The sequence below is a fragment of the Megascapheus bottae genome, chromosome 16, assembly GCF_031878675.1.
Source record: "Megascapheus bottae isolate mThoBot1 chromosome 16, mThoBot2.hap1, whole genome shotgun sequence".
NCBI classification, from domain to species: Eukaryota; Metazoa; Chordata; class Mammalia; order Rodentia; family Geomyidae; genus Megascapheus; species Megascapheus bottae.
In genome coordinates this window covers 39,348,672-39,637,029 of record NC_143524.1, presented here as the reverse complement: position 1 = coordinate 39,637,029, position 288,358 = coordinate 39,348,672, and the positions used below count along the sequence as shown (strand labels likewise).

General features: G+C 42.5%; 7 protein-coding genes and 1 pseudogene across 14 annotated transcripts; 3 read left to right on the top strand and 5 right to left on the bottom strand.

Annotated features, from left to right (window-relative positions):
* The window catches only part of LOC150053219 (olfactory receptor 5P76-like), a 946-nt pseudogene extending 270 nt beyond the window's left edge, over positions 1 to 676 (bottom strand).
* A 24,673-nt stretch (positions 677 to 25,349) lies between these two features.
* LOC150053218 (olfactory receptor 5M5-like) lies at positions 25,350 to 26,285 on the top strand. The gene has a single exon (XM_090348967.1). The coding sequence runs from the start codon at positions 25,350 to 25,352 to the stop codon at positions 26,283 to 26,285; it is 936 nt and encodes a 311-aa protein (XP_090205093.1).
* A 48,071-nt stretch (positions 26,286 to 74,356) lies between these two features.
* LOC150053217 (olfactory receptor 10A3-like) lies at positions 74,357 to 75,301 on the bottom strand. 2 transcript variants are annotated; one of them, XM_090348966.1, is made up of 2 exons: positions 75,211 to 75,301; positions 74,357 to 75,072 (listed from the first exon to the last, which is right to left on the bottom strand). In XM_090348966.1, the coding sequence occupies exons 1-2, from the start codon at positions 75,299 to 75,301 to the stop codon at positions 74,357 to 74,359; spliced, it is 807 nt and encodes a 268-aa protein (XP_090205092.1). The 2 variants fall into 2 exon arrangements, with proteins under 2 accessions (XP_090205092.1, XP_090205091.1); XM_090348965.1 differs by having other exon boundaries at positions 74,357 to 75,301.
* A 10,608-nt stretch (positions 75,302 to 85,909) lies between these two features.
* LOC150053216 (olfactory receptor 10A3-like) lies at positions 85,910 to 86,860 on the bottom strand. Its single transcript, XM_090349265.1, has one exon. It carries the CDS (start codon positions 86,858 to 86,860, stop codon positions 85,910 to 85,912), a length of 951 nt encoding a protein of 316 aa, XP_090205391.1.
* Positions 86,861 to 104,250: 17,390 nt separating this feature from the next.
* Positions 104,251 to 107,258, bottom strand: Nlrp10 (NLR family pyrin domain containing 10). The gene is made up of 2 exons (XM_090348964.1): positions 106,970 to 107,258; positions 104,251 to 106,099 (listed from the first exon to the last, which is right to left on the bottom strand). Exons 1-2 carry the CDS (start codon positions 107,256 to 107,258, stop codon positions 104,319 to 104,321), a joined length of 2,070 nt encoding a protein of 689 aa, XP_090205090.1. The 3' UTR covers positions 104,251 to 104,318.
* A 6,108-nt stretch (positions 107,259 to 113,366) lies between these two features.
* Positions 113,367 to 121,062, top strand: Eif3f (eukaryotic translation initiation factor 3 subunit F). The gene is made up of 8 exons (XM_090348241.1): positions 113,367 to 113,747; positions 117,650 to 117,720; positions 117,936 to 118,015; positions 118,535 to 118,672; positions 119,672 to 119,763; positions 120,101 to 120,237; positions 120,336 to 120,449; positions 120,815 to 121,062. The coding sequence occupies exons 1-8, from the start codon at positions 113,387 to 113,389 to the stop codon at positions 120,890 to 120,892; spliced, it is 1,071 nt and encodes a 356-aa protein (XP_090204367.1). The 5' UTR covers positions 113,367 to 113,386; the 3' UTR covers positions 120,893 to 121,062.
* Positions 121,063 to 133,331: 12,269 nt separating this feature from the next.
* Tub (TUB bipartite transcription factor) lies at positions 133,332 to 214,895 on the top strand. Of its 4 annotated transcripts, none has more exons than XM_090348233.1 (12): positions 133,332 to 133,402; positions 202,326 to 202,377; positions 203,036 to 203,198; positions 205,918 to 206,061; positions 207,124 to 207,291; positions 208,245 to 208,366; positions 208,544 to 208,741; positions 208,984 to 209,096; positions 209,775 to 209,892; positions 211,549 to 211,647; positions 211,864 to 212,035; positions 212,438 to 214,895. In XM_090348233.1, the coding sequence occupies exons 1-12, from the start codon at positions 133,347 to 133,349 to the stop codon at positions 212,569 to 212,571; spliced, it is 1,539 nt and encodes a 512-aa protein (XP_090204359.1). In that variant the 5' UTR covers positions 133,332 to 133,346; the 3' UTR covers positions 212,572 to 214,895. The 4 variants fall into 4 exon arrangements, with proteins under 4 accessions (XP_090204359.1, XP_090204361.1, XP_090204360.1 ...); XM_090348234.1 differs by lacking the exon at positions 133,332 to 133,402 and adding an exon at positions 195,270 to 195,499; XM_090348235.1 differs by lacking the exon at positions 207,124 to 207,291 and having other exon boundaries at positions 133,338 to 133,402.
* On the bottom strand, positions 210,789 to 252,243 carry Ric3 (RIC3 acetylcholine receptor chaperone). Of its 4 annotated transcripts, XR_016538082.1 has the most exons (9): positions 252,059 to 252,243; positions 237,339 to 237,565; positions 236,120 to 236,192; positions 229,714 to 229,807; positions 225,269 to 225,417; positions 220,077 to 220,936; positions 217,566 to 217,621; positions 215,094 to 215,228; positions 210,789 to 211,886 (listed from the first exon to the last, which is right to left on the bottom strand). XR_016538082.1 is itself a non-coding variant. In XM_090348238.1 (7 exons), exons 1-6 carry the CDS (start codon positions 252,183 to 252,185, stop codon positions 220,497 to 220,499), a joined length of 1,110 nt encoding a protein of 369 aa, XP_090204364.1. In that variant the 5' UTR covers positions 252,186 to 252,243; the 3' UTR covers positions 218,923 to 220,220; positions 220,455 to 220,496. The 4 variants fall into 4 exon arrangements, 3 of the variants coding, with proteins under 3 accessions (XP_090204364.1, XP_090204363.1, XP_090204365.1); XM_090348238.1 differs by lacking the exons at positions 210,789 to 211,886; positions 215,094 to 215,228; positions 217,566 to 217,621 and having other exon boundaries at positions 218,923 to 220,220; positions 220,455 to 220,936; XM_090348237.1 differs by lacking the exons at positions 210,789 to 211,886; positions 215,094 to 215,228; positions 217,566 to 217,621 and having other exon boundaries at positions 218,923 to 220,936.
* Between the last annotated feature and the right edge of the window lie 36,115 nt (positions 252,244 to 288,358).

Sequence of the window (288,358 nt, the reverse complement as noted above, 5' to 3'; positions counted from 1 at the left end):
AGAGGATGTAGCTGAAGGACACGGCTATGACAACGGCTGTGGACATAATGACAAAGCCAGCAGAAAATGAGGGGACCACGGCAGGAACACTGATTTCATAACAGGAAAGCTCAAGTAAAGAAGTGAAATCACAGAAAAAGTGGTTGACTATATTAAGTCCACAGAAACATAAAGAATAGAAGGAAAAGATAAAAGAGGAAGTATTCACAAAGCCTCCTATGTATGTTACTACAAGTAACTGCACACAGACTCCTGTAGATATTTCGGTTGAACATAGCAGTGGGTTGCAGATGGCCACAAAGCGATCATAGGCCATGACAGCCAGAAGAAAGCCTTTGACTGACCCAGAGAAAACAGCGGACCCAAGATGAATGGCACACCCCAGGTAGGAGATTGTATTCCTCTCCACCAGAAAGTTAACCAACAGATTGGAAATGACAGAAGATGACATGACTGTGTCAGAAAAAGCTAAATGGCTAAGGAAAAAGTACATAAGGTGGTGGAACTGAGTAGACACATTAATAAGGAGAATTGTGTAGAGACTGCCAGAAAGGGTCACCAGGTAGATGCAGAGGATGATGATGAAGAGGGAGACGCGAAGGACTGGATCATGTGTTAAGCCCAAGAGAATGAACTCTGTCACTGCAGTGTGGTTCCCATCCACCAGGGAATCCATCAGACCATGGAGCTGCTGCCAGGACAAATCTAGGATGAAAATGCATGGTCAGAGATTTGCAATTATGATAAATTGATTTTTATTCATGTTTGTGAAGTATCATGATAATAAAGGCATTCAAATTCTAGCACATATTGTATGCAACAATGTATCTGACTGTAATTATAAATTGATTTTAGCTGAAACACCTGAAAAACTTCCTTCCTATAATATCTCTTCCTTTCATATATTACATTTTTCCCAAAGTTTACCTAAAGTAGCTCTAAAGCCAAACAATATAAATGTAAGACCAAGGAGGATAGCAAAAATGAATGCTTAATTTACTAGGGGAATTAAAGGACATGCATAGAGTTCTACAGAAAGACATGGATAATAGCTACTACTTTTTGCATGCTTCCTAAATGATAAACACACAGCTAATATTTATATTTATTAACAAGTATTTGTGGCATTTTTATAAAAACATAATATTTTCACTATTATAGTGTAACTTAAATTGTCACATCTGAAAGAGATTTCATTACTTGTACAAGTAGCTAAGTCAGAAATATGAACACCAAGGTGTCTGATTGTCCATCCCTTAAGTAGATATATAATAATGAATTAAAATAATAATTACCATGAAACCTGATAGAGCCAGCAATAAGTAAATAACAGACTCCTTTAAGCTATCTGAAAAGTAACCTGTTATCTACATTGTCTTATTCATATCAGTAACACATGACAACTTTCCACAAAATAAATAAAATTATTTATGGGACTCTAACCAGACAGGAATCCAAATTAGGATTTAAAAGAAGGTCACCTGGGCCGGGAGTTTGTCCTAGTGGTAGAGTGCTTGCCTAGCATGCACATAACCCTGAGTTTGATTCCTTCGCACCACATACATAGAAAAAGAGCTGGACGTGGTGCTGTGGCTCAAGGGTAGAGCTCTAGCCTTGAGAGAAGTCCACGGACAGTGCTCAGGCCCTGAGTTCAAACCCTACAACTGGCAAAAAAAAGGAGGTCCCCTGCTGCAAATATATTATATATAGTTATATATTTGAAACAGAATGTGTTGTTTTTACCAAATATCTTGAAATATCAGTGTAGCCACTATGAGAAAAGCATATTTACTATTTAGCACGTAATTAAAATAGGCTCATTCAAATAAAGCCAAGACACTTCCACTGATTTGTCAAGGGGGTTCATAGTGTTGTTTTCAAAAAAAACTGCAGCAGCATAAAGTCTAGACTAAAAACTTAAAAATGAGCAATGGACTAGTAAGTACGATGACCCCATTTCTTCATCTTCCCAGTACATAGACCAAGGTTTTGCTGAAGCCTGCTTTTGAATCTAAAACATTTACATATGTGAAGAATGTTAGTCTTTCTGCAGATTTTCATATCTTTAAGTCTTTAAAAATCTCCTGTTTAAATCTTTATGTATCAACAAATGTATCTCAAAGCTAGCACTTGGTGAAGTGCCCAAATTGGACAGTACTAAAATACCATATGAGTTGATGTCTTCTAGGTAGGTCAGTAAGGACTCATGACTATTTACTATCATAAAGCTAATGGTCACCAGGAACTAGTGGTTCACACCTGTTATCCTAGCTGAGATCTGAGGATGGTGGGTTCAGCAGGAAAATTCATGAAACTCTTATCTCCGACAAACTACTTACAAAGAGCCGAAAGTGGCACTGTATCTCAAGTGATGGAATACTAGCCTTGAAGCACAAAGAGGCTCAGAGATAGCGCCCAGTCCCTGAGTTTAAGCCCCAGGGCCAGCTAAAAAAAATAAAATAAAATAAAAGACAAAATCAAAACCGTGATGGTAGAAAATGAGGAGCTCAACCAACTTTGCTCAGTAGTTGCTTGCTTGATTCCAGCTTTGTGAGTACAGATAATTTCCAGTGGTAAACTTTTCTCCAATGGTAAATAAAACTCTATAAATAAAATCCATTAACCAAAGCCAAAGTCTTACCTCTTGAAATAAGGTCTTATTCATCTTTAAGTAGCAATGCAAAGTCACAGTGGGTATATAGCTACTTTTTTAAGCTTTTGTTCTCTGTTCAGGATAAATCTCTGATGATGTATAAGATTCTAATGTGATTTCAAAAGTTGTATCTATAGGGCAATCCAAGTCCCACAACTGAGCCCTCAAGAGACTTCCAATTCTCGAGTGATCAATTTATCCTTTTGTTTCTTTCCACGTGTTTATGCTATGACTGAATTATAAATTTACCAAGTTTTCTTATCAATAATGGTTGACTAGACTTGTTTTTAGATAAATGTTAATCCAAATTTACTTTGGAATTTATTATACAAAAGACAGCACTAAAGAGAGAGAGAGAGAGAGAGAGAGAGAGAGAGAGAGAGAGAGAGAGAGAGAGAGAGAGAGAGCGCACTAAACTTTGAGTGTAATTGGATAACATGAGTTCTAACCATTCAATGTGTTTATTGCTAAATATTATGTATTGACATCCATAATGCATGCCATTAAGTACTGTTGGGGAAACACAGTATCTGTAAAGTCTATTTTTTTGCCAGTCCTGCAGCTTGAACTCAGGACCTGGGCACTGTCCTTGGACACTTAAAAGCTAACACTCTGCCACTTGAGCAACAATGCCACTTCTGGCATTTTCTGTGTACGTGCTACCGAGGAACCGAACACAGAGCTTCATGCATGCTATGCAAGCACTCTACCACGAGGTCATGCTCCTAGCCCATGTAAAATCAATTTTTTTTTTGCCAGTCCTGGGCTTGAGCCCAAGGCCTGAGCATTGTCCTTGGGCTTTCTCAAGGCCAGCATTCTACTACTTGAGCCACAGCACCATTTCTGGCTTTTTTTAATGAATGTGGTACCAAGGAATTGAATCCGCGTCTTTGCGCATGCTAGGCAAGCACTCTACCACTAAGCTAAACTCCTGGCCCCTAAAGTCAATTTTTAAGGAACAAAAAAATGTGAAAAGTATTTAAAACATGTACATTATTGTAGTAGAAGGAAACGTCAAAAATTGCATAAATAAAAATTAGAAAGATGTTTGGATGAGTTCCAGAAGACAAAAACTGTCAATATGCAAGTGGACTGTGACAGAACACCAGAATTTTCAACCCTAAGATAGAGCAATACTCTAGCTCTTTTTCAGAACCTCATTTTACAATTTCCTCTCTAATTGCCCACTATTGAGGGAGACAATTTATAAACTCTATCATAACTAGAACCAATATCCTACAGAGCTTCTTCTGGATGTGATGCACTTAACACATTTGAAATCCTCAGCAATTTTATAAGGTAGTTTCTTTTAGTATCCTCACTTGCTGATGACAGAACCAAAGGTTTCAAACAATTTGTGCTGAAGGATTTCAATTCCCAGTGTCAGTTTCCAATTTCCAGTTCTACTCACTGAAGTCTCCCTTCCTAATAGGAAACTTTTGGCCTCCTGGGAAGCCATCGGCAGCCTCTCAGTCCACATGCAACAGTTGTAGTCCCCAAATAATATCCCAAATACTGGAGGCTTAAATTCAATGTATCTACATCATTCCCTTGAATATGAAAGACTATGCTAAGAGACCATTGCTAAGATTCTCACACATCCTAGGACAATTCAACCACTGTTGCTCCAGTAGTAACCTGATTGTGCATTCAGAAAGATAAACATTAGGAAAGAATAGGAATCTCTTCCTTACCGGACAGGGTAGAGTACATAAAATGACAAACACCTGGTTCTCTCATATTTCCTGAATTTGGTTTGACTCATTTTCTGTTCTTTCTCTACAACAACTAAATTATCTTCAACCCCAGAAATTCTCTCTTCTGCATTGTATAACCTGCTATCAAAGCTTTCTACTTTATTCTTCATCTCCCTCCCTCCTAACTGATGCCTTCCATCTCTTGTTTTAGATCATGTATGGATTTCTTTAACTCCTTGATTTCCATTTGAGTGGTTAGCTCAGCAGCTTTATTCTCTTTGGACATTTGTTGGAGCTCGGTCACCTTTTTGTTTGTGGATTCTATGAATTCGTCCATTTTTCTTCGAAAAAACTTTATTATGGCCTCATTTATGGCTTCTTCTTTTTCACATATTACCTTATTTATGGTTTCCTCTTGTTTAGCTAAGGCTTCCTTCCTTATTTCTTTCTGTATGTTTTCACACTTTTCATTAATCATGTTTATCAATTGCATTTGTATAGCACTTAGAGGACTCTCCTCTAGATTTGTCATTGACTGCTCCATTGCTTGTTTATATTGGGTGGGAGATGCTATTCCTTGATTTGACATTTTTCTTGACTTTCTTGTTCTGCCCATTTGGAAATAGGAGCAAGATTAATAGTAAACAAGATTATGATTTTTAAGATATAACCAACTTAGCCCTCTTTAGCTGGCCAGACAACAGATGTTCACAATTATAGACTGGTATTAACACTCTCTCTTTCTTTTTGTGCACTTACAGACAAATCTAATACCACCACTGATCACCATTTTATGACCAAAACAATAAACCCCTCAAACCAATCTCTATTGTATTTAAGTCTCTCTGGACCTGGAATATAATTGAACACACACACACACACACACACACACACACACACACATATATATACACAGTATTGCTCAACAACCATCCATGCATTATAAGAGTTGAAGGATGAATAGAGAATCAGAGATAGAGAAATAGTATGAAAGATAAAAGGGGAGGTAAGAAAAGAGTAATGTAGGAGTGTAAGATTAATATAGTAATGAAGAAAGGGGATAGCTTGAGGATAGCTGACCTAAGGTGATAGAAAAGGTAAAATATTTAAGTACAAAGTTTGGAAAAATAAGATAAAACTTATGAAGATAAGAAGAGTAATAAGTCTTTGGCCCAGGCCTGGAGTTTGGCCTAGTGGTAGAGTGCTTGCCTAGCATGCAGGAAGACCCAGGTTCAATTCCTTGGTACCACATACTTAGAAAAAGCCAGAAGTGGTGCTGAGGCTCAAGTGGTAGAGTTATAGCCTTGAGAAAAATCCAAGGAAGGACAGTGCTCTGGCCCTGAGCTTCAGCCCAAGACTGGCAAAAAAAAAAAAAAATATATATATATATATATATATATATATATATATATATATATATATGTCTTTGGCCCATCTTTTAATGGGATGGTTGTTACTTTGGAGATTAGTTTTGGATTGATTCAATTTTTTGAGCTGTTGATATATTTTAGATATGAGGCCTTTATCCGTTGTATGGTTGGTGAAGATCTTCTCCCACTCTGTAGGCTTCCTAATTAGTTTACTAGCTATGTCCTTTGCCATACAAAAGCTCTGCAGTTTAATGCAGTCCCACTTATCTGGCCTTTCTCTGATTTGTTGTGATTCTTGGTCCTTATTAAGAAAGTTTTGACCTGTGCAAAGGAGGCCTAGTGTATCTCCTATTCCTTCTTGTAAAGTTTTCAATGTGTCAGCTTTTACCTCCAGGTCTTTGAATGGGCCAAAGACTTAAAGAGAATCTTCTCTGAAAATGGCCTATAGACACATGAAGAAATGCTCAACATCTCTGGTCATAAAAGAAATGCGAAGCAAAACAACTCTAAGATTCCACCTCACTCCAGTTAGAATGGCCAGGATCCCTCCTGTGGCCAGGAGGGATCACTACTGCACTGTTGGTGGGAGTGCAAACTTGTTTAACCACTATGGAAAGCAGTATGGCAGTTCCTTAAAAAACTAAACATAGAACTCCCCTATTACCCAGAAATTCCACTACTTGGCATTTACCCAATCATCCAGAAACAAGGACATACTAAATCCACTAGCACAACAATGTTCATTGCAGCATTATTTACCATAGCAAAGATATGGAACCAACCTAGATGTCCCTCAGTTGATGAATGGATCAACAAGATGTGGTATTTGTACACAGTGGAATTCTATGCTGCTGTCAGAAAGAATGACATTGCCCCATTTGTGAGGAAATGGAAAGACTTAGAAAAAATCATATTAAGTGAAGTAAGCCAGACTCAAAGGAACTTAGGCTCAATGGTTTTCCTCATTTGTCATAATCAGTAGAAATCTTGGGCTCTCCTAGCACAAATTTGCAATAGAGCAAAACCTTGATACATAAGGCCATATAGTATGATGCTAAATGAAAGGATCTCTAGGATATAGAAACAAAAGCCATATAATGAATGATTGTTGTTCTTAAGGTACTATGTTATCTCTCATCTCTTTTGCTGTCCCTTGGTTATCTCATATTATTACAGTATCTCACTTTGTTACCTGATATATGGGATATATTTGTATTTGGTTATTTGAAATTGGATAGAGAAGGGGGGGAAACAAGATGAGGGTTGGGGTTGGGGGGAGGGGAATGGGGACCAAGACATGTGAAAGGGTATCAATGTATGGGAATTAATGCACCATCTATCTGGCAAATATCATGTAACCCTTCTATTAATTACAATAAAAAATATATGAAAAAAAGAAGAGTAAGGGTTGGGAGTTGGGCCTAGTGGTTAAAGTCCTTGCCTAGCATGCACGAAGACCCAGGTTCCATTCCTTGGTATCACATATATAGAAAAAGCTGGAAGTGGTGCTGAGGCTCAAGTGGTAGAGTTCTAGCCTTGAGAAAGTCCAAGGACAGTGCTCAGGCCCTGAGCTCAAGCCCAGGACTAGCAAAAAAAAAAAAAAAGAGTAATAAGAAGAATATATAGAGAAAAGAGGAAAGTATACATAGGAGAGTTCAATGACAAAAAATTTTAAAAGTAAAAATAAACAAAACCAAACCAAAAAAAAATCAAAAGCAAAAACAAAAACAACAACAAAACAAAACCAAAAAAAAAAGTGGGGGGAGATCCCACACTATTATGAGTTCTTAGACAAGGAACACTAGGGTTAAGAACCAACAGATTGAAAAGCAGGTGACTGTATCAATAAAAATATCATTTGTATCTAGTCTGTACCTAGTGCTGTCACTATGTTTCTAGGAACGACCACATTGACAGAAGGAATGCTGGAAAAGAAAAAAAAAGGGGGGGGGTTATTTTTCAAGTTTTTTTGGGGGGGAGTGGGAAACGGGATAGAAAACTTGTGTCTCCACTAAATTCTGCATCCAAAGACTTCAAAAAGTCTTTTTCTCTTGTGTTGTGGCTTTGCAGTTTTTCGGATCAGTTTGCTTGATTGGGCAGAAAAAAAACGAGAGTGGAAGAGTCACAAGCGGCTTTTTTTTCTCTTTTTTTGCCCAGGACTGTGGTCTGGCACAGGGGGAAGAACTTCCACTAGCAGACTTCCAGCTATGCTGCCACTGGGAAATCCTTTGCCCCTTTGAATGGTGGCACTGCCAGCACCACTTCTCAGGCTCCAGTTGGTTTGGCAGGATTTTTGCCAGCAGTCAAGATGGCGCTGCTCTCAGCTGATGGGGGAGGGGATTCCTCCCCAAGGCGGTTCCGTGAGCAGAAGTGGAAACGTCTCCACAGAGTTTATTCACAAATTGCTGGATTCTCCGGTTCCATGAAGCTGGCAGGTCCCTGCATGGCCAGGTGTCAGCTCTGGGCTCGCACAGGCTCTGTGGCTCTGTCTGCAGCCAGTGGGTCTGTGCCGCCATGAAGCCCTGTCTGCTCAGATTCGGAAAAGAAGCTTTGTCTCGGTGGCTGCTCCACAATGTCTTCTTGCACCGGTTTTCTGCCTTTCTCCTCTCTGACTGAGATCTCTGTGGTGCTAAAGCTTATTAGGATCGAACTTTGGTTATGAACTTTCCCCTACGCTGCCAGAAGTGTTATGTTGGTGAGAGCTCAGAAAGACTCACACTGAACTGATGCCATCTTCCACCCATTCTCTCCGATTGTTACATTTTCTATAAATTACTACATTACTAATGTTAAGTATGATGGGCTTTTAGGAAGAATTAGTAGAGCAAACATTTAAAAAGTAATGAAAAGATAGGTGTCTTAAATGCCAGGTGAGAATGAGAGAGGAGGACAAGGCAGGGGAAGATATTACATTAAGAAGTGAGTTGGCATATTTCATGAATATGCAGAAATTGGAGCATGTCTGAAGAATTGCTAATGTCTCAAAATAAAATGAGGGCATCATGAAAGGATCTTTGGATGTGGAAACATATGTGATTGTTGTTTTTAATGTATTATGTTCTTTTGTGTTGCCCTTTGGTCAATTTCATATTGTTACTGTATTTGACTTTGTACCTGGTGTATTGTATATACATTTATTTGGTTATTTGAAACAGGAAATGGAAGGGGGAAACACGAAGATTGGGAGGGGGTGGGAGGAGGGAAATAGGGACAAAAACATATGAGAAGGGGTATCAATGTGTGGAAGTAATGCACCTAGTACCTGGTGAATGTAACTGTAACCCCTCTATACATTACCTCAACAGTAAAAAGTAAATTAAAAAACAAAAAAAAAGTGAGTTGGCACTCTGGAAAGCAGTATAGTGATTCCTCAAAAGACTAAACAGAGAGCTCCCCAATGACCAAACAATCCCATTCCTTGGCATTAACCCAAATGTCCAGGACATACTAAAGCCACCAGCACAACAATGTCCATTGCAGCATTATTTACCATAGCAAAGATATGGAACCAATCAGATGGCCCTCAATAGATGATTGGATCAACAAGATGTGGTATTTATATACACAATGGAATTCTATTCTGCCATCAGAAAAATGGCATTGACCCATTTGTAAGGAAATGGAAAGACTTGGAAAAAATACTAAGTGAAGTAAGCCAGACCCAAAGGAACATAGGCTCAATGATTTCCCCCATTTGTAATAATTAGTACACATCTATGACTCTCCTAGCAAAGGATTATAATAGCTCAATGTCCAGGTACATAAAGTCATATAGGATGAAACTAAAGGAAAGGATCTCTAGGATATGAAAAAAGCGCTTTATCTTGTGTGATTGTGGTTCTTAATGTACTATGTTATTTCTCTTCTCTTTTTTTTTGCCCTTCGGTTAATCTCATATTGTTACTATATCTGACTTTGTTACCTGGTATATTGTATATATGTTTATTTGAAATAGGAAAGGGAAGGGGGAAAACAAGATGATTTGGAAGGGTGGGGGGAGGGAAATGGGGACAAAAACATGAGAAGGGGTATCAATGTGTGAGAAGTAATGCACCTACTACGTGGAAAATGTAATTGTAACTCCTCTATACATTATTCCTGACAATAAAAAGGAAAATGGGCCGGGAGTTAGGCCTAGTGGTAGAGTGCTTGCCTAGCATGCACAAAGACCCAGGTTCGATTCCTTGGTACCACATACATAGAAAAAAGCTGGAAGTGGTGCTGAGGCTCAAGTGGCAGAGCTCTAGCCTTGAGAAAGTCCAAGGACAGTGCTCAGGCCCTGAGCTCAAGCCCAGGACTGAGAAAAAAAAAAGAAAAATGAAGAAGAAGAAGAAGAAGAAGAAGAAGAAGAAGAAGAAGAAGAAGAAGAAGAAGAAGGAGGAGGAGGAGGAGGAGGAGGAAGAAGGAAGAAGTAGGTTGGCTAAAGTGTAGCCTTTACTCTTCAGTCTTGGTCCATAGGGAGCGCTAGACCACAAATGGTACTTCAAAGTGATCCAATTTCGCCACTATTTTGCTGCTATTTTAAACCACATATTATTCATCACATGGCCTTGACTATGATGAGTGTAAAAGCAAATGCAGACTTTTCTTTTAGTTAACTATGTTCCTTTCAGCCAAAAGCAATTCTAAAGGAGTCTATGTTTGAATAATTTAAGGAAGCTGAAGGATATGTCCCTTGCCCTTGATAAGATAGATCCAAGAAAAAAATTGTACAAAAATGTCTCCCAGAGATACTGCAATTCATAGGCACAGGCAAAAGATTCCTGAACAGAGTTCCAGGGTCACAACAGATGGGAGAGAGACTCAATAAATGGGACTACCTAAAAATAAAGTTTCTGCACAGAGAAAACATAGCTTCTAAGGTAGAAAGACAGCCAACCAATTGGGAAAAGATATTTACAATAATACACCAGACAAATGCTTAATATCCAGTATCTACAGGGAACTCAAGAAATTAATCCCCCCCAAACCCAACAAACCAATCACTAAATGGGCAAGGGAACTAAAGAGAGACCTATCAAAATAAGGGGTTAAAATGGCAGAAAAGCATATGAGAAAATGCTCATCATCCATGGTCATAGAGGAAATGCAAATAAAAACAACACTAAGATACCACCTTACCCCAATACGATGGCCAAGATTTTGAACTCAGACAATGACAAGTGCTGGCGGGGTTGTGGAGAAAAAAGAACTCTACTGCACTGCTGGTGGGATTGTAAGCAAGTTCAGTCACTCTAGAAAGCAGTGTGGAGGTTTCTTAAAGAATTGAAAATAGACCTTCCCTACGATCCCACCATACCACTCCCAGGCATCTATCCTGAGCATCATAACCCAGGATATGATAAGATCACCTGCTCAGCTATGTTCATCTCTGCACTATTCACAATAGTGAATGGAAACAACCCAAATGCCCTACTGCAGATGATATGATGATATATATATATATATTTGCAGGGAAGTGGATGAATCCAGAGCGAATCATGTTGAGTGAGACAGGTCTAGACCAAAGGAACAAAAGGTGCATGGTATCCTTAATATGTGGATATTAGATCCAAACAGTACAAGAGCAAGGACTCAATATTTGGGTACCCAAAGTTATGGACATGGTATTGGAAATATAAACATAACTACATAGACATAAAAATCTATGATGGATACATAATCTATAGATATAATGTTTTATTACATAGATTAATATGTATCTATGACATACAAACCCTCAGCTTAATTTTAATCATGTTCTAAAATTTATGTGCCAGTGATTATATATAGAGATTCCCTACTTGAATACTTCTTTGTTAAACATGACATTTGAAATATGATGTAAAATTAATGTTAATAAATTCTTTAATAAAAAACTAGGATATCATGAAAATACACATGAAATTTACAAGAGACTATCAGCCCAATTTTTTCAGGCATACAACTGAGTTAATAATTCTGCTTTAAAGCAAATAAAATGTATTTCTTTCTTTGTTTTAAAAAAATGTCTCCCAACTTCCAAAGTCCTAATGCATTGTTGTACATAACTTCTGCCCTTCTTCGGTTAGCAGCTGGTGGCAGCATCTAAAGTGCCCCTCCTCACAACTTCTTAATGACTCTGCTTCCTCTGTGAGAGAGTAATCACCATACAAAGAAAGTACTAAAAATTATAAAAGTGCTTTTTCAACTCCATTTTAAATAAATATGGAAATGTGTGTGTGTGTGTGTGTGTGTGTGTGTGTGTTCCTTTCTCCAATTTTTTCTGATTTATTTTCAGGCCCTTGTTCACATACTTTTTATTTTTGTGAAGTCATTGACAGTGTTCCTTCTTTTATTTTTCATCCAAACAATTTAAGTTTTTCTTCTTTTTTATTTTTAAGCTCAGTCTAGCTAAAGGCTTATAAATTTTGTTGACAGTCTCAAAGAAACATCTTTAGGTTTCACTGATTTTTCCCTACTGAAGTTTTCCCTGTTTTTGCTAATACCCACTCTCATAGCTAGCTTTCTTCTTAACTACAAAATGAAAACAATTCAAGTTTGTTTCTGGAAGAATGGCCATACACCCTGATGTATTAGAATACAGCAGCAACAAAGGGCAACAACACCATCGATACACAGTAGCGTGAATAAGTAATACAACATGCTGACTGAACATAGTATTACCCAAAATTAAAAAGGACATACTGTTCAGGTACCAGTGACTCACACCTGTAATCCCAGCAACTCAAGAGGCTGAGGTCAGAGGATCACAGTCCAAAGCCAGCCGGTGCAGGAAAGTATATGAGATTTTTATCTCCAATTAACACAAAACCAGAAATAGAGCTGTGGCTCAATTGGTAGAAAAATGCTCAAGGACACGAGTTCAAGATCCAGGACTTGCACCAAAAATTAAAAAGGAAATCTTGTATTATCTCAGTGGTATGAAATTTTGAAACTAAACAATAGTGAAAAAAAATATCCAATAGTAGATGGCTCAATAAAGCAGGACTAAAGTCTGACCCAAGAACTTGGTGAATGGCAATCCTCTGCGTCATGATAGGTGCTTGACTTACACAGGCTTATGCAATGCTCAGTAGCTAATAATGGTACATTTTACTTTACACAAGCTTTACCTAAATGATTAAAAGTCATGGATTTAGGTATTGGTAAATTAAAGGAAAGGTTTCTAGAGGCCACAATTTCTGAAAACACAATGTCCCTTTTCTTCAGAATAGTAAAGAGCACTAATTAGTATAAATAACAAAGTTTATTAGTCTAGAAAGGCACTTTCAGAGGTGAAAATAAGTCAACTCAGAAAGAGAAGTCAAAAACAGTCATCTCTTTTGCCTTGGCACAGGCTTTTATTAACACATACGGAGCCCAGGGAACCTCCCGAAAATTGGTCCACAGAGTTATTGACATGAAAGCTGTATAAAAATTAGGACATGACTTAAGAACTATTCTTTGCAAGTAATTACCCATAACTACCTAAGAAAAACATCCAATTTCAATAAAATTAAAACAGCATGTTAATAACACAAAGGTAACTCTTGGTCATTCATACTGATTTGAGCTGGAGCCTGGTAATGTGTTTTGCAACTTTTATGTGGTTTTCTATAACCAGACAGTATGATATATGTGACTCTTGTCTGATTGCTGTACCCTCAAAATCAGTATGCTGCTAGGCATATACAGAACACTTCCCGGCATCTCCTAAACCTCTACCTAATCCAGCCTTCTGAGTGCTGAGATGACAGGTATACACTATCAAGACTAGAAAATTGGCCTTTACTAAATGTGGCAGGTACAAGTACACTGTACTTGTGCCAAAGATGCCCCTGCAATCGCATGTTATATCTACACAATTCCCAGACTTCAATTAGTTCAGAGATCCACAGTCCTTTGCATTGGTATAGTCTGTAGTATAATCTGTAGTCTTAAGAAAAATAAAACTAATGATCATGTCAGATATGAATATATCATCACTCTCATTCCACTTCTATTTCAAGAGAATGTAAGACCAGTTTAAAGTAATTATGGCTGGAAAAAAAAGGAGACACTCAGATTGTTCAGGGTTCGCTACACACTTCCTCTGAGCTATGTCCCACTAGAGAGGAACCTTATAGGAATCATATAGTAAACAGAATTTTGACTTAATTTTATCTTAGTATACCCCCTATAGTTTATTATCAGAGTAGAATTGGTCCCAAATGCCAATAATTACCTCATGATTATTACTTCATGATGCATGAAACAGGGCTATGACATGAAAAGGTCCAAGCAGATACTCCTGGATCCACACCTCCCAGCAACATAGGAAATTAAAACAATTCCACTTTCTTCAGAGAAGTGAGTTAAATATGATCAACACTCCACAGTATAAGATTCTAACAGCATTAGGGCGGGAGGACGGGGCGGCAATGAGTTCAAATTCCTGGAGCAGTAAGGCTGATGTTCGTGTCCTTTGTTCCAGCATGGAGCAGTGGTGTTGACGTGGTAACAGTCCCCAGATCCTAGGTGTCACCAGCTGCAGTGGGGGTCCTCATTTGACCAGTTTCTTGGAGGTCATTGAGACATAACCTCCCACCTGAACTTGAAGACTTCTTAATGGCTCCTGATCTTTTGAAAATACCCAGAATCAGTTTCTGTTGCTCATAGTCAAAGATCCTCACTCACTGATATATACGTGCTCTTAGCTCTGTTTTCACAAATCAGTCATGCACAGAAAGGCACAAGCATTTCCCACCAGAATAAAATTCTATGGATGAACGGTTTTATTTAGATGACTCTTGTTCACTTATGAAGTCCTGTTATACATGGAGTTTTACATTTAGGTATTTAAATATGAATATACTCTAAATAAAAGGACACTGTAGTTGGTAAGAGTCGTGACAGCATGAAGAGCATAGATCTGAGCTCTTGGCTCAGGGCTTCCTGTTTCAAATGCTGTTTCAGCGACCTATCTACTCACCTTGGAACTTTTGCTAAGTTACTCAGTTTCCACAGTTATACAATGAAGCCAGTTAAAATGTGGGTGATCAAACAAAGTAATGAGTATAAAGATCTTAGAATGATATCCAGCACATTCCTAGTATTCATTCCCTATTAGATAATATTAATAATATGAAAACAATAACACAAAGAATATTTTTACATATATTTTATTGTAATTAATAGAAGAGTTACATTATATTTGCCAGATAGAAGGTGCATTACTTCACAAACATTGATACCCTTTCTCATGTTTTGGTCCCCATTTCCCTCCCGATGCCCTCGCCCCTCATCTTATTTCCCCCCTTCCCTATCCTATTTCAAATAATCAAGTAAACATATATACAATATATCAGATAACAAGGTAAGATACTGTAACAATATGAGATAACCAAAGGACAGCAAAAGAGATGAGAAATAACATAATATATTAAGGACAACAATCACACATTATATGGCTTTTGTTTCTATATCCTGGAGGTCCTTACATTTAGCGTCATCCTATATGGCCTTATGTATCTAGTCTTAGTTCACTTAAAATATTCAACAACAGACTGAGAAGTATTGCTATCAACAGTAGACATCTAAGGAAATAGAAGCAGAGAAAAGTTAAATAATTTTCCAAAAATCACATGAGTGATACATGGATGAGCTTGGATTCCAACATTGGCTATGAAGACCCAAAGTTTCACCTCCAACCACAATGCTAAAACTCACTTACTACTACCACTACAACCTACTACTGCTCCTCCTGCCTTATCACAGTTTCAAGCTTATGGGAACAATTAATTACCTTTGATCTGAAAGTTGTTTATGTGAAACTAGACTCTGGGCTTGGCTTAGTTGGCTCAGAATAGATAGTTTAATGAGTCCTGAGGGAACAAAGCAACATTTGCTCATAGTCAGTGGTGGATCTGAAGATTAGGTCATGGATATCACATCTCTACTGTTTAAAACTAGAGATAAAGTACAGTGATGAAAACAAAGCCCAAGAGGACATGTAGGCGGTGAGACACCATCTCTGCCATTCCTGCTTCCCAACCCCAGGCCACAATCAAAAAAAAGTAGTACTTCTGAGAGTAATGCTATATCCTTAGATAATGGCATTGGAGTAACTGGAGACGGCATTAAATTTTAACTTTCTGTCTTCACTCAGATCTTGACATCACAGGCCAGTTTCCCATGGATACCAAAATAGATGACTGCCCAAGACCTTTATATAAAATGTATGTATCCTACACCCAACAATTCTGTATGCATTCTCTCTGGATTACTCATATAGTACCTAATACAATATAGATATTATATCAATATTTACTGTACTCTAGGAAATAATAAGGAAATAGTCCACACAAATTCAAGTCAATACAAATGTAAAATTTTCCAAATATTTCAGGGACTGGGAATAGAACTCAGTGGTAGAGTTTTTGCAAAGCATATATGAGACCTTGATTTCGATTATCTATGGTTCCCCCAACCAAACAAATTTATAATTGGTTGGATCAATAGATATGAGACCACAATAGAGAAAACCAACTGTATACAAAAATACAGAAATCTAAGAAGAAATTACAAACTTTAAAAATACAGAAATCTAAGAAGGAATGACAAACTTTAAGAAGTATGCTTTTTTTCCTTTGTAGAAGGCTGAAACTATCTGGCTCTTTGGCATTTTCTTTCTCAAAAATGGTATTTTTAAATATTTTTATATCTGCCAAGTATTATATGAATGACTGAATACTGCTTGAATATATACCTGCCCACCAGTGAGAAGGGCCATTTAGTCTGCTTTAATCCAGAAATCAACAACAAACTTAAAATTAATCTTATTTCCTTCACAACCTGAGTCAGAAATGGTGGAGATGGTGGGGCCTGGAGTTTGGCCTACAGGTAGAGTGCTTGCCTGGCATGCACAAAGACCCAGGCTCTATTCCTCCGTACCACAAACATAGAAAAAGCCTGAAGTGGTGCTGTGGCTCAAGTGGTAGAGTTCTCGCCTTCAGAAAGCCCAAGGACAGTGCTCATGCCCTGAGCTCAAGCCCCAGAACTGCCAAAAAAAAAAAGGGATAAAAGAAAAGAAATGGTGGAGATTCAGGGTTCACTCAAATAGAATCTGACTTATAAACAGTGAATAGAATAGCATGAATGACTAAAGACATCATTTTAAACCTCATGTAAAAAGTGACCTTAGGCTGGGAACTGAAGGCTCATGCTTGTGATCCTAGCTGCTCAGGAAGCTGAGATCTGAACATCACTAAACTATAAAACTATCTTGTTTTTGTTCCATATATTATTATTGGAATTAATAGAAGGGTTACATTATATTCACCAGATAGTAGGTGCATTACTTCACATACATTGATACCCTTTCTCATGTCTTGGTCTCCATTTCCCTCCCCCGACCCCCGCCCCTCATCTTATTTTCCCCCCTTCCCTATCCAATTTCAAATAACCAAATATGCATATATACAATACATCAGATAACAAGGTGAAATACTGTAACAATATGAGATAGCCAAGGGACAGCAAAAGAGATGAGGGATAACATAGTACATTAAGGACAACAATCACTCATTATAACTATCTTGTTTTATAATGAAATTCTCAAGCTTTGAACTAAGTGCATCAGGACATTGGCTTCGCCACGGCAACTATAATAATCCTGAGAAGCATAGAAATGGAAGGACAAAGAGTGAACAAATGCATCTGTGGTACTCACTAGACACTATGTTGAAAATGAACTATGTAACTCATGGGAGGGAATGAGGGGGAAAACTAGGAGAGAGTGAGGGGAGGGGTGACACTGGCCAAGAAAGAGATGTACTCTTTACCTGACTTATGTGACTGTAACCCTCTGGACATCACCTATACAATAACAATAAACATATAAATGATCATTCAGAGCAACTTCTATCAAGTTTCTATAGGCTCCTGGTTGTCTACAGCAAACTATCCCTAGCTTTCATTTACACCTCTCCCACAACCCTGAATAATTAGCATTTCAAAGTCCTGTACTGCAGCCCCTTTAGTCACTATCCAAGATGGGCATAGAGACTCCAAAAACCAATAATCCCATTATTTATTGCTATGGTAACCTAGCTGAAATCACATGAAAAAATATTGACTTGGTTCTTTTTCTGTTGCTCACGGGACTTGAACTCATGGCTAGGGTGCTATCCTCAGCTTTTCTTTCTTTCTTTTTTTTTTCTTTCTTTTTGCTAGGCTAGTGTTCTACCACTGAGTCACAGCGACCTTTCCAAGTGATTTTGTTTAATTGGAGATGAGTCTCACAGACTCTCCTGCCTGGGCTAGCTTTGAACAGCCATCCTCAGATCTCAGCCTCTTGCATAGCTAGGATTACAGGTGTGAGCCACCAGTGCCCAACTTAAACATGGACTTAAGTTAGTCCATCAAACTGAACCTTCACTCTTCACTATACCTAACCTAAAAATTCTCTACCCTAACCAGCATGGAAAGCCATGGACTTACCTGCTACAAATTACTTCAAATGGAAGTTACTAGATAAGGACACAGATTAGGTCTGAACCTAATCAGGCTTCTTTTCTGATTCCCCAATCTTTGGTGTGACTGATGATGTTAGGAAATGCTTAGGGAAAGACAATAATGTGTTTTCTACTTTGAGGAAGAAATCGCTGTGTTCATCATCCTAGAAGTCCTTGTCTTGACCATTTTACCACAGGGACCATGATGGGGAAAAAGAGATGCATTGATAAACTGACTCAAGCCACCCAGGAATCATTAGTTTGCCCAATTTCCATCCAGAGAGGAATGAGGAAGAGGAAAAGACAAGGGAAGAGACCTACAGGTTGATCTGAATATTTAGCTTTTGACCAAGATTTAGATATTATTTTCTTTCTTCATTTCACATAACAGTAAATACACAGCAATAGAAAAAAAATGAAGAGGGCTAGGAGCATAACCTAGTGGTAGAGTGCTCACCAAGCATGCACAAAACCCTGGGTTTGATTCCTCCGTACCACACACTCAGTAAAAAGCCAGAAGTGGCACTGTGGCTCAAGTAGCAGGGTGCTATCCTTAGGCAAAAAGTGTCCAAGGACAGTAACCAGGCCCTGAGTTCAAGCCCCAGGACTGGCAATAAATAAATAAATAAGAAAAAAGAAAGACTTCTTTCTGAAATTCCGTTAAGATAAATATGCTAGGTGAGATCATCTATTCTTTTCAGGCAGAAATGTTCACCATGTGCATCATAATCATCTCATCTTTGTATAAGCCTCTCTAGCCTCCCTACAAAATATTCACAGAAGCCTCACTGCAGCTTATAACTTCAAGGTTGCCTACTGTAGGTGTCTGGGCAAGGGCGAGAGTGCTGGCTCTCAGTACCACATCAAAAGTTTCTGCAGCTACCCTGAAAACAGGCACCAAAGCATCGCAGCCTGGGTCACTGTCAGCTACCAGCATGTTGCAGACATTTTAATTCCAGAGAGTGATGGAAAATCAAAGGTAAAGTATCTCACAGAAACCCCGCTCCCTTGGGATCTAGGAAGCTATGGAAAACAAGACATCACAGACTCATTACACATCAGCTTTATAAATACTTACAGGTTTGTAGATGCAGAATCGAGAAATCAAGTCTTTCAGTCCAACAAAGAGAGACTGACTTCTCAGACTAGAAATACCCTCAGTGGAGGCTCCCATGGCACTGGGAGTCCTGACTAGCCATCTGATACATGCTGGGTAAGTTGTAATTACTTTAAGGCTGTCGTAGCACCAAATCACAGGCAGGTAAGCTAGAAAAAGATGGTTGAATTGAGAAGAAAATGGTTGAGCATTACTTGGAAAAGCTGGAATGTTTTGCCAATTCGCCCTCCTATAAATAAGCCATAGTAAGAACATGAAAAATTCTAAAATCTGAAATCAACAAGACTTTGTAGAACTGAAACTTTTCTAGGACTAGAAAATAGGTATCCCAAACTAGCTCATGTGCCAATTCTTTTACAGAAGTTAACTATGTTTCTTGTGAAGCCCTGTAATCCTAGCTAGTCAGAAGGCTGGGACCTAGAGACTCCTGGTTCAAAGCCAATCCAGGGGGGGAAAAGTCAAGATGAGTCCAACTCCAGTTAAGAAGCAAAAAGATAGGCTGAAGGTATGGCTCAAATGCTAGAGCAACAGCTGTGAGGAAGCAAAGCAAGCCGGTATGAAGCTCTGAGTTCAAGCCTTGATAAAACCATAAAAAAAGAGAAAGGATGTTTCTCGGGTTGGCTGATTTTTTTCATACACGATAAATAACATAAGAAGCAAAATACCACATTCTGGAATTCTCAAATGCTGACTATTTATTGATTCAATAAAATGTTAAGTGTGTCTGAACAAATTGAGAAGTATTATTCAATACATCTCAAGATGCCTAAAGTTTTCTCTTAGGAATCTAACTTTGTAAGAAAAGCAAAAGGGGATGAAGTAAATAAGGCATTAATGGGAAGAGTCAAATATGATACCCTTAGTTTTTTGTTGTTGTTGTTGTTGTTTTGGGTTTATTTGTTTTGTTTTGTTGATCTTGGAGCTTGAGCCCTAGGCTGGGTCCTGTCCCTGAGCTCTTCAGCTCATGGCTAGCAGTTTACCACTTTGAGACACAGCACCGCTTCCAGTTTTCTGGTGGTTAATTGGAGATAAGAATCTCACAAACTTAAGTGCTTGGGAAGGCTTTGACTCGTGATCCTCAGATCTCAGACTCCTGAGTAGCTAGGATTACAGGTGTGAACCTCCAGCTCCTGGCTAACTTACTTAGTTTTAAATCCTGGCTTCATTACTTTGTGAATTTAGCAAATTACTAAAATTTCTATGTCTATTTCCTCATTGGAAAAGTAGAGAAAATAGCACTGTATATTAAGTAAAATTATATATATATGTATATATTTCAGGGTTAATTTAAATTAAACTATCAATTCTCACATCATTATTATTCTGGTCCCCAGACTTGAAAATTGAGAATATTAGTCAATTACAGTGATATACATTCTATCTCTGTGATCTCTCTCATGGCTATCTCCTTTTTTCTTATTTCTACTATCATTTTCTCATTCAAATAGTGATATCTCTTACATGAAAAATGTTTCAGCTTCTCTTTCCCCTCTTTCCCTCTGCCTCTCCCTCTCCCTCTCTCTCTTTTTCCCTCCCCCTTTCCCTTGTTTTCTCCCTCTCTTTCTTATCTCTTAAATCCATCGCTTATATGCTTCTAGATTGGTCCCCTGAAACCAGAAAATCAGACAAATCATTTCATTACCTTATTGTTTTATGAGTCCATGTCAACTTCTGATCTAGTTATTAAATGTCACAACTCTTCATGATATGACCAATCTCTAGACCCATCCAGTTTTTCTCCCACTTATCTCTTCCACATTCACTTGTGTTAACCCAAGAGGACTTCCTAGTCTCTCAATTCATCTCCATTCTCAACTGACTAAACACACTCTCATTTAATCATCCTTCACTTTGGAGGCTTTTCCACCTTCCAACAAGCATCTCAGTTGACTTCCAACGCTGCCTGCTAGCTACAGGATACAAGCCAAGTGCCTTAAAATGGGATATTAGCCCTCAGTTATCTAGGGAAATATTAACCTTAGATCCAAACACAGTGAAACTCTGAATTGGCCCCACAGTGTGTGGGGGGGGGTTGTTGTTGTTTTTGTGTAGTTGTTTTGGGTTTTTTGTTTGTTTGTGGATTTGGTTTTCCTAGCTAATTGCAAATAAGAGTCTCTCAGATTTGTCTGCCTGGGCTAGCTTTCATCTATGATTCTCAGTTTTTAGACTCCTGATTAGCTAGAATTATAGGATTATATGTGTGAGTCACAGGGGCCCGGCATGACCTCACACCTTGAATCTATTATTTAGGACACTTCCTACTGTGTAGATGAAGAGACTATGAGGCCAAAGGAATGTGTCTATCTACATAACCCACACTAACTACTACTTTTTGACCACCTTCCAGGTAACAGGACCCTAAAATTCTTTACTCAAAAGGCTCCCAGCTTACTCCCAGAGTCTACAAGAGCCTGTAGTCTCCCAGATCACCCTGAAAAGGGTAAGCCACACTACTGATATTCTTATACTTCCAGTTTAAGGGTAGTCAAGGGTTGCCTATTGGGAAAGTATGAACAGAGCGTGTACTTGCCGGCTGGCATGGCCCAGCTTATGCAGCCCTGTGCTAGGCTAGAGACAGGTTCTCTCAGAGCACTGCATTCCAGAACAGGACTCACAGAATCCACAGACTATTCTTTGCTGGGTCATTATAAAGATTAGAAGGAACAATAGAATATAGTTTATTATTTTGTTGTATTGATCTTTAACTTTTAATTGTCTACATATCTATAGATATATAAGCCTGCATTTGTTATTCTTCTGTAGGGCTGGGAATGTGGCTTACTGGTAGAGTACTTGCCTAGCATGCATGAAGCCCTGCATTCAATTCCTCAGTACCACATAAACAGAAAAGGCCAGAAGCGATGTTGTGGCTCAGGTGCTAGAGTGCTAGCCATGAGCAAAAGAAGCTCAGGGACAGTGTCCAAGCCCTAAGTTCAAGCCCCAGGACTGGAAAAAAACAAAAGAAACTCACAGACTTTCCTGTCAAGGCTGACTTCATACTACAGTCCTCAGATCTGAGCCTCCTGAGCAGCTAGGGTCACAGAAGTGAGCCATCAGTGCCAGCCTAACCTATATGATTAAAGAAGAAAAAGGAATGAGAAAAATGTTATAAAATTGAATAAAGAAATTCCCATCTTCTTCATATAATATGAATATGTATTTGAAAAAACAAAAAAAATCAGCTATAAAATTATTTTTAACTGATAAGAAGCCATGGTAAGGAACATATTGTAAAATTAATTTATAAAACTTAATAGCATTCCTACATGTAAATAACACTTAAATGGGTCATAAAATGAAATATGGTTTGATTTAAAATAGTGACAAAAAGATCAGAAGTCCTATAAGTCGAGTAAGTTCACAAGACAAATACATATGTAGGATTTTCTTCTTTAATAACATCTTAAAATAATACTGAAAAATTTTATCAGAAAAATTGTACATGCTAGAGTGCTTGCCTAGCATGCATGAAGACCAGAGTTAAATTCCCTAGTATCACATATTTAGAAAAAGGCAGGAGGGATGCTGTGGCTCAAGTGGTAGAGCTTTAACCTTGAGAAAGCCCAATGACAGTGCTCAAGCCTTGAATTCAAGCCCTAGGACTGGCAATAAAGAAAGGAAAGAAAAATTGTACATGTGAGGCAAGTTAGAAAAATTGGAATCAGATATTAACATGAATTGCACAGATGCTATAGCTAAATCTCTGTGCCTGGTTCTGGAAAATTTTGCAAAAAAAAATCAGAAATTGACCCAAGTTCTTAAAGATGCTTTTGCCAGTAAATTATATTATCCTAATATATCCTGACAAGCTATTTGAAGAAATAAAAGACGTTAGTTACCTCGTTCTTTTTATCAAAGTTAAAATCCAAGTAGATCAAAGCCTGCAATGTGAAAATGAAATCCAGTAAATGTATGTCTAGAAAGATAGGAGAGATGATTTAAATAATATTAAATTGAGAAATGTTTATCCAACCATAACGCAAAGATGAGACTTCAAAAAGGAAAAGATTTTACATTAAACCATTTGAAACTTGCTGAGTAACACAAGGAAAGAAATACCATATGGGCATTCAGGAATAAGTGAAAAAACATTTCAGTGATTACAAGGTGCATATCAAAGAATCAATTTAATTTGTCACTCTCAAAAGACAAAAATTAATTTGTCCATTTTGAGCTGAACTCCACCTGCAACAGTGTATCTGCAAACATGCATGTAGATGTTCAACCCAGCTCTATTTTTTCAATGTATTTATTTTTTATTGTGATTAATAAAAGGGCTACATTATATTCACCAGATAGAAGGGGCATAACTTCAAAAACAATGATACCCTTTCTCATGACATGGTCCCCATTTCCCTCCCACCCTTCCCCCACTCATTTGATTTCCCCCTTCCCTATCCAATTTCAAATAACCAATTAAGCACATATAAAATATATCAGATAACAAGGTGAAATAATGTAACAATACGAGATAACCAAGGGATGGCAAAAGAGATGAGAGATAAATAGTACATTAAGGACAACAATCACTCATTATATGGCTTTTGTTTCCTTATCCTGGAGGTGCTTACATTTAGTGTCATACTATTTGGCCTATGTCTCTAGATTTTGTTCTATTGTAAATCTCTGCTAGGAGAGCCCAAGGTTTCTACTGATTATGACAAATGAGGGAGACTCTTGGGCCTATGTTCCTTTGAGTCTGGCTTACTTCATTTAATATGATTTTTTCTACGTCTTTCCATTTCCTTACAAATTAACCCAGCTCTATTTAAAACAGGAAAAACCCTTAAATGTTCATTAAGAGAGAATTCAGTTAAAGATTACACACTAAAAGAATGCTATAGGTTTATACAAGATGCTTTATGTATAAAAGAAAAGATATAAAGCTTCATGTTGGGGGGAAGGATGCATTTGCCATTGAGTATGTCCATATGTGTTTATGCCTGGCATTTTAAGGATATAAAAGAAATTGATGGCACTGGACATCCTAAAGTCATTATATTGGAAGTAGGTGAGAGAAGCCTGGAGTTTCCTTTCTTCTATTTTTTGTAATTTATATCCCTCAGTGCTATTTTAAAATGTTACCAAGTAATTGTATGATATTTACAACTGAAAGTACTCAGTTAATATTGAGGGCACTTCAGTGTCACTTCTTTAAAGATTGATGACCTTCCATCCATACACACAACCCTTCCAGCAGGCAGGTTAAATTAGGAGAGCGCTCTTTCCTAGCATGGTCCACACTGAATTGCAACTGGCTATTTACATATGTATGTCTGCTCACATCCAGTTGATTCATCATTACATCACTTTCATTTAGCCTGTACCATATGGAAGATGGGCACTGTATTTTGGTAACGATAAGAATCTATGAATGAAACTTTCCCTGTTTCTACTATCCACATTCAGCCAGCCTCAGCTGTGTCTCAGGGCCCTGTATAGGTCTCTATTCATACTAAGGTCATTTTACTTGGTAATGTTTTGTGGGCTCTTCCATTAGATTCCATGAGAACAAAAACAATGTGGCACCCAATCTCTATCCCAGCATCAAGCACACTATCTCACCCTGGGTAGACCCCAAAAGCCCATATTTATTAAATTAAAGTGAAAACATGTTCACTATTAACATGCAAATATGATCTTTTCAGGGAAAATTGCGGTCTGATTCCACGAAGGAATGAACTTAGATTTTTAAAATACATTTAAAAAGAATAAAGCTTGGGCCGGGAGTTTGGCCTAGTGGTAGAGTCCTTGCCTAGTGTGCACAAAGACCCGGGTTCAATTCTTCAGTACCATACATATAGAAGAAAGCAAGAAGTGGGCTGTGGTTCAAGGGTAGTGCTCAATCCCTGACTTCAAGGCCCAGGACTGGCAAAAAGAAAAAAGAATAAAAAGAATAAAGTCCAAGACATATTAACTACATTCAAGTATTAGGAAAATAAGGCCAAATTTTTATCATCAGATACTGGAACAAAGACATCGAGTGCTTTGTTCTTTCTGAGTTGTCTAGTCCTTTTTAAGCCACACTTCTTTTTTTACAGCAGGTGAGCGTACAAAATGGCAAGAGGCAATCGGACCACAGTGACAGAATTTGTCCTCATGGGATTCACAGACCGTCCTGAGCTTCAGCTCCCCCTCTTTGTGGTATTCCTGGCAATTTATCTCATCACTCTGGTAGGAAATCTTAGCTTGATCCTGGTCATCAAGGCAGATTACCGGCTCCACACCCCTATGTACTATTTCCTCAGTCATCTGGCCTTCATTGATCTGTGTTACTCATCATCCATTGGGCCGAAGATGTTACAAAACTTACTGGTGAAGAAAAAAAACATCTCCTTCTCAGGGTGTTTTGCTCAGCTGTACTTCTCCAGTGCTTTTGCCACAACCGAATGCTTCCTTTTGGCCACAATGGCCTATGACCGCTACATGGCTATCTGCAACCCCCTGATTTACACAGCCATTATGACAGAGCGGGTCTGCAAGGAGTTGGTGGTAGGCGTCTATACCTATGGCTTCCTCAACTCTGTGATACAGACCATCCTGACTTTTCAGCTGTCTTTCTGTGATTCCAATGTGATCCACCACTTCTACTGTGCAGATCCCCCCCTTCTTGCCCTCTCCTGCTCTGACACCCACCACAAGGAAGAGCAGCTCCTTATCTTCTCAGCAGTGAATCTCACTGGCTCCCTCCTCACTGTCCTTATCTCCTATATATGCATCCTCTCTTCCATTATAAAAATCCAGTCTTCTGAAGGCAAGTGCAAAGCATTTTCCACCTGTGCCTCTCACCTCACTGTGGTCATCATCTTCTATGGAACACTATTTTGCATGTACCTGCGACAACCTAAAGCAGAGTCTTCATGGATGTACACCAAAGTGGTCTCTGTGTTTTACAGTCTTGTAATTCCCATGCTTAACCCTCTGATCTACAGCCTGAGGAACACAGAAGTAAAGGACACTCTGAAAAAATTGCTAGAAGGCAAAGCATCCTAGAGAGTGGATTCTCTGAACCTGGCACTAGGAAAATGTGGGTGATCCACTACATAATAAGACCAATCCAGTGGAAATTCAGCAGGCTAATAATTGCCACCCAATCAGAAAGCAGTTGATCACTTTGGGGCTTTTAATAACCAAAAGTAATGGACCCCTTGCTTTACATAGTAATAGTCTAACTGATTATTATGATTGAATCAGCATCAATTTGTAAGCTAGAATGTCAGCAACTATATCCTTCATGTGTTGAAAAGTAAGTGATGTACTCCTCCCTAGATGATAACAATATGAGCTCTGAATTCCAAAAGGTTCTCAAATCAACATTCTGGGTAAAACCTTTCATTAATGGAGATGGACATAAAATCTATTATTAGAAGCAGTTTTCTGCTTAACTGGCTATGTTAGAATAAATGATGGTTAGAATTTAAAAGCATTTCTTCATAACACATTGCTACAGATGCTAGTCAAATATCAAGTCCAGCTCACAAAAAGCTTCTTTATTTCAGACATGGCTCAAATACTGCATGCCTGTAATGAATATAGACAACTAGGTAGTGAAAATAGAGGTGGAAGTAAGTTAAGCCCCCAGAGAAAAGGGTCCTTGTTTTCCTTTATATTTGGAAGCTAGCTTTAGCTTACAATTTCATAATTAAATGCAGTGGCTGACATACAAATATATACAAATGTATTAACTGAAATATAATTGATTCAGGGGATAGCTCGAACAATATGATGCCTTAGAAAGCCAAAATCAAAATTCAGTAAAATCAGACACACAGGAAGCAGCTACTTGAAGTGAGGTAGGGTCATCGGGGAAAGGGTAAAAAATTAAGAAGAGTGAAGGGAATGCAGACAAGAATCCAATGTATATCCTACAAAATTAAGATGAGTGAGGAAAGAAGGATAGATATGGGAATATGGGAGACAGTGTGCAAAGGTGTGACATTGATCAAGGAACATTGCATTCATAAACTGCATTGTTAAATGGCAACTCCTTTGTATAACTAGTTAAAGACAATAGTTTTCGAAAGGATAGAAAGAAAAGAAGAACTGATTCCAAAAACTATGAGGTTTGTTTAGAGAAAAGGAAGTTGATTAGAAGAAATAAAGAAAAAGACTAGGAAATTTTCCAAGAGCTTAGAAGTAGTCAGGGTTTAATTTTTTTTGACTTGCTTAAAAATGCAGAAAATTCACCATGATTGTTTTCTGTTTCATTTTGTTTTGTGGGGAAGAAGAAGAAAGAAAGAAAGAAAGAAAGAAAGAAAGAAAGAAAGAAAGAAAGAAAGAAAGAAAGAAAGAAAGAAAGAAAGAAAGAAAGAAAGAAAGAAAGAAAGAAAGAAAGAAAGGAAGAAAGAAAGGAAGGAAGAAAGGAAGGAAGAAAGAAAGGAAGAAAGAAAGGAAGGAAGAAAGAGAAAGATATCAGATAACAAAGTGAGATACTATAACAATATGAGATAACCAAGGGACAGCAAAAGAGATGAGAGATAACATAGTACATTAAGGACAACAATCATTCATTATATGGCTTTTGTTTAATATCCGAGAGGTCTTTTCAATTAGCTTCATACTATATGCCTTATGTATCAAGGATTTGCTCTATCGCAGATCTCTGCTAGTAGAGCCCAAGGTTTCTACTGATTATGACAAATGAGGGAAACCATTGAGCCTAAGTTCCTTTGAGTCTGGCTTACTTCACTTAATATGATTTTTTCTAAGTCTTTCCATTTCCTAAAAAATGGGGCTTTCTTAATAAAGACCAAGAATCACAGCAAATAAGAGAAAGGCTGGATAAGTGGGACTGCATTAAACTGCAGAGGTTTTGTATGGCAAAGGACATAACTAGTAAATTAATTAGGAAGCCTACAGAGTGGGAGAAGATCTTCACCAACCAAACAACAGACAAAGGTTATATCTAAAATATAACAACAGCTCAAAAAATTGAATCACTCCAAAACTAATCTCCAAAGTAACAACCATTCCATTAAAAAATGGGCCAAAGACTTAAAAAGAGTCTTTTCTGAAGAAGAAACAAAAATGGCCTATAGACACATGAAGAAATGCTCGACATCTCTGGTCATAAAAGAAATGCAAATCAAAATAACTCTAAGATTCCACCTCACTCCAGTTAGAATGGCCAGGATCAGGAAAACGAATGACAACAGATGCTGGAAGGGATGTGGCCAGGATGGATCACTACTACACTGTTGGTGGGAGTGCAAACTCGTTCAACCACTATGGAAAGCAGTATGGCAGTGCCTCAAAAGGCTAAACATAGAGCTCCCCTATACCTCAGCAATCCACTACTTGGCATTTACCCAACCATCCAGAAACTAGGACATACTAAATCCACTGGCACAACAATGTTCATTGCAGCACTATTCACCATAGCAAAGATATGGAACCAACCTAGATGTCCCTCAGTTGATGAGTGGATCAACAAGTTGTGGTATTTGTACACAATGGAATTCTATGCTGCTGTCAGAAAAAACGTCATTGAGACTTCTTAACCTTTTAAGTTTATCTCCCTGACTCTAGTCATAAACAAAGACTCAAAGCAAAGAATCCTCCAATAACTTATTCACACTTTAAAATTATACAGAGCATTATATATGTAATAGTTCTTAAATGATAATATTCAAGCCATAAAAAAAACAGCATGATAGTTGGGCATTGGTGCCTCACATTTTGTAGCTGCCTTGGTTGAGCTTAGGAAGATTGATGCTCAAAGCCCATTCCAGGAAAGAAAGGCTGTAAGACTGTTTCAAAAATAACAAGAGGGAAAAAAGAACATGGCTGGATGTGTGGCTAGAGTAGAAGAGAGCAAACTGAGATAGTATGAGGTTCTTGGTTCAAAACTCCAGTATTTCCAAAAAAAAAAAACAACCAACATACTTATACACATTTATCCCCTTACAAAGTAAATCTATCTCTATTAACCCACATGATTATACTAATTCTTCAATTCTAATTAAACATTCTTCAGCCTTAAGTAAATGTTTTCTAAGTATATGTTACCAAAATAGTGAAATGTTTTACTGAATTTTAAGGGTGTAATATTTCATTGAAAGTGAAAATAAAATTGCAAGCATATATAAACCAAATGCAAATTTATTTTCTTCGTGGTCATCTTCAAACTAAAGTTTTACTTGTCGCCTTTCACATGGATCATTTAAATCTAATCACACATTTTAATATTTGTGAATATGTAGCATAATAAGTATTGATAATATGTAACTGAAATGCATAGATCCATGAATTTCTGGACTTTTCCAACAATTTTAGTGTGTATTTAAATTTCTTATTTCTCCCCATTTCATATTAGGTTGGTTTTTCATGCCAAAAGGATTTTTTGTTATTGTTAATCAGAATCAAGAGATGTGAGAAAGCCAACAACTACTCTGTTTTCCTCCACTCTATTTGAAGCATGAATATTTGAGAAAAACATAAGCATTTTAAAATCTCAAACATGTGACTCACATTTTCAACTTAGCCCTGCTTGTGTATCTCTGGCATTCTCTGACATGACAGGCAGAACAGGGAAGTGTTCATTCAGAGCTCAAGAGTAGGGCGCTCTGCCCCCAATTACTTTCACTAGAGATAAGGAACTCCTCCAATGTCAGAATTTGGGGTGTTCAAGCTCATGGGAAAGTGATAGAAGGAACCTTTGCTGCCAGCTACTTTTCTGTAGATATATAACCATTTTATAAATAACTAGATCCTCCATCATGGATAATATGGGACAAATGACAAATTTAAGACAGGAAAACAATATCTACTATTCTTTAAAACTTAAATAGACCTATCATTCTAGCTACTTGGAGTGTAGAAATCAGGAGAGTAGTGATTCAAGGCAAAAAGTTTGTAAGACTTCCAGCTGCAGCTAGCTGAAAGCATGGGTATTTGGATCACACTTAAAGCAGGTCCAGGCAAAAAGTGAGATCCTATTTCAAAGATAACCAGAGCAAAAGGACTATGATGTGGGTCAAATGGCAAGCAAGCACAAAGCCTTGAATTCAAATCCCAATAGCAACACACACACACACACACACACACACACACACACACACACACACTCAAATAAGTATGTTTTAGGTCTCTTAAGCAGTTGTATTCTCAGTCCTAGTTGCCAAAAGATTTTACTTAGTCCTCTGTAAATAAAATGCCTATTTCTACAAGCTCACTTTCTGTGCTTGAACTGTCACTCATACACCTGGGCATCTATAAAGTGGCATTTTTCTGTTTCTTGCTTCAGGTAACTCTACTAACATATTGGATATGTTCTAAGAAGAAAGGCTAGAAATGAACCAGCCAGACTCTAGCTCTTTCTCACTCATCAAAGTCTCACAGCTCAGGGAATTCAGATTTAAGCAGGAAAAAGAAAAGCTCATTGGCTCATCCCTGGGTTTCCCACAGAAGCTTTTTATTCCATTTGAATTGTCTTTTCTCTTTGAAAGAAATACTTATTTATGTTTGTTGGAACTCAAGGCCTACCAGTTTCCAGGGAGATTCTCTACCACTTGAACCAAGCCTCCAGCCCCACCTTCTCTATTCTTATCTGGTTTCATCTAAAAGTTGTTATCATGAATAGTGTTCTATCAGATTGCTTGCCTTAGCAAACCCTGCATCCAATTCTCTTTAGATATCTTTCAGACAAATTAATGTTAATTGCAATCAACCTTCCAATGGGGGAAAAAAAAAAACTAAACATTTTTATGAAAAAAAGGTTAAAGTGCCTTTCAAATTGTTGGATTCTCTTTCCTGCCACATGTACTCCAGATCACAAATAAGTCCAGAACTGGACATGGACAAAGTAACAGCTCTCTCAGCTTCAGTCTAGAAGTGCAGATCTCTTTTAACATTTTTTTTTGCCAGTCCTGGACTTGAGTACTGTCCTTGGACTTTCTCAAGGCTAGAGCTCTACCACTTGAGCCATAGCACCACTTCTGGCTTTTTCTATGTATGTGGTACGGAGGAATCAAACCTGGACTTCGTGCATGCTAGGCAGGCACTCTACCACTAGGCCATGCTCCTGACTCTTGGACACAATTCTTTTAACTTTTTTCAGTCTTTTTTTGTTTTTTGTTGGTTTTTTTTTTTTTGAGGAATAAAATCAGGGTTTGATCCCAGCCTGTTTATATGCTAGGAATGTATATGAAAATAAAGAAAACCAAACAAAAACACAATAAATAACACAAAAAGACATTGAAAACAGGATACAGTATCCCCAAAACACAAGTATAACATTAAATCCTGCTTTTTAGACCTTGCTAAAATGTTGTCAGTCATTTTTTTAACTTTTTTTCAGTCTCTCCAACTAATTTAGTGTCAACACTTCATCTGCTAAGCCTTCGTCTTTTTCTCCTGATTTACTCCAGGAGATAAAAGTCACCCATACCCCCCACCAGATTCATACTGTATTCATGCCACCAAATCAAAATCTTTGCATTTAAATTGAGCATCATCTTTTACTTTCACAGCCAATTACTACCTTTCTTATTTATGCATAGGTCGCTTTCCCTGAGTCACCTGGTTCAAGCACTATAATTATTTTGACCTCTCCTTATCACCCTATTTCAAAACATAAGACAGGACTCATCCATTATTCATCTATGAGTTAATCCAAGGTTTCTTGCATCAATTCCCTTCCCTTTCAATTATTTCCCTATTGTTATTTTGTTTCTGACTCTCCATGGCATTTCTACTTCTAATCACTCAATATCAAAGATCCTTCATAGATTCATGCATGTATGAGGGCAGGGTATTATACCATCACCATTTTAGATCACTGGGAAAGAGATTGGACTTGTCATTAAATTCGAGAAGTAAATGTTAGCACAACCAATTATGTATCTTTATATTTTGTGAAAAAAATAACTTCAAGACTGATATTAATGTAATAAGTAAAAGCTTAAAAAGTAGGTGCTAGCCTTAGAAGAACAAAAGCTTTTCCAAGAAAAAGTGAAGAATGAAGTCCAGAAATCACAAATAAAAAGTGTGACAGATGTGATGAAATCAAGACTTTTAGGTTCTATTTATGCCAGGCAAGCAACAGATGGGAACATATTTTTAATATACATAAATGAATTCATATAGACAAAAAGGAGATAAATCAGTAAAACTACAGGTATACAAAATAGACACACAAAATAAGAAATGGTCTAAAATGTGCAAAAGACAGGCAACTTTATTAATAATCAAGGTAGTACAAATTAAATAATAATGACATCTTTTTGCCTTTCAGACTAGTGATGCTGTATTAAAATACTAACCTGGTGACAGTGCAGGAGAAGAGCTTAAAGGCTCTTAAAGGCTACTTTGGAGAGTGTAAATTGGTATAGAATCTCCAGAACATAATTTGACAATAGTCATCAAATGCCCTTAAAATTAGACAGACTTTGATTCAGTGAGTTCCTTGTAATAATTTATTTTGTGAAGTTATTCCAACTAATTCACAAAGGCATAAATATTTGGTAATTTCTTATCATAGTTTTCATAACAATGTACCAGTTTGTGTATCTGAATATGTCAGTGAAGAAATGGTAAAAAAGCTAAAACATTTATGAAACAACATGTAGTGATGATACTTAAAATGGTCAAAATGATGATATAGACATCTTTGCTTTCCTGAAAAGGTTCTCGATATGTATACAGAGGTTTTCAAATAACATATATGTCATGATTTATTGTATTAAATATGAAATATTAGATATACAGATAACTTGAGGTAGTTGGTATTGGTTATTTCTTGCTGATAAGATTCCAGGTGCTTTAACAAAATGTATGTCTTTATTTGCAAATAAAAATATAAAAGCATGTTGAGTGAGACAAGTCAAGACCTAAGGAACAAAAGGCACATGGTATCCTTAATATGTGGCTATTAAATCCAAAGACTACAAGAGCGAGGATTCAATAACTGCATACCCAAAGCTATGGACATGGTAACGGAAATATAAATATAACTATATAGACATAAAAACCTATGACTCTATAGACAATATATATATATATGCTAAGAAATGTATCCCATTCAAAATAGGCTGACATCTCTTCAACAAATGGTGCTGGCAGAACTGGTTAAGCACTTGCACAAAACTAAAGTTGGATCCTTCTTCGTCACCCTGCACTAGGATTAACTCCAAATGGATCAAAGACCTCGAGGTAAAAACTGACACACTGAAAACTTTACAGGAAGGAATAGGAGATACACTAGGCCTCCTTGGCACAGGTTGACACTTTCTTAATAAGGACCAAGAAACACAGCAAATCAGAGAAAGGCTGGATAAGTGGGACTGCATTAAACTGCAGAGCTTTTGTATGGCAAAGGACATAGCTAGTAAATTAATTAGGAAGCCTACAGAGTGGGAGAAGATCTTCACCAACCATACAACAGACAAAGGCCTCATATCTAAAATATATCAACAGCTCAAAAAATTGAATCACTCCAAAACTAATCTCCAAAGTAACAACCATCCCATTAAAAGATGGGCCAAAGACTTAAAGAGAGTCTTCTCTGAAGAAGAAATAAAAATGGCCCATAGACACATGAAGAAATGCTCGACATCTCTGGTCATAAGAGAAATGAAAATCAAAACAACTCTAAGATTCCACCTCACTCCAGTTAGAATGGCCAGGATCAAGAAAACTAACAACAGATGCTGGAGGGGATGTGGCCAGGAGGGATCACCATTACACTGTTGGTGGGAGTGCAAACTTGTTCAGCCACTATGGAAAGCAGTATGGCAGTTCCTTAAAAAAACTAAACATAGAACTCCCCTATGACCCAGCAATTCCACTACTTGGCATTTACCCAATCATCCAGAAACAAGGACATAGTAAATCCACTAGCACAACGATGTTCATTGCAGCACTATTTACCATAGCAAAGATATGGAACCAACCTAGATGTCCCTCAGTTGATGAGTGGATCAGCAAGATGTGGTATTTATACATAATGGAATTCTATGCTGCTGTCAGAAAGAACGACATTGCTCCATTTGTAAGGAAATGGAAAGACTTAGAAAAAATCATATTAAGTGAAGTAAGCCAGACTCAAAGGAACATAGACCCTCATTTGTCATAATCAGTAGAAACCTTGGGCTCTACTAGCAGAGATTTACAATAGAACAAAATCTAGATACATAAGGCCATATAGTATGATGCTAAATGTAAGGATCTCCAGGATATAGAAACAAAAGCCATATAATGAGTGATTGTTGTCCTTAATGTACTACGTTATCTCTCATCTCTTTTGCTGTCCCTTGGTTATTTCATATTGTTTCAATATTTCACCTTGTTATCTGATATATTTTATATATGCTTAATTGGTTATTTGAAATTGGATAGAGAAAGGGGGAACATCAAGATGAGCGGGGGGCGGGGGAGATGGAAATGGGGACCATAACATGAGAAAGGGTATCAATGTTTGTGAAGTAATGTACCTTCTATCTGGCGAATATAATGTAACCCTTCTGTTAATTACAATAAAAAATATATGGAAAAAAGAAAGAAAGATATATGCTGACATCCTTAGTCAAAATTCTACCCTACTTCATAACTCCATTATAACCATCCATTTCAGTGAGGAGTGACAGCCACAGATGTAGGACTCAATTATTTTCTTATCTTGAATCAGTTGTATAAGGGAGATGTCATTTAACAAAGCAGTGTGTGAGTACAATGCATCTTTATCTGTCACCCTTTCAACAATCTCATCCCTCTTGGATCTTTGTCTTACTTTTTAAATTTTGTCGTCTATGCAATGAATTCTTGACTGCATCCCCTCCCCCCACATGTCCCCCTTCATTGTCAACTCCTCTCTCCTTGACCCCATCCTCTCTTGCAAGTTCACATTTCTTTGTGTTTATTTTGTTGGACTTTGACTTATTCTTCCAACAAAAATCTGCTAAGCTTCTCATAGTGTCTATTATAATTCCATTGATTCGTCTGGAGGTGCTTGCATGCCAACCAGGGGGTTTACTTCTAGAATTATAGTTACGTCCTATCGATCACTTATGAGAGAAGCCCTATAACTTTTGTTTCTCTGGGAAGCAGGAATTGATTTTTAAAAGATTCAGCCACAATCTTAACATACAGAAAGTATGAACAATGATGCTGTGGAGAGAGGGGAAGGATGAGACAATGAAGGAATGATGCTAGACCTGCAGACCTGTCTGATTAGAAGACCACTGGCCACAGGAATGATACTTTAGCGGGGAGATACTTTAGCACACAGATACTGGGTGTTCAAACTTTCAACACTGAGCCTTAAATGAAGTACTATAATCATATGGTTTTTAATAGAAAAAATATAGTTCCATATAACCCTTACATTTTCAGTTGTATCCCTGCTTTACTCAGCTTAATTTCTGAAGAGTCCAAGAAGTTACTGAGAGGCAGTTTGATGTAATAAAAAGAAACATCAAAATGAGAATCAAAGATCTTTTTACCCACCAACTAGCAATGTTTCTAGACAAATCAACTACTTCTCTGCTCAGAGCTCATCTTATTCTGCTCGAAGACCTGAATGCCACCTTTCAAAGTCTTCCCTCACTTCTAGCCCTCAGAAATAAGAAAGAAATTAAGTCCTGCTGCTCTCACTTCTCTGGTGGTCACCATCCTTCTAGTGCCTGGGAAATCACACAACTCATTGAACTCATTTCTTTTTCCTTTTTTTAGTAATAAAAATTGAGTAAAGAGTAATTTTAAGTTGTTCAGAACTCTTTTAATCTGGAATGGACATTGTCATATCTCATTCTGTTATCTGCTTTGGACTTAACTGCTGTAAAGAGTACAAGAAGAATCTGCTCAGAACATGCTGAGATATCACTGCAAAAGATCTAGGTCTCTGTTAGGGGTATTAAAACCCTACACTCGCCAGACATGGGCCTCTTCTGACACTCCAAGCACTTTCCATACCTGGGTGTATCGCCTCATTTTACAATAGTGGATACTGTTTCTACACGGCAATGAGGGGCATGGCAACACATCCTGAACAAACAGTAGGTGATGGTACAGTTCAAACCCAAGAGAAGCTGCTTTTCTTTTCAGAGGTGCACACACTATTGGAAAACCTGTACATTGCAACTATGTGAAAAAGTTTAGTTGTTGATCAGTTTTGTTGTTGTGGTTGTTGTTGCTTTTGCCCATCCCGGGTCTTGAATTCAAGGTCTAGGCCCTGTCCCTAATCCTCTGTGCTCACTTCTTGATTTTTTTGTAATCGTTTAATTAGAGATAAGAGTCTCACAGACTTTTCTGCACCAGCTGGCTTTGAACCACTATCCTCAATTCTCAGCCTCCTGAGTATCTAGGATTATAGGCGTGAGATACCAGTACCCGGCTTGATCGTTTTTTTAAAGGATCAAATGGATATACAGTCACCTGGGTAGCATGTTATTAGATCTAGCACAAAAGCCCTCTGGTTTATGCAGCATGCCCAAATGCTAAAGCTGGTTTGGGCTTGGAACTACTTCTGGGAAGCAGCAAGCAGCATAGTGGGGCTGAGGCCTATGGCTCCTCCATCCACAGAGACAGAGCTGCATCCCTGCCCTTCTCATTGTGGGAAAGCCCAGAGCTGGACACAGCAAAGGCTCCTTGCATAGTGCTGGAATGGACATCAATCAAAGCATTACCAGGGTATTACCTGGATTGCTCTTATTCAAAGTGCTCTCAGGTAATAACAAGAAGCTAAGTCAAGCACCTCCATGGATTTCTTGCAGCCTGTATAGTCTCTGCCCCCTGCCCACGCACACATGCTGGAACTCTGTGACAAGCTGCTCTCTGTGGGCCCTTCTGGCAAAGAATACGTATCAGCATAGATGTTTGACCTGCACAGCTCCTTTCATTTACATAACCTCTATAGTCTTAAACTACAAGATCAAATTACTCTCAGGATTCCAAAGGCACTAGAGTGGACAATTTCAATCCCATTTGAACCACTCAGTTTGTAGTGAAAATCAATTTTTAAGATGTGATATATGAAAACCTAATAATTGCTAAAATGATGAAATAAGAGTTTTAAAAGAAAGAAACAGATGAGTAACAGATCATTCAAAAGGCTCTGTCACAAACATCATGATTAAAAAGAAATTTTTTTCAGAGCCTTTAAAGCATGTTTTTTAAAAGAAAATAAAGTTTGGAGTTTATTTACCTTTAAAAACAGGATCAAGCATTCTGTAATAAAATTGATCTGAAGGTCAGGTTGAACTGACCTATCAGAGAGCTTATGTGCCCTTTAACTCATTTTATATTTTCTTAAACCAACTACCTTGTGAGTTATATATCATTTTTAAATACCTTTCTGAGAGCCACTTTCTTGCTGGTCCCTGAGATCTTGCTAGTCTTCCCCTTACCCAGCTTACATGGTGTAGAAATGAGGGGAGTTTGTGGAGTCTGAGTTTTAAATAACTGGAGAAAATGGGTTCTTGCGATTCCCCCCTCCCCCTGGGATTTAAGACTAATCCTGTTATTGAGAAAATTGTGAGGATATTATTAGGAAGGCTACAACACTTGTGCCCCCTTGCAAAACATTCACCAGAGCCTTCCCAGACTTGGCACACTCTTCAGACAACACTTTTGCTGAAGTATTTCTTTGTTCTTGAATGTCTTTCGAAAAGCACTGTCGATCTCTCAAAGGATAAGTCCAGTAGAAAAATAACACCAAAGAAAGACATTAAGCCAGACAGGCCAAAAAGAAAATTATTCTCCCCACCCTCCCTCTCAGGCCTCCTCCATCACATTCATCCCCTGTATTGCCCGAGATTGGGTAGGCTCCTGGGATCCTCCATCCTAAGCTCCTGGAGGATAGCAATGCATCCTGATGATGTGCTGGATGGCTGCTGCTCTCATTTCCCTTGTACTTCCATTTCTCCTCCAGTTGTATGCTGTACCCTTGTGGTGCTTACAGGACAGTACAGGAGAGGCTTTGTGCCTCTGAAACTATCCTCAGACAGAATGGATCAACAGAGGAGATTGAAGGTGGCATGGCCACCTGAAAACATTCTGGGGTGAGGGGTTCTGAGGGGCCAAAAATCCATCCCAATGTGTGAAATGGACATATTCAGCAGGCTCTTTAACTACATTATAGCACCTCCCCACTGCACATTCAAGGGTCCCTAGCTATGCAGGGAGAGGCACCTGTGTCATGTGAACTTAGAAGACATATTTTTTCTTTTTTTCATATATTTTTATTGTAATTAATAGAAGGGTTACATTATATTCATCAGATAGGGGTGCATTACTTCACAAATATTGATACCCTTTCTCATGTCATGGCCCCATTTCCCTCCTCCCCTCCCCCCCCACAACTTGATTTCCCCCTTCCCTCTCCTATTTCAAATAACCAATTAAGCATACATAAAATGTATCAGATAGAAGACATAATTTTTTTTCAGTTGACTTATCATGGTATCCATTAGTCTGTAGAAGACTTTGTTGGGATAGCTCAGAAAGGCAGCTCAAGTCAACTCTGTGACCAAGGCTGAGCAGAGAAGATTAAAGACCTAACCTTTAAGGGAAAATATGTTCACAACTTGGCCCATTTGGGATGATGCACCCACTTCCAAAAGCATTCTCTCTTGCGCTTTCATCCAATCCATATTGGGTGATAAGCAAATGTACTTTGGTTAGATATAATCCCTATTCAAAAGAATCTCACAGTCTAGCCAAAAGAAGAGAAAATGCATCGCGTGTTTTCTGATGAAAAATTCATGTGCTTTTATGGATCTAATTTCCCCCTGCTTTCTTCATGGTCACCACCATCCTACTTTAGTTTCCCCAAGTAACTTCCTTGAATATGAGAAGTAAGTTTCTCTGTGCTCTTGTCAGCCTGAAATAAGTTTATTCTGGTTTCACTCTTGATTGATCATTTGAGAAGAAATACATTTCCAGACTGAAAATCTTCCTTCCTCTGAGAAATGTGGCAGCATTGCTCCCCAATTATTGAACAAATGCTGTCGCATTATAACATGTGTTTTTTCAGGTTTGGAAAGTTTCTCCATCTGTAATTGGGATTTTTTTCTTTTTGTGCTACTATACCATTTTATTGCTAAACCAGAGAGGTTTTGTCATCTATAAATGTATTTCAAACTGAAAATCCATCTTTATTACACAGGGATTTTCCTGTGTAATTTAATAATTTGCCCTATTATTAGTTCCTGAAAGTTTACTTTATTCTCCAATTGTTACTTTCTTTAGTATTGAGACTCAAACCCAGGTCTTCATATATGCCAGGTTAGAGCTTCATCACTGAGCCCTTAACCATACAATTGTGTGTGTATGTGCCAGTACTGCGGCTTAAACTCAGGCCCTCGTTCTTTTGTTTGGCTTTTTTGCTCAAAGCTGGCATTCTACCATTTGTGCCACACCTCCACTTACAGTGCTTTGGTAGTTAATTGGAGGTAAGAGCCTCTCAGACTTTTCTTTCCAAGCTGGCTTTAAATTATGATCCTTAGATCTTAGCCTCTTGGGTAGCTAGGATTACAGGTATGAGCTAACAGCTGAAAGCAAGTGAATCCTTAGTCTCAGATTCTTTGCATGAGGAGCTTCTAATTCAAGGTTTGTATAAAGTGTGCATGGTTGACAGAATCTAGGACATAAATCTGTGCTGCACTGGGCAGAAAGGGAGAAACTTACCTCATAGGTTCTACTTCTGTTGAGAAGAGTGAATTCTTCCTCCTATCACAAGTTAGAAGGCTAGTCCTCACAGCACTGGAAAACTATTTGATGGCTAAGCCACCAAAATGAATAACCACCATCTTCTAAATATGGCTCTAAAATATTTTCTGAGTATACATTTGACTTGGCCCAGAAGCTTTGGTTTGTATTCTTGCCACTGATGATTTCAAAATTAGTTACTAGAATTTTTATTCTATTTCTATTTTGAATATGGAGATAGGTTTTTTAATTCCCAAGTACATTATTATTTTAAGTCATGCTTTATTTTATTTATAGATGACAAACATGCATCAATGTAAGTCATATGTTGTTGCTTCTCCAGGAAGCAACTCAGGAATGGGGAGGGACACACAGGGCCAGCCTGTAGTCCCCTGGGAGCTGAGCGAGATGGTAAGTATCGATGACCCAGCCCTCCCCCAATTACCGGGGAAGAAAAAACCACGCTGAGTCAGAAGCAGTGTTAACCATGAAAGCGCATCAGATCTCTCTGCTGATCTCTGCTGATCTGATCTGCTGTTCTCATCCCTTTATTGTATCAGACAATTAGTTATATACTGTTGGGGTAGGAGAAGGTGGGAACTGGAAAGCTAGCCAATAGGAAGAGGGCCACTGTGCTACCACTAAGGGTCTGGGTGGGGCTTTCAGGTACTGGGCAGGACAGGTGCAGGAAAGTGCGTGAGACCTGTGCTGCTTCGAGACCCGTGAAGCTGCAGGGGACTCAACTGAGTCACGCGTACACAGAGATGCCTTAAGAGAGGTATGCAAGGAGTGAATGCCTGGCCAAAGCCCTTTAATTGCCGCTGAGCCAGAATCAGGCCTCAGAGATGGAGGTCAGGCCCCAACAATTCCCCCTTTTTGTTTATTAGAACAGGGGGGACAAGCCCGCAAAGCCCCTGTCTTAGGTCGTCCCCTTCGGGGGATCTTACCTGTCATTGAGTGCTCTGCGCCTTCTGTCCCACAGTACAGATCACCCCCGGGCCTGTCTTAGGTTGTCCCCGCTCCAGAGATCTTACCCGTCATTGGCTCTCGGGGAGACATCTAAGGGGAGTCGAGGGATCCCTCCTCGTCATAGGGCTCTTCTTGGTCATAGGGGTCATTGGCATCAGTAGCGAGCCTCTGGTAATGCACCTGTACATTCATCAACTGAATGGATTCGTTCATCAACTGAATGGATTCTATCCTGCTTTGAATGAATTATAACCTTATTGATAACACAGGGCCCAAAAGTTAAAAGTAAGAACAAGAGGAGTATAGGACCAAGAAATGGACGGACACAGGGTAGCCATCTGTGCAGTCCTGTCCAGAGGAAGTTGATGATGGGTATCTTGGCTCCAAGAAGAAACAGGATCAGCACTGTAAGGTCATTATTTATTCTGATAAAGAAGAGAGAGAGAGATAGCCTCAGGAGGCAGAGAGCCTTCTGGGTCCTCATCAGTATTATTGGGGTCCCTCCATATTTGGGGACAATATTTAAGATCCCTTGCAGGGACCCAAATTGGCTTTGTTTCATTAGTGGGGAAAACACAACCAAATCCTCTTCCAGCTCTAATGAGGGGATCTGGGCCCCTCCACTCCCCATTAAGGGGGTCCTTCCACTGGACATAGACAGTTCGATAGGGAATAGAGGTTGTCCAGTGTTTCTGGAAGGGTGAGAGGTGCTCCCCTTTGTCAAAATTTAAAATATTGAGAGTAAACAAGGCCATCTTTAGCTGATCATGGGGGGGAGTGTTCCCCCTTTTTGTTTTATTAATTGAAATTTAAGGACATAGTTATATCTTTTTACTATTGCCTGTCCTCTGGGATTATGAGGGATGCCAGTAGTATGGATAATTTGCCATTGTTTAAAGAAGTCATCAAGAGACTTACTTACAAAACACGGACCATTATCAGTTTTTATTTGGTCTGGCAATCCGAGAGTAGCAAAACATTGAAGAAAACGACTGATAGCATGTTTAGCTCTCTCCCCGGAATGGGCTGTAGCCCAACAGACATGGGAAAAGGTGTCTATTGTTAAAAAAGTGTATTTAAGTTTTCCAAAAAAGGGAAAATGTGTAACATCCATTTGCCACAGATTATTAGGCCTAAGACCTCAAGGGTTAACACTGCCCATTTGGAGTGGTGGAACCTGTAAGAAAGGGTAGCATGACTTGCAGGTCCTAATAATCTTTTTTAGGTCTTTAACAGCAACTTGGGGAAATCGGTGGTGTAGTCCCCTCCAGTTGACATGCTTGAGCTGATGGAAAGAGACAGCCTCCTGTAAAGTGTAACATTCAGGATTAGAGGCTAACTGGTCAGCGAGGGCATTGCCTTTGGTCAAAATACATGGAAGGCTTTGATGTCGCCACAGATGTTGAATAAACATAGGAGCAATCCTTTGTTTGAGCAAATTTCTAGCTTGAATCATCAAAGGAGTGATGGGATTACTATCAAGTTTAATATGAGCTTCTATGAGGTTAGATAACAAATTGACCACATACAGGCTATCTGAGAATAGGTTAAGAGGACCAGTAACCTCAGATAGAGCTAAGACCACAGCATAAAGTTCCTTAAATTGCACTGAGCCCTGTATTTCATGAGACAGGGTCACTGCAGGAGAAGAATTGCCTTTACCTGGGGAGAAAATAACAACAGAGGCCCCTTCTTGCCTTCATCGTGAATACGGTGGGGAAGGAGGGATCAGCTTCACTTAGAAAAAGTTTTGGAGGTCGCCACTCCAGCTGACTAAAGGAGCGCATCCATTTATGGGGACCATAATGACAATCCACTTTACCTGGAAAGCCTTCCATGGCTATTGCTAGTCTAGCATTATTTCTTTGTAGCCAAGAGAAATCATTAATCCTAAAGGGGACAATAAGAGAGTGGGGTTCACTCCCAAAAAGACGAGTGGATAAATCTCGTCCTTTGACAATACAATCTGCCATCTGGTCAATCATGGAGTAAACTCTAGGTGTTCCTCCGACTGACAGGTGAATCCAGTGAAGAGGTTCCCCTTCCTGGCCTAAAAGGGCAGTAAGGAGGGTCTGTCCTGACAGGACATAGAGCGTTAGGGGCATAGCAGGATCATGCCTCTTTAAGGCTGCTTCATTGATAGCTAATTGAATTTTATTTAGAACCTCTTTATGATCAGCTGACAACGTTACTATGGAGGTCAGATCAGGACCCTTTAAGAGATCCAAAAGAGGTGTGAGGGTTGCAGTGGTTATAGAGATCCATGGCCTCATCCAATTGATTTCACCAAGAAGTTTTTGAAGTTGGGGCAGGGTGTAAGTGTCTTGGATAGATAATTGGGGTTTTAAAGGAGACACAACATCCAGTGTTAGGACAGATCCCAGGATTTTAAAAGGGGGTATCTTTGGATTTTTTCTGGGGCAATTTGGAAGCCATTATCTTTTAACAGTTGGAGACATTTATTAAAAAGACAGTCTAAATGCTGAGTGTCTGGGCTTCCTATAATGATATCATCCATATATACATAGAAAAGTGAGCCTGTCTCCTCGTTAAGAGGGGATAAGACTCTAGACATATAGTCCTGACATATAGGAGGACTATTGGCCATACCTTGAGATAGAACTGTCCATTTGAAAGGTAAATCAGGGCCTTTATAATTTAATGAAGGAAGGAAGAAGGCAAACTTCTCAGTGTCTTCCAGGTGGAGAGGAATAGAGAAAAAACAGTCTTTGATGTCTATGACTATGAGATATTGGTCATTAGGAATGGCAGGTATCCAGGGCATCCCCCTTTGGGAGGGTCCCAAAAAGTTCCATCCTCTCATTTATTTTTCTCAAATCTTGGAGTAGTCTCCATTTGCCATTGGGCTTTTTAATCACAAATACTGGGGAGTTCCAAGGGCTCAGAGACTTTCTTTTTATGCTCCCCTCAACAAAAGTGGACAGGTCCTCTCCTGGTCTTTGGTTAATTCCTGCTATCGGAGACTCAGAGGGACCTTCCTTCAGTTTTCTCCAGGCCCCTAGGCCCAAAACTCTAATCTGACCCTGATAAGGAGGGGGTATCATTGCCTGCTGGACCCCCATTGAGTATTGATCAGAAGTCCCAGCAAGCATCCCCAAAGTAATGGGGATTACAGGTTGCGCCTGTTGGTTCCTCTCCACCTGGTGGCTGCATTCTTCTTTATACAGGGCACACCACTTACTGAAAAGCAGGCCTGGAAGAACTGCTTTGGCCAGAGTCATCCAATCGGCCACAGTACATGGTTGATGAGCAAGGCCTTGGAGGATGGTTTCCGTCCAAGGAGCATTAGGGCCAACTTCTAAGACAGCCTTTTTGAATTCTTTAAGGTCGCCAGGCTCCCAGGGATACCCGGCTGCAGGGCAGTTACCGCCCAGGTCAATATTAACCGGGAATAGCTGGCAGGACTCTGGACCAGGTTCAAATGGTGCCTCCCTAGTGACACTGTCTGTTGGGGTCACACTCTCCGGCCTTTCTGACATGCTTCCAGACAAAGACTGCAATATCTTGTGGACCTCAGAAGCACCGGTGCAGAAGCCTATCTGGTGGATGGAGCCCTGGCGCCGTGGGAGTTGGGAAATTAGCAGGGCAGCCCAGGCCCAGACCCTCCTGTGAGACTGCTGAGGCCTCTGGGTTTGGGTATGATGGGGGAGGAGCAGTGGGTGGCTCCTTCGCATCTCCCTGAGAGGAACTTGGCCTTTCCATAGACAATGAGAGATTAGCATCTCTGTAGGGAGTAACAGAGGCATCTGGCCTCTCTTTGTTAACTATGTGGGGGGGGGGGGGGGGAACTCAGTCCTCTGCTTGGAATGCCTAGGAGAAAAACTAGACTTTAGAGCATACAAGACTGGATAAACTCCTAGTGGAGGAATCTCATTAATCTGGGCTTTTCCGATTAGATGCTCAGTTTTGTCCCAAGTATTCCAGTCTAGCAAGTTGCTAGTTGGCAGCCAGGAGGCGATTTTAACTAAAGTATCCCAAACTTTAGATGTCTGTGTAGCTAAAAATCTCTAACCCTCGACTCTTAAGGAAGATCTTAAGAGGATCAAGGGAAGGGTCATTCTTAGAAAGGATCTTTCCCATAATTTATGGGAGTACACTTACCCGCAGTCCGATGGCTCATCGGCGGTGAGTTTCTTGAGCATGTGGAGCCCTCACATGGGTGGCAAAGTTTCCTCACATGGGGCACCAGTCTTTTTTTGTGGGTCATGGGGCTTGAACTCAGCCTGGGTGCTGTCCCTCAGCTCTTCAGCTCAAGGCTACCACCCTACCCCTGGTCCTGAGCGCAGTCCCTGAACTCTTCAGCTCAAGGCTACCACCTTACCCTTGAGCCAAGCTCGAGGTTAATTAGAGCTAAGGAGTCTCTGGTCCTTGTGTGCCCAGGGTGGCTTTGAACCTTGATCCTCAGATCTCCATCTCCTGAGTAGCTAGGATTACAGGCATGAGCCACCATGCCTGGCGTATGTGATGTCTTTGATTTCTGTATAAATTTTAGAAAGATTAAAGAGCTTATTTTATTTATTTATTTATTCTAGTTTCACCAAATTGTCATCTTTGTAGTGGTGAGATTAAAAGTGATTTTGGTAATTTTTGTTAATATTATCTAACATTATTAAAGTATGATCAGAGAATGTGACCTTGATTTCTCAGAATTAAATAAATGTTCCGTGTGGCTATTATTATTATTATATATTATGCCAACTACACATTTACTTCTTGCCATTAAAATATTCAACATGGTTGTTAGGTTAACAAGTTTTCTAAAAAAATTCAAAAGAAACCATCTATTTTAATGGCAAATTTTATTAAATATTAAAATAACAAATGTTAAATTACTCAAATACATGTAATTTCTTTTCATTTATCTAACTTATGAAAAAATTGAAAAAGTTGCATTAAAATTTCCCACTGTGCTGACATCTACATCAATATTCCCATTACACAGATTTTGCTTAAATACTATGATTTCATGTATTTTTACCCATAGCATTATGCTTATTTGGGTTCATAAATGTTGAATCCAGGTGTTGGTACATAGCAGGTCATGGCTTTTGCATTTTGTTCTGAATTGCACCATTATTCTGTACAAAGTAAAGGCTAAGGGAGTGGGAAGGAGAAAAGAGAAATTAATGTATATTAATTGATGTAATTAATAGGATGAATATTACTGAAGCACATTATATACATGCATATTATATACATAATACGACCCATTAAAATTGTAAAAAAGGAAAAAGCAGAAGAGAGATATGAAAGACTTAGAGAGTAGTTAATGTGATTAAAATACATTTTATTCATGTATAGACATATCCCAATAGACTCCTTTGTGCATGTAACATATAAAAATAAAAATCTAGCTGATATGCAAAAAAAAATAAAAGGTAAAATCCGCAGTTTCCCAGAAGCAAACCCTGAGACAGGGATACATGCAGACAGTTGGAGAATGGGGGTGGGGAGAGAACATTCAGAAAACATGAGCAGGATGGGGGAATGTAGTACAATTCGGGAAAAACATCCCACCAAGGGTGTTATTAGAATTTCCCTGATTGGCAATTGGAGTCTATGCCCATGGGAAACTGACAGATGATGCCGAATGTATTTCCCAGAAATATCCTACTGCTTCTTGGGGTCAATTCCTTTACATGTATGGCCTTTTGTGAACACTAGCTTGGAATTATGGGAGCAGGTAGAGGTCATAAGCTCGGGGACATACAATCAAACAGGCTACAGCACATGAAAAATCCAAGGAACAAGAACAGGAGCACTGTTGTTCTCTTAACGTTTCATCCTTAATGTTCACTTTATGCTGATGTAGACCTCACCACCCATGCTCTTTCATGGTTATACATAAATAACTGCTGCATGTGGACCGCAGATGTTAAGAATTATGATAAATGATGCTCCTCAAATGTGGAGTTCTGACTTCTCACAGAGATGGGGAGAACCTGCCAGCAGCTGGAGGCACAGGATGGGATACAGGATGGAAAAATAAAGAGAAGGAGACAGGTGAGTCAGTGCATCAAAACCAACAATGGGGTTGAAGGATGCAGCACTTGCCTTGAAAATGGGAGATGCTGAGTTCAAGTCCTGGCAGAAATGAGACTCAAGACATTAGCAGAGACTAGATGATGCAAAGCTTTCTCGGCCATATTAAAGAGTTTGTATTTATTCTGAGAGTAATATGAATTCGCTACAGTTTCAAACAGAGGACTTGCATATGGAAATGCACTTTAGGAGAGGCTACTCTAACTCAGTATAGGAAGTGAAGACCATAGGTGAAAACAACAACCAGAGGGGAAAACATTGTTGTTTTCCTGAGGAACTGCTCAGATTCCTAGAACAGTCTTGGAGACCAGGGATGTGGGATGGACAGTAATGGGGGAGCTGGAAAAGCGAATGAGTTTCAGAAAAAAAAATAATGAAAAATACTAATATTTTACATAGCATATTTTGCTCCCACACTTATTGCCGTCTTTTGCCACGACTGGGCTTGAACACAGGTTTCTCGCTGCCGCTCAGCTTTTTTGCTTCCAAAGCTAGTGTTCTAACACATCTGGGTTTTTTCTTTTTTTCTTTTTTTAATCTTTTTCTGTGCCTGTACTAGGGCTTGAACTTGGGGCCTAGGAACTGTCCTTTTGCTTTTTCATGAAAGTCTAATGCTCTACCGATTGAGCCACAACTTCCAGACTGTACTTGAGGAGAAACAAGTTTCTACTCTATAGTATCTAAGAGATGCAATTAAAATTAAAAGATTTGAATAGGTTCAGATAAAAATATTATTCAAACAGTAGCTACAATAAAGATGGAGAACCTTTATTATTTGCAGACCAACAAACTTTCAAACAAAAGTAGATTATAGGAGAAATGTTTTATAATGGCAACAGGTTCATTCCCAAATGTAACAATTATAACAAAATACATGGAAACTAATGGGAGTGAAGGAGAAAATATACAGTTAATTCTAACTGAAGTTATTAATACCTCACTTCTAATAATGAATAGAACATCTCGACAGATTATCAGCAAGGAAATACAAGGCTAAATGACATGATAAGCCTAATGGACCTAAAGGAAATTGATAAAATACCCACATTAACAAAAGCAGGACTCGTGTTATACTCAGGTATAATTGGAATATTCTCCAGGAAAGGTCGCATAGTATATCAATAAGAAAAACCCAGCACACTTTAAAAAAGGCATAAAAGAAGCAGGGCCTGCATCAGCAGAGCTAATAAGCAGAGTTGGGGCCACCGCCACTGCCACCACCACCCTTGGACCCTGAACATGGGCGGGCCTGGAGCCAGGAGCAGGGAGCGGAGGGACGCACAGTCTTGGACACAGCAAAAAGAGAAGCAGCTCCTGCAGGCGGTGTCTGTGAAACTGATGGCCCTGGGCTTCCTGCCCCACACTAGGCTGTGTGTTCCTTAGGGAGAGGAGCAGTCCTGAGCAAAGCTCCTGGTCCCAGCTGCCTGATGGCCATGCTTCCAGAATCTTCTATTCATTGTCAACAGCAGGAAAGAATGAAAGAATCTCTGGAAATGGTGCCATTTGGTGATGTGGCTGTGGACTTCAGCTGTGAGGAGTGGCAGGACCTAAACATTGCTCAGAAGACTCTATAGAGATGTAATGCTTGAGAACTACAGCAACCTGGTGTCACTGGGGCATTGTTTTCCCAAACCTAAACTGATCGTAAAGCTGGAGCAAGGTGCAGAACCATGGATAGGAGAAGTCTCAGAAAAGAATTTTACAGGTCAAAAGTTGGGACATGGCCACCCTGACTTCCCTTGGTGGGTTTTCAGACAGCCTGGCTTTCTCTCCTGTGTATAGGCTGTTTCACCATGGGCGATGAGGACAAGATCTGTGCATGGAATACACTCTTCATAAAATACAACTATGAGGTCAAATCTTTTTGAAAAATGTTTGCAAAGTTACACTGAAAAGGATGCTTTCTTTTAAGCTTTTTTATTTTTTTCAAATACTCAATCACCTTTTTAAAAATTTTCTCTGCTTTCTTAACTCTGGGAAATAAAAAGTTAAAAAAATGGTGAAATTTGAAACTAGGAAACTAAAAGCACCCATTGTCCCCAAAATCAACATTTGAAATTAAAAATTTGTTCATGTGTTTTAATTGTTAGTAATTAGAGCCAAGCATGGTAGCTCTCACATGTATTCCTAGTTACTTCAGTTACTGAGAAGCCAGGATGGTGTCTCACGCTTGTAAATCCTAGTTACTCAGGAGGCTGAGATCTGAGGATCCCCATTCAAAGCCAGCCTGGACACTAAAGACCATGAGACGGTTATTTCCAAATAATCACTAGAAAAGGGGAAGTGGGGCTATGGGTCTAGGGTAGGGTGGTAGCCTTTAACTGAAGAGCTCAGAAACAATGCCCAGGCCCAAAGTTCAAGCCCCATGACCCTGCCCCCAAACAAGAAAAAAGATACTGAAAAACAGAAGGTTAGGCAAAATCTCCGCAAGACTGCGTTGCAATCAATAGGTGAACCCAGTGCATTGTGCTTTTTATCTTAGCTACTTAGAAAGGGTAAAAGGAAAGATTTTGATCCAAGCTGACCTGGTCATAAACATAAACCCTAGAATAAAAATGAGTAAAGCAAAGAGCAGGGTGTGCAGTTCAACTGGTAGAGCACCTGCCTAGCATGAGTGATGCCTGGAGTTTAAGCACTAGGATAGAGAGGAGGGAGGATTGGGCGAAAGAAGTTGAGGAGTTATGATACAATCCCATACTAGAATTATGTGAAGTATTAAGTAAAGGGGTTACACATGTTCTATGGGAAAAGAGAATGATGATTTACTGAACGGCAAATTATAAAATATGGAATTCAGATTAAAATACATGTGTGACTGTTTTTTCTCTAAAATGATACTTATATGCCTGTTTAGTTTAAAAGCAGTTAATGATTTCAAAACAAATAATACAAGAGCGGTTAGAAATGAAAAAAAAAGGAATAGAAACAATGTGATGTGTGTTCTCTATCTGTGGTGGAACACAACTAGAATTCAATAACCAAAATTTGGAACCTCACAAGTACATGATATTAAACAATTTCACACATAAATAAACTATAGGTCAGTGAAGGCACCAGAAAGAAAATTAGAAAATACTATTATATAAAGTAAAAGAAAAACACAGCATGTTAAAACTTATAATCTGTAGTTAAAGTGACTTCAAAAATGTGAACATAGAATTACTACATGAACAGTAAGTCTACCTACAGAAAACTGAAAATATAAATTCACACAAAAGCCTGCACAAAAACACTCATAAGAAGGGATATTCATATCAATACCAAAATTTAGACTTCGTTAAAGAGCTATAGTAACCAAATCAGCTTGGTACTGGCACAAGAACAAGCCTGAGGCCCAATGGAATAGAACTGAGGACCCAGATATTAACCCACAGGCCTATGGTCACCTAATCTTTGATAAGGGAGCCAAAAAAATAGAATGGAAGAAAGACAGCCTCTTCAACAAATGGTGCTAGCAGAATTGGTTAAGCACCTATAGAAAATTAAGTTGGATCATTAAATGTCACCCTGCACCAGAATTAATTCCAAATGGATCAAAGACCTTGAGGTAAAAGCAGATACCCAGAAAATTTTACAAGAAGGATTGGGAGATACTCTAGGTCTCCTTGGCACAGGTTGAAACTTTCTTAATAAAGACCCAGAAACACAAAAATATTTTTAAAAAAGTTTGGACAAATGGGACTGCATTAAACTGCAGAGCTTCTGTATGGCAAAGGACATAGCCAGCAAGATAAGTAGAAAGCCCACAGAGTGGGAGAAGATCTTCATTAGACATACAACAGACAAAGGCCTCATATATAAAATATACCTACAGCTAAAAATTTGAATCTCTCCAAAACAAACTTTTAAAGAAACAACTATCCCATTAAAAGGTAGGCTAATAACTTAAAGAGAGACTTCTCTAAAGAGGAAATAAGAATGCCCTATAGGCACATGAAGAAATGCTCAACATCACTGGCCATAAAAGAAATGCAAATCAAAATGCTTTTGAGATTCTACCTCACTCCAGTTAGAATGGCCAGGATCAAGAAATCTAATAACAATAGATGCTGGCAGGGATGTGGACAGAAGGGTTCACTACTACGCTGTTGATGGGAGTGTAAACTTGTTCAACCACTGTGGAAAGCAGTATGGGGGTTCCTCAAAAGACTAAACATAGAGCTCCTCTATGACCCAGCAATTCCACTACTTGGCATTTACCCAATCGTCCAGAAATAAGGGCATACTAAATCCACTAGCTAGCACAACGATGTTCATTGCAGCACTATTTACCATAGCAAAGATATGGAACCAACCTAGATGTCCCTCAGTTGATGAGTGGATCAACAAGATGTGGTATTTATACACAATGGAATTCTATGCTGCTGTCAGAAAGAATGACATCGCTCCATTTGTAAGGAAATGGAAAGACTTAGAAAAAATCTAAGTGAAGTAAGCCACACCCAAAGGAACATAGACTCAATAGTTTCCCTCATTTGTAACAATTAGTACACATCTAGGACACTCCTAGTAGAAGATTACAATAACTCAAAACCTAGATACATAAGGTTATATGAAAGGATCTCTAGGATATGGAAACAAGAGCTTTATCTTGAGTGATTGTTGTTCTTAATGTGCTATGTTATTTCTTCTCTTTTTTTGGCCCCTTGGTTAATCTCATATTGTTACTGTGTCTGACTTTGTTACCTGGCATATTGTGTATACATTTATTTGTTTATTTGAAATAGGAAGGGGAAGGGGGAAAACAAAATGATTGGGAGGGGGACAGAGAGGGAAATGGAGGTGAAAACATGAGAAGAAATATCAATGTGTGAGAAGTAATGCATCTGCTGTCTGGTGAATGTAACTGTAACCCCTCTATACATTACCCTGACAATAAAAAATAAATGAACAAATTTAAAAACCTATGTACATAAGGTCATATAGGATGAGACTAAATGAAATGAACTCTAGGATATGGAAACAAGAGGTTTATCTTGCGTGACTGTTATTCTTAAAGTGCTGTTATTTCTCTTCTCTCTTTTTTTGCCCTTATGGTTGATCTCATGTTGTTCCAGTATCTGAGTTTATTACCTGGTATATGGTATATATGTTTATTTGTTCATTTGAAATAGGAAAGGGAAGAGGAGAAAACAAAATGGTTGGGAGTGGGTTGTGGGAGAGAAATTGGGACAAAAACATGAGAAGGGGGTATCAATGTGTGAGAAGTAATGCACCTACTACCTGACAAATGTAACTGTAATTCCTCTGTACATTATCCTCACAATAAAATAAAATTTAAAAAAGAAGGGATATTCATTATATCTAAAAATGAAAATAACCCAAATCCTTATTGACTCATCAATCTCCAAACAAAATAAAACACATCATCCCAGCATAAATGATACTTAGTACTGACACACGTTCCCAGGCAGAGAAATTTTTAAGATATGCTGTGTGACAAAGAAACAAAGTGCTAAGTGTAATAGAAGTTCACGGATGGGAAATGTCCAGAATCAACAAATCTATCGAAACCAAGTAGATTGATGCTTACTGGGGCTAGGGAAAAGAGAATTGCTAATGACTGCAAACAGGCATGCGTTTCTCTTGCAGTAATGAAAACACCTGGAATTCTCGATAATGGTTCAATACTCTCATAGTTACAGAACACAGCATTGGGTTGTTCACTTTTAAATGAGGATTTGGGGAGGGAAGGGAGAGAATGTTGAAAGAGGTGATGGTGATCAAGATGCACTCTATTCATAAACTGCTTTGGTGAACGTGAACCCCTTTGTAAACCTACTCAAAGGCAATAAAAATATTCCCCAAAAGGGGAGGATTTTCCCCCATGCTGGGGATTAGAAGCCTCATACACGTTAGGCCAGCACACCTTGTGATGAGCTACATCACCAGGAAAATGGAAGATTTCATAATAGGTAATTTATATTTCAACTGGAAAAATCCTTCGAAATAGTCTTCAAAAGTGGAAGTATACCAGGAGAACAAATGTCAATTGGAAATGTAAACCTTGAATGACATTATATGTGTTTTACAACAAACTAAACAACTAAGCTGCATTATCTAAATATATGATGCACTCCTAAAAAAGAAAACTGGATCAATGAAACAGAGAAAACCCAAATGATGATGAATGCGTAGCTGAGAATTTAATGTAAGATAAAACTAAGTACTTCGAGTTATTGCAGAAATAATACATTGCACTCAAAGGTAATACAAGATCATTAACTGCTCATGTGGAAATATTAGCTCTCCATCTCTCCCACAACCAAATATAGGTGCTTATAAAAAACTAGAGGCTATTGTTCTTATTTTGTTTTGTTTTTTAGGTCTAAGACCAGGACTTAATCTTGGTATTGGTATTTTCGCTCATTGCTAGCTAGCATTCTACCAAATGAAGCTATGTCTTATAGTTTACACTGGAAATATTTTTTTCTTAAAATGATGCCCAGACTAGGATTCCTAAGGTAAAATAATGTTTCAGCACATGCTTTAAAGCACAGCATGCTTTAAATAGTCTAAGAGATACTAGAAAACATAATACAAACTGTAAAAAAATTATTCTAATTAACTTTATATTCCTTCTGTTTAAAAGTGTTCCCAAACCAATAAAATAGTAAATATCCAATTTAACTTATGCTTTTATAGTTTACATAGACTATAGCTATAAAAATATACACTATGTATACTAGTTGTGTTAGTCGGACTTTTCCATGGCTGAGATGGACACCTGAGAGAAACAACTGGAACAGAGGAAGGATTTATTTGGGCTCATGGTTTCAGAGGTTTCAGCCCACGGTTAGCTGACTCTCTCGCTTTAGGACTACACTTGTATGTAGTTCCTAGCTATTCAGTATCTAAGGATCATGGTGCAAAGCCAACCCAGATAAGCTGGCTGGCTCTATAATAGTCATAAATCACATATTATTCTTTTTGGAAGGAGAAGATTGGACACCAGATCTCACCAGGTAAGCCAGACTAGCCTCAGACTTGCAGTGAGTTCTCCTGCTTCCACCTCCCAGAGTGCTGGGATTATCGGCATGCACCACCACATTCTGCTGATAAATCTTTATTGATTCCTCCATTCTCTCAAAGTCTCATGGTCTATCAAACCCTATATTTAAGCATTATATTTAACAGGACTTCATGCATCCACATGACCTATTGTTGTTTTGAACCGCCTGGACTCTGCAGGTTTAAGAAACAGCAAGGCCCCAAGGGCAGCAAGTATCCTCTGGATGGTACTGTAATCAGCCAGCATGAGAGGATGGCCTGGAGATCAACAAAGGAACAGCTAAGCACCTATTTGTCCAGCAGGTGGCAGCAGGCAGATGATCAAGTGCATTGAGTCTGCAGAGATGAAGCAGGAGCTAGATGTCTATGAGCATGAACTTAACTCTAGATAGGGCAGGAACTCATACTTTTTGAACGCCTGTAACACATCAGTTGGTCAGGTATTAAATCACAAAGAAAGTCTTAAAAATTCCAAAAAACAGAAATCAGAGCTGACTAAGTAACACATACTAGAAAATGGAAAGGATGCCAAGATTAGTTTGGCATCATCTACACAGCGATGACATGTGAGTTTTGACACACTGTGTGGTTGTTTCTGTTTTTCTGTTCTTAGAAGTGCTGGAGTTTGAACTCACAACCTCGTGTTGGATAGTCACTATGCCCTTGAGTCATGCCTCTATTCTTTTCTGCTTTTGTTATTTTTCCAAATAGGATCTCTCATTTTTTAGCCAGCCATGTCTCAGATTTCAGTTTTCCTACATAGGGATTAGGAAGGTATACCACCATATCTGTCTTGTTTGTTGAGATATGGTCCTGCTAACTTTTTCCCTGAGCTGGTCTTGAGCACTGATCCTCCTGCTCTTCACCGCCCAAGTCATTGAGATTGCTAGCATGAACCACCAAGCTTGACACAACAATTGTTAGTCAGATGTAGGAGTAAGCTTCACTTGATGGTTCTAGAATTTACATTGTTGCCCCAATGTCCATAAGGAAGGTGATTTGGGACTGAGCCCTGCAAGTAGCTTAACAAGCAAGGTGGATGACGGAGTACAGTTCATTGTTTATGCTTGCAAGTGAGAAAGTGACACTTGTCCTAAAAGAAATAGTTCAGCATGAAAAATAAAAGAAATAGAAATAGAAGTCATACAAAATACAGTTTGCACCAAAATAAGTAAAAACCAAGATTGATAACAGAGAATAGAAGGAATAAGCAAGATTTTAATCCACAGATGTTAAGTAAATATTTCTCTTAGAAATATCTTGATATTTTTAATAGAACTTACATTATTGGCATAATTAGAAAGGAGTCACTCCCAATAAAACAAACCATCTCCTGTTACTAATTGTGCAATGGAGAAAACTGAAGAAAATTATTTTAAAATAAAAATAAATTGTAAGCCGGGCACAGCCTGTAATCCTAGCTACTCAGGAGACTGAGATCTGAGGATCAAGATTCAAAGCCAGCCCTGGCAGAAAAGGACCTGAGACTCTTATCCCCAATTAACTTCTAGAAAACAGGAAGTGGGGTTTGGAGCAATAACCTTGAGCTGAAGAGCTCAGGGACAGCGCCAAGGCAAAGTTCAAGACCCATGACCCTCAACAAAAAAAAAATTGTAAAATAAAACATATAATGAAAAGGGATAGAAAATTTATTGCTAGGTAAGAAGAAAGAAGAGAAATGAAGAAAAGAAGAAAGGAAGGGGAGAGAGAAAGGGGGAAGAGAAAGGGAAAGGGAAGGAAGGAGGGAAGGAAGGAGAAAGAGGGAAAGAGAGAAGAAAGGAAGAAGGAGAAAGAGGGAAAGATAGAGGGAGAAGGATGGAACTAGAGAAGAAGATGTAAAATAGAGAACAAACATAAAACTAGAATGAAGGAAAAGGATGAAGCCACAGATAAAAGATAATTTGTTAGGTTTCAATATGATACTATAACCATATCATTACAAATAACTTTTTAAAAACTTAGTGAAGAGAATTATCTTCCATGCTGGTCTAGAGAAGCACTTCCCAGACATTTTCATATCTTAGAATACTTGAAAAATGTTTGTATCCATAATTGTGTAAAAGGAGATTTCACTTATACAAACATTCAACAAGCATGAAAAATTCTAGCCATCACAATACATATATAATGCATATATGGCAAATTCTTTGGAAGTTGTATTCTAGAATATAATTATCCATATAAATCAATAATGAATTTCTCTTCATTGGCCAAATGTCTTTATTCTGTTTCTGCTGAGCAGAAGGACACAATATATTTTCCTATGCAACTAATACAGTTAGTGACAATACTAGAAACAAATAAATTGAGAAATATTGGTGGACTGTACCAACAACAAAAAATAAACTAAAAGTTATTTACAGCCTCCACATGGATTGTCTTGCTTCTCACAATAATTTAGGAATATAGTTTAGCCTTGTTTAGAAAAATTTAAATAGACATCTTCTAACTTATTGCTTCCCAACAATAGTCCTATTTACTTTGTTTCCATTTTAATGTATTTTTTCTTAATTCTTTCCTAATACAATTTTAATGTACTCTTTTCTTGATTTGTGTGTGTGTGCATGCACATGCACATATGTGTGTGTGTGTGTGTGTGTGTGTGTGTGTGTGCCAGTCACTATGGAGCTTCACCATCTCCTTTAGCGTCTTCGCTTAAGGCTGATGCTCTACCATCTGAGCTACACTTCCACCTTCTTGATAGTTAATTGTCAATAAAAGTCTCTCAAATTTGTCTGTCCGGGTTGGATTTGATCTCCGATCCTCAGATGTCAACCTCCTTTGTGGCTAAGAGGCATGAGCCACTAGCACTCAGCTCTCATTTTTTTTTCTTTTTTTACAGAAACATGATGCACTGGGTACAAATAACACATTTCCTAGACACCAAAGTGCCCAGCTATTTTTCCATAATTCTTGAGATGAACACAATGAATAAAAATATTACTCCTTTCATAAAATATTGTTTCAAGAGTTACTTTCTGGCTCCATCCCAGTCCCTTCACCAGCCCTAAGAAATAGTCAAGCTGGTTGAATCCTAATACTCTCTCAGTTCATCTGTTCTACCATTTCTGCTGTTAGCTCCCAGAGCAGTCAGCCACACTTCTCACCTGGACAGCCTTAAAAATGAGGACCAATGAAATAGAATTGAAGACCCAGAAAGGACCTATAGACCTATGGCCACTTAATCTTTGATATTGGATCCAAAAACACCAAATGAAAGAAAGACAGCCTCTTTAACAAATGGTCCTGGCAGAATTGGCTATATAAAAACCTAAATTTAAGGCTTATATATCACCCTACACCAGAATCAACTCCAGATAGATCAAAGAACTCAATGTAAGACCAAATACCCAGAAGATATTAATGGAAGAGATAGGCCAACCACTAGGACTCCTTGGTAGAGTTAGAAACTTCCTAAGTAAAGATCCAGCAACACAACAAATCAAAGAAAGGCTGGATAAATGGGATTGCGTTAAACTGAGGTTTCTGCATGGAAAAGGACATAGATAGCCGGATAAATGGCTACTGGCTTTGGGAGATATTTACTAACTATACACGGACCTCATCTAAAATATACTTAGTGCTCAAAAACCTAAACCCCTCCACTCCTGCCAAAAATAAACATCCTCAAAGAAATAACCCATTAATAAATGGGCTAAAGACCTAAAGAGCAACTTCTCCAAAGAACAAATTGCCAATGAACACATGAAGAAAAATTTCAGATTCTGGCCATAAAAAGAATCATCCAGAAACAAGGACATACTAAATCTACTAGCACAACAATGTTCATTGCAGCATTATTTAGCATAGCAAAGATATGGAACCAACCCAGATGCCCTCAGTTGATGAGTGGATCAACAAAATGTGGTATTTATACACAATGGAATTCTATGCTGCTATCAGAAAGAACGATATCGCCCCATTTGTAAGGAAATGGAAAGACTTGGGAAAAAAATCATAATAACAATGTATGGGAATTAATGCACCATCTATCTGGAAAATATCATGTAACCCTTCTATTAATTACAATAAAAAATATATGAAAAAAATCATATTAAGTGAAGTAAGCCAGACTCAAAGGAACATAGGCTCAATGGTTTCCCTCATTTGTCACAATCAGTAGAAACCTTGGGCTCTCCTAGCAGAGATTTACAATAGAACAAAATCTAAATACATAAGGCCATATAGTATGACGCTAAATGTAAGGACCTCCAGGATATAGAAACAAAAGCCATATAATGAGTGATTGTTGTCCTTAATGTACTATGTTATTTCTCATCTCTCTTGCTGTCCCTTGGTTATCGCATATTGTTATAATATTTTACCTTGTTATCTGATACATTTTATATATGCTTAATTGGTTATTGAAATGGGAGAGGGAAGGAGGGAAATCAAGTTGTGGGGGGGATGGGGAAAGGAAATGGGACCATGACATGAGAAAGGATATGAATATTTGTGAAGTAATGTACCTTCTATCTGATTAATATAATGTAACTCTTCTATTAATTATTATAAAAATATATGAGAAAAAAGAAATGTAAATCAAAACAACACTGAAAGTTCACCTCACACCTGTTAGAATGGGCATTATCAAGAAAACTGTAATAACAGATACTGGTGGGTATGTGACAAAAGGGAACACTACTCCACTGCTGGTTGGAATATAAACTTGTTCAACGACTCTGGAAAGCAGTATAGGGGTTCCTCAAAAGACTAAATAAACATAGAGCTGGCCTATCATCCAGCAATCCCACTCCTTGGCATTTACCCAAATGTCCAGAAACAAGAACTACTAAAGCCACTAGCACAACGATGTTCATTGCAGCATTATTTACCATAGCTGAGATATGAAATCAACCCAGATGCCCCTCGGTAGATGAATGGATCAAGAACTTATACACAATGGAATTCTATGCTGCCATCAGAAAGAATGACATCAGAAAGACTTGGAGAAAATCATATTAAGTGGAGTAAGTCAGACCCAAAGGAGAATAGGCTCAATGGTTTCCCTCATTTGTAATAATTAGTACACATCCAGGATTCTCCTAGCAGATCACAATACTCAATAGTTATGTGCATATGGCTATATGGGATGAGGATAAGGGAAATGAATTCAAGGACAGGGAAACAAGAGGTTTACCTTTGTGATTGTGGTTCTTAATATACTGTGTGAAATTACTTCTTTTCTCTCTCTCTTATTTTTTTCCTTACAGCGTATCTCATGTTGTTACATTACCTGATTTTGATACCTGGTACATTGTATATACATTTTCTTGAGTATTTGAAAATGGAAAGGTATGCCTGATGGATGTAACTGTAACCCCTCTATATATTACCCCAACAATAAAATAAATAAAAAAATAAATGAGTGGGTAAGGGAAAAACAAGATGAGTGGGAGGGAGTAGGGGAAGAGAAAATGGAAGCAAAACATGGGAAGAGGTATCAATGTTCAAGAAGTAACATACCTCCAGACCCAAAAGAACATTGGCTCAATGGTTTCCCTCATTTGTAATAATTAGTACACATCTAGGACTCTCCTAGCAGAGGATTACAATAGCTCAAAACCTAGGTACATAAGGTCATATAGGATGAGACTAAATGAAATGAACTTTAGGATATGGAAACGAGAGATTTATCTTGTGTGATTGTTGTTCTTAATGTTCTATGTTATTTCTCTTCTCTTTTTTGCCCTTATAGTTAATCTCCTGTTACTGTATCTGCCTTTGTTACCTGGTGTATTGTATATACAGTTATTTATTTGAAATAGGAAAAGGAAGGGGAAAACAAGATGATTGGGAGGGGGTAGAGGGAGGGAAATGGGGACACAAATATGAGAGAAGTAATACACCTACTACCTGAGAAATGTAACTGTAACCCCTCTATACATTCTCCCAACAATAAAAAATATAGCATTGAATAAAAGAAAGAAATTAGCTGTCTAGAATCTGAGCATTCATGTTGGTTGCCTTCTCAATCAGTGTCTACCATAAATCTTCTCTAAGATCTTTTCAAAATGCAAATCTGCTTATATCTGCCCTTGGCTTAAAATCTTTCCTATGCCAAATGGCTATAGAAGAGATTTCAATTGTCATTCAAGTTCTATTACTCAAAGCTTTCATTTAGTCATACTTCATGTAAGCTAGCAGCAGCTTCCAGGCATATTCACTGCGTATTGCTCCATCTTCTACACTCAAAATATTCTTACTTGAGAAAAACAAACTGAAAATTTCAAAACAAATAGAATATCAAAGCATAACAATAAGCCATCTTCTATGTTTTCCTTAATAAAGTGCTAATAGCATGCCGGATCCATTTAACGCCTCTCTAGACACATATCACACACTGATTTTTAAGTTCTTTCCTAGAATTTATATTTCTCCCTGTCACAAATCGTTTGTGTTTCTACCCAGAACTCTCTCTGCTTGTTCTATACCAACTCCAATTAAGACTTCAAGTTTTAATTTAACTACCATATCACCTTCTTGGGAATATTTTTGTTGACCTCTCCATGCTAAGTCAAGACAGACAGACAGACAGACAGACAGATGATTAGATAGACAGACAGACAGACAGACAGACAGACAGACACACAGGCATCCCATTATTCAGTTAAGATAGCTAAGAGTGTTAATAAGTTTTGCAGCGATTTCACCCCACTACTAACACCACGGACTGTCTTCATTGTATTTCTGCCTTTAGCATTCCTTAATTTATTTGAAAATTATGGGGGTAGGTATGTGCCGAGTTCTGTGTTTGTAAAAGTTATGTGACTCTAGTTATGGCCACACAGTTTGGAAAACAATGTTCAAGAAGTAATGTACTCACCACCTTATGAATGTCACTGTAACCCCTCTATACATCACCCTGGTTTTTTAAAAAAGACTCATCGTTTTTGTATTATGCAAATTTTGAATGTCTTGGCTTTTATGAAGTGAAATATCTGAGAGTTTTGCACACTGTCTTAAAATCTATTGGGTGTAATTGTTGTGTTCTGACATCATCTTGATTCAAAGCTCAAAATGCTGCTCAAGCTGGGTGCCAGAAGCTCATACCTATAATCCTAGCTAATAGAAGGCTAAGATCTGAGGATCATGGTTCAAAGCCAGCCTGGGCAGAAAGTCTGTGAGAGACTCAACTCCAATTAAGTCACAGGAAAAGGCAGAACAGGTCTTGTGGCTAAAGTGGTAGATTGCTAGCCTTGAGCAAACAAGAGCTCAGAGACGGCAGACAGGCCCAGAGTTCAAGCCTCAAGACTAGCCAAAATAATAATAATAATAATAATAATAATAATAATACTCTGTCTACTTATTCCTTTATGGTCAGTCTTAGGAGTTACTCTCATCTATGTAGGAAGTTCTTCAATAAAGTTACTACTAAATGCCAAAAATGAAAACAAAATTATTCAAGCTCTCCAGAGCCCAGATTACACGTGAATAAATGAAGATTAAGAAGTTCTGATTTTTGACAAGAGCATTTCCATCACTTATATTTGCCCAATGGAATACCTCATTTTTGTAAAAAAAAAAGTTTGTTATTATAAAAAGTGATGTAAAGAGTGGTTACAGTTATGTAATTCAGGTAAAGAGTACCTTTCTTTTTGGATAGCATCACCCCTTCCCTCGTTCTCTCCCAGTTTTTCCATCCCATTCCCACCCACAAGTTGCATAGTTTATTTTCCACCATAGTGTCCAGTGAGGACTGTTACTGCATTTTTTCACCCTTTGTTCCTCCATTTCTCTAACTCCCCTTAAATCCCAAAGGCATACAAGTGAACAAACAGAACAAAAAGAAAACAAAAACAGCAAAAATGAAAAACAAACAAAAAAAACCCTCTTGTTTCCATTTCCTGGAAGTATCATGCCTTTCTGTTCCTGGCCTACGAGTAGCCTCCTTTGGTCTCACTGTGTGAATGCCCAGAGACCTGTATGATTGATGTCCTGGTATTTTAGATGTAGCTTGAGGGAGAAAACATGTGCTGTGGGTCTCTATGAGCTTTCTGATTCACTTATAGGTCTATCCATTTTCCTGCAAATGTCATAATAGTATGCTCTGTAATGGCTGTGTAAAATTTCATTGTGTATAGGTACCACATTTTTTAATTTTTATTTATTTATTTGTGGTCATGGGGCTTGAACTCTAGGCCTGGGCACTGTCACTGGGCTCTTCAGCTCAAGGCTACCGCCCTACCCCTTGAGCCATGTGCCACTTCCAGTTTTCTAGGTTTCCTACTGGGTAATTGGAGATAAGAGTCTCAGGTCCTTTTGTGCCTGGCAGCCTTTGAACTGAGATCCTCAGATCTCAGCCTCCTGAGTAGCATTACAGGCATGAGCCACGACGCCCAATTTAAGTACCACGTTTTTTTTTTTATTTTGTTTTTATTTTTTGGATCCATTCATCTATTGTAGGGCATGTGGGCTGTTTCTACAACTTGGCTATTGTGAATAGTGCAGCAATGAATACAGAGATGCAAGTGTACGTCATTCTTTTTAAAACTATTTTTCTCTTGTCTTTTTGTGGATTAGGTGATATTTTTAAAAAAGATTTCATCTAACTTTACTATCTAGTTTTTGGATATATTTGTGGTTGTTTCAGTATTTAGAATATGCATCTTTAAATTACCATAGTTTATCTTCAAATAATAAAGTAGTACAGGTATTCTGTAATACATTTACAATGCTATATTTAATTTTTCTCTGCTGTACCTTTTGCAGCATTCACCAACTTTCAATTATATATATACATATATATATATATAAGCCTCACAATACATTGTGAGTTTTGCTTTTAATAAAGTCAGTAATTTAAGGAAAGTAATATCCTAAATTAAAAAAAAAAAAGAAGAGTGCCTGAGCTCCCAGGACACAATGTGTATTACATGCAAAGCATAATATACTCAGCCCAAGTGCCCATCTCACAGCAGCCATAACTACTGTTCATTATATTTTCATGTTTCTGTTATTTCTCTCTTTTTCTTATCAAACCTTCATATTTTTTTGCCAGTCCTTGGGGCTTGAATTCAGAGCCTGAGTGCTGGCCTTGGACTTTCTCAAGGCCAGAACTCTACCACTCAATGGCCACAGCACCATTTTCTGCTTTTTCTATGCATGTGGTACTGAGGAATTGAACCTGGGTCTTTGTGCATGCTAGGCAAGCACTCTACCACTAGGCCAAATTCCCAATCAAACCTTCATACTTTGAAACATTCTTCCTATCTGCTCCTGTAATCCTGAATGTAATGTGTTGATCTCTCAGATGGAACTGAAACTTCATTTCTGGCCATCTAGAAAGCCTGTGAATGGCACTAAGAAAGAGACTGGGCACAGCCTCTCTGTGTAGAAGGATTTCTTTCTATGGGGCTCGACTTGGCCTGGGGCAGAGTTACTGAAGTCACAGAGATAAAGACCTCTGGGCTCTGCCTACCATTCTTTCCACTAAGTCTTCAGCATTTTGCTTTACATGGAAGATACACTGTGTTTTGCTCTACTGGTGTTTACTTTAGATTCTTGGGCTTATATTGGGTAAATTTTAAAGTTCAAAGAATTATCTAGGGAAAATTTCTATTACTTTTTGTGGAGTTGAGACTGATGGAGTTGTCAGAAATTCCCACTTGGCTGAGACTATCTTAAGTCTGGCCAACTTTTCCAGATCTGCCAAGCCTCTGTAACAATTACTATGGCCTTCCATGGTGAGGGGAACATCCGGCTTTTAAAGTTGACTTTAATTACATCTCATGCCTGTGCTCTAGACCAATGGTAGCCCTGGGAAGAGACTTCAAAGTGTGGCTTCATTAGAAAGTCTGGAGTCATTTGAACCTAATTGCTCCCTCATCATAGCTTAAAGTTGGCATCTAAACATGTAAGAAAAAAACTGGTTCCTAATACAATCGTCTTTGGTAAGGGCTCCCAGAAGATTTGAACACTATTACTGACTTCAGTAAATGTTTTCATGATCTTGACTGGGTAATGGATGCTTAACAAGTTCCAGAGGAACCAATTTCCTTCTCGAGGAAACTTCCCTACCAAGTTTCCTAATTATTCCCAGACAATCATCTCCCCCTGGAATCCCACTGGCTGGGAGAGGTTGTTAATAGGCCACAGGTGGCAGCTACATTTAGTTACCAAGGAAACTGAACAACTGTAGGGGAAGAATGTTTGGCACTAGGAGTCCAGGGACCTATAAACACAAATATTTCTGTTGCCTGGCTTGGTTTTGTTTTGTATTGGTGGGGTGTTCGTTTCATGAAAAGCCAGGGGTGCAAATAAATGAAGGCACGTATCCTTCCTCTTACATTGAGAAAATGCACTTAATGAATTCTCTAAACCAGTATTCTCAAACTCTTACAATTTATACATGAAAGTAATAATAGATTATAGGAAATTCTACTTACTATATTAGAGTTTGTTTTGCCACTCTTGGGGCTTAAACTCAGGGCCTGAGCATTGTCCTTGGGTGTTCTCAAGGCTAGTGTTCTGCCACAGCAACACTTCTGGCTTTTTCTGTGTATATGGTACCAAGGAGTCAAACCGAGAGTTTCATGCATGCTAGGCAAGCACTCTACCACTAGGACACACTCCCAGCCAATAGAATTTAAAACTGTATTTAAAGTATTTAGTTCACTAGAACAATAGTATTCCTATTACCGATTAATGCAAATAAACATTTTGATGAGAAATATTTTGACCTTCTACAAATATTTAGAGAGCTAGGCACCAGTGGCTCACACTTATAATCCTAGCTACTCAGGAGGCTAAGATCTGAGGATGGTAGTTTGAAGTCACCCTGAGCAGGGAAGTTCATGAAAATCTTTCTAATTAAACACTTTTAAAAAGCCAGAAGTAGAGCTGTGGCTCAAGTGATGGGATGCTAGCCTTGAGTACAAAAAGCAAAGGTACAGTGACTAGGCCTTGAATTCGAATCCAAAAAAAAATGAGGAAAAAAATGAGGAAAGTGCCATCATTTTACATTTTGTGAATCTCTTAAACATCTGGCTAAGGTTACAACTAAATTCTCATGTCTGTTTTTGCATTCAGTCTCGAGGGGTATAATGTATCTGCATTTAATGTGCAAGGACATAAGGTATCATATAACTTCTGGGAAACTGCCATATATTCCTGGCAGGACAAAGTGATGAGGCATGATATTTTCATATTATTATGAATATAATGATGACCTGATAGAACCCCAAAAGGAGTCTTAGAGTCTCCCAGAGGTCACTAAGCCAATTTTAAGAAACACTACTCAAAACAAAAGTGCAATAGAACTCAGGACTGAGCCCCAGGACTAGAAAACAAAAAGTACAATGGAAGATAGTCATTAAACAGCTGTATCTGACCGAAACAAGGAGGAACACAGCAGACCAGGAAACAAGTCTACAGGGTAGGCTGGTAGTCTTCCTCTCCACATGTCCACTGCTTCTCGCTATCTTAGCATCCAAAGAACGCCAGCATCTTCAGGGATGTCCTTGTAATAAAATCAGGATGCTCTGCCCCATTTCTGGATCCTAATGAAGAAAACAGTAAGAACCCATCCAGAAGCCTTAATGTTCACGACAGGTTTTCTATCATTTTATTTTGAAAGTGTTTCCAAATTCTGTAAATTAGCAAATATCAGATTTCTCAGAATTTACTAGCAAGAGCTTCAGTGTTAGAAAAGGCCAGTCATACTCGATGATAGTAATAGGAGATTATTGTTCATTTGCAATGAATGTCTAGTTTTAGCCAAAAGATAGGAAACATACAAGCTTTCTTTAAAAGAATTGCCTTTATTTACTTCCCAGAAGGTAATATTTCTTACATACAAATTGCACCTACCAATGAGATCATTTTTGTTTTCTGTGCTGGTCCTAAGGTTTGAATTCAGGGCCTACGCACTGTCCCTGAGCTCAACTTCTGCCTCATACCTGTAATCCTACCTACTCAGGGGTCTGAGATCTGAGAATCAAGGTTCAAAACCAGCCCAGGCAGGAAACTCCATGAGACTTTTATCTCCAGTCAACCATCAAAACAAAAGCTGGAAGTGGAGCTCAGGTGGTAGAGTGCTAGCCTTGAATAAAGAAGCTCAGGGACAATGCCCACATCTTGAGTTCAAAGCCTCAGGACTGGCATCAAAAAAAAAAAAAGAAGTGCTAGTGGTGCTGGTGATGGTAGAGGTAGCGATAATGGTGGTAGTAGAGGTGACTCTTGGTAGAACCAATGGTAATTGTGATGTTGATAGTGGCAGCAAGGATGTCATGGTGATGCTTGGGGTGGTCATAATAATAGAGGTAGTGGGGATAGTGGTAGTGAAGGTAGTATGGATGGCGGTAGAGGTAGTGAGAATGGTGAACGTCGTGATGGTAGTGGTGGTAGAAGTAGTGGTTGTGGTGTGGCAATGATGGTGGCCGTTGTGGTAATTATGATGTTGGTGATGGTTGCAGTGAGAATGGTGGTAGTAGTGGTGGAGATGGTATGTCAGTATAAGTACTGACAGTAATGATGATGAAGGGGGCAATAATGCTATTTCATCAACCAGTTCCAGGTCACTTTAGAAAACAACTTGTACTATAACTAAGGAAAAGATCAGATCATCCATAGAAGTTGGTGATGGGATTTCCCCAGCAGAGCCCTTGAAATTCAGCAGGTTTGTCACAGCCTCAGCCTGAATGCTAAATAAAATATTCAGATAAGAGAAAAGTGGGTGGGCTTCCACAATCGACACAGAGAAGAGAGAAATTAGTATGGCGACAGTGCTTCCAACCCCTCTGTCTCCACCTAAGAGTATCTCTTACCCCACTCTCATTCACAGCCATCAGTGAGCCTATGTAACCAGGTAGGTGAAAGGATAAACCTGGGGCCTACTCACAGGAAACAAGTTGAGTGACTTCAGAAATCATAAAATGGAACCAAGCATAGTGGCTCACATATATAATCCTTGTTTCCCAGGAAGCTGAGATCTGAAAATCATGAGTTTTGGGTGCTTTTTCTTTTGCCAGTTGGGCTTGAACTCAGGGCCTGAGCACTGCCCTTGGGCTTTCTCAAGGCTAGAGCTCCACCACTTGAGCCACAACACCACTTCCTGCTTTTTCTGTGTATGTGGTATCAAGGAATCAAACCCAGAGCTTCGCGCATGCTAGGCAAGCACTCTACCACTAAACCACATTCCTGGCCCAATATATGATTTTTTAATTTGAAGTGACTTTTTTTTCCTTCTTCAGATTTTCTTTTTTCATATATTTTTATTGTAATTAATAGAAAGGTTACATTATATTTGCCAGATAGAAGGTGCATTATTTCACAAACATTGATCCTTTTCTCATGTTTTGGTCCCCATATCCCTCCCCCTACCCCTGCCCACATCTTGTTTTCCTCCCTTCCCTATCCTATTTCAAACAACCAAATAAACATATATACAATATATCAGATAACAAGGTAAGATACTGTAATAATATGAGATAACCAAGGGACAGCAAGAGAGATGAAAAATAACATAGTACATTAAGGACAACAATCACACATTATGTGGCTTTTGTTTCTATATCCTGGAGGTCCTTTCATTTACAGTCATCCTATATGGCCTTATGTATCAAGGTTTTGCTCTATTGTAAATCTCTGCTAGGAGAGCCCAAGGTTTCTATTGATTATGACAAATGAGGGAAACCATTGAGCCTATGTTCCTTTGAGTCTGGCTTATTACTACACTATTGGTGGAAGTGTAAACTCAATCTTATGCAGATTTTCTCTGAACAGAATATATTACTTTCTGATGAAAATAAAAAAGACTACAAACCTTAACACTTAATATTTAAACTGAACCTACATGTGTTGTTTGCTCTTCATTTCAACTTTGTTTAGGACATCAGCCTGAAAGTAGCTTCAGTGGGAAAGGCCTAATGCCTCAAAATTGGTTTAGCTTGCTAGTTGTTATTTGTCCAGATTTTTCTGGAAGAAAATTACAACTCTATTTTAGAAATTTTTTGAACATTTCCTTTTTAATATATTTTATTGTAATTAATAGAAGGGATACATTATATTCGCCAGATAGAAGGTGCATTCATTACTTAACAAACATTGCTACCCCTTCTCATGTTTTTCCCCCATTTCCCTCCGCCTCCCCCTCCCCTCATTTTGTTTTCCCCCCTTTCCTATCCTCTTTCAAATAAACAAATAAGCATATATATATATATATATATATATCAGATAACTACTTTCTAGAAATTTGTATTGTCAAATAATAGTGTAATAGTTCTATAATTTCTATTACACATCTAAGTAGAAAAATACAATAAATTTTTCTAACTTAAAGCTTAAACACATTGTGGATTTTAAAAATACCTAATTTCTCACATTGGTTGATAACAATATCAGTCTGACTGGATTGCTGTTAATAGAAAACCTAGCAAAGAATAGACTAAACAAAGAGAGAACTTATGTTCTTCAAGTAACAATCAGTTTGGGGGGTATTTTGTTTGTTTGATTATTACTGCTGTTGAGTCACAACACACAAAGCCATCATGGAGACCCTTCTGCCTCTTTAGAAGCCTGCAATCTCCTCACATGTCTCTAAGTTTGGTTGCAAGACACCTGCTCCACTCCAATCATGATTGCTTTCAAGTAGAAGGAAAGGGAAGGTAAAAGAGCACTATGCCCGTCTTCATGTGATTACACTGTTCTAAAGAATGACAAGGGAAGAAATCTGAGCTATCCTACATTAGAAAACACACAGGGAGGAACCAAATAAGATAACACCATTTTAACTCATTACCAACACACACACACGCACACGCGCACACACACACACACACACACACACACACACACACACTTCAAGGCCACATCACATTCTCCTTTAGAGAACCAACTAGGAGGCAACAAAAACTTCTCCTTGTGGCGGGCCCTCTACCTCAGGACTTTGCCCACTTCCATTGCCCTGCCCCTCTCAAGAATAGTGTGGTACAAGGTAAATGATTTATGATGTTTTGCTCAGAATTCCATTGTAAAACGAACTATCCCTTTAAAACCCATGGATATTTTCCGAACTGCTGATTGGCCATGCTAGTAGCTTTGGGAATTTGTCCTGGGACCAGTCTTTTCGTGTTTGGGTAGCCTCTTGAACAGCTCAATAATCCTTTACTTCAGAAACCTCAGATTCTTAGACTCCCCACCCAATGAGATCACCCACAGATCATCACTGTGTCCCAAAATACATTTGCTCCAAAACACAATGATAAAATGGATACCTAACTGGGTACAGTGCTGCCCTTAAGAAAAATCAGTTTTTTCTCACGCAAAGAAAATGAAGTAGAAATAAAGAAATTAATTAGAAGCATCTGCCTCAATAAGTGATACTAAAATCCATGGCAGAAAGAAGATAGTGGAATGACATGATTTTGTAATTAGATATAAAGCATAGCAACAATTTCCATTCATTACAATGGCATAGAATTATAAAATAATGGCCAAGTTTACTAGCAAGCATTCTATCTCCTCAAATAACCTCACAATACATGAGTCAGCACGTTCTTGCATACACAGGCACACATGTTTACATGAATGCCTTTAGTATTAATGGGCCTTATTTCTTATTGCAACATCTAAGTCCAGGCAAGTTTTTAATTGTCATGAAGGACAAGGAAATAAAATATAGATTTAGTGATCTTTCAAAGTCACTATGACAATTCAATAAATTCTAAACCCTTCAAGATGAGGGACTGTTCACTGAGTCTTGTAACTATAAGGAAATAAATTTAAGGAGTCTTCTTAAAAAGCATTGGTCTCTATGGACCTATGGCCACCTAATCTTTGATAAGGGAGTCAAAAAAATAGAATGGAAGAAAGACAGCCTCTTCAACAAGTGGTGCTGGCAGAACTGGTTAGGCACCTGCAGAAAACTAAAGTTGGGGGGCCGGGAGTTTGGCCTAGTGGTAGAGTGCTTGCCTAGCATGAACAAATACCCGGGTTCCATTCCTTGGTACCACATACATAGAAAAATAGCTGGAAGTGGTGATGAGGCTCAACTGGTAGAGCTCTAGCCTTGAGAAAGTCCAAGGACAGTGCTCAGGCCCTGAGCCCAAGCCAAGGACTGGCAAAAAAAAAAAAGAAAAAAGAAAAAAAGAAAACTAAAGTTGGATCCTTCTTTGTCATCCTGCACTAGAATTAACTCCAAATGGATCAAAGACCTGGAGGTAAAAGCTGACACACTGAAAACTTTACAAGAAGGAATAGGAGATACACTAGGCCTCCTTGGCACAGGTCGAAACTTTCTCAATAAGGACCAAGAAACACAACAAATCAGAGAAAGGCTGGATAAGTTTGGCTGCATTAAACTGCAGAGCTTCTGTATGGCAAAGGACATAGCTAGTAAACTAATTAGGAAGCCTACAGAATGGGAGAAGATTTTCACTAACCATACAACAGACAAAGGCCTCATATCTAAAATATATCGACAGCTCAAAAAATTGAATCACTCCAAAACTAACCTCCAAAGAAACAACCATCCCATTAAAAGATGGGCCAAAGACTTAAAGAGAGTCTTCTCTGAAGATGATATAAAAATGGCCTATAGACACATGAGGAAATGCTCAACATCTCTGGTCATAAGAGAAATGCAAATCAAAACAACTCTAAGATTCCACCTCACTCCAGTTAGAATGGCCAGGATCAAGGTAACTAATAACAAAAGATGCTGGAGGGGATGTGGCCAGGAGGGGTCACTACTGCACTGTTAGTGGGAGTGCAAACTCTCGTTCAACCACTATGGAAAGCAGTATGGCAGTTCCTCAAAAGACTAAACATAGAGCTCCCCTATGACCCAGTAATTCCACTACTTGGCATTTGCCCAATCATCCAGAAACAAGGACATACTAAATCCACTAGCACAATGATGTTCATTGCAGCACTATTTACCATAGCAAAGATATGGAACCAACCTAGATGTCCCTCAGTTGATGAGTGGATCAACAAGATGTGGTATTTATACATAATGGAATTCTAGGCTGCTGTCAGAAAGAATGACATCGCTCCATTTGTAAGGAAATGGAAAGACTTAGAAAAAATCATATTAAGTGAAGTAAGCCAGACTCAAGGGAACATAGGTCCAAGAGTCTCCCTCATTTGTCATAATCAGTAGAAACCTTGGGCTCTCCTAGAAGAGATTTACAATAGAACAAAATCTAGAGACATAAGGCCAAATAGTATGACACTAAATGTAAGGACCTCCACGATAAGGAAACAAAAGCCATATAAGGAGTGATTGTTGTCCTTAATGTACTGTGTTATCTCTTATCTCTTTTGCCATCCCTTGGTTATCTCATATTGTTACAATATTTCACCTTGTTATCTGATATATTTTATATGTGCCCAATTGGTTATTTGAAATTGGATAGCAAAGGGGGAAAATCCAGATAAGCGGGGGGAGGGTGGGAGGGAAATGGGGACCATGTCATGAGAAAGGGTATCAATGTTTGTGAAGTTGTGCACCTTCTATCTGGTGAATGTAATGTAACCCTTCTATTAATCACAATAAAAAAATTTTTAAAGGAGCACTTCTCTGTACAATATGTGAATGAACCAATTAAATAATGGTTAGGAAGAGGTTCTCATCTTGGCTTCCTTTGTATATCCCTATTTATATATCTTCCTATTTGTTTTGGGTAAGTATTACTTGATTGGTTCTTCACAGACCTATCAGAAAAGTTCAGAATATCAAGAGATGGGATTCAATCAAAGAGTTTTGCAAGTGTTTAATGCCCAATTAAAAACAATGTCTGGGCCGGGAGTTTGGCCTAGTGGTTAAAGTGCTTGCCTAGCATGCATGAAGACCCGGGTTCGATTCCTCGGTACCACATATAGAAAAAAAAAAAGCCAGAAGTGGTGCTGAGGCTCAAGTGGTAGAGTTCTAGCCTTGAGAAAGTCCAAGGACAGTGCTCAGGCCCTGAGCTCAAGCCCAGGACTGGCAAAAAAAAACAATGTCTGGGCTAGGAGTCGGGCCTAGTGGTAGAGCACTAGCCTAGCATGCACAAAGCCCTGGGTTCAATTCCTTGGTACCACATACACAGAAAAAGAAAAAAGCAGTTTGTGGCTCAACTGGTAGAGTGCTAGCCTTGAGCACAGAGAGGCTCGGGGACAGTGTCCAGACCCAGAGGTCAAGCCCAAGACCAGAAAAACAAACAAACAAACAAACAAACAATGTATGGGAATGGCACAAATGGAGGAAGAAAGAGTGAGTAAATATAGTATTACATTAAATATACATTATATAAAATTAAACTATATAACTTGAGGAGGGGAATCATGGGAGAGAATGATGAAGAGGTGACCCTGATTGTACTCTTGACTTACAGAATTGTGATCTCTTTATACAACTACTTGATTATAAAATAAAACAAAAACTTATGATTAAATTTTTTAATGTGATGCAATATTCAGATATTGCCCACAGGATTTCATACTTGGGCTGATGAAACTTCTTCAGTTAGCTCTAGTCAGATTTTCACCACCACCTTCATTTTGGCAATAATAGATTTAAAGGAAATAAAATAATGAAGTCATTTCCACCAAATGATTTCATCATGAAGGGAAAGCGGCATGCCCACTTTACTACCTCCCTTGGAGCAAAACTACTTACTATTTTGATGAACACTTGGTGAATGTCAACACTGGTGTTCCTTGTAGCAATATTAAAATGTGACAAAGACAGGTGTCTCAAGCCTGTTCTAATGATCGCAGTTGGGAGCTAGCCCAGTCAGAAAATGTTATCCCCAGTTAGTACCAAAAAGCCAGACCTAGAGCTATAGATCCAATGACACAGCATGAGCACAAAAGCTTGGAGACAGTGTCAAGACCCTGAGTCCAAACCCCAGGACTGGCAACAAAAAATAGCAAAATGTTATATTGCTATGTTAGAAAATATCTGTTCATTATGGAAAAGATTGCATGCAGACATTGATATTATTCAAGAACAAATGAAAAGAGATACAATAACATAAAACTTTTGTGTTCCACAATAAAAATAAATCATACATTGCTTGAATAGTATAGTGATAAATCTTCCCTATTAAGGAAATTCAGACAAAGGACCAAAATAGTAAATGACATAGATAGTAATACCAAAATTGACTTTCAAGGATTGGGGATTTAGCTCAGCAGAAGACCCCTTGCCTGGCAAGGGCCAGGCCTTGAGTTCGGTCCTCAGCTCTGGGGGAAAAAAAGGCAACTGCACCAAAATTGACTTGCAGAAATGATCACATGATGTTTATTATCAAAACACTAGGTGAATATATCCTAAGATAATCAGATGAAACCCAGTGTTAAACTAAATCATCATAGACACTAAATACATAGATTGTATTATATTGTACATGTTCCTTTCTACTCATTAATGAAACATTTGTCACTGCAAAATTAAATCTCATTTCTATATATGTACGCTTTGTACATGTAGGCTTCTTGAGGATGGAGCAAAATGAACTTTCAGGTCAGTATGGGGGAGCTAAAACTCATTCACAAGTAATTCATTAATATCTATGAAATTTTAGAAACTCTCACTAGACACAATGTTGAAAATAATCTGTACAGCTTATGAATGGAGACAGGAGGGAAAAACTGGGAGAGAGTAAGGGAGAAGTGACATGGCCAAAAAAGAAATGCACTCACTGCCTAACTTATGAAAGAGTAAACCTGCTGTACATCACCTTATAATAAAGAAATTTTAAGCTAACTTTTTTTTATTTTTTTATTGTAATTAGTAAAAGGGTTACATAATATTTGCCAGATAGAAGGTGCATTAATTCACGTACATTGATACCCTTTCACATGTCTTGGTACCCATTTCCCTCCCCCCCCACGCCCCCCACCCATCTTGGTTTTCCCCCCTTCCCTATCAAATTTCAAATACCCAAATACAAATAAATTCAATATATCAGATAACAAAGTGAGATACTATAACAATATGAGATAACCAAGGGACAGCAAAGGAGATGAGAGACAACATAGTACATTAAGGACAACAATTATTCATTATATGGCTTTTGTTTCAATATCCGGGAGGTCCTTTTTAAGCTAACTTTTTAGAAAAGAATTTACAAATTCACATTTACTCTTACACATCAGAATTCATGAATATACAAAATACTTTATTGTGCTGAACTCTACTATGACAAAACACAGCATCACTAACCAAAAAATGGTTGAAGAAGATGGTGTTTCCAATATTTATGAAATATTATGCAGCCATGGAGGGGGGAAACAAACATTAAGTTGTAAAGAACATTCTGATGTGAATTAAAATATGAAAACTCAGCAGAAATTCAGCCTACTCCTAAAGAAATGTGTTTTCAAATTTTATTAAATTTAAATAGTGGTAATCCAAGCAAAGAACAAATACAATATGGCTCTTCAACAAATCAGACAGCATGTAAAAACACTTTTGTACGCCACAGTTTGATCAAGGCCCTTTTCATTTCACTGTTTCTCAGGCTGTAGATAAGGGGGTTCAGCAGAGGCGTGAGCAGTGAGTAAGCCAATGACATCAGTTTCTTGGTGTCTGGTGAATAGCTGGATTTGGGTTGTAGATAAGTCATGCTGGCTGTGCCATAGAAGAGAGTGACAGAGGTGAGATGGGACGCACAGGTGGAAAAGGCCTTTTGCCTCCCAGTGGTCGATGGCATCTTCAAGATGGCAAAGAGGATTCGAATGTAGGACAAAAGTATCAGCAGGAAGGGGACCATAACAATCAAAATGGTGCCTGTGAAGGCATAAATTTCGAACAAGAAGATGTCTGCACATACCAACTCCAGCACTGCTGGGGTTTCACAAGAAATGTGATTAATTTCATTGGACCCACAAAAGGAAAAACTAAATACCCAAGTGGTCTGTATAGTCGCCACAGTGAGCCCAGACACCCATGAAAACATCACTAACTTCACAAAAACTCTGGTGTCCATCATCACTGGATAAGTCAGAGGATGGCAGATTGCAGCATACCGGTCAGCAGCCATTGCTCCCAAGAGGAAACATTCAGTCCCACCAAAAAGGAGAATGCAATACATCTGCACAAAACAGCCCCCAAAAGAGATGGTCGCTTTCTCACTGGACAAGATCACCAGCATTTCAGGCATGACAGCTGCGCTGAAACCCAGTTCCACTGTGGATAAGTTCTGCAGGAACAGGTACATGGGTATGTGGAGGCTCTGGTCCAGGAAGATGACCGCTATTATGATGGCATTTCCCATCAAGGTCACCAGGTAGATCACCAAGAAAGCTCCAAACATCTGCTCTTGGAGTTCAGGAAAGTTGGAAAAGCCCAACAGGATGAATTCAACCACGGAGCTTTCATTTTGCTTTCTCATCTGAGTAGCAGGACCCTCTCTTGTTCTGAGGGACAAAGTATAAGAAAGAATTAAATTGTTACAGAAGGTAAAAGCTCCCATCTGCCTTTACCCCAGAACTCCTGGCAGAGTGTGAATGAAAAAATCCCATCCTGGAAAAACTTCACAGGGCAATTTTAGAAAATAGCTAACTATTTTGAGTCTTGAATCATCCAAGTATAAAAGGAGATACAGAGACTCTTGGCTTCAAAATCTGGTCCAAGGAATAAAACATACTGTCATATTTCTATTGTAAATTAAACACTACATAATTTTTTTAAAAAAAGAAAGGAAGAAACATAAGCCAGTCACTGTAGTCCTATTTACTTAGGAGGCTGAGATCTTAGAGTCACAAGGCAAAGGCAGCTAGCAGGAATGTCTGTGACAATCTTATCTCCAATGAACTGCCAAAAAAATAGAAGTGGAGGGACCAGGAGTTTGTCCTAGTGGTAGAGTGCTTGCCTAGCATGCACAAAGACCCAGGTTCAATTCCACATACGTAGAAAAAAGCTGGAAGTGGTGCTAAGGCTCAAGTGGTAGAGCTCTAGCCTTGAGAAAGTCCAAGGACAGCGCTCAAGCCCTGAGCTCAAGCCCAGAACTGGCAAAAAAAAAAAAAAAGAAAACCCAGAAGTGGGAGCTGTAGTTCAAGTGGTAGAACTCTAGCCTTGAACAACAAAAAAGTACCAGGCTCTGAGTTTAAGCCCCAGAACCAAAACAGAAAGAAAGAAAGAAAGAAAGAAAGAAAGAAAGAAAGAAAGAAAGAAAGAAAGAAAGAAAGAAAGAAAGAAAGAAAGAAAGAAAGAAAGAAAGAAAGAAAGAAAGAAAAGGAAGGAGAGAAAGAGAAAAGAAGGAGAGAAAGAGAGAAAGAAAGAGAGAAAGAACTTCAAGTAAACATAAATATTTTATAACTCTGATTATCTTGCCATAACCTTGTGACATGTATCATTTATTTTACTCTAATCTAGGTAAATATGAAAGACCATAAATAATGTTAAAAGAGCCAGGCACCATCCCTCGTGCCTATAATCATACCTATTCAGGAGGTAGAGATCTGAGGATCATGGTTCAAAGCCAGGCAAGAAGAAAAGTCCATGGTATTTTTATTCCCAATTTACTAGCAAAAAGCCAGAAATAGATCTCTAATTCAAGGAATAGAACCTCAATAGAATAGAAAGAGAACCTGAGCGGGGGAAAAGCCATGCAAGTGCATGAGGCCCTGAGTTCAAGTGCCACTACTGTTAAAAATATATAAAATGAAAGTCAAAATAGTAGATAGTTACAAACATTACTCAAAAAATAAGAAAAATAATACCAAATCTTTATATGGCAAATTTTATAAATAATCACTTGAAATATTTAGTATATTCAAAATTTGTACAATTATATGTGACAGCTATTATATCTCTCATCTCTTTTGCTGTCCCTTGGTTATCTCATATTGTTATAGTATTTTACCCTGTTATCTGATATATTGTATATATGTTTATTGGTTGTTTGAAATAGGATGGGGAAGGGGAGAAAACAAGATGAGAGGCAGGGAAGGGGGGGGGAAATGGGGACCAAACATGAGAAAGGGTATCAAGGTATGTGAAGTAATGCACCTTCCATATCTGGTGAATCTATTAGTTATAATAAAAATATATGAAAAGATATATCTAATATACAGATATACACAAAGGTCCTTGTATTCTAGATGCAGTTATTTTGTGTGAAATCTATACATTATGTAGACTGATCTATCATTGATTTCTGGCTAGACAGGACCTGGCCAATTCTATTGTGATGGCACTCAATGCGAATGTTTTAGAGCTAACTCTCCAAGAAGCATCTGTTACCCATTCTTTTTTTTAATTGTCTGGATAATGTATAGAGGAATTACAGTTACATTTGTCAGGTAGTGGGTGCATTACTTCTCACACATTGATATCCCTTCTCTGGTTTTTTTCCCCTTTTTCTCCTCAACCCCTCCCAATCATCTCGTTTTTCCCCCTTCCCTTCCCTATTTCAAATAAACAGACATATATACAATACACCAGGTAACAAAGTCAGATACAGTAACCACATGAGATTACCCATAAGGGGGAAAAAGAGAAAAGAAATAATATAGTATATTAAGAACAGTCACAACCAGGAGAGAGAGGAGGGAGGAGAAGGGGGACAAAAACATGAGAAGGGGTATCAAGGTTCGAGAAGTAATGCACCCACTACCTGCATATATCCATATACAAAAATCTATCTCCCCATTAGAGCATGTCCCCTGAACCGAAAAAACTTGTGTTTCTAGTAAAGTTATAAAATGTACAAGCTCACTTAAAAAAAAAGAAAAATGACTATAAGTGTGTAAGAAAGAGCTATGGCAGTAGTTTAGATGCTAGATCACTTGTCTAGCAAATGCAAGGCCAGGAGTTTAAGCCCTAGAACCAAAAAAAAATGTGATGAAAAAGTAAAAGCATGTAATGGAAAATGGAACCTCTGACAGCTCAACAGAATAACTGTTGCTGACAACAGCTGTTTCCAGTTTGAAATAGATAATAGATATTTGAAATGTTCCTGACACAAAAACATGATAAACGTCTCAAGTGACAGAGATGTCAATTGCCTTCTCTACCATCACATGTTATTTATAAGTACTGGTATCATTCTGGATCTCATAGATATGTACAGTTATTCTATTTTTATTGTAATTAATAGAAGGGTTACATTATATTCACCAGATAGAAGGTGCATTCCTTAACAATCATTGCTACCCCTTCTCATGTTTCTGTCCCCATTTCCCTCCCCTCCCCCTTCCCCTCATCTCGTTTTCCCCATCCTATCTCAAATAAACAAATAAACATATATACAGTATATCAGATAACAAGGTAAGGTACTGTAACAATATGAGATAACCAAGGGACAACAAAAGAGATGAGAAATAACATAGTACATTCAGAACAACCGTCACACCTTATATGGCTCTTGTTTCTAAGATATGTACAGTTATTCTAAGACAATAAAAAATACTTAAAAATAAGGAACTGCAACCTTACCAACAAGAAACTCCTAGTATGTATGATTTTTTAAAATTTGACCATAATGCTCCCTCCTTTATCAATAAGACCCAATGCTTTCATAGCTCTCTGACAAGTATGACAGAAACACAGCTCCGTTTCCAAAGTGTCAACCTGTCAATAGAAAAAAGGGAAAGCATTGGACTTACTGACCAACTTCACTGAGGGCAAATTGTCAGAATTTGATGATTGGTGCATACAAAGTATTTATGACTGAAATTATGGTCTCACTTTTTTCTCTGAAAAGAAATGAAAAACTAATTGATATGACAAACATAGCTCAAACGACTGGTGAGTCAAGTGATTCAGCAATGTCAGCCATCCTGAGCCCGGGGGCAGCTCTCCCATGGCATCTCCAGCCATTCACAAGGAAAACCCACTCGTGGGCACACAGCCAAGACTGCCCTGTCTTACCTATGGGCTCTGAGTCTGTAATGGTCATGCCATTTTATCAGCACTTTAACCCACTCAAAAGAGACCTATTCATAAATATGATTCAGGCACCAATTCTATAATTATATGACATTGAATCGTGTGCCCTAGAGATTTCTTCCCGGAAGAGCTTGAAATAACTAGCATAGTCCTTCTTGTACTTTGCGGACAACCTTAAGAAGCTTGGCCCCTTGGGTGAGAAAGCTCAAGAGATCAAGCTTGACGCACCCTACCTTTGTATATCTATTCATACGTTCTCTTACACAGGAGACCATTTTGATCATGACATCTCCCAGTAGGAGGTAAAAGCAGAGGCTGGATGAATGTTGTAAGCAGGACAGAAGAAAGTAGGGAAGGCTTAAACCATGCCAGGGACCTGAAGGCAGAGGATTTGAAGGGACAAAATTCAGTTTGTGCAATGCTGGGAAACAGGTTGAAGCAGGGATATGAGAGTGTCTGCACAGAACACACATACACACACACACACACACACACACACACACACACACACACACACACACACACCAGAACTTTGATAGTTTTCACAAGATCAACAGAGTCGCTGATTATTTTGAGAGAGAAAAAATAATCATAGGTAGTATTGATTTCATAATAGAGCTCCTCTCATGAAATCAAAAGATGCAACTGGCTCATATTGATGTTGAACACGTCACTGAATTCTGCTTCACCTGTTTCTCTGTAATATATATAGTCATTAACTCCATAGAGTATATCTGAGAACCCAGGCCTTTGAGTTCAACCTAAAGTAGTTAAAGAATAGAGACTCTGTCTTGGGAGAAAACAGGATTGGATGAACTTACTGATTTAGCTCTATTTAGAATTCAGACATGTGCCTAGATCAAAGCTCTCTTTTTTACTTGTCCCCCTCTGATTTCTAGGAGTAGATGCTCTGTCAAGAAAACTCGCCCCTAGAGAGTGAAGAAAAGAGTGACATTGTCCAAAAAGAAACGTAATTCTGTCAGGCACCAGTAGCTCACACCTGTAATCCTAGCTACTCAGGAGGCTGAGATCTGAAGATCTTGGTTTAAAGTCAGCCCAAACGTGAAAGTCTATGAGAAAATCTTATTTCCAATTAACCACCAGAAAACCATCACTGTGGCTCAAGTGGTAGAGCACTAGTTTTGAGCTGAAGAGCTCAGGGACAGTGCCCAGGCCCAGACTTCAAGCCCCATGACTGACCAAAAAAAAAAAAAGAAAGAAATATAATCATTACCTGATATATAACTAACTCCTCTGTACATCACCTTTATAGTGGCAATTGAAAATTTTTAAAATAACCACTCGCCCACATGCCCTAACCAGCATTTGTTATTGTTTGTGTTCTTACTGCCTACTATTCTGACTGGGGTGAGACAGAATCTCAGGGTCATTTTGATTTGCATTCCCTTTATGGCAAAAGATGTTGGACATTTCTTCATATCATTTTTAACGTTTGTACTTCTTTAAAGAACTATATGTTCAATTCATTTCTTCATTCATTAATTACTGTATTTGTTCTTTTGGTGTAAGTTTTTTGAGCTCTTTGTATACTCTGGATATTAATTGTTTATCCAATAAGTACTTTAAAATATGTTCTGTATTCTGTAAGCTAGCACTTCTGGTAATTGTCTCCTTTGCTGTGCAGAAACTATTTCATTTGATTCAATTGGATTAGAACTTATGGCTCATATTTCCTGGGCAAATGGAATCCTGTCTAGAAAATTATTGTCTGTGCCTGCATCATCAAGTATTTTCCCTATATTTTCCCATAGTACTTTCAAAGTTTTAGATAGTACATTACATCTCTAATCCATTTTGAATCAATTTTCTACAAGGTAACCAGTAGTTTACTTTCAATCCTCTACATGTGGGGGTTCAGTTTTCCCAGCACCATTTTTTTTTTGTCAGTCGTGGGACTTGAACTCTGGACCTGGGCATTGCCCCTGAGCTCTTCAGCTCAAGGCTACCACTCTACCCTTTGAACCACAGCGCCACTTCTGGTTGTCTGGTGGTTAATTGGAGATAAGAGTCTCGCAGACTTTATTACTTGGATTGGCTTTGAACTGAGGTCCTCAGATCTCAGCCTCCTGAGCAGCAAGGATTATAGGCATAAGCCACCACACCCGGCTTCCCAGCACCATATTTGAAGACACTCTTTTTTTTTTTTGTCTATGTGTGTGGTACCAAGGAATTGAACCCGGGTCTTTGTGGCTGCTAGGCAAGCACTCTACCACTAGGCCAAACTCCCGGCCCCAAATGAGTATTATACATGATTTTTCGGGGGGGTTTTGTTGTTTTTTTGCCAGTCCTGGGCTTGAGCTCAGGGCCTTTGAAGACACTCTTTTATCTCATGTATACTTTGAGCTACTTTGTCAAAAATCAAATGGCTCTATCCATGTAGTTTCATTTCCAGATCTTATATGTCAGTACCTTGCTGGTTTTGTTACTATATTTCTGTAGTATAATTTAAAAACCAGTATTGTGATACCTCTTGTACTCCTATATATCCAAGGCTGACCTCCAATTAAAATCCTCCTGCCTCAGCCTTGTGAATCCTGGGTGGTATTTATCACCATTCCTACCTAGGTTTTTGTAACTTTGGCTACATATTACAATTTTGCACTATACCATACCATAATGACTCATTGTACATATTCAATTAATAAGTTAATATTTATATTAATTTATAATTTCATTCTCCACAAAATTTCTATTTATATAAACAGAGTTAAAAAGTCTAATTCTAGGGCCAGGAGTTTGGCCTAGTGGTTAAAGTGCTTGCCTAGCATGCATGAAGACCCGGGATCGATTCCTTGGTACCACATACATAGAAAAAAGCCGGAAGTGGTGCTGAGGCTCAAGTGGTAGAGCTCTAGCCTTGAGAAAGTCCAAGGACAGTGCTCAGGCCCTGAGCTCAAGCCCAGGACTGGAAAAAAAACAAAGTCTAATTCTAACATGAATTGTGGGATTTTTTTAACTTATCTACTGAACTGGCAGACTTCATTAAGTAACAGTTATTTCCATCTGGTAGAGCCTTGATCTGTCACTCCCAATGTCTCCTTTGCTCTCCCAAGTTAAAGCATCTACACTGTGGCATTTTTTTTTGTGGCAGAGTTTCAGTATGCAAGGCTGAGATCCTTCCTGTAAGGATAGACTTGCTGCAGTTGCTAAAATGTGGTTATTTGACTACTGATAGCTCCTTCATCACGAGCCTTGGCCTTTCAAAGGAGGTGTCACTGTCTTCTCGGAAAAGACCAAGCATTTCTGACCCAAGTACAGTGTCCCTAATAGACATTGCAGAAGTCCTTGTTGGGCTGGAGGAAGACTCTTCCAGGCCTGCTTGGTCCTCATAGTACTGATCCAGTCCTTTTAGTGCATCTCAGTGCTGACTTTACTAGAGACCCCAGCTAGCACAGATGGAACTCAAGACAGTCAGTGGAAACAGGCCTATAAGAAGACTAGCCACATAAATTCCTCACTGGAAATAGGGTGCAAACATATCTACTTGTAACAATATCAAGACAAATTCAGTCTTTCCTTATAATCTGTATGAAACTATGAAGTACTGTTAGCTTGGGATCCCTAAAATAAATATGTTTTTTGAAGTCTGATAAAAACATTTTTTCTGCAGGGGGGGGCGAAGGGGAGGAATCTTATCTATCTGCCAGTTCTAGCTTTGAAGTTCTAGCTTTAGGGAAGGCTCAATAAGCCTTTCAGTCTCTCCAAAATCATCAAAACATTTTGAAAAGTGATTCTTCAACAGATACTAGAATGCAATAAGTATGAAATTATTTAACCCATTAAGACCTTGAAATCATCATATATAAGAACATGTAATCACAGGTATTTATTGACTCATCATCTTGACAATATTCTAGTAATGACATGTCTTTAACAGAGAAAAAGATGAATACACTTCTGTCATGTGTTGTAGAAACATATATGTATATATATGTTTCCTTAAAAAATAATTGCAAAAAATAGGAATAAGAGGTACATTCCTTAAAATAATTGAAGCCATATATGGAAAACCTATAGCTAGCATTATACTAAATGGTAAAGGCTAGAACCATTTACCTTAAAATCAGAAACTAGATAGGGATGCCCACTCTCTCCACTTCTCTTCAATATAGTGCTAGAACCCTTAGCCAGAGCAATAAGGCAAAAAAGGACATCAAAGGAATCCACATAGGGAAAGAAGAAATTAAACTATCCCTATTCACAGGTGACATGACCCTCTACTTGAGTGACCCAATAAACTCCACTCCCAAACTCCTAGAATTAATAAACTACTTTAGCAAAGTGTCAGGATAAAAAATTAACCTTCAGGGCCCCGAGTTTGGCCTAGTGGTTAAAGTGCTTGCCTAGCGTGCACAAAGACCCGGGTTCGATTCCTTGGTACCACATACATAGAAAAAAGCCGGAAGTGGTGCTGAGGCTCAAGTGGTAGAGCTCTAGCCTTGAGAAAGTCCAAGGACAGCGCTCAGGCCCTGAGCTCAAGCCCAGGACTGGCAAAAAAAAAAAGAAAAAAAATTAACCTTCAGAAGTCAGTAGCCTCCTTGTACACCAACAATATACAAACAGAAGGCCAAATCAAGAAAATGAACCCATTCGCAATTGCCCCCAAAAGAATAAAATACTTAGGAATAAACTTAACCAAAGATGTAAAGGAATTATTTAATGAAAACTATAAAAGCCTAATGAAAGAAATTAAAGAGGACACTAGGAAATGGAAAGACATCCCATGCTCATGGCTAGGGAGAACCAACATAGTGAAGATGGCTATATTGCCAAAATTGATTTACAAATCAATGCGATCCCCAACAAAATCCCAAAGACATTCTTTACTGAAATAGAAGATATAATCCAAAGATTCATATGGAACAAGAAAAGACCTAGAATACCAAAACAATTCTAGGCAAAAAGAGCAATGCTGGTGGCATTACAATACCAGACTCTACTATAGAGACATAATTTAAAAAAAAAAACCACATGGTACTGGAACAAAAGCAGACCAGAAGATCAGTGTAACAGAATAGAAAACCCAGAAATAGAACCACATACCTATAGGCAACTTGTATTTGACAAAGGAGCCAAAGATATACAATGGAACAAACACAGTCTATTCAATTATTGGTGCTGGCAAAACTGGGCAGCCACATGCAGAAAACTAAAAATTGATCCTGGCCTTTCACCATGAACAAGCATTAACTCAAAGTGAATCAAAGACCTTAATGTCACACCGGAAAATGTGAAACTGTGAAACTGCTACATGATAGAGTAGGAGAGACACTGGAACTCATAGGCACAGGCAAAAGATTCCTGAACAGGATCTCAGGGTCACAACAGATTGGAGAGAGACTCAATAAATGGGACTACCTACAAATAAAAAGTTTCTGCACAGATAAAAGCATAGCCACAAAAGTTGAGAGACAGACAACGAACTGGGAAAAGATATTTACCAATAATACATCTGACAAATGCTTAATATCCACTATCTACAGGGAACTCAAGAAACTAATCCCCCACAAACCCAACAAACCATTCACTAAATGGGCAAGGGAACTAAAGAGAGACTTATTCAAAGAAGAGATTAAAATGGCAGAAAAGCATATGAGAAAATGTTCATCATCCATGGTCATAAAGGAAATGCAAATAAAAACAACCCTAAGATACCACCTTACCCCAACAAGAATGGCCAAGATTTTGAACTCAGACAATGCAGTTGCTGGTGGGGTTGTGGAGAAAAAGGAACCCTACTACACTGCTGGTGGGAATGCAGACTAGTTCAGCCACTCTGGAAAGCAGTGTGGAGGTTTCTTAAAGAACTGAAAATAGACCTTCCCTACGATCCCACCATACCACTTCTGGGCATCTACCATGAACATCATAACCCAAGATATTATAAGGACACCTGCTCAGCTATGTTTATCTCTGCACTATTCACAATAGCCAGGCGATGGAAACAATCCAGATGCCCTACTGCAGATGAATGGATACAGAAAATGTGGTCTATATATACAATGGAACTCTACATAGCCAATAGACAAGATAAAATAATGGCATTTGCAGGGAAGTGGATGAATCTAGAGCAAATCATGTTGGGTGAGACAAGTCAAGACCTAAAGAACAAAAGGTGAAAGGTATCCTTGATATGTGGCTATTAAATCCAAAGAGTACAAAAGCGAAGACTCAATATCTGCATACCCGATGCTATGGACATGGTAATGGAAATATAAACATAACTACATAGACATAAAAACCTATGATTCTATAGACATAATGTTCTATTTTATAAATTAATATGTATCTATGATATACAAACCCTTAGCCTAATTTTGATTATGTTCTAAAAACTAAGTGTCAGTGATTGCATATAGAGATTCCCTTCTTGAATACTTGTTTGTTAAACATGTCAGTTGAAATATAAAGTAAAAGTCAATGTTAATAAATTCTTTAATAAGAAAATAATAATAATGCAATAAGCCCAGCATCCAGTGACTCATGCCTTTAAACCTAGCTATTTAGGAGGCTAAGGTCTGAGAAGTGCAGGTCAAAGACAGCTCAGACAGAAGGTCCTTCATACTCTTATCTTCAGCCAAGTTCAAAAGATTAAAAAAAAAAAAGCTCTGCCTGGTGTGTGGTGTGGTGGCTCTCACCTGTAATACTAGCTACTCAAAGCCAGCCTGGCCACTAAAGAAAGTCAGACTCTTATCTCCAATTAATCATTAGAAAATGAGAAGTGGTGCTGTGGCTCCAGGATAGGACGGTAGCCTTAAGCTGAAGAGCTCAGAGCCAACGCACAGGCCCAGAGTCCAAGCTCCATGACCCACAAAAAAGGGGGGAAAAGCTGTAAGCAGATCTGCAGTTCTAGTGGTAGAGCGCTAGCCTTGAGCAAAAAAGAAAAAAGGTCAGAGATAGCAATCTGACCCTAAGTTCAAGCCCCAGGACAGACACATTCACAAAAGAAAAGATTACAGTAGTGACAAAGAGAAGCCAGTTACACATTTTTAAATAACATTTTCTTACCAAGAAATATAACCTGTCTTCATCATTAAGTAAATTCATTATAGAATTCAGTTGAGCATTATTGCAGCATCATAGTCTCTCATAAATCAGATATCTGGACAACCACTTTCTTCTGCCACAATTTCATTACAGCCTTTTTCACTTCACTGTTTCTCAGGCTGTAGATAAGGGGGTTCAGCAGAGGCGTGAGCAGTGAGTAAGCCAATGACATCAGTTTCTTGGTGTCTGGTGAATAGCTGGATTTGGGTTGTAGATAAGTCATGCTGGCTGTGCCATAGAAGAGAGTGACAGAGGTGAGATGAGACGCACAGGTGGAAAAGGCCTTTTGCCTCCCAGTAGTCGATGGCATCTTCAAGATGGCAAAGAGGATTCGAATGTAGGACAAAAGTATCAGCAGGAAGGGGACCATAACAATCAAAATGGTGCCTGTGTAGGCATAGATTTCAAACAAGAAGATGTCTGCACATACCAGCTTCAGCACTGGGGGAGTCTCACAAAACAGATGGTCAATTTCATTGGACCCACAAAAGGGAAAACTAAATACCCAAGTGGTCTGTATAGTCGCCACAGTGAGCCCAGACACCCATGAAAACATCACTAACTTCACAAAAACTCTGGTGTCCATCATCACTGGATAAGTCAGAGGATGGCAGATTGCAGCATACCGGTCAGCAGCCATTGCTCCCAAGAGGAAACATTCAGTCCCACCAAAAAGGAGAATGCAATACATCTGCACAAAACAGCCCCCAAAAGAGATGGTCGCTTTCTCACTGGACAAGATCACCAGCATTTCAGGCATGACAGCTGCGCTGAAACCCAGTTCCACTGTGGATAAGTTCTGCAGGAACAGGTACATGGGTATGTGGAGGCTCTGGTCCAGGAAGATGACCGCTATTATGATGGCATTTCCCATCAAGATCACCAGGTAGATCACCAAGAAAGCCCCAAACATCTGCTCTTGGAGTTCAGGAAAGTTGGAAAAGCCCAACAGGATGAATTCGACCACGGAGCTTTCATTTTGCTTTCTCATCTCAGTAGCAGCACCCTCTCTTGTTCTGAGGGACAAAGTATGATAAAGAATACAGTCATACAGTCACATCTGAGAGCTAAAAGATTAAGTCTGAAGGGGATATGATGACCTGCTGCTTATTCTAATAGAAGTTGAGCTAGGCAATTTTGAAGAATGGCTAATAATAACAATGAATTTGGGGGAAAAAAAACAAAGTCAGTAATTTTTTCTGAACTTTGGTTTTAACATTACAACCTAACAGCAGGTATTTTCTTGCAGATTTTTGATAGGTAGTAAAAAATTAATTAGAAAAGGTGGATATGGGATTTAAGCCGTAGAGTTTCTGCTTAGCAACCTGAAAGCCTGGAGCTCCAATCACAGTACCAAAGCAAGCAAGTAAAATTAATTAAACCTATTCTTAACACAAAAACAGTGTTATTTTTCCCATTACATGCCTCTACATTCTTTTTATCCTAGTAGTACTAGGGCTTGAACTCTGAGTCTGGGCACTGACTCTGACCTTTTCCCTCAAGGCTAACACTCTATCACTTGAGGCACAGCTCTACTTCCAGCTTTTTGTGGTAAATTGGAGATAAGTCTCACAGACCTGAGCTGTGTGCTGGCTTCAATCCACAATCCTTAGCTCTCGAACTCCTGGGTAAGTAGGATTACAGGCGTGAGCCACCAGCTCCTAGCTGATTTTTTTTGTTTTATTCGTACTGAATTTACAAGAAAGAGTTTAAATTGGGTAAATTACCAAGACAACCCGGAAAAAAGTAAAACTAATGGCAATTCACAGTTTAAACACATCTGTCTACTATTTATTATAAATGCCAAAATTCAAGTGTATTTATACTATTTAGTTAAACATGGGGAAAACAATACATCATTAGAAAAACAGGTACATTCAAAAAGAATCATATTGTAAAATACACTTAACTTAATGAGTATAAGTAACATGGCTTCAAGCATAATTGATTTCTCATCAGGCTCTACCTGACCAGTTACACTGAATTTTGCTTCAAAGAAAAATGTTAAAGGTCTGTTCTCCATCTCCCATCCTTGTGATGGTCAACTTGCTTTCAATGCTATAGAAAATACCACTTAGAGTTATTCTGAACCTGAAGTTTAATACTTTTTCTCTCCCCTTGCCCCCTAACACATACATTATACATGAGGAAGTTCACTAGGTTTTTAGCCAGCAAGCGCTGATTGAGTGCTGCTGTACTCTTACAGCAAACCTGAGCCATGCATTCAACAACACAGGTCATCTAACCATGCTGCACCCAGCTTCCCAACACAATCCTTATCTACCACCTGGCACTGTCTAATCGTACCTCTCCACCTTAGTAATTCATAGCACACATCCCCACCAACTGAAATAACACACAAGTATTTGAAACTTCATACTTAGTATCTAACTCCTTCTTCTGGGACATAAACTACAGGAGAATGAGAACTTTTTTCCTATTTTTATGCATTCTTGGTTTCAAAAATCAGTAACAGATGAGTTAGTAGACATTAAACCCATCTTTAATAAATGGATAGAGAAATAATTATGTATAGATCTGTTTATTTTTATTGCTGTTATAAAGGTGACATATAGAGGGGCTACAGTTACATAAGTCAGGCAATGGGTACATTCTTTCTGAAAAGTTTTCCCTTCTCATCCCCTACCATCAGTTCCTTTTTTTTTTTTTTTTTTTTTTTGTCATGGGGCTTGAACTCTGGGTTTGGGCACTGTCCCTGAGCTCTTCTGCTCAAGGCTAGTGCTCTACCACGTTGAGCCACCTCGAGTTTTCTGGTTGTTAACTGGAGATAAGAGTCCTCACAGACTTCTATGCCTGGCTTGGCTTTGAGCCAAGATCCTCAGATCTCAGCCTTCTCAGTAGCTAGGATTGCAGGTGTGAGCCACCGCCGTTGGCATAGTTCATTTTCAACAGTGTCTTGTGAGTATCACTGCCACATTTGTTCATTCTTTGTCCCAGCTCCCTTGTTTCCATTTCTCAGAGTTCATTAGATCAATATCATTTCTTTTTAGTCTATGATCCGAGGCACATAGCTATTGAGCCTTTGTGCTCTTCTCCTAAGCACATCTGGTGTCTTCTCTCATTTGCTGATAGGAAATTGAGGGATATCGAATCTCCATTTCATCCAGAAGGGAGTCTAGAAGATCAGCAGGCAGGGACTTGGAAGACACCGGTGCTGCCTGGGTCTCTTTGAGCCAGCCTCTCCTCCAGTGAGCTGACCATTTTTCCTCCCAGCCCAACTACCCTTCCAGAGCCCCTCTCTAGGTAAACTCTCCATTCTCTCCACCCCTCCGCCCAGAATAATGTTCCTTATGGCTAGAATTTCCTTCACTAGCCATGTCTGTAAGTCTTTAGAATGTGGAATCCCCCTAGCCACATCAATAACACTGACACTGTCCAGGCGCTGGTTGCCGTCCATTCCTGTGGATTTCCCTGTTTGATAGCTTCTCTTTCAATCTGTACTTCATACCAACAACAATATAACCTCATCCTGCCTCCCAAATCTGCAGATGTCCTCTGATCCATAAAACAAAATGCTCTCTTCTCAGGCTGGCATGGAAGGAAAGTAACAACTATCTTAGAAATTTAAATGAGGAAAAGATGTCATGGATGAAAGAGCCATCTGGCGGAGAAAAAAAAAGCACAAGAAGGATGAAAATGAACTATACAACTAGTAGGTGGAGACAGGAGGAAAAAACTGAGAGAGAATGAGGAAGAGGTGACATTGTCCAAAAAGAAATATGTTCTTTGCCTGACTTATGTAACTATAAACCCCCTGCACATCACCTTTATAGTAACAATAAAAAATTAAAATTAAAAAATAGGAAGACACACAAATAGCCAAAGATATTCATGATAAATAAAGGAGACCACTGGTTTTTTTGTGCAAGGATGCCAGGAGACAGAAGCAACCTGAAGACCTGCCATGTCTTGTGTTCAGATCACATTAACAGCAAGTAACTACATTACTTGACTTACCGAGATTAGGCTGTGATATATTAAAAACCAAATATCCATATTAACTCTAATAAGATATTTGGGGATGTCAAAATGTGCCATAAAATAAGCAAAATCGACCCTGCTATGTAAGAACCATTTCATATAAAATAATAGAATCAATTTCAAAACTACAAAATCAAGTAAGCTTATTAAAAAAAAACCAAAATTTAGAGGATCTGATTTTAAAATAGACAAACTTCAGAGGATTTGTAAGGTAAAATTTGTGGGTGGAGCGGGATTGCTTCTAAACTAGTGCCTTCACAGAGATTGAAAGAAAAACTGCACCTGAATGTCTGATTGTGTCACCTTTCACCTTTAGCACAAAGTGACCTAATGTAAATTGGGCTATGTAATTTACTGATATGATACTGTGGCTTCAGCACTAACTTTCTTTACAATTTGGGCAATTCTTTCTTCTTGGTTTCATATCTTTACAGGATTGACTTTATGTCTGACCACCTTCATCCTGCCCCTTCAGCTACCTACTTCTATGAATTGCTGATATGTTCAAGCAAGCTACCCTGTAACTCTAATTCCAATTCAAACTCGTGTGACTGTGAACAGCAGAGCAATTGACTTTCTCACATGAAACAGAGTAATCACTTGTTACCCTTAGGCAGAATTTTTATTTCCTTACCTATTGACTGTTCCTGATTTCCACCTCATTTGCTGAGATGTTTCACCTCTTTATTTTAAAAATCCCATCCACACCATTCAATGATCGAGTGTGTTGATTTTATAACATCGTCTAACCTGAAGAAAGCCCTCTCTGGCAGACTTTCCTCTATGGAGATGAGGAAGCTCAAACACACACACACTTGAAACAGCCACTTCTCCAATTACTCACTGGGAATAATAAACATGTCTTCCCACATGAGACTCAATTCCACCATGACTTCCCCTATTAAGAAAATGAAGGCAAAGAAGGAATGGATGTTGGTAACTTGGCTCAGGGAAGAAGGAGGAAGGGGAGGCAAGCACAGGGATGTGGATGAGGACTTCATTGGATGGACCTGAGTGCAATGGTAGGAGTTGTGTTGAACCCAGTAGACAAAAATTACTTTTTGGAAAGCCTAGATATCATCATATTAATCATTTTTAAATATTTTCTAGTAGGAATACGGAAACACTAAAATTTGAGTGATTATATTTTGGGGCCAAAAAAATGTCTTTCATATAAATTCACAGTTGAAGCTTTTTAACTTCAAGTCAAAACATCTATGCTAATTATATGACTTTGAATGAACTTCTCTAACTCCACTAATTTTGAGTAAAATAAAAATAAAGTTTGTCAGTTAAGGGACTCAGAGTTAGTTTGAATAGTCTGAAACCAGTATTACCATTGCCTAGTTCCCAGCAAAAGGACAGAGATGAATTAATCTTCAGGCTTGGCTTTATCCAGTCCTCAGATGTTGTGGTCAATATTTGACACATGTTCTCCAGTACCTTCTAAAAACACTTAAGGATATGTCCTCTTTAATCAGTGTCTAGAGAGGAATATAGTGGTCATTCTGAGAAAAGGAATTTTCATTCACAAAAAAATAATAATTATAATTCAAAGACTTTTTCTATATTTTTACCATGGTAGAACCATTTGCCCATCCATGAATCAAAACTGTGACTGTCAGTGGAATGCAATATACTACATAATATGTAATTTTGCTGGTATCTACCCCAAACTGGATATGGCTTCAATCTCAACTATCCACCATACGTAACTTTGGATATCTGCTATTGTTTTGGTTTGATTTGAATTAGTTTGGTTTTAATTTTTCTTTAGCGGCCCTGAGTTCAAACCTCATCTGGAAGGCAGGCTTTCAACTACTTGAACCACATTGCCAGCCCTTTTTCTTTCATTGCTATTTCTTTAAGGCCTCACATTTCTCGCCCCCTTACCCCCAAATTAAACAATGCAGAAAGATCATCTTCTTAAGAAATTGGGAAGGAAACACTAGATATCTATGTGAACGAACAAAATTGGACATTCATCATGTACCAACACAAAACTTAAATGTAAGGCCTGAAACCAAAACATAAAACTCCTGGAAGAAAACATGCAAGAAAAAACTCTCTGACATTGGCATTTGCAATAGGTTTTGGATATAACAACAAAAACAAAAATAGACATGAGGTGGAGGGAAGCTTCTACATAGCAAAAGGAAACAACCAAAATAATGACAAGTATTCTGCACCTCAGTCACTTTCCCATCCCAACTTCATTTTTTAATTAGCTAAAGCGTATGCTATACTTGCATTTCTTCCATTACTTTTAGAGAAACTTCAGGCTTAGAAAAAAAACTTGAGAAAACCACACTTCATTATGTGCATTAAAATTTTGTTAAGAACAAAATAAATATCAAAAAGCTGGTACTTGGGGCTGGGAGTTTGGCCTAGTGGTAGAGTGCTTGCCTAGCCTGCTCAAAGACCAGGGTTTGATTCCTCAGTACCACATATACATAGAAAAAGCCAGAAGTGGTGCTGTGGCTCAAGTGGTAGAATGTTAGCCCATGGACAATGCTCAGGCCCTGAGTACAAGCCCCAGGACTGGAAAAAAAAAACTGAAGTGTAGGGGGGAGGGAAGGTCTTAAGGCCAAGGGGAGGACATAGTAAAAATGAAGAGAGGAAGGGTTGGAAAAGGCAGTCATAATATTTAATGCATAATGTGTGAAAATGGAGCTAGGAAAATTGAGGAGGTGAGTGGCGTTGGAAAGGATGTGGAAAAAGATGGAAGCGGTGGCTTTGGTCATGATGTATTATCCTCTTACAAAAGTGCAAAACCTAGGTACATAAGGTCATATAGGAGGAGGCTAAATGGAAGGATCTCCAGGATATGGAAACAAGAGCTTTATCTGTGTGATTGTTGTTCTTAATGTACTATGTTATTTCTCTTCTCTTTTTTTCCCCCTTTGGTTTATCTCATATTGTTACTGTATCTGACTTTGTTATCTGGTATATTGTATATACGTTTATTTGTTTATTTGAAATAGGAAAGGGAAGGAGGGAAAACAAGATGATTGGGAGGGGTGGGGAGGGAAATGGGGACAAAAACATGAGAAGGGGTATCAATGTGAGAAATAATGCACTTTACCTGGCAAATGTAATTGTAACCCTTCTATACATTACCCTGACAATAAAAAATAAAAATAAATTTAAAAAGAAGACCTGGTTTTTTAAAAAAATGTATTTTCCTCATGGACTGCTATGTAGAATTATACCTCCTTTGTACTTAATACTTAAAATAGTTAAAGACAATAGAACTATAATTTTAAAATTTGTTATGAGACAAAGCTCATATTAAATGTTCTCACCACCATAAAAAGGTAAAGACTATGTCCATTTTATTGACTGTGGTTTCATACATATGTATATGCCCAAATTCATACAGTGTATACATAAAATATATTGTTATTTATCCATTGTGCCTCAATAAAGCTGTATTTTTTTCCCAAAGGAAATGAAGAAAGCTCCTATCTACTCTATAGTGCCATTCCTGTACACAGTCTTTTCTATTGTTAATATCATATTAATATGGTACATCTGTTTATGGTTGAGGACTCAATATTAATAGAGCATTATTAGCTATCTTTGCATTAAGTTTCAGGCTTTGTATTTTAGTTCTATAGGTTTGGGCAAATGCAACTGGGCCCATCGTTATAATGTCATGACAGAAGTGCCACTGTTCTCAAAGCTCCTATGCTGAACCTACTCATCCTCTTCCCTTAGATCATAAATATATCAGCTGTTGAATTTTTAATATCTCCACAGTGTAAGTATTTGCATAATGTCATATATTTGGAACTCTACAATATATGGCCTTTCCAAATGGCTTTTAATTTACTTGGCAATTGCATCTAGGCCTCCATCTATTTCTTTTCCTGTCTTAAAAGTTAAAAATGGTTGAAATGTAAAAAAAGGTCATTAAGTGATTATGTGGAGCCACAGGAATTATAATTAATTGCTGATGAAAATGCAAGATGGATAATTCAGGCCTTTTGGAGGGTATTTTGGTAGTTTCTTACAAAGCTAAACATCACAGATGTGATCCAGAAAATTACTTAAATGAGTTTGGGACTTATATCTATACGATGGTATTCATAACAGCTTTTTTCATAAGTATCAGGCATGGGAAGAACCTAAGATGCCTTTCAACAAGTGACTGGATAAGCAAACTGTTGAAACACCTATGCAATGAATATTACTCAGTAATTAAATATGTAAGCATTTGGGGTTCAGCCCAAATGCAGAGTTTATCAGCAGGGGAGAACCATGGGAAAGAAGCACTGGAAGAGTATGCCAGATGTACTCAAAGATAGAGAAATGATAAATGAGGCTAGATTGATCAATGGTTTCTTTCAGGAACACAACAAAAAGAGTAGCAGAGGAACATGAGAGGAGCTTGTGAGAACAGGCCAGAAGAGTCAAAATCCATCAGAACAAAGGATGAGCAAACCCAGCCGTGGTACTCACCAGGCACTGTGTTATAAATAAGCTATACACTTGTGAGTGGGGTCAGGAAAGGAAAACTGGGAGGCAGCAAGGGAAAAAAGAGATGTCCAAAAAGAGATGTACGCATTACCTGGGTTATGTAACTGTAAACCCTCTGTATATCACCTTTATAATAACAATAAAAATAAAAACAAACATGAAGAAAAAGTGTTCTAGGTAAAGGGAGCAGTGTATTCAACAGCCTAGGAATGAAGGGAGCACAGCATGCGAGTATAACTGGAGCAGGCTGCCAGGCAGGGAAGAGACAGGCTAAAACTATAAGCAAAGTTTACTCACTCGAGTTCTCACAGCAAAACCCTTAGTTGTAAAGTTTCTTCCATGTGCAATAGAAATTGAATTTAAAAGAAAACGGTTCATAATATATAGCAGTATTCATAATATATTAGGAGAGTACCTGAATTTAAAAGAAATGGATAGGTTGTTTGTGGAAAAGGAAATACAGGATTGAATTGAGGCTTGTACAACTCTGAAAATTTGCTTTAAAATCATGGAATTGTAATCCTAGCTACTCAGGAGGCTGAGATCTGAAGATGGACATTTGTAGCTGGCCCAGGGAAGAAAAATCCCCAGGAAACTCGTATTTCCAATTAACTACTCTAAAACCAGAAGTGGTGCTATAGCTCAGGTGGTAGAGTAATAAGCCTTGAGCACAGAGGCTCAGGGATAGTACCTAGGCCCTGAGTTCAAGCTCCCACACAAATAAAAGCAGGTATATTTTATGGTTATATGTAAATCAACAAACAATCTTTTTTAAAAACAATTTTTAATCCATCAGAAAAAAGAAGATGAAGAAACAGAGAGCAGTACAGCAACCTGAGAAAATTCGCAAGATATCAATATTCCAAAGGAAAATATACCTCCTTAAGGGCCGACAACCCTTTCTCAGCTCCCAGTGGAATGGCAAAAAGGTGAAAGAAGAACCCGGAGGGTCATTGGTCTCTGAAGAAAAATTCCAGAGTTGATGCACAGAGTTTTAACAGAGTGAGATTTATTAAAATTACACCTTCAAAGAAATTTGAAGGCCCAGAGTCAAATCAAGCAGCAAAGTACACAGAGCTCTCGGGTCTGAGGAACTTCTATAGGCTGTAGAAGAATAGACATGTTATATATGATGTACATAATTGTGGAGGTTTCAAAGAAATGGGAAGGGAGAAACATAGGGAGACTTTTAAGTTTCAAGGTCCGTTTGGAACCAAGGTGGTGAATTTGGAAGGTGGTACATGTAATTAAATGCAAATCAAGTCTCTCTCACCAATATTTGCATAGATATCTTCTGCAGAAATGGAACAAAAGGGGAATCACAGAAGAGAAGGATGTGGGCAGAATTTAGGATTGAAGTGGGGAACTGAAAGTTCTAGCTAACTCCTTGTGGGTGGTGAAGCCTAGTTCAGACTCTCTTCCTAAGACTTCCCTTTCCATCACTAGTGGAAAGCAGGCCTTTTGCTGATCTTCTGTGGCAGAAGGAGTGGGGGGGCTTTCTGGGTCTCTTTTATAAGAATTCCATTCCCTTTCAAAACTTATTACCTCCCAAAGGCTCATGTCCAAATATTATATTGGTGATTCATATTTCAAATGCATCTATTTGGAAGCAGGAAGGACACAAACACAGACCATAGCAGCAGAATCCATTTCAAATACATCGTGGGTCGATAGGGGTTGATAGCCACAGAACAGGATGATGTCTGCAGCTAGAATATCACTAAGAGGGGGAAAGCAGGGATCATGAGGATTCTAGCTAAACCAAGTGGACAGAATTCCTGCTGAAAGTAAACCAAGGTGATCAGACATCCACTCAGAAACTCTAGAAGAAGAACCCAATTACAGAGGAAGGGTGAGCAGAGACAGAGTGGGGATAGAGTTAGAAAGGCCTAAAAATACCAGAAAGGGGATTCTAGTCACACTAGTCTCAAAAAACAATGAGGCCAAATTGAGGAAAGGATTTTGAGGGCCTGAAATAAACTTTGGTTGAGAAGAGAATTCCTGTCACTCATCAAATCTTATATTTCCTCATCATTATTTTTCAGAGGCTATTAACCGAAGTTACAAACTGCTAAACTGGTATAGAAAAAATATATATGAATATATATATTCATATATATTTTTTGGTTGTGGGATTTGAACCCTGGTCCTGGGCATTGTCCCTGAGCTCTTCAGCTCAAGGCTACACCCTATCCCTTGAGCTACAGCACCACTTCTGGTTGTCTAGTGGTTAACTGGAGGTAAGTGTCTCACCAACTTTAATGCCCAAGCTGGCTTTGAACCACAATCCTCAGATGTCAGCCTCCTGGGTAGCTAGGATTACAGGCATGAGCCACGGCACCTGGCTTAGAATAGACCTTCGTAACAAAAGACAGAGTAATGAGAGAAAAACTAACATGATCTTAGTAATGTGTATATTTCCTATGTACCTGGGAGCTATGCAAGAAATGAGGGAGCTTTGAATTTTAGCATAAATGCTGTCATCTTAAAAAAAGATACACAAAGCTCATTCAATCACTCTGGAAAGCAGTATGGTGGTTCCTCAAAAGACTGAACATAGAGCCCCCTATTACCCAGCAATTCCACTACTTGGCATTTACCCAATGGTCCAGAAACAAGGACATACTAAATCCACTAGCACAACGATGTTCATTGCAGCACTATTTACCATAGCAAAGATATGGAACCAACCCAGATGTCCCTCAGTTGATGAGTGGATCAACAAGTTGTGGTATTTATACACAATAGAATTCTATGCTGCCATCAGAAAGAATAACATTGCCCCATTTGTAAGGAAATGGAAAGACTTGGGGAAAAAATCATATTAAATGAAGTAAGCCAGACCCAAAGGAACATAGGCTCAATGGTTTCCCTCATTTGTAACAATTAGTACAAACTTGGACTCTCCTAGCAGAGGATTACAATTGTTCAAAACCTAGATACATAAGGCCATATAGGATGAGGCTAAATGAAAGGACCTCCAGGATGTGGGAACAAGAGCTATATAATGAGTGAATGTTGTTTTTAATGTACTATTATTTCAAATCCCTTTTTTTAATCCCTTGGTTATTCTCATATTGTTACAGTATCTTACGTTGTAATCTGGTATATTGTATGTATGTTTATTTGTTTATTTGAAACAGGAAATGGAAGGGGGAAAAACAAGATGAGGGGTTGGGGGGAGGGAAATGGGGACAAAAACATGAGAAGGGGGCCAGGAGTTTGGCCTAGTGGTTAAAGTGTTTGCCTAGCATGCATGAAGACCCGAGTTTGATTCCTTGGTACCACATACATAGAAAAAAGCCGGAAGTGGTGCTGAGGCTCAAGTGGTAGAGCTCTAGCCTTGAGAAAGTCCAAGGGCAGTGCTCAGGCCCTGAGCTCAAGCCCAGGACTGGCAAAAAAAAAAAAAAGAAAAAACATGAAAAGGGTTATCAGTGTGTGTAAAATAATGCTACTTCTATCTGGCAACTATAACTGTAACCCTCTATTAATTACAATAAAAAAATTTTTTAAAGAAATGTAGAAATGAGATATATTTCCTAAATTCAAATATTAATAAATTACAGAACAGGGGCTTAAAAGAAAAAAAGAAAAGAAAGATCCAGGGGCCGGGAGTTTGGCCTAGTGGTAGAGTGCTTGCCTAGCATGCACGAAGACCTGGGTTTGATTCCTCGGTACCATGTACATAGAAAAAAGCCAGAAGTGGTGCTGAGGCTCAAGTGGTAGAGCTCTAGCCTTGAGAAAATCCAAGGACAGTGCTCAGGCCCTGAGCTCAAGCCCAGGACTAGCACAAGAAAGAAAGAAGGAAAGAAGGAAAGAAAGAAAGAAAGAAAGAAAGAAAGAAAGAAAGAAAGAAAGAAAGAAAGAAAGAAAGAAAGAAAGAAAGGAAGGAAGGAAGGAAGGAAGGAAGGAAGGAAGGAAGGAAGGAAGGAAGGAAGAAAGAAAAGAAGGAAGACTTTTTTTTAAATGACAAGACAAAATAAAAGCACTTCTACCTCTGGGGTGGCCAGGAGAAGAAAACGCAGAAATGACACATAAAAACTAATTAGTAAAACCTGTTCAGGTAGATTCCCCACTCATACAGCTCCACACCCACACCATTTCTGTTGTTTTCAGGGGCTAATCTCTATTCTCCTTGGCCAAAGAGATAAGAGGACGTTACTTGTGCAAATCTATTTTATGTCAGGACTCTGCAAGGTTCTGGATAGACACTGGTGTACTCAACATGCATGGTCAGCGTGCATAGTCCCTGTCTTCTATATCCATATTCCTACCAATTTAGACTACAAAAACTAAAAATATTTCCAGGAAATGTTTCCATAAGCCCTCTGTGAAATAGGCAGGAAAGACTTAGGATAAAAACTATTCTCCAATAAAAACAAGATGATTGGGAGGGGTTTGGGGGAGGGAAATAGGGACAAAAACATAAGAAGGAGTATCAGTGTGTGAGAAGTAATGAATCTACTATCTGGCGAATGTAACTGTAACTCCTCTATACATTACTCAGACAATTAAAAAAAGAAAATATACACTTTTCCCAGATTCAAAAAAAAGGAAAGCATTCTCCATAATAAAATACTCAAATAGATAGGCAAGATGTAAAATACTACAGTGTTATGTTTGGGATTAGGAGATGTGTGTGTGTGTGTGTGTGTGTGTGTGTGTGTGTGTGTGTGTGTGTGTGTGTGGCTTTCTATCATCCCATCTGCTTTTTTATCATTCATTATTGCATTAAAATTATAATTCCTTCCAGAATGAATATCCAGCTGGCATGGAATGATGATCAGCAAAGAACTTTAAACCCCGAATTTGAGAACTCATTGGCAGGTAAATTCAGTAGAATCATTAACATCAAAGGGAATCTCCTTAAATTTTAATGGAAGGGGGAAAAAAGATTAAAAGTATAATCACAGGGAATAGTAACACTTAAAGTCTCAGACGATACACACACACACACACACACACACACACACACACACACACACACACACAGAGTCTATCATTACCTGTAAAGAGAACTAGTCAAGACAGCTGCCAGTGGCTCACGCTTATAATCCTAGCTTCTTGGTAGGCTGAGATCTAAAGACTGCTGTTCAGAGCCAGCCTGGGCAGGAAAGTCTGTGAGGATACGGCCCACACTCCAGCTCAGCCCACACTCCAGCTCACTGAAAAGCAGATTCCTTTGATACTGCTGGAACACAGACCATAGATGTTAAGAAACTGAAGATAGCAGTGAGGGCCCTGGGCTTTGAACCAAGGCAAGAAAAAAACAAAAGCAAACAAACAAGAAAATGGTAAGGGCAATTAATAAGGAAGGAATGAGAAATAATGCCAAAGAAACTCCAAAAGCTTCCCCTCTCTTCGGTGATGATGGAACTGGGAAGATAATCATTCAAACATCTGAGGTGTGTGCCAATGGATTGGCATGGAGCTAACTGATGAGTCACTGCCAAAAGTGACTGCTGCTGTTCGTGAAGATGGAGAAAGCAGTGAACAGGGAGTTTCTGCACATCATGAAGATCAAACTCCATCCACATCAGTGTCTTTTCTACCCAAAGCACAAGGTTTAGACCCTGGCATTGCGTGAAATCTGGCTTTTGAAAGTGCAATCCACCCAGCTCTTCCAGACTTCTCCTCCCGCCCCATATAATTATGGGGGGTGGGGGATGATCTTGAATCTATTTTAGAGATTTTTGAAGTGTTCTTTGATAGTGAAATTCTTCTTCCAATGGCCAGATGATTAATTCTCAAAAGCAAACTAGGACACTGGAGTGGCGTAGAGGATCTTCAAGTCTGACCATAACCGGGTCATCTCACATTGCTTTACCCTGGTCATTCATTCCACGCAGAGGCACACGCTGAGCAGCTTCTCAGATGAGTGCTTATCCCCCTGTCACCACAAACGACAGTCACTCTTCCAACCATTCCAGCTTTCAGTTGGTACCTATTATAGTTTTCTCTTTTATACAATGCAATGAACTTTTGCTTGGCATTTGACATGTGTTTTTGCTAATTTATTTTGATTTTTTGTTTTTATTTTTAGGGTTTTTTTTGGGGGGGGCTGTTTGTTTTTGCCAATCCTGGGTCTTGAACTCAGGGCCTGAGCATTGTCCTTGGGCTTTCTCCAGGCTAGTGATCTGTTACTTGAGCCACAGCTCAAGTACCGAGAAATCAAACCCAGGGCTTTGTGTTTGCTAGCAAGCACTCTACCAGTAGACCAGGCTTCCAGCCCCTTTATTTTGTCTTAAATACAAAACTTTTCCTAGTTTGAGGTGAAGAAATGATAGAATTATCAAAGTATGAGTCTCTGACCTTCTAGGACTCTCGAGCCACTATTTATATAAAAAGAAGAGCCCAGTGTCTCCTAGAACTTTTGTTTGGTTGTGTAAGAGATGTTTAGCAATAAGTAGGTAGCTGTTATTAATTTCAGTTGAAAAATATATGAGATCATTTCCAAAGGACTAGCCCAAAACTTAAGCAATGAGGTCAGAAGTAATGCTTGGGAATAAGGTTGGTAGCCTGCAAATATGATCCTTAAGCAGCTCTCTATGAAACCCTATTCAAAGAGCAGACAAAAACCTTAGCCTTCATATGGACACAACTGAAAAAGCGAAAAGTTCCTCTATGATGTATTTCAGAACAGAAGATTTAAGTATGGCTATGCCTGGAGGTGGCTGGGATAAAACTCTATGCCTGGATTTCGATTCTGTTCCTCGCGTGTTGTGAGCCTGATGCCAGTTTTAGCCATGTCTGTTTACATACTGATATAAGGAAATGACAGAAAGACAGACAGATATGATAGACAGATAGAGAAGCCTGCCGAGACTCTTTGCATTTTGGAATCTCTAGGCAGCAACACAGCCACAGAGGTTGTTTTGTTTTCTTTTTCTTCCACTTTATGTCTCCATCTGACTTAATGTCCACCTGGCCACTCACTCCCTTTCTAAAAAGTGATTGGAGCATGAAGGCAATCAAGCTATCCATAAAACACAGGCCCCACCTCAATGTTGCTGCCTCCTTACTGATCTAAAGTCAATCTTTTTTTCTGGCAACCCTTTCCTGTACATTCCCAAGAATAGTCAGAAGTATTCGATCTGACTTCTTCAGAGACCTCATCATTTTATAAGTTCTACACGAGGTTACTTCCAAAAGTCTAAGGTAGGAAAGAGAAGTGGAAGGATTTCAGAAATAGAATCACAACAGCAAATGTCTTCTTTCCTATGGCTCCTGGCTGCCTCCCTTTCCCATAGTCACATCTTCTACTTAGCGTCATGAGACTTAACAAATACAAATACAGGATATTCAGTCACATTTGTCTTTTTTTGTCAGTCATGGGGCTTAAACTCTGGGTCTGAGTGCTGTCCCTGAGCTCTTCAGCTCAAGGCTATCACTCTACCACTTGAGCCACAGTGCCACTTCTGGTTTTCTGGTGGTTAATTGGAAATATGAATCTCATAGATTTTCATGGCTGGCTTTGAACCATGATCCTCAGATCTCAGCCTCCTGAGTAGCTAGGATTACAGGCATGCCCAGCTTACATTTGTCTTTTAGATAACAAAAAATTATAACAACAAATTATTATGTGTGTCTGTATGTGTCTGTGTATGTGTCAATACAGCACTCAGTCACTTAAACCACACCTCCAATCTAGTATTTTGCTTAATTGGAGACAGAGTCTTTCCTAAGGATTTCCCACAAAAGTTCCCTAGGGTCAGAGGTCTTTTCATCTCAGCCTTCCCCTCCCATGGCATACTCACTGGTGCCCAGAGGAGGGATAAGTGAGTAAAGAGTAGGCCGACCCTCTCTGTATCTGAAATCACCATTTCCTCTAGATATCAGGATCTGTAGCCTGATTTGACCTTTATTTTTAGACTTTGAAAAATGATCCATTGTCTTGACCTCTTACTCCTCCTTCCTACCCTCCCACCTTACCTCCCTGAATCATAATTCAGCACATACTTATATCTGGGTGAAAAGGCATCCCATGTTGATGGCTCAGGCTGATTTCCCTTGAATCCAGACATCTGAGCATGACTGACAGACTGATGGGGTATATGGGGAAACAGCTTGTGTAGATTAAATAAATGAGTGTAAAGCAACAGAAGAATGTTTGTAGCCTTTTTATAAATCCCAAGGAATCCGAACTCAGCTAGAGTGGAGGCAGCCACATCCCTAGAATGGGGCAAAACCAGAGCCTGTACAGAGTTTGTGGGTCTGAAGACAGAGATCTCTGGAATCCAGGAGAAGGTGGAGTTCTTGATTCAGTTTCCTCATCTAAGAACTGACGGTACTGAGCTAATCATACTTACAACTAGAATACTTCTCCTATGCTTCTTTTCTTATCTGTACAGTTAGACTCTAAGCAGGAAAAAAACCAGAGATTATGAGCTACTTCTTGAAGCTGTCTTATCTTTTCAAAAAGTCAGTGAATGGCACAGCCACGAAAAACAATGACATGTGATTGGTACAGAATTCAATCATAGAATTTCTAAGACCAAAGGGCAGTCAGTGATAAATCATGGCTTATTTCCGACAAGTAGAAGTTCTAGATGTTTCTACAGAGAATGGTAAGCTACTCTTTGTGCATCAATTTACCACAAATATAGTAAATGGGACATTCCATTATGCCTCAGCATATTAAGTGTTGAAATGGAGTTGCTTCATATTTACCCACATCTTACAGACCAAACACGGTAACACTTCATCATTTTAAATAGTTTATTTTACAGGAAAGAGTCAGAATCCAAGACATGGTCATTGATATTAACATATAAAAGGAACTAAAGAGGGCCAGGAGTTTGGCCTAGTGGTAGAGTGCTTGCCTAGCATACATGAAGACACAGGTTCAATTCCTTGGTACCACGTACATAGAAAAAAGCCAGAAGTGGTGCTGAGGCTCAAGTGGTAGAGTTCTAGCCTTGAGAAAGTCCAAGGACAGTGCTCAGAACCTGAGCTCAAGCCCAGTACTGGCCAAAAAAAAAAGTAACTAAAGAAACAACCCTCCCAGACAAGTCATAAACAGCCCCTAAGGCAAGGGGCATTGATAGAGGCTATTGCTCCTAAAGACTCCTTCCTCAAAACCTCTCCCCAGCTGATATGCCAAGTCTTCTAGTCCCTCATTACCAAATTCTCTATTCTTCCCTCTTTTTTCTTTTTTTTTTTTTACCTTAAGTGGCTGTAGTAAGGGATTGTGATTCAACTAGTCAGATTATGAGTATAATGTGTCTTGATCAATGATACAATTCTCTTTTGTTATTGTCGGGGTAATTATAGAGAGGTTACAGTTACATTCACCAGATAGTAGGTGCATTTCTTCTCACACATTGATACCCCTTCTCATGCTTATGTCCCCATATCCCTTCCCCCATCCCCTCCCAATCATCTTGTTTTCCCCCTTCCCATGCCTATTTCAAATAAACAAATAAATGTATATACAATATACCAAGTAACAAAGTCAGTTACAGTAACAATATGAGATTAACCAAAGGGCAAACAAAGAGAAGAGAAATAACATAGTACATTAAGAATAACAATCACACAATATAAAGCTCTTGCTTCCATATCCTAGATATTTTTTTCATTTAGTCTCATCCTATATGACCTATGTACCTAGGTTTTGAGCTATTGTAATCCTCTGCTAGGAGAGTGCTAGTTGTGTACTAATTATTACAAATGAGGGAAACCATTTAGCCTATGTTCCTTTGGGTCTGGCTTACTACCAGTCCTGAGCCCTGAAGTCAGGGCTTGAGCACTGCACTTGGGCTTTCTCAAGCCTAGAGCTGTACCACTTGAGCCACAGCTCCACTTCTGGCTTTTTCTATGTATGTAGTACTAAGGAATTAAACCCGGGTCTTCATGCATGCTAGGCAAGGACTCTACCACTAGGCCAAACTCCCATCCCCCTAGTTCTCTTTTTTATATACTCCTCTGTCCTTCATTCTTTTGGGCACCGGGAGCCCAATCTCTCACTCCCTTTTGTTCTTTGTTCTTCCTTTCTCATCTCCCAGTCTTTGCATCTCACTATCCTTCTTACCCTCTTTCTCCACTGCCCTCTTTTCTCTCCCTGCCAATGTGCTGCTCCTAACTTCCTGGTCTAGCTCCTGTGACCCCGTGCCTTTCATATTCAGAGTCTCCTTTTGTGAACTGGTTCCATTACCTTTGTTCTTATGAGAACACCTTTGCTCTTCTCTCTGTCTTTTACTTACATTGGATCTGATGTATATGCCCTTCTCATGATTTGATTTCTTTTCATTTGAATGCTCTATCGTGAACACAAAATCACTCATCTCAATACCCTTCGCTAAACTCTTTATTTTATTATCATACAGGGAGAATTCCAAATCCCAGGATCTGTCGTGCTTTATAGATTCTATTTGTTCTTTATAACGCCTCAGAGCCTCCATGACTGAGGGAGCGACTTTGAAGCAGAATTTAAAGCCCAAGCTCCCGGTGCTCTCACTTTTCGATATATCCAATAAAAATTGCATGCTGAGTGTTAGCTTTTTGTTCCCTTCCTGGTCCTTTGCCCCTAACAGCCTTTCCACTTCTCTGTGGGCCTCCTTCCCCAACTGGCTCAGGTCCTCCTTCACCAGGAAGGACATGGCATAAAAATATTCTTGGAAACTAATATGTCGGAAACTGTAGAATTTCTTCATGTCAAGTCCTTCCTGATAATCATTGCAGTTGAGAAAAGCAGTAAGGCTGAGGGCATCTAAATGGTGCCTTCTGAGGTCCGCTTCTTCAAATAGGAACCTCTGATGCTGGATGCCCTCAGCTGCCAAAGAGCACAGATTCCTCAGGACCCTGTGCCGGGTAAGCTCAGAGCAATTAGGGTCGTCATCAGTGGGCAGAAAGGTGGAGACATAGGCAGTGAAGATGTCAGTACTATTACTGGGTGTCTCTAAGACCAACTGGCCTCGTTCCATCTGCTGCTTTAGCCAGGAACAGACTATCCAACAAATACCTGGAACCTGACATGCTTTGTAGAGAACAGTGTTGCTAGACACTCGGTCCAAGGCATCCCTGGCTTGTTCCTCATCTGTAAAAAAGAGGCCAAAATATTTCTTCCTCTCTTCCTCTGAGAAGCCTAAGATATGGACGCAACGGTGATTTTGTTGATCCAGCAGGTGCTCTAGACTCTGTAGTGCAGGAGGCCGGGTCGTAATGAGGAGGGAGCAGGTAGGAAGTGACTTTCTCTGAATTAAAAGCCTCAGCATCTTCTCCATGGGACTCAACCTCCACTTCTGTAAGTGTGGTTCAAATGGCCTCTGAAACTCATCAAAGCCATCCAGAATAAATAGAAGTCGCTCAGGCTGCTTCAGAATCTCTGCGATGGGCACTTGATTGTCTCCACAACACCAGAAGAGGAGCCTGTTCAGGTCACAGGTCGGAAGCAGAACCACTTCCCTGCAGCTCACATAAAACACATAATCAAACCTGCCAGGGTACAGGGTACCAGCGGCCCAGTCCAGCATCATTTTCCTAACCAGGGTTGTCTTTCCAGTGCCTGCAGACCCTTGTAGCACCACTAAGGATGGAGATGAACAGGGCTCTTCTGGACCAAATAAAGTCCCTACTTCCACCTGGACAGTGCCCAGCTCTTGCTCCAGGTTAGGGCAGGGAGGTGACCCTGAGCTCTCTGAGCTGGATGCCATCACCAGGAGCAGCTGATTGCAGCTGCCATTGATGCCCGGGGCTTCCTTCTCTTCCATGCAACGGACATGCTCTCGGTATATTTCTCTGTAATCTGAACCAGACAAATGGAATTTTAGTGGTAGAATGACAGTAAAAAGGTCAAAGGGATGCTTCATATTCTGCTTCTCCCTTTCACTGTCTCTTTTGATCTTCTCTAACTAGTCTTTCTATAGTAAGTACAGGTCATGGAGAAGGATTATGTATGGGTATACAAATGCATGTGTGCATCGGGGCATATCTATCTGAGTGTGTGAGGCTGTGTTTTATGGAGGTAGGTATTTGTGGTGTGTGACTGTGTGCTTGTATCCACGCATGCTCTTGGAACAGGCTGATGGAAGTGTGAGTGCTATGCAGGAAAAGTTGTCCATGTGCATCGGCAAGAACTTATCCCCAGTGAAAAGTCTCCGTGTGAAACTATGTGAGTGCAGCTGAGTGCCCAGGAGACATTTTCCCATGCAAAGAGGCCAGACAAAAAGAGGAGGGGGTGGGATGCAAAATGTTAAGAAAGGCCCAGATGCCTAAGTAACCTGGGAGACACAGCTTTCGGTCCATATCCTTCCACTTCTATACTGCAGTGGAGCTCTCAAAAAATAAAACCCTACGGGAGAGGACACAATTACCAACACAGACCTTCCCCAACCCCCTGGAGAAGGAACAGGGGGCTGCTAGCCACACTTCGAATCCCCTGCCTTGTGTAAGATGATATCAGTCTACTAAGCAGGGGACGAAAGCTGCTACCTTTTCCAGGAGATGCAGCCCAGCTACCTCCCAGGAAGCAGCGAGGAACAGGTGTGACCCCACAGCCTAGTGCTATTTCTACTGTTGGTAGCTCCCATCCAGAGAAATGGTCAGGGAAGTCGACAGGAACGTTAAGGGTGGCTCTAATACCATCTTGGTCTCTCCCTCTCCCAGTTACACTTACCATTCAGACAAACGTGGCTCAGCCGATCTACGAGTTCCAACAAGTGCATGGTCTTCAGGGCTGTGAGCACCAGTCTCACAGCCTCGTGAGCCCCATACATTAGAGTTAGGCGGGATGCCAGGTCCACTGGACTCAGGCCCTGCAGCTCTCCCCAAGGCAGATACGGTTGGCCCCTAGCCATGGTCATATCCCGTAAGTGGAACTTTAATATCTTGAAATCATTCTTCTCCAGGTCACTCAAGGCCAAAAGCAATGCCTCCTTGGGATTTGGGGCCAGGGCCAAGGTCATGGTGACCAGGGGTAAAGGTCAAGTTCAGACTAAAGACCTGAAAAAGGTGGCAACAGGTGCTGAGCAATCAGCAACTGGAAGATACCTTCTGCCTTCTGCGTGCTTGGAAGATGTGGAGCACAGGCCTAAAGAGACAAGACACCTGCAAAGTGTCCAAAAAGGTCAGCTGCTGAGAGAGCAGGGGAATTTGTTCAGTCATTCCCCTATGCCTCATTGTCAGATTACTAATGTGATTGTCTGGGCCAATAGGCAGGAAAGTATGCAAATATCTCCGCCTCTTCTCTCTCTTTCTCTCCACTGCCTGTCTCACTCTTTCACCTCTCTCTCCCAACCTATTATTTCAGACTCCCACATGCATTCTTAGCAAAGAACAAAGTCTTGTATGACTCCTTAAACCAATGTTTCAAGATTGTATGATGTGGTTTTGGGTTTTGTTTGTTTGTCTGTTTGGGTTTTTTTTTTTTGAAGTTTTAAAAAGCAAGCCTGTCTCTGAGAGTATGAATGTTTATAGAACTGACGCTTATTAGCTGGAGACTGCTAAAATATTGCAGGAAGTAAAACTCTCTGGTAGGTCTGCTGGGGATAACAACCCCTCCCCCTTCTACTTCACCTGCCTGACTGTTATTCAATCACCTGACTGTGAGTCAGTAAAGGACCCCAGACTCTGAGGCCATTTCGTCATCTGCTGAGATCACTTCTTGAACCATCCTGGGTCACGGCCCCTTCAGACAGTGAGAGGTTCCCCAGGCTCTGAGATCATTTCTGATTTCTCTGTGGTCCCACCTTCTGCTTTTCCCTATATAATCAGGCTCAATACAAGTCCCTTCCTCTTTTTCTTTTTCTTTCCTGCCTCCATCTCATTCAGGCTGCACTTTGCTCTCCCCCCAATAAACTTTTTTCAGCCTGAATCATATGGTAGTTTCTTTTCAGTCAACACTATACTCTTCATCACCAGCCCGCCTTCTTTACACATCAGCCTTAAGAACACCATCCACACAAAGCTAAAGGTCTTCTAATGTGGATGAGTAACAGTTACTCCTACTTTAAGTAAAAAAAAATAGGCACTTTGGAGTGCTTGGTTTGTGCCAAAAGATTTCCTGAGCATGGTAATTATTAGGAGATAGAGGAGAGGAAGAGAAGTAGCTATTAAATAGAGAGCTTTCAGAATTCAGAACTGTACCTGCTTTCTCAGGCAAAGAGGGCCTCCCTCAGTAGTAAAATGTTGGAGGTGCTCAGAAGAGTATTCGGGGGTGAACTTGCTGAGATTCAGATAGCAGTATTTGAACTACATGACCCTAAAGAGGGGAAAAAATGTTAGGAGCATGACAGGATATGACGGACATTGGCTTCAGATCATAGGCCAGTTTGAAGAAGGCTTAAGAGCCAAAACTTCAGGTAGTATGAGAAGACTCAGGGCTCCTGTGCAAAGTGTTGATGTTCACAAAGCCTCAGGAATGGAGAGAACATGGCACTAGAACATTCTGAAGATTTCAGGGTAGGGTGTACCAGCTCAAACTGGGGGAGTTGGAGATAAGACAGAGATGACTCAACCATCCACGGGCAGGCAGCTAACAAGCAAGGTAGCTGGGAGAGATTTCAAAACATAAACAAAAAACAAATCCTGTTTCTGGTCAGACAACTCTGCAGACCAAGCTTAGATCTTCATAATCCAAAGACACTCATTTATTTGTGCCTGATGGAGTTGATATAAAAATGTAGGTGTGGGGCCAGGAGTTTGGCCTAGTGGTTAAAGTGCTTGCCTAGCATGCATGAAGACCCGGGTTCGATTCCTCAGTACTACATACATAGAAAAAGCCAGAAGTGGTGCTGAGGCTCAAGTGGTAGAGCTCTAGCCTTGAGAAAGTCTAAGGACAGTGCTCAGGCCCTGAGCTCAAGCCCAGGACTGGCAAAAAAAAAATGTAGGTGTGATTTTGCTCTATTGCAAGTCTCTGCTAGGAGAGCCCAAGGTTTCTATTGAAAACCTAGATACTAAGGCCATATAGTATGACGCTAAATGAAAGGACCTCTAGGATATAGAAACAAAAGCCATATAATGAGTGATTGTTGTCCTTAATGTACTATGTTATCTCTTATCTCTCTTGCTGTCCCTTGGTTATCTCATATTGTTACAATATCTCACTTTGTTATCTGATATATTGGATATATTTGTATTTGGTTATTTGAAATTGGATAGGGAAGGGGGGAAAACAAGATGAGGGGTGGGGTGGGGGGGAGGAAAATGGGGACTAAGACATGGAAAGGGTATCAATGTATGTGAATTAATGCACCTTCTATCTGGCAAATATCATGTAACCCTTCTATTAATTACAGTAAAAATATGTAAAAAAATGTAGGTGTGAGGCCAGGCATAGTGATAATGTAAGTTCTTGGGAAGCAGACACAAGAACAGGGCAAATTCAAGGCCAGCCTGGGCAACACAGCAAGACCCTTACTCAAACAAACAAACAAGAAGAGGGAAGAGAAGTAGGGAGGGGAAAAACTGGGAGAGATTGGGGGATGAGGGTGACACTGTTCAAAAGGAAATGTACTTGTTACCTGACTTATGTAAGCCCTCTGTACAGCACCTTTCCAATACAATTAATAAAAATAAAAAAGATGCAAATAAAACATAATTTATTCCTTTAAAAAAAACTACAAAACCCACAACAATATGGATGTGAAACACCAAATACTTCCCCTTTGATACCTCACAGGACTACTTTATGTGGAGCTGGGAAGGGAGGAGCTCACTGAGCTTCTGTGCAATAAAACCACCCCCACAGGAGATGTGACAGCAGCCTGGGGATTGCTCACCAGGGGAAATTTCACCTCGTTCCTCCAGACGCTAAGGGGGGGGGGGGCGCTAAAGGCTTGGGCTATTCTGTCTAGAAGAGAAAGATCCCAAGATATGCTTCAAGCCCTTCCCCTGGAACGAACACCCAGCCCTGTCTGAAACTTTCCCTTAATCCAGAGACTGGGACAGCTGGACTAGACACAGTGAAACTGGAGCCTGCTGCCACCACATCCACAGTCAGTACATGTCTTTAAGTTGTTGAAACTACTGGAGGATTTACTCCACCAAAAATGAAAAGGAAGGGAACTGAAACTTCATCAAATAGGACTCTAAACATATTTCAAAAGGCAGCTGTTCTGGGGACCTAGAAAGATGAGAAATCTCAAAAGCCCTAGTAGAAAGAAATTTCTCCAGAAAGAATGTTTCCAAAAATAAAAAGAAGATAGATTAACTGATGTCATGATCTTTCTAACCATGAGACTATCAGATAGGGAGAGACTATCAGAAAGTCAGATTATGATAGGGTAAGTTCCCCAGAAACTACATAAATGGAAGTAAATTGAAATAATTTTGGGAATGGTGGAAACACTTAGTAAGCTAAACTCAAGTGTGAATAATGTTTACATACAAATGATAGTAGAACCACTGAATATTGATTTAACAAAAATTTATAATATAATCACATTGAAAGGATGATGGTAGACAATAGCTTCAGATAGGATCACTATTTAGGGCAGAATGCTAGTTGATTTTTTTTAAACAATGAGCATCTCATGCTTGGACAAAATGAAATTCAGTACATCCAGGAAAGGATAAGAGATAAGAAAACAGTTCATTTGTAGACAAATCATTCATGAAGCTTGGAAACAAAAGAAATGTTTTAAAAGGGTGATATGGAAAATGTTTTTTTATTTTCATATAGGAGGAGGAGAATATATTTAAATTTTGACCCAAAGCATCCAATAGAAATGCAGGTGGGGATGAGGAAATGAGAAGATGAGAGAATTGAGACTTGCAAAGGCAATCATTGCAAAGGCAACGATTGGCCTTTATGTGAAAGAAGCTGTTTAACAGAGAAGGACAGGTATATGGTTTTATGGTCAAAAAAGTAAACATGGTTGTGTCTGAATAAAGGATGCATTTAAGTTTAAGAGCAAAGGGGAATTTAAGAAAGGAGAAGCTCTGAAAGTGACTACTGCCTTCCTTCTCTTCTGTGGGCCTTTCTTTCTTCTCCAGAGCCACTTGTGCCCATTGCTCAACAAGTTTTTTTCAGAAGCCAGAATAGGAAAGAAAAGAAACTATTCTTTTCCAGAGCTTTAACCAAGTTCAGGCTAGACAGAGAAAAAAGAAAAGCAAGAGTCAAAACCAAGAAACCAAGACAGAAAAATAAAAGAATGAGACACGAGCATGTAGAGAGGGTGACAGAACAGAGAGGCCACTTACTGCGAAGACTCCAGGTCTGCTTTACCCTGAGATCACTGGGCCAGATTCTGAGTCACACCGAAGGAAGTAGAAATGAAATATGTAAAAAAAAAAATCCAATTTAATTGGAGGGTGGATGCAAGATCTTCATTTCTGTTAACCCTGGCCTGGCTAGGGGGAAAACCAGTAGCTAGGACAACTGACTGCCTAAAAGGAAAGCGGTAGAAATCAAAGATATTGATTAGGGACAGAAACAGACATGACTTAGGGAAGAGATTCAGAAAGACATAACACAGAATGTGATCACACATAAACAAAAGTCAGAGGAAGAAGGAAGGGGAAGAAAGCTAGCTATGCCTCTCTTTTTCTGTCACTGAAGGATTGGAGTGAGAACTTCAACTTGCATAACCCTGTGACCCTCATGTATTCAGATAAGACTTCTCAAGCAATACAACAGAAGTCTATGCATGACAGTTAATTTTTTAAGTGTCAACATGACCAGGACATAAGGTGCCCCAACATTTATTTGATCCAACATTATTCTTGAAATGTCTGTGAAGCTGTTTGGAATGAGCCTTACATTGGAATCCAGAGCCCAAGTAAAGCATATCACCCTCCCTAGTGTGGGTAAGTGTCATCCAATAAGTTGAGGTCCTCTACAGAGGAAAGGCTGGCTCTCCTGGTGGCAAGAACTTCCTCCTGCCTAGCTACCTTGAGAGAGGAGACCTGGGTGTTCTCTTCTGGCCTTCTGACTTTAGTGAAACACTGTTTCTTGAGGTACAATTGGCACCATCAGCTCTCCTGGGTCTCCAAATTGCTGACTGCAGATCTTGGGACTTCTTAGCTTCTATAGTCATAAAAAGTAAATTTCTTATAACATAGAAGTTTCTTAATGATCTGTTCCTGGTCCTCAGGGTAGGGACTCCAATCTGTCACTCTCTCCTTTGATCTTAACACACCAGTCACCAAATAGCCTCTTCAAACACAGTGGACCTGCTCCTGCATTAAGACCTCTGCATTGGCCTGAAAGCCATCTTCCCTCTTTAAAAGCCCCCAATAATGGCTACATATCTTTGTACCTTCACTTATAGCTTCATTCATTCAACCCCACACAACTGATTCCCACTGACCCTGTTAATTGTTCCTTTTCCTAGCACAGTTTAATAGCTACTTTATTCTATAGCACTTGTAACATAAATACAATGTTAGCATTACTCCCCCACCGCCACCACATGCAAACTTTAGAGTTCGCTCACCAACATTTACCAAATTCCTAAAAGAGCATCTGGTGCATGTTCTACACACACACAAACGTTGCTGAATAAAAAGCAAGTGCGTGTGTGTGTGTGTGGGTGTGTGTGTACTAGCACTTGAGCCTGGAGCCTGGGCACTCAAAACTAATGTTGCACACCTTGATCCACAGTTCTGTTTCGTGGACTGTTTCCTTCCTAGGCTGGCTTCGAATCTTGATCCTCCGACCTCATCCTCCTGAATAACTAGGATTGCAGGCCTAAGCCACCTGCGTTCTGTGAGAACAAAGCCCTAAAAAGGCGTTTTGACTTTCACAATCCCCTTTAAATCTGAAATAGGAATTGAGGGTTTCGAGCTGCTCCCTGGCCCCATCTGGCGGTAGCTCTGTAAACTGAGCTTAGCTGCGTCTCCTCTACCGCGGGTCCGAATTTAGTCGGAACTCTTTAGCCAGGCCCTCAGGAGGTGCGCATCGGACCAAAAGGAAAGAGCACCAAGTCCGGAAAGCATTAAGAGCCAGCAAGGAAGCTTCAGTGCCCCGAGAAATAGCACAGTAACCAATAGGCAACAAGGACTGGATCACGTGGTACACGCTCAGCCTATCAGGCGCCTAAGACTCACCAATTCACTTCCTTCCGCTTTAAGCTCCCTCTTTCTCTGCAAGATGGCAGCACCCGCAGTCCCGGCCAGCGCTTCCCCCGCCACGCCGGCCCCAGCCCCGTCCCCAGCCCCGGCCGCGGCCGTTGCCCCATCTCCGGCCCCAGCTTCGGCGCCGGCAGCTCCTCCAGCTCCCGCCACCCCTTCCGACCCCACGGCGACAGCCACGCCCGCGGCTCCAGGCCAAACCCCGGCCTCGGCGCCAGCTCCGGCGCAGACGCCGGCTCCCTCGCTGCCGGGTCCCGCGCTCCCTGGGCCCTTCCCCGGTGGCCGCGTGGTCAGGCTGCACCCCGTCATCTTGGCCTCCATCGTGGACAGCTACGAACGACGCAACGAGGGTGCTGCCCGAGTTATCGGGACACTGCTGGGTGAGTCGCCTGCCTTTCCCTGTATCTCGCCCGGTACTCACTGCTGTCTTCCTCCCTCGCTTCCCTCTGTGGTTGATCTCTTAACCTGTTCTGTTCTCCATGCCACCGGCCTGCGGCGATTTATCTTTCCAAGAGAACTCGAAGCTGTCCACTCTTACCCACCAGATTGCTGGCACTTTGGCGTCTTAAAAGTGTGCAAGTAGTCGTCAGTTACTGAGGAAATAGTGTGTACCACGTCATCTACATTTCAAAACATTCCCGGCATCATCCTATGGCAAGAATGATCGTTATTTTGTCTGTTCCAGATGTTAGGAGATAACATTTTGTGCTGAAGTAGTTTGTAAAACAGAAAACATTTAACAGAATTTGCACTCTACTACTTGAGCTAGGCTTCCAGCTTTTTTGTTTTTGTCACTTTTAGAATAGAGTTTTGCTTCTTCTTGGGCCACAATTCAGTGTGTTTCCCAAGTAGCTACTATGAGAAGCTCTTAGCATTTTTTTTTCCTGTTGGTTGCGATGAGGTCTTGGGAACTTTTCCCCTTGGGCTGGCTTCATACCTCAATTTTTCTGATCTCAGACTCTAGAGTAGGTAGGATTAAGCCATGAGCCACCTGTACTCTCATACTTGTAATAATCTTTATACCAGAAAATATATTTGATAGTATTGCAAAGAGAACAGGATATGTAGACCAACTCCAGCAAATATTAATGGTGTCTTAGGGCAAATTACCCTAAAAATCTAGTTCTCCCAAGGACTACTTTAATAGACTTAGTTATGAGAATGTAATTATTACAGAAAGCAACTTCTGGCACAGGTATGGCTGTTAAAATCCAATTAACTACCTAAGAAAACCAGAAGTAGAGCTGTGGCTCAAGTGGTAAAGTGCTAGCCTTGCACAAAAAAGTTCAGGGACAGTGCCTGTGCCCTAAGTTCAAGTTCCAGGGCTGGCACAAAGGGGAAAAAGAGCACAGATTCTCCTTGCTAAGAACTTATATTTTCCTCATTTTGACATTAGTGTGTAAAACATTGTATCTGGTCAAAGTGAAGTTAATGCCTTTTATGTGTCATAAACTATTAGGTACCAAAGTTTGATCAAATGTATTGTGCTGGAAATGTATTCCTACTTGTAAATAATTCAAATAAATGTTCTAATAGAGAACAGTTATTTCAAATGTTTGGGAAAGACTTCACAAAAAAGATGACATTTGAGCTGAGTGTTAAATCAATTACAACAGTATTAGAGAAATTGATGGTATGTCACCATGTGAAGAGGTCAGCGTTAGAGATGTGAAAGGGAGAGAGATGGAGGAAACAAAGCTAGCAAAGTGAAGAGACACTGACTTGTATTAAGTAATTCCAAGTAGACAAAGCACCATGAAGGAAGTTTACTTGGAGCAATGATGAGACAAAATGTCAGTCTAACTTAATTTGGGGAAGATCTTGAGTAATTGGCATTTCAGCATAGACCAAGTAGGAATTAAGGATTACTCCAGGCTGGGTGCAGGTGGCTCATGCCTATAATCCTAGCTACTCAGAGGGCTGAGATTTGAGGATCAGGGCTCACAGCCAACCTGGGCACAAAAGGACCTGAGACTCTTATCTTCAGTTAACCTCTAGAAAATGGGAAGTGGGGCTTGGCTCAAGGATAGGGCAGTAAGTAGCCTTGAGCTCAAGAGCTCAGGGGCAGTGCCCAGGCTGAGTTCAAGCCCCATGACCCACCAAAAAAAAAAAGATTACGCCAGCTATATTGTAAGAAATGGTTGAAAGAAAGATAGGCACAGGCGGCTATGCTGTTGGACAGGCTGTCCTCTCAGACAGGGGCTGATCTAGTCATAGAAAAGCGCTTGAGAGAGCCACTTGTGTGGCATAATAGTAGAGTGCTTGCCTAGCATGCATGAAGCCCTGAGTTCATTTTTTAATACCATATATACAGAAAAAGCCTGAAGTGGTATTCTGGCTAGAGTGGTAGAGCACTAGCCTTGAGAAAGCCCAAGGACAGTGCTCAGGCCTGAGTTGAAGCCCCAGGATTGGAAGGAAGGGAGGAAAGAAGGAGTAGAGCCAGGTGGATGAGTTGAAAGATAGGAAATAGAGTTGATAGGACTTGATAAGTAAAGAACTAGAAGACTGGGCCAGGAGTTTGGCCTAGTGGTTAAAGTGCTTGCCTAGCATGCATGAAGACCCGGGTTCGATTCCTTGGTACCACATACATAGATAAAAAGCCAGAAGTGGTGCTGAGGCCCAAGAGGTAGAGCTCTAGCCTTGAGAAAGTCCAAGGACAGTGCTCAGGCCCTGAGCTCAAGCCCAGGACTGGCAAAAAAAAAAAAAAAAGAACTAGAAGACAAAGGCAGGTGTGGTGGATCGCATTCCCGGAGGCGGATTGGTTCAAAACCAGCCTGGCACTAAAGTTTGTGAGACCCTTATCTCCAATTAATCACCAGAATATTAGAAGTGAAAGTGGCACTGTGGCTGTAGAGATAGGGTAATAGCCTTGAGCTGAATAGCTCAGGGATAATGCCCAAGCCCAGAGTTCAAGTTCCACGACTGACAAAGAAAAAAAATTGCTAGAAGACAAGAAAATTTTGAAGAGAGCACTTAGATCTTTATTTAGGAGCGCAAGAAGAAAGGGAATGTCAAACGTGCTTTGGTTTGTTGTGTGATCTTGGTGAGCTGTCCACACTCGGTGGACACCAAAAAGAAGTATGAAGTGACTGTATGGTAAGAGTGCTTGCCTGGCATGCACATTGTTCTGGGTTCAGTCTCCAGTGCCACAAAAAGAAAAGTGTGAAGAGTTGAGTACAAAAGAAATAGGGACACCTATGTCAGTTTAGGAATTGTGCTACTGAAAGATAAAAGGTAATCAAAATCATAAAATGGGTGAGGTCGCCTAATGCGGAGATTGGCAACTTTTTATAATGAACCAGACAGTAAATATTTCAAGGTTTGTATATAGATTCTATTGTCAGCTATTCTAGCAAGAAAGTCACAAATGATGCATGAACAATTGAACATGTAAACTTTTATTAATGAAAACACTTCTAGGTCAGGACATGACCTACAAAAGGAGCAAAGCATAAAAAATAGGACATCTAAGACAATGCTGAAAAGCTGATATGGCAAAGAGGGAGCCAACAAAGAGAACTAGAAGAGACGGGCATCATGGAAGCCCAAGGAAAAGAAAACGTGAAGATGGAAGAGGTTCGGTCGGGTATATTGAAAGCAGAAGAAAGATCAAATGAGATGAAGAAATAAATGTTCATTATACTTAAAAGCCAGAGTGAACTGGACCTGCACAAGCACTAGTGGGCACAGGCAACATTGTGGTCTGAGGTAGAAAGGAAAGCACTTGAAGCCTGGGGTAGGAGATGCCAGTCAGTATATTAGAAGAGTGTGGCTAAATCAGGGGACTGGTGGTCCAGGGAGACCAAGGAACTCATGTAGTGGGAGTAAGATTAGAACTAGAAGAACAAAAAGGAGTCAGTCAAGGCTGATGTCTTTGAAGATTCACAGGTAAGGGATTTCTGTGTGACCGTAATAGTTAAGGCTGTACTGATGAGGCATATAGGTATGAGATTAGGCTGTTGTATTGGTACTCTGTATAGACAATGTACACAATTCCACAGATTGCCTCGTAGGGAAAAAGTCTTGAGACCAAAAAACGAGTTCTGGAAAGGATTGGTGGAAAGGAGGCAAGATGTTTTAGAGAAAGAATCAACCTACTGTTGACAGGAAGACTTGGTGATCACTCCAGAGTCTGTTTTCTGGACTATCCTTATCCCATTGACTTGGAACTTAAAGCTAACGCATTTATGTTCAGTGCTCACTAACTGAGGACATCTTCAAAAATAGAAGCTGTGGGGATCCCTGGGCTTCTATAACACATGGCTCATCCTGTCTTTCCCAGGGACTGTTGACAAGCACTCCGTGGAGGTCACCAATTGCTTCTCAGTGCCACACAATGAGTCAGAAGATGAGGTGAGTGGGGCTGTGGCTTCTGCAGTGTGGGGCGGGCCATTTGTCAGGTCCCCGGAGCGGCCTTCATGGTCTGGAGTTCCCACAGCCACGGAGCTTCATCCCATTACATCTATTTCATGGGCTCTTGGGTTTGGTGGGAGTGACTGCTTTCCTTTTTATTCACTTCACCTTTGGACTTGTAGCTTCTTACGTGACTTCCCTGCCTTCCCTCTTAGGTGGCAGTTGACATGGAATTTGCTAAGAACATGTATGAACTGCACAAAAAAGTGTCTCCAAATGAGCTCATCTTAGGCTGGTAAGTTGTAAGAGCCAGGGGGTGATAGCCAAGCTCTTTTGTCAGAAGACCTTGTCTTCCCCCTGCTAGAGATAGGGGTGTGTCATCTCAAAGAACTGAATCAGATCATTACTGTGTGTTCTTTTTGCCTGTCCTTGAACTCAAAGAGACCTGGGCGCTATCCTGGGTGTTTTTGCTCCAGGCTAGCACTCTAAAACTTGAATCAGAGATAAAAGTTTCTCATTTCTACCCAGGCTAGGTTCAAACCTTGGTCCTCAGATCTTGGTCTCCTGAATAGGTAGGATTAGAGGCATGAGCCAAGGATGCCTGGCTTGGATCACTTGTATTTTGCAGGCAGGTCAGATTCCATGAGGTCAAGAAATATTTATTTCGAATTGTAATTTTACAGTTTGGGATAGGGGAGTGTCAGTAGATATAACTACCATAGAAGTATCAGATTCACTAGAGCCACACATGGCACAATTTAATGTTTGGTACCGATGTCACTGTGATAAAGGTATGACTGTGTCGCATCTCCAGGTACGCAACGGGCCATGATATCACAGAGCACTCGGTGCTGATCCATGAGTACTACAGCCGGGAGGCTCCCAATCCCATTCACCTTACCGTGGACACAAGTCTCCAGAATGGCCGCATGAGCATCAAGGCCTATGTCAGGTAATCCCAAGAGTGCTGGGCTAGAACGGCACATGAGCTAATCAACCATGCACAGATGACGCCCCAGCCCCACACCACGCAGGCTTCGTTCCTTCAGTGCAGCTCAGTGTTCCCTCCTTCAGTAACCATCATTATTAGCAAGACTTACTCTGAAGCAGACTCTGTCCCCACAATTACCACTCTCACACTGCTTCCTCACTTACTTACTGCGTGTAGATAACCAGTTTCAGATGGCAGCCCTTTAGATACTGTCGTGTGTCTTCCATGTCGTGATTTTCACCATGTTCACTACTTAGTTCTGTGTTACTCTAGAACTTGGCATACTTAGAGATTTAAAGGTGACTGTCATTAATTTTGAAGATGTTTTAATTTAGGATTGAATACTGTTTGAGTTACAGTGTTGAGCAGTGAACTTACAAGCAGTTTCATACTGACCAGGGAAAAGGCTGCTGTGGGAGTTGGAAGATCTGTCCTGTGGTTCTTAGAGATCTCCTGTTGCATTTACTGTAGCTGCATGACAGGTGTGATACTGTGCAGGAAGTCACATGGAGGCCAAATCCCTATGTGCCAGTGTACTGCCAAGCTACAGCTAAACTGCTTAACCTTTCCAGGTGACTTGTATTCCTAACATCCAATTGCAAGTGTAGTAAACACAATGCTTTTGCTGAAATTACCTGTAGCTCTTTTCAGTGTTACTTGTACTTTTTCAGTGTTAATGTAAAGCCAAGTCCCAGAAAAGACCCATGTGTTCTCACTTCCATGTCAGCCAGCTCCACAGGGAACAGCGTCCTCTCTTCTGTCACCATCATTTTCGTGTGTAGAGTCATTTAAAAGCACTGGGCCAAAGCAAGTCCTTTTAACTAAGGCCAGTGTTTAGTGTATGGAGTGAGCTAAGGAGAGAGTGAACTTTGCTCCCCTGAGGTCTGTGGGATTTATGTACAGGCTAGACATGGAATGCCTGCTCCCAGAGCCATCTGCTTACTCCTCTTCTCTCCTCAGCACTTTAATGGGCGTCCCTGGGAGGACCATGGGCGTTATGTTCACACCACTGACCGTGAAATACGCATATTATGACACCGAACGCATTGGAGGTGGGTGACCCATACTGCTTAAAGGTCTCAGGCTTTGCCGGGAGGAGGGTGTTGGTTGCTGTGTAACAAAGATGGAAGCCTTGGGTGGCCTAGCATTTCTGATGACTGGATTCAGGGGTTACTTCAGAAATGGCTAGAAGTTGAAAAAGCACCAGAGAGCACATGACTGTTGTTCTGTGCTAACCAAACCAGTAGTTAACACAGCTAAAGTTGCTTAGCTGAGCACTGTCAGAAACTAGAAGAGCTAGAAGCATGAGAGGACAAGGAGGCTAGTCTCTCTGTGGGTGGTGTGACTGAATTTCCTCTGTCTATTCCTTCCCTCAAACCACTCCTCCAGTTGACCTGATCATGAAGACCTGTTTCAGCCCCAACCGGGTGATCGGCCTCTCGAGCGATTTGCAGCAAGTGGGAGGAGCGTCCGCACGCATCCAGGATGCGCTCAGCACAGTGCTGCAGTATGCAGAGGATGTGCTGGTGAGGGAGGGCAGAGCCAGTGGGGCGGAGCACAGGGAGGTGCTGCTGAGGATAGTGCCACATGCTGCCTCACTGAAATCCTTTGTTTTGCTGCTTAGTCTGGGAAAGTGTCAGCTGACAATACAGTGGGCCGCTTCTTGATGAGTCTGGTTAACCAAGTACCCAAAATCGTTCCAGAAGACTTTGAGACCATGCTCAACAGCAACATCAATGTAAGTGGCATAGCTGGGTCCTTTGGAGACCACAGTAGGTGGAGGAAACTGCCTCTGCAGCCCAGGTCGGGTGGGTGGAAGAGGTGGTACACCAGTCCTTTCCACTGCCTCAGATGCTGCTGATACTGTGTGACTGGTTATAAGATTCACAGAATCACCAATCTTCAGGGATGATGAAACACACCCTCTGATTTCCTTGGTGCTGCAGTTTTCCAAGACACCCCCAGGCTACAGTGCAGCAGCAGAGTAGTTGACCCCAGCCTTTGACTCCTGCTTAGTCTCTCCCAGCTGTCATTTATCTAGGACCACCCTGGAGCAGGTCAAGACCAGCTCTCTGGTTCACTTACTTGTCTTTCGTTTCCCAGGACCTGCTGATGGTGACCTACCTGGCCAACCTCACACAGTCCCAGATCGCCCTCAATGAGAAACTCGTAAACCTGTGAATGAATGGGACCTATGCATTAGCACACCAAGGAGAGTGGGTTGCTGAGTGCTGTCAGAAGAAAAGCCAGAAAGGGCAGAGCCAGCAGAAATGGTTTCTCCATGGTCTTGAGTCACACTTGAGTCAGCTACTGTGGCTCTAAATAAACATAGCCCACCTTTTGTAAATGAATTCCATCTGATGTGATTTCATTACTGGACGAAAGGGAGAAAAGTATTTTAGAGCTCACAGAAACCAGGAACTGGATACTGTAAGTAAACTGTAAATACTGTGAAGTATTTTCATCCACTTGCCAGGCACCATGGCTCATACCTGTAATCCTAGCTACTTTGAAGGCTTACATAAGAAGATTGCAGTTCAAAGCCTGCAAGGCAAAAGTTTGTGAGACCCTTGCCCTTTATGCCATCTACCAATAAAGGTCTAGGCACAAGCTGAGTGCCAGCAGCTCACACCTATAATCCCATCTATTCAGGAGGCTGAGCTTCTGAGGATCCTAGTTCCAGGCCAGATCAGGCAGGGAAGTAAAAGTCTCAGACTTCCCATTAACCAGCCAAACAGGAATTGGAGTTGTGGCTTAAATAGTAGAGTGCCAGCCAGAAGGAAAAAGGAAGTTCAAGGATAATGCCCAGGCCTTGAGTTGAAGTCTTCCAACGTTACACACACACACACACACACACACACACACACACAAAGTTAGGTATGATGATACTTGCTGTTAGCCCACCTGTACATATGTGAATAGGATAAACATGGTCCAGGATGACCTGGGCAAAATGCGATTCAAAAAAAAAAAGACCAACACAGCTACTGCCATGCTGTGTGAGGCCCTGAGTTCAGAGAGCCTTCTTAGCATGCTAGTTTTACAGTGACCTTTCTGCTCTGGTCAGAACAAGCTGAGCCTTCAAAAAACTAATCACATCTCCAGCATCTTACATGGATGACAGCATGAAGATATGCCCTGTGCACAGAGTGAGAAAACAGGAGAAAGAAGTAGATAACACAAACTCCATCCTGGGGCCCGCATGCAAGTGCTGTTTCAGACTTCTTCATGGGGAGGAGTTACTACCTGCTTTATTAAATTGTTCTTTTGGCCTTTCAATTTGGAAAAGTTCCCATTAACAGAACATGAATCATTTCTCAGTGAGTCGCCTAGTTTCCATAAAGAGTGAAAAGGAATCTGAAGAAAAATGATAGAATGGTTGCTTGATCTGAACTGAAGGTGTAGAGCATGTACCAATGTCTTAAAATAGTTTCATACTAGGATAAATATGTTTACCACTGTGGCCAGGCAGGCACAATTAGAATTTGAATGAATTAGGATCTGTGAGTTTTTCCCTGCAGGAGACAGAGATAAGGGAGGATTGCAGTTCAAGGACAGCCTGGGCAAGATTTGCAAGACTCGATCTCCACAAACAAGCTGAGCTTGGTGCTACACATTTTTAATCCCAGATATAAAGGAAGATGGGTGGCCCAAGGCTAGCATACGCAAAAGCCCTGCCTGAACAATAAACAAGGCTTGAGGAAGGCGTGGCCCCAGTGGTAGAAGATTTAGTACCATGAAAAGGAGGAAGGAGCAGAACTTTCTAGATGTTGAGAAATGAGCATAGAAAAGGCATATCAGATGCCAAACAGTCCAGATGCATTGGTGATCATGAGAAATATAAAGGGGCTACCCAGAGATGGAAAATGAATGTTAAAGCAAAACAGATTCAGTCACAAAATCCTATTTAGAACAAGGACACAGTTTTAATAAAACAGGTAAATATTCTACCCCTCTCCCCCATTGGTTCATGGGACTTGAACTGTGGGCCTAGGCACTGTCCTTGAGCTTTTTAAAAGCTCAGGGCTACTGCCCTAACCCCCTTGAGCAACCTTACCACTTCCCGTTTTCCCAGTTTTCTAGTGATTAATGGGAGATAAAGAATCTCATGGACTCTAGTGCTCTGGTTGGTTTTGAACCTCTATCCTCAGATCTCAGCCTCCTGAGTAGCTAGGATTACAGGCATGAGCTCCTGGCTCAAATAAATCTTAATATTGAATGAAAGAGGGTTGTCTTTAAGACAATGTACGTTATGCTGCAAAAAGTTTCAAAACAGGTGAAACTTAAGTGTTAAAGGCACTGGTATCTCACACCTATAATCTTAGCTACTTAGGAGGCTGAAATCTGAGGATCACAATTCAAAGCCAGCCCAGGCAAGGAAATAAATAAGACCCTTATCTCTAATAAATCACTCAGAAAAAAGCCAGAAGTGGCACTGTGGCTCTAGTTGTAGAGCCCTAGCCCTTAATCAAAGAGAGGCTCAGGGACAGAGTCCAGGCCATGAGTTGAAGTCCCAGAACTGGCAAAAAATGTAAAAACTACAGTGTTACTTAGGTACATGCATACACCCTATGGTTGGATGGATGGTTGGATAGATAGATACTGTTATATATACACATCTATATATACATATCTATATATATATATATATATATACATACATGTATACACACACACCTACCTTCCATGCACTATCACTATTGTAAGTTCTCACAAGCTTAACAAGCTTCACTTGCCTCTCTCCCCCAGTGCTGCTGCCTCTGGTGACAATCTAGCCTGTGAATTAATCTTTTTTCCCATGGTAGTTAGTGTGGTCCATCTTGGTCTGTCAGTCTTAAGATAATTTTCCTTCTCTTCAGGGTAATAGCTTTGTGCTTATGTTTCTGTCCCAAGATGGTGACTCACCTTTAAATCATCTCCATCCCCCAGTGTTACTTTTTCTGATAATGGTAATGGACCACCCCTCTTTGAACTTTTGTGTGTGACTGAAGCAGAAATAACCACGAGGGGGCACCCTTGCACCATGTAAGCCTTAGGTTGTTGGTTCTCATTCCATAGCTCCTGAGTTTTGTTTTATTTTGGGGTGTTTTGTTTTGTTTTGTTTTGTTTTTTTTTGCCAGTCCTGGGCTTGAGCTCAGGGTCTGAGCACTGTCCTTGGACTTTCTCAAGGCTAGAGCTCTACCACTTGAGCCTCAGCACCAGCTTTTTTTCTATGTATGTGGTACCGAGGAATCGAACCCGGGTCTTCGTGCATGCTAGGCAAGCACTTTAACCACTAGGCAAAACTCCCGGCCCCTTATTTTTGTTTTTTGGTTGGGTTTTTTGGCTAGTCCTGGGGCTTGAACTCTGGGCTGGGGCATTGTCCCTCAGCTTCTTTTGCTCAAGGCTAGTGCTCTACCACTTGAGACAGCATCACTCCCCCTTTTTGTTGGTTTTTTTTGTTTGTTTGGTTGGTTGGTTTTTGGGGGGGGAGACGAGTCCCATAGACTTTCCTGCCTACACTGATTTCAAACCACAATCCTCAGATCTCAACCTCCTGAATAGCAGGGATTAGCCCCACTGGTGCCCCTTTTTTTTTTTTCCTGAACCTCAAAAAGTTAATGCAAGGAAAGTTTAGCCTAGTGGTAGAGTGCTTGCCTAGCATATACAAAAACCTGGGTTTGATTCCTCGGTACCACATACATAGGGGGGGAAAAAAGCCAGAAGTGGTAATGTGGCTCAAATGGTAGAGCTCTCCCCTTGAGACAGTGCTCAGGCCCTGAGCCAGGACTGGCAAAAAAAAGAAATTCACATGTCCATCTAAGTGTCAGTGTTTCTTGATCAGTCACCCCTTTCGTCATCCTTCCATATCCTGTCTGCTCCTTCCCCCCCCCGCCCCCAGCTCCTCATTTCTCCACTTGGTTGCATCTTCTGACTGTATTTGTTGCTGTTCATTTTGTGAATTATCCACCTCCGCACAATAACCTTCCCCCACACACAGCCTGACATTCTCCTTTCATCCTTAGCCAGTTCTTAATACCTTCACTGGGGAGAGATCTGGACAGTGTAAAGTGAGTGGTCAAAGCTAAAAATGCTCATTTTGAGTCTCCCTTAAGCTGTCAAATGATGACACCAAAGCACCTTCCTCAGTTTCCTCCCCACAATTACGCCAAGTAAATACATGTTATATTTCCAGACTTAACTTGTGAATTGAAGTTTTAAGTAAATCTAGGCCTGCTCTTCCAATTACATTGTAACTTGTAAGCCCTCTTTTATGACAATTCTAAACCGGCTACTATGGAGGGGTACCCTTGGCCCAGCCTTGACTATCAAGATTTATAGAGCTTTCCATTGGAGCAAAGGTTAGTAAAGGGCTAGTATAGGATCCTAGGACCCTTATAAAATAACTTGGACCTTTTACATGGTCAAGGGTTGGGGATAGGTAAGAGATGTGAGAGGCACCTTTGAGACCTAAGGCAGTGGAAGGAATGGATTGGATTGAGATAAGGGTTAACTGAAAATAGAAGTCCTGGCTTTAGACAGGAGAAAAAAGGTGGAGGAGCCATACTTGGTTTGAGTCTCTTGAAAGCCTGGCATGTGACAGGGACAAAGGGTGAGTAGTGTGTGATCTGTATTCAGAGTCTAAAGTTGCCAGCATGAGTACCACAAACTTGATGATGCTTTCAGTTCTGAAGATTGGGCCTTACTCCAAGACATTTGGAAGAAAATCTGCTTCTTTCAGCTTCTAGTACTTCAGCTTCTGGCTACTGCACTTCAGTCTCTCTCTCTACCATCACAAGGTCTTCTGGTGTGTCTGTGTCCAAATGTTCTTATATCCATATTAGATTAGGCCCCATCCTAATGAGGCCATCTTCGTATGACTGCATCTGCAAAGACCCTAGTTCTCACCAGACTTAATTTCATCCATATCAGAGGTTACGATTTCACATACTTTCCTTTAAAAAGACCAACCATCTCATAATAATGACCCAAGATGCAAAAGTGGAGGTAGGAGAGGAGGAGTCAGATGCAGTGTGACCTGGTAAGCTTGTATTGCAATCACAGGAACTCAGTCCCATGTGGATCCTCTAGGATCCACAAAGTACCCTTAGAAGTCTCATTGACAGGCTAGAGTCTAGGCACTTAGCTGGCTTCTCACAAAGGCTGCATCTGCACAGACTGCATTCTTCCCTAGCTAATTAAGGGAGCTTGAGGCAGAAGCCACTAAGGCAGCAGTGCACATGAGACTTGTCCACTGCTGAGCTGATGTCAGGACACCACGTGTGTCTCGCACATCACCCCACAGTGACTCCACACTCATTCTTTAAGGTGGGGGTCAGCAGGAAGGGTAGTGGAATGAATTATCTGCCCTGTGGCAGCAGGTCCTCAGCCATACAAATCATCACCACACATTCTAGACTTTATCACCCCTGGCCAACCCTAGAGCCAGGCGGGAATGCCCATCCTCGGTCACGCTTTGTTGGCCAAGATTGCCTGTTCACTCTTACTACTAGACTGGAATGTGTGCCAGGAGATGCACACATTAATGCAAGAATTTCCCATTAATCCTCCCTAACTCACTGCACAGCAGGGACCTTAGCTCCTGTAGTCAGTCAGGATAGATTGTATAGTAATGTCACCGAATGGTTCATTGGCACTAGGAGTTCAAAGTGGTCCTGCAGAAGATTCAAAGGACATCCCCTGGAGTATCAGGACTTCTGTCCGACAGTCACAGTTAGTAAGTGATTTGCAGAAATGGGAAACAAAATTTCTGTAAAGAGCCGGTGATAATGGAAGGGAACAATCATACTTAAGCCCCATCACTTGTCCTGGGTATCCTAGGTCCTGGGGATAGTTCTGTGTTATATCATCAGGTGGTTCATTGCATCATACTACAACCTTGAGGACAGAGCCCAGTAATCCACAGTGGCTCATCTCAAAGCCAGCTTCTTAGCTGAGTCCTAACATGTCATTCCCTTTTCCTCCCTTTTTTTTGGGTAATGCAGTATATGAGAAAACTCGTTTTAGAAGATCAGTATCGCAATCCCTTCACCATTGAATTGATCCCCGAGCTAAAATTTCCTTATGCAGGACTGTAAACCATCAGTGAAGGACAGGAGATGGAGGATAAACCCATATTCAGAAATAGTATCAGTTTGAGTGAGGGCCAACTCTACCCTTTCCAGACTTTAAGGAATCTGGTGTAATTGTCCACCAAGTGCTGGGCAGTCTCCCAAACGAGCACCCGGAGAATCCAGACTGATCCTGCAGGCTGAGCATTTGATGGTGGCAACAGCCTTAGTGTGAGAGATTCCTTTGGTTAGGCCTATTCAGTTTTGATTTGCTCCCTTTGGTGGAGTTCTTAGGAGGTCAAGGGTAGAAACTGGCAGATGCACTCTGCACAAGACACCCAGTCATTCAGTGTCTTACACAGCAAATGCTTCATACAGCATGAGACAAATAAACATGAGACAAATGTCTACCTCAATGGGTATTATTCTCGCCAGTCCATCCTCCTACATGCTTCTTACTCAGATTTGTGTGTGTGAATATGCACACGCACACACCCCTTCTCCCTCCACCCTTCACCCCCAGTACTGGAGCTTGAATTGAGGACTGGGTACTGTCCCTTAGCTTTTTCCCTTCAGTCTGGTGCTCTTGACACTTAAGCCACAGCTCCACTTCTAGCTTTTTGCTGGTGAAATGGAAATAAAAGTCTCACAGACTTCCCTTCCTGCCTGGGCTAACTTTGAACTACAATCCTCAGACTTCCTGAGTAGCCAGGATTACAGGCATGAGCCATTGGTACCCAGCAGATTTCTTGCTCCAGAATTCCAGTCTTACTTCACCCAGGCTTCTGTTTGCCCCATCAAGTAGTTCTCCATTGCCCAGAAGTGTGTGGATATTCTTGCTCAGACCTACCTACCTGCAAAACACATGGCCAGATCTGCTGCCCAGTGGGAAGATGTTCTCAGTCATCTTAAGCAATGGGTTACATTTTATTTCTGGTTCATACCACTATAGCAAGCCAGTCCTACAGCAGTGGGGAGAGTGGAGAAGGCAGCATACACAGAGTATTTAATAAATGAGTTGAGGAAGTAGGTTGGTGCAACAGGAGTCTGTGCCAGAGTCTGAATCATTTCGTCATGTAGTTTATTTTTGATCTCTATTGGCTGCATTCCCAATATACCACCATCAAACAACGAATGATGCTAGTGTGTGTCTGATAAACTGATTAAGTATAAATCATTCCATTTATGGCTAGGTGGTTGCTTGGTGCTCTAGATTACAGTTGGTGTTCTACTTCTGTAGCATCTTGATAGCTTTCCAGAGTCACAGTGTTCTTACCTAACACAGACCCATCTCACTATTAAACTGTCAGGCCAGTGAACCATAGAGTAAATGCAATTGTGCCTCAGCTTGATCGTGTGAAAATGCCTTTCTTGCTCTAGTCTACATTTATATGTTAAATACAGTGGGTTCCCGGGACTTGCGCAGTGAATTCACTCCAAGCTACTTCTCTGAGTCTCCTGAAATCTGAGACTCTCATCCTCCTGAGTAACTGGTATTACAGGTGTCAGCCACTGATGCCTGGCCTTAATCTTAGACTTCCATAGCATTTGCCAGTTTTCCTTTGAATATTCATTCCTACCCCCATGCTAAAAACTCTCCCCCCTACTCTTTTGTGCTCTACCATGTAAGCCACAGCGCCACTTCCAGCTTTTTCTATTTATGTGGTGCTGAGGAATTGAACCCAAGACTTCATGCATGCTAGGCAAACACTCTACCACTAAGCCATATTCCCAGCCCTATAGCTAGGGTTTTTTTGTTGTTGTTTTGGTTTGGTTTTTGGTTTTCTCTTGTAAGTCCTAGTGAATCATAGAGCATGAGATTGTTTGTGGAGACACTAACATAGGATCCTTTGGCTGCACTGAATCATGACGATGAGTTTATACTACATGCTGAGCCCCTAGAGTCTTCCTAGTGAATCATAAAATGTAGGAAGGGGGGGCTGGGTACCCATGTCCCCTTCCCTTCTTCCTGAATTCCCAAACGAGGGAATTCAGAATCATTCTATCACCTATGGAAAGTATCTGATTCTAGCTTCTCTCATTTGTCAGACCATGAACCTCACTGGTTATCTGGCCATGTGTTCCGAATCCTTCTCACCCAAGTATCAAGCCCCTATTTAAGTGTGTGAGTCCTCTTAGCATTCTGATCTCCCTCAGGGGTTATCCAGGCCTTGTGTGCTAATTTCTGACACTAAACCAAAGAAATGAAACTTGGGCCTTTGCCTTCAGAACCCTGAACTGTTGACTGCTTCCTTAGGTGCTATGTTGGAAGCAAGGCCCTGTAGGATCCCCATAAACTTTACTGGATTTGCTATTGTCCTAATCTTTTATTATTGGTATCTTTATGAATATTTGTGGCTTAGAGCTTAGAAGTTGTTTCTATGATTATCTAGATAATTTAAACCATTTGAACTAACTGCTCATGTATTTTCAGATGTAAATTTTTTTTTTGCCAGTCCTGGGCTTGACACAGTATTCAAGGTTGTTGGGTGATTAAGCAATGCACAGTTGGTCACCATAAATGCAGTGAGGTGAGTCACCACACTCGAATGGTCCAGGTATTACCTGGATGAAGCCCAGAAATGAATGCCCTCATCTCTTGACCTGAACTTGGCATCAAGTTGCAGTGTTAAGTCTAGAGAAGAAATCCTGTTTAGGAGGCCACCATTGGGGACAGAGAGCACAGATATCTGCAGATAGCCAGAATGACGCAGGTTCCAGACCTTCATTTATGTATGTGTTTCACACAACAAAATAAGTTTGTTGTCTTGGTGTCTTGTAGAATTAATAAAGCCTTTAAGACCCAATCCTTCCTAGCTGCACAAAGAGGATCAAAATCAGGATTATGTCTATCAAGGCCAGAATAATAAATAGGAAATGTTGCCTCTCAGGGTAAAATATGGTGGCGGCCATGTGATGGGGCCTAGAGAAAGAGTGGCCTTAGGACTCACTGTAGACAGAGCACACTGGGTTACAGGCAGAGCTACTTTTTTCCAGTTTTACTCTAGATTACACCTGTATTTTACTGTGTATTTTATAGCTCTCCATAGCCCTTCACTATGCCAGCAGGTTGTTCCTTCCAGTTTTTTCTTCTTTGGGACATAGACTTCCAGATTGCTGTTTCTTGTTTTGCCATAGTGGATGTTGGGGTTTGGGGTTTCTCCACTGCCTATTTAGTCTCCCCTCAACATGATGGGCGGTTTTGCAAGAGATTCCACCAAATTGTGAAGTAGCTACATGCTGGATTCTGGGCCCACTGGTCACACTTCTTCACAGAGAGCCACAAACCTGACCTGTGAAGGTTACACTCTCCATTGGAATCTCCAAATAGATTTTCTAAGCAATATCCTTTTGAGGAAGTCTAGTACCCTCACACTATGCCCAAGGATGTCCAGGCTGTGGAGAAATGAAGTATTGCAATGGGTGGATAGTGCCCTGTCTTCTGCATCCCCTAGTATAATTGATAGAACACCATGGTGTATTATATTAGACTGTTAATGAAGGCTTAGAGACAATAGAGGAAGATCAAGGACCAGTAAGCAACCAAAACAATGTTAGATGAGTTCGCTCTTTAATATCCTTGTCCATTACTGTGCCGGGAATTCCTTACCAGCTATCTTCCATCCTGGATTCAAGTCTTCTGCCCATTTGCCTTCTCTTCTTACCCAAGACTTTCTCTTACATTCCCTTATCTTCCAATTTCTACTTTATCCCTGTATATCCTTTAGATAACAGAGATCAATTTCTAATTTTTCTTCGTGCTAGTCCTGAGGCTTGAACCCAGAGCCTGGGTACTGTCCTGAGCTTTTTTATTTTTCCCTCAAAGGTAGCATATTCATCACTTGAGCGCATAGCTCTATTTCCTAGGGTTCTTTTTTTGGTAATGAATTGGTAATGAATCATGAGAGTCTCATGATTTTCCTCCTGGACTGTATATGAACAGTGATTCTCAGATCTCAGCCTTCTGACGAGCTACGATTTTATGAATGAGCCCTGATACCTGGCTAACAGCCATCATTTTATCTGCTCACAGATTCTCTGGGTCAAAGCAAGGCAGGGCAGGGCAGGAGGCCTTGGAGCAAGGATAACTTGTCTGTCTGGCACAGACTTGGGAAGACTCAACAGCTGAGGATGACTTGAAAAACAAAGCTTCTTCGCCCATATATCTGGTGCCTAGCTATAGTGACTCAAGGACAGGGCTCCACTGAGACTGACAACTGAAGCACCTATATATCTCTTGTCTTAGTAGCTTAGGTTTCCTCCTAGCATGGTGGTCTCACAGTAGCCAGACTTCTAACAAGTTACCAGTGAGCACTGGAATACCAAAAAGCCTTAAAAAAAAATACTGGGTCTTAGAAGTCACCCAAGCAGGCTCAGGGACCTAGCAGCTTCTGTGACTGCTGGTTCTGAACACCAGGTTTGAGTGGGGTCATGCTGATACTGAATTGAGCAGCACCTCCCCTCCAGGGAAGTCCCTTCTCAGGATGGACTCTCTCTCCCTCCCCCCTCCTCATTGGTTGTGGGGCTTGAACTCTGGACCTGGGCACTGTCCCTGAGCTCTTCCGCTCAATGCTACCACCTTACCCCTTGAGCCACAGTGCCACTTCCTGTTTTCTGGTGGTTAATTGGAGATAAGAGTCTCAAGGACTTTAGTGCCCTGGCTGTCTTTGAACCACAATCCTCAGATTTCAGCCTCCTAAGTAGCTAGGATCACAGGTGTGAGCCACCACACCCAGCTTCTTACTCTCTTTACTAGTCCCATGGAGCAAGGTCTTTCCTAGGGTTTGTCTTTCAGCATATGGGCCAGGGGCAGTGGCTCTGTTCTGCAAGGAAATTTCACAGACAATAATAAAGCTCATTCTTTCCCACCAATGAAAGAAGCTGGTTCTGGAGTCTCAACCCATTCTTCTTGAGGATGCAGGTAGGTCAGAATCTACCAAGATGTGGTTCTGAAATTAGGAGTCTGTGTAGGAATAAGGTGCATGCCAGTCCAGCTCTCTGGAGGGCAGTGCCCAGTCCAGTCCAGCTTTGGGGGAAGGACTTGGCCCCAAGTAACTACTGGTTTGGAAAGCTCTGAGAACCAGATTAGAAACGATACCGTGATTACAGAGATGGTCACTGACCAGGGATAAATAACTCAGAAGCATCAGGGACCAAGTAAGTTATATGTATGCAAAGTGCCTGGTTATATGCTGAACAACCTGCTCCCTGGGCAGAGAAAGGTCAAATCTCCTCCACTTTGCTCCTGTCATGCTGAAGGTAGTTCAAAAGTTGCCAGATTTTCTTAGTATTTAAGAAGGAAAATCTAGGTCACTTGTCCTGGCTATGAAAAATCTCTGCGTAGGGCAAAATGCATGTGAGACCTGCTTGCAACAAGTGAGCCGCCAGCGGCATCTTCTTGTAACACTGGGTTACAGGCACCAGAGGACCTTCTAGTTAGCAGCGCTCAAACCTTACCTCCCAGCCATCCATGTCTAGGGAAACACACCCCCCCCCCCCAGCCACCTGACCCCGATTTTGACTTGAGCAGGCTCCCCACAACAGCTGCAGGAGGGGGCCCCCTTAGGCTTCTGTGACTTAAGCAAGAAGATTACACTTGCAAATCCCCATAGCCAGCAGCCCAGGGTGGGGGACGACAAGGGCATGGAGGAGACTGTCCAGACAGGAAAAGGCCCTACCCCCAGATGGCCTCTTCCCCGAGTCCCCATCAGCCAGCTACAGCCAATGCAAACAATTTTTCCAGAAGGATTTTTTTTTTGTAGTAATGAAGGGAAAGCACAAAGGGACATAAACAGAATGAGACGGCCTAGAAACGGGAGTGTTTACAGAGCTTGTGCTTTGGAACCCAAGAGGGCCCCAAGATGCTAGAAAAACCAGGCCAGGGAATCCGCTGGGGAAAGAGGGAGAGGGAGAGGGAGACAGACAGAGAGAGGAAGGGAGAGGGGGGGGAGAGGAGGAGAGGGAGGGAGAGAGGGAGGGAGGGAGGAGAGGGGAGGGGGAAGAAGGAGGGAGAGAACGAATTTCCATCAGAGAGAGATTTATATGCTGAGGGCGCAGGAAATCAAGGGGAGAGGCGAGGAACTTGGGGGGGGGGTGAAGGGCGGTCCCGCCCTCGCCGGAAGGGAAGGGGCGTCTCTGCGGGCGGGGGCGGGGCAGGGCGCGCGGCGAAGGGTTCCCACGCGCGCCGAGGAGCCAGCCCCTTCCGCAGGCTCGGGTCCCGGGAAGGTTTGAAAGCAGCGGTGCCTTCGTGACGCCGGAAAGAAGATGGGGCGGTTGCCATGGCGACGCGGAGCGCACCTCGGAAATAAATAAAGAAGCGAGCCGAGCAGTCAGGGTGCCGCCGCGTCCCCGGGGGCCCCGCGCGCCGGGGAGGGGGCCCAGCGGGCCCGGGTCCCCGCGGGCCGCGTGCGCCCGCGCCATTGGCAGAGCCTGGGGGGGGGGGGAGGGAGTGTTACCCCCCGGGGAGGGGGGGCGAATGGTTCAGTCCTCCGCCCACGCCCTCGTCTAGTCCTGCGGGCTGCGAGCGGACGAGCGCCCGGCCCCCGCGCAGCCGCCGCCGCCGCCGCCGAGCCCCCGGGGCGGCGATGGAGGGAGTCAGCAGCCAGCGGACCCTGTCCTACAGCCGCTGGAGCTACGACAGGTAGGGCGCCGCCGCGTCCACACCCCGCCCCGCCTCCCCGGCCGCGCGGAGCTCCACTGCCCACCCGGGCGGCGTCGCGCGTGGAGTCCCGGCGGGGCAGCGCGGCAGCACGACGAGGGGGCGGGGAGGGGGGGCGTTGCGCCCCTGGTGCCAGGCCGCGGCCGGCTGCTCCGGGGTTCGCGCCACGCTCGCTGCGCCCCTAGGCGGGGACGGGGGGCGGGGGGGGGCGGCTTGACCCGCCCCATCGCTGCCGGGGGTCCGAGAGCCGGGCTGGGCGACGGGGGCACCGCAGCCTGCGGCCCGCAGTGCGGGCGCCACGGGACGCCCACCGACCGGGCGGCCCGGCGATGGCGCGCGGCCGTCCGCGGGGGCGGCTGGCGTGGAGCGGCGCTCCCCACGCACTCGTCCTGGAGGCGGGGGATCGGCCTCTGGGGAGAGAGGAGGAGAGAGAAAACGAAGCGCCCGGGGTGGGAGGCGAGGAGTTGGTGACGGAGTGGGGAAGGGCGAGGGGTGGGGGCTGCACACGTCCGGGATTCCGGAGTCGGACCTGATCCCCGGGGAGGGGCGGGGGGAAGCTCGGTTAACCGCCCCGGGCAGCTCTTCTTCGCTCGCCGCCCTCCTCTCCACCGTCCGCTGTGCCTTTGGACAGTTCTTGTTTTCCTGGAGGCAGAGGAAACAGGTGTCCCGGCTTCCCCAGGCCGGTTCTCCCGGGGATCCCCGGCTCCCGTCCGTCTCCCAATACCGTTGCCTGCCCCTCCTCACTCCCGATGCCCCCCCCATTCTGCCCCGCCTCCCCCCACCTGTTCCCCGGGTGTACATTGCCTCCTGGGGGGAACTAATACCATCTGAATGGCCGCCTCCCTTCCCTCGTCAGCCTTAGCAACCTGTCCATCACCTCGCAATTCCCGTCGAGTTGCCCCAAAGCCAAGAGCAGGAAAGAACCCTAAAACGTGTGGGGATGTTCAGTACACACCTGCACTGAGATCACAAATCACACGTTGCTGCGCGTGTGTCGCCTGTGGATGTGTACTGAGGGTAGTCTAGCTGCTGGGCCCTGGAAATAAGGAGATTTAAAAACTACAGCCCCTCCCCACCCCCAGGAGAAGTGCATGACAGCATTTTAATTCACAGTAGTAACTACACTCCCGCCCCCCCCCCCGGGAAAAAAAAAGCACAGCAGAAAGATTGGAATTAGACAGTGTGGATTCAGCATGGATTGACTCCACTCAGCTAACCTTGGACAAAGAATTTATACTCATTGGGCCTCAGTTTCTTCATCTATAAAATGGGACATGTTTTTTTTGATGTGATAAATAGAAAGGACTGCCTGGGACATAAGCAATCAGTGAATCCTCTAATTTTATTGATAACTATTTAAATGTCTCTGAGAACCCTAGCTTTCAGAAAAATTTGAAGAAAGTTCTCCTTTATTTAGACCACGAAATAAAAATGTTTCCTGGGTTCTGTCTCCTGACAATCTCACGGTTTGGGGCGCTACTCGTAGAGAAAACTGCTTCCTTCCTCAGAAGTACACAGGGTATTGAAGGGTAGAACCCTGGAATCCATATTTATGTAAAATTTTCAGGTACTGGACAGCCAGTTTGGCTGTTATCTGAAACTGCTGGTCTTTACCATTCTCTATTTTCTAATTAGTTCTTGGTTTTATATAATGTTAAATTATCAGAAAATAACAATAAAGTTGCTAAAACACTATCCCAGCAACACATGCATAGGGCATACAGATATTAAAAGAGAAATTCTGGCTGGGTGCTGGTGACTTACACCTGTAATCAGGGTTACTTGGTAGGTGAAGATCTGAGGATTGCAGCCCAGACAGAAAAGCTCTTGGGACTCTTTTTCTGATTAGCCAGTAAAAATCCAGAAATCTGAGGTATGGCACAGATGATACAGTAGCAGCCTTGAGTGAAAAAAAAAAAAGCCAATCAGAAGCATGAAGCCCTGAGTTCAAATCCCAGTTCTTTAATTCATTCTGAGCTTCCTATCCTTACCTTCACATTCATTCCTACAAGCTCAAACTTTTCAATCCTCTTCTCTGGCTCCAGCGTATCTTTGGATCTGGGAACCCACTCTTCTTCAACTTTGCAGTGGGTTCATTTAAGCTGTTTCCCAACCTTCCTTCTGGGGACATGTGTGTGTCAGGTTATCTGTTGATGTGTGTCAACACATTATTTTCTGGACAGTTTTACATGTCTGGTGCCTTGGCTGAGAAGACAGAACAGCTGGCCTTGCCTCTGTATTCTCTCTCTCTCTCTCTCTCTCTCTCTCTCTCTCTCTCTCTCTCTCTCTCTCTCTCTCTCTCTCTCTCTCTCTCTCTCTCTCTCGCTCTCTCTCTCTCGCTCTCTCTCTCTCGCTCTCTCTCTCTCTCGCTCTCCTCTCTCTCTCTCGCTCTCTCTCTCTCTCTCTCTCTCTCTCTCTCTCTCTCTCTCTCTCTCTCTCTCTCTCTCATAGTTTGTATGGGTTTCTTCACATGGTGGCAGTAAGAGGGCAGAAAGTTCAAGGCCTGTTGAGGCCTAAGTTTCGGATTTGCGCAATACCATACAGACACAAAAGTAAGTGCCAGCCCACATTGAGGGGAAGAGGAGGAGGTTCAGCTCTTCAGGGAGAGATGTCAAGCAATGGAGGACCACTCTGTAGTCTACCACAGTGTGTTGCCCACTTCCTTTTGGTTCCTCACTGTCCAGATGGGAACATACAAAAGCTTTCTCTTCTGTGCCATCCTTCCACGCCATTCAATCCTCAGGCTTCACTCTGGTCTCAGCACCTCCGCACCCACTCTATCTTTCCTTACTTCTTTCTCTCCCTCCCCCTCTCCTCCTTCTTCCCTCCTCTCCCTCCCCCTCTCCTCCTCCTTCCCTCCCTCCCTCCCTCCCTTCCTTCCCTTTCTTCCCTTTCCTCCATTCCCACCCTTCCCTCTTTCTCTCTTTCTTTTATTGGTAAAGGTCTTAGGGCTTAAACTCAGGGCCTAGGGCACTGTCCCAAAGCTTTTTCAATCAAGTCTAAACTCTACCTCTTAGGCCACACATTTCTGGTTTTAGGGTGGTTAATTATAGATAAGAGTTTCATAGACTACCCCGACTAGCTTTGAACTACAATCTTCAGATCTCAACTTGGGAGTAGCTAGGATTACAGGCATGAGTCACAGGCACCCAGCCTTTTTATGAGACGTAGCTCTACATCTAAATGTTCTACCAACCCCCTTAGCTCAATGCATTCAAAACAGGGCCATGCCCACGAAACTCTACATTCCCTTTTCAGAACATTCTACTCAAGTGAACTTTGAAAAACTTTTCAGTATGAACTCTCTAAGTCATTTCTTCTCTTTGTCCCTGTCCATACCACAGATTGTTCTGGAGATAAAAATGCAACCATGTGTGTGAAATGTCTCTGTAGTCCAACCATTTCCTAGTACCTTGGTGGGCAACCATTTTGTCTTCACTGAGCTCCAGGCATTTTCTAAAAAGTCTTCAGTGCTCTTAAGTGAAGTAAGCCAGACCCAATGGTTTCCCTCATTTGTAATAATTAGTACACATCTAGGACTCTCCTAACAGAGTACAATAGCTCAAAACCTATGTATATAATAAGGTCATACAGAATGAGACTAAATGAAGGGAACTCTAGGATACAGAAACAAGAGCTTTGTATTGTATGATTATTGTTCTTAATGTGTTATTTCTCTTCTCTTTTTTGCCCTTTGGTTAATCTTGTATTGTTACTGTATCTGACTTTGTTACCCGATGTATTGTATATACATTTATTTGAAATAGGAAAAGGAAAGGGGGGAAACAAGATGATTAGGAGGGGGTGAGGGAGGGAAATGGGGACAAAAACATGAGAAGGGATATCAATGTGTGAGAAGTAATGCATCTACTACCTGGCGAATGTGACTGTAACCCCCTCTACACATTATCTCGACAATAACAACAACAAAAGTCTTCAGTGCCCAAGTCAGTGACCAAACTAGCACTCTTTATTCACAATTCACATTCTGCGGACTTTCTTCAAGTTATTCACAGGAGAAATGCCTATATGTGAACACCTAGAATTGCTCCAGCTGGGACACTGGAGAAGGCTACAGTCCATTCCTTGACCTTAGACCCCTCCCCTGTGCTACACCATAGGTTATCGGTTATCACCTTCATTTTCATATTGTCTCGTGTTCTGCTTTCCGGTCACTTTCAGTAGCCTCTCTTCTTCTCTGCCAAGCTTGGACCGCATGTCCTGTTCTTCCCATGCTCTACCAAATTACCACAAAAATAATACTGCTAAGCAGATCATCATTTTCCTAGGCTTCATCTTCACCTCACTGGGTATACAGTCTCTTAATCGTCTTTAACTTCTTGGCTAACCTCACTCTCATAACCCACAACTCCTCCAGCCTTCTTCACTCTCAGGACTCTTCTCTTGTCCACAGCCCCAGACTAAGCAAGTACCCTTGTCTCCCGATCCTTAGACAAACTGCACTGGGCCTGACCATCTTCCTACCCACTTCACTGGCTCCCTCGTGGGGACTTTTCCTGCACATACCAATCCTTGGCTATTCTAAACAATTCTAGGATCAACATTCCTGGGTATGCAACGTTTCCTCATATATGGCTTTATTGGCGTGAGCTCTTTGAAGAGAAGTTGTTGGTCTCAGGTTTGGGGTAGCCCAGGTGGTGGTCTTGAGGGATGGATCGGCTTCTGTCCCCTCGCTCATCACCTGGTCTTGCTTTCTAACATGGTCCTCAGTTTAGATCTTTCAGACTCATAGACAGAGTCACATTCTTAACTTACTGCTTTGATTTTGTGATATGATTTAGAAGCCCAGATCTGCCGGTTATTGACTTTAGATGAATGACTTAATCCCCACACACAAGCTGTAATACTGTCTTGTCTCTTAAGGTGGTCCGTTCATTCAGTATGTAATTTTTGAGTCATTTCTAAACACCAGGCAATGTTTCAGACACTGGAGCACTGAATAAAAAACATAGTCTTCTAGTTCTACTGACGAGTAGAGGGAATAGGCATAGATCATCTATATGTATTTGTATGTGTGTACACACATAATGTGTCAGTGCTAAGTGGCTTATATACTAAGTTCAGAGAAGAAAAATAGAGTACATTAGCAGGATAGTCTAACTAAATGCTATATGTGCACACATGTATGTATGTATGTATGTATATATGTGTGTGTGATAGATAGATAGATAGATAGATAGATAGATAGATAGATAGCTCTGCTGTATAGTGTGGATAGGGAAACTTTCTGTAAAAATGAAAAGAAAGCAATGTAATGAATCATGTGGCTAATGCAAAGAACATCTCACAGAGGAAATATTAAATAACATGAACTTGTGGTGACAGTATATGTAAATGAGTTTGGGAACAGTCAGAGGTCAGTGTGTTCCTGTGCTTCTTTGTAAAACTTCCTTCTGACACTTTCTAGAACTCTTATGTCCCACACTCCATCTTCAGAGAACTACATTATGGTATCATTCAGTACAGACTCTTCTTTCCTCTGGATTTCACACAGCACACCTATAAAAACATTCTTCCTTGTTGCATAAATCTGTAGACCCTACCTCTCTTTGTTGGGCAGGACCTAGTTATATGGAAAAAGCAGTTTATCCAACCACTCATTGGTCACCATAGGAATTGTTTCTAGTTTGTGGCTAGTACACATAAAGCTTTTGTGAATCCTTAAATACAAATCTATGTTCTCACTCTTCTTGTGCAAATACTTAGCAGTAGAATGACTAGATCATGTGGTAGGTGTATGTTTGACTTGTGAAGAAATGGTTCACCTTTTCACCAAAGTGGTCACGGACAGTGTATGGGAATCCCAGCTCTACTATGTTTGTGACAGGCAAGTGCAGATTCTAACTTTAGATGTTCTGATAGATGTGCAATGACTTGTCACTGGAACTTCATTTTGCATTTCCCTAGAGACTAAATGATGCTGGGAATACTTTTCTGTGCTTAATTGTCACCTGCTTGTCTTTTTTGGGGGTGGGGGATTGTTAAAATTTCTTAATTTTCAAATTGGGTTGTTGCCATATAGTTGAATTTTGTAAGCTCTTGCTTCTACCTATCTTTTATTAAGTATATAACTTGCAATTTTTTCCCACCTGATTTTTTATTCCTTTATATGTTTTCAACAGCATAAGTTTTTGTCTTCGAGGAAATCTAATTTGTCTGTTTTTTTTTTAATAGATTGTGGTTTTGGGTGTCCTAAGAAATCATTGTCTTATTCAGAGTCAAGGACTTTCTCCTGAGGGTTTTCTAGTTGTTTTAAATTTATATTTGTGTCATTTTGAGTTAAATATTTGCACGCAGTAGTTGCATTTAAAAATGGATAGCCAGTTCTTTTTGCTGAAAAGATATTCCTTTTTCTACCTTAATCTTTACTGAAAATAAATTATTGGGGGTGAGATTGTAGCCTAGTGAAAGAGTGCTTGCCTACTATGCATGAAGCCCTGGGGTTTGATTCCTTGGTACTATGAAAAAGTCAGGTGTAGGTGGCTCACACCTGTAATTGTAACCATCCAGGAGGCTAAGATCTGAGGATGGCAGTTCTAAGACAGCATAGGCAGGAAAGTCTGTGAGATTCTGATATCCAGTTAATCACCAGAAGTGGAGCTGTGGCTCACAGTAGTAGAACACTAGCCTTGAGTGACAGCCCCTAGGCCCTGAGTTCAAGTCCCATGACTGGAAAAAAAAAAAAGACTGTGTATTCGCACATCACCACTTGTCTCACTATGATAGACAGTGAAAATCCGTTGTCGTCATCTGAAGTTTATGTATACTATATAGGCTGTTCCACTGACCTACTTTTTCATTATTGATGCCAAAACAGTCTTGATTACTAAAGCTTTATAAGTCTCGAAATCAGTTTTGATTGATTTGTCAAAGTTATTTTCACATCTTTTTGCCTCCTGGCCTGTTTTGCCTATTATAGCTCCCTCTCAATTTTACATTTAACTGTAAGTTCCTTCAAGTCCCAGCCCCTTCCCTGTCTGTCCCCTGGATTTTGACTGAGATCTTGTTGAATCTATGGATCAAGATGTGTGAGTTGATGTGTGATCAAGAGTTGATATGTCATTCTTCTAACACATGAGCATGGTATGTCTCTATTTATTTAGATCATTGTAATTTCCCTTATATATTTTGTAGTTTTCAGTGTATGGGTCTTTTACTCCTTTGTTGGATTTATCTATCAAATTGCATATTTGTTGATGAGGATATAAATGTTGTTTTGTTTTTATTTTTGCCAATCAGTCCTGGGGCTTGAACTCTGGTCTTAGACACTGTCCTTTTGCTCAAGGCTGATGGTACCTATAGCCTAATTTCTGTTTCTATGAATTTTCCTCCCCTAAACAATTTGGGTAGGATAGTAAGTAATTTTCCTCCTGTGCCTGGCTTCCTTGATTTTTCAAGTTGCATCTGTGTTTCAGCAAGTACATGAAAGTCATTTGACCTGAACAGTATTCCACTGTGGTTGTGTAGTGTTTATCCATTCACTTGCTGACACACACCTGAGTTCCCACTACCTTTGGCTATAGTGAAAATACTGTGCAGAATATTGTCATCAAGTATCTGAGTCTCTGCTTCCAATTCTTTTAGATATAGACCCAGGAATGGAACTATTCGATTATTAGTTTAACATCCAGACTTTTGGGTTTTTGTTTTGTTTTGTTTTTGGTAGTACTGGGGTCGGAACTCAAGGCCTTATGCTGACTAGGCAGAGACTCTTCCCCTGAGCCATATCATTGGCCCTTTTTCTTTTTCTTTCTTTTTTTTTTTTTAGTGGGTCATGGGGCTTGTACTCAGCCTGGATGCTGTCCCTGAGCTCTTCAGCTCAAGGCTACTGCCCTACCCCTGGGTCTGGGTGTTGTCCCTTAGCTCTTCAGCTCAAGGTCACCACCCTACCCTTGAGCTAAGCCCCACTTCCTATTTTCTAGAGGTTAGTTGGAGATAAGAATCTCAGGTCCTTTTGTGACCATGCTGGCTTTGAACCTTGATCCTCAGATCTCAGTTTCCTGAGTAGCTAGGATTACAGGTGTGAGCCACCATGCCAGCTTCATTGGCCCTTTTTTGCCCTTTTGTTTGAATATAAAATCTCACTTCCTGCTCAAGCAGGACTAGACTATGATCCTAGCCAAAACCTAGACTATGATCCACCTATCTGTAGACTTCCCATCATAGCTAGGGTGACAGACACAATCACTTTGCCATTATGTTTCTACCAATATGGAATCTCACAAACTCTTCTACCCAGGCAGACTAGAATTACCATTCATCCAATCTCAGCTTTCCATACAGCTGGCACCACATGCAAAATTGACCAGCTTGTATGTATGCCCAGGTCAGTTTCAAAACTGTGAACCTCTTGATCTCAGCCTCCCGAGTAGCTAAGATGACAGACATGATGCGTTGACACAGCTTATTTTTCCTGTTCCCTACTTAGTTGCAATTTCCTCTAGCAATGTGTAAGGGCTCCTCTTTCTCCACATCCTTGAAAACACTTGATAATTGTACATTATTAGAGCTATCCTACTGTGTGTGAGGTGATACCTATTGGGATTTTCTTTGTGTAGTTCTCTAATGACAAATGATTTGAGCACCTTTTTGCATACTATTGGCTATTTGTGTTTCTTGGAGAAAGGTCTACTCATTTTCAGATCTCATTGTTTGTGTTTTTGTTGAGTAGTAGTTTTTTATTCCGAATATCAAAGTCTTGTAAAATGCATGGTTTGTAAATGTTTTCTCACACTCTGTAGGTTGCTTTTTCTACTTTTTAAAAATCAGAGCCTGTTTTTAATCAGTGATCGGTGTATGATGGTTGCTTGATGAGACTGTTCCTTCCCCTGAATGGTTTTGGCAGCATTGACAAAAATTATTTGGTGCCCAGGTGTGATAGTGCATACTTCTAATCTCAGTTATTTTGGAGGATTGATGGTTTGAGGCCAGCCAGGGTAAAAAAGCAAAACAAACAAAAAACAAAACAAAAAAAAACCCCACTCAGTAAGACCTCATCATAAACAAGCCAGAACATTCACCAGCCGTGTGCTAGTGCTACATTTTCATTGGGTTAAACCTAATGTGGTTAGCTTCCCTTCCCCCCCCCCCTCTCTTTTTCTTTCTTTCTTTTTTTGCCAGTCCTGGGCTTGAGCTCAGGGCCTGAGCACTGCCCTTGGACTTTCTCAAGGCTAGAGCTCTACCACTTGAGCCTCACCACCACTTCCAGCTTTTTTCTATGTATGTGGCACCAAGGAATCAAACCTGGGTCTTCATGCATGCTAGGCAAGCACTCTACCACTAGGCCAAACTCCCGGCCCCTTTTCTTTTTCTTTTACATTCCACTACTACATGTTCTCACTTAGCTTTCCCTGCTCAAGGCTGGCACTCTACCACTTGAGCCACACCTCTGCTTCCAGTCTTTTGCTGGTTTATTGGATATAAGAGTCTCTCAGATTTGTCTGCCAGGCTTGGCTCCAAACCATGATTCCCAGATCTCAGCTCCTTGAGTAGCTAGGATTATCCGTGTGAACCATGAGATGTGGTTAGGTGGGAAGTGAAGTCAGGGCTCGGAGATGTTTTCACAGTGCTTCCCTGGCTTCTTTCTAGTGTTCCTGAAAACACTTCCTCCACAGTATTCCAATCACTTACACGGGACAAACTTCTTGAGCCTCTATTCCCTCCCCTTTAAAATGGAGACATTCGGTATCTGTATCTTGGGGCGGTTATGAGGGTTTCGCCCGTTACCACGTGTGGTGAAGATGAATAGATGCAGAGTGCTAAGGACGGCGGCTGGCTTGTACTTATTTGTTTGATGGTATATTATTGTTGTGTGACAGTGTTCTTTGATGGCTGAGTTAGGAAGGTAGGCAACTCCAGGGATTAGGTGGTGACACAGGAAAACCAGTCCCCCTGTAATCAGAGGGACAGAGGGCAGGTAGGGAAGGAGGCAGAGAGGAGTGAGGATTATGCTGGGGGGGTGGAGCAGTCCAAGGCTGGTAGAGGCATGGCTGGTAGAGCGCATGCACCACCACGTGGGACCAGTTGATGGCAGAGCACCATAAAAGGGTCTCCCGGAGTCAGGCGCTGTGGCTCATGCCTGTAATTCTACCTGCTCAGGAGGCTGAGGTCTGAGGATTGTGGTTTGAAGCCAGACCAGGCAGAAAAGTCCCTGTGAGACTCTTCCCTCCAGTCAGCCACTCAAAAACCAGAAGTAGCACTGTGGTAGAGCACCAGGAGCCTCAGAAACAGTGCCCAGGCCCTGAGTTCAAGCCCTACAACTAACCAAATAAAATAGAAAATGGGGAGGCAGCTGAGCCAGTAATTAAAAGTTGAATCAGATGGAGACTCTGGCCGAGTCTCACCAGTGCCTGAGGCACACACAGGCTTCAAGCTTCCACTCCTTCAAGGAAGGATGGAAAGAAGTCCCAGGTGCTTCAGTATGTGGAAGCAGGGCCCACTCTTAGGACTTGGGCCAATCCACAGCTGGAGGTGACTATCAGAGAGCTGAGTGACACGAGAGTCACCTGTCAGAGAATGGTGGCGCTTAGGCTCAGAAGCAGCTCAATTTTGGAGATAAGGGCCTTGAGCTGTCTTCATCCTTGGTTTTATGCAACAGAAAGACATCTTGGAAAGCAATCTGGGAAGTGGGTCAGAAAGTCTAGGATTTCGTTCTGCCTCCTCCTCAGCTTCCCATTCTAGTTCTAGGTAAGTCATGCACTCCGGAGCTGTTTCCCCTGAACACAGAGGGCTGGCCTGGTGGATTACACACCATTCTCCTACTAACGTTCTGTGTGCCCATGGCCTCTGGCCCCAGTGTGTGTTTTGTGATTGGGAAGGCCAGGGTGGAGGGATGAACATAGAGCAGGCAGGAATTAGAGAATTAGAGACCTGGCTATGGCAGTGCCAGCTCAGGAGTCACTGGGTACCGTGGAGCAGGGCGAGTGATGCAGGCAACTGGAGGACCTGCTGTGTAAAGAGTCTCAAGAGTGCAGATGTATCTGCTGATGGATCTTTAGCAAGTCAGGACTAAGATCACTAGGCTGGGTAAAACAAATGTGGCGGGGGTGGGGGGGCAGCAGGTAGGTCTCAGGGATCTATCAGATGTATGTTCCCAGTTGGCTGCTCTCTGCAGCTTTGGGCAGATTCAGATCTTCTGATTTGGAGAAGGAAGTGCTAGGGATCTATGTTGGGTTCTGTGTGGAGTCAGCAGATATTGGGGAGCGGCCTGCCGGAGCTTTTGCCCCAACGGCAGATTTCTACAGGTGAATAAGGCAGAGCACTATGTCCACAGAGGGAAGTCGACAGTCAGAATGAGGACATGCAGTTCCGGTGAAACAAGGGTTGAGGTCTCGGGGTCCCAAGAGTCTCTGGAGAAGCACATGCTGAATGTCCATGATGGGCTTGAGCTCCTTTGGGAAGGAAGGGGGCAGTAGTACCTAAGGTGGCCACGTGAGGGCGCATCGGAGCAGAGGCAGCCAATTGATGGAATGGGAGAGACTGGCAAGCTCCTTATCCTACTTTTGCCCTGTATTTGGGCAGGAATGGGGATGAGATTAAGAAGGTGGGGGGGGGGGAGAGGGAAGGGTAAAAGATGAAGATACTACACCTATCCTGAGCCTGATACTAGTGTGATGAGGGCCAGGAGCCTTCTGTATCAGTCACTGGGCCTGTTGCTGAGTTACTGGAAATCTCTAGAAGCAATGCAAGGGACAGCCCAGGGGGATTAGACAGAGTTATCTGCTTAGATCACGACTGAACAGTCCCTAAAGAACCTTGTACAGGGATGGGAGTTTGGCCTAGTGGTAGAGTGCTTGCCCAGCATGCATGAAGACCTGGGTTCAATTCCTCAGTACCACATACATAGAAAGACCTGCAAGTGGTGCTGTGGCTCAAGTGGTAGAGCTCTAGCCTTGAGAAAGTCCAAGGACAGTGCTCAGGCCCTCACTTCAAGCCCCAGGACTGGCAAAAAAAATAAAAATAAAAAAGAACCTTGTACAGTGAAGCATGGTGGAAGATGCCCCCCGGCCCAGCAGTTCCCTGTCAGAGGAGCTGGGAGCATCTGTCAGGAGGGGGCCCTAGGGTAATCTGGGGGCCCCATCAATGTTGGATGAGCCTGCGCTGCGTCCATGTGGCCTTGATACCATCTTCCTCAGGCTCACTTTTAGTGTAACTAGATAGCTCAGGGACCAGCTGATCTGTGGACTTGCCCAGTGCCGCCTGCAGGGGAAGCAGGGGCTGGGGTAGAGAGGTTGGCACAGGTCTCCATGCTGTCTCTTAGGTAGGGGTGGGGGGCTGGTCAGACCCAGCCTCATCTGGCAGAGGTCAGTTCCAACCTGGCCTCTCCTCTGTCCCTGGTTCCCCGTGCCAGGCTACGCCACCTCCCTGCTTGGCCACCTCAACTCCTCTGGGTGTCATCTGTCTGCTGGCGTGTCCTTAGGTAGTTCAGGCTCCTTCCCCTACCTGGCTCTGGAGACAGGGCCGAGAGAGACCCCTTTGGTGGAAGGAAGGAGAGTAACAGCCACTACCAGATCGTCCTGCATCAGGTGAGTTTCTGTCCCCAACCTAAGTGCTTATGGGACAGGCTAAGGAGGGCAGGACTGGGATCCAGCCCAGACTGGCCACGCTTTCTAGTCATCTGACTGGTCCCACTCCAGCCTCTGACCTTTATAACTTCTGCCACCCAAATCCCTACCCCCTACTCCAACTCTTGCTGCCAAGAGACATCAGTGGAACAGACTGGTAGTCTCTGAGCACCTGGTATTTGTGGACAGCAGTCGGAGTAAGTGCTTACTGGGGCTGCGGTTTGTGGGCGGTATTGGTTACTGGAGAAACTTGGTTTTATAGTTTATGAGAATGCAGGCACATTTACTTGTTTAAGCATTGTGTATAGCTTCTTTCACTGGATAATCTTGGACTTGAGTTTGGCTTACCAGTTTGACATGTTTGCTCTCTGGCCCTTTGAAGAAAATGCTTGGGGCCGGGAGTTTGGCCTAGTGTTAGAGTGCTTGCCTAGCATGCATGAAGACCCGGGCTCATTTCCTCAGTACCACATGCACAGAAACAGGTGGAAGTGGTGCTGTGGCTCAAATGGTAGAGCTTTAGCCTTGAGAAAGCCAAAAACAATGTTCAGGCCCTGAGTTCAAGCCCCAGGACTGGCAAAAAAAGAAAGAAAATGTTTATGACCCTAAGAATGACCTCCCCAGTTCTCTTTCTCTTTCCTCACCCTCCAGACATGCTGCCTTGCTCCTCTGTGTGAGCCCCGTACATAGTCCAGTGCACCATAGGCCTGGGAATGTGACTTTAAAGACAAGCGATGTCACTTTGGGTGGCTACTACTCTCCTGGGAAAATGGGTGAGAGAGCAGCACTCCAGAGCCCAACAGCTTCAGGGAGGACGCTTGCTGGACCTAAGCTATCCATAAACCCTTTTCCAGGCCAAGTGAGTTTGCTGTGGCTAGCCAGTCTTCTACAAGGTCCCCAGACCCTTATTGCTGATGCTTGAGGTCTCAGTGGAGTATTGAGGAGGCACTGCAGAGTAAGGTGATTAGAGCCTCAGTATGTGTAACCTGGAAGGGAGCAGGGAGCAGGCCACAATCCCTACCACAGCCCAACAGCCTGAGGCCCGTTGTGCCCTTTCCTCTGATACACACCTTCATAGACACATGAAAACCTATTTTTTTTTTTTAATTCTCCTCTGCATGTTTGAGTTCAGGAGTTTTTAGGAACAGGATAAGTGCAGAAGGAAAGAAATGATCATGCCTGGAAAAACAAAACAGAGCACTGCAGTCTGGCTATGCTGCCACTAGGCGTCAGCTTCCTTGCACTGGATGTTTCTGACACTTGGCCACACCATGTACAGATCCGATTGCAGTCTCAGAAGCTGCGGTCACACACGGTGAATCTCACAGACCTGACCTGTATAGACAGGTGCTCCTGAGAGCTGGGGATGTCTGCTCACTGGGCCCTTAACCTGGCATAGGGCATGGTAGACGTATTTGATGGTGAGTGATACATCAAGAGAGCCTGTCCACACTTCACACCACCTCTTAGTACAAACTAGAAAGGAAACCAGGGAGAAGGAGCTGAGTTATGAGTGCTCCTGGGGAGGGGCAGTTCAGAGACAGAGTAGCCGTTCCCCATCTTTCGGGAGAGGAGGTGTCACTGGATAAAATGAGAGCTGCTAACGTGGGGTGTCAGAAAAGGCTTGCTTCCAGGAATAGTTTCTGCCTCTTATCTGGAACCAGAAACAACAACGGGCTCAGGTCATTCCAGGAAGCTGATAGTCTAACACAGAACTGTATGTGGAGGTCCAGACATAGGCTTGGTGAGCTGCATTTGTAGGTGGTTTTTTTTTTTTGGGGGGGGGGGGATGTCCTCCAGATCAGCTGCTTTGGGCATCTAGGCAGAGCAAATCCAGGACTTCCATCCAGCCTAAGGATGGGGTTCGGGGAGGTCTGGTGATGAGCTCTGTAGAGACAGGGTGATGACAGGGGTCCCCAGTACACAACTTCTAGAAGACATTCAGGCCTTCCTGTCTCCTGCCTCTTACTGCACTGGTAGATTCCAAGCCAGTTTGTGTCATTAAGTGTGACTTTAGAAGGGCTGACATTCAGGTGTCATTTCCCTGCCTAGAATGGGCCCCAGAGTTAAGACTGGCATCTCTCACCAGAGTAATTACCAGTTTAGATTCGATTTCCATTCAAAACAGTAATCCCAGCCTGAGCTGGGTGTCAGATCTGAAGGTTGATTATTAGTAACATTTATCAACAGCTTCTCAGCTTCAGGCAATTACAGCTAATCTGCCATTCCTGTTCCCACCTTTCCCTGCCTGCCTCTACACCCCCTCCCCTTCTCAAGAGCCATCCCTATAAGGGCAGGGGGTGTGGGAGCCATCTATGAGTCACTGTCACCCCATGTGCAGGGGCCCATGTGCATGCAGGTACCGTGCTTTCAGCATAGGTTCCCATGCTGCAGTCACATGGCACCCGCCTCTGATTCCCACCACTGCAAGGAATCCTACAGTAGATGGATACCAACCCAGCTCTTAGCTTGCCATGTGATTGTTTTCCCATTGCACAGATTCCTTACCCACCCCCATCCCCAGTCTCAGACTTCCTTCCCTTCAGAGACAGATCAGGCAAGACAAAGGAGGCATCTACCTCCAGTGCAAAATTAAAGGGCATTCTCCAAAGCTCAGTAATCAAGATAACTAATATTTAAATGCAGTCTTGAAATGAATCTAAGGCTCGGTGCCCCTGGCTCATGCCTGTAATTCTAGCTACTTGTGAAGCAGAGATTGGGAGGATTTTAGTTCCCTGGTTCCATAGCCAGTCCAGGTGTAAACACAGACCCCATTTCAATCAGCAGCTAGGTGAATGCAGTCATCCTAGCTGTGTAGGAAGTAGAAATAAGTGGATTGCAGTCCAGATTGTCCCGGTCATACCCACAAGACTGTCTGAAAAATATCAGCAGCAAGGTCTTGAAGTATGATTTCAAGGGTAGATCACCTGCCTTGCCAGAACAATGACCTGAGCTAAAACCTCAGTACCGCCAAAAGAATTGGAAGAAAAATGAGGCCAGCACAGTAATTCACGCCTACACCACAATCTAGCTACTCAGCAAGGGAAGATCAAGTAGGTAAAGATTCAAGTCCAGTGTATGTATGACAATGTCACAGTGAAGCCCTACCCATGTATAACTAACATATGCTAATTATAAAACCTTAAAAAAAAAAGCTGGGCATGGTCCTACACACCTGTCATCTCAGATACGTGGGATGCTTATGGTCCAGGCTGGCCTAAACATAAACACAAGACCTTCAAACATCAATCTTCAGTAAAACAGGTTGAGAATGTGACTCAGCGGTAGAACTACCACCTGGGTAGTTTACAACCCTAAACCATCAAAAAATAAATAAAAATAAAAATACATGCACAAATAGCCCTCAGAATTTTTAAGGAACACAAAATAGTCCTGGATTTTGAAGGCTTGGCTTCTTTCTCTTTTTTGGGGGGCGGGGGGGTTGTCATGGGGCTTGAACTAGGTCTGGGCGCTATCCCTGAGCTCTTCAGCTCAAGGACCAAGCCCCACTTCCCGTTTTCTAGAGGTTAATTGGAGATAGGAGTCTCAGGTCCTTTTGTGACCAGACTGTCTTTGAATCTTGATCCTCAGATCTCAGCCTCCTGAGTAGCTAGGATTACAGGTGTGAGCTACCGTGCTGGGCTCTTGGCTGCTTTTTTTTTTTTTTTTAATCATGGAGACATTTACATTCTCTTTTCATTTATGTGTCATATGTCTTGACCACTAAGTTTTCTAGCACATCCTTCAGTTCTTCCCCAGATGAATAACTCAGACCCTGTTGACCTGGCTTCCTGCTGGGCCTTCACCACTGTCCCCTTCCACTCACATGTCTACTGTCTTGCCTGACAGCCTCTCCTTTGAGCAGAGGCCTCGGGTGCCCGGGATCCGGGGAACCTACTCCATGACTGTCCTTGAGTACCCATCCCCTGCTCCATCCCTCTGGACTGGGCTTCAGCAGGTTTCCATGGAGACTGCCATGGTAAATGGAGGACAGCACATGCTGATCTTTCTCAGGTAATCACAGCCAGCCAAGGCAGTACAGGCACCCTGACAGCACCCCCTAAAACCCTACCCCAAAAGAAAGCAAAGGCATTTCTGAGCTGTGTCCAGAGGTGGGGAAAATTACCTTTGTCTGAATTCCTCCCAGGGAGAGGACAGCATGTGGCTGAAGCAAGACTGTGATGAGCTGTTTGTGACAGGGAGGAGAAACACTGGAGTAGACATGGATGCTTGCTAACCAGCCTTCTGCAGAGGGTAGGTCTCATTGATTCAAGGGTGCCTGTGGTGACAGATGGGGCACCCCTCACCAGAGAATGTCTTTTCTCTATCATCCTCCAGGCTGTGCTCCACTTGCCTAAGGTTTAAACCTTTCAGGAAGATCAATGTTGAAGAGGTGACAAGATGCCACATTGTTTCCAGGCCTTGAGGCCTTGTTGTATGGATGTCTGGGCCTAAGTCAGTACTGGGCCACTCAATGTCAAGATGCCTATCACTTGAGGGGGAGGGGGTGGCATTGGCAGGAAGGGTCTCAGGTTAATGTGCATCAGATGTGCTCCTGTCCCACCTTTGTGCACCATGGTCCACACTTGCCTGGCAATCGTAGGTTGTCCTGTCCCTTCGTGGCTAGGAATAGTTTATTCTTATTCCTCTTCTACATTCTTCCACATCCTGATCCAAACCACCTCCCCTCTCTGAGTCTCAGCTGCCTCCTCTGGGAAGCAGCGTTTCTAAGACCCTCCCCACAGCACTGTCCTTCCTGTGAAAGGAGCAGGATCCGACTTACAGCTAGAAAATTTACACTGGTGCCTTTGGAGGACGGATTCCAGACACCAGCCAGCCTGAGGTCAACATTCAGACACCAGACTGGGAGGCCCTGATTCAGAATGATTTGGGAGAGGGGGTGTGGGCAGAGCTCCGCAGAGCCCCTGAGCCCTGGTGCAGGGTGTGGGCACTGGCAGGGGAAGGTGGATGCTCCCTTAGCAGAGCTGGTGTCCATCACAGAGACACGAGATATCAACACGGCCAGGCACTTAGGAATCCATAACTGCGCTCTTCTAATGATGTGTTATGGGGCATCCAGGACACAGGGTCCAGAGAACAGGCAGAGAAGAAGGCTTAAAGTTTAGGAAAGGACAGGTCTCCATGCAGACTCAGGTGTTCTGTGTAATGGGTAAAGGGGTGGAAGAGGAAATCATCTAGAGCCACTTTAGGTGGATTGAGGGGACAAGGAACTGAAGATGCAGAAAAGAACATCTGAATCCCCATCTTAGCCTCTGAGAGGCAGTGTGTGGACTCCTAGTCCAAACCCTGGCACAGAGCTGACTACAGAGTGTGGCAGTGAATGCATCCTCTGTTGTGGTTCCCCAAGGTTGGGCCTTGGTCCCCAGTGCACTTGGCTCTGCCAGTGTTACCATAGTAACCTACAAAAGCAGGGACACATGGTCCCTGTTGTCATGGGAACAGCAGTTGGCCTTCCCTGTGTGGCATGGCCTGCTGAGACCCCAAGAGATTTGGTCCTGAAGGGTTTGGAAGGGAGACCATTACACTCTCCATGTCCCAGTGAATCAGTGATGGTTGTTATTACTCTGATTGTTGCCACAACAATGGAGAGAGATAGAGACCCAAGTGGGTTTGTTTGGGTTTCCCTGAGCTGAATCCAGGAATTTCAGGTGTTTGTGCACAGCCTGAGAAAAACCATCCCAAGCCCACTCCACCCTCTGTCCACCTTGGGAGCCAGGGCACCTTTGCCTTCTTTCTGGGTTTGCATTCTTTTGCGGAGACAGAGATTTTGTTCCCAGGAGGCGCTCTCTGGCCCATGGGATCTCGGCATTCAAAGCAGCACAGGAAACCTGGGCCCCTGAAAAGGGGCCACGGAAGAGATCGGTAAGCATTCAGCAACCTCGTGGGGAGATCCACCCCTGGGCCAGCCCAGTTCATCCCCCTCCAAGGCTTCCTTTACCCCTGATGCCTCTCCTCCCTCACCACATGAGGCCTCGCAGCCCTTCTCCACAAGGCCTTGAGTTTCTAGACAGGTCACCAGGGAAGCCTCATTATCACCAAGATAGGGGAGATTCTCTCTGCCACTGGAGTGATGGCTTCTTTCATTGCCTTCTGGATGTTTCCTATGCCTGGCCTGTCTTTCGCTTCTTCTGGCTCCTCCCTCTGGCTGCCCATCCCATGCCTCGATGCCATACCCCTTCCCCCCATCCCCTCCCCCCCATTGCTGCTCTTACTCTGGCCTGCTGGCTTGTAGTGCTGGGCCCATGGAGTAAACCCCCAGCACTACAAGCCTTCTGTCTCATCCATCACTCAGCACACCTCCCCGAGGCCAGCAAGACCAGAGCACTGAAACCCTGAGTGACCAGGGCCTGACCAGGCTGCAGGGGAGGGGGGGCGTTGAGGCATGGCAACAAGGGTGTGGAGAGTCACCCCTTCTTTTCCTTCTCAGGAGAACATCCAGGAGGAAGTACTGGAAGGAAGGAAGGGAGATCGCTGGGTGAGCTGGCTGGGAAGGAGGGAGCACTGTCCCTGGGGAAGGCCACCACAGGACACTGTGGGGAGGGCAGAGGTGGACCCCTATGGCCAGGAATCCCGTGTGTTCTGGGTGTGTGACATGGGGTGTAGGGAAAGGTACAGCTATTAGGCAAAGCCTTCACTTGCTGTGGTGGCCCTGACTACTTGCCAGATGGTTCTGATAAGAGGTCTGGGGAGATGGACTCCTGTACTTGTGGTCGGGCTGGGGCCTGGGACTATGGAGGGGATCATGGTTCTCCAGCCACCAGCCCTCATTGTCCGGCCCAGACCCTGTCCCAAGTTGGCCTCTCCACCCCTATCTTCTGCAGTCAGAAGACCAAGAACTCAGTTGTGGCTTACTGATGTTGACGTCCCTAGGATGGATTTGTTGGGCCAGGAGCATGCTCAGAAATAGCTTCCCTGTGAAGGAGGGGGAAGAGGAGGCAGGTGATTCCCTTCCTAGTTGTGAAATGGGAAATCTGTCTGCCCAGCCAAAGAGCAAACTAGAGAAATGCTGCGAGTGTGGGAGGGGGACGGGGGGCTTCCGGGGCTCTGGTTTACCGCATGGGGATGCTGATCCTAGAACACTGATGGGGTTTATGCCAATGGTACCCCAAAAGGGGAAAGCATAGGTCTCAGATGTAGCCCATAGCAAGCACACCCCCTGCCCGCTCCCCCAGTGTCTCTCCTTTTTGCACACAGCCTCAGACCAGGTTAACTTTTTAGCCTCTAGAGAAAATCTCATGAAAATCTCCAGGTGGTGCAGAGGTTTCTGGGAAGGAGAGGAGGATGAGGATGCAAATTGTGAATCCCAGAGAGGTGACTCTGCTGTGATGATTCTAATGAGACCTGAAGACTCAGCCCTCTTGTCTGTGCAGCTGGTGCACTTGGAATGATGGGAGCTGGGGGGATCTTGCTTTCCTTCATCCATACCCCTTAGCCTGTCAAGGCTGCAAGCATCTTTGAGATCCTGCATCCAACCCCTGATTTAACAGGCAAAACCGGGGCTCTGGGCAAGGTCACACTGCAAATGCATGGTAGTCAGAGTTAGGACCCAGGCCACCTACTTAGGGGTCTTTCTGTGTAGTGAGGGAGCCAGCCTCACTGTGTGGGAGACACAGGGATTTCTGGAAGTCAGTGGTCTTGTTTCTGACCTTGCCTTGTGTGGAGACCCTGAGCATAAAGTGGACTGTGATATCTAGAAGTAGATGTCTGTGCTGGCAGTAATTCCTGGCCAAAGGGAGCTCCTGAGCTGGCTTGTTTCTAGAATGTACTACATCTCTACCCAGGGCTCCCAACTCCCCTGGCTCTTCATGCTAAAAGGTTCCCCTAGCATCCTTCCATACCAGCCAAAACTGCATAATTCAAGATTGTGCCAACAAGCAGCGACAGGCGGTCCTGCACAGGCACATGGGGCTGGAAATAGACAGACAAGAACGTGAGGAGCCAGGTCACATCAAGGTTGATGGCTGAGCTCTGCAAGTTTCAGTCAGAACTGACGGCCAGGCTAGACATCCCAGCCAACCAGGAATAACTGAAAAGCAAGAGAAGCCTGGCTCAGTGTTTGATCCCAGGATTTACTACTTGGAGCAGCTGTGTCCAGCCTGGCTTCTGCTCCTCACCACCTACAGAGCTTATGCCACTGACACTCCTAACACCGCAAACCCAGCTGAAACATCTCAGTCCTCTGCTCCATCTCTTGCAGCATTTGATATAACTGAGCGTTCTAGAAAATGTCCCTCCCCCTTCACCCTCCGAAACCCTGCTCTCTCCTTGTGAGTCCTAAGTAAGAATGCTTCCCGTTCTTATTTACAAGGACTTCTGCCAATCTTGCTTCTCCCTTGCCCTGCTTCTTCAGGATCTCCTTGATCTGCAGTTACCACTGAGCTAAAGACTAGAGCCGCTCCTTGCCAGGCACCTGCGGCTCACACCTGCAATCCTAGCTCCTCGGGAGGCTGAAATCTAAAGATCGCTGCTCAAAGCCAGCCCAAGCAGGAAAGTCTGTGCAACTCTTATTTCCTGTTAATAACCAGAGAAGAAAAAAGGTGGAAGTGAAGCTGTGACTCAAGTGGTAGAGTGCTATTCTTGAGCAATAAAAGCTGAAGGACAGCTCCCGGGCCCTGAGTTCAAACCCCCCCCCCCCACACACACTCTCTCTTTCTCTCTCTCTCTCTCTCTCTCTCTCTCTCTCTCTCTCTCTCTCTCTCTCTCTCTCTCTCTCTCTCTCTCTCTCCCTCTCCCTCTCCCTCTCCCTCTCCCTCTCCCTCTCCCTCTCCCTCTCCCTCTCCCTCTCCCTCTCCCTCTCTCTCCCCCTCTCCCTCTCCCTCTCCCTCTCCCTCTCCCTCTCCCTCTCCCTCTCTCCCCCTCTCCCTCTCTCTCTCTCCCTCTCTCCCCTTCGAATTCCTGGTATTATTTCTTGTTTTGAGCTCTACTTGACCTAATAGTAATATACTCACTTTGGCTTTCTGTTTGATTAGTGTCACCATGGAATATCTTTCTCTATGCTTTCACTATTTTTATGCTGCACCAGGGTTTAATACAACTCATAACTTTGCTGAACTCAGGCCTTTGATTACTCAGCAAGTACTCTACCCCTTGAACCATGCCTACAGCCCTGCTTTCTAACTGGGTAATTGGAAGTGTAAAAATCTCACAGTGACATTTCTGGCTGGCTTTCAGCTGAGATCTGTAGGATTTTGGTTTCCTGAGGAGCTAGGATTACAGGCATTGAGCTCCATATTTTTACTTTTAACCTCAGTGTCTTTATAGTTGAAGTTTTCTGTTAAATAACATTTAGTTAAATTTGATAATTAGATAAATTGATAAATTTGATTATTAGGATATTTGAAATATTCACATTTACTGTTATAATATGGTTGAGTTTGAGTTTAAATCTACCATCTGGCTACTAGTATTTTATTTGTCCCATCTACCTTTTGTTCCTTTTCCCCTTTTTTTCTTGCTTTCTTTGGGACTAGGCTTTTTATGATTCAATTTTATTTTTCATTCTTATTAGCTGTAACTTTTCTAATTTACATTTGTTTGTCTTCAGATATTATCATAAACATTCTAAGAGCATTATAGTGGTATAATTCCTTTTACCTCTGAGCCATTATTTTACATTTTGATTGCTTATACACAAACCAGCAATGCAATGCTATTCTTTTTTGCCTTAGTCTATTATGTGTTTTGAAACAATAATGCTTTAGCTGCACAACTCACCTACATGTGGTGTACTGTTCAACAGTTTTAACAGGAATACTACAACCATCGCTACAATCAAGATTGCATTACCTCCCACATACCCCAAAGTCCCAGGAACAGTGGCAAATTTCCCCCCCTTTTTTTTTTGCCAGCTTCCAGACCTAGTGTTCTGCCGGTCTATTTTCTGTCTTCATAGATTTGCTTACTGCAAACATTTCATGTAAATGGAACCAAAGAATGTCTTGTCATTTTTTTGGAGATAGTGTCTATGAGGCCCAGGCTAGCCTCAAATTTGCTATTCTCCTGCGTTAGCCTGCTGGGATTTCAGGCATACAGAACCACAGATAGCATATTTTCTTTGCCAGGTTTAATATTTCAAGGTTCACCCATATTATTGCAGGCATCAATACTTTATTTGTTACTGAACAATAACTATTCTTCACACTAGCTATTGTAAATAACGCTGCTGTGCATATTTGTGCTGAAGTTTTTGCACAGGCATGTACTTTCCTTTCTCTTGGGTATATGCCTGGGATTTGTCACATCCTTCTGAGGAATGCCAGACTGTTTTCCAGAGTGGTAACCCCATTCTGTGTCCCTAGTAGCAGAGTTGTGAAGGCCTCAGTTTTCCCATATCTTTGCTGATATATGTTGTTACGTATTGTTTTCATTGTTGGCATCCTAAGGAGTACACAGTGTTTCATTGTGGTTCTGGCTTACTCTAGTGGCTGACTACTAACTACTCTGAAGGCTAATAAGGACTGGTGATAATGATTATAAGCCATTTGTATATCTTCTTTGGAAAAAGTCTGTTTGGGTCTTCTGTCCATTTTAAATTGGGTTTTGTCTTTGAATCATAAATATCCATTATTGTAGATAGAAGAACTTTATCAAATATATGGCTTGCAAATGTTTTGTCCCACTCTTGAGAGCTGTCCTTATTTTCTTGATGGTACCCTTTGCAATGTAGAAATTTTAAATTTTAATGACGTCTACTTTATTATTCCTTTCGTTGCTCATGTTTTGGGTGTCAGACAAAACTACCATTGACAATTCATTCCCACAAAAAATGCATACCTGTATTTTCTTCTACAAAATCTCTAGTTTTAGTTTTAACATTCAGATTCAGTCTCTGGTTCATTCTGAGTTAATTTGTGTTGATAGGAGGAAGCATCTTTTCATCACAATAATGAAATTCCTGACTGACTGACTTAGAAAACGTTGATGTTGGCTTGCGGCTTTTGGTTCTAGAGTAAAATCAGGTGGACCTGTTTATTTAGGCCTCTGATGTGTAGGTCAGAAAGTACCTCATAAGCCAGGAGAGAGGAGACAGAAATCCCACAAGATTGTGTCCCTATGATCTCTGGATCTACACACAATGAAGCCTTCTCCTGTAAGTCAGTAGCATCCTCTAATAGCACCACCCTAGGATCAAGTCTAAGAGTGGACTTGGCGGGCTATTCAGTATCCAGACTTGAGCACTGTGTCATGGTTAATTATTAACGTAGACATTCCATTGTCCTGGCACCATTTTTTGAAAAAGACTGTTTCTTTTTCCATCGGATGATCTCTACATCCTGATGAAAATCATTTGGCTGTCAAAGTGAATTTACTTCAAACCTCTCAATGACATTACTTGACCCTCTGCATCTGTCTTTATCTTTGTCTTGGTCATTGTAACATTGTCGTACTAGAGCTTGAAGTCAGGGCCTAGGTACTGCCCCTCAGCTTGTTTCACTCAAGGCTCTACCTCTTGAGCCACAGCGCCAATTTGGCTTGATGGTGGTTAATTCGGATCTAAGAGTCTCACAGACTTTCCTGTCTGGGTTGGTTTCTAACTGTGAGCCTTAGACTTCAGCCTATGATTAGCTAGGATTACAGGCTTAATGGCTTGTAAATTTTGAAATGAGTTCATTTGAGATTGTTTTGTGTATTCTTAGCCCCTGGATTTTTTTTTCCTAATGACTTTTAGGATCAACGTGTCCATTTCTGCGAAGAAGCCAGCTGGTATACTAATAAGGATTACATTGAATCCCCATTAGATAAATTTAGATAACATTTCATAGTTACAGTATTTAGTCATTCAGTCCATAATGCAGGGAGCCTCTTTACTTATTAATTTAAATGTTTATAGTTACCAATGTACAATCTACTTTTGCAGCACTGGGATTTGAACTTAGGGACTCTAGTATGGCATGCTACCAATTGAGTCATGCCTCTAGGCATTTTGTTGCTATTTTTTTTGTCTGTCATGGGACTTGAACTCTGGGCTGGGCACTGTCCCTGAGCTCTTCAGCTCAAGACTAATGCTCTACCATTTGAGTCATAGTACTATTTCCAGTTTTCTGGTGGATAATTGGAGATAAGAGTCTCAAGAACTTTTATGCCCAGGCTGGCTTTAACCTATGATCCTCAGATCTCAGCCTCCTAACTAGCTGGGATTATAGGCGTGAGCCCCTGGTGCCCGGTTTGCTGGTTTTTAAAAAATGTTTAACTATATTTTAAGTTAACACCATAAAGGTGATGTGCAAAGTTGTTATCATTTCTTAAGTCAAGTAATGAGAACATTTTTTGGGAGGGCAATGGCACCCCCTTCCCTCCCTGTCTTACAGCTTTTCCTTCCTCTTCTCTCAAGTTGTATAGTTTTGGGGTTTTTGCTGGTTTTTGTTGTTGTTGTTGTTGTTTGCCAGTCCTGGGCTTGAGTTCAGGGCCTGAGCACTGTCCTTGGACTTTACTCAAGGCTAGTGTTCTATCCTGAACCACCGCACCACTTCTGGCTTTTTCTATGTATGTGGTACCGAGGAATCGAACCTGGGTCTTCGTGCATGCTCTACCACTAGGCCAAACTCCCAGCCCTCAAGTTGTATAGTTTATCATCAACCTAGTGGTTAATGCTGCATTCATTCACCCTTTCATTGCCAGTTATTTTTGAATCGGGTCTCATAAGCTTTTCTGCCTGACTTAAATCAAACATGAATCCTCCCACATTCTCAGTCTCCTGATTGGCTAAGATTACAGATATGAGACTTCACAGTCGGGTTTTTTTTTCTGATACTCTTGTAAGTTGAATTCTTTTCTAACTGATTTTATATGTTGGTCTTGTTATCTTGCAACCTTGTGGACTTCAATCATTAGTTCCATAGATTTTCAGTGAAGATCTTTGATTATCTTCGATGTCATCTATGACTTTACATTTCCCTCTCCAATCTGAATGGCATTTATTTCATTTTCTTGCCTAATCATCTTGAGTAGGACTTCTAGTGTAGTGTTACATAAGATTTATCTTGATTTTAAGGAGAAATTCATTTGGTCTTTTCCTTTTTAATATGTTAGTTGTGGATTTTCATACATTCTCAGAGGAAATCCTCTTCTGTTCCTAGTTTAAGTTTTATGAGGTACAGTGTTGAATTTTTCCCAATACCTTTTATGCATCTGCTACAATCACTATGTGAGTTATATTCTATATTCATATTGTGTTTTCTATTCATGATTTTTGGATGATAATTTGACTTTTTAACATTCCTGGAATAACTCCTGCTTGCTTATTACTTTTAACTTCTCAGGATTCCTTTTGCTAATTAGTTGTCTTTTTTATGAGGAAAATATATTTCATGTACTTACATACTTTACATTTCCAATGTTCTTCCTATAATATGTATATACAGCCTGAATATGTGTGTGTATAATCTAAATATGTGTATTTGTATTTATCTGTATGTATATGCATGCACCTACATAGATACTTGGGGCTTCACACCTGCTAGGTGGGTGCTTTACCACTTGAACCATGCCTCTAGCCTAGTAGTTTCTCTAATTTGCATTGTTTTCAGTGAGAAGCGTGCCCTATTTTTTTCTTTGTCCCTTGGTTTGCAGTATCTTCCCTGCTCCTGCTTTTCTGACTGCTTGTATGGTTCTCCCTTTGTTACTAGTTTTCAGAAATTTGATCATGAGGTAACTTGATGTGGCTTCCTTCATATTTCTTTGCTTGAGGTCTTCTGAGTTTCTTGGCTTTGTAGGTTCATAATGGCCATCAAATTTTAAAGATTTGGGGTATTATTTCTTTTAAATTCTCCCACCTCCTCATCCTGTTTAGCCCCCTGGAATTCCCATCATATGTGTATAAAGTGCTTTGTATTGCTGAGCAATTTATTGGGGATTTGGATTTTCTTTCTTTTTTTTCTTTGTCAGTCCTGGGCACTGTCCTTGAACTTTTTCAAGGCTAGTGCTTTACCACTTGAACCACTTACAGCATTTTCTGTGTTTGTGGTAGTGAGGAAATGAACCCAGGCCTTTATGCATGCTAGGCAAGCACTCTACCACTAGGCCACACTCACCACATGGGCTTTGGATTTTTTTTGTCTGGTTTTCTTCATTCTTTCTCTGCGTCTGCTGTCTCTCTCGCTCGCTTGCTCGCTCGCTCGCTCCCTCCCTTCCTCCCCTCCTTCTCCCACCTTAGTACTACCACACAGCTGAGATGACAAGTGACTCCACTAAGCTTACGGGTTGAAATGAGGGTCTTGCTAATTTTTTGACTGGGTAGCATTGAACTTCAATCTTCCCAATCTCTACCTTTTGAATAGCTATAATTATAGATGTGAGCCACTATGTCTGGCTATTTCTAGTGATTTTTTTAAAATTAGATAGTGGGTATTGTTAATTTTATATTTGTGGAGTACTGGGCTTCGTTCTGTCCCTTCAAACAGTGTTAGATTTTGTTCTGGGACACTTGTGGGAAGTCCTTTGTAATTAGCTTGGTTTTTCTTTTTAAGTTTTGTTAGGGTAAAACTAGAGCTGCCTTTAGCCTAGGACTAATTTGATCCTACTTACCAAAGCACTGCTCTTCTGAGGACTGCCTGATGTCTAGGAGGGAGTTGAGGCCTTTCTCCTCCAGTAGGAACATACAGACTATTCCTTTTCACTCACTTTCAGTGACTTCCTAGCATTGCTGTGTCTACTCCATTAGCTGATGGTTTGTTCTCCAGACTCGACCACTTTCCTCTCATGCATGTGTAGATCTGTACTGAGAGACTTGAGGGGAGCACTGTGCTCTAACTCTGGCTCTCACTCACTCTTAGCCAGCCCTCTCTTGCTCTCTCCTCCTGTCCTCCATCCCTCTTCTCCTGTATTTTGCCTATCAGATTCCTGCAGTCTTGATCTCCTGGAACTCTGATCTCCAATCTCCTCAATTCAGTGAGACCACAAGGTTCTGAGCTCTGGCTCCAATAGCTGTGGCCTGAAAACATTTCCCAGTAGTGATTTGGGTCACTCGTGTAGCTCATCTTGTCTGACTCTTTCCACTGGAGAGCATTGTCACATCCTGCCTTCATTCACATGGACTTTAAAATGTGTTACTTTACCTGATTTTACATGTTTAATTAGGAGGGCACTGGCAGCTCATGCCTATATAATCCTAGCTACTTGGGAGTCTGAGATATGAGAATCGCTTTTGGAAGCCAGCCAGCCAATTTGTGAGATTCTTATCTCTAGCTAGTAAAAATCCAGAAGCAAAGGCATGGCTCAAGCAATAGGAAACCAGCTGTGAGCAAAAAAGCTCAAAGCATGAGGCCCTGAGGTCAAGCTCTGGTGCTGGTGCATACACATGCACCATGCACACACACACATACACACACACACACACACACACACACACACACACACACACACACACACACACACGATTGGTTGATTGATTGCTGATGGTGCTGGGGTTTGAGCTTAGGGCCTTGTGTTTGTCTCGGAAGCATTCTACTGACTGCACAATGACCTCACCTTTTTTTTTTTTCCTGATAAGGCCTGATCTCATGTTATTGCCCAGGACTGACCTGTAACACAGTCCTCCTACGATGCCTCCTGCATGGCTGGGAGGTCAGGTTCATGCTTCTAACTAGTTTGCCGAAATGGCCTCATACTCACTTTTCCTTAGGCTGGCCTCAAACCTTAATGTTCCTGACTTCATTCTCCCAAGTAACTCAGATTGAAGTGTAAGCCACCATGCCTAGCTTTGGCTAGGAAGATAAATGTAATTCCTGATCTTCCATTGTAACTGAAAGCAGGACTGCCCTTAGTTTTAGAGTCACAGATAGAACCACTTTGCCTGCATGAGCCTCCATTTCTAACTGGGTGTTACCCAGGGCCCCTCAACTCACTTAACATCTCCCCTCTCTAATCTGCTCCTCATCTTCTGTTTCTCACATTTGGAGACAATCCAGCCTCAGATATTAAGGCCACAAATGACCTTCTTTCTCACCTGTCCCTGATATCTTATAAGTACCACGGGCTAACCGATTGCACCACTGGAGCTCCCTGTCCCTGATATCTAAATTAAATCTTTTATTAGTTTTGTATTCCTGGTGATTCTCTGATCTGTACTTGCCTTTCTTCTTTCCCCTTCCTTTTGCTCCTCTGGCCCCCTCATTTTCCCCTCAGTCTACCCCACTGTTCTCTGTCTATATTATTACCTAGCCTCTGACAGCTGTTTCTTTGTCTCCAGTTCTGCTTAAATCCCATGCATTGTCCACACTGAAGTCAGGGTTGTTTTTGCAGAGCATGGGTAAGGCCATGTCATCCTCTATTGAATGTTTTTTTTCAAAGGCTTCTCTTAAGCCTTAGTGTTGTGCTCAGCACTCTTCGTAGGGACAAAGGTTCTTCATTACCTGGCTCCTGGTTTGCCCTTCAGCATCCTCTCCTGCCCTCTCTCCATTAAAACCCGGGCCCCCAAATTTTTCCATGTATGGACTTCACCTAGATCTCTTTCCTTACATAGGGCCCTTCCCTGTTTTTACCTGATAAACTGCTCACTGTCTTTGAGCACTAGGTACCACCTCGTCCAGGAAGACCACTTGGATAGAGTGGACTCTCTCACAGATCTCAACATACTTTCTGTGATGATAGATCGTATATAGAGCTACCTGGGCTGTGACCTCTCTGAGGCTAAGATCATATCTTGCTGGGCTCTCTACCCACAGTGGAGGGCTACACACAGAACAGGCACTTAGTGTAAGTGCTCCGACCAGATGCAAGTTACGTATGGAGCCATGGCTAGTAGAATCAAGGACAACCAAGGTGATTGCCCTCCAGTGGACCAGGTGTCGCTAAGTCTAGCAGACTTAGGTAGTTGGGATTTGGATTTCTCTGCAGAACTTTCCTCCTGCATGTGGGTTAGACACTACCACAAAGAGCCCAGTGGGTCACAGGTCACGTTTACTGAAAAGAGATTTATAATAGGATCTCATGGATGACTTTCAAAATGGGCTGTGCTACCCTGCAATGTAATTCTAAGAGAGGTCCCATTTGCTCATCCATCTAAAAGTTATTTCCATGCAGTCATTCAGTTAGAAGCTGCATAAAGGCCACAGGCGATGTTTTTCATTGTTGTGTTCTCAGTCTGCAGTTCATGTATAAAGTAAGCACTCAATAATTAAGTGTTGGATGGTAATACTAGCCAATACTTAAGGAAGACTTCGGTATATCACACAGGATTCTAAGCTCTTTAACTTAGTAGTCAGGCCTATGAGGTAGGAGCTAGAACCAGCCTCAATTTGCTAATGGAGAAACTGAGTCACAGAGTGGTTAAGTGAGATACTCAAGGTCACATCATTAATAAGTGATACATGAACTTTCAAAGACTTGCCCCTAATATCATTTGAATGAGTGAATGAACAAATGCATGTATGAATGGATGTTGTAATTTACTGTGCCAACAATAAGAGTGGGAACCCAAATGGTTAAAAGTGTGGTTCCTAACACAGTTAGCATGTCATAAAATGTTCCATATTTGAATTGTTTATAGCCCTTTAATATAGTATATATGTTTATGTGCAATATTAAGTATGATCTTCAGTTAAGTGTAATAATACATATAGTTAAATAGTGTTATTACTGTATTCTAGGCTTAATGTCAAACATTTTAGATACATTATCTTATTCAAAATTTCTAGTGTTAGCTCCCTATAAATTCCTTTTTTGTTTCTGGTTTATTTTTTGTCTGTCATGGGCCTTGGACTCTGGGCCTGGTCACTGTCCCTGTCTCTTCAACTCAAGGCCACTGCCCTACCCCTTGAGCCACAGCCCCACTTCTGGTTTTCTAGTGGTTAATTGGAGATAAGAGTCCTACGGTGTGGCCAAGAGTTTGACCTAGAGGTAGAGTGCTTGCCTAGTGTGCACAAAGACCCAGGTTTGATTTCTCGGTTACCACATGCATAGAAAAAGCCGGAAGTGGTACTGTGGCTCAAGTGATAGAGCTTCTAACCTTGAGGAAGCCCCAAGGACACTGCTCAGGCCCTGAGTTTAAGCCGCAGGACTGGAAAAAAAAAAATAGAGTCCTATGATTTTTAGTGCCCAGGCTCACTTTGAACCTCTGTCCTCAGATCTCAGCCTCCTAAGTAGCTAGGATTGCAGGTGTGAGCCGCCGCGCCCAGCTTCCCTGTAAATTCTTATAAGGCTCAGAGAAGTTAACCTCAAGATCAATATAGAGAAGAGTTCAAACCCAAGTCTACTGAACTCCCCGCTCTTCAGTTCTTAGTCAGCCACTCACGAAGCATGTCTTTGATGCCCCAAGAGCTTGCTTTCCTAGGAAACTACCAGTCTCTAGGGGAGCCTCATTTCACAGATCTACCCAAAGGGGACCTTCAGTTCCCCGGCAAGTTTCTCAGCTCTTGTCTTGTAGGGAGCTGATATTGTGACATCCTGTGGTGTATGGTGCTGGCATTTTAGACCTTGAGGGGTGCCATTTGGAGCCCAGCCACTAGTGAATGAATGCATGCAAGGATTTCTTTTCTTTTCTTTTTTTGGTGGGTTGTGGGGCTTAAACTTGGCCTGGGCACTGCCTTGAGCTCTTCAGCTCAAGGCTACCACCATACACCTTGAGTCACAGCACCATTTCCAGTTTTCTAGAGGTTAATTGGAGATGAGTCTCATGTATTTTAGTGCCAGGGCTGGCTTTGAACCTAGATCCTCAGATCTCAGCCTCCTGAGTAGCAAGGATTAGGGGCGTGAGCACCGCGCCCAGCCGCATGCATGGATTTCCGAGGGGCATATGTTAGGCATGGGCTTGCTGAGGCTTGTGTTCAGCTCTAGTAAGTGATGAGCAACACTTTCCAGTATGACTCTGCCAGGGTTCGTTCCCGGGGCAATGAGTCCTGGTTACTGTACATGTACCAAGATGTGCCGCTGGCTTTGACTTATTTGGGTCATCTCGCTGAGTGTGTCATAGGTAATATTGTGGTTTTATTTTCCCTAGAGAGTAGCAAAATAGAGCCCTTTTTTCATTCACACACTTCTATTTCTGTTGCAACCTAAGTGCCTCCTTCTGGTAACCCTTAGTTCACTAAAAAGCAACTGAAAGCTGTTATCTAAGACATTCTAGTTAAGAACACGATTTTTATTTTCCCCTTCAGGAAAGTCTATCCTCTTTATTTTTAGAAATAACTTGTGTCTTAACTAGAAGACCTTCAAGGAAATGTGTTTGGCTGTTGTTTCATTTTGTGGTTGTCTCTTTCCTGATCATTTTTCCTCATTCCACAGACAGCATTTGTATCACTGTTGTGAAGCAGTTTGTAAGACATGCTCAGGTATTATCCTGTAACAGTCGTTTTGACAAAAGAACAGGGTAAAGGAAGGGAGAGGAAGGAAGTCTAAAGTAGCTAATGTCCAGGGCTGGGGCTGCACTGGGGCCAGCGAGTTGAGAGGATAGATCTTACAGGTTGTTTGGATTTGTTTCATGTTCGTTTTTGCTACTGAAGGAAATGGTTACTTGAGAAAGAAAATGGGTTTAAATTCAGAAGTACTATTTTTAAAAAAAATCATGGCTGTTAATCTGTAAAAGTAGACGACTAAGTTTGTTCTCACATGGAAATTATGTACATTTGTGTATGCCTGTGTATGCCTACAGAAATAGTGTAAATGGTTCTGTCATCTAGATTTTTCATGTAATGCATTTTCTCATCATATTGTTGGATACTAATCCTGTTTTTTTCATGGTTATATCATGCTTTATGAGTTTATTGAAGTCTAATCATTCACTTTATTTTGGTTATGTCCATTACTCTAAATTCTTGGTGATGAGCATCTTAGCACATAAATCCTCATACTCTGTGAGTGTGATTCTTTCTTAGAACAGCTTCAGAGAAGTAAAATTAATGGCTTGTAAAGAAAGAACATCCTTAAAGGTCTTTGATAATGGCCATATTATATTTTCCTTCAGAAAGGCTTCAGTCAGCTCTCAGCAGCAGTGTGTGAAAAGCTTCCTTCACTGACTAGTTTTGCATTCTCAGTTACAGTGTCTCTTGCCTAAGGGACAGGGCTTTTTTTTTTAACTTAATAAAAAATATGTGATTTTTTTAACCCAATAAAATACAGTTTCTGGATTTAGGAATAGGATTAGATAAACTGCTCCATACCTTACAAACAATGAGAAGAATGTTCTCTAATACTTTCTGCTTGTCTTCTTTTGTGCTATCTGTGATCTATCTGTTCTTTGTACTTGTGAAATAGGAATATAATAACTTTTTTCTCCAAATGGACAGCAAGTCAGTCTCTATAAAGCATTTACTAAATGATCCAATATTTCTTCAATGTTTGGAAGGGCCATTTCTGTCATCAGCCAGTATCATTTAAATGCACAGGACTGCTTCCGTACAGTATTGATATGCCAGGCCATTCTCCTGTTAGACCACCATTTGGGATACAGATTATGAATCCAGGCAAAGATTATTGCAGATTCAAAGCAAATTGACAGTTAGCATGTCCATTGCCTCTTTGTTCTGTTTCTTTTACAAAATTTTGTTGACTATCTTAGAAGGTCGGCTTATTTTTACAGATAAATTTTTGGAATAAATGTATCCAGTCAGAAGAAAGAAATCCTATTTTAGTTGCAAGAAAAATGACATGGAACTAAAAATACATTTATTTGACAAAATTATAAGACTATTCAGAAGCAGAAACTGTGTCTCCTTTTATCAAGGGTGTTTGTGTAGGAGATTGTTAATAGTCCATTCTACTAGAGTTTTTGTTTGTTTTTATACGTATCCAAGACGTGGTGTGTTCTGGATATGCTATTTTTTCTATTGCTCTTGTAAATTGAATCTTTTTTAAATTAGATTTTGTTTTTTTGCCAGTCCTGGGCTTGAGCTCAGGGCCTGAGCACTGTCCTTGGGCTAGTGTTCTACCCTGAGCCACTGCACCAATTCTGGCTTTTTCTGTGTATGTGGTACCGAGGAATCGAACCCGGGTCTTCATGCATGCTAGGCAGGCACTCTACCATTAGGCCAAACTCCCGGCCCCTTTAAATTAGATTTTTAACTGAATAGCTCTATGTCAAAAAGCCATTGATTAATGATAGTTACTGTGTTACAACTGATATATTTATTCTAATGATTCTTCATTTTATGAGGTTTACAAGATAGAAATTCATCATTTGCAGTTTGTCTTCTAAAAAATCACATGAAAAATTATTACATTGGCTGCAAACTACAGATGTTTTTAAGTAAAGACAATTTTAAGATAATGTTAAGCTTACATTACTCTTCTTAGTTTACTAATTAATTTTAACCAGAAATTTTCAATAATTTTTCATGTCTGTTAAAATGTCAATTATGGGGGCCGGGAGTTTGGCCTAGTGGTAGAGTGCTTGTCTAGCATGCACGAAGACCCGGGTTCAATTCCTTGGTACCACATACTTAGAAAAAGCCGGAAATGGTGCAAAGGCTCAAGTGGTAGAGCTCTAACTTTGAGAAAAATCCAAGGACAGTGCTCAGGCACTGAGCTTAAGCCCAGGACTGGCAAAAAAAAAAATGTCAATTATGATCTGTTATGCAAAGAGATGTGCTAATAGTAATCTGTCTTTCCATTTCTAGAGTAATCGCTATATAGTTTATTGCAGTTTTTTAACTTACTTCTAAAGTTTACTTGGTAATTTTCAGTTAGAATAAGGTGGCAAGTGAGGTTGTCTTATAACAGAGTTTTAGATTTGGGGGGAGTTTCCTATCAGGATTAACTTTAAAATGTTAGTTGGATCTTTTTTTGTATATTACTGACTAGCTGCCCTAACTCAATTTGAAAGATTTTACTCCCAAATTCATCTTGTTCTGACACCTTTCTTGTCTGGAGGTGCTTAGCAGCGCTTTCGGGTTCTCCTAGCATTATTTCTCCTATTGCTAGTTGACTTCCTACTTTTCAATTTTTAGTTTTGAGAATTATATTTTCACAGGAATTCCATTTCGTTAAGATTTGTTTTAAAAAGCACTCTAAAAAATACAAAGCGTTTGACTCTTCGATAACTTTTTACGTGCCCCTCTCAGGCCTGAGCAGAGGCAGAGAGAAGAGAAAGGGAAGAGGGAGAAGCATGTGTATTGTGTGTGGTTGCAGTGACTCATCACCCGTGTCCATCCCACAAACTGAGATGCATACCTGTGAGCCAGTAGACATGTCACATAAGAGACTGCATGCCATGTGTGCATGTCCTAGCATGCATGTCTGTTCTGGCATACCTGTTTACGTATGTAGGTATATTCCACCGGATATATGTGTATCTTCATATCTGGGTCAGCATGTATGCACATGTAGTTTCTGTATCTATGTAGAGGTTCACTTTGTGTGGACAGCGTGTATGCATTCCCGTGTGCCCTGTACCCGGGTTCATCTGTGGGATGGATGAATGGATGGATGGATGTGCCTGGGTAAGTGAATACTTACATTTATGTGGCCTAGTTACTATCACTTTAATTGAGGGCGAGAGAGTGAAGGGAAAGCAGCAGGACAAGGAGGGTGTGGGGAGAGAAGGGAATCCTCTTGCTCACTGTAGTTCATTTTGGAAATCCTCTGGAGGGAGGCTGGCTTGGCAGAGTACAAGTGTCTGAAGTACAGGTTCAGGGAGTAATCCCACTTAGCCCATGGGGACACTGTTCCAGAGGGCTGGAACTTGTACTGAGCACCAGAGTGAGTCATAGTCAAGCCAAATCTTGATCCCAGTCCTAACTGCCTCCCTTGTGTTTACTGGAAAGCCCCTAAGTTGAACAGAGAAGGGCCTAGAGTCACTCATCACTGTGAGTTTTGGTTGCCATGGAAATCTGAACGCAGCATCTTCTGGGAGAATCTGGGTGTGGAGTCCAGAGAGAACAAGCTGCATTCGGGTGGGGCCGGTTGTGGAGAGGCCTGGCTGTGGACTTGTGTGTTTGGAGAGGAACGCAGAACAAAAGAGAAAGAGCCTTGAAGAGGGAGGTGTGCATGTCAACAACTCCAGTGAACCAGGGAAAAGTTGGAAAGTGTAGGTGTAGTTCAAATGGTAGAGCACCGGCCTTGAGCAGAAAGAAAAATAAGAGCACAAGGCTTTCAAGAGTCCCAGCCAATTGTTGGGACAGCCAATTACTACACAGAGGATATACACAGAAAAGAGTACTAGATAGTTCAGTATTCTTCAGTTGTCTTCTGTACACCCTGTAGGCTAGTAAATTTTATAATAAACTTATCTACGTGCGCATGCAAACATCTTTTTGGTAAGCTGGCTGTTGGCTGTCGCTGCTTAAGCTACCCTCCCGCACCGAGTCCTCCCTTCCCTCCTCACGGCCTGCCTTCCTCGCTTTATGGTACAGGGTATGTCATGAAGAGGGTAAAGAAGGATATTGTGTGACCGCTGGAGCCAGTGGAACCCACTTCTTGGGTTTCCATAAGCTGTGGCTTGTCACTAGATCAGCTGTGGCCTCCTTCAGGTCATGAGCAGAGGGACTCCTCTGAGGGTCACATCCTTTCAGCACTCATACTTAAGCCTCTTCTCACACCAGGTACTGGGGAGTTACAGACAGCGGAAGACATGGTCTGTGCCCACAGCAGTTCATAGCCCAGCACAGGAGATACAGTCAGTCTTGTCCTGAAGAACGTGGGGAACCAAAGAAGATCCAGTGAAGGCAGGCAGAGTCCGGATAGAGCCGTACCTCCCAGAGTTTCGAGCTCGGCACTCATGAGATCTGCATCCAAGGGGGGACATCCTCTCCCCAGGGTTGGGTAGCCACGATGGTGCTCCAGCGTCTCCGGTGTGCTAGGGGTATGAAACAAGGGAACTCTAGAGCACTTGTGGACAAATGTTCATCTGGGGAGAGGAGAGAGAATTCAGGGCAGAGGTCGGAAAGGTGAAGTTGTGCAGTTGGCTGGAGCATAACCTCGGCAGGTCAGCTAGGAGGAGAGAGGGCAGTGAAAGGCAGGAGAGCCACAGCCCTGTGGAGGGATCTGATTGTGTCCTGTGGGACCAGGGGCTGTGGAAGGAGCCCGGGGAGCCAACAAGTGACTTCAGGAGCTGAGACTGACCTTGCAAAGGGGGTGTTCCTGGAGTGGGAAGAACTGACAAGAGGAGATTAGGGGGCTGGGGCAGCATGAGGGACAAAGGGAGGGGACTTGATGGGAAGACTATCACAGGGCTCGTAAGGAAGAAGGTTAGGGTGACAGGCTTCTGGGCATCGTCACAGAGGGGATGGTGGAGCCACTCCGAGTTACCCGGACACAAGGTGACAAGCAGGACTAGAGGGAGAGGAGTTTAGTTTGAGGCCTGGAGAATCGGAGCCTCAGGAGGGGCTGAGATGCACTGGGAGCTGAAGGGAGCCATCAGGGGAGTGTGTGTCTGATGGGAGAACTGAAAGCAGAGAGATCACAGAACACAGGATCCTAAGTCTCACAGAACAAGCTTCATGGCACAGTCCTGAAGGGCAAAGAGCTCAGGTACCCATCTCAGCCTCATTTGGGGAAGATGTAGCTCCGATGCCGGGTCCTTGTAGGTAGGAAAGCTGAAGAATGAGTGGATAAGGTTGGCAGAGCTTCTGACCGCCTTCAGCTAGGACCTGCGGGAACCAAAGGTTGGGAGTCCTTGGGGGGCATTCCTGGCTCTGCTACCAACTTGCTGTGTGACCTTTGTCCAATCACTACTCACTCTGAGCCTCAGCTTCTTCCTGTGAAAATATGAAGGTTGGATAAGACCTTGGATCAGAACATCAGAGATTTTCAAATGACATTTGAAGCCACGGGGTCATTCCAGAGTTTTCTTTCAGGAAGTGTTGGGTGGGAAAGAGAGAGGAAGGATAGGAAATTCCAGCCACTGCACCAGATCTTGTGTCATCCAAAATTGTTTGCTTTTGTGGTTTCCTCTGACCTCTCCATATTAAGATATGCTCTGCCTGAAAACCACCAGGCCAGAGGGTCCCTGACTTTGCCCTATACCTCTGGTAGCTGTGAATCCTTGTTAGCATCCATGCTGATGGGACAAAAAAGGAGTGAAACACAAGAAAGCCAGATAGTCTCAGCATGTGAACATTGAGACCCATGTCCAATATAGCAGCCACAGCTGTATTGTCGCTTACCTAATTCTCAGCTCAGTCTAGTGGTGGCTGGTGAAACTCCCTATCTCCTCCCGCTCACTGCTGGACCACCAGCCTCAGCAATCAGGTTCATGGAAACACAAACTGGTAGCCTCCCTGTCTCTCGCTGCTGTCTCCCCTTTGTCTTGCAAAGGCTCCCTGACCATGGTTAGTGATATCCACTAGTGCCCCATTTCCCCTCCAGCCCCACAACTTGTCGCAGATCTCTTTGACAACTGGGTGGGGCTGGGGCCAGGGCAGTGAGGGGAGGATGTGAGCCAGGAAGGGGATACTGGAGGCCTGAGGACTGGAGCAGACAAGCCCTTCCAACGAAGCCAATGCGTGGATCCCCTCTCTTGGGTGCAGGCTCTGAGGTGGGAAGGAGTAGCTGACCCCATCCTAGCCTTGGGATCCTGTAGGGAGGGAACTAGGATTGGGAAGGTCTATTCAGAGGCCAGAAATCATGCTGCCTAGCCCTGTGTCTCTTCGGCCCCTGCTCATGTCCCCAAAGATGGGACTTGGTTTCCAAGAAGGTGGTTTTTCCTTGTTCTAGGCCATTCTAGGTACCAGGCTCAAAAGGTGGTGTGTGGGTTGGGGACGGGGAGAGGGGTGCTCCCGTGCTCCTCCAGGGATAGTTTGGAGGAAGGTCTCAGCAGAAGTGACTACCTCCCTCTCTGTCATTTCCTCAGCATCACAAATAGGGCTCAGAAAGTTGATCCCAGAGCTCCAGGAAGACCCTGCCCCTCGGAGCCCTTTCTCCTCTTCCTCTGCTGTCTGCGTTCCCAGGACCATAGAGGCTTCCACTGGTTCTAATTTGGCAGGGAGGTCGGATGGGGCCAGGGTGACGACTCTCCATGTTTCCTGACAACAGGCCGGGGGAAGCAAGCACCAATGTGAAGCTGAAGAGAGTCCTGCAGACAGGGGGCAGTGAGACGGAGTCTGCCCAGGCCACACCCGTGGCCGGGGTATGGCCTTGGGCCTGGGGAGGGTCGCTGTTTGAGAGGAGGACGCAGCTTTATAAAATGACTCCGTAAGTATGGCCTGGGTGAGTGGGGCACAGGCCCCCACTCCCCACCTGGGAAAGAGGGCGTGGACTGAGACTGCCCGCAGGCTGGCAGCAGGCAATAGGGAAACCCAAAGCTTGGACTAAGGCAGAGGTGGAGGCTGGCACTTGGCCTCTGGGGAGCCCCTGGGCTCCCTGGGGGCTGCAGGGAGCACTCCCTGAGGAATCCATGTGTATACCTGAGGCTGTCTGGCCTCTGCCCTGACTGCTGGCTGGAAGCTGACTTTCTGCACAAGAGCCCTCAAAGCTCCTGCAGCCCAATTGTGGCTCCTTTCTGTGACCGCAGTGCTCTAGAATGGTGATTGGTGTCCTAAGACCACCCCCACTCCCAGGAAGTCCAGGGCTCTATTTTTTCAATTCTCTCCAGGTTGTTCTAGGTGATATTAATGTAGCCACAGGGACACCTCGGCCATTAGATGCTCATACTTTGACTCTGGAAGATGTTCTGGCCACCAGGACTCTGGATGAGGGAGAGAACCAACCTGTACTTTTATAACCCCTTGCTGAGACCCAGAACAGAGAGAGGGGGGAGGGGGAGAGAGGAGGAGAGGCAGAGATAGACATGCAGATAGACAGAGAGCATGCACAGGATAGGCCCATGAGGGAGGGTGGGGCCTTAGGGGTGAAGGCTCCCTGCTGCAGGCACAGTGTCTGGACTTCAGTGTCTGTCCTCTTGTCTGGTCCAGACACTGAGGTCTGCACCAGCATCTACACCACTCTGTGCAGCCACACACAGGTGAGCCTGGCTCCTCTTAAGTGGACACAAGGAAGGAGATGATGATCAGAAAGTACTCCTGGGGCATGAGGCTAAGCCTCACATGGAAATCTCCATGGCAGACTTCTTTTCAAACACTTCACTAAAAATTGAACTCAGTACATTCAAACTGACCTTTAGAAAAAGACAAAATAAGTGACCTTTAAAGTCCTCATGATTGACACCAAGACTCCTGACTGAATTTGCATCCTGATCACTGGCTGGGCGTTTCCACCTCAGAAGCTGGAGTCAGAGGACTCGGGTGACAGGTGTATTCCCCCTGAGACTGAGCATGGCCACCCTCCCAGCTGGAGAGCTTCCTCGGGTGTTCACTTGACCCAGATTGCTTCCTCAGCCCCGAAGTGCTGAGCCCTTGGGCTCTTTTCCAACTTCTTACTATTATAAATATCACCGCTATGAATATCTCAGTACAAATTACTTTCTTAATATTTTACTGGGAAGCATTTCCCAAATGGAATTACTAGGTCAAAGGGTATGGATCACTTTATAGTTCCTCCTTCTGATTTTTTTTTGTACAGAGTTGTATTAAGTTGTACAAAGAGGTTTTAGTTCTATATGTCAGGTTATGTATGAGTAAGATGCACCCTGATTATTTTCACCCTTTGCATTATTCTCCCTCATCTTTTTCCATCCCATCCCTACCCTCAAGTTATGTAGTTCCGTGTTTATATAATATTACATTGACTATTACAACTATATTTGATCACCCTTCCTTCATCTGTGTGCCTTCCCTCTCCCTGCCCCCCTCCACTGCCAGACAAAAGATGTTTCAGCTTTCTGGTATTCATTTCATAAGTTGTTCAGAAGACTATCCATGAGAATACCATCCTTTAGCCAATTTGTGTGTGTACGTATGCATTTATATATGTATAAAACTCTGTATATGCTTTCATGTGTATTTATATTTTAGATCTAACTTAAACATATGAGAGAAAGCATGTACTGTCTGTCTCTCTGAGCCTGACTTATTTCACAATGTACTTTTTTCTAGTTCTGTTCATTTCCCTGCAAATGACATAATATTATTTCTGCTGGATGAGTAAAATTCCTTTGTGTGCATATGTGTACGTATATACACATACATTATACATTTGCTTGAACCACTCACCTGCTGTAGAGCATCCCGGCTGTTTCCATAACTTGGTTATTATGCATAGCACAGCAATGAACGTGGATGTGCAGGAGTCTTTATCTTGACTTGTAATGTTCTGGGGAGATGCCTGACGGTACTCTGCTGGATCACAGAGTAGTTCTATGCTTAGTTTTTTGAGGAATCTCTAAAATACCTTCCATAGTGGCTGCACCATTTCACATTCCCATCAACATTGTAATAGACTTCATTTTTACTCATTTTCTCAACAGCATTTGCTATTGTTACTTTTTGTTATTGTTGTCGTTGTTTGCTTTCTTGACGCTGGCCAATCTTACTGGAATGAGATGAAATCTCAAAGTTGTTTTGATTTGCAGTTCCTTTAGGACCAGAGATGTTGTGCATTTCCTTGTGTATTTATTGGCCATGCTTTCTTCTTCTGAGAAGTCTCAGGCTAGCTCCTTGGCTCATTTATTAATTGGGTTGTTGAATTTGGGGGAGTTTGTTTCTTGAGCTCCTGGTTATTAGACCCTTGTTGGATGTATAGCTGGTAAAGATCTTCTCCCATTCTGTAGGCTGCCCTTTTAATTTAGCTACATCCTTTGCTGTACAGAAACTTTTTAGCTTGATGTAGTCCCATTTGTCACAGCTCCCTTTGATTGGCTAAGCCCCTGGAACTCTACTCAGAAAATTCCTGCCTATGCCAATACGTTTTAATGTTTCTCCTATTCTTTCCTGTACTAGTTTCAGAGTTTCAGGTTTTTTATTCATTTTGAATTGATACCAGCATGAGGTGACAGACAGATCCAATTTCAGTTTTCTGCATATGCATGTCCAGTTTCATCATTCTTGTCATATAATACTGTGTGGTTTTCCAGAAATACTGAATCCATTTTGCATGCTACTGATTTTTGTATGGCTTCTGCCACAGCCCTCCCACATCAAAGTTCATCATTTTTGTGTGTTGGTAACCATTTTAGTTTATTATCGTTCCTTATTTCCATATCTTGTAAAGTTATTTTTGATAGATTTTTCTGTAATGATGGATGATGTTGGACATTCTCTGAGAAGCTAATTAACATCATTTTTTTCCCCTGAAGATTGTTTTTATGGTGGGATGTGTCCTGATTCAAAATTCTGGGCAAGGTCAGCTAGTACATCCCCATCGCCCCAGTTATTCAGGGTGCTAAGGCTGGAGGGATCACTTTGGGCCTGTGAGTTTGAAACAAGCTTGAGGAACTCTTGTCTCAGAAACAAAGAGCCAGTCTAGGGCTAGACTTAGTGATTTGTCTGTCCTCAGTCTTCTAATTGTGGGACAGTTTACATAGCAGAACCACCGTTCCAAATGCGCTAGGCCAAGTGATAAATACTAGCACTACCCACCCCCAATAGAAAACTGAGAGGAAAAGGGAGAAGGAAACCCATGACCTCATGCATGACCCAGCTTGATGAGCTGTTCCTGAACCTGGCTGGAGCCCACTGGGGAATGGACTGGTTTAGGGCTTGGAGTACATGTGGCTGCTGATCCTAATGATGACCGGGGAATTTATCAGGCCGGAGAGAGCAGCATATTAGTTGAGATCTGAGGCCTAAGCTTGGGAGTTGTAAAGTAGCAGGTGCTGGGGAATCTCGACCTAAGAAAGACTCCACCACTGGGGACTGCAGACGATGACATGGAGAGTGCATCAGTAATAATCAGATCCAAGGCAGGTGGTGCAGTTCAAGGGCACAGAACCCAAGGATGGAAGAAGGGTCCCATAGGGATTCCTCCTGGGATTTTAGGATAGGTCAGAAGAGGGGAGAAAGAAGTCAAGGTAGAGGTGTCTACTAGAGAAGGCAGAATTGGCAAAGCAAGTGATGTCAACAGCTTACGTCATGGTTCCAGGACTCCACAAGTAGATAGGGGTATTCAAGGGTATTTGGGGTAAGATGCAGCAGAGAATACTTTATGCAGTATGATAATGGATGCAGTGGGAGGGTCTTTCAGGCCCAGTACCAGGTACCTCTCTCAGGTGAAGCAGTCCCTGGGGGCATGGGAGGACAGTGTATATACAGACAGTAGACCCTATGGTATTGGAGGGGAACGGGACAAAGTTGGCCAGAGGATCTACAGGAGGCCCCGTTCTAGCCCATCCCCCAGATGAGTGCAAGATCATGGATACCAGGCTAAGGGTGACACATGTTTCTGGGTGACAGATGTCACCAAAGTCCTCCAACCCTGGGCAGGAAGAAAGACTATTTCCCTCTTATTCTTGGCCTGCTACTCATGGAAATAGGAGCTTAACTGGTGCTGTAGGATGCACACCAGGTCCCTCGAAGGATAATTGGGCAGTTGAAAAGTGGTTTGGTGCACAAGTGAACTTAGACTCATAGAACTGGTCTGCCCTTGACACCATACCGTACTATATGACACTATTTGTCATCGCTGAGCCTCCATTCCCTTTGCTGTAAAGGGGAGTAAGTATATTTATTTATCCCTGTCTTACAGGGTGATTTAGAAGACTAAAAAGGAAGAGTGTGTGAAAATGCTCGGCATAGGGAGTTATTGCTCATTTAATCCATTTTCTTCCTTTTGCCTCTTCTAGCACCTAGAACAAGGTTATACCCATCTGCAGGCTCAGATGGGCCTCCAGCCTAGGCCACACATGCTTTGGATGTGTAGTGGAGAGGCACAGCGTGCTGCACAGGAGCAGAGCTGGACTAGATCAGACTGCATTTTCTGGGTTCATGGGACCCTTAGGGTATTGATGAATTTAGCCAGATGGATGGATTAAAGCCTGACTGCCACATGGGGACATCAACACTCACTTCTGGGGTGTGTGGGGGGTGAGTAGTGCGGGGCTAGGGATACTGCAAAGGAAGTCGTCAGCGCCACTCATGTGGAGTGTGGCAGGGCCACATGCGTGATTGCTGTTTCTGTGGCAGAAGACACCTTGATGGCTTCACAAATTATACCTTGTACAGGGTTCCTCTCTAATGCCATGATACAACCTGGGGGCCACAAGCCAATGCATGATGGTCATGCTTGGGCTGGACCTATCCGTGGTTAATCCTAGAGTTGGCTGAGAAGGGCAGAGCCCAGCAGGAGGCTGCTCTGAGGGGTCCTGGGGCTGGGAGTGGGGTGGGACCCAGGGGTACTTCTAGGACAGAAAGGCACTCAGGGAGTCCTGAGTGTTCAAGTGCCAGCAAGTCTGTCTGGGCACTGGACATGAGGTGGCCCATAGCGGGGCAGGATTTCAGAGGCAGCAGCAAGAAATCAAGGGAATCTTGAGGGCCTCTCACTGGGTGGGAATGCACAAGGATGGAGTTCAAGCAACTCCTACCACTCACAGGTAGCTGACCTGAAAAGCAGTCTTGGTGACTGTGCAAGTGAGCAGCTGCTAAACTTGGCTTTTCTTTAGGAGAGGCAAGCTGAGATGGCTTCTCGGTGTTTGGGACATGGCTGCTGGAAAGCTAGGAGAGCTGAGGGTTCTAAATGCTAATCTGTTACCTACAAACTAGAGACCTAAGGTAGGCCAGACCTCCCTGAACTCCTCATGCTTTGTTGTGTAAAATGGCTTCCTGGGTGGTGCTGGGGTTGTGGCAGGGGAAAGAGTCAGACCTGGTCCCCTGGGTCACAGTGCTTGTCCTGAGAGAGGAGCAGTCCCTGTCACTGCCTAAGGACTTCAACGGAGCCTACAAGCAAAGCTGGAAGGCGTGTGACCATTTCACTCCTGCCACCTGCACAGCCTCTATACTTTGCAGATGTCACCTTGGGGGACAACCCTAGATTGTGTGTGGATCTGTAGGAGCTGGTGTAACCTCATCACCCTCCCCCCCCACACACGTGTGCGCACACACAGCCACTAGTGAGTTAACTCACTAGTGGTGAGTTAAGATGGGACCTGTCCCTCACACCCACCAGCTTTGCTCCTCCTTCCTGATCTGCTGGCATCCCTCCAGACTCTGGCCTCACCCCCTAAGTGTGACACTTTGGGCTCTTGGCTTCATAACCTCCCCCCCCCCCGACCCGGCCAGCCTCCTCCATTGAGTGTAATAACAGTTACTCTGTGTTAAAAGAAAATTGTCATTTTGCCATCCCCTAGGTCTCTTTCTTGTGCCATCAGTGTCAAAAGGGCAGAGGCTTAAAGCCCTGGATTTGGGTCCTGGTTCCCCATCTTTGGCTCTGAGAACTCAGCAAGTTATCTCAAACTCATTTCCAGACCTGTAAAATGAGAATCATTAACATTAATTTGGCTTTTTTTGGTAGTGGGGCTGCCATAAAAATCAAACGAGAACTATGTGCTTAGCTTTCAGCATGGTGTCTGACGTGGGTAAATACCAAATTAATGTTACTTTGTGTCTAAGAACATATTTGGGATGGACAAGACAATAAACTGAGCAAATATTTATTGGGCTTCTACTTCAGACAAGGTACTGCCCTAAGCACTGGAGACTACAACTGGCCCAGCAGTGAAGTCCCCCATCCTGGGGCAGCTTGACTTCTAGTTACCACACTAAAGTAGTCCTTGCTCTCAGCCCAGCATTTGCCTCCCTTCCTATGGCATATTGCTCCTCCTCCTTCTCCTCCTCCTCCTCCTCAGCCTTAACCTCCCCTGAGGCACAGGGGTCCTGGATTTAGCCCTGCCCCACCTACAATCCTAATGTCTTAGTGGTTGATTGATTGTCTGATTGTTTTGGCTTGAGCTCAGGATTTATCCCTGAGCTGGGATTGTCAGACGCTGTCCCTGAACTCTTTTATTGCTCAAGGTTAGTGGTCTACCACTTTGAGCCACAACCTGCTTCTAGTTTTTTTAGTGGTTACTTGAAGATAAAAGTCTCATGGGGGGTGTGGGGTGAGAATTTGGCCTAGTGGTAGAGTGCTTGCCTAGCATGCACGAAGACCCGGGTTTGATTCCTTGGTACCATACACATAGAAAAAAAGCCGGAAATGGTGCTGTGACTCAAGTGGTAGAGCTCTAGCCTTGAGAAACTCCAAGTACAGTGCTCAGGCCCTGAGTTCAAGCCTCACAACTGACAAAACAAAGTCTAATGGGAACTTTTTTGCCTGTAATCCTCAGGTTTCAGCCTCCTGAGTAGCTCAGATTACAGGCATTATTTATTTTTGTTTTTATTTTTATTTTTTGGCATGGGGCTTGAACTCTGGGCCTGGGCACTGTCCTTGAGCTCTACAGCTCAAGGCTAGCACTCTACCACTTTGAGCCACAGCATCACTTCTGGTTTTTTGGTGGTTAATTGAAGAGTCTCAGGGGACTTTTGTGCCTGGGCTGAGTTTGAATCGTGATCCTCAGATCTCAGCCCCTTGAGTAGCTAGATTGCAGGTATGAGCCACTGGCACCTGGCTCTTAGTTATTTTTAGACCACAGTAACAAAGTACTGTGGAGTGGGGTGTTTATAAACATGAGGTGTTTAGTTCTCATAGATTAGGGTGCCAGCATGGTGCCTATCTTCTGGGTTGCAGACCTACCACTTAAGTTGAATCCTTGGCAAAAAGAACAAGAGCGCTCTCTAGATCTACTCCTTCTTTCCCCCATCTCTCTCTTTCCTGTCAGTAGTGGGGTGAATTCAGGCTTTGGGTGCTATCCTGGAGCTCTTTTGCTCAAAGGCTGGCACTCTACCACTTGAGCCACAGCTCCACTTCGGTCTTTTTTTTTTTTTTTTGGTAGTCAATTGGAGATCTGAGTCTTTAGAACTTCCCTTCCTGGACTGATCCTCAGATCTCAGCCTCCTGAGTAGCTAGGATTTTAGTCATGAACCATTGGCACCAGTTTCTTAGCAATTTTTTTGTGTGTCTTGGTGATTAACCAAAAATGACAGAATTCATGAGTAGCAAAGCCAGGATGAGAACCTTTGGAGTTATCTCCAAAGCATGTGCTCTTCCTGCCTTTGTGCCCTCCTGCCTGGAAAATTTAAATCTTTTTAGATAAATTATATTCTTATATTTTGGGGTTGCTTATATTCTTCCACTGATATTCTGTGTGAGATTCAAAACATTTTAGTTGTATTTTATAGTTTAATACCCAATGGGTCTGCTTTTCCTTTCATTACTCATCTTTATCAGAATTTGCTTTTCTCATCTGTGTACTTCTTTGGTTTCCCTTCAGATAATGTTCCTTCCAGATAATGTTTCCCTGGGTTATTCAGAGGAATTAGCAGTTTATAGTTTATCCCAGGCTGCCCTAATCCTGGGCATCCACTCAGGTTCATTGACCTTGGCACTGTCTTTATTCTGGTTTGTGGTGGGGGTTAAACTCAGGGCCTTCCACTTCCAAGACAGGTGCTCTACCATTTAAGCCATGCTTCCAACTCCTATTCACATTGGCTATTTTTCAAGGCAGGGTCTCTTTCTCTGCCTGATGTAGCCTATCTGGAACAGTCCTGCGTGTGCTCCCCATGCGTCTGGGGATGACAGGCGTGCACCACTGCCTCACCACTGAGCTTCCCCTGTAGCTTGGATAACCACCACACCCAGGCACTGATGGATATCGAATCTCACAGCCCTTTTCTAATGTCTGGGCTGACCCCAAGCTACAACTCCTGATCTCCACTTCTCCAAACACGTAGGATTATAGGCTTGAGCCAATGCACCAGCTTGAACTCACTCTTTAAAGTCATAGGAGGCGCCCACGCTGGGGGAAATAAGCAAAGACAAAAGTGTTGCACCCACTCCATAACTGCTTTCTCTCCCTCCCTGCTGTTCCCTTATCTGCCATCATGGCACCTAGGGCAGAATGCCCAGCCAGTGTATTTATGTTCCATGAAATGGGTATGGTTAGTGTCTCAGAGACAGGCCTGGCCTGGCAGCCTCCCAGCTGCTTTCTGCCAAGACAGCATATCTCAGGAGCGGAGCTGGTTCCTGCGTCCTCTGAGCAAACACTGCCATACTTTGTGGCATTGCCCTGCTCAGGCAACTACCCATAAGTGTCTGTCTCTCACCCTTGGTGCCCTTTCCTTTTACTACTGGGGATTGAACTCAGGGCCTCCCTCTTGCAAAGTAGGTACTCTACTACTCGAGCCTAGCTCCCAGCCCCTTTTGTGCATGTAATTTTATTTGGTGTAGGATCTTGCTTTATTCTTGGACTGGCCTGGGCCCCGATCCCCCTCCTTGTACTTCCTTGCATCATTGGAATGACTGGCACATGCCACTGCTCACAGCCATGCCTCTTCTCCTGTAGCTGGAGTAACAGGCATGCACACTGCACCTAGCCATTGGTTGTGATGAAGTTTCCTGAACCTTTTTGTGCAAGATGGCCTTATCCCCAGTCTCTACCTCCCCCAAAAACTAGGATTATGGGCTGTGCCACCACACCCAGCACACTTTGCTCCTTTTGCTGCAGGGATGATCCTTCACCATCTAGTATCTCAAAGTTGCTGCTTCAAAGGCAACACTTTACCTCACATTAGCTTATTCGCTCCTGAAACAACACTCAAGGTACTAAGGAGACACCTAATTATAGCTCTGATCCAATTGCTTCACATGATAAAACTTAGGAATCTGCCATGGTGGGCTGCTGGAGGACAGGACGCCCCAACGGTACAGATCTCCTTCAGTTTGAATGCTGCTGGAACTGGAGATCCACACTAGCCAGCATGTTAGCTGGCTACTGTGTCTCCTGTCTTGAAGCAACTGTCTGGGAACTTGCCCATCTTTTCCTTAAAACATCACCAAAGGTTATGGTAGGGATTGCTTCAGAAATCTCTGCACATTCTCAAGTTTCAGAATCCCCTTGGAAGTTTTTCTTTGTTTTCAAGTCAAACGGAGTCTCTTTTAGGAGAATTGTTATCTTTAAGATAGTATTATTTATGTATTACGAATTCCATTTATTCAAATCCTTTTTAAAAATCTCACATTTTATAATTTTATACAGAGCTCAAATTCATTTCATTGATATTATTTTAAAACTATGTTTAGCTTGCAGCTATAATCAAACATGATTATATAAGGTTATTATTTTAGGTAGAAATGCTATTGACATATTTTTATCTTGCTGACTCCTTTTAGATTTTCTTACGATGACAGTAGGTATTATGGCATCATGTTGTAGACTAATGGTTGCTCACCAGCACCACCTCAGGAAGTTTAAAGAAGTACAGGTAGTCTGGCCCCATAGTCTGGTAGGTAGAAGGCAGTTGAGCCTGAACTTAGGCAGCTCTAAGGCCTTTGGGTGAGAGATGGAATCCCAGCCCAGCAGAGAACACTAGCAGCAGTGAACAGAGTGAGAGCTTGGCTTGTCTGAAAGCAGACAAGCCTGGCTGGCGAACAAACACTTGATCAGTTTTGTAAGAAGGAACTGTTTAAAATTTTGGTATCTGAGCAAGAGGAGCTAGCAAGGATTTTAAGCAGCAGGTGCAAGGATAGATTTGCATTTTGAAAAGATCCCTCACTCTGTCATGTGAGAACAGACTGTAGGGGTGCCCAGAGAAAGGGGGTGCAGATCCTTATGTAAGAACAGCTAATTCACACAGCATGTGTCAGGTGGTTTCCATATATTAACTGTTAAGTCTCCAGAACACACAAGGTAGCTTATGGCAGAGCCTGGCTCAGAACAGCTCATTGGTTCTGTCTCCAGAGCCCACCCTGACATACCGCAGATTATTGTGGACAAAGGTGGTGACATTGGAAGTGGTGAGCAAGACTGAACCTCAGCAGGAACCTGGTGAAAGACTGCATATTAGATGTGGAGGAGGAGGAGATAGAGCAGTTTTCCACATGTTTATTTAATCTTGAGTTTTTCTAGGACCAGTATCATCTTTTTTTTTCCCATTGTGTGATTCATAAGTGCTTATCATCTCTACTCTTTTCCATGGAGGAAGGAAGAGGGGAATTTAGGCCCACAGCCAGGGTATACCCTGTACCTCTCACTTGTCTTTTGGTCTGGGAGGAGAGAGGGGAATCTCTGCCTTTTTTTTGCCAGTCCTGGGGCTTCAACTCAGGGCCTGAGCACTTCCCTTGGACTTTCTCAAGGCTAGAATTCTACCACTCGAGCCACAGCACCACTTTCAGCTTTTTTCCCCTATGTATGTGGTACTGAGGAATCAAACCTGGTCTTCATGCATGCTAGGCAAGCTCTACCACCAGGCCAAACTCCCAGCCCAAAATGTTAAACTTCGTTTTCTGTGGGGTTTTTTTTTTGTTTTTGTTTTGCCAGTCATGGGACTTAGGCACTGTCCCTGAGCTACCTTTCCTCAAGGCCAGCACTACCACTTGAGCCACAATGCCATGTCCAGCTTTTTGTGTTTATGTGGTACTGAGGAATTGAACCCAGGGCTTCATGCATGCTAGACAAGCACTCTATCACTAGGTCACATTCCCAGCCCTCTGCCTGTTTTTTCCCTTGGGTCTGAAAGCTCCTGATCTGCTCTCCCAGGACAGTTGCAAGAGTCAGGGTGAAAATGTGTGGTTTTGTGTACATTATCAGGACCCTTTATAGCATAATTCTTGTGACACTGGAGGCCTTGGACTTGTTCTGATTCCAAATTCTTCATTTTGTAGAGGGATACACTGAGGCCAAGCAAGCGGGGAAGGGACTTGTCTGTGGGTCTCAAGGAGTCCAGGAACTTTGACATACGAGTTAGGTTTCCTGTAGTAGGGGACAGCATCATCAGATCATGTGAGGAAATTGCCAACAACCTCGGCAAAATTCTAATCACTTGCAAGGGGCTAAGAGAGGAGCCAGGAGTCTGTAAAAGCCAAGAGAATGGGGACACAGCTAAGCATAACTTTCATTATGTTTAGGCCCCCACAGAAAGCAGAGAGGCTGAGACACAATGCCCAATCCTTGGGTGTGATGGAAGCAGGTCTCTCCAGAGCCAGAGGAACACACTAAACCTCTGGGGCCAGATGTGTTTGCAAGGGAACAGAGTCCTCTGGCTCATTCTGAGGCCTGGCCCAACTTTTCCATTTCCAGGGAGACTTCAGAAGTCCTGAGCAATGAGAGTGGGCCAGGTCCACTGTCAAGAGATGTCCAGGTCAGGAATGAGGGCCCTGTCCTGCTAAGCAGAGCTACCATTCCCAGGGCACTGCCTTCTCTTGGGGTTGCAGAACCAGGAAGGACCTGGCTCTGCCACAGCAGGAGGGTAAGGCCCATAGACAGCGGTGAGGACCAGGAAACAGGGAGTGGTCTAAAGCATTTGGATGAGGCTGAGGGACTGCCCCATTTAGTCCTACCTGCCAGACAGGATCACACCCAAGGAAGTCTAGAAGCCATTGCTCCATGCCTCTTTGCTGTGCCAGAATTTAGAGATGCTAAAGTCAGTAGGCAAGCCTTCTTTCATGCCCCCTGGAGCCCAGGCAGGGCAGCAGGTGGCACCACCTGTTCTAGCCCTCGTCTCCATGAGCAGTGGCCCTGTTGGCTCAAGCCTTAGCAGAGGCTGAATAAATCCTTGTGCCAGGACCACCCTCCGGGCTCAGGCTTCCTTCTGTGTAATAGCTCCTGGGCTTGCTGTGCGCAATCAATGAGGTCATTGCAGCAAGCGTGCTCAGCACAGTGGGGCCCTGTGAAGGCTCAGATGAGTGGGAGAGCTAATGACTAAATGCTGTCGCCGCTCTGTGGTGCTTTGGAACTTCAACAGTGCTCTCTTGATTCAGTCTCAGATACCCTGTGCAGTAGGCAAGGTACACTTTGTCCCCATTTCATGGTGACATTCTTATTTTCCAATACCCGGGCTTGAACTCAAGGCTGAGCACTCACACGAGGCTTTCTTGCTCACGGCTGGCACTCTACCACGTGAGCCATGCTTCCACACTGACATTTTCCTGAATAATTGGAGTTTTTTTTTTTTTTTGCTTGTGCTGATTTGGAACCTTGATTTTCCAGGTCTCAGCCTCCTGTGCATCTAGGATTTTAGGCGTGAGTCACCAGCACCCAGCTTAGTGGTGACATGTAAAGGTGAGCCTAGGGAAATGGTCCTTGGCAGCACAGAGAGGACAGCTGCCCCGTGTTAGCCTGTGTTCACAACCTTGTGTTTCTTTTCATAAAAGAAACACAAGCAGAGTTGAGCAAACTATAGTCATCTTTCATCTCCAAACAGCCCTGCTGAGATGAAAGGTGTTCATCAGAGTCAGAATATCTGAGACAGCTAGCTCTGGAAGGAGCCTTTGAAATCACTCTGATTTACACTAGGTATGGAGAGGAGAGCTACTCGTGGTCACCACAGCACATTAATGACATAGCAAGGACTGGAGCCTGGGTCGTGCGTTTCTTCCTGTGTACTTTCTGTACCCAGCAGGTCTTTGGATGTTTTAGCTCCAATCTAGAGATGGAAAATGGAGCCAGACAGGTCACTTAGCTTGACACCAATCCCATGGCACTCTTCTTTTGGCTTCTGTGTCTTCAGTGACCTAAGGGCTTTAGAGTCTGTTGTTTATGAATAGCTACAGCCATAGTGAAGGGCTTCAGAGGGGGAAAAATGGGCCTGCCGTGAGGGGAGAGGATACAGAGTTTACACTGTATTTCAGGGACGGCAGTCTCTCTAGCTCCAGAGATTTAGTTTGTGTATCCAGAGAAGGATTATTTAAAATACATTTCACCTTTTCAGTAACCTTGGTTTTCTTAGATGAGGGGGAAAAATCAGGTCAAAAACAAACTCATGAGCTTTTCTAAAAGGTTACAAAATGAAATGTCCTTTACTAGAGGATATAAAGGAAATAGCTCTGTTTGACAAAGGAGAGAGCTCCTCTAGATAAATCTTGCCTTATGAGCAAATCAGAGCTCTCTCTGTCTCTTCCTGATCAGCTTAATTCCTTTTTGCTTATCTGCAAATCCAATAATGCTGGTGAAACAAACTCTCCCAGAGGCTGAGCATGGGGGCCTAGGCCTCAGACTCTGCAGCCCTTATTTTCTATTTAAAACCCCAGCTTCAGCTCCTGGGAGAGCTACTCCTGTCTGCTGGGGGGAAGATGGCAGAAGGACTTGGTTAGGAACAGAAATTGCCTCTGGTCAGAGACACTACTTCTACTCGGGTCTCCTTGTCCTGGAAGCACTGAGTAGATGCATCAAAATGGAGCAGGGTGGACGCGGTGGAGGACAGACATAAATAAAGACTTTTAATACCCTTCCTACACTGTTTCCTGCCAAAATGAGGGATAACCAGGCTAAGAACGGTAGGAATTTCTTGTACCTGTTTGCATTAACATGTGACCACCTGGTGTCAGCTTAGAAGTATCAGCCTACCTGGTATTTCAATCCACCTGGCTTTAAAATGTTTAATGACTAAATTTATTGTTGTAGCAACAGTGTGGGTTTTTGTTTTTGTTGTTTAGCAGCACAATCATGGGAGTGGGGATGTTGTCTGTTCTGTGCAGGAGTCTCAAGGAGCTCTCCTGGGCCAAAAGCTAGAGTTAAAAGTAGCTGCAAGCACAAGGAAGGAAGGACCACAGGAACTGGAGCATGCAGTCACCAGGACAGCATAGCTAGTGCACTGGGCTGTGTCTTTGCCACCCTGTGAGTGATTCTACATACTGGCAGCTTGTGGAGCTTTTTGTGGCATCTCACAAACCTATTCCTTTTATCATTAAAAATTCCCCATAATCTAGGTGCTGGTGGTTCACACCTGTAATACTAGCTACTCAAAAGGCTGAGATTTGAGGATCATGGATCAAAGACAGCCTGGGAAAATAAACCCAAGAGACTCTTAGCTCTTACTAACTGGTAGAAAGCCAGAAATAGAGGTGTGGCTCAAGTAGTAGAGTGCCATCCTTGAGCAGAAAAGCCAAGAGAGAGCACAAAGGCCTTGAGTTCAAGCCCTGGTACTGGTTCATGTGTGCATGCGTGCGTGTACACACACACACACACACACACACACACACACACACACACACACACACGCCCCTATAAAGGATATTTAACTGATTTCATCCAGCGAAGCCATAATTATTTATTTAACTAAGTTCCAATTTGTTCCTACCTTGGCTAATTTCCTCTATTAGAAATACAATGGATTTGTGCACCAACTTTTGACTTCATTGGGAGTTTGCTTTAGCTAGATGGAAAATAATGAGTCAAGAGCTAAGTCTCTTATTTGACTTTCTCTGGAATAATAGTTAAGACTGTAGTTAAGTTCTAGCAGATGCTTGAATTTGAACATGAACATTATCACTTCTCAGTGTGACCTCCGGCAGATTATCTTTTGTTTCTTTCTGTAAAATGAGGTTAATAATGATACCTACCTTACAGGGTTCATCATGAGGAACTGTGTATAATTAAGTTAACAGGCATAACTCATTAGATGGCATCATAAAGCAAACTATTGTTGTTTCCTAGTCTCTCCATTTATTCCGTAGAGCTATTCTCCTCATCTCTCCACAAATAGATAAGATTTAGTTCTAGGACTACACTAGCCATTTTCAAATAACCAAATGTCATCCTATCAATAATAAATGCCTTACCTATTGTAATAAAGTTTTGAACTTCAGTTACATGAACTCCTCCAGCCCAGTACAGGCTGCCATAAAACAGTTTCCTGTGGAGAGAGGGCCCAGCGTGTAGATGACTATCTTACCCTTTCCAGGGTCCAAAATGGAGGGAGGAAGAGGGAGGGAAGGGAAAGACAAGGTCAGTTCTATGGCTATACTCAGGGTGTTCTGGTAGGGCCTTGGAGACCATGGCCCCAGTTAGCTCTCTTCCTGCAATTCCTGTAAGGTGGGTGGTTCTTTCTTCCTGGAGCTCTTCTTCTGGATCCCTCCTCAGACCCTAGAAAACTTGAGCCACTGTTCTTCATAGGAGGAAGGCTTTTCAGCTTTGAGCTAAGCCATTCATAGCTGGCTTCCACGCGGAGACCCACACCAGCCCACAGGAGTTATGTTTCCTCTGGCCTGCAAATCCCAGAGCACAGGCTGATCTTAAAACTCCACCACCTGCTCTACCATAAAGAAAGCCAGCTGCTACTTACCCTTTGGATTTGTCTGGTATGAATCGATGCTGGGCCATGGTGACTAAGACTATAATAGCCAGATATTAAGCTCTCCTGGGATCTCCATGAACTTTTACTCTTTGGATTTGAGATGAAGGCACCAGCCTCCTTTATTGTTCTCAATTATGAGGAATATCCAGACCCTAAGAGTTCTCTCTAGAGTTTTCCAGCCTCAAGCAACCCTTCTTTTCGGCCTCTCTAATGATTGTATAAGGGTATCAGCTGATGATAAGACCGACCCAGGCTTTGCTATGGCCTGCTTAATGTACCCTGCTTTACTTTGGAATGTGGTGACTATCCATTCAGAGCTCCAATGGAAACCTAGCCTGGTTTCATCATCCTGTCATCCAAATTTGTTTTTATGAGATATACAGATGAGTGTCTGGCATAGAGCATGCCCTCTACAAATGACAGCTATGTACGATCCACGCACGGTGGCTATTTATATCCATTTCATACCCATTACATTCAGTTTTATTCCTGGTACCCTGTTTAATGCCTTAGGAGCTTTATGTTTCCTGAACATTATTCTTTTATGTGTATGTGGAGATTAGTTGCTATTATACTCGGCAGTGGTTTGGAAAATAGACATGCTGTTTTTAGTTCTACTAGTAACCCTGTATTTTTTTTTTCCCAGAGGCATCCATAGGCTTACTTACTTGTTTTTTAATCATAAAGAATGCAGCCATGATCTTTGTAATGCTGTCGTTATTTAAATAGGAAGTACAAAAAGTGCTGTCTGGCCACCGACCGACCCCTATTTCACCATGGTGTCTGCCTGATAAATGGGTGCTCACAAGGGTACCCCTTTCTACAAACCTGTTTCTCTCTCATCCAAAACTCACCATAAAGGATGCTTATTGATTCCTATCCTGCGAATATATAGTATGTATTTAATCAAACCCCAGTTGATAGACACTTTGTCCCTTCCCGTGGTAATTACTTGTTCCTGCCCATCTTTTCCAGGAGCCACCCAGCAGTTTCAGTTTCCACTGTTGAGAGCTCTGTCTCCTATCCTCTTTTTTTTTTTTTGGCCTCCAAATCATACCTTTCTGTTACACCTGGACAGTTTGTCCTTGAGTTAGTATCTTTCAGTGGTTCCTCATTGGCTCTAGGATAAGATCCAAACACCTCCCTTGGCTGTCTTAAATGATCGGACTTTATTTACCTTAGCTTCTAGGTCCTTCTGTTATCACACAGCACCATTCATGCCACCATACTGACTGGCACCTTGATTCTCTTTGTTCATTTTACCCTGTCTGAAACAAACACAGTGCCCAGCCAGTCATACAATCTTGGTAACCATTATGTTTCGCATTATCATGTCTAGCAGAATCCACTCACCTAAGCTCAACCATTATGCTTTTCTGTTCTTTGAAAGGTGCGCACGCGTCCGCGCGCACACGCACACACACACACACACACACACACACACACACACACACACATACACACACACTTGCATACCCTTTCATGTTCTGGTATGGGGGATTAAACTCAGAGCCTCAGGCTCTTGTTTTTTTTGTTTTTGTTTTTGTTTTTTGCTCAAGACTATCACTCTACCACCTGAGTCATAGCTCTACTTCCAGCTAATTAATTGGAGGTAAGAGTCCCTTGGATTTGTCTATCTGGCTTTGGACTGTTATCCTCTGTGGATTATAGTCATGAGCCACTAGCACCCTTTGAAAAGGATTGTCTTACATTTTTTTTAAAGTTTTTATTGATCTTGAGAGGTAGCCTGTGATTTTTTGACAGTCCTGGGCCTTGAATTCAGGGCCTGGGCACTGTTCTTGAACTTTCTCAAGGCCAGCGCTCTACCCCTTGAGCCACAACACCACTTCCAGCTTTTTTCTACGTATGTGGTACTAAGAATTGAACCAGGTCTTCGTGCATTCTAGGCAAGCACTTTACCATTAGGCCAAACTCCCAGCCCCAACCTGTGGGATTTTTTTTATGATCAATATAACCTCTTGATTTAACAATGGATTGTGTTTGACAGAGTTGAAATAGAAATCTTGGCACAGATGAATTAAGAGCTTCTCTGGGTTCTCTTCAGAGAAACTAATTCTAAAGCTAGCTTTAGAATTGGATTGTGCTATTTCAATTCTCTCTACCTCGTTTTCAGATTGTACATTTGAATCATTTTTCAGGACCCTACAATTTCATAATCTACAGGAAGTATATTAATAGCGGGAAATTAATCTTACTGCTAAGCAGTGTGTTGTACTATACAGTGAATGTTTGTGTTTTGGAACTTAAAAAATTATTTAAAGTAATAGTGTTGTGATGATTTTTAAATGTCTGGTGAGTTGCTTATTTTAAGTGATCACCATTAAAGTTAGAAAAATTGTATTTCTAAAAGTTTTTTTAAAGTGCCTTTTTAAAATTTTTAAATGATGGATTTAAACTGCATAAAATAAATTACTGTTTAAAGTTGAAAAAAATTTTATTGAAAAGGTCATGAACAAGGTGATTACAGTTACATAAATAAGGTAGTGAGTACATCTCTTTTTAAATACTCTTACCCCATCCCTCATTTTCTCCCACTCACTCCTCAATGCAAGTTGTAAAGTTAATTTCCAATATAGTGTCAAGTGAGTATCAATGTTGCATTAATTCATCCTTTGTCCTGCTGTTTCTATGATTCCCTTTCCCTTCCACAGATTGGCTAAGCTTATTTAGAAGGAAAAGGGTACAAAGAACTAAAACAAAAGAAAACAAAAAGACCTGCATTTAGGTCATAATGAGAACCTCTTGTTTTCAATTCTTGGCGTTCATGTTGATATGCTTCATTATAATGGCCCTATGCACTTAGCAACTGGGCTATTGAGATTCCTTTTCAAGAATATCATAGATATATTCTAGTTATTACAAATGAGGGAAATAACCTACTTTTCTTTGGGCCTGGCTTACTTTGCTTAGTTTTTTCTAGGTCTCCATTTCCTTACGAATGGGGCAATGTCATTATTTCTGATGGAAGCATAGAAATGTGTTGTGTATATATACCACATCGTCTTGATTCATTCATCTACTGAGGGGCATCTGGGTTGATTCCATATCTTAGCTATGGTAAATGATGTCGCAGTGAACATGGTTGTTCTGGTAGCTTTAGTGTGGCCTTGTTTATAGTCATATGCATAAATGCCCAGGAATGGGATTGCTGGGTCATAGGGGAGCTCTGTGTTTAGTCTTTTGAGGAACTTTCTTACTGCTTTCCAGAGTGGCTGAAAAAGTTTGCACTCCCATTAACAGTGTAGTAGCATTCCCTTTCTGCCACATCCCGGCCAGCGTCTGTTGTTATTAGATTTTCTGATACTAGCTATTCTAACTGGAGGAAGGTAGAATCTCAGTGTTGTTTTCATTTGCATTTCTTTTATGGCCAGAGATTTCCTCATGTGTCTACTGGCTGTTCTTATTTCTTCAGAGAAATCTCTCTTTAAGTCTTTGGCCCATTTGTTAATGGAGTGCTTGTTTATTTGTGGATTTGTTTTTGGGGGGGATTTAATTTTTTTGAGCTGCAAGTATATTTTAGATATGAGGTCCTTATGTGTTATATGGCTAGTAAAGATGTTCTCCTAGTCTGTGGGCTATTTATTCTGCTTGCTATGTCCTTTACCATGCAGAAGCACTAAAGTTTAATGTAATCCCATTTTTTTGTGTGTTGCTGGGTCTTTATTAAGAAAGTTTCAACCTGCTCCAAGGAGCTCCACAGTTTGCTCTATTCCTTTTTGTAATTTTTTCGGAGTATCTGCTCTTACCTCAAGGTGAAAAGACTTGTCTTAATGTAGCCTTTCTTCTTCCAGCACAATTGTCTCTCCTCTGCTTCCTCTGCCCTTAGTACTAGTACACACCTATATTGTATCAACCGTAGTGAGTTTTGTTTCCACTGCCAAACTGAAAGATCTCAGAAAGCAGCCTCATATCTGACTCCTGCCCCCAAACCTCCTCAGCCTGGTTATCAGCCTTTGGGCTAGGAGGGGTTTAATGGATATTTGATGGATTTGAATTCTCTTCCTTGGGCCTCAAGGTCATCATACCAAACCACCATTCAGGGTCCAGTCTGAATTGATGCCCATTATTGTTTATGTCTCCTGCTTTCAGAATTGACAAAACATGTCCCTCTTTAATGAAACTGCTACAGAGTTATAGGAGATACAGGACTCCAGGAGGAAATTACAAGGTGCCAATATTAGCCACTTTCCTAGACAAACTGGTCTAGCTATAAGCTGGTCTTGGCATCCGGGTCTTCAAGTTTAGGTGGCACTTCGGAGGGTCTCCCTCCCTTCCTCTGACAAGTGATTGTCATGTTTGAAAATGTCTAAAATGAATTTAAATTCACAACAAATACCTCATTCTTTGAATATTTGGATAGGTGGCCCAAAAGGCATGGTGGGATTGCTGTGTGGTAGTGTTTTAATAGAGATGACCTTGTTCCTCTGTTCTTCAGGCTAACTCTGAAAAGCATCTGCCCTTCTTCAAGGTCACTGTACAGCACAGTGTGAAGAAAAATGTTTAGCCATGGCTCAGTGCAGAATTCTTCATCTGGCTTTGTGCTGTGTCTTTTTGATGAAGCTGAGATTATAAACTTAAAGCATCAACCAGAGAAGCCCCTTGAGTGTGAACACTTGGGAACCCTATATAACACCCACGTCCTCCTCTGTACCACACACACTAGGACAGACCCGTGCAGACAGGTTCCAAGTACAGGGCTCCCTCCCCCCGCACATTCACACGCATACACACACACATACAAACACATACTTGTGTGCATTGGTGCAGGGTCTCCCCTCACACGTGCACACACACAGCCTCTTCAGGAAGAGACACATCTTATTTCTGCATCTCCCTCTGCCTACAGATTTAACTCCCTTAGGATGAAGCCGAACATGTCTATTTAAGAGATTCAATTATTCCAGGCTCCTGAGACTTTCCAACTTAATTCTGATTGCATTAAGGTATCAGATAATTTGAGAATGAGGGGGGGAAATAGCCTCAAATTCTTGAGGGGATCGTCTTCTAGGCTGTAGTGGAATTGATGAGATAGCTATGAATTATAGCTTTGGGAGGGGTGGGCAAGAAGGTAGGGCCTCTGATTTCCATTTTTGTTTTGCCAGTCCTGGGGTTTGAATTCAGGGCCTGGGCACTGTCCCTGAGCTTTTTTTACTCAAAGCTAGAACTCTACCACTTGAGCCACAGCACCACTTCTGGCTTTTCATGATTTTGTGGTACTACAAAGTCAAACCCAGGGCATCATGAACACTGAGAAAGCACTGTAGGACTGAGCCACATTCCCAGCCTAAAGGCCTCTATTTTCTTAGCAGGGTTTGGCCTGAAGGACAGAGGTCTGTAGGGAGCTGCTTTGCTTCCTTGATGGCAGGGACCAACCTCTCTTTGTTTCCCTTCCTGGGAAGCCTGTAGGTGAAAACCAAGGCCTAACTCACAAAGCCACAGCCTTGCTTCCTGTATCACATCTACACCCAAGAAGTTCACATTGCCACTCAGAAGTTCACTGTGTCCACAGTGACAGGGACAGCTTTAAAGGCTGATAATAGTCAGAGGCGGTAACAGTGTTCTGAGAGCACTGATGCAGTGGCTGATGGATGACTTGTCGCATACCCAGACACTGGAGAGGAGGCTGTGTGTGCATAGAACAGCAGGAACTGTGACAGGCAGGAAGGAGCTGAAGCTTTAAGGCCATGGACTGCACTACTTGTGTGTGACCAGCCATGCAACTTTACACCTGATCCTTGCCTTTGTGCTGCAGTTTCCTCTGCTGGAAAATAGGTGTGATAATAGTGGTTGTGAGGGGAAGACAAGTTACAATATATGGGTAAGCATGCTCAGTCCAAATGTCATATTGTGTTTATTTTTTTTCCTTTGTTTTTTTGGTCGTGGGGCTTGGACTCTGGACCTGGGTGCTGTCTCCGAGCGCTTCAGCTCAAGGCTACTGCCCTACCTCTTGACTTACAGTGACATTTCCAGTTTTGTAGTGAGTAATTGGAGATAAGAGTTTCATGGACTTTAATGCCCGGGTTGGCTTTGAACCTCGATCCTCAGATCTCAGCCACCTGAGTAGCTAGGGTTACAGGTGTGAGACACTGCTCCCTGCTCCCAGCTCTTTCCATTTTATTAGCATGGAACACTTAACTGCTACACAAGTTCTGGTCCTGACAAACACACCCCCTTACTATGATTCAACTGTGCTCTACCAGAGACTCAAGTTTGTATCCAAGTTTTGAATTATTGATAACCATTTGTCAATTCCCTTTATGATTTATGTTGGCCTGAGATCCACCCCCCCCCCCCACACACTTAATTGTGTTTTGTAGTCTGTGAGCCAGACATGGCTAGGTTAGGAAGCCAGGCGAGTCTGGTCCACTTGTGGAGATCCTGCCTTAGCCTCGAGGCAGCAGGATGGGGTTCTTCCTCAGTCCTGTGGCCATTCACACTTTCTCATGGTCATGCCATCATGACCGCCAGAGGATCCTCACCACCACCAGTCTGCTTGCCTGGTTGGAGCTGCTGAGAGGTGGGCATGCATGAAAAGCCAGAAGCTGGGTGAGGCCTATGCCTTTCTGTGAGCCTACCCACGGGCACCTCGCAGGCCTTTCTTCTGCCAGCCCAGCTGTGAGTCCTCCATCTGCTCTTCAGCTTGGCCTGCCTGGCTTTAGGCTGGGCCCTAATCACAGCCAGGACCCCCTGGAGAAATTTTGGGCTTCCATGACCTGCGCAGTTCCTAGAAAGGGCTTAAGATGACAAGAGTTTCCGGGTTCCATTTCACTTCCTAGCTTTCTAGCTGCGGGTGCCCAGGCATCTTAGCATGGGACAGTTCTCTGGGGGTAAGAACTTTGCTTTTCAAGGCTATGATATTAAATACCATAACTCGGTTGGGGGGGCCATCTGTCAGTGTGACCCTCCCCTTGGCTGGTGGGACACCTCCAGGACTAAAAGCTGTCCTTGGACCCAAGGCTCCTGGGTGAGGAGGGGGCACTGTGTCCCAGGAGGAAGGCTGGGGCACATCTTGCCCCACCCTTGCCCCCTGTATCTACTAGATCTGAGCAGCCATCTCCCAACCCTTACCAGGGGATAGACGGACTTCCGAACCGACTCCCCTCTTCTCAGAGGGAGAAACTGAGGCTGGGAGGCCTGTGGAGGATCCAGTCCTCCACAGGGAGGGGAAGGGGGCTGAAGGTGGGGTCTCCGCCGCCGGGGCGAGGCCGGGGAGGCGGGGCTGCCGCTGCTGCCACGCAGGGAGCGGAGGCCCTGGGCGCCGAGGGGCGGGGCGGGGCGGGGCGGGCGGCGGTCCCGCTCCATGCGCGCTCCCGCCCGAGGCGGCCTCGCGCGCTCCCGCCGCTTCGCCCACCGCACCGAGCCGCGCCGCGCCGGCTGCAGCCGCTTGCGGAACCCGCGGCCGGGGCCCTGGCGTGCAGCGCGGGCCTCGGCGGGGCCCAGCGCCCCGGCCCGGGAGGATGTGGCCCAGGGCGGCCCGGGAGCTGAGTAGGGCGCCCGCGCCAGCCCCTCCGGGCCCCGACCTCCGGAGCCGCAGCCGCCGCCCCGCCCCCGAGAGACATGACTTCCAAGCCGCATTCCGACTGGATCCCCTACAGGTACGCGGGCGCCGGCCCCCTCCCTTCCTCCTTCCCTCCCACTCGGGGGTGCTGCACCCTCCTTCGAGGGCGCCTGTAACCCTGTCATTTCCAAGCCCGGGGCGTGGGGGTGTTTTCTACCCAACTTTGGGGGGTCTGGGCCCACCTGGCCTGTGTAACCCCCTCCCCATCCCCTTGCTGGTGGAATTGCTGGGAGGGGTCTCCGGGCTCGGGTGCGTCCCGCACCCGGATGGCCTTCTGGGGGAAGAGGCTGGCTGCGAGCCCCCTCCTAGGCCCAGCACCCGGCTCGTGTGCACGCCGGTGCGGCTCGTGTGCACGCCCGCCCATCTGCCAGCCTGTGTCCACTGGACGTCCTCGCCTTGGACGAAGGATGCCCCTGCCGGCCAGCTCCCAGCCCCACGGCACGGTTCCCGGGCTCGGTACTCGGAACCAAGATCACATGGCTTGCTCGTAGACACGTGCACACAGACCTTTAGCGCCCACAGGTGCATAGCTGTGCGCACACACATCCTGCGTCGGAGAATACGCGGCGCCACTCTCCCCCGTGCCCCTGGGAAACTCGGTAATCTGCTTCCTTAACGAGAAGGCTCATCCACACCCAAGTGCCCTCACAGGGATGAAAGCCCTGAACAGAGCTCAGGCGCACTTTGGGGGAGCCCCCCCTCCAGCTCCCACACTCTGTGGCTGACCCAAGGCCGGCCCAGGTTCTCCCCATCGTGGGAGGGGATTGGAAGGGGTGGGCCTGGCCTCACACAGGTGCAGGCCTTTCCACCCTCCACTCCATCCTCTATTACCAGGGAAAGGAGCTGATCGCCATAACAGGGCCAGAACAGGGCCAGATCCTCGGCTACCTATTGGCTCCGTGGTTGCCATAGGCTACGGGCTGTCTCTAGGCTTCCTAGAGAGGCATATGTGTAAAAAGAGTGCTGGACTGCCAAGACCCACTTTTTATAGCCGATCCAGGTGCCCATGCTGGTGGAAGGCAGGGCTGGACCCTCGGGATCCTTTTTGAAACACCTCCTGCTCTATGGAAGAGGCTTGATTCCATCCTCTGGCCAAGTATTTGACAGGGCTTTTCCATGACTGTCCAGACAGAATCTGAAACAAACAGCTCGAGGCTTCTTAGAAGCAGATCTGTCTGCAAACCGTCACCTGCAATTGGCTTGGGTTTCTCTTGAAAAGAACTGGTGCCTCTGATCTCAGCTTCTGTGGGGGATTCAGAGATTTCCAGATTGTTTTGTATCTCCCAACACACACACACACATACACACACGCACTCACTCACGTGACTCACTGATAGGATCTCCTGCAGACGTGCATTCACACTGCTACCTCACATGGAACTGAGGGCCAAGGCAGTACAAACTCGAAAGAGCAACTGCTCTGAATCTACAACCAGCTTGGGGAGGGGATGGGAGGGGCGGGGGGGGGGAATTGGAGAAGACAGTCTCTGGAGCATCCTGATGTTTCTTGAAACAGGGCTGAGAACCTTCTAGAAGGTAGTGAAGCCCCCATAGAGTAACAGCTTTTCCAGGCCCAGCAGAGAGGTGCGGGGCAGTGCCTTTGGGCCAAGCAGACTTTATTGTGCAAGTACCCGTGAAGGGGTCCAGATGCAGGGGGTCCTCGCAGACTTAAGACAGCAGAGAGGGCTGTGGGAATGATGGCCTGTTTTAGGAGGGGTAGGGGGCTGGGCCAGGCTAGGTTATGTTTCAAGGAAGCTTTTCTCAGGGAGTCAGAGCCAAAGGCTAAAGCAGCTTGAGAGGGAGAGAGCCTTTTTATAGAGAGCCTTTGCCTCACTCTGGGGAGGTGTGAAGGAGGCAGGATTGTCTCTGGGAAATGACTCTGCTCCAGCAAGTGCTCTGAGTACTGGCATTGTGCAAGGGAGTGACTGGCATGTGACCTAGCCCAACTATTCCCCATGCTCCCTTCCACACACAACCCAGAGCAGCAAATCACTGTCACTCTGGAAGCCTAGATGTGATGGCATCTTGGCACTTGTATACTTTACTCCCCTCTCCCCTTCCTGTATCCCCCTGTCACTCCCCCCCTGCCCCATCCACTGCCTTCTTGTTCTGCCAGAAGGAAGGTGTTCAACTGTGGGTGTGCTGGAGTCAGAAGCTGCAGATTCTCCCTTGCTCCATGCCATCTTTCTGGGCATGCGCTGAGCCCAGGAAACCCTTGAACCTGGAATATGGCTACTAGAATGGGGAGATACAGACTAGGAAAGGAGATTACTCCCTTGAATGAATTAGGCCGCTGAATGCAAAGCCACAGACCTCTCAGCACAGAGAAAACTAGGACAGAGGACAAACAAGGCAGTTTGCTTGCATCCGGGGGTGACAGCAGCATGTGTGCACATGCGTTGACGAGCGTGAGGTTCCCCTAATGTCTGCATGTCCGAACTGGATCATGGCATTTAGTTTGTGGGGAGAGTGGGGGGGTTTCCTCCCTCTGTGATAGTTGCAGCTTGCATTCCATGGACTCAGCTTGTTTTCTTCAAAGCAGTGATAGTTGATGATAATCTTCTTATGGGTAATTTTAGCAGTGTGTGGTCATGAATTCGCCTCATCTGGCTTAAAAGGGAAAGAGCATTTAGTTTCTAAAGTTGAACTGAATTTTTTTTCGCCATTTTAATCACTACCAATAATTTTCTATTTCTGCAAGTTTCTCTGTACCTGTATTCTTGAGGAGTATGTAATGCCAGACTTCAAAGCGTATATAAGTTGTGGTGGAAGGCCCGTGGTATAGGTGTATAGCAGGACTGTGCTGAAAGCAGTTGATGGCTGGCAGCTCCTGTATCAGTGCTCTTATCTGCATGGTGCTGAATCTCCTGCCTGATGTTTCTCTCACAAAGTCATCAATTCCTTCAGAGCAGGGACCTTACATGGTTCTCAACAAAGATGCCCACTTCCCTGAGGACCATGTGGCAACCCCCGGTAATGTTTAGGGCTTCCTCATTTTCCTGGCCCCCGACTCTGGGTTCTCAGCACACTTGAAGACAGATGCGGGCCTCCCAGGCCCTGGCTTGGCAAGGCGTGGCTGTAGATCACAGGAAGAGCATCTCAGGCCAGAAGGACCCCCGCACACTCTCCAGCTGTGTGTGACCTCCGGTCTGAATGACTTTCACCAGCTGGCTATGATGGTGGACAGTTCTTCCTTGGGTTGAAGCCAAGCGTGCCTCTGTGTTCCCTTCCTCTTGGTCTGCCCCTTGCATGCTGCTCTCTGGAGAATAGTGTGAGTGTTTGAAGGAGATGACTCTGTAACTATCTTGTTAGGTTTTGCTCAGTAGTGCTATGAATGCTTCTACCTACCACTCTACCTTTGGCAGTTAGTTCCTTCTAGCAGCTTCCCCATTTCCTGTTAATAGAGCTTACCAGCTGTGGTTTATGTTGTCCAGTTTGCATAGCTGAGCATTCGACTCATTCATGGCATTTGCTTAAAAAAAAATACAGATAAAAAACAAAATAGGAAAATGCGATGGTGAGGCAGTGTTGATACTGAGGCATGCTCCCCAGTTCAAATGACCATGGCGGGGGTACTGCCCCTAGTGGCATTAATACACCTGCCACATCCGGGCAGGCCCCGCCCATCATGGCATGGTGGAGTGCAGTCCTCTCTCTTCTGGAGCTGCCCTTATCCTGCCACATTTCAGCCAACTGCTAGGCAGCAGAAGCCACAGTTTTAAACTTGCCCAGAACTGGCATTGCATCCAGATCCTCTGGGTGGCCTGTCCTCCCCTCCCAGCCCACTTAATGTGATTCCTAGGACCAGCAGAGGCCACGCCCCAATGGGACTGAGTGGAAGGCATGAGAGAAGAACGCAGAAAGGGCAAAGCAGGCCTGGAAAAGGGGATACAAATGGTTGGGTCAAGCTCCAGCTCTTGCCCCTGGCTTCTGGTTAGCGCTGGTACATTAGCTGGGACTTATAAGCTGACTGGAAGAAGAGAATGGAAACAGTCTTCCTAAATATGCTGGCCATGCCTGGCTTCTCCAGTCTACAGCAGAGGAGCTCCTGGGCTCTTGTCCCCTGCTTAAAGGTGGTTTACTTCAGGCACTCCAGTGTCTTGGGGGAGATGCCTGGAGAGGCAACTATAATGAAGGAACCACTAGGGTCAGCTGGAAGCCCCATCCATCAGTGCTTTGTCTCCTTCCGAATCTCCTGGCGGGGCTGCAGCTGGCAGCCGGGGTTTGGCAGTGAGTCTCAATTGGAGTCCGAGTCATTAAGAAACCATTAATGTCTCTTTGCATGGTCATTGTTGAGTACAAGCTACAACGGTGCCCATCCGAGAAAGAGGCAGGCTGGCCAGGGAGGTGTTGGTGAGAACACAGACATGCCTGGAATGGTGCTGCAGTGGAGATGAGGAGGCAGGGCCAGCTGGGTGGAGGCGGAGAGGGGAGCTGGGCCTGCTGAGGCAGGGGGGTTTTCTTCTGTTCTTCCTGGAGACAGCCATCATGGTTAACATTGTTCCCTGCTGCTACGTGGCAGGGTTCCTTTCTGCCCCCTCCCCACGAGAGGGGCGGGGAGGAAGGGGGAGATGAGAGAGACAGGGAGGAAGATCACTCAGAATGAATGATGTGGTCACTGTGAGGTACTTATGGGATTGTGGGTCGGCCTTCATGACCTTGCAGCTCTCCAGAACCTGATTGCCCCAGTGATGTCTCTCCCCCCTCCTCCTTCTGTGTCTCCTGGACAGGTTCCACTGGACCTAGTGACTGCTGCTTGCCCCTAGCTGCCATCCCTGCAATGGCTAGCCCTCTTTCTGTGGTGATGCGTGGGTCGGTGGGCAGTTCTCTAGGCTCTTTTGAAATCGAGGAGACCTCAGGCATCTCAGAGCCCCATGGCGCTATCCTTTTCCGTGCAGGGCGTTGGATCAACGCTCTCTGCCTGGAATCTTACCCAGTAACCACTGCTACTAAAATCTTGTTGCTCTTAGACCGCCTTTTCCCTCAGAGAATGCAGGTGGGGTCCGAGGTGGAGGGAGTTCATGCAGTGACGGGGCCTGTAGTAGGAAGACTTGTGCCCGTCACGGATAAGGGAGCAGGATAGACAGTGAGGACACAGTTTCTAGGAACACCTTTAGTCTGCTGAGCTGCCACCATGACCCAGTGTTTCTGGAGGTGGCTTGGCTCCGTGTGCATCAGAGAATGTGTGTCCCATTCTCCACGCTTCTCTGGAAGCTCCTGTCAGCATCTTCTTTGTCCTCAGTCAGCACGGTTGATGGGGGTGACCCAGGTGGCTGCCTCATGTGACACCCCAGGAAGCCGTGCAAACCTTATGAGCCAGTGACCAGTGCATTGGACTCTAGACGCCTGGACCTTTCTTCGAGGCCCTCACTGCAGCATCCCCACCTTCCAGTGAGGCTGCTGTCTTAGGCAGCTCAAGTGTTTGCAGAGGTTGTTTCTGTGCTCAGAGAGTCCAGATGCAGCTGCCGCCTCCCAGGCAGGTGGGCTGATTTAGGAAGGCAAGTCTGTAAACTGTTTTCTTCTGTGCTCTGCAGCTGGCTGGGCTGTGTGGTTCAGAGTCATGTGCGGAGTGGCCTATAGGAAAGTGGCCACTTCAAATATTAAGATTGTTTATAGCCAGAAAGGAGGTGGTGGGTAAGCTAGCGGTGAAAGACAAGCAGTCTGTGATCGTGGACCTCCTTCCACCTCCTCTGACTCCCTTGGAGATAAGAGATGCGTAGATCAAGGAGGGCTGTAGCTACAAAGCAGGGACGTGAGAACATGGAAGTGGTCTTACCTTGTCCATGGAGTGACTTGGCTTTGCCTTTCCCCTCCTGCACATTGTGCCCATCACCACACAGGCACCCCCACTTCCCTCACAGTCGTGGTCTTGTGTGGTGTGCACATGGCTGGATCCCCTTCACACACCTCACAAACCCGATTCACTCACATCTGCCTGAGTAGGTTGCTGCGTGGGTTGCCGCTGGTTTGGGCTGGGCATCTCTGGGGGTTCCGGAGCTCACACTCTCAGGTGCCCCCTCCGCCTCACACAGCCATCCTGATCTTGGCTTTTTTGGGGGTAGGATTTGGGCCTAAAATATTTTGGACTAGCAAGAAAACGAAATGGCTTGAGTGATAAGCTCTCTATCCATGTTCTCCCCTCCCAAGAGGCAGTGCCAGTTGAGGGGAGATACGGCTAGTGGGACCCCAAGGTTTGGTGGCCCGGTGCTTCCTGGGCCATATCTATGGCCCGGGAGTGGCTGGTGGTTGGTTGCTAGGCTGTGCATCCACCTGTGCTGTCCACGACGCAGGCATCTCCACCCAGCTGTGGGGACTGCTCGGTTTCTTACCCTCTTTCTCCCCACTGCAGAGGATGTTCTGTATCTTTGAGCGGGGAGGGTGTGTCAGTACCTCCACTCTGCCTGCCCTGGAGCCAAGCATTTGGGATGGGGGGGGGGGACACCTCCTCCAGAGGACCCAGCCTCATCCGGAGAGGATAGAAGGGGGTAGGGGGAAATTGGTGGCATCCCCAGGCTTGAAGTCCAGCCTTGGACCTGGCTTGTAGGGATGCCTCTGTCTGGCTTTCTCCCAAATCCTTCTGCAGCCTAGCCCTGCTTAGGGATCTGAGAAGAGGCTCTCATCCCCTCTTAGACTAGGCTAGCTGAGAAGTCCTCAGGACCCCGAGTCCTCCCAGGAGATAAGCTCCCAGGGTGCCCGAAACGGGGGGACCCAGCCCTTTGGTTCTGAACTAGTGTCTAGATGGCAGCCTCCATCCTTCCTTCCTCCCCCATGGAATCCCAGAAACCACCTTGGGAGAGTGGTGGGCTCTGGGCCAGACCCTGGCATGTCATGGGCAGCCCTGAATCCCCTTCTCTCCTCTGCAGTGTCTTAGATGATGAGGGCAGCAACCTGAGGCAGCAGAAGCTCGACCGGCAGGTGAGTAGCACTGGTGGAAGGGCAGAGCCTGGGCGGGGGCTCTGGGGACAGAGGCTGCTGTCCCTCCTGGCTGGCTTTCCTGCATGAGAGGGATGAGAGAGCTGAGCTGTCACTTTTACAAGCTCAGGACTAACCCAGTACATGAGGTCTTTCCAAGGCAAGCCGTCAGAGCAGGGTGTGGTGGCTCACGCCTGTCATCCTAGCTACTCAGGAGGCTGAAATCTGATGATCAAGGTTCAAAGCCAGCCCGGGCATAAAAGGAACTGAGACTCTTATCTCCAGTTAACTTCTAGAAAATGGGAAGTGGGGCTTGGCTCAAGGGTAGGGTGGTAGCCTAGAGCTGAAAAGCTTAGGGACAGCGCCCAGGCTGAGTTCAAGCCCCATGACCCCCCCCCCCCCCCACCAAAGAAAAGCCACCAGAGACACTGCACCTGGAAGATTGGGCTTTGTGCTGGGAGCCTGTCAAGGCAGCCACTGAGACTGAGTTTTGCCATCCTTTCCTGGTGTTTTCCCCCTCCCCCCAAGTCTCCAGCTCCTAGAGACTTTGGCCCAGAGGAGAGCTTAGGAACTTGGGGACCCTACTGTAAATCTCTGGACCCCAGCCCCTCTCTGGTGGAGGTAGTAGATGAGCTCCCCCGTGTCTACCCTGTGCCTCTAGCGGGCGCTGCTGGAGCAGAAGCAGAAGAAGAAGCGGCAGGAGCCGCTGATGGTGCAGGCCAATGCAGATGGGCGGCCCCGGAGTCGGCGGGCCCGGCAGTCAGAGGAGCAAGCCCCCTTGGTGGAGTCCTACCTCAGCAGCAGCGGCAGCACCAGCTATCAAGGTACACCAGCCCTCGCCCCAGTGACAGCCTGGAAGATACTGCTGTCTGTCATTGCAGTATTTTGGAGAGTCTTGGTGGCCCACCTGGGACAGGGGGTGACTCCTTTATATCCCTGTGCCCAGACCCTCCCTCCTGGTTGATACCCCAAGCCAGAGGATTGGGGGAGACTCGGACATAAGCAGACATAGACAGATACAGTCACCACCGCCCCCTGCTGGGCTTGTGCTAGGTATGCAGTCATTTACTCCATCATGTGTCAGGGGCAGTACCAGCTGTAACACTGCCACAGGTAGGAAGAATCTTAGCAACTACAGTGTTCCCCTCTCTAGGGGCTGCCTTCTGACCTGCAACCTCCACAGACATGGAACTGCGGGTAGTTTTCTCACCTTAGCCAACTAATTGCTGTTTTCCCTGTCCTTTAATGCTTCAGATTCTTCTTTGACTTCTGCTAATGTAATCCTTACACACACACACCCCTCATTGGCTCAGTGCCTACACTGTGACATTGCATACTGTATAAGCTCGGTCCCCTCCGTGTGCATGTAGATTCTTGAGGAAACTTCCTTTCCAATGATGAAGGTTGCCTTCAGGCATTTGCCAGGATTAAGCATGACACTGGGTGTTATACTGCATTTAGACTTCCTCTTCACTATCCCCCATGTTTGGGCAACTTGCCTATAGTACATGGAGCAGTAGGGCTAGACTGATTCAGAATTGTCAGACAAATGGTCTTTCTACCGAGTTGTGTTGCCTCCTCAAAGAGAAGCTCCTTCATGATTCTTTTATTATGTACCCCAGTCCAGCATCCTGGGCCATACCAACTATGCCTCTACCCCCCTTTAGAGGCTCTGTAGGAGAGGGATGGGGCCTCAGCCCCCCTGGATCAAGAAAGGCTGCTACATACAAGACTGGCTTCACCCCACCCTTCCCCAGCAGCCTCGTCCTCTGCTTCTATGCGGCAGTCATGCCAAGGATGGCTGTGGCACCTTGCAGGGAGGGCAGCCACAAACTTGGGTCCTGTGGAGCTTAGCCTGCTAGCAGGTGGGCATCATAGCCCCAGCTCTGCCAAGCCTGGCACCTGAGCCATGGGGCTGCGTACAAGGTGGGCATCTATACCCAGAATGTGGGGACTCTACCTTAAAGAGTCATTGATGTGCAGGTGTTTGGCAGATGTTTCTTAGGCACTGACTGTGGGCCAAGGCCAGCAAGAGAGGCAACAGCTCCAGGACGTGTGTCACTGGCGTCAGAAGACAGCTTTGGTCTTGAAACTGTTTTGCCATCATTAAAATGACAGTGAGAGCAAGTTGCTTACCCTTTCCTGGATTTTTTATGTCCAGTATAAAATGGGGGGGGGGTTGTCGGGGATTCTATCTTAAGACTTCAAAAGCAGAAGAAACTGGAGTATGTTTTAGGATACAGGCAACCAGACATCAGATCAGGTAGGGCCTCCTAGGGCCATTCGCCTGAAAACTGTAGACATCTGTCAGGTTCATGCTACTTCCCTGAAGCTCAGTCTTTTTGTCCAGCTCTGAGTAGTGGACAAAGCCTTGGGGAGGCTGCAGCATACCTGGCCATCTGACCTGGAAATTGGCTGCTTCCTGCCCTGCCCTCTGCTGGTGCTTGGTGGTAAAAGCAGGGTTTTGTGTTTTTTTTTTTTTTTTTTTTTTGGTGGGGTGGGGGAGGGGGGTATTTCAAGGAAAATGAGCAAGTTTGACCTGTATCAGAATAGTTCATTGTAGTGAAAATTCATGTACATTCCATTCGCTTCTTTTGTGTCTGTTGAGGACCTTCTTTGCATTAGGCTTGGATTAAGGCTTACGGGTCCGCTCACTCAGGTAAGCTCTGTTTTATAGACCTTATGGTCTATAAGATGTTAAGCAGATGGTCATAGTTAACCTTTGTGGAATGAAACCAAGATCTGGGAGGTGGGGGGGTGTGAGTGTGACAGCAGTTGGGGACAGCTTCCTTGAGCTGGAATTTAATCCCCCAGGGAGAGTAATGCAAGCACTGGGAATAGCCAGAGCAAGAGCCCTGTGGTGAATAGGGTTCACACAAGCCTGGAGTGGCTGAGACTCAGCAGTGCCTGGTGGTGGAGTGGGTAGTTGGGCCAAGAGAAGGAGACATGGAGAAGTCAGTCCTGTAGGAGAATGTTGGTCTCAATCTTAAGAGCAATTTGAAACCATTCATGGATTTTTAGTAGCTTTAAGGGTCTTAGTGTGTGAAGATCATGGAGGCACTGGCTGCAACCTTTCTGAAGCCTTCCCGTTGTTGTGTGTGTGTTGTGTTTTTGCATCAAGCTGCTCTTCCTGTGGGTGCTCTCACAGATCCCTGGCTGGCCCTAGCTGTAGGCTCTTCCAGAGATGCAGCCTTTGTACCCTCTTTCTCCATCTTCCAAGCTTGATGATGGCTTACTCATGAGGTACGAGAAAGAGGAGTCAAGCATGACTCCATGCCATTCTCACGGACATCGCCCTGGCCCTGCCAGGCCTCAGAATAGTTTCCTGACCCAGGACTTGGGTTGTTCTGCCTTGTCAATGATCATAGCTTTGGTCTGTCCTAGACCTTTGTATGGAGGTGAGTAGGTCTACTCTGTAGGCCCAAGAGTGATGGGGGACAGGGGTGGGAGATGCCATGCTAGATTTGTGATGGAGTAGAAGCTGGAGTTTTACTCAGCGCTCATTTTTTTTCCTCTCTCTCTTGGGTTTTTTCCTCTGAGCAGTTCAAGAGGCCGATGCACTTGCCAGCGTGCAGCTGGGAGCCACCCGCCCAGCAGCACCAGCCTCAGCCAAGAGAACCAAGGCAGCAGCTGCATCAGGGGGCCAGGGTGGAGCCTCTAGGAAAGAGAAGAAGGGAAAGCACAAAGGTAAGTGTGCCTTCCCCACAGCTCTGCCCCCCCCCCCCTCCCAGTGCTTGGTGCCTTTTCTAATTCATAGAACCCCTGGGCTGGCTGTGGCTAAGGGCATGCTACTTCACTGTCAGAAGTCCAGCTCAGCTCTGCCCCAGACCACACCTTCCTCTTGGCCTGAGATGGCCCCTGGCCATTGTACCTTATTCAGGCAGCTTGTGCAGCATTCTCTGTCAGCACTTATTTGTAATATGGGCTTCTGGGCCACAGCTAGTGTTCTCTCTGCTCCTCTTTCCAGTAAAGATCTCTAGGGATCAAGGAAAAGGATGATGGTGGTCTTTATCCCTGTCCAGTGTCCTGGCTAGATCCTGTTTCCTCAACCCTTGTCCGTAGGCAGTGATTTTTCAGGCCACCATCACCATGGGTCAGTGGTATATCAAGGTCCATGGGCTTTTGTAGCTGGCTGAAACATTGTGCCTACCTCAGCCAGACGGAGGAGCTACCACTTGTTTGAGCCTGGCCTCACTTTTGTTACGAAGCTGAGGCCACTTGGGGTGGAATGCTGACATGGGACGGGAGAGTCTCTGTCTGGCAGGCAAATATTTGCCCAAAGAAGCCTTATCTCAGGAGTCCCTATGTTTAAAATGTGTGTGAATACTCTGTGTGTCTGCCTGAGAGGGAAAGATAAACATCAGCCACTGACTGACAACTTGTCGCTGGCCATGTCCACGCATGGTTGTTGGCCTCACCTGTGGTCTGAATTGAATCTTTGTTCTCCATCTTGTTTTCTCCACCACATAGCTGGTTTTGTTGTAGGTGACTGCTGTCACTTAAGGATGTGGGGTGTGGGATGGTATTTCAAACAGTCTCCTGACAGTTTATCCTGGAAGACCAGATGAAGCCCACATCTCTTCACAGCTTACTAATTACCAGCAGGCTGACAGCGGTCTTTTTTTAAAAATCAGTTTTATAAATAAAAGTTTTGCAAAGGGTCTCTGTTCCCTTACCCCTTTCCTGGACATCTGAGAATCCAGGCCCTCCTCTCCCTCTGGATGTAACTCAGGAGTGTCTGGCCTGCAGGCACCAGCGGGCCAGCAACACTGGCAGAAGACAAGTCTGAGGCCCAAGGCCCAGTGCAGATCCTGACTGTGGGCCAGTCAGACCACGCCCAGGACGCGGGGGAGACAGCAGCTGGCGGGGGCCCTCGGCCCAGCGGGCAGGACCTCCGTGCCAAGATGCAGAGGAAGGGTGAGCCCCATGGGGGCCCAGCTGGGACCGAAGCTCAGTCCCAGATTCTCAGTTGCACCCTTTTCCAGGAGTATGGCTTTCCTACGTCTGGTGGAGCCTCTCCCGGGTGGTGGGGAAGGGGCACACATGGAAAGAGAGAAAAGCTTTGGGGCAGGAACTTCTCTGAGGGCCAGGTAAGGGAAAGAAGTATGACCTGGGGTAACCAGGAGGCTCATGTTTAGGGAAAATATTTCCTTTTGCTTCTTAGAAAAAGTCCTTTTGAAAGAAGGTAGCCATACTGTAGTAGCAGGAGCGGGGCCAGGATACTTAAGATATGCTAGGCCTAGCCTCCCAGTTTCCCCTTCATGAACCCTCAGGAGCCGCTGTTGAGGGAAGGTAGCAAAGGAAGGAAGTCTAGTAGAAACATGCATTGAGAGGAACTGACTAAAGGAGGACAGCTTCCTGAGAAAGGGCTGTTGAGACAACTTGGGACTAGGTGGCGTTTCATGTGGGGGGAAGACAGCTGGCACTGAGGCTTTGAGTAGGCAAGGAAAGAAGAGTCAGGGTGCCCTGAACTTTGCTGAATGAGCTAAAGCCTTTTCTCTGGCAGTGTCCAGCCAAAGCCTCAAGGAAGATGTGATCAAGGGCAGAAATGGAGGATCCCTGTTGTAGGTTCAGCTCAGTGCAGGCCTGATAACAGGAGACAGGAGAGGGGCTGATGCAGGGACTGAGCTGAAACTGGGTGGTGGGGATAGATACATCCTTAGGATGGTGACTAGTCCCAGATCCTGTACTCATGAGAGAACATGTGTCCCTGTGTACATCTGGAGGTGTGGGAGCATGCTTGCGTGAGCATGTGTGTGCATATGGCTGTGTAAGCTTGCCAGTGTCTGAATGTGTGTGTTCGTGTAACCACCTATATTCTGGGGGTAGATTCTTCTTGTCATGCCTCCCTGTTCCTCTGCTTGCCCCAGGCATTTCCAGCAGCATGAGCTTTGATGAAGAGGAGGAGGAGGAGGATGAGAATAGCTCCAGCTCTTCCCAGCTGAACAGCAACACTCGCCCTAGCTCTGCTACTAGCAGGAAGTCCGTCCGGGTGAGTGAGGGGCTTTCCCCCATGCAGGCAGAGGCAGTGCTCAGGACTGCCCATCCACAGGTGGAGGCTGATCTCTTCCACAGGACTCCTGAGGGTGTATCTCACATCCCAGGGATCCGGCACCGGTTTGGGTTTCTCAGGGTCCCTGGCGCTCAAGATCTAACTCTGTCCTCACAGGAGGCAGCCTCAGCCCCCAGCCCAACAGCCCCGGAGCCACTGGCTGATGTGGAGGTCCAGGATCTTGAAGAGTTTGGACTGAGGCCGGCGCCCCAGGGTATCACCATCAAATGCCGCATCACTCGAGACAAAAAGGGGATGGACCGGGGCATGTACCCTACTTACTTCCTGCACCTCGATCGAGAGGATGGGAAGAAGGTAAGGTGCTTTTGAGCATGCGTTTTCAACTAGGCAAGCTTGAGGGCCTGGTGACCACAGTGTGGAGTCTCAGTCCAACACTGACCTCTCAGCTTCTTGGGAGGAACTAAAGCCTCTCTGCCTGCTCTGTAGAATGGTGTCTGCTTGTGCATGTACACTCAAGCAGTGGGGTCATGAAGCCGGGAGGTGTGTGTGGAGCAGAGGCTGGGTCTTGGAACAGTGCCCTTTTCCCACTCCCCAAGGTGTTCCTCCTGGCGGGAAGGAAGAGAAAGAAGAGTAAAACTTCCAATTACCTCATCTCCGTGGACCCAACAGACTTGTCTCGAGGAGGGGACAGTTACATCGGGAAACTGAGGTACCTGCCCTCCCTAGGATGGAAGGGAGAGGGAGAAGCAGGGTAGGCTGTCTGTAGAGAACATCTCAGCCTTGAAACTCTAGGCCAGGGCTGGATCCTTTTTGTCATATCTACCCACAAGCCCAGCCTGTGCCCACCACAGAGCTACATGTAGACTTAGTCACTCCCAGGTGGGTGGGAACAGGCCTAACCTGAGACAGTAAACTCAGGATGTCAGTCATCATGTAGGCCACCAGAGAAGAGCTGCCTTGGCCTTACAGTCACAGCAGAAGACTCAGGGCAGACTCCCAGGCCTCAAGAGGTAGGTGAGTACCAATTTTCAAAAGCTTAAGATTTCAAGTAATCGGCTTAAGGTAGAGATAGGGGTAGATGAACAGAGGCAATCACCCATGCCTGTGGGTGATTCTATAGTCTTTAGCTTTCTACTGTTCACCTCCCATGTACTGTACCAGTTTCCCCAGAGAAACCCAGGGAATCCCAGGTACTGTACTCCATGTATTTCCTTCACTGACATGAGTCTAATGAGAAGTCCAGGCCTCTGCCTAGGAAATAACATTCCAGATCTGGCCCTGGCCTAATTCAGTATACTTTCCAGGGACCTTCTGAGGCATATTCTGAGCTATTCCATACCTTGCAACAGAGGGTACATGTCCTTTATTGAGTGTGCCTTTATTTTAGGTCCAACTTGATGGGCACCAAGTTCACAGTTTATGACAATGGAGTCAACCCTCAGAAGGCATCGTCCTCTACTCTGGAAAGTGGAACCTTGCGCCAGGAGCTGGCAGCTGTGTGCTATGTGAGTCCTGGGTTCCTAGGTCTCTGAGGTAGATGTGAAAGTAGTGTGCTGCCTGATCTGGGGGCCAGTTGGGCTGTGTAGTGATTCTGCCTGAGACAAGGGCTCAAATCATAGCAGGGGGCAACTCTTGGGACCACTTCTGGCTTTTTGCAGTCCAGACCTAGGAGGCAGACAATGTAGATTGTCTGTGTTTCTCTTGTATTAATCTGGAATGCAGAGCCTGAATGGATCACAATAGTGCCCTATTTATTATCATTCCACTGAACGTTAACCTACAGGGTATGTCCTGTTTATAGACAGCCAACTAAATCTCAGAGGTGATCACTTGCTAAAAATATACCAAAGTAGAATATAAAAACTTTATTCTCTTGGGAAAGAGTGCTTGCCTTGCATACACAAAGACCTGGGTTCGATTCCTCAGTATTATATACATAGGAGAAAAAAAAAGCCAGAAGTGGTGGTGTGGCTCAAGTGGTGGAGCTTTACCCTTGAGAAAACCTTAAGGACAGTGCTCAGGCCCTGAGCCCAAGCCCAGGACTGGCAAAAAAAAACCTACAACTCTATTTCTTCAGTTTTCAAAATGCAAAAATAAGCCAGGTGGTTCATGCCTATTTATAACTCTAGCTACTCAGGAAGCTGAGATTAGAGGATCTTTATTCAAAGGCAAATCCAAGAGTCTAATTATTTCTGACTAGCAAAACACCAGAAATGATGTGGCCCAAGTGGTAGAGCTGGCCTTGAGCAAAAACTAAGCACATTTTTGAAGTCCTTAGCTCAAACCCCAGTACCACACACAAACTGAACATAGATGTTCCATCAATCTCTGCAGAGACACTTTCGAGGGGGTTGGAAATCAAGTTGTTTTCTATAGTCCCATGGTGCCACCTGCTGGTCAAATTGGAGAAGCAGCTTAAGTTTTCAAGTACTTAGTGAGCCCCTATTATTTAAGGCACTGAGGACATAGCAGTAAACATAGGTAGAGGTATACTCTTATGGTACCAAACCCTAGTGGGAGAGTCAAACCCAAAACAAGTGAAATAAACGTGTTTCTTATCAATGTTAAGAATTAAAAATCAAGGAAGATCATGAAATGTCAAGGCATGTGTGCACTAGGAGGGAGTAAAAGCCAGCTGTCTACATCCCAGGATACAGTCAGAGCAAAGGTCATGAATGCCTGGCATGAAGGACAGGCATGGGAGAGGGACCATGTAAGACTCTGCTAAGTAGAGTAAGAGACTCAACCATTTAACAGGACCACTCACTACTGTGTTGAGAACAGAGTGGGGAGGAGGTAAGAGGACAGAAACGAGGAGTCTGGTTAATGGCTGCTACAGTGACCTGAGATGGTGCTAGTGGCCAATAGAGGAATTTGGATGTAGTTGAAAGTAGAAGGCACAGAAACTGCTCTATAAGTGAGGTAAGAAAGAAGATCGAGTCCAGCATGGTGACTCAAGACTGCCTAAGCAAGTGGAAGTGAGCTGCCACTAACTCATTAGAATAGGACTTAGTTTTGGTGATGTTAGAAATGCTTATTAGGCTTTCAAGTGGAAGTAGTATAGACTAGTGCATGTTTATTCATTTCCTCGAGGTTTCCCTGTAGTTAAAAGTCTCTCAGCTAAGGTCCAGTGCTGAGTTAGTTCTCTCTCTCTTTCCCAGGAGACAAATGTCTTAGGCTTCAAGGGACCTCGGAAGATGAGTGTAATTGTCCCAGGCATGAATATGGTTCATGAGAGAGTCTCTATCCGTCCCCGCAATGTGAGTCTTTGCCCCCCACCCATTTGCCCTCTTAGCAGTCTCTGCATGAACTCCTCAGGGCAGGACCCTGGCTGCAATGGGAATGGGTTGGGGATTCACACTCAAGAAGTCCTGGAGATCTAGAGTGATTCAAGAAGCCATCCTGAGGAACGAGCTCTCCTTGGGGTTGTCATGATAGCACAGTTTGGGCCTGGCTCAGATAAGGTTTGCCTCCAGGAGCATGAGACGCTGCTAGCACGCTGGCAGAATAAGAACACGGAGACTATTATTGAGCTGCAAAACAAGACACCAGTCTGGAATGACGACACACAGTCCTATGTACTCAACTTCCATGGGCGTGTTACCCAGGCCTCTGTGAAGAACTTCCAGATCATCCATGGCAATGACCGTAAGTGTTTCTGCCCTCCTTCTCCTAGGACATCCAGGCCCTTAGTTGAGGTTTCAGCTTACCTAACCCAGTCTGTAGCAAGGAGTCAAATGTGTAGGCTATAAGGTCTGGATTAGACATAGAGCTTTCTAAGCACAATGACTAGATGAGCCCTAGATGAGCCGCCTTAGAACCCTGGCCCTAGATTCTGTGTGTTCAGCAGAATACTGGGCATGAAAACACTACCTAAATGGACTTTCTCCCCTTATTTCTTACTGTTTGTATCTTTCCCTCTCCTTTGCTACATGATGCTTCTCTTGTACTCATTTGTTCGATTTCCTTTGAAATTTTTTTGGCATCTCTGTGGCTTGGGTGTCCATCCTGTGCTCTTTGTTTCTATGTCATGCTTCTGCCGGGCTCCAGCGGACTACATCGTCATGCAGTTTGGCCGGGTAGCAGAGGACGTGTTCACCATGGATTACAACTACCCGTTGTGTGCACTGCAGGCATTTGCCATTGCTCTGTCCAGCTTCGACAGCAAGCTGGCTTGCGAGTAGAGGCGTCCTCATGCCCTTTGGGGTTGCCCAGCCTGAAGTGGAGCTTGCCTGCCTGTGGAGACAGCCCTGCCTACCCTCTGTTCAGAGGCCTTCTGCCAGATGAAGCTTGGGTCCTTGGCAGGCTCCCTGGCTTAACCAACCAGGAACTAGCTCCTCTGCCTCCATTGCTGGGGCAAGGAGTAGCAAGTGGGTATGAAGGGATGAGAATAACTCTGTGCCCCACGATCAACATACACACCTCCATTTTTGGGTTAGTACCCAGTTTGCAGTACGGGGTACCTCTTCAGTGAGATGGCCAGAAGAGGGATATGGGGAAAGGAAGCACAAGCAGGGCTGTGGTGGCCCAGCCATCTTCTCAGCCCAGGAGTAGGATGACAACAGGTGCCCCCAAAAGGTAGGGTTATGTGTGTATAGGGTATAGAAACTTAATGTAGCAAAACACTTAGTGGCCAAGCCTGACCCCTCCAACTTCAAAAGGCCCCCTTTAGGCCTGACAGAAATTAAGGGTGGAAGGAAGAGGTAGGTGACAGGATTGCAAGGCTATCTGGGGCTAGATCAGCTGGTGGCTTAGCACATTAACTCATCTGTCTTGCCAGGTTTACTCTGTGCTTGCAGAGGCCGATGGGAATCCAGGCCTCAAGGCCAAATGTCTTAGTGGATAGGGCCTACAGGAGGGTGCCCAAATGGCTCCCTGAAGCAGGGCTTTCCCGGGAACCCTGCCACTAGGCCCAGAAGCTCTTGGCCGAGCAGCCAAAGCAATTCCTGAGAACCACAGATGGGTTACAAGTCACCAGTTCTTGTTGGCAACATACCATCTCAAGCCATGGCATGCTCCAGGAAGACTCTCCTTTGAGGAAACCTAGCTCCCATTGCTATCAGGCAAGTCCTGGTGATAAGGGCTACTGTGTGTGGTTCTTCATAGGAGGCAGTGGAACAGGCTGAGAGGAAGACTTTCAGGATAAGAGATCAGAGGTGGTAGGGTCCTTACTAATTTTGGTGAACCACACTGAGAAAATGGGACTTGTGCTGGAGTACATAGCTGCTTAGTGGGAGAGCCCAGAATCTGATCCCCTTCTTCCCAAAGTAGTATCGCCAGCTGTCTAACCTACCAGAGTCCATTCTGCATGCTCTATTCCCTACCCAATTCCAGAGACTTAAAGCAGAGTTGACAGGTAAGTTGAGGCCATTTCCAGTAGGAAATCAGGTAGTTCCCTATTGGAAGCTGTTTTTCTGCACTTCAGTTTGATTAGACCTGGCCCCTCTATGCGGATTATAGGGCCATTACACAAGTAGGACAGGTAGTCTGAGTGTCTCAGGCTGGGCCTGCTCCCTCCATTCCCACTGTTCTCTGGATGGCAGCATTCACTCTGCAGTGCAGGCGTGGGAACACTAAACTCTTGCCTATTTGTCATTTGCCCTAGCAGAGGCTTTTTGCCCAGATGGAGGCTAGAAAACAGTGGGAAGCAAACACTAAATGATCTTGCTTTACAGTAGATATGCTTAGAAAGGCTAACTAGAATTTGTTTAAAAATCAAAGTTATACATGGCTTAAGTGGAAGTAGTTTGCGCTCATTTTTTGGTAACAGATTTCCTATGTAGAATGATATAAGCAAGGCACACCTGCTCTAAGAGAATCTGACCACACCTGGGCCATGTATTCCTGTAAGAGATATCTCCAGCAAGCCAGTATTTAACATGGTCTACTTCCTAGAGGTACAAGACTTTCTATGTTGGAATCAAAGTATTTGATGATGAAAGAATGGTATCACCTATCTGTAGTTCATCTGGATGTTTTCAGGAAAATACACGCTAACATTAGAAGGAAGCCTGGTCAGGCTGTTCTTGGGCCTACAATTTTAAGACAGAACAAGCTGATTCTGGATTTTAGCACTAGGGTAGTAAAAAAATCAGAAGCACAATGGAAAACTCTCGGCCTCTGCACTCTGCTTTAGCACAAAAAGGAAGTTGGCTGGATGTGTTAGTAAGTGAGGAGACAGCATGGACTTTATTGCCTGGGAAAGGGTAACGTCAGCACAAAATCCATTGTTGGACACTGAGGTGCAAGAGCAATCGAGTCACCTGCTTAAGCCTCTACCCTTTTTGATACTATTCCCAGACCTCTTGCTCTGGGCCACTAGCCCATGAGGGCCCTGGGGCTCACCTGGATTCAGTCCCTCCCACAGTAAGAGTTCTTATCCTTCACACCTCTGTCAGATGGTTTTTGACTGGGTAGTAAGTAAAGTGGTAATGGGCTGAGCTGTTCCTAAGAGTGTTAGGCAGCTGAGACCTTAAGCAGCTCCCCCTCCTCTGTAACTGCTTCTGGCTCTGCAGAATGGTGAAAAGTCACTTCTCCAGCTCCTCTCAGAAGTCTAGCTTTTCCTTCCTCTGGCTCTAAGGTGCTCTGTGTCCATCTGTGTGTCTACATGTATGTGGGGAAAAGGGCAATTTGCAAACAACTGAAGTTCCTTAAGATAACATTTGCAAGGATGAGTAGGAAAGAATAAGGAGGACGTTACAATCACCTGTGAATTCTGTCCCTTCATTTCATGCTCCTTGAACAGAAAGTTGACCTGGGGAATTACCAGCTCTTTTTACTGTGATTCTGAGTAGGAAGAGACCATCAAAGAAAGCTTCTTTCAGTTCCAATGTGGCATCACCTGAAAAAACTGGTTTGTCACACTTTTAGATAAATCTCAATGTAGTTTAGTGATGGCACCTTAAAAGCCACACTTGTTCAGGGAAAGCAGGTTAATATTCAGACCCATGACAAGTAGAGGTGTTAGGAGTCAGAGCATGTGTCAATGACAGACTAAAAGACTCTTAAAGAGTACCTCCTTCAGTGATAAGTACGATACCACAAGATTACATAGGAAAAGTTTCCTTTGTTCTAGAAATACATTTACCACTTTACATAAACTTACTAGAGGCAGTTCTAAATTTAATAAATGGGTGATTTCTGAGCTTTGCTCAGAGGGGGGGATGCTGGGAAAAGCCATGCCTGGCTCTGCTATGCAAGCACAAATTCATCTCCTACATGGATGTCCTGGCTTTCCTAGCCTGCCCTTCTCTGTAACTCCTTGCCCATGTGCCAAGTGGCCATCAGAGCACACTTTTCCAGAACTGAATGAGTGCTTTCTTGTGTTGTCTAGCACTGTGACTGGGGCTTGTGATTGCCCTGTCTATAGAACTATTCCAACCCCAGGAACAGGCCAAGGGATGAGTTTAGGGCCACAAATCCTTCTATACCTCCAGTTTCCATTTTTGTTAGGGGCAGAAAACAAGTATTAGGACAGGTTTGGTTTTTAAATTCTCTTAAGTGGAAAGGCAAAAAGGTCTTTCAGAAAGTACTATTTTAGTTTTAGCTATGTGATTTTTTTTTTTTGAGTAAACAACACAGTATCTGTTTCCTTAGCTACAAAACGAAGATACTAGACTGTCAAAGCTTGCTATAAGATTTGGGGTGCATGAAGGATAATCTTTGCTTCCATCACTACCTTTTCTAGCTCATCACTGTGCCTTCTTTCTTTCCTAAGAAAGACATCACACCCCTCTCTTCGTCTGTTTTTGTCTCTCCCTTTGCTTATCCAGGCAGAGCTGAAGATGAGGCTGAGGTCTAGAGTTTTCTAGAGAGCAACTGAGAATGGTTTGGAAAGGCTAATTCCGGCCCTTTGGTCCATGGTGACAGAGGGGACTTGGTTAGGAAGGGTAACATCTGTCTTGCTGGGAACATATTTAGCCAGTTTTCACAATGCCTAGAATATGGATGTCTATTTGCACAAGATTGTCTTTTTTCCTATTTTAGAGTGGTCAGACATTTTTGTTCAAAATTATCTGGAGTTTTAGACAAACTTGCAAAAACTGTGCTTTTATTAAGTGACTTTTTGAATAAACTTTTTGGTATTCTGAAGTAAATGTATTTATTTATTGGTATGTGCAATGAAAAACTTGGTATTTTCCCATATGACATTATTATGTATGTTGTAGAATTTAGTGTTTGTCTAAGTACAGACATAACCAACAAATTAAATTTTAACCATTTCAATGTTACTGTGTCTTTTTTTTATTCACACCAAAAGAGAAGCATCACTAAAATTTGTCTCATCTTCCCAAATCTAGGATTACAGGCATGGGCTACCAAACCCTTGCAACACCACTCTTAGCAGCTTCAAGTGGTTATGTAGCTTGTTTAAAACTAGTGGCATATAACATTTCAGTCCATTATCTGTGCTGGTCAAGTTTATGGATCATGAGAGATAGGGAAGTTAGGAGATAATAAGTAGTCCTCATCTAAGTCACCTGAAGGAATTGTTTGGTGGTTGCCAAGTATGCCTCATGGGCCTGATCCTCAGCAACAGCACAGTGCCATAAGGCTCAAAGGTCCAACTGGGAAATGATACAGGAAAACCCAGCCATTTGAATCCTGGCCATGATCAGTCTGTTTATGTTTTTCCCCACCCTGTGGCAGATCTGAAGACAGGAAGCTATAGTGTAACTAGAAATACACATGACCAAATGACTCTGGGCCTTTTCTGATCACAAGGATAGAGTTGTCAGATATGACCAGTGCAGAAACACAGGACTGGAAAACAGTGATGATTCTGTTGCTAAAGCGTCATAACATACTTGAGGCACTTCAAAAACAGTATCTCAATCCTAATAGCCTGAGAGATAAATACTAATCTCAAGTAACATGCAAGGAAACTGATTTTCTAAGAAGTTGTCTAAGTACAAAGTATATAATATATACTTTGTACAATTTTTGTATAAAGAAAACAGGCCAGTATATTTTACAAAGGTTAAAAATTACCAAGGCAGTCATAGATTTGTTCATGTTTTTTTCCCAACATTACTGAATAGTTGGTTCACTAATTTTTCCCTCCTTTGGACCACAAGTACATCTAGATCAAAGGTAGATTTAGGAGTATAATAATAAATGTCGTTTATCCTCCCCCACCCCCAGATTGAGACTTATTGTGACCAAGGGCATTTCCTACCTGAGCCATGGCCTATCTCCTGTGGCCTCTGTGGAAAAGATCATATGCAGGATATTCTAAAAAGAAAAGAGGTTTTTCTTGGTTTAGTCATTGTCCAGGATAGTTCTGGTGTAAACCTATTATCTTGGTAGATAAGGCTTCCTTTTTCCACAATGTTCTAGTTTGAGCCTTTAGTTACTTTATAACTTGAACCATAGAAGGTCCAAAGATCCTGTGATTGTTACAGGCTATTATTTCTAGGTGGTTAATATACCACTCCTGAGGCAAACAAAGTGCTTTTCTTGGGATGGGATCATGTGAAGGGATCTCTTGGCTGGATCACTCACCCAATTTACCAACCACTGTCCCAGGTGATGTAGCTGGCTTTTCTTAAGCCAACTTTCTTTCCTAAGCAAACTATCTTTCCAGAGGTGTGACTGTGTACTCCATCATTCTGACGTAATTTCAGACCTAGCGTCAAGTAATTTATCATCAAGTTCTCTGCCCTTGGTACTAGGAAATGAAGACAACAAAAACCAGTTCCATGATTTAGGTCATCTTGGAGACATGCATCCCCAAAAGATATAACAATTCTGAACAATTCAAAAAGACTGCATAAACTCTGAATTAAAGTACAATAAAACTTCTGATATAACTCTGTAGTTATATAATATAGTTATATAACCTAATACCTACAAACCAAGATAGAGGATAGGCAAGAGCCAACATGAGGGCTTAGTGCTTCTGACCAGAATTGTTTTCATAAGCCAGTTTTCCTCAACCACTCGAAGAGTTATTTATGCAGCATTTTACATACCAACCCCATCAACATGTCTGAATATCCATATACTCTCACAACCCACTGCTTTTGCCAACACTATTCTTTCTGCCAAAAAGATCCTTTTTGTTCCTTGCCCACTTGGAATTGGCATCCCACAAGATCTAATTCCTCTGGAAGTTTGTTGGAATTACTTTGCAAAAATTGTTTTCTTAGTGGTCCTGTACTTTTGGATCCACATCTCAAAGAATATATAGTTTAAAAAGACAACTACCGCTAGGGTGGTAACTATACATAATCTAAAAATTATGCCACTTCATATTTACTGATAACTTCATTTCATGCTTACAACCCTGGTATTTTACCACCCTTACCACACAGATAAAGAAAATAAGATTAATATGTCCTAAGAGCTGACCCAAAATTTTACAGCTAGAGTTTATAGGGGAAGATAACACTCAGTTTTGCCCATCTATAGAATTCACAATATTGAGCCTGTCAAGGTTTCCACGTTAAATGATGGTTTTTAAAGACAGGAATTGGGCCTTCTGTTCATAGTATCACTGAACAGGTATCTACTAAATGAATTAATGAATAAGCAAGAAGAAAACCAAAGCATTTATCTGTAATACAAGAATTACATTCTGGGGCAAAAAAAGAAATTTGAACTAATGATCCAGGATAAAATCATCTTTCCTCAAATGAACCTCTATGATGAATAAAAGGAAATCACAAAGAAAACAACTTACTGAAATACTAAAGAATGCTTTTTTTAACCCATAGTATTGTATATTATATCTAGGTTGACTTTAGTACATTTTAAACTGTATTCTTTACAATGTACATCAGATGCTTTATACAAAAATACACGACACAATATGTTTTCTATAGATTCTATTCTCAATGTTTTTTTCTCTACAGTTCAATTACTAACAAATAATGCCCACTGTAGCTAACAGATTACTTTCTGATGGTTTGTACGCCAATATGAGTGGCATTAACTATGTTCATGGCATCATATTCATGCCAGGTACAATGAACTATAAAAGGCTGTATCTACCTTTATATAATTTCCTAATTTTTGTGTCTATCCCATTTCATGACTGGGAATGTCCTGGGGAACATGCCATGTTTAAACTCACAAGTCTTACAGGTAATAGTATAAATTCACTCACCCTTGATGTTAAACAAAACCCACAGGTGCTGCCTTGTCTCATGAAAACACATATCAATAGCTTTTAGTTTGGTCAAAATCCTAGTTTACTTCCTACTTGTTCTAACTCTCTCCAAAGCTTCAAATATTCAAAGTCCCTTCTAGACATTTCTATAATTGGTTCTTCACACAATGTACTTTCCGTATAGAAGCTCACTCCTTGTTTATCTTTCAATTCACATGGTTATGCTTTTCAAAGGATACAACTTTCAGAAATTGTTTCTAGGCAAGGACTTCGAAGCTACTCATAGCCTTAGTTTCAAATCTTGTCTACTCAAGTCCAGAAGTACTCTGAGCATGGAAGTCCTAGAAATCCTGGCAATACTAAGAACACAACAGTCCCCAAATAGGCTTGTGGGATCACACCTAAGTCAGTGAGAGTATTCTACTGTGAAGGAAGAGAAAGGGATCTGAGATAGCATCAATGTTCCTGAAGAGATCTTCTCTGAAAGAGGCTTTAGCTTGGGAGCAGTCTTGTCCGGCCCTAGGCCCACCATCCCCCAATACAAAAACGTTCTCATCTTCCCAGAGGACCACTAACCTGCTCATGGCCTAAATAATAAGGCATTGTAGAGCCTGAAATCTTCACTCTTGCAAACATAAATCGTCATCATCTGTTAACTGATGTGCATTCACAGGCAAACGCTTAGCAGGAAGACTCAGACCTTTGCCCAAGTGGTGCCATCTGTAAGTATGATATCAAATGTAATTACTCAATGGATACAAATCTGTTATGGGGGAAGTCAGAAAAAGGAAGAATGATGCCTTATGTACACACTAATGCCTATGATTTACAAGGTGACAGGTGTGTGAGTAGCAGGAAAGATACCATGGTAGTGGCTTGACAGTGATAACATTCAAACTCAGAGAAGGATGTAGAGGGCACAGGGCCAAGAACAAAATCAGACAGGAAGATCACCTTGAGTCTACAGTAATGGATATTTCACCCAACTGGCTGTTTTCACTCTAAACCCTGTGGGTTACGCTTCCTCAACAAGCCACCTGTGTGTGCTTGTGCACTGATGCCCAGCCCTTGCCCTTCATCTCTAAAGTCTCGAGGCCAGTCTTTGGTAATTTCCTCTTTCTCACGGTAGCTATCTGTACTGAATCCAGCATTTTCTGCCAAGACAGCAGGATCTTCCTCTTCCTGAAAACAGCAGGAACATGTTTCTGGCTCTAGGTCATGGAAGGCAACAGAATTATCTTCCTGGACTCTGGAGTCAGTGGGCAGATGTTCCCAGCTCAAATGGTCTGATTCCTCCTCTTCCATCGCTCCCATTCTTTCAGCTATTTCTTCAGCAGTAGGCTCTTTTGGATCAGGGTAATCCACTAGGATTGTTTCTTGCCTATGCTTGATGCAGTCTGAAAGGTCATAAATTGGATAAGTCTCTTCAGGGTAACCTAGAAAGAAAAGTAGCACAGAGTCTTATGAAGAATGTCTCTTCAGAAGAAAAGCATTAGGCTCAAAGAGAATTTTCGGGCAACAGCCATCCCATACTAATAAATCCATTCAAGAAATCTTTAAGGCAATTCTAATAGTTTTAAAGTTTCACTTGAAAAAATTCCTAGCAATCTAGCTGACTGTCTCAGTGCTCTTTGAAATACAAACCAATGCAGAAGAAAATCCCTTCTTAAGAGCAGGGTGCTCGGGGCAGAGTTAAGTCTCACCTCATATGCTTCTGCAGTGCTGATGAAGATTAAACAAATAACATGAGCCTTCAGCTTTAAAAATGCACCAAAAACCAGATGGATAGAGCTTAGCTTAAGGCGAATGTTTATGATTTCTAATTGGAACCATTTCCAAATCTTCTGTGGAAGGCTGAGGGAAGAAGGAATGCTAAGCCTTTTGAAAAATATACTACGAAGCTTTCTATTCCTCAAAACAATTGAAATAGATTGAATATGTCAGAAAAAGAGGCATTTTAGTAAGACATGTCCAAGATCCCAAAGGACAAGCACTGCATTTTGACAAGACAGAATCCCATAGTTGGCTTCTTCATCTTCACAAAATGGAACAAAAGAAAACAACGAAGTGGTAAACAAAATGAGTAACACTGGTACTGAATCCTAGCTATGATAATGAGCAAAGGAGAAATGCTGCCAAATGAAGGAAGAGAATGAAATAAATCTGTGTCAGCCAAGCTGGGCTTGAGCAGCAGATGGGTTGTGTGGAACTCACTGCTGGCAGCAGTGGCCATGCTCACCACACAATGTGGAAAGCTTGGAAATTCAAAAGCCATGTGCACATTATGATAATCAGAAAATTCAACACTTTAACATACTGCACTCTGTCTATCAATGGTGAAAAATAACGACTTGTTTTTAAGGTACAGTGTAAAATATATAGAAACATTTTTATAACATTTACCATTTTTTCTGATTATAAAAGTCATATACACTACAGAAGCTTCAAAAAATACAGACTTAAAAAAAGAAAACAGAAATCATACAAAAATCTCACCACTGATACAAATGTGATATATTTACCTGTGGGGTTTTTTTTTCCAGCCATATATAAATGTATTTCCTTTTTCTTTTTTATTTTTCCTGTCCTGGGGCTTGAATTCAGGGCCTGGGCACTGGTCCTTGGCTTTCTCATGGCTAGAGCCCTACCACTTGAGCCACAGCACCACTTTTGGCTTTTTCTGTGTATATGGTACCAAGGAATTAAACTCAGGGCTTCATGCATGCTAGGCAAGCACTTTACCATAAGGCCATGCTCCTGGCCCATATATAAACATTTTTCTTTTTCCAAATTTTTAAGGAAATTCATATTGCATATGAAATTTTACCTTTTTTACCACCTAGCATCATACCATGAGCTCTAAGTCTTTAAGGCATTGGAGACTAGCTCATTATACAGCTATATACTGACATGATTCACCATCCTGTAAGACATTCAGGCAGATTCTTTCCAACTTTTCCCTACTGTAAGTATCAAAGAGCTCCAAATATAAACCCAGATTTACTTCTCTAATTCTTTAAGACAGACTTTAATAAATATGAAAACTATTCTAAAGAGAATAGACATTTTAAAAGCCTATTTAGTATCTATCAAATTACTTTCCAGAAGAGTGGTATAAAATTTCAACCCTACTAGTTATTTAAGAATTGTCCATCTTATCACACTCTTGCCAACAATGACAGTACTAAAAAAAAAAACCTTGCTAGTGTACTTTTTGTTCCCAAGATTGATGTAACTTAACCACTACTATGGCTGGGGTGTTTTTCTCTTCCACAACTCACACTGAAACTCAATTCCTAAAGTCATATGTTGATGGTATTTGGAGGTAAAAGTATGAGAATAGGTCGCCCCCACACACAATACATTAGTGGTTTTATAAAAGGAAGAGAGATTCAAGTCAGCAAGCTTGCTCTGCCTTGCCAATGTGATATCCTCCATTATGTCATGACCATAAGAGGCTGGCCAGATGCCAAGCAGATACTAACATCATGTTCTTGGACTTCCAGAATCATGAGCTAAATAAACCTCTATCAGCTACCCAGCCTGTGATATTTGTAATAACCTGTCAAGCTTAGCTACCAAATTCTGTTTTAGTTTTTGTGAAAATGCTTACCCTGCTCAACCACCTGCATGTGGCTTTGTCCTTGTGGTGATTAATTTATGCCATTATATGGTGACATCATGCAGTGATGACCACCTGCCTGTAGTGTTTGCCTGTAAAAACTCAGCCCCACTAAAGCTTGGAGCTATTCTCTACCAGAGTGAAGGTAGAGAGCAGTCTCTGCACAGCTATTAAAATGACTGAATACTGGTGACTTTAATGCTGTACGTTCTAGTCCCACCTAACTGTCTGGGATAGTACAGTATTCAGTTATATATAGAAAGAGAATGAAAAAATGACTGAAGGCAGCTACCTAAGGCCTTAACAATCTCGTTGGTCAAAAGCAGAAGCTGGGGAAGCTGGCTTGCTAGTTAGGTCTCAGTCACTAAATGCTTAAGGCAAATTCATTTGCTGGCATGTTCTTGCCATCACCCTATACTGAGAATTAAGATCACTTTGGAATTCCTTAACTATCTGTTTTAACTTAAGAGGGAAAGCAAATGGATTTGGGCTCCAGATCTAGCTTGACAGCCCCAGGATTCAGTCCCTCCTGAACATCAGGATGGCTTCTATAGCCCTAAGTTTTAGGCTCACTCCAGCACTGGCCATAGGACAGACCTGTGGACCTCAACCTAGCCACAAGCTTCAGGTCTTCTCCAGAACCAATACAGTACCTCTGGAATCAGGCACTAAATTGACACCTCTTGACAGGTTCCAAGCCAGACTAGTCCTTATAACTTCACTCACCCTCCAATCTTGGCTGGGTTTTCTGCCTCTCCAGTTCAACACAACTATGGTATAGGCCTAGCTTAGTTAGCCTAGGGCTGGGTTGTCCACTACAGCATCAGACTCTAGGATAAACTTTATGGACCTAGCTTTTTGGCCTACTACTACAGACCTCAGGACTGCCCTTGTGCCAAACTATAGGCTTCAGGCCTATCCCAGTGGGACTAGATATCAGACCCATTCTAATACCTGGCTAGTCTCTGCAGACTTATTCATGAAGCTGATTTTAGTCTGAGGTCAGCCAGTGTGGCTCTAAGCTTCAGGCTAGCCTCACAGATACAGGCTCCAAATCTACTGAGGACTCAATCAACAGGTCCACCCGAGTGGAATCTAGTTACAGGTCCAGCTCCAGCACCAGGACAGCCTGAGAACCTGATTCAAAAATTCAAAGTTAGGGCCAGGAGCATGGCCTAGTTGATAATGTGCTCGCCTAGCATGCACAAAGCCCTGGGTTCAACCCCCCAGAACCACATACACAGAAAAAGCTGGAAATGGTGCTGTGACTCAAGTGTCAGAGTGCTAGCCTTGGGCAAAAAGTGTCCAAAGACGGTGCTCAGGCCCTGAGTTCAAGCCTGAGGACTGGGGAAAAAAATTCAAAGTTAGAAACAACCTAAGTGTAGGGTACTATGTTATCTCTCATCTCTTTTGCTGTCCCTTGGTTATCTCATATTGTTACAGTATCTCACTTTGTTACCTGATATATTGGATGTATTTGTATTTGGTTATTTGAAATTGGATAGGGAACGGGGGAAAACAAGAGGGGTGGGGGTGGGAGGAGGGAAATGGGGACCAAGACATGTTGAAAGGGTATCAATGTATGGGAATTAATGCACCATCTATCTGGCAAATATTATGTAACCCTTCTATTAATCACAATAAAAATATATGGAAAAAAAAGAAACAACCTAAGTGTTCCTCACTAATGAATAGATAAGCAAACAACAGTATATCCGTATACCACTACTCAGCAGTCAAAAGAGAACTATGAAACCTCAACAATGTGAGTCTCAAAATCATTATGCTAAGTCCAAGAAGTCAGAAACCAAAGAACAAATGCAATATGATCCATTCCTACACAGAAAAAAATTATAGAGACAAAGCAGTTTAGCAGCTGTCAGGGAAGGAAAAGATTTTACAAGGTAATACAAAATTTTTATACCAAGACTATGATGTGATTACACAACTGTATACATTTGTCAAAATCATTGAACTATACCCTTAAAATTCATAAAAAATTACAATACACCTAATGTGTATATGTGTATGCATATATATATATGTATATATATATATAAAATACTTCACCATAAAACTGACTTCAAGCTCTCTTTTAGGGGCTGACAGGTAATGGAGAAATGAGAAGACATTGTTTACTGTTTACCTTCCCAGTCCTCCATGTATGGGGCTTCCTCTGCTTCCCTCTCTGGAGTAGATTTGTCAATGAACTTTCCTTCTTTCATGACCCTAGTAATTTCACGGAGCTGATGCAGCAACTGTTTCTCTTGGTCAGAAGTCACAGTCTGTGTTCTGCTTAGAAATACAAGACAACAGAGTGGGAAATACTCCTAGGCAATGGACAGAAACATCACTATGATCTGTTGGGATCCTAGAGCAGCAAGTCTAAACACAACAGATAATTATACTAGGAATTGACCCTGGACCAGCATAGCTGGAGACTGGAGAGGTTAGTTTAGTATTTTGATTTTGTAAGTGGGAAAACAATGACCAGAACAGGTAAGTGATTGTCAAGGTCCCACAATAAGTTGCTATCAACACTGGGACAAAACCCCTTATGCATCAGCTTTTGAGGTCAGTGTTCTTTCATGATACTTTAGCAACCCAATTTTTTAATTTGGCAATCTCACTGTTAATTTCACCATTATTCCTTTCAGTACCATTATTCCTTTTATTTCTTTTTCTCTGAAATAAGGTCATTGAAGAAAATATTCTAGACTATTAGCAACAAGGGGAAAATATACTACTGGAATCACCAGACTTTATTTTTGGTACAGAGATATATCCTAGAATTCTAGATCTTGATGAATCTGAAAATTCAATCATCCTAACCAGAGAGAAACTGGTATAGGGCTAGCTAATGATTGGCATTATAACTCAAACTTCTAAAAGCAGTGTGTGTGTGTTAGGGGAACCTAGAACATGTTAGTCCAGCACTCTACAAATGAATCATATCCTAGCCCAGTAATCTACTTCTAATTAAGAAGACCTGGTTTGAATCTTAGCTCTGTAGTTCTGGAAAAATAACAAGGAGTTCAAGGATAATAGCATAACTAGTTTCTTTGGGAGGAAAGAATTCAATCATTTGGAAAAAGCTGGCTTTGCCTAGCAAATGAAGTACCTGAGCTAGACACTGGTGGCTCAGGCTCATGCTTGTAATGCTAGTTACTCAGAAGGCTAAGATCTGAGGTTCTTGGTTTGAAGCCAGCCCAGGCAGACAGATCTACGAGACTCTTGTCACCAATTAACCAGCAAGATAGCTGGAAGTAAAAGTGTAGCTCAAGTGATAGAGTGCTAACACTGAATAAAAATCCCAAGGGACAGTGTTAGTCTTTGAGTTCAAGCCCTGTTATAGGCACACATACACACACCCTTATCTGATTTGACAGCAGTTTTTAATCTAATGGTAGGATGTAACAGAGGCTGAGTCTCTTTAAAACCGAAATCATTCCAAATTAACAACATTCATGGGGGGAAGTGATGCAATCTGTACTAGCCTTGTGAAGATGCCCTCTTATGGAGAGGAATAGATACCCCTCTCTGGCCAGCCCTGGGTTTTTCATGGCCAGACTAACCAATTTTAGCCAAACTGACTTGTAGAGTGGAATAAAAATGTTTTCCCTCTCAACATTAAGATGGTAACTGAGGAAAGTCAGGTCTTAAGTTTTCACTGATCTCAGTGGGAGGAAAAAAACACCATGAACTCCACTTGCTCCCCGCTAAATGGTTTTGAAGCTAAGTTCATTCATTTCATCTGCAGCTAGCATTTGAGACTTACAGGGCCTCTTACAGCTTTACCCTTCCCATCATACACAATTCATTACTCACAACTGTGCCTGTGATCCATATAACTCTTTAACTATTAAACCAACCCAAGCCAGGAGCTGTGGCCCAAGCCTAGAATCCTAGCTACCTGGAAGAGAGAGATCAAGGAATTGCCTTTTTTTCTTTTTTTTACTATATTTTTATTGTATTAATAGAAGGGTTATATTTGCCAGATAGAAGAAGGTGCATTACTTCACAAACATCGCTACCTTTTCTCATGTTTTGTCCCCATTTCCCTCCCCCACCCCCTTTCCTCATCTTATTTCCCCCCTTTCCCTATCTTATTTAAAACATAAATACAATATACCAGATAACAAGGTAAGATAATGTAACAATGAGATAACCAAGGGACAACAAAAGAAATGAGAGATAACATAGTACATTAAGGACAACAATCACTCATTTTATGGCTTTTGTTTCTATATCCTGGAGGTCCTTTCATTTAGTGTCATACTATATGGCCTTATGTATCTAGGTTTTGCCCTATTGTAAACCTCTGCTAGGAAAGCCCAAGGTTTCTACTGATTATGACGAATGAGGGAAACCATTGAGCCTATGTTCCTTTGAGTCTGGCTTACTTCACTTAATATGATTTTTCTAAGTCTTTCCATTTCTTTACAAATGGAGCGATGCCGTTCTAACAGCAGCATAGAATTCCATTGTGTACAAATACCACATCTTGTTGATCCACTCATCAACTGAGGGACATCTGGGCTGCTTCCATATCTTTGCTATGGTAAATAGTGCTGCAATGAACATCGTTGTGCTAGTGGATTTAGTATGAAGGAACTGTCATTTGAGGCCAGTCATGGCACAGAAAGTTCATAGCATGCTATTATTCTATGAGGGCTGAGCATGGAGATGCACACTTGTTATTCTCAACTAAAAGCGAAGCACAATGGCTGGGTGCAGGGGCAAGGCTCATCCTGAGTGACACAGAGAAGCACAAGCAGGAGGATCATGGCCCAGTGAAACCCTACCTTGATAACTAAGGTAAAAATGGGCCTGGGGGTGATCAAATGTTTTCTTGCAAACATGAGGCTCTGAGTATCAAAAAGCCACAAACTACTCACTTTATGAGAGAAATCTGTGGCACACTAGAAGGGCCTGCCAGCTCACCACAAACTTCTGGCACACAGGCTTCCCTGGCTATTTCTCTGGACTGTACAGATCATTTAGAATGAAAACTGAGCCTTGATTCTGCTTCCTAAAACTCATGGAAAACCAGACCCCTTAACTAGAAAAAGATGGCTAGGCTTTGAGAAGTAGGAACAGAAAAAAATTTCAAGAATCCTTTGAACCCTGAAAACATATACTCAATGTTTTCTATTAGATATATCAGGCAATTAACCATGGACCACTTTATGACAGCTTCTAAATTTGCTGCAATGAATGTTTTTGTGGATTCCTTATTGTTTTAGAATTCTTGGAGAGTAGTAACGATACATTCACAACTGTATGAGCACTGTGCTCATACTGCAATTATGTATTAGTCTCACTGGTTCCCATGTTCTTACCATCTGTTTTCTTTTACTTCCTTGAAATCAGGTTTACCAAAACTTACATAAATTGTCATCCCTAAATCCAATGGTCTTTTTCTCCCAGTTCCTAATTTATCTATACTGTGGATCACCCTTCACGCTGAGACTTCTTTCACTCTGAGCCATGAAGATATTCTTACTTAAAACTAGGGCTGGGAGTTTGGCCTAGTGGTAGAGTGCTTGCCTAGCATGCACAAAGACCCAGGTTCAATTCCTTGGTACCACATACATACAAAAAAGCCAGAAGTGGTGCTGAGGCTCAAGTGGTAGAGCTCTAGCCTTGAGAAAGTCCAAGGACGGTGCTCAGGCCCTGAGCTCAAGCCCAGTACTGGCAAAAAAAAAAAAAAAAAAAAAAGTGAACTTGGGCTGGGAGTTTGGCCTAGTGGTTAAAGTGCTTGCCTAGCATGCATGAAGACCCGGGTTCGATTCCTTGGTACCACATACATAGAAAAAAAGCCGGAAGTGGTGCTGAGGCTCAAGTGGTAGAGCTCTAGCCTTGAGAAAGTCCAAGGAATAGTGCTCAGGCCCTGAGCTCAAGCCCAGGACTGGCAAAAAAAAAAAAAAAAAAAAAAAAACTAAAGTGCATCAACTTACAGATTTATTGAAATAAATTATTTAGTCTCACAATAATTCATACCATGCTGAAGTTTGTATGATTACCACAGGGCCATACTATGTAGGTCAGGCTGGCTTTGAACTCACAATCTTCCTGCCTCTGCTTCCCACATGCTAGGATACAATCATGTACCACTACTGGTAGCCACACCAAACTCTTGAAAATGGATTTCTTGATAGTATGATAAGGGAAATATTAAGAAAGAATATATAATAGGTTGAAAATTACATAAAATCAAAGTATTCTACTAATGTTAAGTTTTTTGTTTTTTGGGGTTTTTTTTGGTCACTTGTGCAGCTTCAAGTCAGGGCCTAGGCACAGTCCCTGAGCTCTTTTAAAACTATTGCACTAAAACTTTGAGCCTCAGCTCCACCTTCAGTTTTTTGGTGGTTCACTGGAAATAAGAGTTTTCACAGACTTTGCTGCCCAGGCTGGCCCTGAACCACAAACCTCAGATCACAGACTCCTGAGTAGCTGGGATTATAGGTATGCACTGGCGCCCAACTACTCTACCTCTAGAGCCACATTCCCAGCCCTATTTTGAGAAAGCTAAAAATTTTAATTGATTCTCTAGATAGGAATCATCTGAGTTCTGTTGGAGAAACCTACCTCTCACCATTAGGTCCCACTCTGTTGATTAATTTTTCCATGGCTTCCTCTGTTTCCTTCAGTTTTTCTTGTAGTTGGACAAGCTCAAAATTGGCTGAAAAGTAAGTATCAATCTTATTTAGCACCATCATATACAACTCTCTAATCCCTTCCATGAAACATGATTGACTATGATAACACAGGCTAGTTCTGAGGCTAAAAGGGAAAGACTGAGAGTTTCTCTAGGTGATTCAATCATGGGGGGAAAAATACAGAGATCTAGGTACCATTATTAACAGGACACATGTTTAGTAAGTGATGAATAGGTCACTTGCTCTTATACATAGAAATACAATGTTAAAAAAAAAACAAACAAACCCTCAGGCTGGGAGTTTGGGCTAGTGGGAGAGTGCTTGCCTAGCATGCACAAAGACCTAGGTTTGATTCCTCAGTACCACATATATAGAAAAAGCTGGAAATAGTGCTGTGGCTCAACTAGTAGAGCTCGAGTCTTGAGAAAGCCCAAGGACAGTGCTCAGGCCCTGAGTTCAAGCCCCAGAACTGGCCAAAAAAAAAAAAAAGCTGTAGAAAATACCCAAGAATGAAACACATTCCTCTGTACTGTCACTCCAAAGAAAAGATAAACCACACTGTTTCTGATCCCATCAGGCTTGAGGGTTTAGTATCAAACCTAAAAGGCACTTCAGAAAGGTCCTTGAAGCCCTGAAATTAGCACTATTTTACTTGCATCTAAGGTCTGAAGACATCTGGAAGTTAATACTTTAAACATTACACTTCTTCTACAGAGGAAGTCTTGAGTTAGTGCTAAGATCTCTATGACCAAAGTTTTCTACCCTAGTTATTTAGAATAAAGAACAAGTCATAGTAGGGTATAATCCTGTCTCCAGATGCAGTTTTTTCAACTAGGATCAATAAAAATTAGACATATCTACTCACACTAACATTATGCTTACCAGTATAAGTAGAAAAACAGTTTATTCAATTTAAACAAAATGAACTTTAATAGGAAAATAAAATGCTACCCACTATGTAAGTGATCCAGATTTTTATTTCATATCTGAGTGTGCATTTATCCAAATATACTGAGAAGGTCATTATTATATATAGTATTTCAACCACCTTTTAATGCTTCTATAATGAACTCTCTTGTGTGCAGTTAATATCTGTAAAATGTCTTGAGGACTATGCTACATGATGCTTAGGCTATTTTTATTTTCTGAATGCTTTATAATAAAGGGGAACAAACCCAATTATCACTGTTAGTAATTCATTTGATTTACTTCTGCTTTAAATATATTATGGATCAAGTATATGGATGTGGACATTCTTTAAAAATACTTTTTTTTGCCAGTACCAGTATCTGAATTCAGAGCCCCACGATGACTCTGTCACTTGAGTCATGCTTCTGTCTAACAAGAGACTGCTTTTGTTTTCCTTTTATATTTTTTTAAAAATGACTTTACCAAAGCACTTACCATAACTCATTTAAGAATACCATAGTTTTTCTTCAGAAATTTCTTGACTATTTAAGATTTCCAAAAAAGATATACTATGTGACTGATTCCACAGAAAACATAGAAGTAAATCTATAAAGCTGTTTAGCTCAGTCTCACTTCACTTTGTTGCTGTCTTTTAAAAAAAGGGGGGGGGGGTCACAGTGGCTCATCCCTGTTATCCTAGCTACTCAGGAGGCTGAGATCTAAGGATCCAGGTTCAAAGCCAGCCCAGGCACTAAAGTCTGAGAGACTCTTATCTCCAATTACCACCAGAAAACCAAAAGTGGCACTGTGGTTCAAGGGGTAGGGTGGTAGTCTTAAGCTGAAGAGCTCAGGAACAACGCCCAGGTCCAGAGTTCAAGTCCCACAACTGACAAAAAACAAAACCACCAAAAAAACCTTTGATAAGCTTAATTTTCCATAGGATAAAGAAGTAATCTCCCCTTTACCTACTCATTAAGACTTCTTTTCTATAACTGCTATGTATGAATGTTCTCTCAAGCTTAAGTGATCATGTTTATCTATGTCTTACTCAAGCAATTTGACAGGCCCTCCTTTCCATAATGCTTTTGATAATTCTTTTCTAGGTAGAAACATTTCACAGATTATTTTTCCTATCATGCTTTCTATCAATTCTTAGAAAGGCTATGCTATATACATTTTATTTTCTCAGAGCACAGAAAATTGTGTATATGTTTTTTTTCTATAAATATTACAAAGAAAGCTACTCTTAGAATTCATTTGATTTACTTCTGCCTCAAATATATTTTAAGTAGAACAAGGATATGGATATTCTTTTAAAAATACACACACATATACATGCATACATAGAAACTTTATCATATTTCAAGAATCCAAAGTGTTGGCCATGTCTTGGTACATGCACTGATCGTTCTCAGGAGAGAACATTGTATGGGAGGTGGTAACCAAGACCTTCCTGGCAGGACCACCAGACAAGAGAGGCCTACTACATCCTAGTGAGATGTCTACAACTTAAACATTATTTTCCACTGGCACATGACCTTGAACTCAGTTTAAAGGGAAAATTGTGTTTTCCAACAAAACAAAGAATTAAGAGTAGTACAGGCACACTGGGGCAAGCTAACTGCAGCATATAGGCCTGCAACAGTTCTATACTGCTGGTAACCAGAGCTAGAGACTGAAGCAGTGAACAGGACAGAATGGAGAGCAGGGGTGAGATGCTGTCCTGTAAGTGAAAGCTCAGAGTTCCTTATCTGGTCAGGAGCGAAGCTGACAGTTACTATAGAAGGCAGAGCTAATGAGGAAGGCACAGTGGTAGACTTCAAAGCATCAAAAGAGAAGCTGTGGCTTTCTCTGTGACTGTGGAACTAACGCAATACAAGAGGAGAGAAAGCAAGAGCTGAGTAAGATTGCTTTCTGTTTTCCATGTGTAACTAGGATGGAGGTCACAGTATTTATGGAATTTCTGGTCAATCTGGATATTAGACACTGGAGTTATGCAATCTATGAGGGCCATAGCTAGATAGAATGGCAGTGGTGGGAAGTCCAGGTCTGCAATTTATATAAAGCATAGGGTAATACTTGAAACCCCACCAGTCTGGGAAAAGAAAAAACAAAAAGGAAACAAAAGGAAAAGCAGGAACTCTTCGTTAAATCTACAGTCAACGGGACCAGGCCTGCCCCTTCCCAGACTGAACATGAGGAAGGGGAAAAGGTATTTTATGTCCAAGCACAGACAGCCCTTCATACCTGCAGGTTCTACGTTAGTGGACTAAACCAATCATGGATAGAAAATACTTGAGAAAAAAAAAATTCCCAAAAGTTTTTCGCATCATTATTCCCTAGACAATACACTACACAACAACACTTATGTTGCATTAGGCATTATAAGTAAGAGATTAGTTTATAGGTAGACGTGCATAGGTTATATGCTAGTAGCACACAAGAAGTTTGAAACCAATCCTCCATGAATACTGAAGGATGAGTCTGTAAATGTTATGACTGAATCTGCTATACCCCCATGTGTCAACCTTATAAGACAGAGATGGGGAAACTGAGGCCTGCCTAAAAAAGACAAAGAAGGCCTACTTAGGGTTCTATATGAAAAGACAGTAAGAGTCAGAACCATGAAAGCAGGCTGTACAGTAAGTATTCACAGACTCTGCTCTTTAGTATCTCCAAGCAAAGAAGAACAAGGTCAAAGGGCAGAGATGGGCAGAGGCAGTGAGAGAGTTCCCAAAGGTAGCCAGGAGCAGTAAGACAGTATCACAAAGTCTTGGGCAGACTTCTTGGGTATGGTGTGGTGTGATGTGTGTGTGTTTGAGTACATTCAAAACGGAAGGTACTGATTGTGTAAGGAATGTGACTTAACCCTGAAAAGAGCCATTTGAGTAAGGATAGGATATGAGGTTAAACAAGGATATAAAATTTGTCTTGATCAGAAGGAAGACTTTTCATCTTTGAAGCTACAGTGAAATACTGGGATTGGTATAGATTTGGAGGAGTTTGTGTACCAGGAAGTTGGAGGAGTCTTGGAAAATTTTTGGAGTGAATTAAGAATGATATGCCATGGTTTATGCCTAAAATCCTACTTACCTGAGAGGATGAAAATGAGAGGACTGAGATTCAAGGCCAGCCCAGGCAGAATAGATCCTGTGACCATCTCAACTCATAGCTGGCAAAGTTATATGTACCTGTCATGCTAAGCTACATGGGAAGCTGAGATTGGGAGGATCACAGTTCTAGGCAGAGAAGTCTATGAGACTCCATCTCAAAATAGGATATGGTTGGGGTTGGGAGTGTGACCTAGTGATAGAGTGCTTGCCTAGCATGCATGAAGTCCTCAGTACCATATTCACAGAAAAAAAAAAAAAAAACAAAACAACCAGAAGTGGTGCTGTGGCTCAAATGGCAGAGCATAGCCTTGAGCAAAAGTGGTCAAGGACAGTACCCAGGCAGAGCTCAAGCCCTAGAACTGGCAAAAAATTCAAAATAAAAAATAGGATATGGTGGTGCAAGTCTGTCATCCCAACAACAATGGGAAGGCTAAAATTGCCACCAATTAAACTATAATCCACTCATAATTTAAGTGTGTTCCAGGCAGGAAGAAGAAACCCTGTCTCAAAAATAACCAGTAAAGCTGGGTGCAGTGGCTCACACCTGTAATCCTAGCTACTCAGGAGGCTGAGATCTGGGGATCGAGGTTTAAAGCCAGCCTGGGCACAAAAGGACCTAAGACTCTTATCTCCAACCACCTCTAGAAAATGGGAAGTGGCGGTAGCCCTACCCTTGAGCTGAAGAGCTCAGGGACAGTGCCCAGGCTGAGTTCAAAACCCATGACCACAAAAAAAATAAATAAAATAAAAATTTAAAAAAAAAAAACAGTAAAAATGAGAGCTAGTGACATCTCACTGGTAGAACACCTGCCTACTACCAAGGGATGACACCCTAAACGCAAACTGTATTATCACACATAAAAAGAACAAATGAAACAAATATACATTTGTAAAATTATGCAAAATCAATATGCAAAGAGGACTGTTACCTATTGTTTTTAATACTCCTAAAACAGGAGAAACAGACACCCATAAAAAGTTATAGAATGCTGGGCACTGGTAGTTCCCACTTGTAATCCCAGACTACTCAGGAAGCTAAGATCTGAAGACTGTAATTCAAAGCCAGCCCAGGCAAGAAAACCTGTAAGATTCCTATTTCCAATTAGCCAACAAAAAAGCCAGAAGTAGAACTGTGGTTCAAGTGGTAAAGCACTAGCCTTGAGCACTAAAGCTTAGAGACAGTGTCCTAGATTCAAGCCCTGGACAAGCACAGTTAAAAAAAAAAATTATAGTACATGTCGGGAATGGATTACCAGATAGCCACAGGAAAGAACACAGCCAGTGTATATGTATGATGAAAGAGTCTAGGAAAGCTAAGTGAAAGAATTATCACATAGATGTGTGGTTGGTTGATCATACTTGTTTGTTTGCATGTATAAAGATGAAGCACAGCCAGGTGTTAGTGGCTCACATCTGTAATCCTAGCTACCCAGGAAGTTAAGATCTAAGGATTACAGTTCAGAGACAGCCCAGGCAGGGGGGAAAAGAAATAAATCAATAAAACTCTTATCTCCAATATAACTAGCAAAAAAAAAAAAAGGCCAGAAGCAGAGGTATGGCTTAAGTAGTACAATGCCAGCTTTGAGCAGAAAATGGCAGGCAAGTAAGAGCATGAGACCCAAGATCAAGTACCAGTATTGGCACAAAAAAAAAAAAAAGAAAGAAAAGCACGTATTTTATAAAATATGAAATATATCACATGCTTTCAGATACAAGTAACATTTCTATTTCTAGAAATAACTGCATAAAGCCAGAAAAAATATTCTGCCTTTTTATGTTGCACCTTTGTTTTTCCAGGTGTACATGTTAAATAAATAGTTGTAATCAAGTTTGATAAAGAATTAAAACTTTTAAAAACTTAAAAAAAGGAGAGATTGATCAGAATATATTATAAGCAGGGAATATATTACAAATATGTATGGAAATGTAACAATGAAATTCTCCCCTGTATAACTAATGTAAAATAATAACAGTAATAATAATACAGAGTCCAAAGTGTTAAATTCTTCCTCGAGGTACTGATTTTGGCAATATGTGACATCTCTAACTCAGTTGTCCTCTCTGAAATAAAGATACTTGCTACCAACATTTTTAAGTCTACAAATGAGAAGTAATTCATTCTAAATATGACACATTCACTTACCAGTATAAGACAAGTTAACTAGTGATTTTGTACTTTTGGAAGCACAGTATCAATCTGGAAATTTCTGAGAATTCTCAGAGTTAAGGTAAAAATGCCATGACTAATTTAGAGTAGCTTTTGAGACATACCAGATTGTCTGCCCAGCTGTATTCACTTGTAAATACACTTACTAATTTTCCTGTGTGTGTTTCCAGGTGTGGTAGTGGAGCATTTCCGATCTTCTGCAGTTTTCCCCTTTGAGAGCTGAGAAGTGAAGGAGGTATAGCACATCAACAGCAGCTCAGAACCTCAAAGTCATGGAACCCCTCATATTAAATGAAAAAAAAAAAAAAAGGTTGGGAGACAAAATTAAGTCAGAAATCAAATAACATTTGAGACATCTCAAATAAAAGCCACTGAAAAATTGAAAAGATAAAAATGGTTAAGGCATAATCAGGAAAAAAAAATTTCCCTAGAGGTCATCCTCTAAAAGATAATGTGCAATACCTATAAACATTCTGGAAGACAGCTCAAGTTTCCTGCATAATTCTAAGAAAGAACTCAAAACCTTATTCTAATGAGTGCAAAAGGAAGCTTTTTCCTCTATTTCACAGTACAGAAGGCTGTGGCCTACACTTGCCTGCAGGCGAAACTTAAGGGAGAGCCTGTTTTAAAAGACCCAAACTATGACTCCCCAGAACTAGGAACTCTCAGGCTTAGTTTCAGGATGTGACACAGCACCTCATAATCTCACAGGGGAAAGGAGAATAAACTGGCACTGGTATAATCAATCATCCTATACGTGGCCTCACAGAGGCTACTAGGAAATCACTATGCCATTCCTAAAATCAAAACCTCTTTTTAAAACAATGCTATGCCTTTTCAGCTTGTGAAAATAGTGTCTTACCTAATTAAATGGTGAGGGAGAGGGACTTTGAGTTAAATTGCTCATTAAATTAGGAACTATGAACTAGAAGGTCCAGGTTCAAGTCTTCATTCTACCTTTTTAGTTGTAAATTCTGGGATGACTCAAACCAAGATGTCCCATCTGTAAAATTGAGATTAATAACTATGCCTACATAATTCATAAAAAGAAGGCCAGGAGGTCTAAGAGATGAAAGATCTTATAAACTCTCTAGGGGGCTGGGAGTTTGGCCTAGTGGTAGAGTGCTTGCCTAGCATGCACGAAGACCTGGGTTCGATTCCTCAGTACTACATACATAGAAAAAAGCCAGAAGAGGTGCTGAGTGGTAGAGCTCTAGCCTTGAGAAAACCCAAGGACAGTGCTCAGGCCCTGAGCTCAAGCCCAGGACTGGCAAAAATAAATAATCTCTCTAGGCTTTCAATGTAAAACAACCATGATGGCTATGACTGGACTTTCACTGATGTAATTAAGATGATTCCACTTACCTTAAAGAGAATGTATAGTATATATAAAAATATTCCAAAGCCATAGATTGGAATAATCTGCCCCATCAGGCCTCTTCCACCACCTCCTCCTCCATTGCCTCCACCTGATCCTTTGGCCTTGGTAAAGGCCTCTGCGAGGTGAGACCTCTGGAAATGAGCCCCTGGGGTGTGGCCATCTGTAGGTGCTGAGTGATGAGGCATTATAGGTGGAAAGCGACCCAATTTTCCTGAAAAAAAAATCAACTGGTTCTTATCTCTCCTAGATTGTAAATATTGTTTTTATTAAACATCTCATGCATCGAAGTTCAAATAAAGAAAGCCAGTTTATGATGTGGTACCAGTGGCTCATGCCTATAATCCTCAGGAGGCTGAGATCTGAAGATCGCAGTTCAAAGCTGAGAAGGAAAATTCATATCAATCATATCTCCAATTAACCACCAGAAAACTGAAGTGGTGCTGTGGCTCAAAGTGGTAGAGCACTAGCCTTGAACAAAAAAGCTCAGAGACAGTGCTCAGGCCCTGAGGCCAAACCCCAGAACAGACAGAAAAAAGAAGAAAGACAAGAGAAAGCCAACTTAAACTAGTTTAAGTAAAAACAAACTGATGAGAATATACAGGTATCACACTGATACTAAGTATGATGCATGTTCTCTTCCTTCTGGGGACACAGCTAGATCACATTCTTCATCTTCCCATAGAGTCATGTATAACCAGATGACTGAGTTCTGGCCAAAGGATTGTGAGTGATGGTGCTCCTTCAAGACCTGGCTATATAATATCCCAAGAATTCAACTCCAGGATCATTTTCTTTCTTAGAATGGATGCTTACATTAATGAAGAATCTTGAAGCCATATGTTGCAAATCCAACTTGAGTTCCTAAATAACTGTGGCACAGAGCCCTCCATCCCTGCCACCCAAGTAACTTAGAGCCATCTGGACCTGTTTGTGTAAGTGAGAAATAAACTTCTATTGTGTTAGGACCATTATATACTTTGGAGTCTGTTACAGCAATTAGCCACCCTTATCTAATAGGAATAAGGAAATGCAATGTGTCCTCAGGAGAAACAAGAACCAGAAACTGGAAAGCCATCAGACATCCAAGACAGCTAGTTTCACAATATAGCTCAAACCCTGTCTCCCTCTATGGAGCCATAAGGCTTTTTCTCTGCTTTTCAGCACACATCGTTCTCTTTTTTCTTCAGATAACTTCCCTAGCTTCCTTGTGTATGTAATGGAAGATGGCCACCCCCAAATCTCTCAATTTCATGTCTTTAAGGAGCCTAAGATTGGTCTTAATTCCAAATTCTTTGGAAGAAAACTTGGAGCAAAGCTTCTCAAAGAATCTTTTTCTTTAAAAAACTACTTTTGGGGCCGGGAGTTTGGCCTAGTGGTAGAGTGCTTGCCTAGCATGCACGAAGACACAGGTTCGATTCCTCGGTACCACATACATAGCAAAAAGCCAGAAGTGGTGCTGAGGCTCAAGTGGTAGAGTGCTAGCCTTGAGAAAGTCCAAGGACAGTGCTCAGGCCCTGAGCCAAGCCCAGGACTGGCAAAAACAAAAACAAAAACCTACTTTTGTTATCTTTAAGTAGTCATAAAGAGTTGTACAACTCCTTTGATGTTGCCATTCACTAAAGCAGCTTATGAACACAGTGCATCTTGATCAATGCCTCCCCTTCCATCATTCCTACCCACCTTCCAGCAGCCCACCCTTTTCCTTAATTTTAGGTTACGTATTTAATTTTTTTTGTCATTTAACAAAGCAGTTTATGTGTACAATCTATATTGATCTGTATAATCACTTCAACATCTTTACCTGCTCCCCTTTAGCCCACCTCATTTCTTGTATTTCTCAGTTCTTTGGTATACAAAATGAATCCTTGCCTGCATTCTCCCTTGTTCCCTCCTCATCCTCCTTCCCTTGGCCCTATCTTCCTTTCTTGTAAGTACCCATTTCCTGGTAATTATTTTGTTGGGCTTTGATTTAGCAGTGTGGAGTTCCCTAAAAAAATTAACCATAGTCAGGCGAGGTGGCTCACGCCTGTAATCCTAGCTACTGAGATCTGAGGATTGTGATTCAAAGCCAGCCCAGACACTAAAGTCCCTGAGACTCTTATCTCTAATTAACCTCTAGAAAATTGGAAGTGGGGCTGAGGTTTAAGGAGTAGGGCAGTAGCCTTGAGCTAAAGAGCTCAGGGACAATGCCCAGGTCCAGGGGTAGGGCTCATACCTGTAATCCTAGCTACTGAGATCTGAGGATCAAGGTTAAAAGCCAGCCCAGACACAAAAGGACCAGAGACTCTTATCTCCAATTAACCTCTAGAAAACTGGAAGTGGGGCTTAGCTCAAGGGTAGGGTGGTAGCCTTGAGCTGAAGAACTCAGGGACAACACCCAGGCCCAGAGTTCAAAACAACAACAAAAATAAATAAATAAGGGGCCGGGAGTTTGGCCTAGTGGTTAAAGTGCTTGCCTGGCATGCACGAAGACCTGGGTTCGATTCCTCGGTACCACATACATAGCAAAAAGCTGGAAGTGGTGCTGAGGCTCAAGTGGTAGAGCTCTAGCCTTGAGAAAATCCAAGAACAGTGCTCAGGCCCTGAGCTCAAGCCCAGGACTGGCAATAAATAAATAAATAAATTTTTAATGTATTTTTATTGTAATTAATAAAAGGGTTACATGATATTTGCCAGATAGAAGGTGCATTAATTCACATACATTGATACCCTTTCACAATAAATAAATTTTTTAAAAAGCAAGCAAGCAAACAAGCAAGCTATCCTATGATTCAGCAAATTCCATTCCTGGACATTTATCCAATAGAGCACAAACAAGGCCACACTAAAGCTTCCAGCACAACCATGTTCACTGCAACACTGTCTATTTTAGCCAAAATATGGAATCAGTTCAAATGTCCTCTATGGATGAATGAATCAAGAAAATGTGGCACATATATAATGGAATTCTACTCATCCAATCAGAATGAATGATATTGTACTATTGATAAGTAAATTGAAAGACTTGGAAAAAATTATATTAGGTGAAGTAAGTAGACCCAAAGTAACATAGGTCTTATGGTTTCCCTCATTTGTGGTATCTAGAATGGGCCTATAAATCTACAAGTAAACAAACTAGGTGGTAAGCAAAGGGTTACAAATGAATTAACTCCTCTTTGGAGAGGGAAAAGATTATTTCAAAGAATCCCTCTCTAATCAGCAATTACTAAGCAGACAGGATTCATGCAGTACAATCAGGGTCATAAGGGCCCAACCTTGTGAATGAATAGCAGGATTTAGAAAACATCTTTCTTTAATTTGTTTAAGAAATAGGTTAAGAGCACAAGCTTACTGGGAGCTATAGATGTAAAAGAAAGGAAAATACATCATTTCAAAATACCATATATACAAGTGCATATGACAAACCACCAGGAGATAACATTATAAAGCAGAAAACATTAGAGTAGAAAAGACTTTATAAATAAGACTAAAAAAATATAAACCACAAAGTAAAAAGTTGTTGGATTTGACTTAAAAAAAAATTAAAGATTTCTATTCAATAAAAAACACCACGAATACAATTAAGAGGAATAACACAGAAAATGATATTGCAACATGTAAAACTGACAAGGGATCTATAAATTCCAAGGAAAGTCTACAATTCCAAATGAATATCATAGTAAATCCAACAGAAAATGGACAAAGAATGTGAGCAAGGAACACACAGAAAGGAAATCTAATGGCTAACATTATACAAAGTTATGGTTCAATTCAATGTACCTATTCAATATATTAATGAAATAGTACTTTATACCCACTAGAAGGGCAAAACTTAGAATGGTAGAAAATAGAAAAGTCTGGTAAAGTTAGGGAGAGGCAAAAATTCTCATGGTGGGTACCAGTTCAAATTGATAAAGCCATTCTGCTAAGTGATCTATCTGTACTTAGTGCCATTATCCACAGGCTCAAAGATCCAGTCATCCTTCGTGATGGATAAGCCCCTGGGAAATTCTCAATATGTTTATTTATATATAAAAATATATACATATATATATACATACACAAATTATGGACCTGTGAGAGAGAGGTGATATGTAGTGACACTGTAGTAAGGTGTTTGAAGTAACTGATTTTGTAATAAAGAATAGAAAATGAAAATGGAGTGGATGCAAATGTGGAATTCTAAATACTTCAGGAATCACACTCTAGAAACATAGTGACATAAATACATCAATGGCAGGGCACTGGTGCTTCACACCTGTAGTCTTAGCTACTCAGAAGGATGAGATTTCAGGCTTGCAGTTCAAAGCCAACCCAAGCAGGAAAGTGTGAGACTCATATCCAATTAACCATCAGAAAAACCAGAAGTGGAGCTGTGGCTCCAAGTGGCAAGGCACTAGCCTTAAGTGAAAAAGCTCAGGGACAGTGCCCAGGCCTTGAGTTCAAACCCCATGAGTGACCCCCCACACTCAAAAAATTGCCAGTTATATTGACTAGTAAAAATCAGTACTGACAGTAAGACAGCAAAAACTATAATGTTAGGTACCTTATGAACTGGGAAGGGAACAATGAATTGACTATGAGCTAATTATCTTTAAGTCAACTTTGTGTTCCTAATGAAGGAAAGGGGCAGGCAGGAAAGTAAGAGCTAGCTACTGGGCTTGAAAGCTGCCATCGGCCTGAAGTTCCTTTCCATCCAAGCTTTACTCTGCTAATCCTCCCAGTACTGATTTTGGAGGACATGGAAGTTATGAAGAGAAATGATTGTTTGTAGAAGTAGGTCAACAACAACAAAATCCGTTTTGAAGAAAAACAGACCACAATACCACTGTCCTTATTCTGTGTGCTGGTGACTATGTCTTGAAGGCTCTTCATATGCTAACTGGTGAGTACTGACTTTATGGCTAGTATATACCTTCAAAAGAAAAAAGCTCCAGGGAGCTAACATGTCTCTGTTTCTCTCTGTCTCTTTCCCTCCTCCCCCACGCTCTCCTTCTCCCTCCTCCCTTTCTTTTTTTTTGTGGCAAGACTGGGACTCAGACTTGGTACCTGACACTTTGTTCATTGGCTGACTTTCTATCAACTAAGCCATGACTCCAACCTCTAATGTATGTTTCTCTTAAGAGAATTTGACATATCAAGTGGGTAGTGGTCAATTAACTAGATTTAATATTTATAGTAATACATTGTCAAACATTAGTGCACTAAGAACACTTTAAAATATGGCATAAAATAAAAATATTGGCATAAAAGGCATTATTTTACATTTTTAAGATTAAAGAATTGCACAAAACCTTTTATAGATCTCCATGAAAATGTGAATACCTATTATGTTCTGCTGTGGTAGAAGAGAACCATAAATGAAATAGAAATAACAGCTCCCAAGTAGAACAATGTTTGCAAAATGCACTATTTCCACAACAAAGAGTAAGCTATATGTTTAAATATAGGAAAAATGAAAAAAAATTAAGAGAGGAGTCAAATGCCCTCAATTACTGAAAGGACCGAGAGATTCAGACCAGTACAAAAGCAACAGCACACCAAGAGAAAGAAGGGTGCGCTGATAATAAAGCTGAGAACAAAGAAGCACTAAGTAGAGCTAACTACCAAATTAGTTTGGAACCATTTAGGGAAGAACAAGAGATAAGGAAAGGGAAGCAGAGCTTGGGAAGAGTTAGAATCTGATAGTGTGGACCCAGAATCAGAAACCTGATTTAATGAGAAAGGTGCTTGTGGGGGATTAATCTAGTAGCTGAGCATAGGGCCTAATAAAAAGAGTAGCTGAGTATAGGGCCTAATAAAGAGAGTCTGGAAAGAACAGCAAAAAGGCTATTACTTTTACTGTTAGCTCTGCGATGTGAGTGCCTGAGGTGGGGGCTATAGCCATAAAAAGAAAAGGGTAGGTCCCAGGGCTATTACCATGTAATTAGCGGCAGCATTTAATACTGAACACAATTCCCAGCCAGGAAAGGAGACAGAATACCCCAAGAAGAAGAATTTAAAGTGCTAAGAAAGATAATGAAGAAACTGAGAGAACTTATGGGTTAGGGAAAACTGAATACATATTTTTCACACATTATATCCTGTGTGGTGATATAATTGAGAAAAAATGTTCATTATACTTCACTTAGGCATAAGAAACTCAATGCTACATAAGTAACCAAAGCTAACTAAATCTGAATGAACTGTTTTCAATACCAAAAAAAGACTAGATGATTATATATGGTCATTTTCTTTAAAAAATGAGTAAGGTAAAAAAAATGAGCTTACTGAAGATAAACAAGAGCATAGCAATGTCATAAAAGTCAGAGGATAGAATTACAGCAACTGAAAAGCCTGGAAGGAATAAAAAAAAAAGCCTGTAATGGTGAGTCAGGTGCCAATACTTTATGCCTGTAATCCCAGCTACTCAGGAGAATAAACTCTAGAGGATTATAGTTCAAGGACAGAATTGAGCAGGAAAGGCTGTAAGAATCCATCTCCAAAATTAGCAGCAAAAAGCCAGATTGGGCGGGGGGGGGGGGGGGGAATCCAGATTGGAACACAGAGCAGTAGCCATAAAAAAAAGTATAGCAAGCATAAATCCCTGAATTCAAACCTCGGTCCAGCCTCTGGAAAAATAAAAGGTAGTAGTAAGTGGTAGTAGTAGTGATACACATCTGTAATCACAGCACTAATGAGAGAGGCAAAGGCCGGAGAACCCTAAATCTGAGGCCAGCCTGGGCTAACCCACAAGACCCTATCTCATTCCAAAATGAAAAAAAAAAAAACAAAAAAACAACAACTGATTTAAGAGGCTGGGAGTTTGGCCTAGTGGTAGAGTGCTTGCCTAGCATGCACAAAAGACCCTGGTTTGATTCCTCAGTACCACACACATAGAAAAAGCCAGAAGTGGTACTGTGGCTTAAGTGGCAGAACTCTAGCCTTGAGAAAGCCAAAGGACAGTGCTCAGGCCTTAAGTTCAAGCCCCAGGACTGGCAAAAAAACAAAAACAAAAAACTGATTTAGTTTTAATGACGGTTGCTATTTTTAGACTGAACATTTTCTAGACAAACTGATAGATATCATATAAAACCCTGCAATAACAGAAACAAAAGCATAGCAGTCTCCCCAGCTTACGCATGGTTTTACTTATCATAGTCTCAGTTATTTGCAATGATCCACAGTCCAAAAATATTAAATGTAAAATTCATAACATAAACATTTTAAAAGTTTTAAAACACAAAGTTCTGAATAGAGTGATAAACTCTTACACTACCCCAGTCTGATCTGGGACATGAAAAATCCCTGTATGCACAGTATCTATGATGTATAGGATACCTGCCTGGCAGTTACTTAACAATCAAGAGTAACTGGATCAGAGTAACGTGGGAGCACTGTAGTGTTACGTTTGAACATAACTCTTATTTTACTTAATAACAGCACAAGAGTAGTGAATTTGGTGGTTTTGTTAGCACATTGTTGTGATTTTTTTCTTTTATTAGTTATTATTATCTCTTACTGTACCTATTTCGTAAATGAAACTATCATATATACAGGAAAACTATAATATGCATGTGTGTGTTCATACATGGTAACAATTTCAGTCTGGGGTAGGCACTTAAAGGTCTTGAAAACTATCACACAACTGAACATCAAATAATCTTTAAAGAAGGAACATTAAAAGTTATTTAGTCTTGCCTAGCATCAATGGCTCAGACCTGTAATCCTAGCTATTCATGAGGCTGAGATCTGAGGATGGAGGTTCAAAGCCAGTCTGGGCAACAAAGGTTAATGAAACTCTTATCTCCAATTAACCACCAAAACAAGAAACTCTTATCTCTAATTAACCACCAAAACAAATCAGAATTAATACTGTGGTTCAAGTTGTACAGCTTAAGCCTTGAGAAGAATCAAAAAAAACCCCAAACACCCTCCTCCCCCTATACTACCTAGTCTTAGTTGAGTACTAAGGCTCACTCCTGTAATCCCAGCTACTGGAGAGGCTGATAATGAGGATTGGGGTCTGAAGCCAGACCAAGCAGAAAAGCCTGTGAAAAAATCTTATCTCCAATTCTCCAATTTACAAAAAAAAAAAAAAAAAAAAAAAAAAAGCCATAGTGGAGCTTATAGCTCAAATGGTAAATAGCTGTGAGAAAAAAATCTCAAGGACAGCACCCAGACCCTGAGTTCAAATCCCTAGGACTGGCACACACACAAAATTTACCTAGTCTTTCAACAACTGTGAGGCTCATACCATGCTGCATATATATGTGTGAAAGAACAGAACTAGAGCCAAGTGCCAGGGGCTCACACCTTTATCCCAACTGCTTAAGAGGCTAAAACATGTCAGGCAGGAAGAAACTTTTAAGACCTCAACTCAACATAGAGATGGGCCAGACGGTACCCACTTGTAATCCATCTAAACGGGTAGATTGTGGCCTGTGAATACACCCAGGCAGGAGGTAAAGCCTTATCTCAAAAATAACCAGAGCAAAAGAGTGCTGGAAGTGTGGAGGTACTGGAGTTAAAATGCTAGTATCACAAAAACAAACAAATACAATCTATATCTCATACTAAATGTGTGTGTGTGTGTGTGTGTGTGTGTGTGTGTGTGTGAGTATACTGAAGACATAAACAGAGGAACCAAAGCTTTTAAAGCCTTAAAACATGAAACAAAAATGTTCATGGCCTTACATGAGTTTCTTAAATATGATTGCAAAATCACAAACAAATGTAAATAAAGTTGATAACTAAATTTAAACTCTTCTATTGCTAAACATACCAAAAAAAGTAAAAACACTTAAATGGATAAAGTAGTTGTAAGCATATATCTGGTAAGGGTTACTATTCAAAAGATAGAAACAAAATTTCGCCATTTAATAGTTAAATGACAAATAAGGATCTAACTAGATTTTCCCCCCACAAAACACAAAGAAATGACTAAGCACATGAAAAAGAAGTTTAACATCACTCCAATGAAATATCACTTCACACACACTAGGATGGCAATAATAAAAAGCATAAATAACAAATGTTAATGGAATGCTCATACACAGCTAATGAGAAAAGGTGTGGCTGCTTTTGGAAAAGTCTGGCAGTACATCAAAAGTTAAATGCAGGGTAAACATATACTGAGAAATTCCACCAACTAGCTATGTACACAAAATATGCTCACATAAAATCTTGTACAAAAATGTCCATAGAAACATTATTCATGACAGCAAAATGTCCATCAACAAATCCTACAAACAAAATGTTACATCTATGAAATTTACTAAGCCACAAAAAATAGAGTAACATGGATGAACTTTGAAAACATGCTCAGTAAAGAAAGCAAGTTCTGAAAGACTACGCAGTATATGATTTCACTAAAATGAAATGTCCAGAATAGGCAAATCTATAGAGAAAGAGGACTGACTGGTAATTGCATAGAGCTGGGACAATCACTAGTCTAACTTTGGTATAACGATTTACATATTCACTACTAAACACTTACAATGTCAGGTGCAATGCCAGATACTGGAACCAGAATAAATATGGGCTGGGAGTTTGGCCTAGTGGTGGAGTGCTTGCCTAGCATGCATGAAGACCTAGGTTTGATTCCTCAGTACTACCTACATAGAAAAAAGCCAGAAGTGGTGCTGAGGCTCAAGTGGTAGAGCTCTAGCCTTGAGAAAGCCCAAGGACAGTGCTCAGGCCCTGAGCTCAAGCCCAGGATTGCCAAAAAAAAAACAAAAACAGAATAATAAATATAACATGGTTTTATGGAGTTTACAGATATGTTGTATAATTACAGCAGTGTGGTGACTGCCTTAACCATCAAATCCAACAACTTGTTCTCAGTTCTCTCCCCTGCCCATAAAAGGTGTGTATGTGTGTATAGTGAGGAAGTTGGGGGGGGGGGAAGGAAGTGTTTCAAGATTTCAAGCTTATTAGGACTGCTTGCTTAGGTGGCATTCTACTTAAGTCCTGCTTCCAGATTAGCGTTTTTGCCAGTTAACTGGATATGAAATCTCATGGACTTTTCTGCTCAGGTTGGTTTCAAATGCCAGTTCACCAGATCTCAGCCTCCTGAGCAGCTAGGATTACAGGCATGAGCCACCAGCACCAGGTGCAGTTCTACTAAAACTTCTCTACAGGGCTGGGAGTGTGGCCTAATAGTAGAGTGCTTGCCTAGCATGTAGGAAGCCCTGGGTTTGATTCCTTGTACCACATAAACAGAAAACGCAGAAAGTGGTATTGTGGCTCAACTGGTAGAGCACTAGCATGGAGAAAGCCCAAGGATAGAGATAAACTCTATAGGACATCACTCTCCGGAGGTCATTCAGCTTACTCCACCTCAGTCTATTTCATTGACCCCTCAATTTCTCAATTTCTGTTGTTTCTTTTCCTTTCCTTTTGCAAACTGGTTCATTCTCAAGGTAAATGTAACACTTTCATATTTATCACTCAGATTTAACTCAAGTTTCTTGTATGTTCTTGCTGGTATCCTTTTGGAACAGATAAGACTAGAGTTGATGCATGTTACAATTATATGTCCATTTCACAGTGGAAATGTGAAAAATTACATCATTAAACAGTTTTGCTGTGTGAACATTAGAGTATCCTTATACAAATTAAGATGGCTACCATTCCAGCTACACAGAAGGTATAAATAGGATAACAGCTTGAACTGATGCAAAAAATTTAGTGAGACACTGTCTTACAAACAAGTTTTCCAGTGTAGAAAATAGCTGTGTCACTACCTTTAGTCAGTCTAAGTTCTCTATAAAATGGAACTTGACCAAATCCTAGTTGCTTATTGAAAGTATTCCCCATATTTAGATTTATTAAAATTTCATTTAAAGCATTTAAACTTGACCAAACATAAATGGGTTTTTACAAAATGAAACTCTACTTTCCCTTGTTAATAACCACTCCTATTTGCTAAAAAAACAAAACAGTCTAGCACAAAAAGCTTTCTGCAAGTAACATTAAACAATCTGCAGTATTTTGCTGTTGGAGCACAAAAATTAATAAAGAACTGGATGTGTTTATATTTCTGATTATTGTAGTTCAAGAAAGGTCTTAATGGGGCAAATAATTGGGTGTGTTGATATTTCTGCTCACCTCAGTTCAAGACAGGTCTTTAAGATATAGAAGCTGCTCCCTGAACACTGAAGAACCTGTAGAAGCCATATTCGATTCAGTACTACACTCAAGGTAGAAGCCTGCCTTCTCCTGCATGGGCCCCATTTTCTTACCTTCCCCCTTCTACCTCAACTCGCTTTGCTATTCACATTGTTGACATTTCCTGATAACTTATCCAGGTCTTTTCCCATCTTTTATCACCTCTCATCAATCAATTCATCTAACATATGACATAAATATATGTCAGCACAGAGCTGGTTCATAAACTCAATGTACATCCTTTATCATAATTTTGTTATCTGAATAATCTTCTTAAAACCTAATGCCAAACAACCTATTTTCCAATCATTGCAAGAGATTGTATAATGGAACAGTAGGTGCAGCAGAATGGAGAGAGTGTCATCTTTCTAGTGAGTTATTAGTTAAGACTCTGTCTGTGCTCCTATTATTTAAGCAGAAGTTAAGTGAACCTTTCTAGAAAGGCCCACTACCAGGAAAATGAGTACACCATCTTCCACTTGTTACAAGATTACAAGTAAGCTCATAAAACAAAACACCCAACACATGCAGTAGGTACAGGTATTTAAATTTTTTGCTTTCCTCCTTGTAAACTGAATCTCTACACAAGTGAATTCCATAATCTAACAACAAAAAGTAACTTTTCACATACTTTCCCCATTTCAAGCCCTAATTCACCCTGGTCACCCTTATTCTTATTATATTTTGTATTTTATTTTTTGATGTTTTCCCTCCCAATATATAAACATGTTTTTCTCTTCAGGTGAGGCAGGAGGACTGAGTTGCAACAAAATATACATACACACACAACCAAACAAGCTATGGTAAGTAAGTATAATCAAGGGCAAAGCAGGTGGTATGGGTTCATTGTACAAATCTCCCTACTTCAGCTTATTTCTGAAAGTCTTTAGCTAAATTTTTAAAAATTAAAAATAGTATATGGATGCTAGAGATGAAAGACAAAATCTGAATGGAACAAAGAATTCTCTGAAAAAAAAGCTAAAGGGCCAAATTTAGACATAAAATGAAACAAATCACTCTATAGACTACGTATTTTTGTTCTAAAACACCAGGGGAATAGTAGAAAACAAGTAAGAACTAGATAAGCAGCTTATGGTCAACAAGATTTAAGATTCAAATGTACTATAATGAAGTCAGCAACAAAATGCCAAAAACCTAAAACAATCCCCAGAAAGCACTATGTGTAGAATTTTTAAAGGAAACAGAGGAAGACAAGAGACTGCAATTTTGTGAGCTGTCACAAACTTGCTTTTATTTACTGTTGTTATTTACAGCAAGTCCTCTTCTAGAAGAGGACTGAATGGACTGTGCTGAGCTATTTACAACTATATCTTATAAAGAGTGGAAAAAGGTGTTAGGGTACAGGGGGGAAAAAGCTATTCTTCAATTTTTTGAACTCATAGTCTTTCCTTTTATTTCATTTATTTTTGGTGGGTTGTGGGGCCTGGGTGCTGTCCCTGAGCTCTTCAACTCAAAAGTTAATGCTCTAGTAATTGAGCCACAACACTACTTCCCAGTTTTCTGGTGGTTAATTGGAGATAAGTGTTTCACAAACTTTGGTGCCTGATCTGGCTTTGAACCACGATCCTCAGGTCTCAGCCTCCTGAGCAGCTAGGATTACAATACAGGCATGAGCTACCAGCACCTGGCAATCTTCTCTTTTTAACTTATTTTTCTTTTCCTGTTTTGATTAAGAAAATCACCATTCACCTATAACTTAAAATAATTCACAATGTTTTACTCTCCCTCACCTTTCACTTCTATTTTTCTAAAAGGTCTCTTTAAACAGCGTTTTTTCACTCCACCCCAATGCTAATAATCCCCTGCTTCAGTACCCGTAGTTTACTTTGGGAACTGCATCAACTCCAGAGTAAGTTAACAAACCCTTTCCATCCATAGCACTGCAAGTGACACATTTAAGCCACAGGCAACTCATGCCTATAATCCTACTGAGGAAGCTGCAATCTCAGGATTGAGATCTGAAGTCAGTCTGGGCAGGAAAATCAGTGAGGCTCTTATCTCCAATTAAGCATTGGAAGTGAAAGCTGTGGCTCAAGTGATAGAGTATTAGTGTTGAGCACTGAAGTTCAAGGACAGTACCTAGGCCCTCAGTTCAAGCCAAAGGGCTAGAACAAAAGAAAAAAAGGGCAATAAAGCTATTGAGATGGAAGCTGGAAGCTAGGTGCCAATGGCTCACACCTGTAATCCTAACTACTGGGGATACAGATTTTTTTTTAAGTCAACAACAAAAAGATCAGGACAGTAAACTTACTAGAATCTGTCAATCAAGGTAGCTTTTGCATTATACCACTTCAGCAACTGGTCATGCAAAAAGAGAATTTACAGGTAGAATAATTATAATACTGTTGACTAGCCTTGTTATTTGCCAGGTGCCTAGTTATAAGTCAAACTTTCTACCCTTGAGGACAGCTTACATTCTAGGAGGCACAAAATACAAATAAGCAAACAAGAAAAATTTCATCTCATAGGATACCTTGCAGTAGAGGAAACACGGAAATACACACACAACTGAATAGGAAATTGCAGGGAAAGATATATATTTTTTTAATTACCGGTCATCAAGTATCACCTCAGATGGTTACATCTGTGCAGAAGCTTAACTGGTATGCAGGAAGCTGAGAGGAGCACTTCAGGAATATTGGGAACAGAAAGATACTTCGGTTGTGAAGAAAAGAACTCATTTCTAACGTCCACTCCATACTCTACAATATTCAGAAGAGTACCTTCCATTCGCATTCATTAGTATTTGTTCAAGATAATTCACAAAGTGGAAATTCAACTCAGCTAAACAGGCAAAGATGTTTTACAAGTGTCTTTTGGGTAGGCAATATTTACAAGCATAAAGATTAGTCCGTGAGGCGCAGGAGACTGGAACTGTCTAGCCACAGGCACAAATCAGAGGGGAGATTACGATGGCAAAGGAGCTGTCCAGCACCCAGGGAGTTTAACATGATGCGGAGGAACTGTTTACAGAGAGCCCGCAAACCCCGACGCGGCAGGAGATAACTGACATGAAGTTACCTGCAGAACTTCGCGACACAGAGAGATGTTCTGGTCCCCCCTTCCTCCTAGCCTTCAGCGTCCACGCCTTTCATGCCTATGAAAACTACCCAATGCTGTCGAAACAACGGACTGGACAAAGAGAAGGAGACCATACACAGTGAGAGGGAAATACACAACTGTGTTCATGTCTGCTTCTGGAACTAGAAGGCACCACAAGATCCTGGGGGGGTGGGGTGGGGGCACAGCGAGTTGAAAACACACAAGGCACAATACCAATTCTAAGGGACTCCGAATCCCGTGGAGGGGAAAACACTGAAGCGGCCCAGAACCAACGATGCGTGGAGGCCTCGGGGAGCGGTGGCCGGACCCCACTGCAGCCCTGGCCACCTCCGGGGTGGAGGCAGCCGGCGCGCCCCGAACTGCAGATTCCCCCTCCCCGGACCCCACCTCACCCCCGGCGCCCGCCCGCACTGCCAGCCCGGCCGCGGCCCTGCCTCACGCGAAGCCCGCGCCCGCCCGCCCGTCCGCCCGCCCGCCCGAGCGCGCTTACTTTCGGTGGCCGGCGGCGGCGGCTCCTGCCGCTTTCCTCGGGACAGAAAGGTCTTGGGCAGCAGCAAGGACACGGCCAGGACGAGCCCCGAGGCCAGGGCCACCCTCTGCACCGTGGAGTAGGCCATGGCCGCGCACCGCGAACGGCCTGGGGGCCGGTCAGACTCCAGCCGCCACGGGAGCGGCCGGAACCGGAAGCGGAAGCGGAGCCCGCACGCGCGCACGCGGCCGGCTGCTGCACGGACGGCATCGCGCGAGGGACAAGCACGAGCGCGCGCACGCGAAGCGCCCTCTTCCTCCCCCTGTGCCATCTCCTCTGCGACAGCTGGGTGCCCTGGCGCTGCCATGTAAATAAACTGCCAACTCCCCCCTCTCCATCTGTCACCAGGTCCTGTGCGCCCTCCTGCCTGCATATCTGGCAGTTTTGCCTTGCTCATCCCCACTGAACTCGCCATTACCCTCAGAGCAAACCCCTTCTTGAGTGACCTCCAAGGCCCAGCATGGTTGGACCTTGACCATGCTAACATCCCCAATAGAGAACTGCTGGTGTGCATAGCATATTTCTGGTTTCTGGAGAACCTTTGTTTCTCCCTGATATTATCTACACCTGTCAAGCAAGTCTCTGAGCCCCACGCAGCAGTGGCTTGCCCTTGCAATCCGAGCTATTGGCAAGGCAGAGATCTAAAGGTGGAAATGTCCAGTCCAGCCTGGAAGGGAATAATTTACAAGACTTTCCATCTTAACAGAAAACACTGGATGTGGTGGCTCTAGCCTGTCACCCCAGTTACCACAGGGAAGCATGAGTTCTGGTCCAGACTTACAAAGGGCAGGAGGAGCAAACAACAAGGGTAAAAGGGGCTGCATGTTTGACTCAAACAAGCAAGTGGAGGAGCACCTGCCCAATCAAGGTATAGAGCAACTGCCTAGCTGTGAGTTCAAAACCTAGTGCTTCCAAAGTGGGGATGGGGGCCCGGAGTTTGGCCTAGTGGTCGAGTGCTTGCCTAGCATGCAACAAGACCAGGGTTCGATTCCTCGGTACCACATACGTAGAAAAAAGCTGGAAATGCTGCTGAGACTCAAGTGGTAAAGCTCTAGCCTTGAGAAAGTCCAAGGACAGAGCTCAGGCCCTGAGTTCAGGCCCCAGGACTGGCAAAAAAAAAAAAAAAAAAAAAAAAGTGGGGCTAGAAGGGACTTTTCCAAAGAAACAACTTAGAACTTTCAGTAAGCCTCTTCATTCCTACGATTCTTCGTTACTGTCTTCATTCATTAATTTAGCCACCATTCTTCTAGTTCTTCACTATTTGTCAAAGCTTGAATTTGGCAATACAGATTCTGATGAATAAAAATGGATTCCATAATAGGGTAGCTGGGTCTCTAAACACAAACACTGAGGAAATGTTCCAAACTCTGGAGCAAGGCCATCCTCGCCATTAGTAGGAGTGGAGAAACATGAACTTTGGGGTTCCTTAAATAAGCAGACAGGTGGAATGGGCAGGCAATTCTGGGAAAAGCTAACATGAGAAAGCTCAAAGCTTCCTGGTGTGTACATCAAGTTATCAGAAATTAACTTTAATGACAGGATGTTGACACTACAAATGCAAGTGGGAACTCAATTTTGAAAAGCTTAAAACTTCTAGTTAATGTGGCAGATGTAACATATACAGTTATCTTCATTTATTTTTTCAAGATACCACCCAAAAATGAAAATAAAGAGATAAAGCAAATAAGCTACAGGATGAAAGCAAATGGTGGAAAACTTGATAATTGATAAATGACAGTTTTTTTAAAAAGTTTTAAAAATTAACATTTTATTTGTTTAGTGTGTGTGTGTGTGTGTGTGTGTGTGTGTGTGTGCACCAGTCCTGGGGCTTGAACTCAGGGTTTGGGCACTCTCCCTGTGCTTCTATGCTCAAGGCTAGTGCCCTACCAGTTAAGCCACAGCTCCACTTCTGACTTATTTTTGTGGTTAATTGGAGACAAGAGTCACACAGACTTTTCTGGGGGGGCTGGCTTTGAACTGCAATCCTTAGATCTCAGACTGCTGGGTTGATAGGATTACAGGTGCAAGCCACTAGCATCTAGCTTTTGTAAAAAAAAAAAAAAAAAAAAAATTAAGGCCAGGAGTTTGGCCTAGTGGTAGAGTGCTTGCCTAGCTGTACAAATATCTGGGTTCGATTTCTCTGTACCACATAACATAGAAAAAAGCTGGAAGTGGTGCTGAGGCTCAAGTGGTAAACCTCTAGCCTTGAGAAAGTCCAAGGACAATGCTCAGGCCCTGAGCTCAAGCCCAAGACTGGCCAAAAAAAAAAAAAGAAAAAGAAAAAAACCCAAAATTTAAAAATAAATTTTAATGTTGCACAGAATATTTTCTGAAAGAAACATAATGCCAGCATGTTAGTAGTTTCAAATTTACTAATCATGTCAAAAAGTAAAAAATAGGCTGGAAGTTTGGCCTAGTGGTAGAGTGCTTGCCTAGCATGCACCAAGACTGGGGTTCGATTCCTTGGTACCACATAAATAGAAAAGCTGGAAGTGGGCTATAGATCAAGTGGTTGAGCATTAGCCTTGAGAAAGCCCAAGGACAGTGCTCAGACCCTCAGTTCCAGCCCCAGGACTGACAAAAAGAAAAAAAAGTAAAAAAATAAATGGGTGAAATTAAATTTTATTTAAACCAATATATCCAAACTATCAGTTCAAAATGATATTGATACTAGTGAATCACATTTCAGTCACTCACTAGCTAACTATGGCCAGTTAGTCATCATATTGGACAGTGCAGGCAGATAGCATAAAAGTTAAGTGGCTATAGAAGGAAAATCTGTAAGAACCAAACTAATATTCCCCCCAAGAATTTATAGGCTCTTAGGCATGGGGCTCCTTGGGTATTAAGAGTTACCAAATGAAGAAAACTGGTTGAAAGACCAGTTTAAAAAGCAGTGATATCAGCGCAGACACTGGTGACTGACACTTTTAACATTAGCTGCTCAGAAGACTGAGTTCTGAGGATCAAGGTTCAAAGCCAGGAAGGGCAGACAAATACAAGGACTCTTTTCTCCAATTAGCCAGCAGAAAGCAGTAGTGGCAGTGTAACTCCAGTCAGCCAGGGGTGAAAAAGGTAAAGAAGAATGCAAGCCCCACTACTGACACATATACACACAAAAGGCAGTGATACCCTCAAATCTCTTTCCTGAGCTCATTGTAGTTACCATCATCAATATTACTAAAGGCTACTGAGTACTTATTATGTTCCAATCATCTCACACATCTTGACTCAGGTAATTCTCCCAGCAACTTCACGAAATAAACAGTATTGCGATGTGTCCATTTTGCAGATTAAAAAAGCCAAGACACACAAATTTAAGAAACTTATTGACAACAACACACTATAAATTGGAGGCTATGATTTGAGCCCATGCTAACTCTAGAACTTATAGAACAGTCCTTCTGCAGAGGCTGTATCAAAGAAGCACTTGGCTCATGGACAACAGATGCAAAGTAGGGAGGAGCTGAAAGATGAGATGTTGCCATTAAGAGAAGCAAAGGAATCTGGAATGACCCTCCAGAGCCTGGCTTGCATAAATGCATAGATACTAATTTCATAGGAAATGGAAGAGAATTGTGTTTATATGAAGATGTTGAGGCACTGGGAATGTGGCTTTGTGGCTTAGAACTTGCCTAGCATGCATGAAGCCCCTGGGTTCAATTCCTTGGTGCCACATAAACAGAAAAAAGGTGGAAGTGGTGTTGTGGCTCAAGGAAAAGAAGCTAGCCTTAAGGAAAAGAAGGACAGTGTTCAGGCCCCGAGTTCAGGCCCCAGGACTGTGAAGAAGGAGGAGGAGGAAAGGGGAGGAGAAGAGGAGGAAGAGGAGGAGGAAGAAGAAGAAGAAGAGGAGGAAGAGGAGGAGGAGAAGGAGGAAGAGGAGGTTGAGTTCAGATTTAGATTCTTAGTCTCATGAAGTAGTCATATAGAAATACCTGCCTGAAGGCGGGGAGTTTGGCCTAGTGATGGAGTGCTTGCCTAGCATGCACAAAGACCCGGGTTCGATTCCGACCCGGGTTCGATTCCTTGGAACCACATACTTAGAAAAAGCCGGAAGTGGTGCTGAGGCTCAGGTGGTAGAGCTCTAGCCTTGAGAAAAGTCCAGGGACAGTGCTCAGGCCCTGAGCTTAAGGCCAGGACTGGCAAAAAAAAAAGAAATACCTGCCTGAGTATGTGGGTCTGGAGTTTGGACGTGTTGGGCTAGAAACAAATGTGGAAGTCATCAGCTCATTAATGGTAAACAAAAGCTTGGGGCTGGGAGCTAGCCTAGAGCACAAAAGTTCAGGGACAGTGCCCAGGCCCTGAGTTCAAGCCCCAAGACCAGGACAAAACAAAACAAATAGCAAACAAAGCCTGGGAGATGACAGCATTTCACAAGAGTGCCCATGTAAAGTAAAGTAATGGGGCCACGGTCCAAAAAATAAAAGATCTAGGTTACATTGTGTTGAAATTCTCACATCTGAGAGTGGAAATGGATGGACATAAAGGTAACAATCCAGATGTTGAAATATTGAATGAATGAGGAATTAAAATGAAAACTGGAAGGTCACATGTACAGATAATAAACAACTTGATTTATATCAACTCTTCTAAAGAGCTTTGGCTTTTTTTTTAAAGAAGGGGAGAAGCAATTTGGAAACATCAAAATAGATTAAATTGTACATTTACTCTATGGCCAGGCTTTGAGTCCAGGAAGATGTTACTCTTCCTGAGGTAGAACTGCAAAAAAAAAAAAAAAAAAAAAAAAAAAAACAGTCTAGAAGACACAGTCCAGAGCCCATTGGAAAAAGAAAGAGAAACCTCCGTTTCTCAAAGTAGAAGGTGTATTCTTGCTGATAATAAAGCTTGAATCCAGAAGGCACAGTAAGTGGAAAGTTAAAGAAGTCAGAGAGTGGCAGAAGCTAGAGTCAGAGTCAAATATGGAGAACATAGTAAAGATAATTGACCACTTGAAAATGCATGGCCTGGGGGACTTGGACTTCACATGATGGCCAAGATAAAGGGGCAGAGATCTCATGGGATTAGTCCTGAGAGTAGCCTAGAGGAAGATGCAAACACAAAGACATAGTATTTAGCTGCATCTATATACGCTGCTGGAACCAAATGGAGGGTAGTCCTGGAAGAGACAGGAATCTCCTCAGAAGGACAGAACTATTTGAAAGCTTGAGTGGCTGATCTCTCTGATGGAAGGTTTTATTGAAACTATCAGGGTTTGAACCCAGTGCCTTGCTCTTACTCAGATTTCTTACTCATGGCTGGCACTTTATACTACTTGAACCATGCCACTCATCTAGTTTTTCACTAATTATTTTGGAGATGGAATCTAGAGTTCTTCTCTGCCTGAACTCGCTTCAAACAGATCCTCAATCTCTCAAGCTCCTGAGTAGTAAAGGTTACAGGCATGAGCCACCAGTGCCCAGCTTGAAAACAATTTTAAAGAAGAGTCCACGAGGAATGATGGCATACCCCTCATGGAAAATCACAAGGAAAATTAGGACAATTAACATGAAAGTCAGAGTCACATACGTGGGACATAAGGAGTAAGAGAAGGGAGCAACATCTGTGACTCCAAAGTGTAGAATTAAAAAACAAACAAACAAACAAACAAACAGAAACAAGCCGGGCAAGGTGGCTCATGCCTGTAATCCTAGCTATGCAGGAGGCTGAGATCTGAGGATCAAGATTCAAAGACAGCCTGGGTACTCAAAGGTCCTTCAGATTCTTATATTCAATTAATCACCAGAAAACCAGAAGTGGTGCTGTGGCTCAAGGGTAGGGTGATAGCCTTGAACTGAAGAGTTCAGGGACAGCACCCAGCTCAGACCAGCCCCAGAGTTCAAGTCCCACAACCAACCAAAAAAAAAAAAAAAAAGCGTGAGAAAAAGGTGGGAAATGTGATGCGATATAGACCTGGCCTTTGGAAGGAGGTAAAACTGCTGTTAGGGAATAAAGAATCTGGTGTGTACGTGACAATTGTTTATGGTCAATTTCTTGATGTTATGCACATGGAGAATCTCATACTTTTACTGTAGAGTCCAGTGCCCTGCAGCTGGTAGCTTCTCTTGCCACCAGGCTGCAGATGCTTAACTATTTACCTGTCAGACTCAGCCATGCCTGAGCCTGAATCAGAAATTACCAATGACTCGGACCAGCAAAGCCAGCCAGCCTATTGGAATAAGCATCAGGATGTCACACACTTGATGATGGCCACACAGTGCAGCTTCCTGAAAGGTGGAGAAGAGGCCATGCAGGTCTGGGATTCGTGCCAGCAAAGCTTCCTAGGAGGCCAGTTCTGTGGCTTGGTTCTGGGAGTTGATCCAAGCCCTGGCGTCCCAGTGTTCTCATCTGTGAAATGGAAACCGAGCTGCCATCCATCCTCCCACTGAACTTGTGCTTTGCCATGGAGCCTGGGAACAGCCACCTGGGAGAGTGAAACCGTAGACCCACATAGGTCTGAGGAAAGCAAATTGGAATCCAAAAAGAGGACAGTTTCAGCAGAAACCCTTTGGGGGAAGAGGCTTCTAGAAGGCCCAGATTGCTCATGCTTAGTCTCTTCCCAATGGGACAAATTGAGCAAAGGTTCAGGGTGGGACAGAAGTTTCCTGGTGGCGAGGGGGCAAATTGAGGCAATCTTATTGCTTTCCCACAACTCTGTGGCCTCTACTCCTGGAGGATGTAGAGCGGCAGAAGTCACAGTTGGATACCTTGGGCCTTTATGCCTTGAATCAGGTGCCAATTAATTAAGCAAACTGATAGAAATTCCCCGATTAAGTCGCACTTTGCATATCCATAATCTCCGGACTACATTTTTCTGTATACTTTACCCCTGGGTAAAAATTGGTGAGCATTTAAATGCTTCCTCACATAATCTTACTAAAGCACACTCTTGCCTATAAATATTCATGCCACTGCCAAAACATTTGCAAACTTTTCCCCAAAGGTGAAATGTGTATAATGTACTTTGTCTTCTGGGTATAAATATTATCCAATACATTTTGGTTAATAGGAATACACTAATTATTCCTGTAACCCTTTTAAAGGGGGTCATCTTCATGATGTGGTTTTTTAAAAAAATGTAATTACAGTAATTGGATACTTAATCTAATTAAAATTTGCTTTATCTTTAATGGAAATTTTTCTAAAGAGGCATAATGACAATTGGCTTTTTGATAATGACTGTTTTCTTTCTGCAGGAGGGGATCAAGTTGGGGGAAACTGAAGAACTAGGCAAATTGAGTCTGTTAGTGTCCTGGTTACTGGGTAGAGTAAAGCCAGTCTTCCCTTCCCCTTCCCCTTCTCCTTCCCCTTCCCCTTCTGTCCCCCTACCCCTTTTCCTTCCCCTTTCCCTTCCCTTTTCCCTTCTGCTCCCCCTACCCCTTTCCCTTCCCTTCCCTTCCCTTCCCTTCCCTTCCCTTCCCTTCCCTTCCCTTCCCTTCCTCCCTTCCTCCCTCCCTCCCTCCTTCCTTCTTTCCTTCCTTCCTTCCCACCTTCCTACCTTCCTTCCCTTTCTTTCTTGGTTCCATCCCTAATACTCTCTTTGTAACTGTTGGTACTGTTTCTCTAAGCTGCCTTGAACAATACATCCCCTCTTTCTTTCTTTGGTAATTGGTAAGCTTGCTTGAGTTGTAAATTTATCTCTTGCACCTGAAAGTATCCTGACTCTTGCAAAAAGTGTGTTTGCATTCCAAAGCATTTTGAATAGTCTTCCTCCAATTAAATTCCCACTACTATTAAGTGAATATATTATTATTATTATTATTATTATTATTATTAACAACAAGCTTGTCCCCAGAAGGAACTAAGGATCACAGAGCATAGAAAAAAGACACAAACTATCTAATTCTTCTCTTTTGCTTTTCCATGACTTGATTTAGTTGATAGCCATCTATGCTCACATTTAGAGATATTTATGCAATAACGATGGCTCTATAATCTTATCCCTTGTCACTTATCACTAACAACAGGCAATTAAATGTTATTCTATTTTCTGTAAAGGTCACATTGGTTTTTATTACAATTTTATTGCCAATATCAGAAAGACAACTTATCTAGCATGAAGGATTCAGTATGTCTAAGTGATGCCAAGGCCCTGGATGGCTTCAGAGCTTCCTTGAGGTAACTCTAAACCTTAGGTACTTTCCCTTCATAGGCCCTGTCTCCCATTGTATGTATATATTTCAAATATATTTAAAGCCTGCTTTGGTATGAGGACATATCTGTTACTATTTTTTTTTTGCCAGTCCTGGGCTTGAGCTCAGGGCCTGAGCACTGTCCTTGGACTTTCTCAAGGCTAGAGCTCTACCACTTGAGCCTCAGCACCACTTCCGGCTTTTTTCTATGTATGTGGTACCGAGGAATCGAACCCGGGTCTTCATGCATGCTAGGCAAGCACTTTTAACCACTAGGCCAAACTCCCGGCCCCATATCTGTTACTATTATATATGAAACTATAGTCTTCAATCTAGTTCAATCTAACAGTCTAGAAATGTATTATTCTGCCAGGAGCCACTAGTTCATGCCTATAATACTAGTAACTTGGGAGGCTGAGATCTGAGGATTAGGGTTCAAAGCCAGCCAAGAGAGATAAATATGAGACTCTTATCTCCATTTAACTAGTTAAAAAGCCAGAACTGGTATGGCTCAAGTGGCAGAGCACCAGCCTTGAATGAAAAATCAAGCAAGACCCTGAGGCCTGAGATCAAACCCCAATATCAGCATGTATATGCAGGCATACTGGGCTGTCGAGGTGATTAGAAACTGAGTGAGGGCTGGAGTACGTAGCAGAGCAGACTGCAATGTTTCCAAATCAAGGATGCACTTGAGAAAAAGACTTTGTCCTCAATATACTGAAAGCCAAGAATCCTTGAATAGAGAGAACCAGGGATAGGAATTTAAATGCTTTGATGCAACTAGATGTCCCCAAGCAGCTAAAGTGCATAACCATTTTCACCTCTCTGAACTTTGAGTCTCTTAGCTTCCAGCTCCAGACGTATTGGCCTCCTTCCTTTGACTCAAAACATGTTCGGGATAGCACACATCCTCTGTGCTCATGTCCTCTCTCTGCGATGATCTGACCCCAAATAGCCATGTAACTTTGTTCTTCATCTCCTCTATGTCTTTGGTAGATTTGGTGAGGCCTTTCCCGACAAAGAGATTAAAACCAAGACACTGATGCCAGGTACTAGATTCATGCCTGTAATCTTAACTACTCAGGAGGCTGACATCTGAGGATTTCAGTTGGAAGGCCACCCAGACAGTAAAGTCCACAAGACTCTGATCTAATCAGCAAAAAGCTGGAAGTGGAGCTGGGACTCAAATGGTAGCAGGCTAAGGAAAAAAGCTATAGGACATTGCCCAGACTCAAGTCAAGCCCTAATACTGGCACACACATAAAAAATATACACCATTCGTCATTACCCTGCTAATTCTCCTTCTTTTACTGCCTCTTCAAGCTAATTACTTTCATTTGTTGCCTGTCTGTCATCTCTGCAGCATCAATAGCACAAGGACAGGGAACTTTGTCACTTGTTTATACCTGTATGCCTAGTTCCCAGAACAGTTCTTGGTACTTGATAGGCTTCAATAAATACTTGCTAAATGGATACAAAAAGATACATGTAAATGGATACATTCTATAGATCAAGTGCTTTGAAAAAAGCTTCATACTGACTGAAAAGAACTTTATAGTACATAATGACTGAAGATCACAACTGGATAACAGATTTGGGACCAGGTTTGCATTAAAAGCTTGGTCACCCATGGTTCCATAATCAAGTTGGTATCATAATCAAGTTGTATACAGCCAGGTAGATTTTATTTTTATTTTTAGGTGCCAGTAATAAGGCTTTAATGCAGGATTTAGGCACTATCCCTTAGATTCTTTTTACTCAAGGAGGGCAATCTACCACTTAAGCCACACTTCTGGCTTTTGTTGATTAATTGGAGATACGAGTTTCATGGTCTCTTCTGCCTGGGCTGGCTTCATACCATAATCCTCAGATCTCAGCCTCCTGAATAAAGTAGGATTACAGGAGTGAACTACTGGCATCCAGCCAGCTGGGCTGGTTTTTTTTTAATGGTATTTTGTAGAAACTTAGAGCTGGAGAGACTCCCTTTAATGTTGGTCCTTAATTTTATTCTCAAAGATATTTTAAAATATTTTGAAAACAAAATGTGGTCAAATGCAGGATATATTAAATTTGAATATATTGGCAACTCCTGACATGTTAACATACTTTAAAAAAATAATGGTAGAAACAATACACAAACAGAGGGCCAAATCAAGAAAATGATCCCATTCGCAATAGCCCCCCCAAAATAAAATACTTAGGAATTCACTTAACCAAAGATGTAAAGGAATTATTCAATGAAAACTATAAAAGCCTAATGAAAGAAATTAAAGAGGACACTAAGAAATGGAAAGACATCCCATGCTCATGGCTATGGAGAACCAACATAGTGAAAATGGCTATACTGCCAAAATTGATACACAAATTCAATGTAATCCCCATCAAAATCCCAAAGACATTCTTTACTGAAATAGAAGATATAATCCAAAGATTCATATGGAACAAGAAAAGACCTAGAATACCAAAACAATTCTAGGCAAAAAGAGCAATGCTGGTGGTATTACAATAGCGGACTTCAAACTCTACTATAGAGCCATATTAACAAAAACTGCTTGGTACTGACACAAAAACAGACCAGAAGATCAGTGGAATAGAATAGAAGACCCAAAAATAGAACCACATACCTATAGGCAACTTGTATTTGACAAAGGAGCCAAAGATATACAACGGAACAAACACAGTCTATTCAATTATTAGTGCTGGCAAAACTGGGCAGCCACATGCAGAAAACTAAAAATTGATGCTAGTCTTTCGCCATGCACAAGAATTAACTCAAAGTGGATCAAAGACCTCAAAGTCAGACCAGAAACTGTGAAACTACTACATGATAAACTAGGAGAGACACTGGATCTCATAGGCACAGGCAAAAGATTCCTGAACAGAATCCCAGGGTCACAACAAATTGGAGAGAGACTCAATAAATGGGACTACCTAAAAATAAAAAAGTTCTGTACAGATAAAAACATAGTCGCAAAAGTAGAGAGACAGCCAACCAACTGGGAAAAGATATTCACCAACAATACATCTGACAAATGCTTAATATCCAGTATCTACAGGGAACTCAAGAAACTAATCCCCCCCGCCAAACCCAATAAACCATTCACTAAATGGGCAAGGGAACTAAAGAGAGACATCAGAAGAGATTAAAATGGCAGAAAAGCATATGAGAAAATGTTCATCATCTATGGTCATAAAGGAAATGCAAATAAAAACAACCCTAAGATACCACCTTACCCCAACAAGAATGGCCAAGATTTTGAACTCAGACAATGACAGTTGCTGGCAGGGTTGTGGAGAAAAAGGAATCCCATTACACTGCTGGTGGGAATGTAGACTAGTTCAGCCACTCTGGAAAGCAGTGTGGAGGTTTCTTAAAGAACTGAAAATAGACCTTCCCTGTGATCCCGCCATACCACTTCTGGGCATCTATCCTAAATATCATGACCCAAGATATAAGGACACCTGCACAGCTATGTTCATCTCTGCACTATTCACAATAGCCAGGCGATAGAAACAATCCAGATGCCCTACTGCAGATGAATGGATACAGAAAATGTGGTATATATACACAATGGAATTCTACATAGCCAACAGACAAGATAAAATAATGGCATTTGCAGGGAAGTGGATGAATCTAGAGCAAATCATGTTGAGTGAGACAAGTCAAGACCTAAGGAACAAAAGGCACATGGTATCCTTAATATGTGGATATTAAATGCAAAGAGTACAAGAGCGAGGATTCAATAACAGCATACCCAAAGCTATGGACATAGTAATGGAAATACAAACAGAACTATATAGACATAAAAGCCTATGACGCGGGGGTGTGGGGGGGGGGGAAATGGGTACCAAGACATGTGAAAGGGTATCAATGTATGTGAATTAATGTACCTTCTATCTGGCAAATATCATGTAACCCTTTTACTAGTTACAATAAAAAATAGAAAAAAAAGCCTATGATGCTATAGACATAATGTTTTATTTCATAAATTAATGTTTCTATGACATACAAACCCTTAACCTAATTTTGATTAAGTTCTAAATACTAAGTCCCAATAATTGTAAATATAGATTCCCTCCTTGAAGACTTGTTTAACTTGTCATTTAAAATATGATGTAAAAATAAATTCTTTAATAAATTCTTTAATAAAAAAGTAATGGTAGAGAATAAAGCTTATGTTGCCATGTCTATGAATGTTGGGTTTCTTATAACTGTCTTCAAAAAAGGTTATTGTAACTTTGGTGTTCTTCATTTGCAATACTATATTTGTGATAAGGAATGCAAGCAGGGATGTTCTATTGGGAAAAATAGTTTTCTACTGTTATCTTTGAAGCTTCTAGAGCAGGCTAATTGGAGATTATCTTGAGATTCGCGAGATGAATTCAAAATACCTTGCCATTTTCACTGCAATTCTCTGGGTATTAGATTTTCCTCACTGCTAGGTGACCAAAACAAAGGGCAGAGATAAGTTGGATGCCAGACTAATAAGTAGCGAAAACCCTCTCCAATATCTTTGCTTTTGATACTGTTTGAACTAGTATTTAAAATGTGATATATTTCTGGTGGTCTTCTTTTCATGCCTCCCACCACACCCGGTTATGGAACCAATGCAAATCTGTGAAGGAGAGATCTTTCCTCTTCGTTTGATCAGACTAATTAGTCATTTGTTGTACTCTAGCCTTTTCATTAATTGAGCCCTTACCATGTTGCTCTTAATGAATTAATTCCTATTTTACTTTGAATTTCTTCTCATTGATTTTTCTTAGGCTGATTTTCCCTCATTTCTTATAAATTGCTTCTTGTCTGACATTTACTGTGCAGTGAGATGTATGCACTTCTCTCCCCCTACACACATATGCATGTGCACACATGAACACACACACACACACACACACACACACACACACACACACACACACACATTTGGTTTCAACTATGTGACTGATTCTAGCCAATGAGCTGTGAGCAGAAGTGATATATGCTTTGTTCTCCATCAGATGTCCATATGTTTTCTCCCTCTTCGTTCCTTCTTCTCCCACGTCAGCAGACTCCGTGCCAGGAGCTGAGCACTTTGCACTGAGTCAGTCTAGTATACAGAAAAGTGCAGTACAGATACTGTCATTGTGACCTCAGACAGGTCACCTTCCCTCCCTCCTGTTAGCCTGTAGACTATGTATTCCAGATGGTACCACTGCCAGGTGGAATATCCTCCATCAGCCACATCCCTAATGCTGAATCAGATATGACATGAGGAAGAATTAACCTTTACTGTATTAAGCCACTGTGATTTGGGAATCTTCCTGTGGAACCAGCTATTAAGTTACTTTTCTAACTGTTTGAGGCTATGATTCTTCCTCTAAGTATAGCCTTAGACATATCCAAAGGGTTTAACACACAATTAAAATAATCTTCGGTGATTTTTCCTCTCATTTGACATGTACGTACCAGTTCCCCTTGGTTCATTCTTACAACAAGATAGAATACACCTGGCTCTGAATGTGTGTGTATTACACACACACATATATATATGTATATATATATATATATAAGAGAGAGAGAGAGAGAGAGAGAGAGAGAGTATATCTTAGTTCTAAGAAGCCCAGTCTGGTCATACTACCCCCAATTAAATGAAAAGCTACAAAAACAAACTCTGACAGTCTGTTAGGTTTCTCCAGGACTGACTGCATATTGATTCTTGGTTCTATGTTTCCTATATAGTTCCACTACTTCTGTGGTGTTAGCACCTGCACTCCGCCTTTCTGGTTCCTTAATGGAGGCTCTCCTATAGATTAGCTTGGATTTTGTTCAGATGGTTTGAGGTAGCAAGTGCCCCATCTAAACCCAGCTGGAACATTCAGGAAGAAGCGCTTTATATTCTCTGTCTGTCTCTGTCTCTCTGTCTGTCTCTGTCTCTGTCTCTGTCTCTGTCTCTGTCTCTCTCTCTCTCTCTCTCTCTCTCTCTCTCTCTCTCTCTCTCTCCTTCTCTCTCTCTCTCTGTCTCTGTCTCTGTCTCTCTCTCCCTCCCTTCCTCCCTCCCTTCCTCCTCTTTTGTCGTGCTCTCTGTCAAGTACGCACATGCTGTACTTCCAGGGGACTGGTGGGGACTGGTGGTCTCAGCCCTCAAGCTTGTCACAAGGAGGACTTTCTGCTGCCTGCTGGGAGGCCTGGGGGAGGATGGGGACTTTGTGCTGCCACCCCCATTTTCACAGCTTTAGAACAATCTGTAATTCTTGGGCTTTTCTCCCTAGGAGAGTGTGTGGGAAATACATATGATTTATAATGTAAACAATACACAATGACAGGATGTGAATGAATAAAAGATGAGTAAATGAAAGCACAGAAATAAATAAGCCTCCTACCCTCAGTCCTGCTCTGAACTGTGAAAGAAACAGTGGAAGCGTCTCAGCAGGATGAGGCAGTCAGTGACAGTGGCTTCAGCATTGCTCAGAAATCCCAGCAGGCTCTCTACCCACTCACCTCACAGCCACGTTACATTAGGCACTGACCTCGATCAGAAAAGCACAGGACAGATCCTTACCAATGTGGCAACTTCCAACAGACCAGCCAGCCTCCTCTCCTTGTTATATATTTGTAGGTGGTTTCCCCACCTATAAATGGAGGCATAATGCCTAGTCTAAGACTAGCTGCTCTTCAGTTCCCAAGTATGGTGCTTCTATAGCATCTCATCATGAATGTCAGTGTGATGCTTCATCTTTCGGAGCCTCAGTTTCTTCAGTAAAGTGGAGGAGTCTGATGGGAGGTCTCCTGGAGGTCTCATCAACCCCTCCCCCACTTGCTCTGCTAAATGATTTAGACTCCTCTGACTTGTTCCTTGAGTTTGCAAGAAGATATACACAACCCTACCCCTTCATGGCTTCAGTGCAGATTTAGAAGGGTTTGGATCTCTAGGCCTACAGCCCGTGGGCAGACTAGAAACAGAGCACACTCGTGTAGCCTTCCCTTCAAATTTCCAGGCTGGGCCCTTTGCCTATCTCCATGGTCCATGTATGATAGAAGAGATAAACACCACCTCTTAGCTCACGGGTCCACAGGCCCCAGCCCTTCGCTTTCTGCTTCTCCCACCGATATAGCCCTCGGCAGCCCTCCAGGGACCTTTGCCTATGCTGTGCTTGCACTGCTGTGCTTGCACTTCTGTATTTGGGATCAAATCCAACCTCAGGAATGAGGAGTTGAGGAGAGGAACCCAAGACAAAAAGGAACTGGTACTCTAGGACACAGGAAGCCAGCAGGCAGGCAGGGAAGATGGCCAGGACACTGCTGGCTGGGGTTAGCAAGAGATAGCAGCTTTCCTGGAGACAGGTCTGGCTTGGGCCCAAACTTGGAGCCACTTCTTCCTCTTTCCAGCAGATGGCAGTGTGTGTATGGAAACTAAGGTGACAATTTCTGAGATCACAATTCCAACATTTCCAAGCTGGAGATCAGGATTGGAACCTGATCAAAGAGCTTATGATCCCAATCACATGAGAGGGTCATTGATCCTGCTACAGAATCACCCACCATTCTCATGAACTGCCAAGGGAGGTAATAAGTCCCTTCTCTCTTTTCAGGCAGTGCAGTCCAGTCTTGCCCAAAGCATGGGCTCCATGTGCATGCACATTGGATCAGAATTGGCACCAGTCCCTTAGGGAATCCAAGCTCTAGGGAATCCTATGCCTACATAGTGTCCCCAGCTTAATACCTGCTTCTGGGATAATTCTCCCATACCCCTTCTACTTGTGTCCTGGCCCTCTAGCAAAGGTAGGTATGTAGGTCTGGGGCCCATTCCTAGCAGTCCTACAGCTCTGTCTCACTTACCATAACCTATTCTCAAGGTAAAAATTCCTAGGCCCACTAGAATTCCCTGAATAACAGGATCCTGTGCTCCCTACCCCTACCCCCGACTCCTTACACACATGGATATAGACCGATTCCTCCAGTCAGGGATTCAGGATGCCCAGTTCAGATTGAATCACTAGCACTACTTACCCTAAGAAAAGTAGTAGGTGGGATACTATACCTGCTGTTAGCATAGTCTAAGAAGGTGTAGTTTGCCATCTGTTTGTCTTGCTCATGGCCACCAGGAATGCTCCTAGGGTAAATGCACATGGAAATGCAGCATCATAGAAAGGGCCGGGCTTCCAGTCTTCACATTATCAACTACCATGTTGTAGAGGTAATAGATATGAGCCCTGGTTTACTCTTCTGCAAAACTACAGGAGTTCAGAAGGTTGTGGGGACTTCAGGTGAGAGTTCTTCAATGAAAGCAGTTCTGATCTTGGCAGCTATTAACTTAGGATAAAGACTCTGGTGGAGGGAGAGGAGAAAATGACACATCCTAAGGGACTGGGAAGTAGAGGCTGATAGGGACAGATCAACCCTAGGGACCTCTGTCATTGTCTCTGAACTGGGCCCTGGGCTCCAGGCTGTGGGATGGAGTCAACCAAGAGAAAATGGATGACATTGTATTATTTGAATTAATGTTTAAATATCAAGCTTGGCACATTATGAGTGATTAAACGCATAATGAATGAGTGACTACATGGTGAATCTCACCAATCACAGTCTGCTTATAAACCCTATCTCTACAAGTAGGGGCTATGTTCCATGTGCACTCCTCGGCAACCTTCTCAAATAGAAAGGAAGCAGGAGAGGGAGGTTTTAATTCTCATACTTCTTCTTCCCTGTCCTTCATCAGACGGAGACTATCCATTCTAGGCCTCATTTACAAATGAGATTGGGGAAGCCTGCTTACAAGGTGGCCTGATGTAGGAACACTGGAAGGGAAAGGCTAGCAGAGAGCAAAGCCTAAAGCATAGAGCAATCCTTCCTGAGGTGAGGAAGAGGCCTTTCTGGGTGGGGGTGGCTTCCTTAAACGTGACTATACACCAGGTATTGGGAGAGTATTTTCCAGGCCAGTGAGAGGGAAGGTACTACCTCCTGATAGCACCTTTCTATATGTCCAGAAACTCTACAACCTGATATACTGGTAGCAATTTTTCCTAAGGCCTGGGGAGAAGATGTAGAATAAAATGTCTGCTTGGGTAGAGTTGGAGTTTGTCTGCTTTGTGATCTGTGAGACCTCAAGCTTTGGGAGTAAACTTCTGTTTACTTGGGGGTCATCACCATGAAAGGAATAGGGTATCCCTTGGTTCAACCCAAGTAAAGGAGACAAACAAGTAAGGAATGTGAGCCTTTAGATACCCAAGGACAGGGTCCTTGTAGGTCAGAGTCCCATGAGTCTAGGTAAAAGCTGGTTTCAGATCGTAGTGTCTGCAACTTGTCACTGACAAGTTGCAGAATTATTGATTCTCATTACCCCCAATGGGGCCATTCCTTCTACCCATTGTTTCTGGTTATTTTTCTCTCACAGTCTTCTGTACATTCTGTTTCAAGCTCCTTTTTACTCATGACTTCTTAATTTCAGCTTGCCATCAACCCCTGTAGGCCTTGAAGATTCATAACCCCAATACTCTACTGTAAGACCTTTCTAAATGGCTCTTTTAACCTTCTCCTCCTGCTACTTTATTTACATTTAATAATACAGATTTCCAAAAGCAAGACTATGATTTGCCATCTCCTGATCATGTGCCAAGTTTATTTCTCCAGCTAGCTATGTTAGAGGGCCAGCATGGTGCAATCCTAGCTGTCTGGACAGGATAGTATCAGGCTCCTTAATGGCAGGCAGGGAGGCTGCTTACAGCTGAGCAAGTTGTGACTCTTAACAAGAGAGTCTGACTTAGGGGACAGGTAAGGATGATGTGTCATTGGCACGCCATGACAACTTATGTCCTGTTGTGCAGGACTACATCGTCCCAGAGGAAGGGGAAAAAGGGAATTTGGTTTTCAACTGTACCTTCATGGGTCAGTGTATAAGTACAGTGCATCTTGGTTGATTCCACCTCACCCATCTCCTCCCTGATCTTTCCCAACCTCACCTGTACACTCAGCTTACATGATTCTAATTTCACATACATACATTGAATATAAAGACTGTATCTATACTCTAGTCCTCTCTCCAAGGGACATTTTTTTCCATATATTTTTATTGTAATTACTAGAAGGGTTACATTATAGTCACCAGATAGATGATGCATTACTTCACAAACATTGATACCCTTTCTCATGTCTTGGTCCCCATTTCTCTCCCCCCCACCCCTGCCCCAAGGGACATCTTTTGCAGAAAGATAGTGGCCTTCTGATGTGCCAGCCACTGCCCAAGACTTCATCTTAAGACAATGCATCTTTTGTTCCTTCTCCATTCTACCTGTTATCTGCTAGCTTTTGCTACATAGCAAATGGACCTTGTTTTATACTTGTGCCTTTAAATAGTAACCATTTATTATTTCCTTTGGGTTCATAGGCTGACTGGATGATCCTGCTAATCACAGTCTGGTTTAGTTGATTTAGGCAAAGATTCTTTATGGGGACACAGCTGGTGGCAAAAATAATCCAGGATGGTATTACTCAATGACTCACAGTTATGCTTTCGGAAATTAGCTGGATGTCACTGATGGGGACAGAGGCATCTGGGCTATAGGTCCTTCGTTAATTAGCAAGATATCCTGGACATGTGCATGTGGCATCTCAAGGTTCAAAGAAGATAAGTAGAAGTATGCAGGTTATTTTTGTCCAGGCTTAGAATTTGCACAACACAGGGGGCTGTTCCTAAGCTCTGTCTGGTATTCTGAATGTGGGCTCAACTGGGTAGGGAGTTGAGGAAAGAAAACATGGAGCTTCATTTTCACTAAGGGCCCCTTCATTGCTCTCACAATTGATACAGTCCAAATCGTCGCAGTTCTAATTCTTCCATAAAACTTACTTCTCTAAGAACACCCACTCAACCAGAGTGAGAGGAGGGACAGGAGGCTGATCTAAGAGAAGGGCCCACTCAATAGCCTGACCTTCCAGTTTCTCAACCTCCATTCCTTATCTTCATACCGTTCCGCTGTTCTTGCCATACAGACACAATCTTGACCCTGCCTTCACCCAAACTTCATTACTCACGAAGCCTTATTTCTAGCATTTCACATAAAGCCTTATATCTATAGAATAGTATTACCCCTGCTTTTACTGTTCCTGTCCTAATTGTGCCCAGTGGCATCTCCTCTTTGGGGAAAGTGTATCAGTCTTCTCCTGGCATTAGCTCCTCTCTTCTTTCCATTGATGCACTGCCTTCACACGGTCTTAACAAAGTCAGCTCCACTGACCTCTGCTCCCCATTGCTGTTGTTAGTAAACTCCTAATCCTACATCAATCCTAGCATCCATCTTTCCTGTTTGTACACTACAGGGGAAAATTGTTCCAACATAAGAACCGGAATCTTACAAACACTGCTGCCAGTTCTGCCAGGCCCTTGACACTGCCAACTCATCCTTCTGTTGATCCCTAACGTTTCTGTCTCCTGCTTGCCACAGAAATTATTCAGAATTTATTATTCCCTCTCCTCTAAGCTCCTCAACATCACCTGTCAGGTCACTCTATTTTTGAAACTCTAAGAAACCAAAACTTTGCATGGAAGCTCCTTTGATGCTTTGCTCTATCAACATGTATCCACGGCACATAGCCATGTCTCCCTGATTGCTGATTCTGGTTCTAAATAGTCCTCACACTGCAGCTTTTCCTTCTCTCCCACATAAATGGATTCTTAGTGATGCCCATATCAACAATCTGTTCAGGGTTCTCCTGGAGGGAGATGTGACTCCAAACATTATATGGAGGCCGCCAAACCTTATATGGAGGCCTGGATACCATGTAAGGGCTCTTATCCAAGACAAGACAAGGGCAAGTTCATTTAGACCCTGTTTTAAGAGGAATCAAATTTCATGCACTAGAAACTCCAGAACGAAGATAAAGATCAGCGTTTGAGATGTAGGACAAGAGTTGAGTCACAGAATATGGCATCACAGATGGGAAGCAGATAAGGAAGAAGCAAGGAAGTGGGGGTGGGGGTGATTTCTTTAAACGTCTTTGGAATATCCAGGTAGGCTTGCTTGGATTTTGAATATTGTAAGCCAAAGGGACAGGATTAAAGATCAACTTAAATGTGCAGGAAAGAGAAGCCCCTGGCCTTCTGTCTGAGTAGGATGGGATCAGATTTTCTTAGGATTCTCCTAGAGTAAATGAGGACATTGCTGAGAGGATTGGATGTGAGTGGCATCTTTGGTTTTCTTTCCTGGTTTATCCCACTCCTTGACACCTGTAGTGAACTTTCCATGGCACCAAAGTTCTATGTCCCCTTTCTGAGCTGTGTGGATGGGAAGGAAGGGGAGGGCAGCACTTGGGGATTGTGACAGGAGGTCTTGTCACACAGCAGGACCTCAGGCAATATTTGGTAAATGACTCAGGACAGGCTGAAATTGTCTAAGAGATCACTTAATCCATTTGCTTCTTCCATTCAGGTGGGGTTGGTTTGGATCCTGGCTTCATGAAGATTATGCTCTCTGGGAAGATTCTAAAGGCCAATGAATTCCATCTCTATTCCCAAAGTAAATTATCAATGGCAGAGCCAGAGTTCTCCTCTCCCTCTACACCATCTCAGAAGATGGTATTCTTTGACAGGGGGGGGGTGGTGAGTGGGAGGGGAAGTGTTGGACTAGAACTCTATACTTTGTTCTGGTCCCTGGTCCTTGGTCCCTTCATAATCCAGGATGTACTGAATTAACTGGGGAAGATCACCTACTCTTGAGGCTTCAGTTTGCTTTTGTGGCTAATTGTAGCAGTCATCTTTTCTTGTTACTAGAATGAATTACCTGAGATTACTAACTTTTACAAAACAATTTTTATTTAACACTCGGTTTAGATATTCTAATTCATGATCAAGTGGCCCTATTGCTTTGGGAGTTCTCACAGAGGACAAGACTACATCATGAACCACATGCAAAAGCAAAAGGAAGAGGAAGGGAACCAAGGTCCAGTGATTGTCTCAATCCCTGGTGGCTTCTCCTTCCCTACACCCCCAGTAATGTAAGGGCCTCTCTAAAAGTCCACTACATCTTCTAATAATGCCACTCCGGGAGGTCAGCTCTTAACACACCATAGACCTTCAGAGCACATTCAACATCCAAACTATTGCAATAATTAAGTTTGCTTTTCTGGGGTTGCAAGATTAAATGAGCTAATGAATTGAAAGAGCTCAGCAGATCATAAAATGTGTGCATGGGATAGGAAGGTGATGATCATGATAGTCGTGTGGCATTCAAGAATAAGATCTTAAGCAGGAAAAATATACCAGCCTTTAAAAGGAATAGCATATGAATACTTCTTTCTAGCCCCTGGGGTTCCTGAAGGTGCGGTGCACAAATATTTAGTGAGTCCCTGACAAAATTAAAGGGTTTTCTTCAGAACTGAAGTAGTGACTCAGATCTGAGAGTTTATGCCCAAGGAATCAACAATGCTTCATCCCCTGCAATTCCTTCTCTTCCTTCTGTATGCATCTTCCCATCCTTCTGAGCCCCAAGAAGACCCAAGACTCTGAAGTCTTCAAATTCATCGAATGCCTCTTCTGTAATCCTGTCTCACCACGGATTGCCATTATCATTACCATGTGTAATGTGGCAGGCCACCGAAGGGAGGCAGATGTACAGCATCTGCCAATCAATCACTCCCTTTTAGAAACACTACTTAATGCAAGACTGAAAGCAACAATTATGCTAATGACATCTCCTTCTTATTATTGGAATTTATTCAATGTGCAAGCTGTAATTATTGTGCATCTATGTGTCATTTTATCATTTTAAATGTCTTAGTTATATCTATCTAAAAATTGCTAAGCACATAAATTTCAGACCAATCCGTTGATTCCTACCATGAATTGAATCACAGAGTGCCCTTGGGAGTGCCCACCACAACCTTTCCTCCCTTTACGATTGTCCATAAGTGTTCCCAATGTTAGTCCTGTGGTCACTGTACTGTAATGAACTCAGAAAGAAATGAATGGGTTGTGATTGATGTTCATGGATAATCTGCAGCTTGTTTTCAGCTCCATCAGAAAGGAAAGCGAGGCGGGCTGCAGTAGCTCATGCCTGCAATCCTGGCTACTCAGAGGCTGAGATCTGAAGATCACAGTTTGAAACCAGCCTGGGCAGGAAAGCCCATAAGACTCTTATCTACAAATAACCACCAGAAAACCAGATGTGGTGCTGTGGCTCAAGTGGTAGAGCACTAGCCTTGAGCTGAAGGGCTTAGGGATAATGCCCAAGCCCAGGGGTAGGGCAGTAGCCTTGAGCTGAAGAGCTCATGGACAGCCCACAGGCTTAGTTCAATCCCCATGCAAATCTAGATCTCAGAAGTCTCTACCTCTTGCAACCTAACTACAGGGCTTCATGTCTTGATGATCCTACTAACTCTTTTGCCCTTTCTCTGCTGCTTTTCCATGTGATTCTCTTTCCTGGCAGCCTTGTAACTTCTGGCTCTAAACACACACACACACACACACCACACACACACACACACACACACACACACACTACTCCATACATATGTAGTGCCATATGTGACCCTGGGGATAAACCCTGTGAAAGGGATCAGAATGGAAGAAGAGAATTTGAAAGCTACTGATTAAGTTATGGCTTACAGTTATTCAGTCAGCCATATCTGCACACCATTCTAATACTGGAGCCCCAGGCATCCCTGTAATAAATAAATAAATCCTTTATTATCTATTTATTTGATAAACATTAATTGAACACACACATGCCAAGTTAGCTATGTTCACCAAAACACGTGAAATGCACATGGGAACATTTTTGTACAAGGTAAAGTTTAGAGGTGAATGACTCTGGAGACTGAGCTCTGGGTCTTCAAAAGAAGGCAACTGGTCCACTCCCTGACTCTATAAATTGGGTAAAATGTTTATTTTCTCTTTACTCTATTTATATAATTTTTATGGAAAGAGTAATGAGCATGGGAAGGGAATAATATGTTAAATCGCCACCATTCCGTCATTTTAAAACCAGGAATATATGGATTTCATAGAGTTTAACCTTCCAAAGTCCTTACCATAGGGTTTCATACAAAGCAAACTGCTTAGTATGTTTGCTTCTTAGTATCCAGATGGCAGAAGCCTAATAGGGAGCTCTCTCACTTTGTCTAGTGTTAATGTTTGGATGGGAAGCTCTTTCTAATGACTCAAGGTTAATGTACCCAGTGGGTTAGTTTTACTCAAGACTTGTGGATAGCCATGTGAATCACAATAGCTGAAGACTAAGCAAAGCACTATCTAATTGTGTATACTTGGCACAATAAGTCTCAGATCACCTTGGATACCAGGGTGGGTATAGCCACATCATTTGAATATCAAGTTAACCATTTATATTGATCTATATTCTTTTTTTCAGGTGTTAGGGGATCAAATGGAGACTTCATTCATGCGTGACAAGAGCTCTATCATCGATTAGTACCCTCATACCTTCTTTTAATTATTTTAAAAGTTTTATTTGGAGGCTGGGAGTTTGGCCTAGTGGTGGAGTGCTTGCCCAGCATGCATGAAGACCAGGGTTTGATTCCTCGGTACCACATACATAGAAAAAATCCAGAAGTGGGGCTGAGGCTCAGGTGCTAGAGTCCTAGCCTTGAGAAAACACAAGGACAGTGGTCAAGCCCTGAGCTCAAGCCCAGGACTGGCAAAAAAAAAGTTTTATTTGTAGGAAATCACAATTAGAATGGAAATTGCCTTTGTTCTTAACAGACACAATATTAATCACACACACACACACACACACACACACACACACACACCTCTTACATTTAAGTGGCAGAAAGAGGCAGAAGCAGGAGCCTGTTGCCTCTGAGCTGAGGAGAGTTGCAGAGGAATAAGAAGGGGCTTTGAGGTAGGATGGAATCTGTTTTCCAAAAGGCTGGAATTGACAGCCATGGATCCTGGAAGTCAGGACCCTGGATAAATCCCTTCCTCTTGCAGTCCTTTCTATTGTATGACCCACAAGGGCAGTGCTTTCACTGGAAACACCCAGGGCATTGCCTGGCCAGAATCTCATTTCCCTAGACCCTCCATGGTGGCTTTGGTCTTTGCTCTAGCACCCAGAGGTGAAAGATACAGAAAAGGGGTCCGCTTTTCTCAGAACCTCACGGGTTTTTCTCAATACCCTGATAACTGCCTTTGTATTTCCTCCCTTCAGGACTTAATTCCTATTGAAAGAATGTGAGACGAGACTGCTAGTTCTGCAGTCTCTGGGGCCCTCTGACTTAGCAGAGCAAAAATATTGCTCTGCTGCAGCCACAGGCCCTTCCCTGTGTTTCCTCTCCTTCCTTCAGCATGCATCTAATCCTGAGAAAGAATATGACAGTCGCTGAATTTCCTCTGGCTCTTTACAAAGAATCCGTACTGTTTTTATTCACAAAGCTAATGTGTGGAACAGCAAAGAGAACGCAAAACATGCAACTTCTTTTTCCAGACCCTTATTCTCTTACAGCAGGAAAGCCCCATCCCACGTGTTGCACCCAAGGTGAGGCCCTGGAAGCTCAGAGAAGGGGAGGCGCTCACCCAAGGTCACACAGCAAGTCTCTTTTCCTTGCTCTAATAAGCTTTTCTATCTACAATACTGTATTAAGTGCCAAAGTGTAGGCCACCCCCAAAGAAGAACTAAAGAACCAATCTCAAAGTCTGCATCTCAGCCATAGAACCTTCTGTGTTATGAGGCCCTAAGGAAATTCAACTCCCCCCACTTCCCAAGTTTGAAGTGAGGAGGCTCCCTCTTGAAAAATCAGTTAAAATGCCCTCCTTTATGCACATGCCAACTTTGACTTCAAAAAGACTTTATTCCCAAGGATAAACAACCCCATGTTTGTGTAATATAATTAAGTGAAGGCATCTTTAAATGTCATACTAGCTTGTGCCCATTTCAAATTGTTATGCATCAACAGAACTTAACGAGATAGCCAAGCCTTCTCCTTGCTGTGAGACTGAGATAAGCCACAGCACTGTGGGCCCTTTAATAGATTGCCAAAATAAAGCATTTTCTATGCAAATTATTCATGCGGTGGGACAGCTAATCGCTTGCCAAGAGCCCGCCCACCGCCTCTCTGCAATTAGTCGTGAAGCTGAAGGAGCTCCAAACTCCGCAGGCACACTCAGCGCCTCTTGCTCCGTGGCTTATTTTCAGGTTAGCAGAAACTTTTTTCCCTTAAAGGTAGGGCCTGGGCGCCCCCTACCCTCACCCCCACCTCAGCGGGAACTGTTGGATGATGGGGGACAATAAGCAAAGAACTAAAAGTAGAAGAGGAAGGGCTGTCCCTGGATTTGTCACGGCCTAGTTCCTGATTCAATATGTAAAGTATGTACTTGGGTAGTGTTGCGACCTGAGCCTCAGTTTCCTTAGCTGTAAAACAGGTAGACAGCAGCATCTAGTGGTATCTGATTGTAACCTGAGCACTGGAATTAGTCCCCTGGTGGCTAATATACTCACCTGGTGAGGATAGATGGATAAAAAGGAAATGTTTTTGATACTAGGGCAGTTTCAAAGCTAATTGCTTACTTGCTAGGTTAGAGCTTGACCTAACTCATGTTCTCACTCACCTAACAGAAAGCTTTATTTCTTATTAGAATTGAACATATCCAATGCCTGTCCTTGAATCTAGCAGTGATGGTGGATGGATCCTTACCATTCATATTCTTCACCAGTCAGGGCAAGATCAAGTCACCCTGGGCTATATAGTGAGTTTGAGGTCAGCCTAAGCTACATAAGAGACTCTATCTCAAAAATAGAACCAAAACTAAAACATTGGGTGGGCACTGAGATGAGGCTCCAATGGTCTAATGTTATAAGAACAAAGGGCAAAGAGAATTGGGAGTCACCTAAGTCTTTTCCCTACTCAAGGATCACTGGAAACTACTAGGTCAAGGTAATGGCTTAAGAGTCAGGGTCCCAGCCCTCCATCACGTTCATCCTGGTAACGACTATTATTGGCAGCTTTGAATGTCTTAGTAGAAGCTAAAGGAGAATCTCAGGTGATCTGAACAATGATTGAAGCTCTTCTGTCTCTCATAGAAGTCACCCTGGTCTCTTGAGGCTTCTACAGTTTCTCTATCTGTCCATCAGTTTCCCAACAACCCCCTCTCCACTTCCATAACCATGTTCTGTCACTACTTCTCACTTTCTTTAAACAACAGCTAGCTCTGAATGCCTTCTGAAACATAGCCAGAACAGACTGGGCATGGGAGAAGAAGACTAAATATTTTGATCTCATGCCAGGTTGTTCAGTGCAATACCCCTGAGCTGCTATCACATACTCCTTCCCTCAAAGAGAATGGGGTAAGACTCTCACTCCAATGAGAACATCTTTGATGTCCAAACCCAAGTTGTTCCAAAGAGTAGCCTTGGTCAGTGGAGCGTCCAGGTGCCCCATAAGGTCTAAAGTCACAAACAGGAGTATCTGTGAGACAAAGAAGGGATTTTTTTTTTTAGTGGGGGTGCCTGGTCAGCTTTGAAGTTAATTGCTCACTTGCTATGTTAGAACATTAGCTAACCCATGGATTTGAACAAAACCCAGTGGTTTGCTTACTTAGCAGAAGGCCATGTATTTCTGATTAGAATTTACCATACCTAAATGGCAGTCAATGAACCTAGCAGAATGTTGCCTTTGATATTCTTCCTCAGCTTCTGATACACCAAAATCCCCAAGAATCATGAAAGGATCGTTTGGTTAAGAGCCGTGACACCAGTTATGTTCCTCTCTCAGCTGATTGCTGGACACTCTGACAGACCACAGGCATCTGAGCATCATGTGGCTGAGCCTGTCATGGTGTGGGGCAGCTCCAGAAGTTTCCATCAGGACTCCTATGCAGGGCTGAGGCATTGAAGGCCCTGCTCCTACAAAGGCAATGACCCAAGAGAAGCAACCCACTGAGCCTGTGCTTCTGCTTCATGTTATGAAGGAAGTGATCAGATGGGCCCACACCCTTGGGATACACCTAGGGGATAGGAAAGAACTTCAACAGTTCAAGTACCTTGTTTGAGATATATATATATCACATCTAGTAAGCTCTGGGATGGATAACTTTCTCTAATCGCTTGAGGACTCAAGGACTTGCTAGGTCACATTCTCAGGATACGATTTCCCTTAACTTCAAGCCTTCTTACCTAAACCAGCTCTGCCCCTACTGGCCTCCTATTGGCCCTCATAGCTAGGTCCTGTCAGCTGTTGATACTCAGACCTCCTTGTGCCTGGCCCTAGCTCTAAGACAAGCCTGGACCTGAAGTCTTCACACTAAGCACCATGATTTGTATAATCTTCCTTCACTCTGTGTTGGATTGGATATGCTGAGGGTGAGCTTGGCGTTTGCCCCTTAATTAATTGTCCCTTGTTCCTATTGCTTTACTAGTTCCCCCTCAGCAGCTGAGAGATGTGGGATAAGGATATACTCTTCATGCCCACTTTCGTGCTGCCAAAAGTCTAGATTCCCTTATAGCCCTCCTGACTTCCTCTTTTACACACAGAGATGTGAGCAAGCTGGTCCTCCAGGGCCTGCAGCTCTGGCCATGCAGGGCTGGATTGAAGGGAGGCAGCATCGTGTTACTCTGATCCCTCCCAGACAGACCAGGTCTGGAAGGTATAGTAATAGAGAGGGGAGACATGGGTCACCTCATCTAAGTCATTGATGAAACTTCTCATTCAGAAAGTAGTGAAAGCCTGACATTATGCTTTGAGCCCGAAGGTAAGAGAACAGGGAAACCTCTCTTTCCTTCTTTGCTCACTTTTATTAGCTCCATCTCCAAACCTTTTGACCCTGTAGCCCTTCCTGTGAAAAAGAAGTGTTCTGACTCAGCTTTGTGATTGGTCTCACAGTGACGGAGCTTTGGAACCCACCCTCTCACAGAGAACAGCGCTTCTATAGAAAATGCATTGTGGCTCCCAGTGGCTTTCTGGAGATGGAGCCAGGCACTGCCAGAACTCCACACTGGACAGAACCCCTGTGGGCATGCTCATGCAGCCTCTTCTCTACCTCTCTGCTGACCATCCTAGTATTTCAAGAGTGCCTTGTGTTCACTAGTGTTCATGGCACACATCTCATGGCTGAGGGAAAAGCACCCCATTCTTTAGGCTCTAACTCTCATTCCATGGCCAAAGATAGGAACTCTAATCTTCTCAAATGCTTCTCTAGTACACAAGTCTTCCAGAGAGCTGGATAAAATGTAGAATCTTGGGTCCCCTCCACATAGGTTCAAGTTCAGGAGGTCTGAGACTCTTATCCAGACTAAGGAGATTGCAAGTTCATGGGCCAGACTTAAGAGTAACAAGGTCTGGTTCAGAGACAGAGAGACAGAGAGAGGCAGAGAAAGGGAGATAGAGTGAACTGTAAAGTCCCAGCCAATTTGGGAAGACGTGACCCCACAGCAATGCAGTCATTGCACTCAATGAAGTGAGCTAGGAGTCATTTTAATAGCAGTGTACTGGCTACTCTCCACCCTGGGGCTGGGAGAGAGCAGCCCTGAGCTGCAGTGGGGTTGAGCTTTTAAACACCACATGCAGGGGATCATAACTACGCACAGGTGGTTGTCATTGTATGACGTCACCTTATGATGCCCACAGTCATCCACAAGGATGGAACCACACGCAGGTGGTCAAGCAGGTTAAGCATTTTTTACAAAAACAAAAACAACAGAATTTGGCAGCTAAGCTTGCCAGGTTATTACAGAACTAAGAGCACAGCAAGGCAGAGAATAAAGACCAAATGTGGGCTTAGGTACCCACTTTAGAAGGACAAACCCAGTGGGCCATGTTGCCTCTTGTCAGGCCTGTGGCCTGGCTCAGATGGTTGGGACATAAAGAGTGTTAGCCACTGCCATTGGCTGATCCCTCATTGACAGGTTGTCATTGATGGGAGAAACTTGGCCAATAGCAATCAATCAGGGGGCCCGGGCTGCCTTAAATACCAGCAGAGCAAACAGCTTCAGACAATGCTGCACCATATATCAATTACCAAGAGGCTGTGTGCTCCTCTGGGCGGAGGCAACTGGAATGAGCGGCCAGGGCTGCTGCCCCAGCTGATAAGGGCCTGTATTGTTTGGGGACAGCTGGCAAGCCGATAAGGGCCTGTTTGCCTGAGATAATGGCAGTGGGCAGGCGCCTCACGGCAGTTTAGAATTTCTTGGGTCTCTAAGAAAGGTTCTATTAAGCCCACTGACCCCAATTGAATATTAATTAGCTAATTAACGGATTTATTGTTCCACGCCATTTCTGGAGAGGCCATTTTTTTTCGAGTGCCATTATTTTTGTAAATGATTTTTTGCATTGTGCATAATTGAATCTTTGCAGCTGCCAGCATCTTCTGCATGATTTGGCAAAAAAAAGGAAGCAGAAACACTTAGGGGCTTTTCTATCTCCCCCACCCCTTCTCTGAACAAATGTTTTCAGCCCCTCCTGCTAATGCTGGAGGAGGGGGAGCAGAGGGCTGTCTCTGTTTCACAGGTTTGTTTTTAAGCTCAACTGAAATGTCCATGCTCCTTTTGCCTGCCTTTTGTAGGCAGCTGAGGACTGAGGCATGCTAGGCGGTCTGTTCTGTACCAGCCCTTTGTCTGATTCTCTTCAAACTGGCCAGATTTAGCTTTGCTCAGCACCAACTGCTTAAAGAATTATGTCTTTTGGGGGGGGGGAGTGGGGAGAGATTGGCGTGTGTGTGTGTGTGTGTGTGTGTGTGTGTGTGTGTGTGTGTGTGTGTGTGTTTCAATATTGGAATTTATACTCTGTCTTGATGCTGTCCTTTCAAGGCTGCTGACACTCTACCACTTGAGCCACAACTCTACTTCCAGCTTTTTGGTGATTAACTAGCAGTGAGAGCCTCATGAACTTTCCTGCCGGAGATGGCTTTGAACCATGACCCTAAGATTTTAGCCTTCTGAGAAGCTAGGATTCCGGGAATGAGTCATTGGCATCTTGCAGGATTGTGCCTTCTACTAAGGGATGGAGAGAAGAAACAAGACCTAAGCCTATCCCATCCAGAGCTCTCAAGGAGGAAGCCAGTTCTGAATTGCCAGACAAGGAATGCCAAAGCAAGGCTGGGCCTGGGTGCTTGCCTCTATCTTCCCCAACCTTTCTAATGGAGGCTACCTTGGTTCTGGCAGCTCTGAGGGAACAGAACCTCCATCCTTCCGGTGCCTCTCTGCTGCTCTTTAATAAGGCTTTGCTCCAAATTCTACACGAGGGTTGCCTGACTCCCTGGAGCTGGCCTCTGTCATAATAAGTTGACCCAGCTGGGTCCCACAGGCAAATGGGTGATTGAATGAAGTCCATTCTTCTGCAGAGGGTCTGGAGCGGAAGAGGGTGTGTGCTGGGGTAGGGTGGGTATGGCGTGGGCGGCTCTGCAATATTGTCAGGCAGCATCGGGGGAGTCCCATTGAACTTCTCGGCCCCTTCCGCATGGGTAATGAAGCCAGGGGCAGGCAGAAGCTCCAAGAATATTAGTCAGAGCCCCCCCAGTGGGCGGGTCTAAGGAAGGCCTGTACCCAGGCCCTGCCCCTGGCCACCAGGGGCTGCAAAGCTTTATTGGGATTTTTTTATTAAGCCACCTCCTGCCCCCCCTTCCTTTCCTGTCCTTTTCCTGCTGTTTGTTGCACAGGAAGAGGGATTTTGAGGAATTTGCTGAGCAGGGAAGAAAGTGAAGAAGGAGTTCTTGGACCACTCTGTTCACCCCTTTCTTTTCCTTTGGGCTGGAATAAAGGCCAGCAGACAAACCAACAGACTATCATGGGCATCCCCTACAGGGACTGCAGCAGGAACAAAATGAGGCAATGCATATATTAATTAGCTAGATTTAGCCCTTCTGCAACATCTATGTTCTTCAGAACGCATCCTGCACAGTAAACGCATACACTCTGTAATCTTATCTTTCTTTTGTTTTGTTTTTTGGTTTTTTTGCCAATCTTGGGGCTTGAACTCAGGGCCTGGCACTTTTTGCTCAAGGCCAGCACTCAGCCACTTGAGCCACAGTTCCACTTCCAGGCTTTTCTGTGTATGTGGTTCCAGGGAATCAAACACAGGGCTTTGTGCATGCTAGGAGAGCATGCTACCAGTAGGTCAAAGCTCCTGGTCCATAATCTTGTCTTTCAATTGAAAAACTAGTTGTAGAAATGACACAAAATAGTCTAGCTAAGAACTAATAGTGGCTCTGAGAGTTGCTGAGCAGAGGGTTTGAAGCTGGGAAGCTCACTACCCACGAGACAACTTGAGTTTTGAAAAGGTTCACCTATATATATTTTTACAGAGTGTGCTTGCTCCAGCCTCTAGTTTCTCTCTCCCCTAAGTTTATTCAGCTAACAATCATTTTACCCAACATGAACTCAGTAACTATGCATACCAGATATTGTACCTTCTGTACATCATCTCAATTAGTCTTCCCATAGACCATGTGAGTTAGGGAGGATGCAGAGGCCCTGAAACGTGATGTAACTGACATGGAGCCATTGAAGGCAGTAAAAGTACTGGACACAAAGTTACCCTGCTTTTGACCATCCTGCTCCAATGTAGTCATAACCCCAAGACTACATTCCTGGGAAGAATACAAGCCAGGCTGCTGGAGATGTGCCTCATTTGATGTCTTTTCTGTCTTGGACAGGCCTCATCCTGAATGAAGACCAAAGGCCCAAGGTGGCCTGGATATAAGAGCAGAATATGTCTGTCACCACCCAGTTTCAACCCTCTTGATTCATCCTGGGTCAGCAGTAAGGTTCTTAGCCAGCAGCCATGCTTACCTTCCCGATGTCCAGACCTCCAAGGTTTAGATGCCATGTTTGGAAAAAGGCCAACAAGATCATCTTCTTCAGTACTCTGAATTTGTTTTTTAATTTTATTTTATTGTTGGGGTGTTGTACAGAGGGGTTGCAATAGTACTCTGAATGTGTGTGTGTGTGTGTGTGTGTGTGTGCGCGCGCGCGTGCATCCCCCCTCCTCCTCCTCCTCTTCCTCCTCCTCCTCCTTCTCCTTCTTGTCATCTGTGGGGCTTGAACTCTGGGCCAGGGCGCTGTCCCTGAGCTCTTCAACTCAAGGCTAGCCCTCTACCACTTGAGCCACAGCGCCACTTCTGGTTTCTGGTGGTTAATTGGAGATAAGAGTATCACAGACTTTGATGCCCAGTCTGGCTTTGAATCACGATCCTCAGACCTCAGCATCCTGAATAGATAGGATTACAGGTGTGAGCCACCGGTGCCCTGCAAGGCTAGAACTCTTATCATTTGAGCCATAACTTCACTTTTGGCTATTTGGTAGTTAATTAGAGATGAGTCTCATGGACTTTCCTGCCTGGGCTGGTTTTGAACCATTATCCTTAGATCACAGGCTCCTAAGTAGCTAGTGTTATAGGCTTGAGCCATTAGTGCCAAGCAGGCAAGAGCTTGGCAGTGAGAAAGCCTAGATGTTAAAACACCAGTATAGGGCTTCAGGGGCTCAAGTGTTGATGAAGGCAGGGGAAGGGAAAGGAACCAGATATGAAAGCTTCTCTCTTCAAGCTATGGGATCAGAAGAGAGCGAAATGCATCCCTGAATGAATGGAAGTAAATAGGGTACATCTCAAAATTCCCTTTTCTGACTGTCTGGTGAGGTGAGGACATGATCCACTAATACTGTTCTCTTGAGAGGAAATAAGGAAAATGGTTCTGGGAGCTGTCCATGGTTGACATCTATTCTGGATTGTGATGTCCAAAGGAGGGGCTACAACAACATCTGAAGGTGAAGGTCCTGCCCCTTTCTTGAGTGCCCTATGCCTGTTTTACCAAGGTCTGATGCAGGCTCAATTCCAGCGGATAGGGGTGCAAGCATCTCTTTTAGAGAGACTTAAAGTATGAACACTGACTCAATCCAGAAGGCGGAAAGATCAAGGACATGAGATTGTATGCATCCAGAAAGCAGAACACAATCAGGCATACAGACTTCACCTCTGGAATCCTTTGTGGGTGTCCAGATGTTTAAGTAACACAGCAGAACCCTCTGACACAAAAAGACTTAAATGCTGAAGGCATCCAGAGGAAGAGCAAGCCACTAGCAGTTCAGTCAAGCTACTATGGACATAGGTTTCTTGTTTCTCCATTTTGCCTTTTCTGGTATGATTTGATTCTAAGAGTGGATATTTTGTGGTCATGTATGTCTTCCAATGAAGGCTACCTCTTCCCTGTTCATATGCGGAAATAAACCATAATATTTTTTCTCTAGGCATGGGATATTAGTTCTTAGTCTGATTAGGACAACGTGGGTACCTTCCTACCCTGGACTAATACTAGCTCTTGGTACAGACTGGTCATCAAGGGAATGGAGGTCTGGAGTTACACAAATGTCTACCAGGTATTGTCTCGGGTAGATGCTTCCTTATTCCTGGGCTTCAGCTCTGCTTCAACCTCCTAATCAGACATGGATACCTTGATCTCAGGGACTTAGCTAACAGAAATTCACCACTTCTGGAAACTAATTCTCATCAGAGGAATTCTTATTTCCCTTGTTTTTTTAATTCTTCTTTCATAGTTATCACCTACAATTATTGTGCTAAGTATTTGCTTTACTTTCTCCTTCCCTCCCTTCTACTCTTCCTCCTTCCTTCCCTCCCTCCCATTCTTTCTCTTTCCCTCCCTCTCTCCTCCTTCACCTTCATCTCCTTCCCCACCTGACCTCTCTCAGGTCAAGTCAGGCACACTATATAACCCAGGTTGGTCCTGAACTCATGATTCTCTTGTTGCCACTTACCAAGTCTGTACCACCACACCCACCCACCCACCCACCCACCCACCTTTGCCTGTTAGTTGTTTTGTTTTGTTTTTGTAGTTGGACCTTCCATTCAGAAAAAAAAGCTCTTATTTGAGCTATTGGGAATAGTGGCATCATTCTCAATTCACTGTTCAATGAGCTCCCAATGCCTTGGTAGTGGAAGGCAGGGGCAATGGCCACAGCTATTTCCTCTGACAAGAAATTACTTTCCCCAATACAAACATTTTTCCTCTAGCTATTTTATTATCTGGAATTAAAGGTTCTCTAGGAGCAGAAAGTGGGTAAAAGTCCCTGAATAGAGATCTGAGAGCTGGGTTTTACAAAAAGGAAAATGCAGAACAAGGAAGTTCTGGCTAGATGAGAGCATTGTATTTCCATTTCTTCAAGAGTGAAACAGATACAAAAAATTCTAACTCATGAAGGAGGCTCGTGAAGAGCACGTTGTGCAGAAATCATTCTTCATTGAGCAGTGGAAGCTGCAGGTGTCCTCACCCTGCTGTCTCTTCTGTTCTACCCAGGGCCTCTGCTCCTGCTGATTCTCCATATCACCCCATCGTGATCTCTCAAAAGGTGCACATCAGATCCTATCATAGTCATATTTTATCACTCACAAAGCTCTGGTGTTTCCCTGCTGCCTTAAGAATCAAGGCCCATCTCCATAGCCCCCATGAAAGCTCCTGTCAGTGGTCTTTGCTGCTCCTCTAAGACCTCTGTGTTTTGAGTTGCAGGACCTCTGAGCCCTGGGCTCACCTTCCAACCAAAACCCACTCTCCACAAATCTCCCTGCCTCTAACCATTGCCTATGTGATAATTTTCCTGTTTGTTGGTTCATGTATCTTCTCCTCAAAAACAGTCCCTTCCCCCAGGCCGTCAGTTTCCTTCCACCCCTTCTTTCTGTAGCCTCTGTTCAGAGCTCTGACATGATACTGAGCATAATGAGTTATGGTGTGTGTGTGTGTGTGTGTGTGTGTGTGCACGTGCGTGCGTGAGTGTGTGCGTGAGAGACAGAGACAGAGGCAGAGACAGAGAGACAGAGAAAGAGAGAGAGAGAGAGAACTAGGTGCTGTCACTTAGCTTTTATGGCTCAAGGCTGGTGCTCTACCATTTAAACCACAGCTCCACTTCTGGCTTTTGGTAATTAATTAGACAGAAGACTTTCATGACTGGGCTGGTTTTGAATCATGATCCTCCGATTGCAGCTTCCTGATTAGCTAAGATTATAGGTATGAGCCATTGGTGTCTGGCTTGAGCTGGTATCTGACTCCCCTCCTCTCTGTGATAGATTTTGAAGGTAGGATCTTTGCTTCATTTGTCTTTTGCCTTAGACACTCAACATTCATTGGATAATTAGAAACACAGAGGGATGGATGGTTGGATGGGTAGGTAGATTGATGAAATAAATCAACCTCACATGTTTTCTTCCTCAGTCACCAAACTGATCTCAGGGCTATTTTCTTCTACTTATAGATAAAGGAATAAAGTGTAATGTAGGTTGATGGTACATGGGAGAGAAAAGAAGTCAGCTCTCCTGCTTCATGTAGTATCCCTAGTGTAGACCATTAAGGTATACAATACATAGTAAGATTGAAGAAGATGAAAATTCTGCATTATGAGAGCTCTGAGGAGGATAGCCTATGTGGCAGAAAATGCCTGAGAAGAGTGGCCACAGGCAGTGGTTCATACCACCAGCTATCCAGGAGGCAGAGATTAGGAGGGTAAAAAGTTGGTAAGACTCCATTTTAACCAACAACTGAATGGTGTCATCTTGTCATCTCAGACACATGACAGGTGTAAACAGGATGACCATCGTCTAGACTGGCCTGTGCATGAACAAGAGGCTATTTTGTAAAAAAAAATAGCATTTTTTACAGAAATAGTAATAGTAGATAGATAGATAGATATGATAGGAGGCCTTCAAGGTAAGGAGCAAATCTGTGAAATTGACTGATTTTAATAGAGGAGACATCTGGATATGGAAGCTTTATGTTTAGAGTCACAGTGGGTGTCAGGAGTAATGGGGATATGGACAGCACCCAGATTGTGTCAGAAGACTGGAATGTACATATATTTGAAGGGGGGTCAATACTTCTTCCACATGGTGTTTTTATTCTTGCCCAGATATTTGCATGAAAATATAAGCAGAAAGATGTTCAGACCAGATAGGATGTAGTCAAGGGAGTTAGAATACAGAGTGTCTGGTATAGGTGGTATTGGGGCTTAAACCAGGATCTCCTACTTGCTTAACTTTCTTGCTACCACCTGAGCCATACCTCCAGCCCAAACTTTTGCTGTTTAATTAGAGGTACAGTCTCTAGATTTTTTTGATCTGGGCTTCAAATTATAATAAAATGGACCTCACCCTCCTAAGTAGCCAGGACTACCAATGTGCTCCACCAGTACCTGGTTAGCACTTCACTGTTTTTTCATTAA

Bases quoted from the DNA above. Each gene is read 5' to 3' on its own strand.
- LOC150053218 (XM_090348967.1), top strand. From the start codon at position 25,350: ATGGCAAGAGGCAATCGGACCACAGTGACAGAATTTGTCCTCATGGGA.
- LOC150053217 (XM_090348965.1), bottom strand. From the start codon at position 75,301: ATGAGAAAGCAAAATGAAAGCTCCGTGGTTGAATTCATCCTGTTGGGC.
- LOC150053216 (XM_090349265.1), bottom strand. From the start codon at position 86,860: ATGAGAAAGCAAAATGAAAGCTCCGTGGTCGAATTCATCCTGTTGGGC.
- Nlrp10 (XM_090348964.1), bottom strand. From the start codon at position 107,258: ATGACCTTGGCCCTGGCCCCAAATCCCAAGGAGGCATTGCTTTTGGCC. The intron at 106,100-106,969 runs GTAAGTGTAACT...TGTCTGGTTCAG, and splicing joins GAGCCACGTTTGTCTGAATG to ATTACAGAGAAATATACCGA.
- Eif3f (XM_090348241.1), top strand. From the start codon at position 113,387: ATGGCAGCACCCGCAGTCCCGGCCAGCGCTTCCCCCGCCACGCCGGCC. The intron at 119,764-120,100 runs GTGGGTGACCCA...CCACTCCTCCAG, and splicing joins TGACACCGAACGCATTGGAG to TTGACCTGATCATGAAGACC. The intron at 120,450-120,814 runs GTAAGTGGCATA...TTCGTTTCCCAG, and splicing joins TGCTCAACAGCAACATCAAT to GACCTGCTGATGGTGACCTA.
- Tub (XM_090348233.1), top strand. From the start codon at position 133,347: ATGGAGGGAGTCAGCAGCCAGCGGACCCTGTCCTACAGCCGCTGGAGC. The intron at 207,292-208,244 runs GTGAGCCCCATG...TGCTTGCCCCAG, and splicing joins TGCCAAGATGCAGAGGAAGG to GCATTTCCAGCAGCATGAGC. The intron at 209,893-211,548 runs GTGAGTCCTGGG...TCTCTTTCCCAG, and splicing joins AGCTGGCAGCTGTGTGCTAT to GAGACAAATGTCTTAGGCTT.
- Ric3 (XM_090348237.1), bottom strand. From the start codon at position 252,185: ATGGCCTACTCCACGGTGCAGAGGGTGGCCCTGGCCTCGGGGCTCGTC. The intron at 237,566-252,058 runs GTAAGCGCGCTC...TTTTTTTTTCAG, and splicing joins GCCGCCGCCGGCCACCGAAA to GAAAATTGGGTCGCTTTCCA. The intron at 236,193-237,338 runs GTAAGTGGAATC...TTCACTTCTCAG, and splicing joins TACTATACATTCTCTTTAAG to CTCTCAAAGGGGAAAACTGC.